General features: G+C 31.5%; 35 protein-coding genes and 1 non-coding gene across 61 annotated transcripts; 18 read left to right on the top strand and 18 right to left on the bottom strand.

The window, feature by feature from the left end:
* Positions 1 to 3,731: 3,731 nt before the first annotated feature.
* LOC116773888 (uncharacterized) lies at positions 3,732 to 6,587 on the bottom strand. The gene is made up of 4 exons (XM_032666449.2): positions 6,178 to 6,587; positions 4,939 to 5,324; positions 4,449 to 4,539; positions 3,732 to 4,378 (listed from the first exon to the last, which is right to left on the bottom strand). Exons 1-4 carry the CDS (start codon positions 6,415 to 6,417, stop codon positions 4,043 to 4,045), a joined length of 1,053 nt encoding a protein of 350 aa, XP_032522340.2. The 5' UTR covers positions 6,418 to 6,587; the 3' UTR covers positions 3,732 to 4,042.
* A 923-nt stretch (positions 6,588 to 7,510) lies between these two features.
* On the top strand, positions 7,511 to 9,386 carry LOC116774022 (abasic site processing protein HMCES). Its single transcript, XM_032666628.2, has 5 exons — positions 7,511 to 7,734; positions 7,807 to 8,047; positions 8,125 to 8,325; positions 8,757 to 8,963; positions 9,042 to 9,386. The coding sequence occupies exons 1-5, from the start codon at positions 7,715 to 7,717 to the stop codon at positions 9,297 to 9,299; spliced, it is 927 nt and encodes a 308-aa protein (XP_032522519.2). The 5' UTR covers positions 7,511 to 7,714; the 3' UTR covers positions 9,300 to 9,386.
* LOC116774021 (uncharacterized) lies at positions 8,539 to 11,937 on the bottom strand. Of its 4 annotated transcripts, none has more exons than XM_032666626.2 (5): positions 11,700 to 11,937; positions 11,429 to 11,614; positions 10,674 to 11,360; positions 10,053 to 10,284; positions 8,539 to 9,980 (listed from the first exon to the last, which is right to left on the bottom strand). In XM_032666626.2, the coding sequence occupies exons 1-5, from the start codon at positions 11,808 to 11,810 to the stop codon at positions 9,880 to 9,882; spliced, it is 1,317 nt and encodes a 438-aa protein (XP_032522517.2). In that variant the 5' UTR covers positions 11,811 to 11,937; the 3' UTR covers positions 8,539 to 9,879. The 4 variants fall into 4 exon arrangements, with proteins under 4 accessions (XP_032522517.2, XP_061379880.1, XP_061379881.1 ...); XM_061523896.1 differs by having other exon boundaries at positions 10,674 to 11,354; XM_061523897.1 differs by having other exon boundaries at positions 10,674 to 11,371; positions 11,691 to 11,838.
* A 351-nt stretch (positions 11,938 to 12,288) lies between these two features.
* Positions 12,289 to 13,597, top strand: LOC116774100 (S-adenosylmethionine sensor upstream of mTORC1). The gene has a single exon (XM_032666744.2). It carries the CDS (start codon positions 12,540 to 12,542, stop codon positions 13,491 to 13,493), a length of 954 nt encoding a protein of 317 aa, XP_032522635.2. The 5' UTR covers positions 12,289 to 12,539; the 3' UTR covers positions 13,494 to 13,597.
* A 417-nt stretch (positions 13,598 to 14,014) lies between these two features.
* On the bottom strand, positions 14,015 to 15,254 carry LOC116774040 (uncharacterized). The gene has a single exon (XM_032666657.2). The coding sequence runs from the start codon at positions 15,139 to 15,141 to the stop codon at positions 14,314 to 14,316; it is 828 nt and encodes a 275-aa protein (XP_032522548.2). The 5' UTR covers positions 15,142 to 15,254; the 3' UTR covers positions 14,015 to 14,313.
* Positions 15,255 to 19,430: 4,176 nt separating this feature from the next.
* Positions 19,431 to 28,035, bottom strand: LOC116774151 (E3 ubiquitin-protein ligase Kcmf1). Of its 2 annotated transcripts, none has more exons than XM_061523839.1 (8): positions 27,814 to 28,035; positions 27,473 to 27,640; positions 26,990 to 27,126; positions 25,670 to 25,789; positions 23,729 to 23,823; positions 22,339 to 22,519; positions 21,919 to 22,060; positions 19,431 to 20,349 (listed from the first exon to the last, which is right to left on the bottom strand). In XM_061523839.1, the coding sequence occupies exons 1-8, from the start codon at positions 27,827 to 27,829 to the stop codon at positions 20,111 to 20,113; spliced, it is 1,098 nt and encodes a 365-aa protein (XP_061379823.1). In that variant the 5' UTR covers positions 27,830 to 28,035; the 3' UTR covers positions 19,431 to 20,110. The 2 variants fall into 2 exon arrangements, with proteins under 2 accessions (XP_061379823.1, XP_032522700.2); XM_032666809.2 differs by having other exon boundaries at positions 22,339 to 22,510.
* Positions 28,036 to 28,875: 840 nt separating this feature from the next.
* LOC116773850 (histone acetyltransferase type B catalytic subunit) lies at positions 28,876 to 33,086 on the top strand. 2 transcript variants are annotated; one of them, XM_032666379.2, is made up of 9 exons: positions 28,876 to 29,004; positions 29,187 to 29,249; positions 29,353 to 29,522; positions 29,636 to 29,807; positions 30,132 to 30,291; positions 30,544 to 30,709; positions 31,141 to 31,289; positions 31,468 to 31,636; positions 31,910 to 33,086. In XM_032666379.2, exons 2-9 carry the CDS (start codon positions 29,189 to 29,191, stop codon positions 32,075 to 32,077), a joined length of 1,215 nt encoding a protein of 404 aa, XP_032522270.1. In that variant the 5' UTR covers positions 28,876 to 29,004; positions 29,187 to 29,188; the 3' UTR covers positions 32,078 to 33,086. The 2 variants fall into 2 exon arrangements, with proteins under 2 accessions (XP_032522270.1, XP_032522269.1); XM_032666378.2 differs by having other exon boundaries at positions 28,878 to 29,004; positions 29,167 to 29,249.
* Positions 33,087 to 34,071: 985 nt separating this feature from the next.
* On the bottom strand, positions 34,072 to 41,465 carry LOC116773849 (protein male-specific lethal-3). Of its 2 annotated transcripts, none has more exons than XM_032666376.2 (13): positions 41,091 to 41,465; positions 40,778 to 40,956; positions 40,490 to 40,626; positions 40,069 to 40,177; positions 38,972 to 39,160; positions 37,903 to 38,028; positions 37,522 to 37,646; positions 36,556 to 36,826; positions 36,010 to 36,111; positions 35,499 to 35,604; positions 35,290 to 35,377; positions 35,139 to 35,223; positions 34,072 to 34,586 (listed from the first exon to the last, which is right to left on the bottom strand). In XM_032666376.2, the coding sequence occupies exons 1-13, from the start codon at positions 41,190 to 41,192 to the stop codon at positions 34,514 to 34,516; spliced, it is 1,692 nt and encodes a 563-aa protein (XP_032522267.2). In that variant the 5' UTR covers positions 41,193 to 41,465; the 3' UTR covers positions 34,072 to 34,513. The 2 variants fall into 2 exon arrangements, with proteins under 2 accessions (XP_032522267.2, XP_032522268.2); XM_032666377.2 differs by having other exon boundaries at positions 40,069 to 40,174.
* LOC116774208 (U6atac minor spliceosomal RNA) lies at positions 39,753 to 39,842 on the top strand. Its single transcript, XR_004353754.2, has one exon. It is a non-coding gene; the product is annotated as a U6atac minor spliceosomal RNA (small nuclear RNA).
* A 2,511-nt stretch (positions 41,466 to 43,976) lies between the features above and the next one.
* Positions 43,977 to 44,767, bottom strand: LOC133319426 (larval cuticle protein A2B-like). Its single transcript, XM_061523797.1, has 2 exons — positions 44,734 to 44,767; positions 43,977 to 44,619 (listed from the first exon to the last, which is right to left on the bottom strand). Exons 1-2 carry the CDS (start codon positions 44,743 to 44,745, stop codon positions 44,095 to 44,097), a joined length of 537 nt encoding a protein of 178 aa, XP_061379781.1. The 5' UTR covers positions 44,746 to 44,767; the 3' UTR covers positions 43,977 to 44,094.
* An 8,515-nt stretch (positions 44,768 to 53,282) lies between these two features.
* LOC116774012 (cuticle protein 18.6-like) lies at positions 53,283 to 54,728 on the top strand. Its single transcript, XM_032666618.2, has 2 exons — positions 53,283 to 53,442; positions 53,670 to 54,728. Exons 1-2 carry the CDS (start codon positions 53,434 to 53,436, stop codon positions 54,642 to 54,644), a joined length of 984 nt encoding a protein of 327 aa, XP_032522509.2. The 5' UTR covers positions 53,283 to 53,433; the 3' UTR covers positions 54,645 to 54,728.
* A 2,847-nt stretch (positions 54,729 to 57,575) lies between these two features.
* On the top strand, positions 57,576 to 58,944 carry LOC116774014 (larval cuticle protein A3A-like). Its single transcript, XM_032666620.2, has 2 exons — positions 57,576 to 57,686; positions 58,443 to 58,944. The coding sequence occupies exons 1-2, from the start codon at positions 57,675 to 57,677 to the stop codon at positions 58,842 to 58,844; spliced, it is 414 nt and encodes a 137-aa protein (XP_032522511.2). The 5' UTR covers positions 57,576 to 57,674; the 3' UTR covers positions 58,845 to 58,944.
* A 3,647-nt stretch (positions 58,945 to 62,591) lies between these two features.
* Positions 62,592 to 64,587, bottom strand: LOC116774011 (outer dynein arm-docking complex subunit 4). Its single transcript, XM_032666617.2, has one exon. The coding sequence runs from the start codon at positions 64,468 to 64,470 to the stop codon at positions 62,689 to 62,691; it is 1,782 nt and encodes a 593-aa protein (XP_032522508.2). The 5' UTR covers positions 64,471 to 64,587; the 3' UTR covers positions 62,592 to 62,688.
* Positions 64,588 to 65,953: 1,366 nt separating this feature from the next.
* LOC116774013 (larval cuticle protein A3A-like) lies at positions 65,954 to 67,185 on the bottom strand. The gene is made up of 2 exons (XM_032666619.2): positions 67,082 to 67,185; positions 65,954 to 66,635 (listed from the first exon to the last, which is right to left on the bottom strand). The coding sequence occupies exons 1-2, from the start codon at positions 67,091 to 67,093 to the stop codon at positions 66,018 to 66,020; spliced, it is 630 nt and encodes a 209-aa protein (XP_032522510.2). The 5' UTR covers positions 67,094 to 67,185; the 3' UTR covers positions 65,954 to 66,017.
* A 3,475-nt stretch (positions 67,186 to 70,660) lies between these two features.
* On the bottom strand, positions 70,661 to 71,433 carry LOC133319424 (larval cuticle protein A3A-like). The gene is made up of 2 exons (XM_061523795.1): positions 71,390 to 71,433; positions 70,661 to 71,273 (listed from the first exon to the last, which is right to left on the bottom strand). The coding sequence occupies exons 1-2, from the start codon at positions 71,399 to 71,401 to the stop codon at positions 70,710 to 70,712; spliced, it is 576 nt and encodes a 191-aa protein (XP_061379779.1). The 5' UTR covers positions 71,402 to 71,433; the 3' UTR covers positions 70,661 to 70,709.
* Positions 71,434 to 73,229: 1,796 nt separating this feature from the next.
* Positions 73,230 to 73,962, bottom strand: LOC133319425 (larval cuticle protein A3A-like). Its single transcript, XM_061523796.1, has 2 exons — positions 73,919 to 73,962; positions 73,230 to 73,808 (listed from the first exon to the last, which is right to left on the bottom strand). The coding sequence occupies exons 1-2, from the start codon at positions 73,928 to 73,930 to the stop codon at positions 73,260 to 73,262; spliced, it is 561 nt and encodes a 186-aa protein (XP_061379780.1). The 5' UTR covers positions 73,931 to 73,962; the 3' UTR covers positions 73,230 to 73,259.
* A 2,195-nt stretch (positions 73,963 to 76,157) lies between these two features.
* On the bottom strand, positions 76,158 to 84,953 carry LOC116774152 (uncharacterized). The gene is made up of 6 exons (XM_032666810.2): positions 84,911 to 84,953; positions 84,042 to 84,243; positions 83,353 to 83,540; positions 79,777 to 80,016; positions 76,922 to 77,074; positions 76,158 to 76,819 (listed from the first exon to the last, which is right to left on the bottom strand). The coding sequence occupies exons 1-6, from the start codon at positions 84,914 to 84,916 to the stop codon at positions 76,250 to 76,252; spliced, it is 1,359 nt and encodes a 452-aa protein (XP_032522701.2). The 5' UTR covers positions 84,917 to 84,953; the 3' UTR covers positions 76,158 to 76,249.
* On the top strand, positions 77,367 to 78,802 carry LOC116773780 (cytochrome c oxidase subunit 5B, mitochondrial-like). 2 transcript variants are annotated; one of them, XM_032666243.2, is made up of 3 exons: positions 77,367 to 77,421; positions 77,633 to 77,796; positions 78,596 to 78,802. In XM_032666243.2, exons 1-3 carry the CDS (start codon positions 77,390 to 77,392, stop codon positions 78,769 to 78,771), a joined length of 372 nt encoding a protein of 123 aa, XP_032522134.1. In that variant the 5' UTR covers positions 77,367 to 77,389; the 3' UTR covers positions 78,772 to 78,802. The 2 variants fall into 2 exon arrangements, with proteins under 2 accessions (XP_032522134.1, XP_061379782.1); XM_061523798.1 differs by lacking the exon at positions 77,367 to 77,421 and adding an exon at positions 77,466 to 77,527.
* Positions 79,407 to 80,225, bottom strand: LOC116773778 (larval cuticle protein A2B-like). The gene is made up of 2 exons (XM_032666239.2): positions 80,086 to 80,225; positions 79,407 to 80,016 (listed from the first exon to the last, which is right to left on the bottom strand). Exons 1-2 carry the CDS (start codon positions 80,092 to 80,094, stop codon positions 79,555 to 79,557), a joined length of 471 nt encoding a protein of 156 aa, XP_032522130.2. The 5' UTR covers positions 80,095 to 80,225; the 3' UTR covers positions 79,407 to 79,554.
* A 1,869-nt stretch (positions 84,954 to 86,822) lies between the features above and the next one.
* Positions 86,823 to 89,823, top strand: LOC116773779 (cysteine-rich hydrophobic domain-containing protein 2). Its single transcript, XM_032666240.2, has 3 exons — positions 86,823 to 87,075; positions 88,126 to 88,336; positions 88,648 to 89,823. Exons 1-3 carry the CDS (start codon positions 86,957 to 86,959, stop codon positions 88,813 to 88,815), a joined length of 498 nt encoding a protein of 165 aa, XP_032522131.1. The 5' UTR covers positions 86,823 to 86,956; the 3' UTR covers positions 88,816 to 89,823.
* Positions 89,824 to 91,458: 1,635 nt separating this feature from the next.
* On the bottom strand, positions 91,459 to 101,852 carry LOC116773775 (uncharacterized). Of its 2 annotated transcripts, none has more exons than XM_032666236.2 (4): positions 101,538 to 101,852; positions 100,226 to 101,100; positions 98,419 to 98,634; positions 91,459 to 92,794 (listed from the first exon to the last, which is right to left on the bottom strand). In XM_032666236.2, exons 1-4 carry the CDS (start codon positions 101,554 to 101,556, stop codon positions 92,486 to 92,488), a joined length of 1,419 nt encoding a protein of 472 aa, XP_032522127.2. In that variant the 5' UTR covers positions 101,557 to 101,852; the 3' UTR covers positions 91,459 to 92,485. The 2 variants fall into 2 exon arrangements, with proteins under 2 accessions (XP_032522127.2, XP_032522128.2); XM_032666237.2 differs by lacking the exon at positions 101,538 to 101,852 and adding an exon at positions 101,172 to 101,343.
* Positions 101,853 to 102,249: 397 nt separating this feature from the next.
* Positions 102,250 to 105,301, top strand: LOC116773777 (uncharacterized). Its single transcript, XM_032666238.2, has 8 exons — positions 102,250 to 102,619; positions 102,713 to 102,788; positions 102,854 to 103,086; positions 103,181 to 103,413; positions 103,547 to 103,670; positions 103,964 to 104,105; positions 104,811 to 104,945; positions 105,112 to 105,301. The coding sequence occupies exons 1-8, from the start codon at positions 102,435 to 102,437 to the stop codon at positions 105,277 to 105,279; spliced, it is 1,296 nt and encodes a 431-aa protein (XP_032522129.2). The 5' UTR covers positions 102,250 to 102,434; the 3' UTR covers positions 105,280 to 105,301.
* A 543-nt stretch (positions 105,302 to 105,844) lies between these two features.
* Positions 105,845 to 108,549, top strand: LOC116773823 (uncharacterized). The gene is made up of 4 exons (XM_032666326.2): positions 105,845 to 106,221; positions 106,329 to 106,477; positions 107,241 to 107,352; positions 108,359 to 108,549. Exons 1-4 carry the CDS (start codon positions 105,953 to 105,955, stop codon positions 108,492 to 108,494), a joined length of 666 nt encoding a protein of 221 aa, XP_032522217.1. The 5' UTR covers positions 105,845 to 105,952; the 3' UTR covers positions 108,495 to 108,549.
* On the bottom strand, positions 107,368 to 115,400 carry LOC116773822 (E3 ubiquitin-protein ligase Arkadia). Of its 2 annotated transcripts, none has more exons than XM_032666324.2 (12): positions 115,003 to 115,400; positions 113,419 to 114,911; positions 112,975 to 113,136; positions 112,228 to 112,382; positions 111,322 to 111,494; positions 110,815 to 110,900; positions 110,455 to 110,559; positions 110,217 to 110,254; positions 110,063 to 110,150; positions 109,464 to 109,663; positions 108,937 to 109,069; positions 107,368 to 108,458 (listed from the first exon to the last, which is right to left on the bottom strand). In XM_032666324.2, the coding sequence occupies exons 1-11, from the start codon at positions 115,130 to 115,132 to the stop codon at positions 108,946 to 108,948; spliced, it is 2,754 nt and encodes a 917-aa protein (XP_032522215.2). In that variant the 5' UTR covers positions 115,133 to 115,400; the 3' UTR covers positions 107,368 to 108,458; positions 108,937 to 108,945. The 2 variants fall into 2 exon arrangements, with proteins under 2 accessions (XP_032522215.2, XP_032522216.2); XM_032666325.2 differs by having other exon boundaries at positions 110,220 to 110,254.
* Positions 115,401 to 116,270: 870 nt separating this feature from the next.
* LOC116774081 (putative riboflavin kinase) lies at positions 116,271 to 119,565 on the top strand. Its single transcript, XM_032666723.2, has 4 exons — positions 116,271 to 116,539; positions 118,019 to 118,170; positions 118,382 to 118,592; positions 119,211 to 119,565. Exons 1-3 carry the CDS (start codon positions 116,452 to 116,454, stop codon positions 118,586 to 118,588), a joined length of 447 nt encoding a protein of 148 aa, XP_032522614.1. The 5' UTR covers positions 116,271 to 116,451; the 3' UTR covers positions 118,589 to 118,592; positions 119,211 to 119,565.
* A 2,908-nt stretch (positions 119,566 to 122,473) lies between these two features.
* Positions 122,474 to 124,123, bottom strand: LOC116774153 (small ribosomal subunit protein eS27). Its single transcript, XM_032666811.2, has 3 exons — positions 123,998 to 124,123; positions 123,437 to 123,656; positions 122,474 to 122,629 (listed from the first exon to the last, which is right to left on the bottom strand). Exons 1-3 carry the CDS (start codon positions 124,106 to 124,108, stop codon positions 122,601 to 122,603), a joined length of 360 nt encoding a protein of 119 aa, XP_032522702.2. The 5' UTR covers positions 124,109 to 124,123; the 3' UTR covers positions 122,474 to 122,600.
* Positions 124,124 to 124,500: 377 nt separating this feature from the next.
* On the top strand, positions 124,501 to 125,712 carry LOC116773858 (DNA-directed RNA polymerases I, II, and III subunit RPABC2). The gene is made up of 2 exons (XM_032666391.2): positions 124,501 to 124,844; positions 125,309 to 125,712. Exons 1-2 carry the CDS (start codon positions 124,634 to 124,636, stop codon positions 125,494 to 125,496), a joined length of 399 nt encoding a protein of 132 aa, XP_032522282.1. The 5' UTR covers positions 124,501 to 124,633; the 3' UTR covers positions 125,497 to 125,712.
* A 5,509-nt stretch (positions 125,713 to 131,221) lies between these two features.
* Positions 131,222 to 139,735, top strand: LOC116773843 (sarcalumenin). Of its 4 annotated transcripts, none has more exons than XM_032666367.2 (11): positions 131,222 to 131,361; positions 131,578 to 131,728; positions 133,810 to 133,896; positions 135,495 to 135,833; positions 135,958 to 136,613; positions 136,792 to 137,113; positions 137,181 to 137,353; positions 137,424 to 137,615; positions 138,089 to 138,352; positions 138,588 to 138,751; positions 139,017 to 139,735. In XM_032666367.2, exons 2-11 carry the CDS (start codon positions 131,647 to 131,649, stop codon positions 139,225 to 139,227), a joined length of 2,490 nt encoding a protein of 829 aa, XP_032522258.2. In that variant the 5' UTR covers positions 131,222 to 131,361; positions 131,578 to 131,646; the 3' UTR covers positions 139,228 to 139,735. The 4 variants fall into 4 exon arrangements, with proteins under 4 accessions (XP_032522258.2, XP_032522257.2, XP_032522260.2 ...); XM_032666366.2 differs by having other exon boundaries at positions 131,258 to 131,361; positions 131,552 to 131,728; XM_032666369.2 differs by having other exon boundaries at positions 131,298 to 131,361; positions 131,558 to 131,728.
* A 2,341-nt stretch (positions 139,736 to 142,076) lies between these two features.
* On the top strand, positions 142,077 to 142,774 carry LOC116774054 (protein Abitram). The gene has a single exon (XM_032666680.2). It carries the CDS (start codon positions 142,215 to 142,217, stop codon positions 142,749 to 142,751), a length of 537 nt encoding a protein of 178 aa, XP_032522571.1. The 5' UTR covers positions 142,077 to 142,214; the 3' UTR covers positions 142,752 to 142,774.
* A 341-nt stretch (positions 142,775 to 143,115) lies between these two features.
* On the top strand, positions 143,116 to 144,593 carry LOC116774107 (aminomethyltransferase, mitochondrial). Its single transcript, XM_032666759.2, has one exon. It carries the CDS (start codon positions 143,155 to 143,157, stop codon positions 144,385 to 144,387), a length of 1,233 nt encoding a protein of 410 aa, XP_032522650.2. The 5' UTR covers positions 143,116 to 143,154; the 3' UTR covers positions 144,388 to 144,593.
* Positions 144,396 to 156,605, bottom strand: LOC116774023 (uncharacterized). The gene is made up of 19 exons (XM_061523785.1): positions 155,792 to 156,605; positions 155,619 to 155,727; positions 155,310 to 155,525; positions 155,163 to 155,239; positions 154,554 to 154,698; positions 153,835 to 153,992; positions 153,037 to 153,086; positions 152,438 to 152,504; positions 151,878 to 152,096; positions 151,384 to 151,522; positions 150,941 to 151,046; positions 150,501 to 150,723; positions 150,055 to 150,234; positions 149,421 to 149,685; positions 148,809 to 148,919; positions 147,871 to 148,058; positions 146,617 to 147,192; positions 145,844 to 146,023; positions 144,396 to 145,731 (listed from the first exon to the last, which is right to left on the bottom strand). The coding sequence occupies exons 1-19, from the start codon at positions 155,909 to 155,911 to the stop codon at positions 145,645 to 145,647; spliced, it is 3,216 nt and encodes a 1,071-aa protein (XP_061379769.1). The 5' UTR covers positions 155,912 to 156,605; the 3' UTR covers positions 144,396 to 145,644.
* A 137-nt stretch (positions 156,606 to 156,742) lies between these two features.
* Positions 156,743 to 159,790, bottom strand: LOC116774025 (pseudouridine-5'-phosphatase-like). Of its 2 annotated transcripts, XM_032666631.2 has the most exons (4): positions 159,554 to 159,784; positions 159,245 to 159,463; positions 158,851 to 159,083; positions 156,743 to 157,536 (listed from the first exon to the last, which is right to left on the bottom strand). In XM_032666631.2, the coding sequence occupies exons 1-4, from the start codon at positions 159,606 to 159,608 to the stop codon at positions 157,360 to 157,362; spliced, it is 684 nt and encodes a 227-aa protein (XP_032522522.2). In that variant the 5' UTR covers positions 159,609 to 159,784; the 3' UTR covers positions 156,743 to 157,359. The 2 variants fall into 2 exon arrangements, with proteins under 2 accessions (XP_032522522.2, XP_032522523.2); XM_032666632.2 differs by lacking the exon at positions 159,245 to 159,463 and having other exon boundaries at positions 159,554 to 159,790.
* A 7,481-nt stretch (positions 159,791 to 167,271) lies between these two features.
* Positions 167,272 to 190,353, top strand: LOC116774064 (ecdysone 20-monooxygenase). 2 transcript variants are annotated; one of them, XM_032666694.2, is made up of 9 exons: positions 167,274 to 167,501; positions 178,355 to 178,568; positions 179,201 to 179,399; positions 181,275 to 181,465; positions 186,025 to 186,220; positions 186,584 to 186,746; positions 187,113 to 187,346; positions 187,907 to 188,104; positions 188,711 to 190,353. In XM_032666694.2, the coding sequence occupies exons 1-9, from the start codon at positions 167,451 to 167,453 to the stop codon at positions 188,813 to 188,815; spliced, it is 1,551 nt and encodes a 516-aa protein (XP_032522585.2). In that variant the 5' UTR covers positions 167,274 to 167,450; the 3' UTR covers positions 188,816 to 190,353. The 2 variants fall into 2 exon arrangements, with proteins under 2 accessions (XP_061379878.1, XP_032522585.2); XM_061523894.1 differs by lacking the exon at positions 188,711 to 190,353 and having other exon boundaries at positions 167,272 to 167,501; positions 187,113 to 187,351; positions 187,907 to 188,044.
* A 604-nt stretch (positions 190,354 to 190,957) lies between these two features.
* LOC116774033 (putative hydroxypyruvate isomerase) lies at positions 190,958 to 192,340 on the top strand. The gene is made up of 4 exons (XM_032666639.2): positions 190,958 to 191,299; positions 191,402 to 191,686; positions 191,781 to 191,911; positions 192,097 to 192,340. Exons 1-4 carry the CDS (start codon positions 191,110 to 191,112, stop codon positions 192,271 to 192,273), a joined length of 783 nt encoding a protein of 260 aa, XP_032522530.2. The 5' UTR covers positions 190,958 to 191,109; the 3' UTR covers positions 192,274 to 192,340.
* Positions 192,333 to 194,388, bottom strand: LOC116774032 (aurora kinase B-like). The gene is made up of 6 exons (XM_032666638.2): positions 194,203 to 194,388; positions 193,941 to 194,132; positions 193,712 to 193,868; positions 193,501 to 193,637; positions 192,768 to 192,999; positions 192,333 to 192,488 (listed from the first exon to the last, which is right to left on the bottom strand). Exons 1-6 carry the CDS (start codon positions 194,277 to 194,279, stop codon positions 192,396 to 192,398), a joined length of 888 nt encoding a protein of 295 aa, XP_032522529.1. The 5' UTR covers positions 194,280 to 194,388; the 3' UTR covers positions 192,333 to 192,395.
* Positions 194,389 to 198,429: 4,041 nt separating this feature from the next.
* Positions 198,430 to 238,750, top strand: LOC116774077 (pleckstrin homology domain-containing family A member 7). Of its 12 annotated transcripts, XR_004353744.2 has the most exons (23): positions 205,836 to 205,960; positions 221,364 to 222,628; positions 222,963 to 223,170; positions 223,252 to 223,288; positions 223,646 to 223,737; positions 223,823 to 224,549; positions 224,793 to 225,476; positions 225,550 to 225,745; positions 230,076 to 230,311; positions 230,488 to 230,610; positions 230,689 to 230,847; positions 230,976 to 231,220; positions 231,339 to 231,496; positions 231,654 to 231,757; positions 232,074 to 232,200; positions 232,541 to 232,660; positions 232,914 to 233,135; positions 233,482 to 234,194; positions 234,975 to 235,139; positions 235,296 to 235,391; positions 236,096 to 236,192; positions 237,302 to 237,406; positions 237,486 to 238,750. XR_004353744.2 is itself a non-coding variant. In XM_032666716.2 (22 exons), the coding sequence occupies exons 1-22, from the start codon at positions 205,851 to 205,853 to the stop codon at positions 237,593 to 237,595; spliced, it is 5,985 nt and encodes a 1,994-aa protein (XP_032522607.2). In that variant the 5' UTR covers positions 205,836 to 205,850; the 3' UTR covers positions 237,596 to 238,750. The 12 variants fall into 12 exon arrangements, 11 of the variants coding, with proteins under 11 accessions (XP_032522605.2, XP_061379965.1, XP_032522603.2 ...); XM_032666716.2 differs by lacking the exon at positions 237,302 to 237,406 and having other exon boundaries at positions 231,654 to 231,748; XM_032666715.2 differs by lacking the exon at positions 237,302 to 237,406.
* The last annotated feature ends 3,997 nt before the right edge of the window (positions 238,751 to 242,747 follow it).

Below are 242,747 nucleotides of genomic sequence, written 5' to 3'. Positions count from 1 at the left end.
TCCTTCCCCCGGACCGCGGCGAAGTGCTAACGTGATCTTAAACTAAGACGAAGTGCTAAATCTTTTAAATCTCTTTATTTATGATTTTTTTTTTGTAAAAGTGAAACTGCTAAAAATTAGGAGAACATAAGTAGTGAAGACGTGTTGTGCTCCTGGTACTGTCTTTACGCCGACGCTATTTGCATCTCTTTCTCCATAACGCTGCTAGGCCGACGTCACTGTCTCCGTCACTTAAGCCACTCCTACTAAGCAACTTACTGTTGCTGTTATCCTAGTACTTTGTTATGGATTCATCAATTGAATTGAATGACTGATGCGTGTTCAGAACCACCTTATGATTTCTAATGAAAAATTTACGAAAGCTCTATACATCTCAATTGTATGAATAAAAAAAATAAAAAAAGAAAATGATGACCACATTTTCGGTTTACAAGACAAGAAGCTTCAGGAGGTTGCTTCTAACTTACAAATGATTCAGCAATCAAATGTGGCTATAGAATGCTCTGTTACTTTCCTAGCGGCTAAATTTGAAGATTTAAAAAAGAGAATCACCCAAATTGAAAATCAAGCCAAGGAGAATAAAAAATACATATCGATTTTAGAGGAGAAAATGTAAGACTCAAATTGCGGCTCGAAAAAGTAACGTTAATTAAAAATCTTAAACCAAGTAAGGAAGATCTCATGGAGATGGTCGTGTGCCTGGCTCGGAGTTTGTTTTGCAAATTAACTAAATCAGACATCAAGTTATACAGGGTGCGAGGAAAGAAACCTGGAGAGAAAAATAGTTCTATTGTGGTTGAAATGTTTCTGTCCTCTGAAAATCCGATTTTTTGAAGTGTGTTTAATAAAAAAAAATAAGTCGAAGCTACGCAGCAAGCATGTAGGCATCAAAGTTCAACTGGAGAGAACTGTCTTTTTGTCAGAACACTTGACAGTTAAGGGGTCTAGACTTCATTTTCTAGCTCGAGACCTAGCTAACATTAAATTATACAAGTTTTGTTGGACATCTATTAATGGAAAGGTTTTCATAGGGAAAGATGAACACTCGTCGAAAATCTCAACAAAAAGCGAGGGGCAGATATGTAACCTTAAATTATTCAAAAATGACTATTTCCTGGTAGGTTTTTTAAAACACAATACTTAGATACACCTATTTACTGTTTCGTACTGCATTTATTGCTCATATTACTTTAATAACATTGTTTTTATTAGCTATTTTCATTTACATCCACACACACTCCACAATTCTCACAACGATTGGTATTACAATTTTAACTTTTTATGATACCGTACTATTAACTAGAAATTTAAATTTAATGAATACTTAATCAATAACCAGCACAAAATTTTATATAAAAGTAATGCTTAGAGAAAATAATTGGTTCAAAAAAAAATTACATAATGATTACTACATCAGTATATAAAGTATATATAGTAATGTAAGTAAAATCTGTGTGAACTCTCAACTAGATTCTGTTACCATAGCGAGTTCTATTGAATGCCCTACATCTGATCTAGACAAATACACACTGTCAGTAGAGACGATCTCACTGTCGTAACACAGAACATAAGAAGCATTTACCATAATTTTGATGATTTTTTAATAACATTGACCACCTTAAAATATAACTTAGACAGTCCCTGTTGAAACGGTCTCATAAATTCTCATAACTGATAGATTCTTATAGAAATCTGTATCAGAAAATTTTTTCAATCTTATAAATATTTTTTTAACTGATAAATTCTGATACCCAGTTAGCTGTTTTGTATCAGAATTTATAAGACTTTTTCCACAGGGGTCATTCTTACGGAGTGCAGGCTTAGACCCGACAAACGTATTCCGCAGCTCATTAATTACGAATGCTTTTCCACTACAACGCATTAAAATCAAAATGATGGAGTTGTAGTTTATGTTAAAAGTAATCGTAAAGCAAAGGTTAAGGTGATTAATTTAACACATGCATTATGTTTAAGTATTAATATATTGAATCATCATAGTTTGTACTTATCACTCGCTATCTAATATCAACGCAGAGCAGTTCACAAATCCGTCAGACGATTACTTGAATACATCGAGTCCTCTATAAAGTATCGTTTTAGCTGGGAATATCAATATTATAAAAAAAGGAACTATAATATGAAAATAAAAATTTATTTATTTTTTATTAATATGTTATCCTCTCACGGGATTCTCCCGGGACACATTCTATCAACCAGGGACACAGTTTGCTTGGATCATTTTATGTTAAAAATAAATAATAATAAAGTTTCTGCATCAATAGCTATTTTACATACTTCTATAACAGATCCTCTGACTACATTATTAGTTTAAAAAAAAGTTATTAAGAATGATAATTTTGATAATGCCTAGGTTATGGATGAGTTTGACTATGAATTGACACTTAATTTGGTTCGCGAACACAATTTGAAAGGTTTAGTAAAGCTCGAAAAACAAAACATCTTACTTAATCAGCTAGTCGAATTTTTATCAGAGTCCTTAAAGAATGCTATAATCATAAATAAGATTCCTTGTAGTCAGCGGATTAGAGAGCCCTGGATAACTCCAGGTATTCTACGCTCTATAAGAAACCTTAACAAGCTGTAAAAAAACATCTCGCACTGATCCTTACAACGTTTATCGTAAGAGTAACATTTATTCGCTAGACAAACTTCTGCAATAATCTAATAAAGAAATTGAAAAGAAAATATGAAAGGAAATTACTGGCTTCCTTTAGACTGTTGTCGAAAAACATAAAAGATATCACTTACACTATTAAAAACAATACTCATAATTTTTTACACATAAAACCGACATCAGTAAAATCCGTTAATTATAATTTAAACCAATAATAATGAATAAAAAATGTAATGCATTTCTAGACGATGTACCTACCCTGTCCAATACTTTTGTTCTTTTAGACACGGACATCGAGAAGGTTAACAGTATGATAATAAAAAAGTATAATAATTTAAATAGAAACTGTGACTGTCCCACACTTAATAAAGTATCTAATACTAATGTAGGCTATAATATTTAAGAATGTTCATATGTGAGAAGCTCATGTGTTTCAAAAGTATCTATCCATTAGGGAAGAGCATGGTGTCCTAACACAAGCAGTTGCTGCTTAAAAGGATGCGCTGGTCACTCACTATGTAAACAAAATTATATTGAAACAATAACTATTATTATTATGATAATAAGTGAGATTTAGTTATTCAACAAGCAAAAGTGATTTAAGAATCTAATGGTGGAGATAGTACCGCAAACGAAACTAAATCGTTTATAAGCGAGTCAAAAGTACAATAAACACTAATAAAGGGTAAATATTCGAGTGTGGTAGCCGGTAAGTAGCTTGGCAAGAGACGATAGATACGCAGAATATCATTTTTATGTGTCATAGATATGATGCGGGATGAGGGGAACATGACGGCACAATCTCGTTCCCGACGGCACAATCGAATGTTCGCTATCCAGTACACTTGTGAGCACTTACATTGAACCCACTTTTGTTACTCTTCAGTTTTTGTTCGTGATAAACATCAAAGTGACCACTTTTTGTCGCACTCAGTTTACATGAACAAACTTGTTCCCGTTTACCCAAAACCTTGCCAAGTTACTATATGTACCGGCAACTATAATTAAGGCAAAATTTATTCACTAAACAGGTATATCAAGGTATTTAAAGTTAGACATAATATGCCTATAAGCCAAGTAATTATTAGAAGCAAAATAAGTATAAAAATTTTAATTACTAATGTTCTCAATTATTAAACATTTCTTGATGGGAGATCCGTGATGAGAAGTAAAACATATTTTTCGTCTGTAAACCAAGTAAGCATTAACGTGATACAAGTGATAGGTTTGTTATAACTATACAATTCTAGTAGTTTGCCACTTTCAATAGATATATGTACTAAATATAATCATTTATTTTGTTCGTTTATTGAGAAACTTGCTCAAGCATATTAAAAATTACAAACAATTATTAGCGCCTCAACATTAACATATGACAAACACCTTCCACCCTTTGATGAAAAAAAATTAAAAAACGATCGGCTCATAATTGTAGTGCGAAATGCCAACATTATCAACAAATAAATTAGTGTGACTCGGTAATATATTTGATTCTTTTACAAAAGGTGAAAATTGTTTTGTCCAGCCATCTCTCTCTGGGGGTTTTTCTGATATATCAATGTTGAGGGTCTTGAGGGCTTCTATGGCATTTTTATGGCCTTGAATAGCAGCAAGGCGGAGCAGTCGGGTGGCTATCGCTTGGTCACAGACCAAACCACCTCTCCCTTGTCCATAGTAAATTCCAAGGTTGTAGAGGGCATCCGGGTGATGTAATGTTGCCGCCAACCTATACATCTCCATGGCCTAATAAAAATTATTATACATTAGTACAGAGATTTTTTAATCACAAAACAACATTACCAATACTACTTACTGTTCTCTCATCGACATCAACTCCGACACCAATTTCGTAACAGAGACCCAAATTGTACAAAGCTGGGGCGTGGTTGCGATTTGCTGCAGACCTAACAAAAATGTGGTACAGATAAAAAAATTACAATGATTATAAATAATTTAATAACATCAAATACAAAAATTCCATTTTAAATGTGATCAAAAGTTAATTTTTCACATATTCAATTGTATTAACGAAAACTATTCTGTTTTCTAAACGAAGATATACTGTGTGTAAGGAATTTTATGCACATGTTCTAGCTGTAATACATCAGGCGAAGCAAGCTTAAAAAATTTTGTAAAATCTAACTATAGTTACACAAAAAAAAAACTAATTTTATATGCAAATTGATTGAATTTTTGATCAAAATATTGGTCTTAACTTTTAAGTACAGAGAATATTTCAAATTTCTAGTGTTATAACAGTATAATCTTTATCCTTTACGTCTAACAAGAGGAAAATTACATACCTCAGTAAGTTAAGACCATCTTGATGTTGTCCATTTTCAATGGCTGCCAGACCGAGTCTGTTCTCTATTGAATTTAGAACTTCACCCAAATCATCGTCAGCAGTTCCACTATCGGTGCTACAACTGTTCAACCTTTGTTTATCACCCCCGGCATGATCATTTGTTACCAAATGTACAATCGGTGATTTTTCAAGAGAATTATCAAGGGAACCGTTTATTTCTAGCGGTTTTATATATTTCTTGTTGCTATTTATCAAACATCCAAAGTGATCCAAAAAACAACTCTTGCTTTGAACTGGCTGTGGCTGAGCTCTGTCCTCATTTTTGTTTTTAAACTTCAGGTGGAGCAATTGACTAGTGTACCATCCAAATACTAGTGCACTACTCTAAAAGAAATCAGTGGAACATAAAATTAATAACTTTCTGTATACTTCACTCTGTAGTGAGAAATATCTAAAAAAAAAATATTTAAAAAATTATGCATCCATACCAAGTTTACTAAATAGTAAAAGTAATAATTTATATCAATACTGGTAGCAATAGAATTAAAAAAATTACCTATTAGTTAATAAAAACAAAGACTACAAAGAATATTTAGATAAAAATATACATCTGAAATTAAAGACAGTGTACACTGTACGAAAAACAATCTGATAGTAAAGATTACTACACAAATATTTTGAAACTATATTATACGTAATATAGAAACTATCATATAGATATATTTAGTAAAACAGACAAAATAAGATAAGATAAGATTAGATAAGATAAGCCCATCAAACATATAAATAAACCTTTCAAATAGGGTAAATATTAAATATTACACCAACAAATTAAACACAACAATGGTATTAATACTAAGTTATAATAAAAATAAGTTAAAGTAGAAATATATATTAAAAATGGAGAAAGGCTTATTAAAAAAATATATTTTTGAAGGTCATAATACATATGTGAATGGTGTTTTGCAACCTGGCTATACAAAGTACATGTGAATGCTATATGTATGGACTAAAATTATAATAATGTATTAATAACATATATAACTAAAGGAGTGCTAACACTTTATTTGGTATATTATATCAAAGATTATTTTGACTAATAAGTTACAAAGACAAAAGGAGAAAACATGTTAGCAACTTACATAAACACACAAAAAACATGTTTTTCCCAGACAAAAGTCAGTTGATAATATAAGGAGACATTTTAACAGTATTTACAACTAAAAATAGATCTTACCCATGTAATGGCACCTATCCAAGTGCGGTTTAATTCATCAAAGTTCCATCTCTTGCTCTTGGTATCATAATCAGACTGGTAATTACAACATTTTCTTAAGATAAACCAACGGCAAGGTGTGTTGCTGGTAGTATTCTTTCTATCAACTGTCACATTGTTACTAGAAGAAATAACAGCTGAACTTCTTATATTAGCACGCTCACAAGTGTCTCTGATCCGACGAGATACATATTTCCACATGTTTAAATCTCTTGATTAGTTAAACTGTAAAATTTTCAATAGAGCCCATTTTGAATAGGAATACAATTATTCTTAACGCATAACACTTTTTTTAAAAGCAAACTTAAGAACTAAAGCAAAAGCTATAAGAAAGTAGCCAACACCATAAACCACAGTCAAAATGTCAATATTCAAAATACAAATAGACATTATATTACAGTGATTGACGGTGAGAATACAGACAATAAATTTAAAAGATTAAATTAGCTGGAAAATTATTCATAATTTTTTTTATTACAACAACCAGTTATAAGAGTTAACTGAAATCATCAAAGAACTGTTATTAGTCCTTTGTAAACGAACAAAAGGATATTATTGATATTATATACATGATAATTATTAAAAAAATCCGTGTTTTATTTGTAATCACTATAGGTTAAATAAACAGACATAAAACAAGATATTCAAGATTAAATTTTAATAAATGGTAGATTATACGAACTACTCCATTTTCAGTAATGTTATTATATCAAAAATAAATTTCTCACTTATGAGAAACTACAGCAGTACAGTGTAACAGGTTTTGAGAACATTTTTTAAATATAAAGTAGAATATATAAATAACTTTAACTCTCAACGTACAATAATTTGGAGCTATATAATCAAATAACAAGTCACGCAGGTATATTTGTTATATTTTATTTGTTCTTTTCATCTGCCATATTTGATACTACCCATAAATTCAAATCGTATCTCCTAGATTGACTTCTCTAACCATGTTGGATATCGTAGGCTTTAAAATACGCCCAGATAATTTTCTTAATAAACGGGTTAGATCAATGGTTCCCAAATTTATTTTGTCTGCTGTCCACTTTTACATTTGTCCACTTTTACATTTTTACATCTACTAAAAAACCACTATAACTTCTAATTAAATTAATTTAATTATTATTATGACCTACTTTTTTCCAGGTGTCTTACTAGGTAGTCTAGAGGAGGTCCTCTAGACTTGCATCACCCATTTTAGAAAAGGCTGAGTTGAATGATGAATATTTCATTTTGTTTTAAATTGTTTTGTTTTTTTTTAATTATATAGGATAGGTGTGACATTTTATCATATCAAATGTCATTTGTTTGACATTCTGATTTTCGACAAACGTACAAACGTTAGCGGGAAAATTTTAACTTCTAGGATTTAAAAAAATTAAAAATATGTGAAATAAAAATTAGCAATTTAGAGGCAAAAAGATTGAAAACTGGTCGTTAAATAATTACCGGAAATCTTTATCTTCACTTTTATAGAAATTAAAAAAATATAATGTGCGGTCGAACTAGTTTGTATGTATCATGTTTAAAAACTAAAGAATAGAGTTATTTAGAAAATATTATGAAATAATTGCACAATTGTAGATCGCTCAATAAGGAACAAGTACGATGTGCTTGTGCCTACAAATCAAGAAAGGAAAATGTTTATGTGAAACCAGAATGGAAACCAGAACATAATAATGGAAAAGATTTTATTCCCTCATATAATATTGCTCCAACAGACATAACTCCTGTGTTAATTGCTGGTAATGATTTTAAGACTTCCAGCTCTTTAGTAAGGATACTTAAACCCATGTTGTGGGGTATAATACCACCATGGCACCAGGTTAAAAAACTTTGAATTTAAACAAAATACCTTTTTAATATATAAAAAAAATTATTAATTAATGCGATTACAATTAGGGTGATTACAAAAGCCACAATGTTAGCACAAACAATTGTCGGATAGAAAATATCAAAACTTCAAAACTGTACAGCCCGATACTGCAGAATGGAGGCCGCTGCATAATCATTGCTGAAGGGTTTTACGAATGGCAGACAACTGTGAAAAGTAAAACTAAGCAACCATATTACATATATATGCCACAAGGTGATAAAAATGAGGTAGGAAAAAAATACCTACATATTTGAATAGTCCAATATGAAGTAAATAGAATAATATCATAAATTTATTTAGTTTTGATAGGGGTTGTTGTAAATAATCATTTCTCTATTATGTATTAGATATTTTAAAGCTAATCTAAATTCATGTGTAAATTTCTAGATATTTCCCAAAGGCCATAAATACTATATGATTTTATCAGTGAAAGTAGGAAATTAATTTTGCAACCATTTATTCCGTTAAATAATCTAAAGCCCGCTGAGAAAGTGTAATATGTGCATTTCAGGTTTAATTCCAATAAACCCCTGTTTCTGCTTCATTTGTGCTCAGACGCTGCATATATAGTCTATATTCTTACTTAATAAGTTCAAAAATTTCATAACTACAATCAAATAAATGTATTTGTAAATTAATTGATGATTTTTGGTTGCAGACAAAAGACACGTCAGAAGATAAATTTAGTGAAATAAACGGATGGGATGGTGTAAAGCTTATACACATGGCCGGCATTTATAATATATGGAAAAGTGAAGACATAATTATATATTCATATTCCATAATAACTATGGAATCGAATGACACTATGAACTGGCTACACCACAGAATGCCCGCCATACTGGAAAACGATGAACAAATTAATGTATGATAGAAGCTCCTTAAACTTAAAACTTTATAATAATAAATATAAATCATTCTAAAATATATAATCTCCTTTCAGGCCTGGCTTGATGTTGAAAATGTAGGCGCGGACATGGCACTAGCATATTTGAAACCAGTAAAAATATTGACATATCATCTAGTATCAACAATTGTTAATAACTCAAGAAATAAGTCAGCAGATTGCAATAAAAAAATATCTGCTGGTAAAGGAACACAGAAAACCTTAACCTCTTTTTTCAGTAAGTCAGAAAAACGGAAGTCTGATCAAGATCCGGAAGAAAATAGCAATAAAAAAATTAAACATGAAAAATATTGATAGTCGAACTAACTTTAATGTAATAGGAACTTAGAAGTAAGATTAACATTTGTACTGTGTTACACAATAAATATCATTAAGGATTCAGGATAATCTAAATATGATTTATTTCCCACTAACTTACTTATTACAATGTGCATAAAGTTTATAATATCGACTACTTAATATTAACAATTTCGACTTTGTGTTTATCACAACATAAATAAAGTAGTTTTATATTGAAAATACTGTTTGACAAACAAATGACATATACAAAATATGTCTCAATCCGCATAAATATAGCAAAATATTAGTTTATTTATCCATTGTCTATTTAAAGCAGTTATGCCACACTAGAATTCTAACTTACAAAGACAATCATAATATCCTCTCAACAATATAACATCTAATATTGGTGCTTATTGCTTTGTCTATTTTTGTACTGATATATTATTAAAGCTTTTCAGTGCTATTTAACTACTACAAAACTTTAATGGTTTTTTTTTCATACATATGCGGTGAAAATTTAAATTATATTTTGTGTTATTGATGAAGCAACAAATATTTTTCTTAATCTTCCTATAAGATTGCTTGCAAATGCTCACACATTTTCTATTTTGAATTGTTTGAAGTCTGCTTCGCATCTTATCATTCTATGGTTGTTTAGGAAATCTTTGATAAAATTTTCAACTTCATAATCGTCTGAAAAATAATGCATATATGTGTATGAAAATATAATAATGTCCACAATCGAGTCGCAATTAATATCCTTACATGGAAATTTACTGCATTGGTAAATTAACTTAATTAAATGTTTTGCTAGGGCCTTGAACAGAGCTTTCCCTCTAATTCGTCCGTTCACATAATATGGTGTAAGTATTTTTACAACCCAAGGTGTGATTCTTTCTTTGCAGCTCATAATCAGCTCTGGTGATTCATCTAACGGAGAGACCATATCCTCATCGTCACTGACATCACCAAATAGTTCTTCGAATTTTTGTTTAATCTGAAATCATTATATAAGGAAGACTTAAATATAAAATCATAGATTTAATATTATACCCATGTTGGCTTAAAACAGTGGTTCCCAACCTTTTCTTGACCAGGGACCACTTTGTATTCTTTGTTGTTCACACGGGACCACAATGTAAAGGAAGAATAAAGTGAATGACTACAAAAATAAATAAAATTTTGTATCAACAAAAATATGTTATTGAAACATTAATAAAATTTAAAAGAGGTTTGAATTCGTTTGTAGACCTGTTTTTGAGTCCTGACCACCGGTTGGGTACCACTGGTTTAAAATATATATCTGTATGTAGCATGCAAGTATTGCTTCGAAGCTGGTTAATAAATAAAGGCATTCTAAAATTAATATCATTTAAATATATTTACCCTAGCAAGTCTTTTCCTATCGCTATCTCTGATCTGATCCAGCAGTTCATATAATTTAATTTTCATAAAATATTCTTCACAAAGCCATTTGCTGACTCGATTATTTTTTGTTCTGGTATATTGTGAGCCAGGCTCAATGTTTACTGGCATTCCACTAAGCAAGGATCTATCATTCGGACAACTCGCTTGGTTTTCTTGTAAGGCATCAATTGGCATCGAGGTATTTACTTGCAAATCGTTTAAAGCTGTCATTTCTTCAGTGTTATTTATACTACTGCTGTCACAAAGGGCACTATCAAATATGTCGTCATCATTTGGATTGCCCTCAAATAATTTTTCCATTTGTAACATTAAATCGTCTGATTCTTTAGGCTCCGTTTTTAGATTTTCACTTAAGATTGATGTATTGCAGTTTTGGTTTGGGAGTTGTGCTTCTGTATGTGAACCAGTTTTCAATGCTATTTGTGGATTTTCAATACCAATACTTTCCGGATAATATGAGCTTTTGGGAGATTGTGATGATTTTTTTATCTTCTTCTTAAGGCTGCAGACACACTTGCAATTGCAAGTGTCATCAACCTTAGAATGTGTTTGAGTTTTTTTCTCATTTTGTGGTTGAAAATGAAGGCACTCATATAGCTTCTTATAAAGTAAGCCATTTTTCGTTGTCTTTTTCAGTTCCTGAACCTGAAACATATCTTGATATAATGCATTTAAAAATAAGTAAAATAATAAATAATTGAGCCATATTTTACCACATTCATGATGTTTTTTCTGTACAAGTTTACAACCATTGCAGTTTGGGCGGCGGACATTTCTATTATTTTGGCGCATCGCCATATAGCACTAGGAAGATAAATATTCTTATTGAGTAGTTTTTGATTTGTTTCATAATTAACAGAAAGTAATTTTATGAGGTATTCCATATAATGTTTCCGAACCTATTTAAGAAGAATATAATTAATAATTATACATAAATATACAAATATTCACAGCGTGATAAACTTTACACAGAACATTTTATACTTTGGATATAAGAAGATGAGGATTTAATTCAATGGAAGGCAAAGGCATAAATGTATGATCGTGTTCAAGTATCCATTGTTCCACAATACTATCCGATTCCCATTCTTCCATAATTTTAGTTTTTTCAAGTTGTTCCCGCTCACAAAATATCAAAAGTAACTGAAGTACGTAAGACAAATAAACAAAACATTAAACGAATTGACCGCTAAGACCGGCCGGACTTGAATTGTCAACTTTATTTTTAAAATAATATTGTCAACAATAAAGCTTAGGTTTTCTCTCTTCTGCCAATTATATTTGTTGCTTTAAGAACATTCACTAAAATTTTATTAGTGGGAAATATTATTATTATTTATATATTTGTTTTCTACTATTTATATTATTTTAAAAAATAATGAGATAGTGGTATTGAGTTCATTACAATACATGTGTTTAAATCGAAATGATAGCTTTTTAAAATATATATATATTAGAATTTTCGATCTGTTCTAAATGAAAATAAAAAATGATATTAATTATGAAATCATTAAGATTTCTTAATATAAGGTGTTACAGGTATCCGATTATGCGTCAGAAGTTTTGACTTCAAAACATGAACCTATCTCATATCTGTCTCTGCATGTCTGGAATATTAAATATTTGATTGTTTTACTTTGTATTATGAACAAGTATTAGGTACCTATACAACTGAGGCTTCCCTATTTTATTAAATTTTTAATACACTACAATGTAATGCACTAACTAGGAACAATATTTGGAAGTTTCAGTTATTAAGTAAATATAATAAATTTAAGTACATATAATTATGTAAATAATTACAAGTAAAAGTTATTAAAAAAAATGGCAAGTGACGAACATATAGAATTAGCGCAATACCTTAAAAATGTTCACATGTCGCTAAGAAAATTATCTTTAAACATTGGGGCGGAGAAGGCATGGATTGAACATTGTAATAAAAAGGAAGTTCTGAATAAATATGCGCAATGTATGCAAAAATTGGCTACAGTACATTGGGATCCAAACTCTAATAACGAAAACAGTGAAGCTTTTTCTCGCATTAAGTGGACATCTGACTTTTGTGAGGAGTATTTTACAAATATCTGTTCTGTTCATAGTAGACGGGATATGGAAATAGCAATGAAGATTAATGTAACTTTAAATAAAGAACAACCCTTTCATAAACCATACAAACTCCTTGATGTAGGGAGTTGTTATAATCCATTTCAGATATACGACTTTCTAGATGTGTTAGCCATAGATCTATGTCCCGTTAATGAGTCAGTCAAACAGTGCGATTTTCTAAATATATGTTTTGGAAATGAAACAATAATAAAGAATAATGGAGTGAAACATCTAGTAGAGAATAGTTTCGATGTTGTAACTTTTTGTTTCCTTCTCGAATATATCCCATCTTCGGAACAAAGAATTAAAGCTTGCTTAAATGCTTATAAATTATTGAAGTTTGGGGGATTGTTAATTATAAATACTCCAGATTCAAAACATGTTGGTGCGAATAGCAAGATTATGAAATGTTGGCGATATACTTTGGCTTGTTTAGGTTTCTCAAGAGTAAAATATGAGAAATTTAGACATATACATTGTATGGCATTTCGGAAGTCATTAAATAAAGAGATCGCCGTCAGATGGGCTACAATTCATAGAGAACCGTACATGGATTTCAAAATTCAAATACCACAAGATTATTTAAAAATAAAAAATGACAATAATAGTGAGAAAATTACAGTCGACCTTGAAGATTTTGGAGAGCTGCCTTTTAATGACTTTGAATTTTGAAATAGTTTATTTTCTTAATTGATACTGAAGAAAATGTTTTATAATATATATAGAGAGAATTATCAAAATACATATATCTTATAAATAAACATTCTGTCTTACAATTCATTCTTTTTATACCTATCATCTATTGTTGGGGGTACAAACAATTTTGTTTGGAAAGTTACTAATTTAATCAAATATAATTATTTATAAAAACTGTATTATTTTTGAAGCTCGAGATATAATTTTATGGAAATCATTTAGAGAGGAATATAATAAATATTTGTCGGAATAGAAGCACTTTGTCGTTTTTGAAAAGAGTGACGTCAGCGTAACTGACGTCACTGATGACGGTAACCTCGTAGGCGATTTGACAAACACCTTACTTCGAAAGATCCTATCTCTCCAACGGCACAAGCGAGACACTCTGTAATCTGTACTCTCGCCTCTATTTATACCAACGCAGGTGTTTATACGGATGACACCTGATAATTTCAACTACCCTCAATTATTCATTATTCAAATAAAAGGAATTGCGCCGATATATTTTATGTTAATTAATTTATTTATTCAAATTGAAGTCCTTTGATTCTTTTCAGTAAAAACAACCATTTATTTTATACATCGCAATCTGTTCTTTTTTCATTTCAAACCAAATACTTATTAATAAAATGAACTTACACAACATAAGTCACAATATCTAGATGTATATTTAAAGTTTATTAATCCCTATAAAATATGTTTCAGTACAATTACAATTAGTCATCAAAGTATTAGAAGAATCACATTAATTACAAAAAAATAAGTGCCAAATGCAGAATAATAATATTATCTTATGTTAAACTACAGCGCTAAACTTGGCTTTGCGTTTCTCTAATTTTTCTTTATTTTCAATGTCGGTCATGATGGCGGAGACAGACTGGCCAAACCTTTCAGCTCTTTGTTTCAGTTTATCGAGGTTGTCAGACAGAGATGGGTTATCCACAGTAGTTATAACTTTGCTTTCAGTATTTACACTGTTTGAGTTTTGGTTAAATCTCTGTTTTCTGGCCTCCTTCCTCTGTTCGTCTGTCATTTTTACTGGTAAACCAAAACGTTTTGCACGCATTTCCATTCTGGTCTTTGGGTCTATATCAGCAGTTATTCTTATCTTGTTAGTTTCTGTTTTATTTGCATTTACTGTGTCTGTTATGGGTTCATTAGATTTTTCTGTTACTTTCTTTTCTTCGTCAACAGATTTTCTTGTATTCAAAATGGATGCGTTTCTATTGAGTACAATTTTCTTTGAACCTGCATCTTTATTTTCAACTGTCTTTGTTGTGTCAGATGTTATTCTTCGTTTGAGAGTTCTAGGCGGTTTCGCTTCTACAGCTTCCTTTAAAGGCGACTTCTCTTCCAAGGCTAGTTCCTCAGTCAATGTATCAACCGCTGCATCATCCAGGATATCGTTTTGACTTTTGTCATCCTCATCATCTAGAACTCCGTCCGAATCTATTTCGTCTGAATCCAAATTAATATCTCCGTGATCGTCTTGGGCCATGGAGCCTTGCAATCTTGCCACAAGTTCTGCTTTATCGCCGGCATAAGAGAGTCCACGTGATTTCAGTTCTTTTCGTAGATCAACCACTTTCATTTTGCTAACATCGTTTAATGTGGAGTCGGCCATAGTTAACACCTATGAAATGTACACTAAATATATTAAATGAAACGTTTTAATGATTTAGTAAATAACTAGGTACTTGATGTTTCTGTGTAATGTACACTTATTATGCTTGAAAATTGACAGCTATTCAGTTTTGACATTCATATTTATTATTTACACAAGGGTATGTATTATTCAGCCAAATTTTATTTGAAATACTCTGTTCATATTTATAAAATAATTACTTTTTAGATTTACTTTAATTAATAAGAGCAAATCATTTACGTAGGAAAAATTCCTATGCCTATTTTATAATTATTGTAACGCAAAATAAAAAGTACCTAGTATTGTGAAAAAATTAAGTCTGATATTATACATATCAGGAAATGATGTCTTTGAGTAAAGAACTAATAATCAATAAGTTATACATAATTAATGAAGAGATTTAATTTGTAGTTGTATGGGAAAAATATGAAGTTAATCGTTTTGCAGCGCAGAAGTATCTACAACTTAAAAACTGTACTGAATGTTTAATAATAATATTACTACCTACGAAATAAAGTAAGTTAGCGATGTTGAATAAACCAAAGTACAATCATATTTAAAATTTTGGAAGATAATTTGAAAGACAAATCGTGATGATAGTAAGGGTATGTTTATAGAATGTAAAATTGTAGTGAGACTTCCATTAAAATCAGTTTTCTTCGAAGGTTATTGATTTTTATTATTTATTCTTTGTTTTTTTTGAACCAGTGACGCTTAGGGAACGTGATATTCAAGCAATAAATTTAAGGTACAATATAGCTGTATAACTAAAGTTTATTGGTTTACCTACTATTTCTAGAAATATAAGAAAGTAACAGAAAATAGGGTCAGCTGAAACACATAAAAATAAACAATAAAATATACTCTCAAATAAATCTTTTTCTGTATATCATCAATAATAATTATATTAATAGTTATGGCAACATTAATAAGTCTTCAAGATTTCCCTCCTTCAAACCCGTTTGACTTGCCAAAAATCACGAAAAACGAAAATAATTTTAAAGTAATTTGAAAGAAAAAGTTTTTGGAAAACATTGAAAATAAACTAAATGAAAGATATTTACAAAAAAAAATAATAATTGTGCGTGGAGTCTCTCCGCGCGGAAGTAGTGAAAGTTCGTAATGTTGGAATGAAAACAGGAATAGGAAGAAATTTATTTTCAAGGAATTTTTAGTGTTTCTTTTAAGACAAACTTTATGAAAATTACTTAAAAGTCACAATAGATTGCCCGCATGCGTTCGAGCACCACGCATTCTCTCTCGCTGTCTCTTTTTATCCCCCTTCCCTCACGAGCGTTAAGCGTTTAAATAAAGAATTATAATAAAAATTGAAATTCTAAAGAGAGTATAACAGAATCTTTTTTACGATAAACTGTTGAAAGGTAAAGATATCATTTCTTAAATCAAATGAACATGGAGAAAATATTAAAAGAAAACATTTAGCTTAGACATAAGGTAAACAGTGTGATAAAATTCGTAATTCGGTATCCATAGTCAAGACTACCTTGCTTAATTCGTGAAGTCACTTATATAGGGAAGTACATACCTACATAGTAACCTCATATTCCCTGCATATATGTTTATTTGCTGGATTATGGGAACTGGTCAAACAGCTATCTTGGTTTCCAAATGTATTCTGTAGAGACGACTGTAATGTAATGTATAATGTAACTACTTCGGTTAAAAAGATGGCAATAATGTTTCGGTCTTACCTTAAGTAGGATTTTCATCGAATATACAAAGAATTCAGATTCGATGGTATTATTCTGCTTAAGTCTATATTTTACAAATTCAAGAGCATAATTGATCTCAGTTTATAATTTCGGTTCTATGAAAGCTGGCTTAAATATGGAAAGTTGTCTCACGGGCGAACAACCTTTCGTCAAAAGTGGAATGTTCAGCCTCCTTGAAAGGTACAAACCGATAGAGCGGCTGGAACTTGTGAGAATAATGAAAAGGAAAGAGCAAGACGAGATTTTCATTGTTCTTGCCACGGTCTAATATGTTTATATGTGTGTAATTACATGTGAGCAGGGGTCATAATTATGAGTACTACTCTGTATGACTGAGCGACTTTAGAAAGCTTTTAAAAGTGTTCTAGAACACGTAGGGATGATCTTCATATTGCGTCCAACATTATTTACTTGCTGTTACAATAGAACCTAATGGCCCATTACTAACATAAAGGATTTGATATCTTTATCGAGTAAATATAGAAATTGTTGGAAAACATATCCAATTGCATTTATTGTACAGGTTATTTTTGTTTAACAACCTATTTCATTTGAGGTCAAACAACTTGATGGGAACCACGTCTTAGTTACAACTGTTGTGCTTCTGCATGGTGGTTATGCCGATTTCATTGGTGTTGTATATCTTGGACCTCAAAGTTATAATGGTTCATTATTATGGAAGAGGTCTACCTTTGTTTTATTAAGGCTAGTGACCTTTAACAATCCCGTAGCTGTGACAGCTCAAGGTTTCTTCTCATACCCATCCGAAACTATTCCTCGAAAGCAATTCTATTGTCTTTCATTTTTCATTTCTTCAAAAGAGGTGTCTTTTAATAGTCGGAAATATACGCCAACATATCAAATTAAGCATATAGAATGTATCTTAACAGTGAATACTTTTTTCAATTATTGGCTTGTTCTTTTCGTAATTAATCTGTAGCTTTAACGTCGTCTTTATTGCTGATTGCCAAATTGTTTTTCCATCTGGAAATCTTCCTCAGCTATACTATGAACATTTACAAATATGAACAAAAAAATATTTCCTTTTTGAAGCGGATCCCCAAAAACTATTTGAAACTATCCAACTACACTTTTAGTAAGATATACTTTATTGTTATAAAATCGATAAAAAACCCATTAAAAATAGTCACGTACAATCATCAAGAATCAAGTCATAATAATCGTAAACACATAACACTTAAAACATCGTCTTAAAATACTGCGAGAAGGAAAAAAATACTTTTGCGTAAGAAAAATAAAAACAAAACAGAATTCTGTACAAACATAAGTGTCCTCGAAAATGGCGCGAAAATGAATACTCACTTTTTGCTTGGATCTGTCATATGTGTCGTTTTACTAGCAACTTTCCCTTCCCGCGGAATCGTTTAAGATATTTTTAACATCAAAATAGATTGCTTGAATAGTTATTGGAAGTTATCGAAAGATATAACAACAATAAATCTGCGAAATATTCTACTCGAAAGCAGCTGCAACAAAAAATTTTTGCTCTCACATATTCTCCAATTTTGGGTAAAAGTTATCAAAAAGAAAAGTTCAAGTTATTTGCAAAAAGAGAAAGATACAGTAAAGGACGATAAAAGTTATTTTAAGTTATACTTAGGTACTTAAAAGGAGGCACTAAAGTTGTACACGCTTAATGATTATTATATGATTACACGTGGGAGAACACAAAAAAATCATTCAACTGTCATTAAAACACTCAATGGTTGGAGTAAAATACAACAGACAATATTAAGCATAAAAGTAATGATAAATTAAGTAGTCTTAATATAATAGAGAGAGAGAGAGAAAGAGTAAAAATATTATAAGTTACTGTTATAAGAAGAGACTTGACGAATTTTTTTTTTTATTATATAGCAGAGTTAACGGTCAATTAGTAGCAAAAATCTGCGCTAACTTGATATAGGCCTATTAATAAGCCACGGTTTATATTAAGTATATAAAAGATTTTTTTTGTTATAATTTATTTGATATTACTTAGCATACGTAGGACAGAGGTTTTGAAAAGAAAACAAAATCGAAACAATTGACAAATTCCTAATTTAATTAATAACAAGACGATGTAATCAGTGAGATAATAAAAAGAACGTGTATTGCGTTATAATACTATGATTTTATTCTTAATAATTATCTAGAAATTACGATACATGAATTTTACAATTAGCAGCGTGTCTTTGCGAAGCTTCAACACATTTACAGCAAAAGCGGCGGTATATATTAAGGTTATTAACATTATATGTCCATATCTAGCTAACGAGTGATCGGAGCGCCAGTGTTACCAGTATACGATCAAATACGCCTAACAGCTTACCATTAATCGACTGAGTATTATACAAACAAAAAAAAATAGCTACAGTGGAGCATATCACAAAGAAAACATTACAGTATTAATATATCAATATTTTATTTGTATGAATTTCATATTATTTCGTGTGCTGTTTTAAACGTCTTTACAAATTATCAGTCCTCGTCTTACAGGTAAGGGTTGCCAACAGCGAAATAAAATACAGCCGGTAATATTATAGAGTTTAATTAGGGTTACATACAAACATTTTGTAATGTTGGGAGTATAATGAACGAACTAATAAGCACTTTGAATAGCCAGTGACGTGTGAGAAGTCTTTCATAGTATTCACTCGTGGATTTCGAGAGGAGTCACTAACGAGGCGTATAGCGTCGGATGTTCGGATATAAAAATACTTGTATCAATCATTTCCATCAACAAATATTCCACAAATATATAATCTCAATAAGATCTCTTCCTCACAATACTGTTCTTTTATTTGGTGTAACTTTTTTTTTTTAACTTCTAATCACAACGAGGACTCCTCTCATATTTCAATAATTTACAGCCACCTGTGTCCATTATCCTATATAGTTTAAATCGTTAAAACATTCCATGACTATCGACTATTAAGTATTCTCTAAAGAAAAATCACACTGATAATTTGAAAGCCAACAAAACAAACATAAGCGTCCACTATGAAGTGTTAGCGATGAAACGGCTCATCGATCGCGGCGACATCTAGCGGCCGGTTGCTGGACGCGCGACTCGGTCATCGGTTCACAACAACGTTTTAACCGTAATCACAGACGGATTACTTTAAATAAATAATAATACATAGGCGACCGTGACGCCCGACTGACGAACGTCCTCGGACGTATAGTCTGTGCCGGGGCGCGGGGGAGGGGGGTCAGACGGGGCGGGGGCGGGCGGGGAGCGCCGGGGGCGGCGGCGGGCCCGTCTTAGTGCGGGGCTGGGGCTTGGCGCGGGGGGCCTGAGGCGCCGGGGCCGCGGGGGCCGCAGGGGGAGCCGGCGGGGGCGCGCGTGCCGCGGGGGGAGGCGCCGCTCGACCCAGCGACGCCAGCATCAGGCCGCGGAGCAACGCAGCGCGGGACTCCGCCTCGGCCACGTCCGTCCCGTTCGATACACCTGGGTGACCAATTATATTAAAACGACGGGACAGAGGTGGTCGTGTTTCACTTACCTTGCTGGACGTTTCACATCTGGATAAATTTGTATGAGCATCAGTATTAGCTCGGTATCGTTGTGAACTGGCATGGTACCATTAAGATAATAATATCGTAGCCTTATCGTTGTATGCCGGCTTGTATGATAAAACATGATCATTATTGTGAACAATATATATTACTAACTTATTTAAAGTGAAAATTAAGATCATCTTATAACATAGATTATTTCGTTTATCTATCGCGTGTCGCATAAGGGGCCGTTCAAGTATTACGTAAGCACATTTATTACAATTTTTTACCCCCCCATCCCCCTTGTCAGCAAAAGTAAGCAAAGCTCTTACCCCCTCCTCCCATGCTTACGTAAACATTTTCAATTATTGTATTTTTTTTAAATATTATTATAATTATAATTTTAAAAATAAGAAAATAGATTGAGAATAAAGATTAGATTTTATTGATACCGTATTCAATATAGAGTAAGGTCCAAAAATATTATAATCTTACAAACACAACAAACTTATTTAATTTTTGGCATGAAATTCAAATTAACAATCTTCAGTCCATGATACCATCCGGGTATGATTCTAAGTTTTCGATGACATTGGATTGCTTGGATTTCTGCTCAGTATTGTGAGTCTGCTCCCTTTCATTTAATTTTGGAATGTCTACGTCGTTATCATCGAGCCATTCAACATCATGGTGCTCTAAATTTTGAATAATGCACATCAGTTCATTAGCACGACGAGCAGCGACTCTTACAGGTCTTACTTTCCTATCAGTGTGCGTGTTTACTTTGTTATGGATCTCCTCGATGTGATGATTTAGTGACTTGACGGAAGCATGATATAGAACTTGAACGAAGTCAATAGTCTAGTCGCTATAATATCCAAACGAAACAATACACTGGCAGAGGAATAGGACAAATGAATAGCGCACGGTAATTCCCCTTCTCGGTTCCTAAACGTCTGCATTTGTTGCGGGAATGCCCGAAAATGCGTTTTATTTTCAAGCTAAGACAATGTGAGGGTTCCCATTCGGTAAAAAAGTAAATAACTACCGATGACGTAATCATCATCTAAACTCACCTACCCCCATGTCATCCCAAATAAGCAAAGCAAAGAACCCCCCACCCCCCCCATAGTGCTTACGTAATACTTGAACGGCCCCTTACAACCGAACCTGAGCGGTCAACCGTAAGGCACGGATTGCATCCGATAAACTTGAACAACATCCACCATTTCTTCCTGTGGCGTTAGATTCCTATTCTGGCAAGTGTATTTGTGAGTAATGTTCATTGATTTCAGTATATGTCTCTCTCGTAAGTATCTCAGTTGTAACATGTGCCTGTCATCTGAGTGATGGTATATGTATTGTATTCAGTATCTAAGTCCAAAACAGACGGATGGGAATAAACTTTAATATGGCTTTTTGTATGGTAGTATATACAATGTCTAATATTAGGTAGGTATCATTTCGTTTTAAATATAGTCTCATATTAATATCGACTTATTAGCTTATATGGAAATACCTAAGAATCCAGCCAGTAGGAACTGCGAGTCGCTATCTGTTTGTGGCGGAGGTTGCGGCGCGGGTTGTGGCGCGGGAGGGGGCGCGCTCGCTGACGACGCGGCCGGCCTCCGCGGCAGGCGCTCCAGCTGTTGTCTAGCGGCCTGATGGTAAACATGGTCAATACAGCATTCAACACTGAATATTGCTTAAATTGTCCCAGCGTTAATACGAATATCAGCAGCAAATTAAGAAACTGCGCGGAATATAGCACATTATTAAGGCCTTTGACCTGCACCTGGTTGGGAAGCTCAAATATATTTATGCGTGCGAATTTAAATAGGTAATTCTAATTAAACCACTCACCAATCCATTATAGGACCCTAGTCCAGTACATAAAATAACACCCACAAGTATAATATACATAATAAACAGCACCAACCGTAGCCTGCTGTCTCTCCAGCTGCAGCTGCATCTGCAACTGCTGCAGCTGCGAGGGCGTCCCGGGCTGTGCGCCGCGCCTCACGCCCGACAGCTGCGACAGCAGCTCGGCGATGGGATCCACGACCGCGTCCCGCGACGACGGCGACAACGACGATATACCGCCGCTCGTGCTGAACGACATGTTGGCGGACGGGCTTTGAGTTACCACACTTACACCGCGGGCGACTTGTGTTCAGACAACGACGGAAGGTTTGCTACCAGATACAGTACGAGCTTCGACAAGGAGAAAAATAAGATGCGACTTCTGAATAGGGAACGTTTGATTTACGCGTGCGACGAACAATGCTTGAAGCGATTTTTCAATTCCTTCGCGATGGCCTTTAAATCTTTCGGCATGTGATTTTAATTAAATCTATGTACGAAATATTTAAAACGGCTACCATATAGGGTCTTTTTTTTGGAGGCTAATTTCACATTTATTTAAGTCGCGTATGCAGGCTTGGCGTCATTAAAATTTCTCGAAAAATAATGTGTCTGAAGCAATATTATCATGGTGTTTAAAAACGAGCTTCGACGACCTTTTTATAAAACGCTAACCTAACCTTTCGCGATTGCAAAGACCAAATAAAAAATTTTAACCCATAAAAATTAACTACAGGACCGTCTAAAGCGTGAGAACATTTAAAATTCCGTATATTTCTGAACACAGGTCGTATATTTCAGTTGATTTGCGTTTCATTTATAAGACTTATGTTATCTGTATATACTATACAGATATTACGTATATACAGACCACATAAAATATTAACGTAAAGCCTTAAAGCTAGTGTTTTAGACTAAATGATTATAATTATGTATTTATAACAATTTAATTTTAATATAAATTAAAATTTAATTCATTTGTTCATGCAAAATATATATTAATATATGAAGTACTAAAAAATATAATATATATATATATATATTTAAACACATTAAGAATAGTTCCTATGTAATAAATTTTCTAATTTATACCTTCCATTTAATCTTCTTCAAAGAGAAGGTCATTCAGTCCATCTCAATGTAAAAATTTAAATTTTGTTAATAGATAAAATACAAGCTTTTATATTGAGACTAGCCTTATATATGGTTAAAGATCAACTTTTGTCTCTGGTCTAATCATTATTAATGGTATTTTTTAAATCAACCATCAGATGCATACATCATTTATCACTAGGCCCACCGCGACCGGCCATCCTGTACTGATCAGAGATAGTTTTCACGTTTTCCTTAATAAATCCTCATATATTCAAATATATCAGCAAAAATCTTAGTAAAAACTCCTTGATTAGTTGATACAAGCTGGTGTTGGTGATATATTATATATATATGTCGGTGCGTGTTAGTACCTGAACTGCATGTTGGTACGCCTGGCCCTGCTGACTCCTCGTCCCGAGGGTGGCATCCTGCGGACACCACCATGTCTAATGCCGCTCGGTTCGTCGTGCAGTGGAATTAAGGGATATTATATTTTTAATAAAAACATATAAATATGACTTAATTATAGATTTTTTATATAATTGTGACTTGTGAAGACATTGATAACTTATTTACTACAAACGTATTATGTTACTATTATGAGAAAAAAATATTATATGTATATATACGTTATTAGGTTTTTTAATTTGATATTAAAATCTTGCTTAATTGAATTAATATTGAAAATCTATATATAACAACTGATTTTAATTTTAATCCTTTGTATTTTCATAATTAAAAATATTTCATTTTATATAACTACATATACAAAAAATCACTTTGTACAAATAAGATTAGTTTTCCAAAGATTTTAAGTAAATTTATTTTAAAAATTTCAATAAATAATATTTTTATATACACATACGTTTATTTCAAGATGAACGTAGTCTGAGACGACGTTCATCGCGTTGTAGGGAGAGGAGCTTCAACAGTGCCTGGGACTTGCGACCCAGGTGTAGGTTTAAGGGGCCCCTATCTAACGCGCGTTAAAACGCTCACCTCCACCGTCCAAGCTCCAAATTCGAAATTTCAATTCCAAATTCGAAAAGAACCTACTAGGGCTGCCTTCGAAGTACGTTCCAAGAATGAATTGATATCAGTTCTGGACAGGCCCAGGTGTTTAGTAGGTTGTGGTGAGATTTAGCCGTTATACCTCTCGCTCCCACTTCTATCCCGTATAAAATCCACGACGAACCTATTTCGAGTGAGTTTGTGAGCTCGTAATATTTGTTGACCTTGATGGTATGGTCTTTGGGGATGTTGGTTTCCCAAGGATCCGGAAGCTCTATCATCACAACGCGCTCTAAAATTCGCGAATACATAAATATGTCTGGTCTGGAGGCCGACGCACAAATATCCTCGGGGATTTTGTATTGTTTCTCATACGTATATATAGTACTTTAAATTATGAATTTTGTTCTAAAGCGCTATGAAGTATATATTATTTCAATATTATGCCTCATACTTATTAGTCAGTGTCAAAAAATATTACTCAGTGAATAGATATATCGGCGCAACTCTTATTATTTGAATAACTAATAATTGAGGGTAGTTGAATATATTAGGTGTCACTCGCACAACCACGTGCGTAGCCACCTGTGCAAGTGTAGTCACAACAATGAGTGTCAGTCGGTATTAATAGAGGCGCGAGTACAAACTACGGGTATACTCCCCGATAGGCAATAGGCGTCCCAAAGACGTTCTCCTAGACCCTGACAATAAAATAACAACCGACAAGACAGACACGATGACCCCCATGACTCAAAACCACACCTACACACACCGCCGTCGCCGGCGAAGACGAGGTCCCGCTTCATACAGGTCACTCCGGCGTTCTGCCGTCATGCAATCAAATCATCCGATATCATCCTCCAGTCCAACGACGTCCTAGGCCGAGGTCCGTCCTCTTAGAAGGGACGGGCGGATCCGTCGTCGCGCCCGACATAAAATGGGTTGGCCCCATCGGGCCACCCACCCCTCCCGGTGAGGCTATAACAGCCATTCGGGCTAACAGTGACAGACAAAGCGAAACTAAAAAAAAAAGACTACGGAGAGTCTCGCTTTAGTCGTTGCAGGGATCGGACCTCTTCGAATTAAGGGATTCAGCAACTCGGCAATGAAGTTACCTTCAACACCCTTAGAGCCCAACGGCAGTCAAGAATAAAGTCATTGGTGTTGTCAGTTCCGCTGACGTCACCCGTTTTAAAAACCACGGTTTGAACCCTACTCCGACAGATATAATACAAAATATTATTTTCTAATACATAATAATTATTGTAGTATATAAAATTTAAAGCTATTGAAAAGGATATCAGAAATGATATTAGATCTCTCGGTCCAGTCCTGTGTTCCAGTGTGAGATGTCCAGCGAAATCGTCCGTCACAAAATTTGGTTCACCGCCCGGCATTGACGCACACACTGGACATACGACCTGGAAAATTATTTAGATATTTATTACAAACACATATATAACATTATATATAAATACTTTTTTGTTGTTTTATGTGAAATTTCACATCTTTAATAGTATTGTCTATATATTTTAATAAATAATAAACAAAAAAAAAAATTAAAATTCGTAATTTGTTGCAAGATTCTAAACATTCTATATTGTTCAAGTGGAACTCTAATAACATTATTTTACAAGTCTTATTACAATTTGACCTTTCATACAACACGTGATCACAATATACAAGTATTATCGAAGTGTAACTTCTAACGCGACTTCCAACTAGGTTGCGTTAAACGTTTAACGCTTCAGGGGGGGGGGGGGATAAAAAGAGACAGAGCGACAGAGAATGCGTGGCGTTCGAACGCATGCGGGCAATCAATTGACATAATTTCTAAGTAATGTTATTAAATTTTGTCTTAAAAAACCATTTCTACCCTTTCCTGCTTACATTCCAACATGACCAAGTTTCACTTCTTTCATGCGGATGGACTCCATGCAGAATATGTTTATAATTTTTTTACAAAATCAGTAACTATATATTTGTATGTAAAATCGCTTGTTTATATTTAGATTAACAAAAATACTGATAAAGAAAAAAAATATAGTACAGCGATTGTTCTAATTAGGAACATAACAGATTCTAAATGTACTTTTATTACATACATTAACCATAGATCCTTAAAATAGGTAAAACTTATTACTATATTAGATACATACATATTTAAGAAGCATAGAATCAGTTAAAAATCTTACTGATATCGTAATATATGCTGATATTGAAATATCAAAGTTTATGAGGATGTGATGTTTGTTGCTTGTGCATGCAAAACTTTACTGAATGGATTTTCATTTAACTTTACAGTTATATAGGTAAGATATTAGAAAAGGACATAGATTATAATTTATACAGGAATACAGTACACTAAATGCAGGGGAGCATAAGTTGTATTGTATAAAGTCAGGTGCCATATTTTATATATGGTTTTAGTGGGTTACTACACTATGCTGTTATTAATTCTGATCTGGGCAATTTTAATTATTTAAGCAGACAAAGTCACAGGCAACAATCAGTATAGCTTATATATTGGAAATATAAATCCTTGCATTAGTATATAAAATTTGTATGTCAATTTAAATTATTTGTATTAGCCTGTCTTAACTATACAATGTAAAACTCACAGCTAATGTGGTGTCAGCATGTTCAGCGGTGACGTGTTCCATAAGAGCAGTGTCGGTAAAACCCATCCTATTGCAGAAGGGGCATGTGTAAGCCTGTGGCTGTTCTAGCGCCAGGGTCTCCCCACCATAATAGAGATCTAAAAATATTTTACCACATATCTATAGAATTTCAGCTTATATTAATAATCATACCGATTCTTTGATCAGATCTTATGGGTATCATTTTTATATAACATAATCAGAATATATTCACCCTGTCTATGGTAATAATTTAAACATTTCTATTAAAAAATACAAAGGCTGAAAAAATACAGAATTATAATATTTTAAAAATCAATGCAACCAATTCAATTATATTTTTTTATGTTACTAGTCACATTACATTCTAATTCAGTAAAAAAATTATATTTAAAGTAGTGACGAAAGTCTAACGACAGAATGTAGGCCAGTTGTCTGTTGATACTGAATTTAGTGTTATCTTACCAAAATCACTCCTTGAGAGAATACATTGCATGGGATGCTCTGTTGTATGTTGATTTGATGTCGCTCTGGATTCATAACAAGCGGCACACAAGTCGTAGTCGATGCAAATTAAACATTTATATCGTCGTCCTCTAAAGTTATTTTTCAAACAAGAATCACAGCTGACTCCTGAAATTGTCAATACGTAATTATTAATGGAGGTAACATCTCTTCGCTCCAAATACAATGACTACAACATCGCAAAATATAAATGCATTAATGGTTGACCATATTTATTTATATATTTTAAAGAAATCTATTGTGACAAAAGCATCTCACAAATTTTGATTATCATTACCCACCTTCATGGCGATTCATTTTCGCCACAAAATGTCGCCGAGAAATTCAATTCTTGGCACCAGGATTACTGCTACTGTTTGAGGTATATATATTACTATTCTAAAATAAGTAGCACAACATATAATACACTAAAATACAAGATTTTTAACAAAAATTTCCAAGCAAACCTAACCCAACCAGGCCATAATGACGTCACATAATGGCCGTGTGTTGTCTGTTTAGAAAATAATTACAAATCACGATTTTGAATACAGCTTAAAAAGACGGACTTTTATTTTTCTCCATTGCAAAACATGAAGCCATAAAAGTTTCGAAAGGTTGTAACATATCATGTCAATAAAAAAAATTAAGTAAATGAGTTAAATTTAAACTTAAGGGGAAAATCTTTTTTGTATACTCACATTTTTTTAAATACTAGAGTAGAGTAATTTTAATAGTGTAAATTCTGAAAAAGTAAATATTTAAATATGAATAAAAAGGTCGATGTGTCGGAGAAATGGACTCGGTAACCGTATGATATTATACTTTTATTGGGTAATGGTGAGATTTCAGTTAAACAATGGTCCCCAAGTACCTGGATTTAAAGCATAAGATAAGCTACGTCAAATAAAAAATATAAAATATTTGTGTCTTTTTAATGTAACATAAATGCTGTAATATACATAGTATGATATCAAATTAAGGATAATGAGATCTAATACTTTAGTTCTATTTCAAATTAAGGAAATTGATTACTCTGATATTATAAACTGAAGCTATACCGTTTTTAACTAAAATAAACGGGGTTTAAAATGAAAATGCACGAATTATTTTAAAAGTTTTACAAGTTGACTCCTTAACAATCCAAACTATTATATATACAATCCAAACTTTAAGGTTTTCTATTTGGGCAGAGATACAGTTTGTTCTACAAGTTATCATAAAATTTATTTATCAAAATTAATAAACGTTATATAGTTTGTGTAATATATTATTAAAATTTTATATGTTTAAAAATTGGTTACTTGAAAGTAAACGGTAAATAAGAATGTCAAGAAAAAGTCAGATATGACACTGATTAGTACCTTGTCAGTTCTTACTTCTTACTCGATATCGAAGTATTTAAAACGAGTAATAACTCTTTTAAACAGTCGAGTACTTGATTAACGGTTTTGATTAGACTTCTTATTTCGATTGCTGTGTGTTTGGTTTCCGTCAGTACTTCTTTTTTCATATTACCATTCATTTGAGCTAAAAATTAATAACAATACAAATTAAAGCACTCGAATTAACAATCCTTGACGGTATTTTGCGCGGGAATTAGTATTGTGATAGGATATTTGATGAGATAGTTCAAGAGTATTTTTGTATTTTAGTAATATTCTACTTAATTCAGAAATGGCCGAGACACTAGAACATTTGGTTGTAGACGGCAACGAGGTGCTAGAAATAAAATTAGGTATGTTCTAATAATGTTTCTTTAAGGATTAAACATGTTTTATAATAACATACACAAAGAACCAGATCAATATCTTAGTATTATTTTGCATTTACTATTACAGTTAGGTCTGCAGATGATATAGAAGACGAGCAGACAACATTCGGTCCTGAGATGTGCCATCAAGTTTTTGGCGAAAACGAAAATATTTTTGGTTACACAGATTTACAAATTAAACTCTATTACAGCGCTGCCAGTCTTCAGACATATCTCGGCATCTCATATTCTGATAAGGTAAATAAACAACAACTATATGCCACACAAACACGATGTTTAATGCATACAACTATCACGATCACTCCTTTATCGTATAGTCATATAACAGAGATTAAACATTTTACTTACAGATAGATCCAAAAAAAACAGGAGGTTTGAAGGCTGATGATATTGAGGAAGCATTGAAAAAAGTATTGGCACCCGGTTATGTGACAAATTTAGATGTATTTGTTTCAATGTTAGAAAAAGATAAAAACTTCACACCACATGGCAAGCTTATCCATACATTTTCAACAATACCTTGTTAGTATTTCATCATAAAACCTGAATTAATTAAGTCTTAATTAATTTGGATCATTGTTATGACATAGTGTCCTGTTTAGTTTTTAAATGTCTCAATAATGTAACATTTGGACCTCTTAATATCGATAGCCTATGGCAGTATGCAACACAAGAACACCACTCAATTAAAGAAAAAAATTACTTGTCACTTAAGGTTTCTTAAATGTTTTATTTTTTTGTATTTTCTGTCCCAATAAGTAATTAAATTGTAATACAGTTTCAGAATAAACGGGTTAAATATGAATTGATAATCATAGATTCAAATAGTTTCAAATACATTTTCAGGTGACGGCTGTGAATCTAGAACGTTTGAAGTTTACTATTCAGAGGTCACAACCCCCGGCTTCCTGTCGTTCCACGAACGAATACAAACATTCTTATTGTGGTATGTTGATGGCGCGTCCTTCATTAATGTGGATGATGACCAATGGACGTTCTTTACTGTGTAAGTCTCTATACATCAAATTTGCTATGCTCCGTCTAAATTAACAGTACTCCAATTATGATGACATGTAATGATGTGTTACAAAAATTAATGAAATTAAGAAAGATTATTATTATTATTATCTTTTCAGTTGATTATTTGTAAAACTATTATACATTTAATAGTCACTTGTATAATAAAACATATTTTTAAGATATATCTTTATGACACCACTTATGTGTCTCATTTAGATATATTAAATATTTCTTTCAGTTTTGAGAAGTGTCGTAATAGTGTGGGTGAATATCGTTACTCAGTGGCCGCCTATACGACAGTATTCAGATACTATGCCTACCCTAACAACGTTAGACCAAGGGTGTCCCAAGTGCTGACATTGCCACCGTTCCGCAAGATGGGGATATGCGCTAATTTGCTACAGGTTTAAAAATACCATATTTATATTTATATAAATATATATATTATATAATACCCACCCTTTATTTTTTTATTTTATATACAAAAACAAGGTAATTCTTATTTGATTTTTCTTATTATAAAATGAGATTTTTGAATGAGTATGTGGGTAGTTTAAAATAAAAAACGCGTATTACATCCGAAAATATTAGTTTTATTTAAATAATACTCGCGAAAGACTTACATATTATGTCTATGGTTTTATAAATTTATTCAAATCTCAAGTATCGCTGTTTATATAAAGATTTCCATTCTGTTTTTTTTTTAATTATCTCATTCTATAATAATTATATATATATATATATACTTTACTCTGAAAATCATACTTTACTCTATTTTAATGTTATTTCCCGTTCAGTAATTTTATTTGTTAATATATTGTTATATAAATTTCAGGCCATCTACTCGCATTTCATAGCACAGCCGGAGGTAGTCGACATAACAGTTGAAGATCCATCGGAAAGTTTCCAAAGAATACGAGATTTTGTTGATGTTAAGAATTGTGAATCGTTACCCGCATTCCAACCTTTGAAACTTTTACAAGGGTAAATGTTAGACATTTTATATATAAAAGTATTATGAAATAATCTGAAAATATTTTTTATGAAAACCAAAAAGACGATTGAATACATAATAACATATAAGAATATTTGATGTGCCATCATGTACAAGTAATCAGAGAAAATATAATTTTATTTTTGTTTATATTCAGTTTTCTTACAGTTTCTCTCCAGAAATGATAAATCAGGCTCGTAGCAAGTTTAAAATTAACAAGAAACAGGCTCGTAGAGTGTATGAGATACTCCGTTTGAAGAACACTAACACATCAGACAAGACAGCTTATCTAACTTACAGACTGGATGTTAAGAATAGGTTGAACGCACCTTTTCAGGTATGGCTAAAACAAATAGATATAAAATCCTTTTTTATACATTTTTAGTAAAATGTATCATATAAATTAATAATTGTTTACAATTTTTTATTTTTTTTTTATCATTTGAGATTCCTACTAAGACAAAAAATATAAAATTAATATGTATATTACATACAGAAGATCCATGTAATTAATAACTGTCACTCTGTTAAATTGTTACCACAGATAATTAATTTTTTATTATATCTTCTGTGAACATTTGTACATAAAAAAGAAAATTTAAATTTTCAGAAAAAAAAGCTTGAATTGAAAAAGCTCCAGAAGTTTTTAAAACCGGAGGAGTTTATAGCTTCGGCGAATGCCAGCGGGGCCGCGGAAACTCATGCGCGTTTAGCGGCACACTACCGAGCGCTAGAAGACGAATACCGCGCCGTACTGCATAGATTAGAATTACAGTGATTTTTTAAATTTATATATTAAATTCGTAATAAATATGGCGGCCTGTCACCGTAACATTAATGTCATCTCCGGATTAAAAGATTGGTATTAAAATAACTTAGATACATGTGGTATACACTGTTATTACGAGTTTACTCAGGCAGACTGCACACGGGGCGATGACGAACGGTTAAATAAACGCTTCGTGTGTAGTTTGGCATCGAAATTTTTGGTAAGGATAAATAATAGTTAGTTGATATACGAATCTTCCGTCAATGATTTTTATAGATAAAGTGTGTTTGTTGATCAATCTGTTTTAGTCTGGCTCTTTAAAAATATATATTAAGGTTTTTTTACATACAGTTTGCGTTATTATTAGAATTTTACCATATCTCTGTGAGTATCAATAATGTTTTATTGATAATATCTCTCATATTAAATATAATTTAAAGTGGATAGTTAATTGAATATGAAGGTTGTCAGATTAACTTGAAAACTGTCCTTTGTTTATTTTTTTGTAATGTTTAAATAGAAACCGTAAAGCAAGAGAGATATCTGTGAATTGTCTTTTTTTATTTTGTTTAACACATTGTTTAAGCGGTTACGTATTTATGATGAAAATTTGCAATAAATTAATTTTGTCTCAAAATTATATAACTGTAAATTTCACACTGCCAATTTTTAATGGGAAGGATACTAGTAATTTGTGTTCAATAACAGTGAATGTATCTCAACTTTAATGTTAATTTATTATAGAATTTTTTTTTTCAGTTTCATTTTTATTTATGTGATTATTAAATGTAAATATTTGAGATGCAATTGGTTTAACCATGAGTCGCGACTGAATTTATTGGTTTCTAAGTATATATTTATGATTTTAATTTCAGGTTTTGAACCATATATGTTAAGTGATTTATCATTTGTGAAACAGTGCCTTAAATTCCTCTCGCCCGGATACTAACATTTCTTTTACATGTTCTTGTGATTATCAAATTTGGATGTTTGTCAAAATTAAAATAAGTATTTTTTATGTTTTTGTTTTATTCCTTAGATATTTTTATATGTACAAATGAGAAGGAGGAGAGAAATTATGTAATACTTTTTATATCTTTTTACTTTATGTATATTTATTTACATGATGATGATGATGAAATGAGAAGGAGGAGAGAAATTATGTAATACTTTTTATATCTTTTTACTTTATGTATATTTATTTACATGATGATGATGATGATGATGATGATGAAATGAGAAGGAGGAGAGAAATTATGTAATACTTTTTATATCTTTTTACTTTATGTATATTTATTTACATGATGATGATGATGATGATGAAATGAGAAGGGGGAGAGAAATTATGTAATACTTTTTATATCTTTTTACTTTATGTATATTTATTTACATGATGATGATGATGATGAAATGAGAAGGGGGAGAGAAATTATGTAATACTTTTTATATCTTTTTACTTTATGTATATTTATTTACATGATGATGATGATGATGATGAAATGAGAAGGGGGAGAGAAATTATGTAATACTTTTTATATCTTTTTACTTTATGTATATTTATTTACATGATGATGATGATGATGATGAAATGAGAAGGGGGAGAGAAATTATGTAATACTTTTTTAAGAGATCTTCCGAGTTTAAGTCAAGACCTGTCTTTCAAATACAACTAAAACTACTATTTTCATTTGTTTCTGCAAATTAAATTAACGCGAACTGGCCCAAACTGTTAGGGAACTACAGTGACAATGTTTTGAAAGATTATGTTATGTTATGTATATTCTTGACCAAAAATAAGTAAAATTACAAAACATTACCATACAGAATAAATTTTTTTCACCGGGATAGTTATCGATATTGATTTATCTCGGCTAAATCTATAGCAGAACTTACATTTCACTGTGGTGTAATTAACAAATACATTTTATTAGTACTCTTAATATATCAATAGTGGTCTAATAACAGACCATGGAAGTTTTGGTCACAAAGAAAAATATATAAAATAATATATGTCATAATATTTTTATTTTTCAATTTTATTATAAAAATAAGCGAGCTTGATGAGATCGATAAACAACGAAAGAACTAACAAAATTAATAACCAGAAAAACCTAACGGCCTTCCGACATTATAATTCTGTCATCTAACATTACCATATATTATCTCAATAAGGCTCGACCCCGCAAATGATACTTGCCAAACATCAACAAATGAACAACATGTCTCATACCTAACACAGCGTCTCCATAGAGCCGGCGTCGTTCAGTTAATGGTAAAATATATAGTTTCAAGAACATACAACAGAATCGGTTTAATATAAATTTATCATATATTTGTACCAAGTCGCTCTTAATCGTGATCGGAAGCAGATTCATAGAAAATCTTTAAACAATCTTCATAATCTCTTAGGTTTTAACAATCTTCAATAATTTTGTTGATATAGTTTTAATGTGATCGCGAAACTCCGTCGCCCACATAGAACATGTCTCCGAACCACTCACTATGTTCCTCTAGGTACCTAAAAATATATTTACACACATATAACTTATGTACTGTTTTTATTTATTACAACGGTCGCTCAGCTGGCGTTACAGAAAAGTTTGACGTTGAATTTAATGTTTCCATACGATATATCGTCAAACAAATTAGAAGAAAATAATTTTTGTAACTGGTAATGTCAATCAAATCGGTTTACTTCGTAATTTTCTGTTTAACATTTTATAGTCGTATATAAAAAAGATACTACCATCTTTCACAGCGGCTAGATATTTGAGATATATATATATTAAGTTATAAAAAAAATAGTTACTATGTCACACAAAAGACATTTATTTTTTCAAATTGCGACTATTGTTAGTATAGATGTGTATGTTTGTGGAAAAATTAATGCTATGGCGTAAAATACCGTATTATTGGCTCAAGGCAGTTTTTTTTTTTGGTCAAATCCATTAGAGTTATTTACGTGAAAAGTTTTAATTTGCCATGAAATAATAAATAAGACAGGAATAGGGATGAATCTGCGTCTAACGATGTGATTTATTCGCACAGCTTGTCACATATAAATACTCACTGTATAAACATATCTACATGCTTTAAAACGAGTTTTAATTTAAAGTCTGGCATCTGCGTCGCGTTGAGGAAGTCCGGCAGTTTTACTAGAAACAAAAAAAAAGTTTTTATATGTTCATATAATGTCTTTATTTTATAATCTATATAAATACCAAAAAGTCTCGCCAGGTGTATAGCTCCGTAAACTCTACAGGGTAAATGTTCTGTGTCCTCACGAGGTATTATCTGCCATTTCGCGACCTACAAATATAATAATTTATTAATTGCATCTCACTTATATGTGTGTATACTGTGAGTGTGTGTGTGTATCGTTATTTTTTGCCACGTTCTACACACAAGTGTGTATGTGTGTATATCTAACCTTATCTAAGAGCTGTGAGAGCGGTGTCCTGTGATGTGTGGCCGCGGAGGGCGGAGCACTCCTCGCCCGCCAACTCTCACACATAGACGAGCCACTGCTACCAACACTGTAACACAAACATTGATTGATTGATTGAGTTTTTTAAATATGTACTCGCTACATATTAAAAAAAATTAATATCACCGGTGCAATAATGTTGTATGGATAAAATATCATATCACGAGTGACGTTGCTGACTCCTGATACCACACAAGCATTGAAATGACATTGCTATCCTAACATCGGGGTGATCATAGTTTTAGGTATAGATTAATATGTTTTAATATGTAATTCTTATTATAATATACATGTAAGTAAAGTCCGTAGCTTTCCTGGATCCTCTGGTTGTCACCATATATGATTGCTATCAACTTTTTGTACCCTAATTTTTTATTGAGTTATATTTTCCAAAATAAAAATATTTTATAGTTTCATATTAAATCTTTATACATACCTAAATGTTAATTCTTACCTCGAAGATAGTGTTTCAAATGTCCTCTGTTCCCCCGTGGAGGTGGACGGAGCGGGTTCCTCGTTTTCCGACTGTGACACAACAGATTTGTGGGAACGGAGCCTATACAAGAAAAATACATTATTATTAGATTTTCAGAGTTTGTCTATAGTTTTTTATAGCACTGTTAGTTACAATTCTAGATTATGCTAGATGTTCCACGTGTTTAATTTACTGATAGACAAATTATTTATAATAAATATTAAGGAAAAATACTAAGAGGACTCTTGGAAATAACTTTAAGATATCACAACCACACTTCATTGGTTATGCCAAAATACCCTCCTCTTCTTTGATTGGAGGCTAGGTTATTGCCAGTTATGATTAGAAAGTTGACATTTTCATTCACAATATCAGTAAGTATATTTAAATCAAAGAAATAAGATATGTGGAAACAACTACAGAATAAGACATTTAAACAGACCACAGGTCCCTTCATGTACTGCTAGTGTCAGTAATGTTTATTGATGTATGTATGTATACATCACTTATAATAGAATTATTCACCGTCTCGCTAAGCTGCCTCGGCGAGGGGCGGCACAGTGGTCGTTTAGTTCGCGCTGTGTGTGTTGTTCACGGTCATGTTGTGGTTGGCTGTGCTGGTCATTCTGGCTGTGCTGGTCATTCTGGTCATGTTGGTCATGTTGGTCATGTTGGTCATCGTTCTCTATAGACCCGTCCTCAGTCCGCGGCTCGCTCTTCGCCCTCTTCTCGTATTCCTTCTCGTCGTCCACGTCCACGTCTTCGTCCTCCTCGTCGTTATCGTGTGACGCGTTCGCTGTTTACAATAGGTTGGTAATATTTTATTGGATAAAAGTTTTTCGTTGTGACCTTGTCCGTGTTGACGTTGAAATTTGATATGGAAAGACACTAAAAATTTATGTTTAAAAAAAATAATTTGATAGACGACTGTCAGCGCCATCTATCGCGTCGTGTGACTTCATACAAAACGTAGCTGTCATGCTATAATCATGTTGGAAGTAAGCGGGATTTTGTCGTAAAATATATATTTGTCTCACTTTGATGTTTATGGTATATATATATATATTTTAATTCGTTAAGTAGTTTTTATGGGATTTCGCAAGTAGTATCCATAAACACTCATTCACTTTTTCATTTATAACATTTGGTAAGTACATATAGTTGGAAAATTTCCAAAGAAAAAGAAACAAAATAGAAGCAGTGCGCGAAAGAGACGCCGGCTCGCTTTCCGGTCGTCGAGGTGACATCGCTCAAGGATTTTAAGTGTTGATATTGTGTTAGCGACTAGTTCTAAGACTATTCTAAGGATATTGCTCTGTAAGTAGTTTATTTTGCTGTACTGGTGTTTGCACTTCATTATTTTGTTCCTCAATTTACCTTTTACATTTGTTCATTTTAATTGAAGATTCATTGTCAAATGTAACATATTGTGATTTTCTTTTTAAGAATTCGAACGTAATTCCTATATACATATATATATGTAATTCTAACCGTCTCCGTTTTCCTTGTGAGCGGGGTCAGGCGGCAGGTGCGAGTATTCCGCCAGTTTGTTATCGATCTCGTCTTCATCCTGCGACCGACTGTCTTCGTCTTCTGGCTCCGATTTGATGTTTGGCCTGTGATGTAATAATAGGTTTTTAAAAAGAGATCTTGTCCAAAAAGTTCTGTTTTATTTGAATTAAATCAATTAAATTGATAAATTCAATTATATGTCACAAATACGGATAAATCTCATTCGTAATATTTTTATTTAAAAAAAATTCTTTATTTTTCCAGTTTTATTAAAATAATATTATGTTTATATGAATGAAAATATATTAAGCCTTACCGAGCCAAGATAAAAAATTAATGTCTTTAAGACATAATACTCACTCGTCGATATATTGTCCGCAGAGTTGGTAGTACTGATCCAGCTCTTGCTTGTATAAGAGATGGGTACGTAATATGAAATCGAAGTACACTCGAAGACCGTCAGCGACCTCGCGGAGAAGGTTCAATCTGAAACGTGGTTGGTAACACGGGTTAATAGCATCCAACGAAACAAGATAAATTTTGTAAATAGAGTTGCTTGACCTGGAAGTGCTACAGTTTGAGATTTTTTTTTGTAATTGTGAATGTTTTTATCATTTACACGGAAATGCTATCTTCATATAGCAAACGTGATAATGTAGACATATTAGTGTAAAAAAAATTTTTTTTAATATTATTTATTGTCTTCTTAGAATTTTTAAATGTGATTTTTCAAAGTACAATAATATATTGAGATTTTAAATATGTATTGACAATAAGCGAGAAATTTAAGTTTAAATAATTAAAATCATACAATATTATTGTCAACAGTAAGAAAAAAAATAATCAATGATTATATAAATAATTTTCATATCATTACATAGGTACAAGAAACACTAGTTAAAGAAATTTAGTCACATTAAGAATTATGAGTAATAATAAAAAAATAATAATATGTTGGAAAAAACAATAATAAATAGATCTATTTTTAAACTTTTTGAATAAAAAAAAAAAAACAAAAAAACAAAATGCATACAGACTTTCACATATAATATAGTTTCATATTCAGCACGAGCTTATGTCGGGTCACTGAGATTGCAAGTGAAATCGAGACGCGAATTCACAATGCGTTGCTATATCACAGCTGAATAAGGCTATATATATATATATATAATACAAAGTGTAATGTATAAGTCGTTTATATATAAATAAAAACTCTTTTCAGCTACAAATTTAGCTAAAAATATATATATATATTTTATTTATAATAGCTGTTTGTTTAAAACTTTGTTCTTTACGACGATGTATCCGCTTAAATTACAAATCATATTTTTTGTATGACGTAGGTATATAATATAAAAATAGTTTAAGACAATACATCAGTATTGAGATTGAATCATGTGGGGAATAATAATTAATATCTGATCAATACCTGCACGAAACATCCAACATGTCAGGTTTGTGTGGTGGATCGTGTCTCGCTCTAGGAGGGTTCCAAGCACCGGCTCGAGCAAACCATTTAACGTAGGACTCCAGTATCTGAGCAGCGCACGGAGTAGCTGGAAGACGAGACAGACAGCCTCGTTTCACAACCAGGTGGTAGTCGAAGGTGAGACGGTCCCTGGAAATGTATATCTTAAGTTAGATGAAGATATTTGTTATAAAAACCACTCTTTAAAGGCTTCGAAATTTGAATTATATAACTTATAAAAAATATTTTTATTATATACAACTAAGAAGTCATTCTAAATTCAAATAACATACATACTTAGAAGTCATTCGAAATTCAAATATATTATAGGAACGCCATTGTTTTTAATTTATGTATCTTTATTTTCAGTTTTCTGTTATTTATTAATACAAGTTTACTTATTCACTTTCAATGATTTCTATACTAGACTAGATTTCATTGATACAAAAAAGTACACTACAGTTGGAGCAAGGTTGTATAATTTCACCAATAGATGGCGCTGATTCTAAATACGAATTTAAATTATTCACAACTGTACTTACAACAAAAATATTAATAAAAATAAAGCAAAATGATAATTTTATAATACTATGAATTAAAAAAATATCGAATTAGTTATATATAGAACATTTTCTATAACAATTCTAAATCAAATAACAATATAATATAGCTATCCTAAATCACGCTATCAATGTTTTTTAGTGTTATGACTATATAAGATGTTTTGCTGCGAACCTTCATTGTGTCTATTGAAAGGAGAGACGGTTAGCACTCCCCTTGACAAGGATGGAACACACAAAAATGGTGAAGGCACACTTTACCACAATTTTTTTTTTATATATGTGTCGTTAAGATAAATATTTTTTTTTATAAAAAAATACTATTATATGATATACAAGGTTTTTATTAAGACTTACGAATTATTCTACTGTTATATTAGTCACTCTGTAGATTTCATTCTGTATTTCCTTGCTATTGAATATTAATATTGCCATAATCAGATATCAAATATTATTAGATTAACAAATATATTCAAGACTTATATATTTCTAACTAACCTTAGTGCTGATGGCAATGCTATGTTGGCCCGTCCTGTGTGAGAGTTTGGCGGAGAGCTTGGCTGTGTACTAGAACCAGACGATGAATCAGTGTCAACTGTATCAGCTTCTGAAACAAAAGGTTATTCCGACCCGCACATAAATATGGCTGAATTCACATAAATAACCATAGTATGCTTTATTAGTACTTATGTTATTTGCATGAAAAATATATATAGCTATATACAATATACATATTATATTAATAAGTACTTGTAGTTTATCGTCATGCATAATCTATCTATTTACTAGAATTTTAGCTTGTTTCTATATTGAATTAGTTTACCTTAAATTCTTTTATTCTAATAACAATGTTGTAGTTATAGTTTTTTGATTGTATATAATGTGACATGTATCTTAGATATAATTTAATCATTATAACCTGAGTAACCATTTCCTTCGGGCTGTGTACTACTAGAGGATCCGTCATCACTGAAGCCGTGACGTGGTCTTTTGGCGGGACCGGCTGAACTAGTGCTATTACCCTTCTTTCGTTCCCGTCGATACAAATATGCCCCACTGGAAATATTTATTTTATTGATAAATAGTTTACTACTTTAAATTTTTTGTAAGCTTTATATATATTTATTACTGTCACTAGTAATTAAATTACATAATTTTTAGATTTATAGTTTTTTAGTGTTAATATATAACATATAATAGTGTTTACAGTTGTAATTGTGATTTCTCTGCTAAATCCCTCTGTAATTGTCTATTTTCTTCTGTATCTTTGAGAACAAAATCTTCACTGACACATCTGTCCCAAGATGAATTCCAACCCTGGAAGTGTATCAAATACTCTACGGTGCGACGACCACGTCTGTCTTTACTTTCTATCACCTCCAAAACCTGAAAGAATAGTTTCATTTCAGTAACTTACAATAACATGTCACTTAGCAAATTCTTTTAAGGTGCATATTTATAAAATGATTGCAAATTGGAAGTGTATAAAAAAAATACATCATTATATTCTGAACACAAACCTTTGAATCGTATAGCACTTTTGCTTTTGTGGGGTCTGGTTCATAACACAAGACGCGTTCCCCTTCGCTGAATTTGTATCTAACACTTCTAGTAGAGACCATTACTATGGTTTATATGTTGTAATATGGTTATCGCTGTTCACATCAAGTATCACGACACCGGCAACATGACTTTGGATACAGAGTTATCTCAAAGAGAACTTAGCAATACACAATAAGACACACCCCATTTATAAATGGTTGATATTAAAATAAGAACACCAGATGCTTTAAAATCTCTTAATCTTTCTTGTGATGTATAATGAGTGTAAGTGTGATGTTTAAATTATAAATTAATGTCGCATTAAAAACTCGTCGAATGTATACAAACGTCGCGTAAACAAATCGGTTGAGAAAACAGATAACATAGCAATATAATTACGTTCAAAAATTCTATGTCAATTTAGAAACTCTCAGTATAAGTGAAGTTTTTAATTGTTTTTAATAATTAGACTGTTAATAGTTATTTCAATTCTTATTTTCGTATGAAAAAAATCAGTACGAGATTTTACGTTGAAATATATAAGTTCACTTAGAATCGTTAATTGTGGTTCGACACGGTACCTTATAATAACTTTGCAATAATTTCTTAGCAGGCGATTATCAGTTATTACTAATCACTTAATAGCACTTAGAGTCAATTTTTTTTGTGTTATGTCCAGTATTTTAAAATAATTTTTAGTCTAGTAAACTTCATTAAAGGTATTTTAGTTTATTTAAGATATTGTCAACATGTATAAATTCGGGTGAATTTTCACTTATGTGATCGTGATTTTGGTTGTTGTTCAATCAAGCAAAAACCTATTAAGTCGATTTTCATGGTAGTTTGTAGTTAGACAGCTATAGTACTCTTGTAACATGACAAGGGAGCCTTTTAGTTTTTAATAACATATACACACCTCGTAATAAAAAATATATATAAAATAAAATATTTGTTATTAATAAATAGGAAAGCTTTATTATATTAATTATATAAATATATTGGATATATTAAAGTATTGGTTAATTTGTATTATAAACTACGTCAACGCATATATTAAGAAACTAATACTGATTTATCTGTAGATGAACTATATTATTCTACACCAAAATGGTCACTTTTTTACTTTATGGATTCGTTTAATATAAAAAAGTTTAAACAGCTCCTACTACAGTTTCGAGATGCAGTTTAAAACTTTATAATATATGTAGGCTAACTGCCTGATTCGCAGGTAAATTTTGAGTATAGTTATGTATGAATATTTGTTTTTAAATTTGTAGGTTTCTTCTGCTTAGCTTGTTAAAAATTAATATCACTTATCTTGCTGTAATGCAGCTTTTAATTTTAAAACAAAATTATTCAGCTTTCGGTAAATATATATATATGTAAAGGTATATAAATATTATATACGTTTGATTACATACTCGTGTTTCTATTTAAAAAAAAAGGTAACGTAAAAATACTGGCAGGCGAAATGGAACGAATGACATCTGATATAAAAAAAGTAATGTAAATATTTTCATATTATTTATATATATAAGAAAAGAAAGTTGTGTTTTTTTTAAAAAACGAATGTTTAACAAGGGTTTTTGTGTATAAGTTCAGAAAAGTCAAAGGTCCGTATTAGTTACGTTACGCAAGTCTTGTTTGTCCCAGTCCGAAGCCGTGAGAACCAGACAAATATCAAGGTTGTGGGATCAAGATTCAAGAAGCCGCACATATCATTGTATGAACTTTGTTGCTGTAAAGACTTCACTTTAATATAAAACCTTATTTATAATCTTTATATATATTATTTCTTCTTCTTTTCGTTAGTGGCGTTTCCTTTTAGATTTCGCCAATATCATGTGCCGATATTATAATATATATTATTTTAATTTAACGGTCATCATTTTGTCAAATGAAAGATGTAGGTATGTTTAATCCAGTATCATGAAGTCTAATAAGAGAAAGAAATACAAAGAAGGTAATATAATAATAAAGAAATAAAAAAAAAATATCATGGCATAATTCTTTTTTTTGTATATTGAAAAGAAAAACGAACTGCACTCACTTTCATATTAATATAGTTTCAGAAATCGTCACATCTTTATGGTTAATAAAAAAAATTAAGAAAAAAAATAATTAAAATGCTCTAACTATATTTGCTTGATTAAAATTTACGCTGATAATAATTTAGTGTCATTATAATGGTATTGTATTTTTTATAAATATTTTAATAAAGAGATGGCTGCGAAAATTAGTCGACAAGATCAGGACTCAATATTAACTAATTATTTACTTTAGGAATATCAATTCAGTGAAGCTAATATTTTCGGATTACTACTCGTTGTTTTACTATTATTAAAACTAAATATTCCAGACATTTCGGTTACTTTGCACCAACCGTGATCACATCTCGTCTGCCAACGACAAAATGACGAAAGTAAAAATAAAATAAGTCATAAACCGAAAATAATGGGTGCATTTAAATGAATACTCGCGGAAGTATTAGGTCTCATTATATCTCTTCTCAATTATAAACGTCTATACAAAGCTGACGGTTTATTGCAATACTACTTCGAAGAGATTTCTGTTTCTCATTTAATAATCGGCGTTAATACTGTAGGAAGATTACTACTAATTTGTTTTTTACTGTGCCAAGATTGATAATTGAAAACATCGTATCACTCCGTATGTATTGTGACAATGAAAGCTTGGATTAATTTATATATTTTTAATCTATATTTGAATTTGTTAGTCTATATTTTCTTGTTGAATTTTTATTAATTATTAAACTCGACATTGCTTCAATATAAAAAAAGACATTTGTATAATGTGAAAGAGTCATCATTACTTAAGACAAGAAGACAAAATTAAATAACGTGTTATGATATAAAAAATAATAATTTATTTAGCTTATCCTATTGAGTTGCTTAACGTTTCGATCTAAATACATTCAGCCCGACTTAGACATAGACTGGAAATAAACTTCATGTTTTTGGTTTAATGGTGGTAAATGGGAGATGCATACGCATGGGCTGGTGCTGCAGCATACGCGATGGGAGCAGAGTGTACAAGAGGAGCGGCGTGTACGACAGGTGCCACCTTAGCTACTACAGGAGCTGCTACTCTCACGCCGATGGCTTCCTTCCGCACTACAGCGTTGAAACCGTTGTGAGGATCAGCAGTGTAGTCAACAGTGCGCTTTGTACCATCAGGGTCAACGACGGAGTAGGAGCCTTGGACGACGTCACCGTCACGACTCTCGTGTTGGCTCTTAGAGTCACCGGTCAGGCTGTCCTGGACGTCATAAGCGAATCTGTATTGAGGGTGAGGGTCGTATTCATCGACGGCTACTTTAGCCACGGGAGCCACTGCAGCGTACTTGGCCACGGGGGCAGCGTATGCTACCGGGGCAGCGTGATAAACCGGTGAAGCAGCGTGGAATGCTGGGGCAGCAGCATAAGCTACTGGTGCTGGTACAAAAGCAGCGCTTGCAGCGGCCACGAAACAGGCGAGTACCACGAACTGAAAACGAATATTTAATTAATATATATACAATATTACATAATATTTAAATATGTATTTATATACTCGTGTATTCAATATTAAATGCGTATGCGACATATTTCTTATGAATACCTTAAAAGCCATTGTAATGGTTGTTGTATGTAGAATGATGTTTATTCGGGACTGAATAGAGCTTTTATATTAATGTTGGAGGCTTACCCTTTCACTTCATTCAGTTGCGACGTCAGGCGGCCGTGAGCCTTCAACCTGGGCCGATCGTCTGGTTACGATAAAAAAAGGAACCCAAATATCTATAACGGTTGAAATTGGATGATTTTAGATTATTAATATATCGAAAAAGTTTTAAATTGTATGAAACCTCCTTTAAAATTGACTGAACCTTATAAAGATCCGCTTAGAATAATCAATTGAGAATTTGTGAAATTGATTACTGATGATATTTATTTTACATATCTGTCTGAAAAATCACCAGTAATCGTTTAAAACGTCTGTTTATTATGTGTTTTTTTTTATTACATATTTAATAAAATTAATCAATTAACACCGTTCAAAGTAAATATGCTAGTTTTATTAAGAAAGGAGATTTTATAGTAATATTACCGAATTGAGCGTTAAAACGTTATTTTCTAAGAACTACCTGCCAAAAAAAAAAAATTAACCCTAAGAATTTTATAACTTTCGTGAAGTTTGAAAGAGACAAAAAAAAAAAGGACTTCGAAGAACTTGGTGGTGGGATTTTCGTTCCCAGTATTTATAAGGATTATTCATGACATGTCAGATAAGTGCATAAAATAATATATCGGTAATAGAGAACCTCGTTTTTGCAAAGTCGGTTATTAGAAACAATGATCATAAGTTCTCGTCATAACACTAACATTGATCTATATATTAAAGGTGACCTAACATGATATACTTTTAGAACCGGTACCCAATAACAAGAATAATGAATGCTCACATTGAATTATGTAACCGGACAGCACTAGCCTTACACTTTCTATACATCCTTTATATACTATATCAGAATATAATAACAATTAATACTCATTTTAATAATTAATTAATAACAGTTGTCTTTTCTATGTTATTTTTATAACTTCACCTGGCTACGACATTATATATATAAATATATAATTTTATAATTGAGAAATAATGAAGGGCAAAAAAGTTTTATTCGTTTCATCACGTATTTTTGACGTTACAATTAAATAGAACTTTGTCTTGCATTTTGTATGTTGTACCAAAATATCTTATATATACTTTAGTAATACGTGAAAATTACGACACTATAGACATATACGATCTATCTTATCTAATTGTAATTTATGTGTACTCTTAGGCGAGTTTTTGTAGTTTATATATAATCTTTCACTTGACGTAGCAAGTAGCTATATAACAAGCTATTAAAAAAAGCAATAGCTCGAAGATTTTATATATCACAATTGTAAACCAGCACGGCAATCCCAATAGAGTTTACACTGTAGCATAATTACAGATTATGTTGTATATGAGTTTGTAGAAAGATAAGAGGAAGAACGAGAACGGAACGAAAGAACGGAAATTATTAATAAATATTAAGAATAGATCATGTTTAACAGTTTTCTAATTGAATAAATTATGATTTCAAATATTTTCGCATCCAAGCTCCTTGCGAGGATAGTATTCCAGGTGATAGATTGAACAAAATGGACTCTATTTACTCTTTGTCTGGTAATATATTGATTATTATTTTTATGTCAAAGTATCCGAACTTACTTAGTTAACTCACTTTGGTTTACATTAAAAAGTGACAGAGCTATTAGGATAATATTTATTTTGAAACAAATGTCACATGATGATTATGCAGATAAAGCAAAACGTGAACAAGACTTGGGCTGTTAACACACATACGTCCAGCGGACTTATAACTTGCCCTTTACTAAGCACGAAACAAATGTTTGCGACAATCCTAATATCCCTTTGCTTCATATATTATTCTAAATTATGCGAGAAATCATGATAATTATTATATTAAATTCATTTAACAACTCATTCATCGGTATGGCACAATGTCTATTTTGTTTTTTTTTTTTTATTTCAGTATAGGGGTTCAAATGTTACAAGTGGCCAGTGTTAATAAAAATTGAACATATTTAACGTTTAAAAAATGTTGAATATTAAATACAAAGAGTTTATATACCTTTATTATATAAGAAGACGTAAAAATTAAGTCTTTCAGACTGAATGTTTAACATTATGTATGAGAAAGATCATAGTGTCCTTACTCCTTATAAAACAGGAAAGGGTATGTATGCGGAGGTGAACTATATAATAAAGTTGATCCGGTCCTATTCTGTGCATTAAATCAGAATGTAACATAAAAAAACTAAGGTCTACAAAAGTTTTTCAAGTTTATTATGCAATTTTAATAAAAATGTTTTTTTATTCGATAACATCGGTGTTAAAGATGCTTAATACGATGGCATTAATAAATGGCGTCCAGATTAATGTTCATTAATTTTCTAAAGTTCAGAATTTCATAATAACGGAGTGATGAGGTGTACTTAATTTACTCTTTTATGTAACTCCTGCATCTTTACAATTCAGCGCAAGGTCCGTTATAAGTGTGTCACTAACAAACCTCACAAGTTCGATAAATAAAAAAAAAGTTAACAGATAAAAAATAGGCATAATAAAAGTAGAAAATAAACAATTTAATATTATCTTTGTTTTTGATTTATGGTGAATAAAATTTTTTATTTAGGATATTATAATTGCGATGAGAACATATTTTTATATTGGTTGTATTGCTGTGTTTTAAAACTAAAAACTTTTTATGACATTAATAAATCAGTCGCGTCATTAACTCAATGCAATGATTGAATGATTTAGTACGAGCCACAGTGTACTGTTTGAAACAATAAGGAGCACAACCTTGGCACTTGGCATTACATGTAGGCTGTGTACATGTAGAGCAGCTATAAGAGAAAACAAGTTATAAAAAAATATATCCAAATTTATGATACATAAATTTATGAATTGCGTCATGTTTATATTTAAAGTAAAAAATCATTTTTGAAGATATAGACTAACTTCTAAAACACAATATATTTCATTTTGCTAGTTTGTATGTATGAGTGATAGCTCTATATTAGTCATTAATCTGTAAAATTCTCTCTTAGATCGCCCACATTGGCCCAATACGCGTGAGTGTCATTAATTTAGGTGATTTAATCTAGACATGCAAAACAACTGTAATTATGTTTAAATATTGAGTCACATATATTTTATTTTTTTAATTATTATTCGGCTAATAAATAATAACATATATAAACAAATAAAAGACACAGTATTTGATATCGTTTTAGTAAATAATTGTATAAAAGGTTTTAGAAACTTTATGGTTGAACGGAATCCAGGTAATTTTGTACCCATTAACGTAATGATCTTCGCGAAACCCATGGCCAAAGAGCTACATAATAGATATAACCTTACACATGCTTTTAGAATAATAACCATACTCCTTGGTGTTATTTTTTTAATCAATAATTATTAAACATTGTTAACATAAAGCTTTTTGTAATTTAGATTTAAGATTTGAATGGTGAGGATTAAAAAAAAGAACCTTATATGTACATATGTGGTGAAAATTAGATATAATTTTCATGTGCTTGTTTTCTGGAATGGTAAATTAATATAAAAATCATTGTTTTCTTTTTAATGCATCTTTTCTTTGACGTTTTTTATTATCTCATCTCACCTGAATGGAATTATTACTTTTTATCATGATGTTCATCATTAAAGTCAATTTTTTTTTATTTTTATTCTAACGAGGAATATTCTAGTATTCCAATGATAATGTTATGTTATGATATGTCCTTTCGATACTATATACTACATGTTTACTTATTTCACTCCTAAAAAAATATTAATAATGAGCTTACTTAACTCAAATTAAATTTATGAAACGGTTCCAAAAACTTATCGCCGTGAATATTACATGGCATTGTTTTATTCTCTTTTATTAAAATTTAAATAGGTATGTTTACAGCGTTATTATATTAAAGCGTATAAAAAGGTAAGCATTATTATTTAAATATCGCCTTTTTGAGTCCACGGCAAATTTACATTGTAAAATGGCACTGTTTCTTGCAAAACGTAAACTGAAAAGAGTGCAGGGCCAGAAATATGCTAATCGCAAAGATTATACAGATAACTCAATAATGTTTTTGATGAATACGTTTTAAATATTATACCTATATTATCTGTGCAAGGTTTTAAAAAAATATATATCTAACAAAGAGGATTTAATTCTGTTTGGCGATACTTTTTATATTTAATTAAAAATACCTCGTCTCTAACGGATGTTTTTAAAAAAATAATATTTTTTTATTCCTTGATTTTTGGTGCCGCAATGATACCGTAGATAAATATTTATAAGATTTGTTATTTTATGAGATTTATCCTATAAATAAGTAATAAAACATATCACATAAACAGTTGCTGGCAGATTTCTATTATCGTTTTTTATTCAAAACTGTATTAGTTCTTACATAATTGAAAGGAAATTCTATTTAGCTTGAAATCAGATATTAATGAGAAGGTGAATCTAGATTTTTTTGTTTGATTATTAGTTTCATATAGAATAAGATATTGAAATAAGTCATTGGGTGTCCAGTATCCAAAGATTATGTACGTAACAGTATCGTTTCCAGCATTTATAATAAATATGTAACTAGCGTTGCATGCGAGTGGAATGCATAACAGAAAGGTCGCCAGAAAATAAACTACGACGTATCGTGTTTACGCTTGAAGGTGGCAGATTGCATCATTAATATCGATTTAAAAAACAAGCCTGAAAAGATAAAAATACAAAGGGTTTGTCTGTTCTCATTTCTAACCCTAAGTTGATACTATCGTTTAAGATGATTTATTAAAAGAAAAATTTAAAGATCTCATTATGTATCTTGGTGACACAACGTGTGTTCAGATTTGGTAAAGGCTTAGGTAGAAACTATCAGAATAAGTTGGAAATGTACATGAAGTGGCATTCGTCATTAAAAATACCGATGTTTGAAGGGTTTTCATTCATAGACGAATTTCTAATACGAAAATATCACTATGGAAAATATCGATATGTATAATAATAATATTAAATACATATTTACCGTTGAGATAGTTGTTTTTATTGGAACTAATGACTCAAAATTACTTTCACGGACGCCACTTACCTTTCATGAAATGAAATAGATGTTGAACTCGATTTTCAAATTAATATAATAAATAAAGAAATTAATTAATATATTATTATTCTATATTATAATTTTTGTTAAAATTTACCATTATAAATTTTAACGAAATGGTAGCAGATTTTTTTTTTTAGTAGAGGAAGAACAAATATTATGAACGTTTAAAAATTAGAATTTTCTTTTTTAAATATCATCCTAGTATATAATATCATGTGTATCGATTTTAAAAAGCCAATGTTTTCATTTCATTATTCAGATATACATCCTACAACGTTAGTATTTCACAGTTAGGATAATATTATTAATAAATACACCAGTTTGTATCGTAAAATTTACGTGTCCTAACGAAAATGTTACTCAATATTAAAAAAAAATCCAATTTTAATTTAAAAAAACATCGCCCTTTACCGTGTTAGCCAGCAGCCAGCAGTTAGAAAATCCTTGGACATTTTTTTATTTAGGTTGAATAATTTTAAGAAAAAAGTAAAAATTATTAATAAGATATTCTCACATGTTTTTCGTACTGATAATATTTGTTACATGATCTTCAATTGTCCGCTAATGTGAAGGCAAGACAGTGATTTCTAACTATAATGTCATCTAGTGATATTAAATGTTTAAAGGCTATTTGAGAAAGTGTCACAGGATATTATATATAAATTAGGCAGTCAGATTTATGTCACTGTCTGTTTACATCACGGAAGTGATACGTAACATCCGTTGTCAGTTGTTAGTAACATATATTCTAAATGAAGTAATGAATAGCAAATTTAAAAAAAGGTTATTACTTGTACAGGCCTAACTAATTTTGTCTACAACATAAAAGTTATATTTAACTGTTTGTAATAAAAGCATATAGTATATTGAAGTATGAGATTTATAATTTTCGACGTTTTTTTAATTTATTCTTTAGTTGTTACTTAAAAGTAAATAAAAAATTAACACAACTACTTATGCGTCCTTCAAAACTAAATTATATTTATAACTAAATAATATAACCCTAATTTTCACTTCATTACTTTTTTTCACTAAAAGTATAATATTCTAAATAGTTACTGAATTAAAAATATTATAGGCCAGTATTGTTTAAGAAAATATATAAAAACTTTTTACACAAATAAAAAAAGAGATGTGTGCAAGTAATATTAAAAGCTTGAGGATATTTTATATTATTCCAGTAGCAACACGAAATGTATCATGGGACGCATTGAAGTGCTGTTATCGGAATCTTGCGCAAACACTGGCAGCCTTGCGAAGGACGCAGCGTATGCGCAACTCGGAAAAATTACCGAGCATTTTCATACGTTCCAGGGCCAGGGTTGACAACATACATACATACAATTTTATAAACCGTTGATCATTAATATGCTCATTGAATAATGCAATAAATGTTTAGAACTGTAAAAATATAATATGAACACGAACTGTCACACTAATAACAAATCTTTATGTTCTGCACTTCCGTGTAATGAACATCCTTATTTATTATTATAGCCATAGGAAAACGGAGGCTGCTTAATTGGTACAATCTGTTCACGAAATTTGCTTCTAAAAAGTTTACTTATGAAAAGAGCTATCTAATTGTTGAGTTCTTAGATTTTCGCGAGTTACTTTGCCGAAACATCGGGAGAATGTAGCTTTAAAAATAATAAAATAACACGTAGTAATCCGCAAATATTAGTTTCATTTAAATCATAAGTGGAATACAAATTCAGTTCCAATAAGAAAGAGCAATATGTACCTTTAAGCTTACAATTTAATTGTAATTATGATTTTTTTTAATTGCGTTTAAAAATAATTAAAACTATAGATATAAATATTATTCAACAGAAAAAACTTTATTAAATAGCAAAAACCTTTATACTTTGCAAAAGAAGAAAGGCTGCATTTGAATGTCACTTCACTTAGATATAAATGTAAATAAAAAAAATGGTTTAATGTTTAATGGTATACTTTGACATATCCGGTTGAAATTTATAGCTAAGAGGAGATTTGTTTTACGTTGACATTTTTATAGATGTTTAAGTATGGAACATTTATTTTGTTACTTTAGTTATAACCGTAATTAAATATGTTATATAGTTGTTGGCAATATATGTGTTAAGATCTTTTATACTCTGTATCCCTTAACTTAAGTGTGCAACCTACTTTAAAACTCATGTTTGAAGATTTTTGAACGTAAAATTTTAATTATGTTATATGTACCTACTCTGCGATACAAACTTGTTGCTATGATCGAAATTAGAAAAGTGATAAGAATCTGTAATAATTTATAGACAATTACAATAGAAAAGTATATTTTCATTTAAAGTATGACTATATAAGATTTATTTGTTTACACATACTATTAATTGAAACTCTATTGGTAAATAGGTTCGTTCAAAAATATTGACAGTTATGGAGCTCAAAAAAGGTTATTAAAAAAAATTGTAAAATAGTGATGTCCACTCAAAACTTTTTACGTATAACATTGAGTGAATAAATAATAGTTTTTTTTACTTTTAAATCGGTTTTACTCTTTACAAAAATTTTATTCGTAAGACAAGTGAAAGTAAAAGCAACACAACAGACATTCAAACATTACGGATACTTCTATTCATATGAGAATACAAAATTTTCAGCTGCTTATGAAACCGTTAGGAGAGGACTAATGAATCATACATTGTTTAGTTTTTGGTAATGCTAAATGTCTGTAATAAAAATATAATAACTCATTTAAATAATAAAAAATAATGTCTTACCTTTGAACTACACATGTATGTAGTCGAATATAATTCAGCGAAAGATTTTAGTAAATATGATTTTAGCAATATTTATGTTTTTTTTTACTTTACTAAATAGTTTATAAGATCCACATAGACGGCTATGTTACTTGTTTAAAAAGTGCATACGCAGAGAAACGCAAATTGTAATATTTCGTAACTAATTCGAGGCACGAACTGAGCGAGTTTCAAATGGCAGCAATATAAAGTGTAACAACTTTAAATGTGGATGACTGTTTAAAATATAAAAAGAATATATAAATGAATTTAACCTTATTATAATGACTAAACTTTCGATGATATATGAACTCTTTCAAATACCATACAAGCGGTATCCGGAATAACTAGTTGAAGATTTCTTTGCCATATAATTTTCATTCTCTATTATTTTACATTATTATGTTACTATCAAATATTTATTCTGTTACATTTTTGTAAGAAAATAACTAAATACAATATGACAAAAAAATTTACGGCAATTTATATTTTAATTCATTGACAATATAACAAATAGGCGTGAACTTCAAATAATACAACTGAAAACAAGTTTATAGAATTGGATGAAAAATTGGCGTGACCGCGATGTTTCACAGGCCGGTTGGGTTGCACAAGTAGCGTCTTTGTTTACGTGGCATTGTCCAGCGTACCCATCAACCAGGCCCGTACGTGCGTACTTGAAGATATTTAAATTTGGAGATGCCACCAGGATGAGGCAACATATGAACGGTTTAGTATAAATGCTGTTAGTGTCCAACAAGGGATATACAGTCCACAGCTTCTAGCACCCTTGTGTACACCACAGCAAAACAAGAAACAAAAACACAATGTTCAAGGTATAATATCTCAAAGGATTTATGTGGAGTGTTATTGTGACAGTGAATTGATAAAAGTGAAACAAATATTAAAGGACGTGTTCGACTAACATATAAATAATATACATATAAAGTTTTTATGACAAATAGTTTGAGTTTGCTCTCAGTGTTTATAATATCGATGTCAGTTATATAATTGCTCTGAATCGGTGTAATTAATGAAATATATACGGTTTTCAATGTTTCAGCTTGCAGTCTTCTCATGCTTGGTAGCATTGAGCTACGGCAGTGTTGCACCAGCAGCCATTGCAGCGGCACCTGTATACGCACCTGCAGCAAGACTGGAAGAGTTCGATCCTCGACCACAATACAAATTCGGATACGAAGTAGCTGACAGTCTCACCGGTGACTACAAAACCCAAAACGAACAGCGTGATGGAGATGTTGTGCTAGGTCAGTACTCTCTCGTGGAGCCTGATGGTACCCGTCGCATTGTTGACTACGCCGCCGACCCTGTAAACGGATTCAACGCAGTAGTACGCAAAGAACCTCTTGTTGCCGCCGCGCCGGCAGTGGTCGCTGAAGCCGAAGTAGTACCCGCTCGTCTCGCCGCTGCCCCTGCTGTGGCTGTCGCTGAACCGGTAGTTGCTAAAGCAGTCGCCCCAGTCGTTGCCCAGCCTGCCCCAGCCGTCTTTGCAGCTCGTTATGCTGTGGCTCCCGCTGCCAGATACGCCGTAGCACCTGCTCCCGTCTTCGCTAAATACGCTGCAGCTCCTGTAGCAGCTGCACAATACGTTGCTGCCCCTGCTGCTAGATACGTTGCCGCCCCTGCAGCTCAATATGTTGCTGCCCCTGCTGCCCAATATGTTGCCGCCCCTGCTGCCCAATATGTTGCCCCCGCTGCCCAATACGTTTCTGCCCCAGTCTCCCAATACGTTGCTGCCCCGGCGGCTCGTTATGTCGCCGCTCCAGCTGCTCAATACTTGGCTAGTCCAGGAGTCTACAGTGCTCGATATGCCGCTGCTCCCTTTGTTTCCGCAAGATACGCTGCTCCCGTAGTATCTTATGCCGCACCTCCAGCTAACCTTGCTGTGCCAGCTACATATGCCGCACCTGTAGCTGCCGTCCCAGCTGCCCCCGCCCGTCTTGCTGCAGCCCCAGCTGCTGCTGCTGCACCAGCGAAAATTGTCCAAGGCGAAGCCGCTGGTTACCGTTATCCTTAAACAGTTTATAAAAATAATTGGCTGAATTTAACAAAGACTTGTTTTGTACATAGATTAATAAACATTATATTTGTCTAATTAAAATTTTATTTTCTCATTCCCTATAAATTATATTTTAGAAATATTTTGTGATGGAAGTTTATTCCGTTTTGTTAGGAATAAAATTTTCAATATTATATAAATTATATATATAATATTTTTTAATTTAATGCAAATAATAATTACTAGATATGGCTAAGTTAAAATCTTTTTATGTTTTCTTTTTCATCTTTACGTTTAATCTTTATATATTTTATATTATATCTATTTTATAGAAAAAAGAATTAAAATTAATTTCAAACGGAAATATCAAATATTAGAGAATAATTTGGACAGTTATTGTTTTTTTTTTTAATTTAAACTTTTTTTTTGAAAAATCTTATTTGTGTCTGTAATTCCATTAAAGCTGTGTGATTGGTCAAAATGTTTGGTATTCTTTGTTTAAAAATATTAATCATATGTATATTACATAGCAGTTGCAAAGTTATTTGTTATTAAACCATCTGGTAATAATCTTATTTTAGCCAAAGAGGTTAAATATATATATTTCTTGGATAAAATAAGTTCATATTACGTTATTTAAAAAATATCCGATTGTATTCTTAGTTTTTAATAGACCACTCGAAAAGTATTAAGTATCTTAGTAATGTGACTCCTCTGTAATCTACATTCCAATATGTTATATACCGTCAAAAGTTCACGTCCAAGAAAATAAGTTAGTTATTTTTTATATCTTCGTTAATTTTTCATTTAAGTCTAAAATTTGTCATACAAAGACAAAGGTTCTGAAATATATAACATATTTGGAATGTCACGATTTTCAGCTTAATTCAAAGGTGAGAATTGGAGACTATTTTGAATTTGCGTTCCATTTTATATAGTTAAATTTGTTTGAGTAACATAATGAAAAAAGTTAGTTTGGTTTTTCTGTTTATAATATATCAATTGATTCATGAAGTAAGAGATTTTCTATGGAAATAATTTTGATAGATACAACTAGTGAATTATCTCAATATATGTATGTTTGAATAAATTAGGCGAAAATTACGTTTTAATATTATTGATCAGATAAGACATGCAAAAATACACGTATCAGACTAGGAAAGACTCGATTGACGTTTCAAAGAAATCTTAAAGTCCTATTGTCACTAAGTCAGAATCGAATTAAGACTTGAGTAAGCTAATGAAACCTCATAAGGATGACAGCTCGTAACTCAAAGAGGGTTTATTGTGTGGGCAAAGAAGCGAACAACAGTTAGTATTAAATCAATAAAAAAACCTATGAGTCTACGAAATATTTGATCAAAATTGAATAAAAAAGCGCTTTTTTGTATCAAATTCCCAAAGTGTTCAATGATGGAGGATTTTACCTTTAATCATTAGTACATAAAAGGGATGCTATACTGTGTGAAATTGGAAAAAGTAATTTTTAATTTAAGTAAATATTTATACAGCTTCAACAAGAAGCTAGTCTTAAGTTTTGAAGTAGCGAATGTGTAGCGAAGTCTAGCTGCAATCCCAATGGCACAGGTTCTGTGTAAATAAAACTTGAAATATGTTAGAGAATCACAAGATCAAAAAAAATCTTAGAGATTGTGTCAGTACCGTAATGCGGGCCACGGTCATCCAGAGGAAGGCAAAGTATCGGAACTTAATTTACTTTAAAGAAAACATACTTTAAACTTATAAACAAAATAATAATACATGTAAGTATAGCAATGTTTTAGAATTTCATATATGGGATCGGGAATCTTCTTGGACATTCTGGCAAGATGATAGAGGAAACATTTTGATACTCACGGTACATAATAATTAATTTGTTTTACTAAACCGCTGATGGGCGATGTTCCGCATCTTATTGAACTGGCATCATACATCCATATGTAATATATAAAAAAAAAACAGTAAATTTAACAAATGTGTAAATAATCTATGCATTTTTGAATTGCTACCTTTCAAAAGATATGGGACATGTTTAAGCTGACATAATAATTTATGTGTGTATTCATGGTAGGTACAAATATTACTTCTATATTTTACCTAAAAGCTGTTCGTGATTCCATGGAATTCACCTGATTTATTCCAAGGTAAATGCTGATTATGGAGACATCTACATAATCAACCAGATATATAATACATTTAAAGCAGTCACCACTTTCATTTCTATACTTTTAAACAGAATTAACTTCCCATTATAAACTATGTAATAAATAATATATATTATTTTTTTTAATTATTCATAATCATGAATAGAAACACATGATAATATATTTTTTATTATTGACATCATTTATTTAAAAATTAATTAATAGTTATAGAGTACTTTTTCTAAGCTGTATAAAATATGCCTTTGTCTTAATTCATTTCATTGCTTTCTGCGTAAGTCAAAATTGATCACTTAATATTTATTATCTACAGTCAGTGTTAGTTTAATCCCTTAAATATATTTATTTAAGATCTTTGTCTCTAAGAATAACTAGATCTAGTTATTCTCAGACACAAACATCTTAACGGCATTCCAATTCGAATCACGTCTTTTTTAACTTATTGTTTAAAGTAGTCTATTGCCACAAAAAGGAGTACTAGAATTCAAAATGTTTTTGAAAATTATTTGATTACCTTTAAAAAATACAGGGCTCAACTTTCTCAATTGAAAACTTATCTTTTTGGTGGAATTCTAAAATTTTTTTGTATTATAAGATTAATTAATTTATTTATTACATTGTAATTAATTTAATACCTTGTTCAAAATGGCTACGCATCAAAATTTTTGTCTATGACCCATATAAAGAGTTACACTATTTTATTCACGTTACGAATTGTCGATATTAAGAAAGCATATTATAAATTGTATTGCGAGTAACTTTCTTCAATGAGCCACCTGTATTTTTATCACGTTCCTTGTTACGTAGCTGTGTATATATAACGCTGCCTGACCCAGGGAAGGCACAGTTCATCATCAGACACTGCACAACCCCTAAACAAACAACAATGAACAGCAAGGTGAGAAAAATTTGTTTATTGTAAATCTATTTTTAATAATACCTAATGACTTTTAATAAATTGGTTCAAGCATTACGCAAGGTTCTTCCAGATTTCTATATACTCAAATTTTTTGTTTTATCAATAATTAAACTGAGATATACTCTGACCTGGCCTAGACCGAAGGCAGACATGTTATTATCATGGAATATCATCAGTTATATCGCTGCTATAATTTCAAAGCGGTCCGAACAACACGCAATACGTTAGATAGCATCTAATGCGAGCGACACGCCGAGACTCCTGATTGACCAATTCTCGGAATCAGAACATTTGAATCTTTTTATTATTTGAGTAATAGTTTATTTGAATGATTGATTTCCATCAAAAATTTAACATCGTGTTTATTCCAAGATAAAAATTTACAAACTCATTTGAGACGAACATAAAAATTACGACTTAAACTTTCGACCAAAAATTGATATGGAATAGGATAGAAGAAATCCTTGTAATAACTGGGTCACTTCCTCATAACATATCTCTTAATATTCCTCACGAATAAAATTGCAAAATTGACCCTTTCTTTTGATCGGGAATGTCGCAAGCGTGTACACAGTGTATGGAGCACGCTAAACGATCCGCGCATTTTAATGTGATCGATGAGTTACATAATTTATACGTTAAATGTTGCGATGTTATTGAAACAATTATTGTCTTTAATAGTAATTAGTTGATCTAGAATACTAATAAGTTTTATATAATCCATTTTTGTTACAGATTGTAGTATTCATCTGCGTTTTCGGAGTGGCCGCTGCGAGCGTTGTCGCTCCAGTACCCGTTGCCCGAGTGGAATCCTTCCCTCAATACTCCTACGGTTACAATGTTCAAGATTCTCTAACTGGCGATTACAAGGGACATCAGGAGCAGAGAAATGGAGACGTCGTCACTGGCTCATACTCAGTCGTTGACCCTGATGGTACCAGAAGAATCGTCGACTACGCTGCCGATCCTATCAATGGTTTCAACGCTGTTGTACGTCGTGAACCGCTAGTAGTAGCTGCAGCAGCTAAAGTTATTGCTCCAGCTGCCGTAGTACCAGCACCTGTGGTCGCCAGAGCACCTGTTTTCGCCCCAGCCCCCGCACCCCTCCTCGCCCCCAGACTACCCTACTACTTCTAGATGAAATATTACAATTTTGTTGTGTTGCTGTATATAACTATTAAACGTTAAGGCCCATTTTTTGATAATTGTTATTTATGTATTAAATGAATTCAAATTATGTTACATTTTATTTACCAAAAATTTTGAAATATAACAATTTCTAAAAGAATGATTTTTAAACATATATAGATGAAAAAAAATCATTTACAAATATAAATACTCTTTTGACATGTTTCTAGCTAACACATCTGTTTGTAAATTAAACAATTTTATTTAAATTACTTAACATATATATATATATATATATATATATATATATATATATATATATATATATGTCATGATTTTTGTACAATAAGAGAAGGAGAACAAATTGAAAACTTTCTGCGCATTAAAAAAAAAAATTGTTTTCGTTATAACTCTAAAGAACCTTTTGAACTGTGACTTAAGATATAAAATTTAATGTCAGTAGTTTCTTATTATGAGATTATACTTAGTCGGTTTATACGACAAGTAAACAAAAGGAAACCAAAATATATCCTCGAATTGATTTCAGTAGGGCTACTGTGAATATATTTGTCCAAACAATACATTCATTCTATGTGAACAAAGTTATTAATGTAAACAAAATATTGTTGAACTTGATTATAATAGTGACAACAGAAGTTATGAAAAATGAGGGCGTTGACCGCACGTCGATTACCCTCGCAACCTTGCCACAGTGTGGTCAATTAAAAGCGAAAGTCCAAAGCTCCATACTCCAAGTTCAATTACCGGAACAATCCTTATTTCACTTTCCAGTCGAAAGATAAGCCATCTTTTAGAAGGCTTTTCTTTTCCATGTTTATGATTTTTAATTTTTTTAATGCTATATGCTTATATATAAATAATCGATATTTTAAATAAAATATCTGTGCTTGTAATAATTTTGGTAACTGCGAACTAGTAATTTTATATCGATTATGTTTTATATTTATAATAATTAAAATGTATAATTATTTAATTATAAACCATACATTCTTGCATGAAGACCTTTCTGGAAGCAAACAGTAACAATAGATTCTTAAAATATTAACGAAATAAAAATATTTAATAAAATTGTTGGTAACACGTAACAATATTCTATTTTAATGAATAAAAATATTATATATTCTTGTTGTACATTTAGTACAAGTAAAAAATTAAACAAAATTAAAACACATATTATAAAACAAAGTCCATCACCGCGTCTGTCGCGATAGCGTGATTCTTGAGGAAAGTTTTAGTATGTAATTTATTAAGTTTTTGTATTTACTTGTGTGTACATTAACGATAATTGTTGAAGATGTTGGGATAACATGAGCCATCTGAGCGCTTGTTACGGAAACGCTGCCTAAAGTCTTTGAGATGTAACAAGATAATATATGATGGAATTGTGTATCTTATATAGGTCTACAGAAAAGTCCGCAGTGGCATATGTCTATACCTCAAGGATAATATACTATATCCATTTTACAACTTTTAAAAATTGCCATTCCAAAAGCGTTTATTGGAAAGCTATTTACATAAATGCGGTATTAAGTCTTATCAAAATAAATTACTTCGTTTTCAAGCCTACATCAGTATCTGTAAATTACTTTTTAAATCATTTAAATCGGGCGTACCATTTGAAAGTTATCATAATACCTATAAGTTGAATAATTCTCCAAATTTAAAAGGCTATTTTATATTTTTTGTAAAGAGCCCGTGCGAAGCCGGGGCTGATACCCAGTATATTAATATATGAATATAAAGTCTAAAGAATGCTGGTAATAGGAACATGAATCCGTTTATGCCTTTTGGCACAACTATCAACATCGTCTGACTTGAAGCGTTTGTTTGTGATTAAAAATTCTATTCATCTATTTGACCACAATGACTGTTTTAACATATGATATTAATTAAACATCAACAATCTTATTGATATTCCTGTAAATAATGTATGTATAGTTTAAAAAAAGCTGTAAATAATGTATCTTTTGTTGGTTATCCATAAATAAATAAATAAATAAATAAATACCCTTTGATTCCTTAATAATAAAACATTTTACAAATATCGATTTATTTTTCATGGAAGTAGCGTATTGTTATAAAATTGAATACCAAATATTTTTTTATGGCAAATGGCAAATGAATCGCAATGGCAAACGAGCAGACGGCCTACTTGATGGGCGGTAGTGACCATCACCCATGGACGTCCGCAACATGGATGTTGTGGATGCGTTGCCAACCTTGATTGTTGAGGAAAAGGAAGGGGTAGAAATAAGGAAATGGCAGGAAAGGGCGGGAATAGGGAAAGGGCAACCGGCTCTTTCCCTCATCGGACGAAATGCAGCCACTAAAGGCTACTTCAGGCCGATCAATATACTAATAAATATACAAAAAAAAATTACATACAAACGAATTGAATATTAGGAGTCGGTGTATACAGATGCGGCTCACAACCAGCCTAAAGTCCTAAGGAACTAAAATACTTAGATATATATTGTAATAAAAAATTCATTTCTTAAACTTACAATATACAGATACGTAAGAGTAGATACGTAAGATTGCTTCCATATGAGTATAGCAATGGGATCTAATTTCTTGTGTGGTATCTGGAAACATCTGGCTCTCATTCTAGGTATACACATTCCGCGGAGTCAGCAGCTTCAATTGTTATATGATATTTTGTCCATACTACGGTGTTGCTCTGGCGATGCTTGTTCAATATCAAATTTATGTTTTGCGTACATTGCATTGGTATTGATTGGTATTGAATATCTTTTCCATTTAATTCTATTTAATTAATGAGTGTAAACTTTATCTATTTCATCTTGGGATTTTTTTTGGAACGAGTGTATCACTGTCAAAAAGATTCTTTAATGATAAAGAAAATCGTTTGCGACAAGATAAATTTCAGGGTACCATAGTAAAATAATATTTACCATCAGTAACTATTCACGGATCATAGTATGTATGCATTTTTATGCATTTTACAAGAACAAATATAGAATAAACGATGATTATTTCTGTTATACTTCTTGACCTACAATTTCTTTGTATAAAAATGTCGCTCGTTGCGACGTGAACAAAGTACAAAGAAAGATATGTACTTTCACATTCACTTATACATTTTCGGTCGAAGTCTTAGAATTAGTAATCTGAAAAGTAAATACTAAAGAAAAAAAAAATATTTTGAACAGAATTGAAACAGGAACTGACAGTCTTGATTAGATAAAATAATTACTCACGTGTAGGCATTACTTTATTTTATTTATTTACTTTATTTATAACATAGGTGCATATGTTATATATATGTAAGCAAAAAACCTCTTTTATGTGGAAGGGATTCTTTAGCTACATTAGTGACTTGCACAATAATTATTTTTAGTCTACCAAAATGATCACATTTCAAACGGTTATTTATCTGTGCGGGTTTTTGCACCAACATATTTGCAATGTACGATATATTTATTATTTAATTTTAGAATTAAATTCTTCTATGTTAACTCCGTCGAAGGTTGCCTTGGACACTTAAAAAAATCTTCGCCAAAGAATGATTGATATCAATTGAAATTGAATTTTTAAAGGAAAATAACCCCCTATACTGTTAATAGGTCCTATTTTCGCTTTCTTTATTTATTTTCCTTCTCTTTTAAAGTTTTTCAAATTACTTTCCGATAAGAAATTCTTTATTACGTAATATTTGATGGTTAATTTAATTATTGTTTAATATATTACCGAAAGATATTGAAAGACGTAATATTTCGGTTACAAAACAGGTAAAAATATATTAATAAGTAAATCTAGTGATATCAAACGTACAGATACATTGTTAGTTAAGAAGAGACATATTGAAAATCTAAATATCAAATAGTTGGAATCCAAGTGTTTTAGATTTTGGTGGTTTGGGAAGAGACCGCTCTGGACCGGGGATAACAGATAATCCTCTTTGGCGGTAGCGTTTACGTTCGGCACGATCTTCACCAGCTTCTGGTTTACGAGGCAGAACTGAAAATCTTCTTCCAGGAGGTACTGTGGACATTCTCTTGAATAATACTTGAGTTTCAACACTTTGTTGTTCCTCCATAACTCCTATAATTTGCCTCTCACGTTGTATTATGGCTTTTCTTTCGTCAGCGGTCACAGTCTCAGAGGCCATTTCAGCACATTTAGCTAAAAATGCCTGAACGCGTTCAGGGTCTTGTAATTTCTTTGAAAACTCATAAGCCTCTTCAACTTGTATGCGGACTTCATTAGAATTTCCTTGCTGCATGTCACCACTCATCAAAACAAAGCATCCATTAAGCCACCAAGTAACATTACTTATCTCTTGAGCCTCGCGTTGACAACGTTTTGCATAGAACTTAGCCAGTGCATAATTCTTTTGGGTACATAACAATCGTGATAATTCATACATTAACCAGCATTTCATTGTTGAATTTTCACACATTTCAAGAGAGGCTATAACCTTTGCAGTAGCTTGTTTTATATCTATAAACTTGTACGGATAGTTAGCCATTACAGAATCAAAAGAAGTTGGACGTCCAACTGGCAAACCCATCAGGAAAGCTATTCGTCTTCTATTACCACGTTCACTAAGCGTATATGATAAACGATGTTGACACAAATATCCTTCTCCCACCGCTCGATACAACCTATCAGTATAAATCTCTTTATCTGGTAAAGTGCGTGGAGTTTTAGCGTCCAAAAACAGCTGCATTCGTTCGGCTTGTGCAATCAAATCCATTATACGCTCCTCACGCATACTTTTTTCAAGTTGTTTGAGAAGTCTCTCAGCTGTACGAGCTCCTATCTCCCGTTCTTTTATTAATACTTCTTCTTTATACTTGTTTTGATATTTGGATTCTGCTTTCTCAGCCAATTTAATGGTATAATAAGGACGTTGGGAACGCAACATATCTTGCCTTTCACTTAATGATCTTAAAGCTTCCCTAACTATTTCCTTTAATTCTATACTTCCCCCTGAATTAGCAGATTTCAGTCTTTGATCTTCCATTAGATGTTGTAAGAAAAATTTATCGTATGCCATAGGCCCTAAATACTTCATAGCTAAAACACGAGCTAATGTTAAATGTTTCCGTGCTTCCATTTGAGTGAGCTTTCGTTTCTTTTCTGGTCGCGGTATTCTAGATACGTGTAAAGGTTTTTGAGGTCCATCTTCATCAACCCGCGCCGCTTCTGTTTGCTTTATTAATGGCAAAAATTCAATCATTACATTGCCAGCGTTAACACCTATGCAGTCTTGGATAGTTTCCACACCTTGATTTATACCTTCTATAAAGTATGGTGGTTGCCGCCTATGTCTAGCACCTCGATAATTCATAACTACCGATCTCTCGAAATCAGACATTGTATACATAGCTCGTGCCTGCATATTTCGAGCGTTCATGTTGCCTGGAGCAAGTTTAAGAGCAAGTTCTGCGTCGGAATAAGCTTGGACTGGTTGAACCGCATCCGCGCATACCTGACTCCTGCCCGTGAGCATGCGAACATCATCTGGAGCATTTCTAAAGGCTTCATCGTAAGAGGCTTTCGCTTTCTCAAACTGTTCTAAGCGTCTCAGATATGCCCCTCTTTCTCGATAAACTGTTAATGCCCCATAAAGTTGTTTTTCTTCCATTATTTTTGTTATTTACTACTTTTTAATGTAAATTTCTTAAAAACAATACTTTTACGAGTTTCAATAATATCATTTGTTGGTGATGTTTACAGAATTATTTTCTATGTTTTGACACAGAAAGAGAGATGACTTTGAAAAGGCTGTTTTGATATCTAACCTCATTAGGTTGAAATATTTTTTAAAAGAGAAACTATCGACTTTGAACCGAATCTAAAAAGTGAATTACTAACCACGAAGTAATAAATGTTTGTATTTAATTAATCAGAAATTATTAAATAATTTTTAAAACGTTGCCAAGTAATACAAGAACTAGGTTTAAGTATTAACAAGTATCAATAATATATATGTAGGTACCAATAATTCTAACAAGTGAAAATATTATGAGTCGGTATTATCGTGTCCAGGTCAGTTCTTAAATCTTGTTTTAGTTATTAATGTTATTTTGAATTATAAAGAAAATTTTGGATTTCTTTTAATTTAGTATACATCTTATGTTCAAATTAAGTAACTAAATATGTATGTACATAGAAATTTAACGAAGGCGTGTAAATAAACATAATGTATTAATTTTTAATATTTAAAGGTTATTGAACTTAACTTTGAATATTTAATTTCGTATTTTTTTGTTTTATTTCAACATATAATATATCGAGTAACATTTTTTATTTTACTTGTTATTATATATCTAAGTTATGTATATATAATGTGTTATTTATTTCCTTTGGGTATTTTGTTGCTGTTTACTTGTGAACCGACTTTTCAATTATACATTACTAATTTTAATAAATTCTAAGTAACTATCATTCTTAAACCCATCACTTTGTCGTAAGTAAATTTATCTTTAACGATTTAATTTCCTGTTTGAAGTCGGTTATACCTCTGTTAAAAATATTTAGTCTAACCAGGATGTCTCTCGAATGAGGCGATGATCGTTACTTCAAACGGTATAAACTCGAAATCAAACAAATCAATTCGAATAACATTTGGTATCAAGATTGTGTGAACTATAGGAAGTTAAATAGAACGGTTTTTAATAAAAAATCACAGATACATGTATCACGAGGGTAAACCGAGGAACGATTCCTGACTGCATTACGATTTTTCATCATTTGATTGACTTGATCTGTGAAGATTCCTGATTTACTTATCATTAGCCTTCTATTGAGTTAGTAACGAGTCAACCACGAACATACAAAATGATATACACAGTTGAAATGAGCAACCTCCCCTTTTAAAAGTTGGTTGGTTGATTAACTTTGTTAGAGGAATTAAAATTTCCTTCTGTAGTCAAAAGTAAATTTTGGACATTTTTTTTGTGTCTGAAATAGTAAATATTTGTTTGTCACATATACATATTCTTTAAAGATATTATTAATTTTAAGAATATCTATATAATCGATTTTAAAAATTATAATTATGAAATATTTTCAAATTAATGAAACTTGGATGTTAATGTAACTTTGACATAAATAAAAAGCTGTAAGACGATTATTCGTAACAAAATTTATTGGCCAAAAGGAATCAGTCGGTATTATCCATAGGGAAGATTAAACAGCAACTACCTGAGCAGGAGCATAAGGGTATGCTGCTAATCTCGCGAAAGGACTGACTACAGAGGTGGAGTATGCAGAGAGCCTAGCGAAAGGGGCGACAGCAGCAGGAGCCGCGTACGCTGCCACTTTAGCAACCGGAGCAGCATACGATGCATATGCCAGGGGAGCAGTGTATGCTGCGGTGTATTTAGCTACCGGTGCGGCCACAATAGGAGCGGCAGCAGGTACGACGGGGGCAGCTACAGGAGCAGCAGCGAGTCTAGCAGGTACCACAGCTGGCTCAGCAACAACGGCAGGTGCAGCAGCGACTAATGGCTCCTTTCGTACCACCGCGTTGAATCCATTGACGGAGTCAGCGGTATAGTCAACGACGCGGCGGGTGCCGTCTGGCTCGACAAGAGAATATTGTCCTTGTACCAGGTCACCATCACGCTGTTCTTGTTGGCTCTTGTAATCCCCAGTGAGTGAGTCAGCAACGTTGTATCCGAAACGGTATTGAGGAATATCCAACTGTTCCAGTTTTGCCGCGACCACTGGCGCTCCAATTACTGGAGCAGCGACTGGTGCAATACCAGCTTGGGCCAGAGCCACAAGGCAGGAGAAGATTACGATCTGAAATTATGCAATCATAAAAATTAAAGAACATTATGGAAATATTGGTCTCATTCTAGTTTGGCACATTTGTATTGTACTTGAAATAGTGACACGGATTTACGAGGGCAAGACTTAGACATTGCGTAAAGCAAGCGCGGAGAAATTACTAACAAGTTGGGAATTCAGTTAGTCAAGGACGTGGACGTGTACCTTCTGAATCTTAATTAGCTTAGAGTTAGTCACTTCAAACTCTATGGTGTGCATATATACCTTTACACAAAAAAAAATATGAACCATAAAAAAAGTAATATTAAATTTAAGCTGTGACTATTTTTATATATTTATAACAATGTGACTATTTTTATAAATTATATGTTACGATGATATGGTTTCATAAACCGAGATTTTATTTTTATTAGAAAAAAACACATTTTGTGATTATCACGACAAAAATATCGAATTACCTTAAAGGCCATTGTTGTTTGTATGGGTTGGTGATGCAGTCAAGTGTGACTATGCTCCTGAAGAGTTTGTCGAGGTATTTATAGCAGTGCGGGTTATGACACCAGGCCAAGTTCTCACTTAGTATTATGTTGGCGAACTATGGATGTGCGCGCAATTGGAAATGAGCTACATTTGTCAATGGCGGAAAATTCAGCGCTCTTGACTTTAGGCCAAATGTTATGAAATTTAACAGAAATGCATAGGACCGGACTTAACCCAGTTTAAAGTTGTTTTAATTTTGAAACGTTGCTATCTTAGTTTTATGTCCGATGGTTAAGGTTTACATGTGTAGATAAGATGTAATTAGTGTAGTTACTATTAATAATAAAAAGATTAAAATGATCTTACACCGTGAATAACATAATAGCACTGATTCCTGAGCCTGAAATATTCAATAAAAAAATCTAGAAACACAAAACACAAGCGTTCTGTGAAAGAGAGATCCACTAGAAAACATGTGTAATTTTGTATTAGGGGAGATTACAAGATTTGTTATACAAGGAATTCTTTTCAAGCAATTTTGATTAAACCTTTCTTTTTTGTATTTATTTTAAACATAAGAAATAGCTCCGATCCGAAGGATTTTATTCAAACTATTATTTTTATTAAAATGGATATCAATAGGTGTTAAATAATCCAAAAATATTATATGTTTAAAAGACAAGGTTGTTATACAAACTTATCTTCCCTGGCTTATTGTGAAGACGACTTTCTTCTGAATGGCTATTACTCTATTTGGTTCTGACAACAAAAAATCGAATGTAATGATTTAGTAGTAATAGATATTGATTATTTAAATAGTATGCTAAAAAAAGTAAAAAAGAAATTTTAAATATATTTCAAACTCTAAAAATTATTTATCCTTAAACAGAAATTGTATACACTGTAATAATATAATTATGTTATATATACATATATATTTTTTAATTCAGGGTATATGTACTTTCTAACAGTTAGAAATACTATGTATCAAAAATTAACATTATTAGGTATAGATTTATAAACAGATATTTTTCAAGTCTTTACAATATTGTTTTTTTTAAACAAGAATTCAGTTAAACTAAGTTTCAGTAGATGTCAAAACATACATTATGGAAAATCAATTAAATATTCGTATACTACATTGATAATTGATTGCGGAGTAGGCCACGAACGACATCAGATCTTATTAAATTATGAAAGTTATTCTTAATTTTTCTTAAGTTTTTCAAAATCGCCAAATTCTTATAATTACTCGGTAATATTATTGCAGTGATTATAACTAAGTAAATACACTTAAAAGTTTTTATGTGAACATATTTTACTCTATTCAACTTCAATTTGAAGATTTGAAATGATGCAATTTGTCCTGTGACACTCAGAAGATTCACACACACGCGATAGGGCACTAACGTCAATGCCAAGGGCAGTCCCAATCAACGGAATTTCTTGACAGTGCAGGTTAAAAGTAACAGAATAAGGTTGGACTGTTGGTGTTTGCATCTTGGCGTTTTTTTATCATTTAGACACTTAAATTCACGTTATTTGTTGTTATTAATTCCACTGGCTTATACTGTATTAAACAACAAAATTGAATGGAATGCCATAACTGCTGATATGATTATTTTCAGTATAAGACTTAAGTTCATCACTTTTGCATAGTTAATACTTGAAAAAGTGATGCTTCCAGACTTCATTCATAGAGCCGCTTCAGAGAGGTTTTAACATTAGACGCAATTACCAGTACACTATACAAACTCAGCAAATGTTGTGGGATTTTGACAATATTTTTATGATTATATTTATGAGATGGGTGTATACAATCGGCAAGAGCATGGAGTCATCGCTGATCGTACAAATCTCTCTCGCAATTGATTATTTTAAAGCCCAACTTAAATATAATTTGCCTTAAAAACTTTTTTTTTGTTGTGTGTTGAATTCTTCAATTTAATAAAACGTAATGCATACTTAATAACTTTGATTTTCCTTGTACTTGATGTTGACAATTTCTATAATTTTTTGGTTAGGGTTTTTTTTTTATAATATCTAAAACCTCTAATTATAATTTTTTATTTATTTATTGTACATTAATAAAAATTACCAAAATTAAGGATGTGTAGTAGAGTCGGAAGCCAAGCCTAATACAGCATGTCTATGTACACTCATGTCATGTTTGTATACAGTTATATCATTTCTGGACTGCTCCTTGTACCTACGTCTATCAAATTTTACGTCATCATCATTAGCATCTTATTGGTGTCCACTGGTGAGCAAAGGCCTCTTCTTACACGGAGAAGGTCAGAGCATTAATCACCACGCTTTTTCAAGGCAGCTTGGCGATTTCAAACTTATAATTTGAAATTATAAGTCATGATGTTTTCCTTCTATTCCTGTTAGAAAGTACATATAACTCAGAAAAATCATATTGGTACTTGCCAGGTTTCGGATCCGCACCCGCATGTACGAGATGCAGGCCTTTAACCTCTAGGCCACCGCGAGTAACCAATTTTTACATGAGTAGGAAAAATATGTAAGCAAAATACCGATATGGTGTATATGAATAAAACTAACAACGTACTTCCTTCGACGTTGAAAGATCCCAAAGGATAACACGTATATACATTAAATCTAAATCTCTATACGTTAGTTCAAATAAAATGTGGATCAAATAAATTCTGTGGTGAAGTAAAGCTATTTTTTGTGATGCCCTGTATAAGTGGATGACCGAGTGAGCTATTTATCTCCAAATCGTGTCCAGCACTGGTCATTCTCGCCAGACTTAATGAAATTTAATTCCGAAATTGAGAGAAAAACTTTATTTGGCCTAAATAGAAGCTGATTAGCAAAATGCTATAACATCTATGATAATCAAGGAAGTAAGTTTGCCAGATGTAATTAATAATTCCTAAAAAAATATAATTGTCATTATATAATTCATTTAAACAATTTAGGTATAATTGTAAATTGTAAAAGATACAAGAAAAAAAACCCTACCAAAAGAAATGTAAAGATATAATATTTAAGGTAATATAAAATTGTCTATTTCCCTATATTATAGATGACAGTAACTTATAGCTACAATAAATGAATATGAATTTTGATAATCTAACTGTGACAAAAGATGATACGATAGTTCAATCAGTAAAATAGAGACAGTGAAAAAATTTAAAAAGATCTATTCGAATAGACTTATATAATATACAACTTTAATGTTATAAATTTAGTCTGTAAGGGAACAAGAATATTAAGTAGCAAGTAATTGGAACGATGCAATTGATAAAGAAAAAAAGTTTTACAAATTATTTTAAGAAAACAGTGAAAGTTTTATAACAAAGTCGCTATTTTATCTAATGAAATCAATCTTGTGTCCATAATTAAAAATTCGTAAAATATATATATATGACTTTATAATTAAGATTAATGATTTTTTTTATTCACAAAGTATTTTGTTTAGCGTAGGCATTAAGAATGTCGTACAAACTAATTAAACAACACGTTTGTTTTGATTCCTAAAAAGACAATGGGATTCAAGGTGTTTTTCACAAATAAAACTTTGGAAATCAATTTATATTAATTTAATAACAATTTATATAACGACTTTTATACCAATCAGTGGTGATATAAAGGTGCGGAGTAAGCTAATGGAGTTGCGTGTACTACAGGGGCAGAATGATACAATGGTGCTGCAGCATACGCGACAGGAGCGGCGTGTACAAGAGGAGCGGCGTGTACAACAGGTGCCACCTTAGCTACTACAGGTGCTACTTTCACGCCGATGGCTTCCTTCCGCACTACAGCGTTGAAACCGTTGTGAGGATCAGCAGTGTAGTCAACAGTGCGCTTTGTACCATCAGGGTCGACGACGGAGTAGGAGCCTTGGACGACGTCACCGTCACGACTCTCGTGTTGACTCTTAGAGTCACCGGTCAGGCTGTCCTGGACGTCATAAGCGTAGCTGTATTGAGGATTAACATCGTATTCTTCAACAGCCAACTTGGCCACTGGCGCTACGGCTGCAACCTTCGCAATTGGAGCAGCGTATGCCAACTTAGCCACAGGAGCCGCGGCATAAGCCACTGGCGCAGCGTGGTAAGCTGGGGCAGCGTAAGATAAGGGAGCAACTGGAACTACGCCAGCGCTGGCGGCGGCCATCAAACAAGCAAGGATGACGAACTAGACGAAAACAATGATCAACATAATTATTAATAACATTCATTTATACTTTTATTGAAATACAATAATACAATTTCTTTATTATAAATATAAAATCTGTAAATGTAGCCACAAACCTTGAATGCCATTTTAACAAGTGCTGTGTTAGAGAGAAGGATTGAATCTGATGTTTCATGTGTCAGTACGGAGTATTTATACAAGCCTGAAGCGTCAGGGGCGTGTCCTACTGAGTACGATGACATATTATGTTACCGTCAATGTTTCAATCGTATCGCCTGTTATGGTACAAGGACTACCTCCTGGAAAGGTCATTGTCTGAAGAAATTAAAATGGTAACATTTTTGTTCATCTTAATTAAGCTTAATGCATTTGTAAATTAACACGTTAGACAGATCGGCACAATAATTTTTGTATCCCGATCAATAAAAATTACGCAATGAAAGTTTTTCTTTCTTTTTGTTTTTTTTATGAGGAAAAAATTTAATCTGATTTATGTCCAATTTGCTTTGAATGCGATGTTACAATTTCAAAACAGTTTCCAGAACTTTTAAAAGCTTTCACTTTATATTTTTCTCACGTAGGCAACAATGTTACATTACCGTCTTATATACCATTTAGATTTTTACTTCAAACCTAATTGGAAGGTTTTTTGTGTACATAACCAAAAATATTCAACGAATCGTTTGTTTATATTCTTATGTACGTAAATACTAGATAAAATTTTATATTGCCGTACAAAATAAAATACTTTAGAGAAAAAGTATTATATTAGATTTTTATTGTTCCAACATTATTGGCCGTTTTTTTAAGTTTGGTTTGAATTAAAAAATAATACATTGTTATTGCTAGTTATAATACGAGTATATAACATTCTAACTTGTAGTACATTATGATGTTTTCCTCATTAAAGTTATTATTAGTTTTGTTTTACTTTTACCATTTGAACATATTTTTGTAGTCTACATAAAAACTGAAAAGCCATTATAAATAATCCAGCAATTTTAATACCAATTTGTTCAAAATGATATTTTAGTTCATCGGCTAAAAACCGGCTACCCAAATAATCGACACTTCTAAAAACAGTCTGCCAGCATCGGAAACGTTCCTTAACTATACAAATAAATGGCAAAATGAATCATCGAACTTTCGTCTATTCACAAACTTTTTGGTAAAAACAGAATCTTATTTTTCTTCTTTAGTCATTGTTTAAACCTTTACGTATTTATAAATAACTTCGTATTAAAAATGAATGTAATATGTTCACCAATGTTCAATTAAACATCTTTAACATAAAAAGAGACCAGCAATTGTATTTCGTAATAACCCACTAAGTAACCAAGAGCATAAAAAATAGTCTTTTTAATTTATTTTCCTTTTATGACCGATAATGAATCTTTATGAATGGGAAAGTTTTAAAATGTTTCTTAAATGAGTGAAATTTATCAACCGATTGTCTAACTGGTGATGATTAAATATCATTCCATATAGGTATTAATATTTACAATTACTTCTTATTTAATCACATTGTTTGAATAGGTTGTATATTTCTTTTTGTTTTGACATTTTAGTTCGCGATTCATAAGTCGTAACTATTTATCGATGAAAGAGACGAAACTTGTCAGGATTCCATGGATTCACCGAGCCGGTACCGGGCCCATCGCATATATATTGTTAGAAAAACCGTAAATTATTTAAATTTAGGATTAATTACACATTTATTCTTTTGAAAGCTCAGACTCATTCAAATCGCAAAGACCTAATTAACAGATGAACTTTGTCTTAGTTTCATTCCGTCTGAAACATTTCTTTTAGATAGGTTTCTCTTACTTTCCTCCCGTAGAAGATTTAAATTTCTTATTTAGTATTTATTAATTGAGTAACTTATATACTATTTCTTTATAAGAACAAAGCAGTCTTGAATTAAAAGATAATACTTTAATAAATAATAACGTTTATTTACAATTGCCATTCGAATAATCAGATAAATCAGTGGTGGTATAAAGGAGCGGAGTAGGCAACGGGAGCTGCGTGTACTACAGGGGCGGAATGATACACTGGTGCTGCAGCATACGCGACAGGAGCGGCGTGTACAAGAGGAGCAGCGTGTACGACAGGTGCCACTTTAGCTACTACAGGAGCTGCTACTTTTACGCCGATGGCTTCCTTCCGGACTACAGCATTGAAACCATTGTGAGGATCAGCAGTGTAGTCAACAGTGCGCTTTGTGCCATCAGGGTCGACGACGGAGTAGGAGCCTTTGACGACGTCACCATCACGACTCTCGTGTTGGCTCTTAGAGTCACCGGTCAGGCTGTCCTGGACGTCATAAGCGTAGCTGTATTGAGGATTAACATCGTATTCTTCAACAGCCAACTTGGTCACTGGCGCTACGGCTGCAACCTTCGCAATTGGAGCAGCGTATGCCAACTTAGCCACAGGAGCCGCGGCATAAGCCACTGGCGCAGCGAAAGATAAGGGAGCAACTGGAACTACGCCAGCGCTGGCGGCGGCCATCAAACAAGCAAGGATGACGAACTAAACGAAAACAATGATCAACATAATTATTAAGAACATTCATTTATACTTTTATTGAAATACAATATTTCTTTACTATAAATATAAAATCTGTAAATGTAGTCACAAACCTTGAATGCCATTTTAACAAGTGCTGTGTTAAAGAGAAGGATTGAATCTGATGTTTCATGTGTCAGTACGGAGTATTTATACAAGCCTGAAGCGTCAGGGGCGTGTCCTACTGAGTACGATGACATATTATGTTACGATCAATGTTTCAATCGTATCGCCTGTGATGGTACAAGGACTACCGCCTGGAAAGGTCATTCATTTCTTGCGACCGTAAAAATTATATATAGATTATACGTAACTTTTAAATTTTTGTTATATTTTTATTAGTTGTTGTATTTTATTCCGCTAAATTTTTTCCAAATCCATCTGTAGAACAAGGTTTTATATAAATTTCTTATATAGATTATGTTTAATACTCAATATTACGTACAACTGTAGTAAATGTGTTAAATAATTATTTTTTGACAAGATATGGATACAAGATGTTACGTATAATGGTTGATATTTCTTTTAACATTGCAAAGGTTATCCATAAAATCCTTATCTTGCTTGGAATATGATCTTGTTTGGAATAAAATACTCTAAGGAGAGAGAAAAATAATTCAAGATTTAAATCTTAAAATGTATTGTTATGTTGAGGTTTAGTGTTTACTAACATTTAGGTTATATAAAAAAATATATATTAAAAAAAAATATTTACCTTTGACAAATATAATAAATTATCAAAAATAAAAAAATAAATAAATTTGTTATTTTAAGACCTTAAAATTTTCTCTCACTGATCCCGAATTCTTTGGCAAATTTTTACCATCTCAGACTTTACTTTTATTATAGCCTCAAGGTTTTATGCAAGTTCTGGGATGGCATTTTTACTTTTAATTTAAGTTTTAAAGCAATGTCTTGGATAATATACTAACAATAACTATGTTACAAAAGGATCTCTTTTCATGAGAGTCAGCTTGGTTTCTACTTTTGTAGATTTTAAGTCAAATCGAATACTAAATCATTTTAAGGAACCAAATAAGACGTACCATCAATTTATTCGCATCATGTTCACTTATTTTTTTTATTAACTATAATTTTTTTTTATTCTTCTTGTCTAGGAGATCGTAAAAACAAATAAAAAAGCTAGCTTTCCAACACTTTTAATATTATATATATATTGGCAAAAAAATGAAAATGTATCATTATTGCCGTATTTCGGTCATATATATTTTTATTCCCTTACAAAATATAGGATGATGAGAGATTTAAAGTTTATAAATTATGTGTGTGAGTGTGTGTGTGTGTGCGTGTGTGTGCGTGCGTGTGTGTGCGTGCGTGTGTGTATTAATTGTAAAGTGTTATCGCAATAAAAGAAATTAAAAAGTGTATTAATATACTAAACATCAATAAACGATATTGCCCAGTACGTTTAGCACAGGCTTATATTAGTACAGTACATCTGAAGCATTAACAATTTCTTATTCTTGTAAGCATATAGACAAACCATCTTGTTGAAACCTTGAAACGAAATAAGAATTAAACTATTTATATACTTAAACAAATAATATAATAGAAGTACATACAAACCTTCTTAAGAAGGTTTTAATCATGAAATAAATCTGTAGTTTTACACGTTGTATAACGATGAATCAAATGTTTTATTGTTTGAACAAATTAAATTTGTGTTTAATATTTTTAAGCTATAGAAAATACAATATAAAGACTGTTAATATATATTTATCAAATCATTTTGTTATACGGTTGAGGGAGAAAGTAAGTATCGTTCTTTTTGTAATCGATACATTCACGTTAAAATAATATCCGCAAATCTGTTTCATAGTGTTGTGGCTTAAAATATAGATAATTTTTTTCTTAGACGCTTGGTTCAGACGCTTTTAGCGATTATGGTACATAATTTGGAATATGTGTCTTCAGTATTAATAATTTTTAATAAAGATATAATTTTAAAACAATCTATGTAAATTAATTTAGTTCACTTGCTATATACCTTTCTTTCATTAACTCAATGGCTGAAATACTTTTTTCTTGGTTATAAATTACTCATTACTGCTTGAAAAAACCTTTTGATTGATGAATAATTTAATGAATGATAAATTTATTGCAAACACTTTTTATTGTTGTACAATGTCTCTTTATAATGAGATAGTAGTAGATGAGTGATTTTATTTTTATTATCTTTTATCTATGTTTGGACCATTTTTGTGGTCGTTTTTTTATCCAATGCGTTTATAGATGAGCTTATTCGCTTTTTGTTGATAGGATGCTAGAATTATAGAAAAATAAAAATATTTTAATCATTTTTTATAATTTATTCCATAGGAGAATTTTAAGCCTTTAATAAATAACTTGACAATAACATATTTGACTAGTTCCGTGGATATGGATTAATGGTGGTAGACAGGTGCGGAGTGGACTAGGGCTGGCACAAGAGGGGAGTGGTGCACTACTGGGGCAGCGGAATAGGCTAATGGGGCATGGTGTACTACGGGGGCAGCAGCGTACGCTACTGGGGCAGCGATCTTAGCAACGGGAGCCACAGCCTTAACACCGAGAGCCTCTTTGTGTACAACAGCATTGAAACCATTGTGGTCATCAGCAGTGTATTCCACAGTGCGCTTAGTACCATCAGGGTCGACGACGGAGTAGGATCCATGTACGACGTCACCGTCACGGGATTCCTGTTGGCTCTTGGAGTCACCGGTAAGACCGTCTTGAACGTCGTAGGCGAAACTGTAACGTGGGTGGGAGTCGTATTCTTCGACGGCGACTTTAGCGACCGGAGCTACCACTTTAGCTACGGGAGCAGCATATGCGACGGGGGCAGCGTGAACGATCGGAGCAGCGTGCGCGACTGGTGCAGCTGCATATGCGACCGGCGCCGGGTATGCAGAGTATGCGACGGGGGCGACCACCCCAGCTTGGACGGCAGCAACAGCGCAAACTAAAACGACCAACTGAAACAAAATAAGAACGATTAAATAAATAAATATTAATAAGAGTAAAGTGAATTAATAATTTAATTAACAATGTATGATAATATATTTTCTATTTAATACCTTGAAAGCCATTTTTTTGGAGATGATATTGACTTTACTATGAGGATACCTCAATTTGAATGTACAGCAATAAGATCGGACTGACTTTTTATACCCAAGTCGTTTGCCGCAGGCGTTGCATTGTACCATTCCGCCGGCATTCGAGATATAAAGCTGCGTATTGAAAAGGTATGACAGCGCGGTTTTAGTCCACCAAATTTAACACCAACTTAACTTTCCAGTATTGTCATGGAATCAGAGTGAGTATGTCTGATTAATCAAGTATAAAGATCACTTGCATGTCATTGGTAACCAGCTTTCTTATGAAATGTCCTCACTGTATTATTAAAATATTAATCTAATTCTATATTTAAATACAAACAATTCTTTAGTACAGTATTCATTTATATAAAACCTATAATGATTTGCTTATAAAAACTCCTTAATGTGTATAATACTTGTGTCAAAATAAAATGACATATTACTTATATGTGTTTCGATCCTGAATGTTGTGAAAATAAGTAAGCCATTAAAGAAGACATTTTAAACCACATAGAGCACTTTTAGTACTGCCAATTTAAACGATAATTCCAATATTTGAGAGGAAATAATTAAAAATTAAATTCCGTAAATAATTTCTATACAATATTTTGAGTATATTTTTCTTTAATCTTCCTCTTTTTATTAACAAGTCTATATATAAGTCCTATTATTTAATGTTTAACCTTCTAGGATGTGGGTAATTAAATCGTTGCGCCCATTCTCTCGTGCGGGGAGCAGAATATGCAGTCGCTTCCACGACACCCTTGACCAGCTCACGGGCATCGAAAAACGAGAACTGCTTGCTCATATGGCTGGAGAGTGTGATCCGTTTCGCATTATGGCCATCAAAAAAGGTTATACTGTTATTTAAAAATAGAACAATTAAACAGCTGTGTATTTATATTAAATTTAATCATTTTTAAGATCATAGGCCTTTTAAAAACACGACTTGTCCGATAGAAAAATATAATTAGTGTGATCACAATAGGTTAAAAATATTATTCAAAGATACAAGTAAATAAAAATAACTCTTTTCGAACCTGTAATACACAGGCCCATAGAGATTTATTATAATACCTAAGTGAAACAAATGGAAACTTTTTAAATTCAGAATATAGCACAAAATTGTTGATAAAACTTAAAATACAATTTATAATTTTTCAAGTAACATTCTCAACTGCTAAGATACCAGTTTAATATTATTTTTAAAATACCTTCGTCTTGAAAATTTTGTATCGTTTTTGTTTAAATTAAAAAAAAAAACGATTATTGCCAATGTATAAGGCAAACAAAAAACTTGTCATAATAAAAATATATATTTTTTTATACTAACCTCGAATAAATTATATAAATCTGTTTTATTAATAAATTTAAAGTATATGAAATAATATCAAAAGCAAAATTAAATCATAAATTATTGTCTTTGGATCAAATAGAATAGTTTTACATTTTAATAAACACTGGCAACTGGACTGTCGGATTAAATTTAACATCGTATTTCATATAATACAATCTGTGAATAACATTTAGATTATCTATGGAAATATTATCCTTCTTGTTAATTCATACTAGAAACGAAATTTTATGTTTGTTACGTAACTATGTCGTATGTTTTAAGGGCTGAAAAAATCTGTAGCTATAAGTATCTTGTAGGTCCAGGTACTTGGGAGAGGCCGAATCTCATCCCGAGTGCGTTCAGGAAGCGTCTGGTTGGCTGTGTTTGTTATCCTGATACCAACCACATAGAATACATGTGGATACATCTCGGCGAACCGAAGCGCTGCGGATGCGGTTACTGGTTCGAACTGTGTCCTATCGCACCCCTTTAATGTATATTGATTTTCAATTATAATATATTTGGTAAAATATTCTTTTTCTTCCATCAACCTGTGTATATACGTTGATGTTGTTCTTAATTGATTTTAATATAAATCGATTTTACCAGCAACATCCCGATGTTTGATGAAATAATAAAATGTTGAAAAAAATATACTTGTCGCTTGCCACGTGGTTGCTATAGTAATCGTATTTACTTAAAACTGTATTTTAAATTTAATGAATGTATCACAATGTATTTTATTCGATAAAGATATTGTGTCTAAAAAATTAAATCTATCAAGTGGTTGGAACCTGATGCACTCACAAGCGCAGCCGTCTGTCATTTTATTTATACACTTTTACACATTATAGAAATAAAAGTTTTAGCATTTACGAGTCCTAAATAGAGTTATTTTAGATTTATTTGTAGGTTAATTCTAAAGAAAAGTGAATTTGTCTCACACAGTACCACAGCCCCACCCGTTACCGACCCACATCCGAAAACCTTGAGTCAGATCATGACTTAAAAGAAAAAGCCTGCGCAAGTCCTTACAATTTCTTACACTGAATATTCTAGAAACACAATGTTAATCCATTTTTATTTTGTTCACCTCGAAACTTCGAAACACAAATAAAGAGATCAGAATTATTTAAATGTATCATATAACATTTTTTATTTACTAAAGCTTTTATGTATTATCATATTTTATAACAGATAGTATCACAATTAGAAGTAATTTTAAACATTATTTATCACTGTAACACACAAACTTCACGTGATCACAATATAGCGATCAGTGCATATAATTAGGTATGAAAAATTCGCCGTTATTGAAGTTGTTTTTTTCAGTCGGTGTGTCGTTTCCAGGCGTGAAGTAATCAGTATATTTAATAAAATTGCTAGTCGAGAGCATCGGAGCTTTAGCCTTCTCTGGCGCTGGATATAAGTAACCTCGGATAGGAGCGTTGTAATTACGTTTAGATAAATGATTATTGCTTGGCTCATTTCTTATGACGGCTTTAAAACCGAGTTTTCCGCCAGCTGTGTAGTCAACAGTACGCTTGGTGCCATCAGGATCTATCACCGAGTAAGAGCCTTTCACGATATCACCTTGTCGGATCTCTTGGGCACTTTTAGTATCCCCAGTAGTAGGATCTATGATGTTATACCAATAGTTGTACTCGGTACTCGTTGGTGGAGAATCGGTCACTATTATAGCGACGATAACATGAATAACACACGCAAAAACAACTATCTGCAACAATAAAAAAGTTTTTATAATACATGTAAACAAATTTATATAATTTAATAATAAAATAATTACACGAAACATGTCGATAATGTTCTCGAAATGGTTTCCAGAGTAATAGCGCACATAATAAAGTCAGACGTATTTATAAGTTGTGCGTTCACTGCGTGTTCCGTGTTGCCGATCTCGTGAATTGTCACAGAGTAGTTAAATGTGATTGTAATGCTAGTTTCATTAATTAATAAAACTTAGGTACCTATATATTCTGTAACATACAGAAGTACATATAATTCATAGAATTAAGATATTCAATTCAATAAGTAAATTCGCTTTATAAATATACTTTTAAATTAGACTACTTTTTTGTATGGTATAAATTATAACTACATACACAGTGTAAGGACGTGATTGTTGATTTTATAGAACACTGAGAGACATGCAAATATAATACATATCTTTAATATATTCTTATTCGTTATAATGTCATTGAAATAAATAATAAATTTAAATAATCTGTGATTGTAAAACGATCTCAAATGTTTACTTGTGGTGAGAGTCGCGTAAATTTCAACATACGATCAGACACACTAATAAAGTACTATTAATTACACATTTGTAATGTTTTGTCCGAGAATTGATACTTGTTTAAGTTAATACAGTTATTAAGTATTATCAATTTAACTTTACAAACACTTAAACCATATGTATCTTTATTTTACTGTTTTATAATTACATTTTCTAAAGTATCTTTAAAACAAACATGTAAAATAATCATTAACCTTCCTTAATTATATACGTACTATTTAACTTATTTATTTTATATTATTATTACTAATACTTTATAATATATTTTTTTATTTCACTCTTAAGTCGTTAGACTTAATATTTATAATATTGTACGTCACACAAGATCCGCACTCATGTCAGTCATTGATGACTCATCCATTCATCCTCAGTCAATGAAGTGTTTTGAAACTATTACAATTGATTCGACTTACGAAATTAAAGTTACAAGAACATTGACCTTTAGAACAATCATTTTGCTGTTGAAGCAAGTCTAAAAATCTTTTTTTATCCCACCGACCTTCTAATTTAGGCTTCGTATAAAACTTTGCAGGAGTTCTTTTAAGCGAAGGAACTTAAATACGCTGCATATATTATACGGATCAAATATATATTGATGGTGTTGACATTTATACCTCGTATGGAGAGTGCATGGTGCTTACTAATTAATTGCATGTTCCTCAAGCATCATATCCGATCGATTCACATACATGCACAAATTTAATCTGGTTATAGCGTTCTCGACGCGGATGCAATGTTACAATACCAACGAGATTTGGTACTTTCACTTTCAAAGTGTACACTAAACAGCAAGGATAACTTTAATTCCCAGAACCTTAAGCCACTCGCATATTAAAATATCTTTTTTTTTAAAGACATCACGATTGTTTTACAATGCACCTATGTTCGCCCATTATTTACTTTGGTCACGGCCACGTTTGAGAAAATTGAGCAATTTAATATTTAGATTCAAAGCCGTGAATTACGAGTGATAATTCTAAACCTTTAAACATAATGGATATAACAATGATTTAATTACAAAGTTTTATCTTCAAGTTATATTAGAATTATGTTATATATCTTATCTTATCTTAAAATATATTAAACTTGGAAAAGGCTTCTCATTCTTGTCTTTATTTTAAATGGAGTCGTTTTGTTTTGTTGCTATCTTTAATACACTGGACATTGCTTATTTATATTTATTATCTTTATTTAGTATTTTTCTAGATCTAATCTGTTATAAAAGTGAAGGATTTGTTTTTTGTTAGTATATTTATTTCTTCTAACGAAATAAGTTTCAATCGGCATAACGTACAATAAAATCGCTTTAAAATGTAATATAAAAATATAACTTAACTTTGCCTCAAATTAATTATAAAACGAATAAAATTAATTTACCTTACAATAATAATAAAAACCGGTGTAACATTAAAAAGATAAACAATTTGAGCGTTCTTACTTTAAAAAATCAATGCCAGATGCGTTATAAAAGCATATATGTACGAACACATTTTAAAAAGTTCTAATTAATTTTAAGATGATTAATTTACGATAGAGTATATAACAGTCAAAAATTTATTTAGTTAAAATTATACCTATCATACTGTCTGTCTGTGATTACAGTTACTTTAAAGTTTACGAAACTTCGGATAAAAAATTTAACATAATAAAATCACTTAGTGATTCGAACACCATTTTTTTTTAAAGTGTATTCAGAAATCTTAGACAGCTTGAATTATATGTTGAATATAGTCTGTATAGGTTAAATAACATGTTATTTTTTAATTGGAAACAAACTTCATTATTCTTTTTAACTTTTTTATTTTTCCAGCCATTTAAGTTTTTGAGTAACAGACATTCAACCATACGAATTAATTATAAGCAAGACATCCAAATACTTAGATCTCCTTATTTGTCTTTTTTCAGTTTACAATTTTAGGATATTTTAAATTTACAATATAAGAGATTATTTTATGTGAAGTACATAATAATTTATGTAAATAATATATTCGTAAACAATATATATATAATAAATTTAACCTAAGGCATTGATCCATTTATTTTTTTTACACAAATGACATTAAACAAGACTCTTTAATTATAATATTTTTATATTATTATCATGTTAAGTAGTGCTGAATCTGAAGATATAATATGTATTTTAATGACACATATACAGAAACACCGTTGTATTAAATATAACTACGAAAGGGTAAAAGGTAGGTAGATTCAAAATTTCTGATCTGAAACCTAGTTTTAACCGGTTTTATTTATATTTTAAATTATATATAGTCAAATTTTTTACTTCAATAAGATTAAATTAATTTACACATTTGTTCTTACAGTCGATTTCATTGATATTAGCACAAGTTTGCACCGTTACACGACATACGAAACCTTTCGTTTTCTAATTTAGTAACCTGCTTTTATACGATAATGTGCGAATATTCATAGATGATAAAACTGGAAACGCTGCGTATTTAGTGTACAGATGCGAACTTAGGGTAAACATAGTAGTCTGCGGTTAACGTCACGAACGAATATAATAAATTTTTGTACGTAAACAGGATTTAGGTCAGTTTTTTTAAATAATAAACCAATATAGATTCCTCTTATTTATTACCCTATAATATAACAAATTAAAAGTAAGCAACATTATCATTTAGAGAACACAGAATTCTGATAAATCAAATTTTATGCTCCCATTGGAAAACGGATCAAATAAATATACATTTCATACAGAGCTTGATTTTAACGATTTAGGATTGTAACACATTAGTGAATAGCAGCAATGGGTGCTGCTTTGACGACAGCTCCTAGAGGTTGTCTGCTAACCACAGCGTTGAAGCCATTTTGGGGATCCGCAGTGTATTCCACAATACGACGGGTTCCGTCGGGGTCTACCAGGGAGTAGGAGCCTTGGACGACGTCACCAGAACGGGTTTCCTGCTGACTCTTGGAATCACCTTTGTGAGGATAATTAAAATAAGAAATTATATAACCAACTTACATCTGATTCTCACACGAACTAGTACGTTATATTCGTGATCTCATTACCATATATGGAATAGCGAAGCCTATTTCTTATGTCACTATGACTTCCAAATTGAATTTAAATCACTTAAGTTAAATCATCTAATAAAAAGCATGCATGCATAATTTTTTATAGAACTGATGAAAAAGTACACGTAAAATATCGTTCCAACCTAAAGATTTCTTTTCAACAGCTCCTTTCATATATCCTTAGGAAAAAACATTTTAATTGATTGATTTTAATTGATTGATTGATTGGTTGATTGAAAAGTCATTTTCTTAACCAATTTCCCTAACAGATAAATATTATATCTGATACCTTAACATCGTGTATCTTTTATAATTATTTTAATAACAATACCTGTGCGATTTAATTTCTGTAGCTGTAATACATATTAGAAAATCAGAACAATAAATAGCTTTTTTTACTTTACCAGTTAGAGCGTCTTGAATGTCGTAAGCATAGGAGTATTGAGGGTTTGGATCGTAGTCCTCGACGGGTGCTGCAACTTTGGCAACAGCATACGGCGCGTACGGCCGAGCAACAATAGCGGGTCGGGCGTAAGCGTACGGTGCAGGTGACAATAAACCAGCAGAAACGCTGGATATTAGTACAGCTGCACACAAAATGAGGACCTGGAGGCAATGAGAGTTTATGAAAAGACTGCTAATACAAATTTTTAAGGCAGTAGAGTTGAGCTGTGGTCAAGAAGCTGCAGTTCGAACATAGGCTGGCTCGACTGGGGAAGTACCACCTTCTTAGAGAAGGTAGGCGTGAAGTCTTCGTGTAAGGCCTTCACTGGCTGAGTGGCTGCGTTTCGTCCGATGAGCGAGACAGCCGGTTTCCCTTTGCCTTTTCCCACTTTTTCTTCCCCATTTCCCTTTCTTACTCTTTCCTCTTCGCATCATCCGCAGCATCTCTTATGTTGCAGATGTCCATGGGCGACGGTGACTACTGCCCATTAAGTATACCGTCTGCCGGTTTGCCGCCTTTCTTATAAATTTTATCTCCGAAGTTTTGATATACCACGAAGATTAAGTATACTCAATATTTTTAAGACGACTCCGTGCACTAACAAGAGAATCAAACATAATCAAAATCCTAATAGACGGATGATATATAAGGTCTGCTAACATTAAAAACATTATTTTTGTTAATACAAAGAAATTGCTTTTTCTTCGCAAAACCCAATTCCAAAAAAAAAATGGCAACATCGAAAAATACAGACATAACAAATAATTTTTATATCTTTACAAAAAATCTTATATCAAAATATAATATAAATAACTATATTTAATTTACCTTCATAGCGGCTAGATGTGTTGGATGCAGACAAACGTGAGCCTGTGACTGCAAAGGGTTGGTCTTACAGTTTATATAGCACTAGCAGCTAGAAAAAGCTCTACCATGACCCTACTACGGCCCTTCGTTGAATTATTAATACCTAACAATGTCCTAAGACTAGATATCATATTAATATGTTAAAATTTAAATATCTGGGTCACGCACGGGCGGACTTAATGCAAAATACTTACCTACATAATGCTTAAGACTTTAAAATGCTTTAATACTACATTCCTTTATCAAATTAATGTGTTACGTAATTTTTATATTTAAAAAAAAAGGTTTTATTATTCGATAAGGCAAGGCAACCAAGTTATTACAAATATATATGATTCTTATAAATAAAAAAAAAAACAAGAGAAAAATTGTACACAATTGTAATTATAAATATTAAGATCAAAATTACATCATACTTAAAACAACTAAAATGTAAGGACATTGTAAAAAGATTTGGAAGTAGGTGAGCCTGACAATATGTGATCGCAATAATATAAAGTAAATAGGTGTATTATTGCATCAGATTCTTGTAAGAAAACGGATTTGTTTCGACTTTGTTTTTTAATAATCATCGATATTTAAGTTGAAAATGTACTACATATTTAGCTATTTTTGCTTTTTTTTTTGTTTCCAAAAAAATAATCTCATCTTAATATAAAATCTTTTGTAAGTGCTTGTATATATAATTATAAAATTTTCTGTTTGTACTTTATCTATTTACATTGAGAAAATTGTAGACATATTTAAAAAAATCATAAATTATCTTCATCAATATTGTATAGAATTATTTAAATATTTAACATCTCTTATTTGTTATAAAAACCTTTTAGTTTTTGTTGTAATTAAAGTTTAAAAAAGTTATAACAAAAACTATGTTTGAAACTTTCGATATTTTTCATTTTAAATTCAACACGCCTTTTAGTGGTTATTCAATATTAAGAAGTATAATGGGTTAACCCATTAATAATAGACATGGGAAATATAATAGGATAACATATAGGAAAATAATGTTGTTTAATTTATTACGTTGCTTTAAGATAAATAATAATTAATTCCATACTTATATAATAGAATATCTTAAGTTGCGTTGTCATTCATTAATATAAGTTCTCCCCATATAATAACTCACTTTTAGTAATATAAGTTACAACGAAAAGTTATTTATACATATAATAAATATAAGTTATCATCTCTACTTTTCTCACTTAAATAAAAACATTAAGAGACAACGATTTAGGTCACAGCTGTGACTTATTTATCAAGTACGTGTTGCATATAAGATAATTTACAATGCCCTACCCATAAACGGTCACCTTAACTAATAATACTAACATTTGTAAGTAACCACATGCTTACAACAATACCGTAAGTCGAATTATAGGAAAGGCTGCAAATGTAAAAAAAAAATACTTGTATATTGTAGTATAGACATATTTCAGTAACCTTTAAAATTACTCAAATTTACCTAAATCAAAGACTAATAACATTACAAGTCCATCGGTCTATTCTTAGTAAGACCATACAAATCTATATTTTGTCTTTATTTCATATATCTAGAAACATGAACATTATGATTCTTTTTACAAAAATTCAACTGAAATATGTGACAGAGACCCTAACATTGATTAAAACATAACATTGAATTTAAAATAAATAAAATCTCTAACATTTATAATAAGCGCCCCCTAGCGCTGAATAGAAAAAATACGTTATTCTAAAATTTTTGAAAATTATAAATTGGTTGCTTATTTTATTTCAACTTATTATAACATTTTCAATATATACCGTAAACATCCTAAATTATTTGTTAAATTAAAGAAAAGTGTATTTGTAATTGGAATTTGCTTAAAAAACGCTGGCAACACAGGTATTTTGTATTTATGATTGTGAAAACGTCACTAATTATTTTTTTGTAATGATTGTAAGTGTAAAAATTTAGCAAACACTGTATATTGTTATGTGTTTCAAACAGAGTATAGGGGGTTGTTAAGTTTTTGATAAATAAAAATGGCTGATTTCGATGCAATATATCCTGAAGAACCGGAGCCAGAGGAGAATATAGAGGAAACGCATGTGACATTAGTACCTGACCCGATCATCATCAGGGGTGCTGGAAACATGACAGTGTAGGTTTTAATTTATCAGCTGTTTAATTTCCACTTGAATATTAACAGAGTGCTTTGCACCTCGCTCGTCTGAATAACGCCCAGGTGCAGATCTATTTTTGGTTCTTTGTTTTCATTAACATTGAACATTCTTGGCATACAATATCCAAAACTGAAATGTTTAATTTATATTTCGTTTATACGACACCTTTAAAGTGTTTAATGAAATTGTATGTCTATTTTAATCACACAAAGATTTATTGCTGGTAATACATTATTTGTTTATGGACTTTGCATATGTGAAAGTAAGTACATTATAAGCCATATGTAAACATATATCACGGATTTCATGTTAATCAAATTATCTTAATGACTCTCGACCTTTGCCTTATACATTATACATAATAATTAGTTAATTAAATTAGCCTTTATAAAAATAACAAAGTTCATATTATTAATATGTTATATAGTAAATTTAATTTTATATTAAAAATCAATTATGAATTAAATGTGTTACATTTGATAATGTAAAATTGTCAATGGTTATTTCAATACAAAAATTAGTCGACAGATAATAATAGCCAATAAAAATATATTTAATTGTAATCTACACTTTTTTGTGCTATACTAATTTTTGTTAGAACATACTCGGCTTCAGTGATATAATATGCCACATATGACGCTTTGAAATAATTTAAATAATGACTAACACGGTTTGATAAATAAATAATATGTAAAGTCAGGAAACAACTTGCTTTTTCCTTATATGAACCGGTTAAATTATAAATTAAAACCTATTATAAGTTAATGAAAATTAGAAATAAAATTTTATTATTGTCTCAGCTAGTCCTTAAATAATAGTGTAACAGTTGTGCCAACACCATATTTAGTTGAACGGTATTATAAAAACAGTATTAACATAAATACCATGAGGCTCTCGATAAGAACTAATTAGAATTGCTGATTTGACTTTCACTTTAGATAAAAGAATTGTTTCTATTAATCAGCTCATATTATTTTTAATATTTAAAAGGAGTTAATTTCTTAACATAATGTTATCTCCTGTTACAGTTTTGGTCTAAGCAACCGGTTCAATGGTGAATTTCCATCTGGCCTGCAGTCAAGAGTCGCTCCGGAGGAATATCAAGCCACTATAGCTCGTATTAATAGTGTGCTTAAGAAAACTCTGCCGGTTAATGTTAAATGGCTATTCTGTGGCTGTGTTTGTTGTTGCTGTACTCTCGGATGTTCGTTGTGGCCGGTTATATGTTTAAGTAAAAGAGTAAGTTTCTTGGGTTTGTAATTTTTATACTATATACATGTATACATACATACTGTGTACATACTCTATTTGTAAATATTATATACACTTTATGGCTTATTAAGTACAATACCATATAAATCATCCTTTTTCATTTTTGTTTATAGAAAATATTCACATTATAAATAAGATTATCAGTTTTGTTACCAGAAATTGTAGTTGTGTTTAAGAGAATATATTGTGTTTGATACAAACATTATATATAAATTGCTAATGTTCTTTTGATGTAAGTATATCAGTTAATTTTTTTTTTTATTACATTCTATTCACAGACACAGCACTCTTTAAATAAACTTCTAGAATGGGAGAATAGCAGGCTTTACAATAAGCTAGGTCTACGCTGGCGTCTCACTAAGCAACACTGCGATTCGTCATCCATGATGGAATATGTACTTCTCATAGAATATGTACCCAAAATACCAATATACAGGCCGGATTAAACAATCTCATTAATGTAAATATGAACTAACAATGTATGTGTAAATTACACGGTTCGTCACCGCAGTGTAACCAAAAAAAATATCTGCCCATCAAAATGGTGTTTAAAATATTGTTAATATACATCACGATCAGATTATAAGCTTTTTTATGTATTATAGATGTTGCATAGGAGCTTGCAGCGGTCGCTTTTAAGGCAATGTTATCTTAATGTGTAAAATAAGGTTAAGGTTCTGCTGACAGATCTACCTACTGTTTTTGCTCCAAACACTTGTTGGCAGATGAGGCTAAGTATATAATAAATTTTGTTGTATATTAATTTTGGCAATATTAAAAATATTTTTTTCGCACAATAAAATACATAGTCAACATTGCTCCAGATAATACATTATCTAGATGTGTATGTTCGTTATTGTATCTGTCATGTTTTTTTTTTAACGAATTTAATAACGTAAGTTTAAAACGTTGTGAATAATGATTTTTTTTAAAACAAAATCACGTATATTATGAATTCAGAAATATTAAATAAAACTAATATTTTTTTAAATAATATTTTCGTCAACAAACACAAAAACGAATAGTTCTGTATTTATGTACCTGAATGAAAAGTAGTGGACGGAATGTCTATAATGTAACAATTGAAGTTGGCTGTCTAGAAAAAGCTGTTTCTTAAAATTATGTTAGAAAATATTTCGGGACTGTGTTATTAGGCAGTAATTGTTTAATGTAGTATATTCGTTAGAAGTATTCGCCCTCTTTTCCCTTTTCAACAAGTTGTAAAGGTTTTATGTCAGCTATTGTCGCCATTACTGTAACAGAATTTCGTATTTGTATTTGACATTTAAGCAGTTCAAGACGTTTTCTTGCCACCGCCATCTTTATTTTTAACAACGGTTGAAAAGCGAACAGGGTATGTTGACATTAATTTGTAATTTAAGCTAATGTAAATAATTTAAGTACGAATAATATAGATTATTTTTGTTCAAATAATAAATGTCACTATGTGATGATATGAATCTTTTATTGCTAGTTCATTTTACTATAGGAATTATTTACATCAAATTGATTATGGAAGTGACTTTGGTGTCTGCAATTTCCTTGTCTTTAATGCTTTCGCTGTTTTATTTAAAAACAAAACAAGGTCAAACAAACTTATTTTCGTTAGATGAGGAAATTAACGAGAATTTGTTTTGAAACAAATTGACCTAGATTCCTCCATTTAATGTTATGTTGGCGAAGTTGTTTGTTGTATCTACAGAGATGGTAGAATTCAACGTTACTATAAAAACTCTTTTATGCGGAACTACAAAGATATTAGACACAACAATCCTCCTTTGAATGGAATTTGAAGAAAAATTCCGTAAGCATTACTCACCTGCATTACGTAACCTTTTGTGATAACTTCATTCGTTAGCATTTACTTTGGAAAACAATTGGAAAGGGTTTGGACCAAGACATCAAAAATTAGTATGATGTCCAGAGTCACTATGATGAACCCTACGGATCTTAAATGTAATGACATACATTTTCTTATGACAGACAACATGGTTTTATATATAGCCGAAATTATTTAATCATTACTCTCCGGACGTGTAAAGATCGCTGTTGATTATTGTAAACATATTAACAAAAGCATACACAGAAAAAAACGCGCGTCAAAGTAAATCTTTACGCAAATGAAAAATCTAGAATGTTCTTAAAAATTTTTGCAAGATTAGACCCACATATATATAGTTCATATAAAAATCAATTATAGCATTTAGTCTTAATATCTATTATATTGAGGATTCTTTGATTATAATCAGCTTACACTTATTATTTTGATAATAGTCTCCAGTCCCCACACAATTTTTATCTAAATTTGAAAGCTTTGTGCAAAATGTTATCAGTTATTTATTTTCAATGGTACATACACAGGGTGTGTTGGATAAATTTCTATGTATATTGTATAGCCGTTAATATCAGGGCACCGAAAACATTAATAACTGATTATTTTGCTTGATTTAACTTAACAATTCTCATCATATATCGATTATTAGTTATATAATTTTAATAATAAAGCAATCTTAAGCAAAAATTTGAATCATTGGAAGTATAGAGTGAAAAATTGATCGGCTCGAACAAGATTCTATCCTGTGAGCTCTGGTGTGAAGCGTTCCAGCCTTAGTACCGATTGAGCTAACATGGTGTATACATGATGTTTAGATAAAAAATAAAACCTGATAATTTCAAAACAACGATCCACGCGATACAAAACTAAGTATTTCCTGTGAATCATAATTTATTGCGTTAAATAGTGATTGAATCGTATAAATGGAATCCACATCCGTGTGTCACATTTTGATACAGGAACTGCTTGCGGATATTTAACGTTTGGTCACATCACTATTACAGCTCAAGCGTACTAAGTTTCTCATTTGTGTGTCAATAAGTTTTAAACAAATTACTTCTACACATACATACGCTCTTTTATTTATGTAACTTAGTTCATTAAACGACTTTGTTTACTGTCAAAAAAGTACTAAATCTCAAGTAAACAATTATAGCATCCTAAATAATATTCCTCTTAGTTTATTATATGAAAGTGTTAGTCATTTTTAAATTCATTTTACAGGAAAAATAAAGACAAAATAAAAGCCTATAAATTACATTAATGTATTTATTATAAATATTTTCACTATACACAAATAATGTTCAAAATACTTAGGCACTTAAGGTTATGGTCCCACCGAAATAAAACTACTTACAATTAAACGAAACGAACAAATTACAAAAAAAAAATATACATTACAATTTTTATTTTCATTTATTATATTATAGACAAAAAAAATAATTAAATTACTATGATAAGTGCCTTTGGCATTAAATCTATGAAGCGTTATGAAAAATATGTAAAAAAAAATATTACAATAAACGACATTTCACATAAATATAATATAAAAATGAGCGCATATCGGACCTTATTGCCTTATAAGAGATTAAATATAAAGATATAAAGCAAAAAAAAAAAAAAATTAACTACGTTCCTTGCACAACATTAGTAGCGATAAAAATTATTTACAGTCACACGATATTAAAACTAAACGTCGACATTTCAAATATATAAAAAAACAAAGTTATAGTAAGCCACACTTTGGCGTACAAAGTATATGGATACTAAAAATATCATCAGATCAACCGAGCATATATAAAAAACAAGATATATAAAGACGTATACACATTGACAGACGGAACGCCATTAGGAAGGGACTACATCAGTGGAGTAAAAAAGTAATTTCGTTATGGAATCACAATATTCTCATGTAATTTCATTCGACTGCACCGATGTGCACGCAACCTAAATCATTAATGTCAGACGATAATTACCTTATTACTTTATTATGGCAAAATGAGATAGTGCATTGCACGTATGGCTTCGTTGCCTTAAACCTTGACAAGATCATTTTAAGCTCAATCAATAAACGACTTTAATCGCATACAACTAAAGTCTATTTCCAATTCACACGTGGATGGTAAAAATTTAAACATCAGTCTTCATACAAATTTCATACAATATCACATACGATTACAATTAAACGGACATTTAAATAAATGATTTAGCTGTGGTCATTGACAATAATTATTAAAAAAAAAAAAAATCACAAATTCACAGATTAAAATAAAAAGACATCGCTAACTCATTTGGACGTAATTGGCGGGAAACTGTCCTTTGACGCCATTGCACTCACCGTAATGCCATTCATCGTTTATTTTTGACAAAACTGTTACTTTATCGCCCACACTGAAACTAAGGTCGCCGGTCTGCATCGGTTCAAAGTCGTATAACGCTATCGCCGTGCCGATGTTGTTAGACTGTTCGTTTGGTAGCGGCACCTTCACCTCCACGTAATTGGATGGAAAAAGACCTTCGCTTCCATCTTGCAACCTACCATACATCCACTCGTCGTTCTCTCGCCTTATCAGAGTAATCCGGGTGTCAGCCTGGAAATAAACACACAAACAATCATTAGAAACCACCAAGTAACCTTATCCAGACATTGATTGGCATTGAAGAACTACCGCAGTGAGTTTATAACAGTATGAGAGGAAAATATGGAAAAAGAATCAGTCGCGAAAAACTACAGTTTTACTTAAATTGTAATATAAATTAAACAAATGATAGTATTTATTTAGAGGAATACATATATTTTTTTAATCCCATTTCTATATATTAGTATGTAGCAAAAAAAAAATACAAAATGTATAAAATCACATTAAGTAAATCAAATCGCTAAATACGATTCATATATTACATTAATAATACAATGCCTCTCATATATGTAAATTGTAAAACCTAAAAATGTTCTTAGAACAAAGAGGACGAATCGTTATTCATGGCACGCCATTGAATTGTACATAAAAAAAAATACATACGATAAACGCAACTCGTAATTCATTATTGTGCAATTAAAAAAGCATCTAAGATTATAACAGCCAACGAACCTAATCTGGGTTAGCATAAACAATTCTTGTTGTAATTCGATATAATAGTGTCAATTAAAATGTTGCAAAATTCCATTATACTCGGATGCGTCAAAATTTTACTATGTAATAAAAAGTATTTATTAAAAAAAAATTATAAGTCTGGCTGATTAAATTGAACCTTCGCCTTAAATTGGATTGTGAAATTTTTCCCGCCTTAAATACACATAATAAGCCATTATAATTTTGCAATTTAATTTTTAAAGTAAATATTCACATGTAGGAAGGAGAATAATAGTTATGAGGTCTTTAATGCAGTTAGCTGTAAGCGTTTGTATTTTTATATAATAAGGTTTCGAACCCGGGAGGCAATAAATTAGATATTTCAATACTATATACTAATAGTATATACTAATAATGCTATCATTGCCGAATATGAAGCCACATAAGATTGGAGACACGATACAACTGAACTAAAATTCAATATCTATACCGTCCATTTATAGGCAATGTAATATAATAACAAACATATATTTAATGTACGATAAAATTTAATTATCATACATAATTCCTTGTAATTGACTGATAATATGAATAAAAATTACAATCAGAGTGATAAAGTGTATTTTTATTGATGTTTTTGTAAACAAACGAATTGCGTTGCGTTTCATTTTGAGATCTGTGGTATCGAAATTGAAAATGGAATACTTTGACCCATATCGCTTTATCTGTGTTTCTTTATTTAGCTTCACTGAAAGTTTGAAAAAAGGGAATAAATTCCTAGTTAAAGTAATTCTTTTTTGTCAAAAATTTTTTTTTTCACTCCTCTTACTACAAGTTACTAGTTTTTATTGAAGTGAATCTTCTTATATGACTTCCTACAAGGTTGCGTTAATTTTTAACGCTCCTTGGGGAGGGGCATAAAAAGAAACAGAGCGAGAGGGAATGCGTGGCTCTCGGACGCGTGACTTGTAAGTAATATAAATAAAGTTTTTCCTAAAGAAACACAAAAAAATCCTTAAAAGTCAATTTCTACCCCTTGCTGTTTCCATTCCAACAACGAAGTTTCAGTACTTCGGCGCGGAGGGACTCCACGCATATTTTTTTTTTTATTACAGTTCATCCTAACATAGGTAATTTAATTTTTAAATGAAACTAGTACTTTTCGGATGAACTACGCATGATTATAAATTACGCGTAGTTCATCCGAAAAATACTAGTTTCATTTAAATGAATACTCGCGAAAATTTCATTTTTGTTCTATACGACCCCGATTCTTATGAAATGTTAAAACGACATTGCCTATGACACGGAAAGAGGCTCAATAAGAGAAGATTTAAACACCTACAATTTACTCGTTTACATTCATATACCTAAAATACAATCGTATCGTATCGTATAATTAATACAAAACAAAGATTATTGGTACCAAATATTGGGAACAGTTGTGAAAAACTAACTCAACATATATTAACATAACAAAGTAGCCGGATTCTTTTGTTAGAAAAACAAGCCAAAGAAAACCATATCTTAGAATGATGTTATTAGATGTGTGACAAACTGTTGTTTAGGAATTGTATTTTTTCTTAGTGACGGGAATATTCGAGAAAAGTATTTTTAAAGGTACTGTAGCACACAGTAACAAAAAATAAAATTACTCTTAAATCAAATTAAAATATGAAAAAATATAAAATAAATTATCGACATAAAAAATAATAAAATAATTCAATATTATTATTAAATTAGGCATACACAATATTTTAATCTCTATAAATTTTTTTTCATGCAATACTGAGAACTCCATTATTTTTCAAATCGGTTAACGGCAATCGTAAGTGGAAATCGGAACGACGAGTTCCTGTGATATATATTTTATCAATGGGCAGAACGTCAACACTGCCTACGCCACTAAGATAAATGACAGAACTAAATTATAATAACTGCATTTTCATAACACAAAACACTAAGACCCACGCTGGATACATTAAGGAAATAATGCTTACAACGGAAAAGGAAATACACGACAACAGGCATATAAGAGTTATATCTGTGCTTGTTTAAAAATATAATGTTCGAGTTTATTAAATAAATGTCTCGTATAAATAGACGTCATTGTCATTGGTCCATACTTAACAAATAATATTAATTAAATACGTCACTACACATGTGTTTTAAATACCCTGACGCATGTACTGACAACGATAAATATTATCTTTATATATAAAATTACAATACGCAATCGAATTATATCAAATTATTTTAAACTCCAAAGAGTATTTAAGTGGAAGCAACTTGGCATTACATATCATACCTTTGCCTAATTGAATATGTCATTTAAAAAAAATACACATACATATACGTATCACGGCTGAATAGAATGCAACAGAATTACATAATCATTGACTCGTGTCCATGAAACTCATAGACAGTGACAGTTTAATGAAACAAAATAAAAGCTTTTATTTCTTATGAATACATTGCATAAATATTTTCTATTCACCCATAAAGTAATATTTAAACTAGTTTTTTATATTTTTAAGGTTTATGTAAGTTCAATGTGAATGAAGTCATAGTATAAAATTAAAAAAAGTTTGTGTTGATTATGTCAGAATCATACACCCTACATGTTTTAGACAAATCCCTTAATTTAGCTACAAAACCCAAGAAGAAACTACTTGCAACTTCTTGAATATATGCAACCATTTAAAAAATCCGTTTATTTTTATATTGTTTTTCTGCAATTTGCCAATAACACAAACGTATTGCGTAGTCGATAGATTGTTGACATTGATAAATATGTATGTATAATATAACGAGAACATTTTAACATATGCGATATGTTAGCCTTCGTGTTTTTCAAAATATTCTGTTCGCGAAAATTTGCCTCTACAAAATGTGAGTGCCTTGATTTTAGCGGACTTCGAATATGGAAAATCATGCTCAAACTAAGTGTGTATTTTACAGAGTTATATATATATATATATATATATATATTCTTTATAAATACATATACGTATGTACATGTTCGTATCGGCGTGTAGAAATTAAAAATTGACAAGTATATGTAAATCTATAGCACGAGTCAGTATCGTCACACAACGTACTAAACGTTTTGCGTTTCTCATTCCGCGACCTACTAAATATTATAAATCAAAGATGTATGAATGAAAACAGGTTAACACTCCGCATGTAGTCTGGTGATGCAAACTTGCGCTCAACATCAGGAAAACTAGCACTAGACGTGTCGCAAGAACGATAATATAGAAATATTACAATTTAAACAAAGTTATTGTATGCAATTTTAATACTATTTTATAACTAGAATCATTTAAAGAAAATAAGTTACCATTGTTAGTCTTTAATATGATTCTCTCCTATATGTTTTGTGGTAAACAATAAAAATTATACGTAATTCACATTAGTACAGAACTGTAGATTCCGATGTTATTGAACATTAATCGAACTTAATGAAAATTTAAAAAAAAATGTATAACGCATTTCGACCTTGGATCATCGTAATGTCAAATGGGTAGTATTCAAGTGCGGATCGCCCGTGAACCTGTACTTGCTAAGTAAATATAAAACACGTGTGTAGTTACATCTAAAAATACACACACAAAAAAATATCGTTTGGCTACAAGCCACGTTTGAGTTGGATATGAACAATTCACACGCCCACATTCTGAACATTCATTTATGTGTGTATATTTAACTATATGCAGGTTATATCTCGATACGGAGACTAAAGCAATTGAAGGCAGACAAAGGGTCAAGGGTCAAACGCATATGATAAAGGAATCTTAATTAAATCACGCGGCATCACTGAAATTGCGATAGCATCTGGTAGAAAAGTTATTGCAGATAATTAAAGGCGGAGGTATTTGGTTCATATGAACCGGAAAAATTTATATACGAACTATTTTTAAATCGAACACGTATTTCTTAAACCTGAATGCAGTCATAATGTTTGAAAGCTGTCAAACAAAAAAAATAAAAATGTATATTTGTATTATTCGTCTAGACTGAATATCTAATTTTTGTAACCAAACTTTTCATTCAAAAAATTTGTTCCTTATAATGCTTAGGTGCTATATCGAACAAAGTTAATGACTTCAAATGCACGTAAATTTTAAAATGTCCGACCGAGCATGTAATTTCAAAACTGGGCTGTGACGGTTTAAAATCTAAAGAATAATAAAACCGATAACGAAATATAGACTATATATATGATAGGTGTTAAATTATTATCTACTTAAAAATTATACTAATGTCAAATGTATGGTATTTATGAAGATTTATTTTTATGAAGCACGTTTACATTATGGAGCAGGTGGGAACACCTGCATAAAGCATAATAATATAAATATTCCGCTTGACATGTTTACACAATCTGTTATTCACAAGATTTTTTTTTTTTAATGAATTGACGGTTGACAGTTGATTTGAATTTAATACAAAAAGGTTTTATTTGTTTTTTTTTTTATATACCAATTCATTTTTTTTTTACTAAATAAACACAGTCATTCGTTTAATATGCTTTCAATTTCTTCTATGAATATAAAGTTTCGAGTTTAATACTCCGTGTATTAGGAATATTTATTTAATTTTAGCTCGTTTTTAATATCCGTAACATTTTTGATAACAATTAATTCTACAGAATAAAAAGTATATTAGTGTAAGAATAAAGTAAATAAACAAATTCTATCAAAGATAAAAGTCCCGTTACATTTAATACCTACAATGAGAATAAATCCGTTTATGTACAAATAGCTTTAAAAATGTTGGTGTTCACATCCGCGACGAGCACTCATACTAAACAAACTATGGACTCAACGAATAGTTTTGTATTCGTTTAAAAATATATCATATAATAAATAATAGTAAATACGGTTCACGCTTAAAATAATATTTACAAATAAACAAAAATCCTTAAATACTCTTTACAGAAAATTGGCAGAATAAAAAATTACGGAAAGGAAAGTCCGAGATATTTTGTTTACGTAAACGTAAACAATAATATGTAATATATAAGTAATATAGATAACATATTAACAATAAATTAAATGATCACAACTAATTGCTATATATTATGAGGTTATTACTCCGAGAAGCAATCTGAACAGTAGTAAATAAAAATAGCTTACGGTAAATGACAAATCGTCTCTATGGCCTGTGTGATAGTCGAACAGGGCTATCGCGTATGGTTCGTCGTCATCATCAAGTAAGTCTTCGGGCCACACAACTGGCAGGTCCTCATCGGTGATGACAGGCGGCGGGGGCGGGGGGATCGTTGGCATCGGTGGTGATGAATCCCGTTCAGGTGATGAATCCCAGGTGAAGGTGAAGTCTGGCTTCGTTTCCTATGAATTGGATTTAAAAATTATGATGACTCTCATTAGTTCTTTAAATTTAAAGATGTTATAAAATTTAGGTTTATCAAATAAAATAAATGAAGCAGCGGTTTTGGAAAAAATATATATAGAAAAAAACAAAATAGGTTTAAGTACATTATGTAAATTATATTTTGTTTCTAGATTATTTAACGCGTATTAATACTTATTTTTGGTTACGTTCATTAATAGATGTAATGCAATTATAAGCCTCTAAAAAATATTAAAACTTTTAAAAAATTATAGACGAAAATAAGAATTTATTTTGCAGGTAATTTTTAAATAGATATAGTATGAGTAAATTGACCGTGAAGCAAAATACTCTTACGTGTAAGTAGATTGACATATATCCGACCGAGCCGCTTAGATCATACTTAGCACAAGTTTCACCGTCAAATAAACAGTTTTTCATTTTAACAACTATGTATGATTGAAATAAAATTGTCTATGTTTACTTGACAATTCAAATCAGAGGTAAGAGACGTCACAACTCAAATATTTAAAATATTATTATTAATATCTTAGTCAACGCGCCACAGTATAATATTAAAAATGTCCTGAGCCTCACAAAGTTGTGCGCGCTATAGTCCACAGATAATAAATATTCATAAGCCATTAGTTATTATCGAATAATTCCGACACAGCCCAAGCACGTAAGAACAAACACTTTGAGCACGTCATTTATATTGAAAGGGAAATCAAATTACGTTTTACAAACAAAAGTCATTGTTACAATCTTATATAACTTGACCATACCATGGAAACGAGTTTTAAAAAAGAACTTAGAATACAATAAGGTTACATTAATTTGAATGAATTCTAAAAGGGATTTCAATTTTACTTCACATAGCTAAAAAAATAAACAATAATCTAATGTCGTAAAACTTAAATGTGTATAAAAAAAAAAAAAATAGTAATAAAATGTGGTGGCCAGAATTATTATATGATAATTTAAAAAGATTACAGAATCCGCAATATATTAGCTGTTATTATTACCACAAATTAGTTTCTATTTAGATTTTAATGTTTGAATATATATTTATATAATATGCCAAAAGATATATTTAACACTGCACTGGCGGTACAAGAGGAAAATATTAAAATAAAATAGACAATACTATCAAATTAATTAATAATTAATCAAATATTTGTTTTTATCACAGAACTTTTATACCTCTATATTTAATTATGACTCATTGGTAAAAAAAATTTATGTTGGTTGTATTTATGCTACATTTGAATATGCCAGTCACATTGTTGATACCAAAAAGTTTCTATATATATATATTTTTAATTTACGATTATAATTATGTCAAATCTAGTTCGATAAATGATTAACACAAGTAAAAATTGTAAATCAAATTTGGGAGTGTTGTCATAACCATATCTAGTGGCATCACAAGTTTTAATTAACGCCAATTCCAGCAATTAGCAACATTGGTATGACCTTTTTAAATGTGATGTCAATAAATTGTGTTAAAATTTACATTCCTTGTTAATTTTTTATAAAAAAAATTATGTTCCGTCAGTTATTTAAATTGTGACAAAAATTTCTACTTACCACATTATGTATGAAGCCATTACTAATTTTGGTAATTGGTGTTGTGGTATTAACATTCATTGAGGTCATATGGAAATCGCTTCCAAATGTGCTCTTTAACAACGCCGAATTATCTGGAGGTTTGGGTCTTGCTGGCTTAGCACGAATTATAGTTGGTCCTTTTAAAGAAGGCACGGTATATTGACTACTCGTTATACTAGATGTCTCATAGGACTCCGAACTTAAGACTGTCTTCTTTGTCACAGTTTTACAGGGTAATGGAGAAAATGGATCAACATTTGCAAAATCATCAATGGTGTCATCTTTGTGCAGTGGTTTTCTTGAATTAAGGAATAGATCAAAATCATCTTCAAAACCGCTTTCAGCTTGGGATGCATTACCACCAAATGCATTTTGATGATTTGTTGATGTTGTTGCATCTGAACCGAAACTATCAACACTAACACCGTCGCTGCTGGATCTTGTTGTGAATGTTGGTGAACTGGGAGGCGAGGACAAGTCTATCAATGTACCCATTTGATTATTTGCACGATCACATTTAGGAAACATTTTGTATGTGTCTACATCACTATTCACATCCAATATAGGTTGGCTGGCATTCTGTTGGGTCACTTTGTTCTTGTTGTGTCGGCCCAAAATTGAAGACAGCACTGTAGGTCTACGTATGAAATGAGAGGGTTTTGTTGGAACATCCAGATGCTTAGACACTTTAGGCGGCGGCGGCCTTGGTGGCGGTTTCTTTTTTTGGGCGTATGAGGGTGTCGGTTCAAAGACATCAGCACCAAAAGGATCGTCATTCCAGTTAGTGACAGGAGAATATCTACTGACACCCATGTTGGGTACGGCGGGAGCTGGCCGCGTAGGTCCCTTCATATCTGCGAGAGAAAAAATTATTAGAACTTACTTCAGACCACAACCAACGAAATAATTATATTAAACCATCTACCTATTAGGATTTATTATTATAAATAAAATATTAACTGAGTGTTCAAACAGGAAGATCGCAACGATAAAATTATTCCAATTGGAAATGTCAACGAGTGATCTCTACGAAAGCTTACAGCTGATATGACAGTTAACAATAGCGGATATGTTTTTCAACACGATAAATTTTGATAAGAGGTCCACCCACCCTGGTAGAACGCGCTACGCTTAAAACAGTATCGCATTAGTGCCAGGTACCGAGTGTACGGCCTTGATATAAATCGTCACAACAACATATATTCCAATAATAATTTGTTATGCGTATTATTATTTATCAGTGATTATAAAGACTACACTAAAATATAGAAAAGTAAGAACAAATACTCACTTTGTTTAAACAAATCCATCGCGATAGCACAAATAAAGTGAATGTCACAGCATACAAAACTTTAACGACAACTCTTTGAATACTAAAATATTTGATTTCATGTATGTTATAAATTTTTCAACTTTATTGTATTTACAAATGCAATAAATGTGTTTGCTCTTATGATTATCTGGTTACGTAGAACAAGGGTAACGATTAGCCACTAACACGCAGAAGAAGAACAATCATGACGCAAAGTGTTAGTACATAATATCATTTGCAATTTTACAGAAAATTCCAAGAATGCGACAGGTTGTCCACAGTTTGTCAATTGAATAATGAATTGTCATTTAAAATACGTCGGTAACAGTTAAGTTTCAAAAATTATTTTTTACATCAAATAAGTTTTTAATATTTCTTATGAATTATAAAACTTTGAATTATATTCTTTAAACAATGTATGAAGCACAGATTTTAATAAAATTCCCTGCCTTACATAACAGCATAAACTGTTAGAATAAATACTGGACCTTCTTTATTATGGTATAAGATAATCATTTTCTAAATTAACAAATATATTCAAAGAATACGTTTTTTACATAAGTAATATTAGATATTTCTTTTGCATTCATTTGAATTAGTAAAGCTGTTATACTTTTCCGGTTCACAGTTGCTAATTATATCTGTAATCTGTCCACCGTGAAGTGTCAACTGTCTCCTGTCATATTTATATAAAATAAAATCATGTGTCCACGGTCCACAAAATAGTATCATTTTCATGTTTATTATTTATTTACTTCTAACATCTGTATAAACAGAGTACCATGTATAATACGAAATATAAAACAAATCAAAAGATTTCTATTTTAATCTCATATTTAGGTGAAAAGTTTAATTTAAAAATATTTCTAGATAAAAATGACTACAAATTCACTTATCCAATTGCCGTTGGAGGTTTTAGCGAACATAGTGATACATTTAGAATTAAATGATATTCGTAACCTAATGCTAACATGTAAGACTTTTCACGGCTTAATAGTTAATGAAAATATATTCATGAGACTAATATTTCGCAACAAATTGGTTTTACAGAATAGGGGCAGGTACGATGAATATATTTGAGTAACGACTACACGACTATGATTATTTGCCTTGATTTATTATTCTATTTCTTAGTGTAATCCTAATTGTTTCAGGCAACACAATTCGTATTCTTGGTATAATAGATGTAGAATAAGTCACAATTGGCAAAAAGGAATATATAGAAATAAGGTAATTAAAAAAAAATTGGGAATATTCTTTAAAAAAAAAAAAACAATTTTTTTATTTATTTATAGGTACTTGTCCAACACAATACAAATTATATGCCATGGTTGCAATTTTTACATTCTGATACATTATACCTCTCGGTGGGTTCGGAATTAAAATGCTATAGTCTCACCAGGAAAGGCTTAATTCCTTGTAATTTTTTGTGGTCAATAACTGTTCCGACAGTTAGAAGGAATGATATACGAACAAATGACATATCAAGATTTGTTGTTAGAGATGGTGTCATAGTGTGTGGCAATAGGTTGGTTTCTATTTAATTTCAGTGAAGATTTATAACGCCTTTTATATTATTAATCATTATTACATATTAAACATAAATGTGTATAATCTTTCAGAGATGGAAATGTTTCGGTGTACGAATGGAACAATGATAGACAAAGACCGAACTTAATAAGCCACATAAAAAATTGTCATGAAAATGGTAGCATTGAAGTTTCAGCTGTTGAAAGAATATGCAACACCGTGGTGACAATTTCACAAAATAGCCCTCATATATGTTATTGGAACTATGACGACTACAGAAGTCATACAACTAATAAAACACATACAACTTTGTCTTCTCCAGACAGTATGTTTAACAAAAAATTCTATATGAACTTTTCTCACTACATAAAACCTCTAATTGAAATCTTTTTTTATATTTTGTATTATAAACAGACAATAATTTTGTAATATTATGTAATAGCAATGAAATGTCTTAGGTATGAAAACGATTGAAATATCACACGCAAAAGGGTGCAGGTGTGTGGCTCTGAATAATTCGCAAGATAAATTAGCTATAGGATTGAACGGAAACAGCAAACCCATTATAGTTGATGTCAATATGTAAGTGAACTTGTATGAAAACAGAGAAGAGAATATGAGAATATGAAAATATGAAAAAAGAGAGAATACATGAGAATATTACTTAGTTTTTTTTTTTTATTTCGACTGGATAGTGCTTGACTGACATTCCACCCGTTTGAAGGTGGAAATAAAGACACAGGTGGTGAATGCTCTATCTCAGTATGAGCCTATTTGCCCTTTTTATTGAAGACACCTTAATTATTATTTTGTTGTTCTAAGAACAATGTATTATCTGTGGCAATGTCCAATATAAAAAATATAAACATTTTCAGGAGTACACCTTTAATTTATTCAGAAGAAACTGTGTGCTCGCAACATTTAACCAGAGACATACAATGGCATGATGATAACAGTGTTATTTCCGTATCACATTCTGGGAAACTTCAAATGATAGATGTTAGAAGTAATGATTTGGTATGTTAATATTCTATATTTAATTATATGTACAAATAAAAGAAAAACAGTTTGGCTGTATCTAATGGACTAAAGCCTTTATAAACTTACTAGCTTTGATTATGATAACACAAGACTCTTAAGAAATAAATGATAACTTTTTCTTATTTTACCTGTTAGAATAAGTATATGTAAGATTATCAGGTAGACATTTAAATGAAATTAATTTATTAGAAATTTCATCGACCCGTGATCACGGTGGCTAAAAAGTAATCGACATGTCTTGAAAATTTAGAAATAAAATAATAAACAACGAGTAGTTACCAAAAGAATATAATTTCATTTAGAATAATTAATAAGTGGTGCGAATTAAGTAAGTACATTGTAATAATGAGGCTTCTATTCCTCACATTTGAATATTATTGGTTTAGTAATTATCGTGACATATCACAATGTTTGTGACTCCATTATCAAAATATATTTTTTTGCAACGACGAAAGTCTATTTCTTTTCTTATAAAAAATTACATAACTGTAAATATAGTTTATGGAGATAGTATAACAACTCAAAATATATAAAACCTTTTTTATTTTTTTTAATACTAATATATTTCGGATGTACTACGTGGACTCCGGGTAGTATATATATCCGAAATATATTAGTTTCATTTAAATGAATAAAACTCGCGAAAGTCTTAGATCTTATTATGTAAAACCTTTCTTGCAGGCTTATGACGCTACAGATCCTTTCCTATCATCGTTATTTTGTGTGAAAACTGATGGTAACCATGCCGTGGTTGTTGGCTCAGCGGAATATTCTAGATGTGTGCTATTCGATTTACGTTCCACACATCATGTTCAGGTACTATATGATTAGAAAAATTAATTGCACTTCCTGCCTTCCATATATGAATTAATTACTTCAAAAAATTATTCAATTATGTTAAATTAAATGTCTATTTCAAGTATCTAGAAAGTAATTAAAAATAAAGTACATAGATTACAAATTAAGTGATTCATCGTTTCAGATGTTTTTCACACAGAAAAAGGCGTCTTGTGTATATAGCTTGGACTTTGATTCTACGAGGTTGATAGCAGCTGCCGACCGCGGTGTTGCTGCATTGAACTTCAACGTTAATCACCTTACCACTCAGGTGCGGGACTACTCTCAGACCTTCGAAGTTATTCGTGGATGAAATAAATGTCATATTAAATTTTTTTGTTATTTCATTACTATTATGTGCATAACAATAAATAGTACTAATATTAGCGTTTAGTAATGTTGCCGGTAGTACACTGAATGTACTTCTGAAATGCACTTAAAGGCGTTGAAGTGCAATATATAGTGCGAATATTGTTTAAAAGTGAAATATGAAGATATGCACGTTTTACAAGACCTTAAATTCTCCAAATGTTGAAAGATTCAGTCCGTTTTTTATGTATAGTCAAAACTTTAGTGATACTCTGAAAACTCCACGAGATCAAGAATTTGTTTTTTGTCTAATTATGAATAAAATAAAATAATTTACACGATAAGGTTACATTACTTAAAGTAAGATATATAATATTTATTAAAATAAATTTCAATATTCACTATACGCAGTGAAAGTTTTAAAATTTTTCATATTCTATAGGAATATATTTATCAATTTAGAAAATGTTAAAGGCCACACCAAAATGAAACTGCCAGTGCCATTGTAACGATAAGGTTCAAAAGGACTCGTATCCAGAACCGTAAAAACATTTACAAAAAAAAAACTGCCAGTGCCAATGTCATAATACTATTCTTGCTCTTTCAAATTATTTGGTTACAAAAATTACAATGGATTAAAAAATACCCAAACTATTATAAAATCTCGTTATTACAACATGTTTAGAAATAGGCTACTCTATACTATTAGAAATGTTTATAGAACTAGAACAAAAAACGCTATTTCAAAACATCGAACCATTGCGCCGGTGTCTTTGGGGTTATTAAGTGCAGTTTTTTGCAATGAAAAACATGAAATGAATTTAGCTTACGATAGTGACAGCCTAGAACACGACTTCCTTATACGGCAGGCCACTACGGTGAATGTAAATGCAGCAACACAATTACTAACAGTAACTTTAGTAGCAATTCAAGATACGAGTGAAAGGTAAATAAGTATACTAATTTGAGGTAATTAAGCCATAAGAAACATTTAGTTTGTAGAATGCCTTTATTTTTTTCACTTTAGAGAATTATTTCTCAACCAAATTTTAGGTTAAGAGATGCTTTATCAAAAGAAATATGCCTCGTGAAACAAGCCCTCGAATGGGGTGATGAGGGCACCCCACCACATCACTGGGATCAATTAGTAGCAGTTCGTGGAGTCCTGTGTGACCTGAAACATAATTTGAGAACTCTTTTTAGTAAGTTAAACTGTCTTTCAATTGATTAAATTATAATTTTAAATTTAAATAAGATTATTTGTTAGTGTTGATAGTGCCATCATATATTGTGTTTTAAGGGGAACATTAGTATATATACTTTAGTATTGAAACATTAAAAAATATTATGAAATATAAAGTCAAAGATAATAGTTGCATCTATTACTTATAATGAAGATTTAAATACAGTAAAAATTTGATTATCTGGCCCTCAGTTATAAGGAATTGTGATTATGACGACTACCAATTGTAGCATAATTATATTAGACACCTACAAATTAAATTCAGGTTTTTTTTAAATTGAATCAACAGTCATTCTGTGGTTTCAGTAGCAATGAAGATAAATGGCTTATGTGAAATGATGATTACTTATTATTATAGTTATTATTTTATTCCATGTTTAAAGCTATAGTACTTTGATACATATGTAAATAATTTTTCTATATGAATACATATTACCTGATTTTCTTCATACATTTCATTATCTGGATTTTTAACTATCATAACAACAATTAATCTGATTTATTGAGTTTCCACTGTAACCATTTCCTATAGATTTGTCTATTTTATTATTATTTTTATATTCTCATTTGAAGTAAAAAAAAAATCATACAGTTAGATTTTTCGCCCTGATATATCAAATACCTTCTTTAGAGAAATATATTAAGAACACTAGATATTAATAAAATGATTTTATAATTTCACTGTTTTACTTTTTCTTCAATATGTTTATATATATTTTAAGGTTACATGGATTATGCAGAGAAATTAGCTACGACGGCGGCAGAGATATCTTATTTGTCCGGAAACATAACAGCCTCTGATGCTATCTGTGAGAGAATAGATCACGCGTGCAGGTAAATAAAATAACATTACATATAAAAAGACTTTAATAAATGAGGTTATGCACTTTTAAATAATATATGATATTCATTTTAACATAATTATTACAATAAATGCCTATTTTATATTAAAAGAAAAAATGCAAAAAAAAATCTTTGCATACAAATATATATTTAATTATTTTGCTGCTGTGATGATATTTACATAAGAATATTATATATATATATATATAAGAATTTTTCACATAAATAAATGATATTTTTGGCAGTGTAAAGTTAAATCACTGCGGCAATTTTTCATTATAAAGGTATCGGTGACAAATAATCTATATAATCTGTATCGAGTCACATATTCAATAATGCAAGAGTAATTTCTTATATTAATTTATATTACTTTGAAATGTTAATATGTTTAATAGTTAAAGTCCATGTCTCCGTCTAAATTAAATTTTAAATAAAGATGTATTATGTTACAAAATTAATCAAATACCTATTCCGAAAGCTTTAAATGTTACATAAAAATTGTTTAGGATCTTGCAATGTCATTTTGACATTTCTTAACGGAAGTTATTATTATTATTTTTTTATAAGCTCATAATACATATTATATCTTAATCAGTAAACATATTTCTCAAATAATTGAGCAAGTTCAAAGTGAAAAAATATTTAGATTCACAACAGTATATCGTGTCTAGATTTACACACAATCAATCATTAGTTTTCAATAACAGCTTTCACAAATTTAATATACCTTTTCATAGATAACATAACCTCAATGTTATTTTCATCTAATTTATAAATGCCTGTAAAATTTAACCCGACATCAAATATCACAACGATAGGGCTTAATGATCAACATATTGATGACATAGATTGTTTATTGAACAAACTATACAAAAAAAAAAAATTTCTCACTCCCAAAAAAATCACTAAGGAAAATTAAAATAACACAGATAAATATGTAACAAAGTAAATTTAAATTAAATTTATTCTAACAGTAATGTATATGAGCGTGTTCCAGGACATGTAATACTCAAAAACAGTTAACACATGAGCTACAGCAAGAGAGCTTGGAGTTACAACAGCAGGCTATAATAAGTGCACCTCACCTCGAGGACAAACTGAAAGACGTCACAAACGACAAGAAATTAAAGTGAGACATAAATTAGTTTAGATAAATTGTAAATAACATTAAATATATTATTAAAAATGTTCTATTTTCATTCTGGCATCACCTGTATGTACGTTGCAACACATTACAGAGTTTCAACTTAATGTAGGACATTATTTTATGTTCGCATTTCATTTCTTTGTCAACTTTTTTTCAATATCACAATAGGTTTTAATAATTCTCACAAACAACAGCACTTGTTGAAAATGTTTATACTCCAATTCTATATCAATGTATGGAACATTTGTTTTATATCCCGTCTTATTCTGTAGTATGGGTAACATTGTAGTGAAGTTTCATCCAAATCTGTACAGTAATTTTCGTGTCACAGTATAACAATATCCATACACTTATGAATCCTAATGTACTTCTATGTCTATAATATTTTTATACTGTAGCGTAACTTTTCAATGCAATAGTCTATATACCAAGTGCTGTTAGAACGTGGCGTCCTTGTTGAGATGCGTTTCAATATCAACTCGGCATATGGGACAATGTTTGTTGGTGCTGAGCCACTGATCCACACACTCCATATGAAACAGGTGCATGCAGGGCAGTCGTCTGGAAAATTATAATTGATTTAATAATATATGGATAGTGATATCTGCTGAATAGAGACAAAATGATACTTACATATATGCAAAAACGTGATTATGATTACTTATATATATCTTATATTAGAAGACCTTTAAATTTACTTTTAATTTTACCTTAAGTTATGATAACTCTTAGTTAAATATAACATAATGATATCCGTTCATTGCGCCTTGAATTTTGTGTCTAATAATTTAAATTCTAAAGACTTTTAACATGTCTACTTCTACTATAATCTGTATAGAAATTAATGAAACGTCTAATTTAATCATAAATTACACTCTCCTCTATTATAGATCTGATTTCTCTTATTGGACAGACACTTCACATATATAACAGTATATATATATATATAAATTACCTGCAATCCGAGTCTATCTCGAACACGCATAGACATATAGTGCATTTGTCGTCTCTGTGGTTGGATGGCATAGTGTATGCATGCCTGTATGTGTTCCTCTCTATGACAGCTCGTGAAGCACCGCGGGCCGCTCGTCGCGCTTCCGCTGCCTCCGCCACACGCACTAAGGCCGCCATCTGAGTAGCGCCTAAACCACCACCCTGTATATAACATATTTTTATTTAATCATGTATATAAAAAAAGTATGAAATTACTTTTTATTCTGCAATAGATAACAAAATAGACTAATAGAATTTTAAAATATACAAAAATATTTTAGCACAATAATTTTTCATATATCTTACCCAGTACCCAGTTTTAAATTGCACAAATAGTTTGTTGTTTCTAATAAATGACTTATCTAACCTCCCTCAATTCATTTTATGAATAAATAAATGACTTTAATTTATATTAGGCATTGTTTATTTTTTATCTGTGGGTTTATATACACTTCTTCTTTACAAAAAAAAAAAAATACTGTCAAAGACAAAAAAAAAGTATGTCAAATAATTAAATAGCAATTACATACTCTAATATTATCAAATTAAGGTACAAATTACCATAACCGAGGGTTGTATTGATATGTGTAGATGCGGGGGATGCATTTGAAGGTAGTGATGCATATGATGATGTACATGCTGACCCTCCCTGGCAACAAACAAATATTATTCATACAAAGTTTAACTTATACATTTACTTTTATGTTTAACTTACAACATTATTGAAGGAGGTTGATCCATATCGTCGGGGAACTGAAAAATTAATATAACATATTAATATATATATAGTATTGAAAAAATGACGAAAAAAATTATCAAATCATTGATATTTGTAATACAAACAAAAAGTTCTGACATACCATGTATTAATTAACTATATGATCTGTGCATAAACAATTTATTTTAATTATCTGTGTATAGTATAGTAATGTTTTTAATAATTTCTTATTCACCGCCAGCATTGTGTTGGGTCGAGGTGATATATATGATGGTGGATACTGAGAGAAGCCCGAGGCCAGACCGCTCATGTCACCCATCATACTGCGACGTTGGACCTCCTGGAATATTCAATAAATATTGCTATTTACTATGAATTTAAATAATAACACGAACAATCTGTTTGGATATACAAATAAAGTAAAATTTAATTTTGATATATGATATCACCTGCCTGTATATAATATACCTGTGAAATGTGATTATATAATATATAGATTTTTGTCAGTTTATTTGTTCTGGCTAACCTCTGAACCATTTGAAACGATTTTGATGAAACCTTCTCCGTTATATAGCTAGCATCATGATATAGTTACCAGCATATGTTGTTGACGATGCCACAACCTCTCGTGGACCAAATACGGCGGCGCTATAGGATTTGTGTCCCGACGCCGTTCGCCGACTGCAATATGAAAACATTTTTAAAATATATAACTATTATGTATTAATTATACTTGCTCGGTATTGTTAAAATAATAATATGACGTCAAGTGTAATGTAGGTAGATTAGTTTATTTGTATTGCTCTGACTATGACGAATTTAATATAGTTTCATAGAATACTAGAATAACATATGAACATTTGGAGAAAGTTCCGTGTAACCGGACATCTGTCCCAACATCTGTAACGTAGCCAACGGCATATATATTTTATTAACATTATAGAGTTTTGCTTAAAACATTGCATTATACCTACTAAAATAGATTTATGTCGAATATTATGCGGATAGGACACTCTATTAGAACAAGACATGCATAAATTCTTAAATCTCAATATGATCTACTATAGCGGAATATAAAAAAATAATATTAATAACTTCTTACGGTGTGCTAGCGGCGGCGGATTGTGCGTTGTATGCGGCGCGTGGGCGTGAGGCGCGAGCGGCACGTGAGCGCCGTGAGCGTGCCCGTGAGTGTGTCCGTGGGCGGCGTGGGCGTGCCCGTGACCGCCGTGAGACGCGCAACAACAACCGCGACACGCCATCAAACAACGCACCCTTTCACAACAAACATTACATATGACGTCTAGATTACAAACGACGCAGCACGTTATAACGAGCGTTGAGAATTTGTTGCGATTTATGCGATTCGTTGAGCTGATGTAATATTAAATAATGTTTCTCGAGAACACTATATTTACATATGATAAATTATCTTCGCTTACCGACATTTGTTTATATATTTTTTTCATATTTGAATGTTACATTCAAATATATATATATATATATATATATATATATATATATATATATATATATATATATATATATATATATATGACATTTCTCAGATCCTTTAAATAATTAAAAATTAATTGAAATTATTTCACAGTCCATACCTATATATTTAATTCGTCTTTCCAATGTTAGAATATCGGTTGAATTTAATTAGTTATGCCAATAAAAATTTTCCAAACATAAAAAAAAAATATACGGAAAAAATACAATATAAATGTTTACAAATTTGTTAAAGTAACTGTGGTATTAATTGGAAATTATTTTTTATTACTGAACTGTTTCCTGCTTTATATCTGTGTGCTTACTCTATGTTCATTATCACTATATCGTCGAAGCGTCTGTAGTCCTATTCAGTAACATACGTTAATATTATAACATTCGGACGTTTGAATGAAAACTGTTAACTCTCCGTATGTAGTATGATAATGCCAACTCCGACTACTGGTTTAATGTTTTTTAGTACATTTCCGTATATAATAATGTTTGTCAATACCTGGTTCTGTGTAAGACGTGCGCGTGCGTCGGTACTGGCGGCGTGTGGTATAAGGGCGGGTCTCGATGCGGTACAGACTCGAACAGCGGCCGCGAACGATTCTCCACTTCCGGTGTTTGACCGCGAGGTGAACTGGTCAAGTCGATCACTTCGCGCTGGAAACATGAACGGAATCATTAGGTCTCGTCAACTCCCAGCATACATCAAACCTGATAGAATATTCTGGAGTCCTCTATATGCTGTGTCGTAGTTAAGTGCGAGAAGAAGTCATATAGTAACTTTCCTATGTTATGGTCTTTATAAATTATAGGATATCTGAAATTAATCTGGAAATACTTTTATCAAAAAATTCAACAAAAGATTTAAAGCATAAATATTATAACGTCCATAAATTACAATTTATTAATGATATAAATAAAAATGCATGTAGTGAACACATTGTAGAGATCGTGATAAAACATTTTTGCGGTTGCTGGCTAAGATTTTTCTAGAAAAAAAAAAAATTATTTACTTGCAACATTAAAACATCTGGCAATTTATAAAATACAAATAAATCAAGTGTATAACTGACTTTATTTTTGTTTATCTGTTATAAAGCATTATACTTGTCTCGATTCTTATTCTATATTTGGACACATAAAAAAATTGTTTTATTTTTTGATATCTCGCGACAAAGGTCCGTCTCATACAGACCACATTTTTTTTATAAATTATTTTTTTTATAAAAAAATAAATCTATTTACTTACCGTGTTTTGTTCTTCTCTTAACAACTGCACGTCATCATCAGAACTAGAATCGGAGACCCAATCGAGTTGTAGATCCGGAGCAGATAGAACATTTCTGTTACCGCTGGCACCTGCACCTGCACCAGCACCTGCATCTGCTGCATCTGCACCTCTTTGAGCTTCCTGTTTACGAATACAAGATTGAAATAGGTTTATCTACTTTAGCTCATTATAATAGAAAAATCTAGAATTTTATTTGGTTAGGTAGGGAGAGAAGCTTGGACGGTGGAGGTGAGCGTTTAACGCACGTCAGATACAGATAGGGGCACCTTAAACCTACGCCTGGGTCACAAGTTCCAGGCACTGTTAAAGCTCGAGATGGACCCTGCACCATCCATGAAATGGGAATCAATGGAATGCTGAGAGGTTAGGTCTCATATATAATTACCAATAAATAAATGTTACCTGATAAGAACTAGCGCTCTGACTAGCCGACGTACTATTTTCTTGTGCATTTCGTCCCGAGCTCGTCCCCGGTTGAGGCGAGGATTCCTTTATCCTTCTATCGCCGCCGGCTTCTACATCACAGCACCTTGTCTCCTGCTTCACTTGCACCGAACTGCTACCCTGCTTACTCCTTTGCGGACTCGACACACTTGGCTCGGATTTCACTACAACCGGTGCAGTTTCAACCTTAATAACTCCTACATTAGGTTCATTATCTACATCCTGCGATTCCACTTTGATAACCGGGTGGGTGCTAGGTTCTTCTTTGATATTAGCTACGACGGGATTCGTTGATGCCGATGAGTTGTGAGCGCAAGGGAATGTTGGGCGATGGTGGTGAGATCCGTTGCGGTAGTTGAAGTAGTTGGGACTGGACCTTTGAGCGTTCTGGTTGTGATGCGAGCATGAATGCAAGTGATTGCTCCTGCAGGCACATCCATGTGGCTCCTGTTTCACTTGTACTGGATGACGATGCTTGGCACATTTGTATCTAACCGCCCCCGGGGAATGATTTTGGTGGGCTGGCCGGTTTGTGCGCATTGGCTCGGTTTGACTTTGATTTGTTTGATTCAATGACTCCGTCTCCTCCTGTGGTTCCCGTTTCACATCCACCCTGGCAACGTTTTCATTGATTGATGCTCTCGAACTGCCAGCAGCATTTATATTGGACATTTGTCTGCCTGAACTGTCAATCAAATTTACATTTTGGGATGCTGAATTGTCTTCTTCCTCTGAACTAACTTCTATCAAATTTAAGTTCACTTCATTTTCTTTTGAGAGCTTTCTTCTTGGAGATATGTTTAATTTACGACTCGGTCTTTCTAGGCCATTCCCTCTTGATTCATTGTGACTTCTGTTTCCAGCAAAGGGATTGAAACCTTCATTGACATTGGGTTGTATATGCTCATATCCTACATGAGGCATGTTACTATCTTGGATGACAGGAGGGCGATTAGCAGAAAGTGTATAATTTATTGGCTGATTGACAAAACCCCTATCTTCACCCAGAACAATCATATTGTTTGTAGAGTAAGGTGCAACTAAATATTCCCTAGCAGGTCTAACACTAGCGTAATGGGGGTAGTTAGAATAGAAGTAGCCACCTTGAAGATTGATAGGCTTGGGTTGATATCTCATATTAACATCCTGATATCTCGAGCCATTGATATTGGTGCTATCGGGATTGTTAATTCCAATACCATATTCTACTGAACTAGAGCTGTCGGGTAGTGGCTGATATTCTTCTGGTACCGGAGTGTGTGCTGGTATGGGCTGGGACAAGGAAGCCACATTTACTTCATAAGGCTGATTCGGGGATGTTGAATTAACGTAATTCGATGATATAGCGTTTTTAGGTGTTGAAGCTCTCCTTGCAGATGCATTTTCAGCAGATGGTAATACTTCGACTTCGTCATCGCTTTCAGCGAATAATGGATCACATTCCATTTCCTCTGCAATAAATATTATTTACAATAACATAAATATATATCATATATATTCAAAGCGATTTATTAAATAAACAGCCAGATTTAGATATTTTACCACTTCTTGACGGATTTTCAGACGTCGTTGATGTGTAAACTGTATCTAAAATAGCAGCTATTGATGACGGACCCGGGATGTCCCAAGCAGAAGACTGCTCTCCCTCATACCCTTTTTCAGTCATTTTCATAATGCTATTTTGTTATCATATTGTTAATATTTTCGTTTCATATGTTTTACACTTGTCAACAACACGGGAGAATCGTCACACAAAGGCTTTCAGCTTATATCACCATATTCAAACCTGAAGAGTTCTGTCATTAAAATGTTTTTAATATTTGTTTTATGTTACACAAATTATGGAAAATCCTACACATACTATCTACAATAAAAGTGCGACATTACAAACAAAAATTTTAGATTTTTCCCCATTACACAGATAATGGAGAATCAGAATGTCTATACCAGTATAAAAAATGGTTAAGTGAAGTGCACATATAATGTTATGGATTGACAGTTAAATTGTTGCTTACGATTACAAGATTATAAAAAAAAAAGCAATGTTCAAAAACAATTTAATATAGAAAATTTCTCAGCTGCTTTTGTTTTGTCAGACAACACAGCTGTTATGGCTTAAACGATAAATACGAGTATAAATTAAATAAACCGTAAAGTCACATTCATTAATAAAATTTTCTGTATATTACTTTTATTTTGAACGGCTATTTAACTTTTGTTGAATATATATTTTTTAATTTCTTTATCATAAAAACCATATAATTTTAAAGTAAAGATAAACTAAATCGAGTATTAATTATGAAACTATGTATTTGATACGTATGTCTACTAAATATTTTTAACACTTTTTTTAATTCAACGCTTAATTTTTAAATTATGTTTCTTCAGGCAACTCCATGGTTTTAGAAAATAGCATTAAACCTATTGTTTATTGTGGACTTTTACAGTTATACCATAACAGTAGTCGGTAGTTTAATATTTGTATAATTCAGTTTATAAGATATACTTATCTTATAGGGTTTCAAATAATAATATAATGACTATATTGTTTACCAAGCTCACAAAAAATCCTATATTTTTCTAAGTAATTATATGTTACTCTTATAGCGGTTACTATCCAAGTAGTAAACGATTAAATTTATATTTTCCTGATTTACAGTTAAAGCATCGTTATATTTCAATTTTTTATGTTTAATCAGCTTATTTAAGAGAGAATATAATTTAATTGGGGACAACGTCAACGTCAAAAATATACGTCAATCTTGTTTATCTACAAAGTCAGTCAATTAATCAAGACTACTATAGTAAGTGATTGTCTGATGAAATATTTCGGAGTTCGATTAGCAATCGTGACAATAAATTAGAATTTAGCAATGAATATTAGCAGTTAACATAGTGCGTTTGCTTCATAATCATTAATTGAGTGATCAATATTTTTATTAAATATAATAAAAAAAGGATTTTATTTAAATATTCTTTTATAAAACTACAATGTCTTTATCACAGTTGCCTTTATTTTTAAAAGGTCAAGTAGTAAACGGGTTCGGAAGAGGTTCAAAGGACTTAGGTTGTCCGACCGGTATGTATTATAATTAATTATTAAATTATCGTAAAAATTTCCAAAACAAAAACTGAAAAAAAAATCACAAAGAAACAATTATAAAAACAGGGAAGCCCCTAATCAACATAACAGTATAGTAAAATATTAAAGAATGAATAGTTGTTTCACTAATATGATGAAGTATGATTTTAAAAATATTAAACATTTAAAATTATAACAAAAACTAGCTTTAAAAACTTGTTTTATTTATGGCAAACAATACAATGTACATTTTCATGCAAAACTCCTTGAATAATTTAGCCAATATGTGGCATAGGTATAAAGATAACCAATTGTCTATTTAGTTTAAACTACCATATTGTCTCTTATCAGTTTGCCTATATAAATATTAATGAATAATGTTCTGTTTAAGTTCTAGTTGGTAATTGAAGACATTTGAACTATCTATAACTACACTATACTTATACTAATATTACATAATCCTGTCTTGTATAGAAACAAAAATATGTTATTCGTATTTGAATCCCACAACTTAAAATCTGCCTTAATATCTGTGAAAGTACAAAAATCTGTGTTCCTTACTGTATTTTTTTTTTACTATATGTTTTAAACACATTTTTAATTGATAGTTGTACTTCTTTTCAAAACAAATGTATTTCCAATATCATATAAGAGTTGTGTATTGTATTAAAATTATTACAAATGCTTGTATTTCTTATCATTTAAGTCAAGTTCCATTGACTGAACAAATAAAAATATACGTATTTAGGACAAGGTACTCTGTACTATTTACAAAGTTGACCTGGTATAATATATATGATTCGTTTTATAATTCTGTAGTATCTATAATAATGTCCACAATTTTATTGGTACCTTTTCAACACTGGACAGGGTGTATGTAAAAAAATTGTATGAATTCTAAATTTTTAAATTACTATTGAAATGTCATTAATTAAATTTATGAACATATAAAAGTATATATTTTGTGTGACAGATAAGATAAATTTTCATGCTATAACACAGGGTGATATAAAAAAATTATATTTATTCCCAATGTCAAGTGCAATATAATCCATATAAATATTCCACAGAGTTATCTTTTCCAGATCATTATAGATAAGTTATTTAATTATTTCGGATTTGTACACAGATTATAAAAATATACGAGTCATGATCATAAATGCATCACAAGTACCACAACATTGTTACAATATAATGCATTGAATTGACGACATTTATCAATTGATAAGTTATGATTAATTGTAGACAATTTATAGTTTTTATTGACTGTAAATAAAGAATAGATAGAATACTTAGAAATAGGTTTTACGAAACGTTTTTTATTTGTCTTTAGCAATAGCTTCTTCAATTAATATTTAACTAAATTATTTTTATTTATGTATCTAGTACATAGAACAACAAACATAACATCTCTCATTCTCTCGGTATTTCCCTGCTTAATCTATAATTTGTAACTTTTGAAACTGTTATTTTCAGCAAATTTTCCAAGGGAAGTGGCACAGTCTCTGCCAAAAGATTTAAAAACTGGTGTGTATTATGGTTGGGCTAAAGTTGACTCGGGTCCCGTTTACAAGATGGTTGTCAACATTGGATGGTGCCCGTTTTATCAGAATAAGGAGTTGTCCGTGGTATGACTATTATATATTTAGATATATTAATATATTTTATAGACCTGGTTATATTTACTCATACATACATTATATTATATCTATATGTATATACATTAAGCATATTAAATGAATAATATTTTATTTGTATCAGAATAAAGTTAACTTTTATTAAAATAGGTAATAATTTTCACTTACTGAGTATATAATATTTTATTTTATTTATTTACAGGAAACTCATGTTATTCATAACTTCGACGACGACTTTTATGGTTCGATCTTGAAGATCTGTGTGCTGGGATACTTGAGACCTGAAAAGAACTTTCCGTCGCTGAACAATCTGATAAGTGCTATAAAACAGGATATTGAAGACGCTAAGCAAAATTTGGACATCAAAGAAAATATAATATTTAAAGAACATGACTTTTTTAAAAATTAATTAGGTTTGCTTTGACTCATATTTTTTATTAAGCAATACTTTAGTAAAATTCTTGTATGGCCGTATGGAAGTACACTTTCATTATTAGTATTTTCAACAAAATCTATCAAGGTATACGTTTTTGTTGATTAATCGCTACTAAATATAATGTTGTCATTAAATTTACGATCTTTAACTAATTCTCGAGTGCATCTGTCAGTGTCAGTTACAAAGTTTGGTGTTCACCAAAACCTACAATCCACTTTTACGATTTCATCATCAAATCTTGGATAATTTATTTCCATTTTGTTTAATTGCAAAAAAAAAAAACTGACAAAGGTATATACTTTACAGACAGTATATATTTGGAACCAATAACATATTATATTTTAATTAATAATCCAATCTCTATCTTCATACTGCCAAGTTTAATTTATTCGTAAAAACAAATTTTGCTCAAACAGTTTTATAATATCGGTTTTATCTTTTGTCATCGGGAATAACACGATTATATGAAAGTGGAAACTAATAGTGTTTGGGTATTATTTTGTCTAAATTCTTTTACAAAGTTTAGTCGGAGTAAAAATGAATCGCGAACGTCGTATGTATTGTGAATTTATATAAAGCTTCTTTCTCTCTGCAGGTATTTCGTTGACAATGTGAAACCAAAGTAAGCAAAGAGGAAATAAATAGAAAAATTTTGATTTTTTTTAAATAAAGAATAATAATAGATAATACGCAAAATTACCTTTTAAAACATTTATCAAATTATATTTGATATAAGCTTAATATGAAAATTATTTACTTTGTTTGAAATGTTTTTATTTATGATTATAACTTATGAATTATGTAAATATAGATATTTCTTGTTAAATGTCTCACTATAATGTATTGTTATTTACCGTTAACCCGCAATTATACCTACAGGGAATTCCATATTGTGATATTTTCATATACACGCTGTTATATAGTGAATAAATATACACAGAACTGTTTTATTTGTCAAATTATTTCTTACCGTAGACGTTCCTAATTTGAATTTTTTTAAACGATTCATTAGCAAGAAAGTTACTATATACCTAACTAGTCACAAACAAAATTCAAGATAAGTTTTTTATGTTCTTATCATTTATTTAATGATTAACGAAATTTCAGTTTCGTTATAAACGAATTGTACTAATAATGTTTCAGGGTGTAAGTGATATTGTAGCCTTACGTATTTTTTTTTAAATTGTTCATAATAAATATAAGAAATGAAATAAGTTTACATTCCACTTTGATGTAGTTCCTTAAATACCAATAATATCGATATGATGACTGATAATTGTTAAACTTAATGAATATGAATTTGTAAATGTTGTGATAAATTGTTTAGATCACTATATTATTTTTTTAAAGAACTGTAGCTAACCAAATAGTCCATTATGGGCACTTTTTTTAATTGAAGACAAAAGACCGGAATATTTCTTTTTTACACTTAAGCAAAATTGGGATTGTTATTTTTTTATCCTACATTTTTTATGATTGGTTGGTTGGCTGTTTTAAATATGGTCCTCATCCGTGCAAAGACTTGCACAGTATATTCTGTAAGTGTCGTGCAGAATGGAGGAGACACACTTTTTATCATTACAATGGAATTTTAAAATGTGTTTTTGCACTATGGAATAAGTTCTCAAAAATGTTTTTTTGTTTTTGCTTTTTATAATTAGCGTTTTGGTTTTGGTAAAACAGATAATTATAAAATAGCTTAAACATAAATTGTAGATTACGAAATTGTTAGCCAAAAGTATTCCTTATACATAATTAAAGTATGACTTTATCAAAATGTCTTTCTGATCATTTTAATTATAGAGAAGATAAACTATCAATAATTTTAAGAACAACTGTATATTACCTTCCTATTCATAAAAGAAAATTATTTAAAATTCTATTTTTTTTCTCATAAAAACAAAGAATATTATTATTATTATTGAAACATCATATTTTATAATCTACATTCGTTTGCAATGCAACAGCACAGTTCATTATTTTTTCCACTTTCATCATAAACTTAATTGTGTATACCTGGTCTTATTTATAAAGCCCGGGAATATTAGTTTCGTTGCAACTTTAGTATAAGTAAATGAAAGTGGTGATGTAAAACCTGTTTATCTGTCAACGAGAGAAAGAAAATATGTTTTCCAACGTCCTCCTCTCTGCTCTACAATAATATTAAATATACGATACGTAACTCTCTTCTCTAGTTCTATTCTCGTCACCAGGTCAAATTTTGCGCAACGCTTTCGCCGTGTATACACTACTTTACTCCGTAAGTCAAACGTGAGTAAAGAAATTTTACGTCAAAATATCTCAATCCCTATCTTGTCTCAACTCTCAAGGCTCAATCGTTCAGAATTACTGACATAATCTGCTGCGTAGCGCCGTCTACTAACGTTTTGACCAATTAAATGTATATAATGGCTACCATTTGACATTTCAGTTTTCAGTTTTCACAATTGAGCTGCGGACGTTCTTCATGGTGGTGTTGTCCTCCTTTTCTCTTCTAAATACTTCTTAATACTGCCACTAAATTTCTAGCTACGTCTTATCTTTATGCTAACGATCTTGAAGTGTACATTAATGCTCCAGTTAACAACATATTTTTACTAAAAATCAGTAGTTAGAGCAAATCGTTTGGGATCATCCTAAACCCCATTAAGTCACAAGTATTTATACTGCGTGACGCTAAACGTAACACTAGAAGAGACTTCAGTTACGCGCAGGTGGACAACGTGCACTTGAAATTTATTTTGTTGGTAAAAATTTAAACACTAGACTTATAAAGAGATATTGGTTTTTTGATAGCCCTTTTTCGTGGGCACTAGAGCTTGTACAGAGGAGCCGATAATTTTCGCTAGCATTAGTTGTCTGCGGCGATGGAAACAACTAGTGACCTTAAGGCCAAGATTCTCCTCGTCAACCTCTTTTTTTTGTCATTAATAGGCTATGCTGGCTTTCCTATCAGGATATTTCTAATGATTTACTAAGCAAACTGAATAACTATCAGAATATTTGTATCAGATTTATCTCAGGATTAAATGAATTTGGCCATGTGTATGATTTTCAGGGTAAACTTGGGGGCCTGTCATCAGATTGCCATTTCCTATTTGCAAACCATTAGTAATTCTTTAACTAATGAATCCACTTTTGTCACTAATATTGTGTATATTCTATTCTACATTCATTGACATATAAATTATGTATATACAAACATTTGTAAGTATATATGTATGCTTATGTAATTAAATTTTATGTATAGATTGTTGTTAGTTTATTATTTAAATATAATTTTCTAAACATCTTTTGTCCCTCTTCATATTTCTGTTATCTTCTCACTTAGAGTTGTCTGTGAGAAATGAGAACCCCTTAGCATACTTTGTACTTAGTGTGCCATTAATTAAATAAACAAACTACTTGTGATATATTTTATTTCAAGGAATAGTAAAATTTAGAGAATGGTTACTGTTGAGCGAGTATTGCTCTACTGTGCAAATTTTTCAATGCTGTCTTAAAATGGTGTATTAAATAGCTACATATATAAATTTTTAGGTATTCACTAAAAATTGTTACACTTTTGAAGTTGTATCAAGCATGACCCCTATATCAAAACAGACTTAAGAACAATAATCTATTTAGTTTATATATTTTAAGCACCGATATTCTATTTCAAATACTCAAAGTAATCACTGTACATTTGAAAAGTTCAGATAATTATTGAACATTAAGTCAGCAGTTCATATAGCTTACTCAACAATTATTGCACCATCGGTGAATATGACTCACCTTTAAGATTAAATAAATAAAGTCCAATTTTCACATAAAAAAGTTCAAGATATAAATGATAGATTAAAAATAAAAGAAAGTGTCTACCTTTTGAAAAAGCCTTTATTTGTAATGCTTTAACAAATCCAATGAATAAGAAAAATATCACTCATTCGTACGATTGGAAAATAAAATGCAAATCTTAAAAGTAGGGCTCTCTCTCCAGGTAAAATTAATGTTGTTTTCTCCTAAACGAACATCCTGAAACAAACATACATACAATAAATGTATTGTTATAACAAGTATTAATTATTAAATAATATTAACTAATTAATTTAGTCTGTGACTTATATATACAGGGTGTTAAAAAGTAATTTTCTGTATATATGAAAATCCATATATGATAATAACAACATTATAAACAAAGATCAACAAAACAAAACAATCAATATATGATAATTGTGATAGGAAATGACAGAAAATAATCATTATATATAAAAAGAAAAGATATATATTTCATTGCACTGTCAGAGTTGACATAGAAAAATTATTATCAAAAGGTAATATTAGTCCACCTAAAACAAATAATTCTCAGACTCGGCAGAATATTAAATGTAATTAACACTAAATGATTTCCTATATAGAGCTATAGAGCTAAGGATTTGTTGCACAATATTATGCACTCGCATTAGTCATATGGTACATATTGAAGTACCGATATGTTGCAAAAGTAGATGTAAGTATTTCAGATTTTTTACAATTCACAGATTTTCATAGGACAAAGTAATAAATGAGCTTGTCTTAAATAAATAACATATGCATTATATATAGATAAGAAAAAAATAAATGAACAAAACTTCAAATTATATTTTGTGTATTTTATTGTGTAGTTGTTTTATTATTATACTTTCATTTTACAAGAAAATAGGGAACAAGAAATATATGGAAATAATTATTTAATAAAGGTATATATTTTCTTATAAGTCATACAATTTCCGCACATACATGTAGATAATTGAAATGAAAATTTTATGTGAGATCTTAGTTTATGAAGAAAAAAATAATTACCTTCAGTTAATCTAGCGCGGCCACCAGTGGGTTGGCAGAGAATTGTCGAACACCCAGCACATACCACTACTCTCTGCGCGTGACTGAATACCGTTGTGATTTTGTAGCAACCAGGGCATTTCACGTCCATGAAATAGGAGTTAGGATGGGGCACTAGCCTTTTGAGCTTGTGCTTCCTCCTCTCCGACGCGGGCGAAGGGTGCAGCAAATCAATTGCGAGCTGAAATACACCACGTTTAGGTTAGTTTCATGCCTGCACGATATAACACAAAAGAAGTTCAGCCAACTGCACTTTAAAATTTCGAACTATTCGACAATTATATATTGAATTAAACAGCACTAGATATTTTATTGAGTCTTATTCATAAGGAATAATACATTTTCGTGTCAGTTATCAGACGTCAAAGGTGCCATGTGTTTATCTTGTTTAGCACACAGTTCGCGTTATTGGCCATTACGAACACAGTTGATAGTAAGAAGTATAACGATATATAATCACAAAAATCACACATTTTAGTCACAGAAATACTTCGAAACGACAAAATTTATTAAAATACACACCGGCATGGTTACAGCTTCGATGCAGAACCGGAAAAGGAAAAACGATATATGTACCAGAGACAAGAAATGGAGACCATAAATAATAAATGTAACTGCGTTCAAAATATTCATACTTTTTCAATTAATTTTGAATAAAACAGGGTACATTTCATTTACAAGTATGAAAGTATTTTATAGTTTTAGACACATTATATAACACAATTTTTTTCTAGATCAATCAGTAATTTTTAGTTCTTGCATGTAAATTTAAAATAATGAAAGGTTAATTGATCAATATCCATATCGTCAGTAATAAAAAAAAACAAAAAGTATTAAATCATACTTATTGTGACCCTACATTTCTTTAACGACAATAAGTATTACATTTTCTGTAATAAGTAGAAGTATAACGATATAATTTTACATATTAACATAAAAATATTTTATTGTCATCAAAGATAATACAGGATATATATTTAATATGCGTTATAATCTATGTGATGTTTACTGCTGTCAAACTTTAAACTCACATTACGATTATTAATTATTATACACCTGAACCGTGTTTCAACTTTCAAACTTCGAAGCAAGTTTAACTGTGTTGTAGTTTTATACATTTTCAACGAGATTTAAATTCGGTAAACCCCTTTTTAATTAATGGCGGACGAGGAATTCGATGGAGAGGATGGGGGAGGAGATTATGACGACATTGTTGAAGAAGACAATAACATAGAAGAGGTTGAGGAACAAGAGGAAGATGGTTATAATGTTCAGTGTTTAGCTCCAGGGCAAGCCGGTGGTGGAGTAGAGAAATCTAAACGGATCACGACTAGATATATGACAAAATATGAAAGGGCAAGAGTATTAGGTTTGTTGGCAAATTTTCTAACCTCAACTGCATTGAGCTCAGTAAATTTACATTACATTGATATTTTTAGAAATCATTTTAATCGGTTTTTTGACTTGATATTTATGAAAACCATGACCAAATTAACCCTATATTTATAGCTATTTGTTTAGTATGTAAATTGTTATTAATGACTTGCTCTACCTTTACAATAACATATCTATCTACCAACTTTACCCTTTGAATTTTTTATTTTCTAAAAACAATATTATATATATTGCGTGAATTGTTTGCCTTCGTCTGTTTCCCTCTTTAAGTTGTAGATACAACTATATAGAGATCTTAAATTATCTAAACTTTTGAATTTAAATTGAGCTATTGTTTCAACCATAGTCTATTTACATTAAAATTTTTGTCTTTTTTTCATATGTTTTCCATCTAGTATAACTATGGTTGTCACTTAAGCATGTTCAAATTAATTCCAGGTACGAGAGCATTGCAAATAGCTATGTGCGCCCCCGTCATGGTGGAACTGGAAGGTGAAACCGACCCATTACAAATTGCAATGAAGGAATTGAAGCAGAGAAAGATTCCCATAATCATCCGAAGATATCTCCCTGACCACTCTTACGAAGATTGGAGTATAGATGAACTTATTATAATAGATCATTAGACATAAAATTAAATTTTAATATAGTTTTAAGTATAAAATAATGATATGTTTTTTCCATTTATTTTTAAAACATTGTTCTTTGTACAAATTTATCAAAGTCCTAATTAAACATTCTCACACAGTATAGTTGAAGTAACTAATAATTGAAATATGAAAAAACCCCACAAATGATTTTACCGTCTCATTTGAGCAAAATAAAATGGATTATGTGGAGTATTTAATGTCTTTTTTTTATGTCCAAGGGGGCAAAGAGCAGACGGCCTACCTAATGGAGGTAGTACCGTCAGCCATGGACATCCGCAAAAAAATTTGCGGATGCGTTGCCACCCTTAATTGGGGAAGAGGGAGAGGAAAGGGTAGGAAAAGGGAAAGGGTAATCTTTTATTCAAGCACATTAGAATGCTAAATAATTTATTTTTTTATATTATATTTCTTATATCAGAAAACAGTTTCTTATACTAGTCCTATAATTGTATGTAAATTTGCAAGATAATATCTATGGTATACATATATATTAATACTATTATCTGGACTCTGTTTTTTTGTCATAGTTTTTGGCTTTATTGAGAGTAAAATTAATCTTGTAGTCCGCTTTACTATAACCCAAATTACAAATAATAAGGTTCTGAGTAACTTACTTTCACAGAACTTATATTTCACAGCCACAAAGATTTCTAGAGAAAACTAGGTTATGTTAACCAGGTTATAAACCAGATGAAAATGAAAAATGAAAATGAAAAACCTATTCATCATACTGGTACGATGAATAGGTTTTTCATTTCTTTTTACCGTATTTTTCAAATTTCCCAATGTCATTGGTATTAATTTGCTATATTTTAGGCGAATATTATTAAATTAATTACCTAGTACTTCTTTTGTGTTTAACACAAAAAATTTCTTTTGTGTATAAAAGGAATTGAATGAAGTTAAATATTCTCTATTGTAAAACCAGTTTAAGGTTTAGATTACATACACAAGTTCCTTTCGGTACTTCTTTTCCAACTTAGTGACATTCATTATCTCGGAAGATCGTTTAATAACTATCTTCCGCAAGGAGAGTGCCATAATTGTAAGTATCGGGTGTGCGCTCGCAGATTTTATACTTAAAAAAACAATATAGAACAAAGATTTAAAGACATGAAGTTATTTATTTATCATCATACACATCACTCAACTCAAATGGCGTCCTTCCAGTCGCAAACATTATTGCGATTTTTCTGGACGGCTAACTGCAATCTCGCGTCGGCTATTTTCTTGCAGGGCCTTTATTGTTTTCTGGTGAATTGTTGTAGACACGAGATTTTAGGTATCCCCACGGGAAAAATTGGAAGGGGTTTGACCAGGTTGTCCAATCTCCATCTTTGTCGGGTCTGAGATGAAATATCTCCAAATCGTCCTCGACACCCAGTGGAAATTCAAGGAGCATTTGCGGCGCTTAGCCCCAATATTGGTGGCTACAGCCAGAGCTCTCGGGCAGATCCTCCCAAACATCGGGGGACAAATGATGCGTGTGACTTTACATCGGTGCTATTAAATCCATGACTTTGTACGCCCAAATGGGTAGTTACTTTGAGCCGTCGCGTCGCGGCTTTGCTGCGAGTACCACAGCGAAACATGGCGCTCAGGGTATCCCGGGTGAACCGTATAATGTTATATGACGGGGCATGCATTCTGGCAGGGACACTGCCGTGGGATCTTGAAGCTGATGCCCTCGTAGTGGTATGGAAGCGACGCTAGCTTTCCTGGCAGGAGAACGACGGCGGTCCTCACCAAAGTGCAGCAAAGGTATGGGGAGAAGAGGCGCATGCCGAAGTGTTAGAGGAGTGGGCAGTGCGCCTACGTGACCCGGGATATGACCGGGATTTGGTGTGGTCTGTCCTTCCCCAACTTAAGCAGTGGGGTGATAGGAGGTTCGTTTCCATGACGTACCACTTGGCGCAACTGCTTGCCGGGTATGGATGTTTCGGTCGGTATCTGTGTCGGGTGGTGCGCAGGGAACCTTTACGCTGGAACTACGCTTTACCTTTGCGCAGGGAACCTTTACCTTTACCTTTAGGCACACGGAGGAGATGGCACAGCACACCCGTGCCATATGTCCCGCCTGAGACAATCAACGCTGCGATTTGGTGGCTGCCATAGGGCCGGACCTCTCGTAGCCGGTCGTGGTAAGCGCCACGTAAAGAGTTTAAAGTGTAAAGGTGTAAACAGGAGGCAGAAAGGGAGCGGGAGCGAAACACCACATCTCTCCCTATGCCTTACGGGAGAGGTGGCCGACGGCGTCCAACCTACGTGGCGTCCTTGGTCACCAGGTAGCAAAATCGTCACGCGTTGGACGGAGCCTATGGGTGGCGGATGGGGAATTCTGTCGCTCATATGAGAGGGTTCGGGTTGGTGCGCATCTCCCATGTTCCGGGGCAACATCGACGGAGTGGAGGGTGGAAGTGTAAGTCCCCATCAAGAACGGGTCAGGACCGCAGACAGCCGTTGCGTTGCGGTGCGCAATAGCGAGCCCGTGACGCTTCAGCGGTGCGGAGTGGAACACCCAGTTAGGTTTAGTGGGTCGGGGCGTCCCCGTAAGGGGCGTCTTTCCTCCGCCTTCTAGGTTGGACCACCATCCCTACATAACCCGGCCCTGTCCCCACTAGGTCGGGTATGTGTAGAACTCATTTCCCCGGCAGAAAAAAAAGGTGATTTAAGAGCTCATTCTCTGTCGCCAAAGCGACATATTAATTTTCCAGAAAAAAGTGGTGTGAGTTTACTCACTTAGTTTTTGGAGGTGTGTGCCGTAGCTAGATCCTGATGACAGTGGGCTTTGTTATTGTAACTAGCTTGATTGTACACTTCCGGCATAAAGTTTGTCCAGTACTGCGCAGTATCCTTATACGTTAATGGTTTTCTCCTCCTCTTTCGTAACTATATGAGCCAATTATGCCATGCTAACAACGCACCCAACTTTGGTCTTGGGGCCGTGAAGATGCTTTCCATGGATTTTTTGGATTGCTCTCACTCCAATAACGCATATCTGTTTATTGACGTACCCCCTGATATGAAAATACACCTCGTCACTGAAAAACATGTTACAGAGCTTTGTGGGTGTAGAAAATCAATCTACAGCGACTCTTGCATAATAATTTTGTCATTTATCAAGTCATCTTTCTTCAATTGTTGGATGATTTGAAGCTTGTGTGGATGAAACTTATTTTTTTTATATAATTTTGTGAACTGATGTCTTATTCTGACCCATTGAAACTGCATTATTTCGAACAGACTTTTTTTTTTGTAAATTTCGACTGGATAGTGCTTGATTGTCATTTCCACCCGTTGGAAGCAAGAGGTGGTGAAAGCACTATCGTAGTATCAGTCTATTCACTTTTACCTGTAGACCACCAAATTATTACCTAAGGAAACACACCGCAGGCAAACTGTTCCAAGCCTTTGCTGTGCGTATGAGGAAGGAAGAAGCGTATCGTTTCGTCCGGATGCGAGGAAGATCTACACCAAAAGGACGGAGCCACTTTATTAAGATTATTAATCTCAGTATTTATCTAAGCCCGACTTTGATTTATCTTCATGAACATTCCATATGTGAAGTGTCAAAAATGGCGGGGAAGGGTTATTACATTGTCTTGTAGTATATGTGGTTGCGATAAAAGAATTTAAGGGCCTAAGAACGAAGACTCGGTAACAGTTCCATATTATTATAAATGAAATCAATTTTGAATGCTTTAAATTATGTATAGATATTTTTAATGACATTCAGGAATTATAAGTTATAATTTGGAGCCTACATCCAACTTGTTTGTATTTTCAAGCGTGCAGAGAACTGCACGATATAATTCTTTCATATCATTTTCATCAGCGAGCAAGCCTCAATACTTTGTTGTACATATTCCCCGCGCTCGGTACAAAGCAATACGCTTCGTCCTTTCTCTCGCGTACAGTAAAGGCCTGACTTTGTTTCCTTCAATTTCCAATTTGGGTGACTTCAAATCAAGTGTAATTAGTTCTTGTACTGGAATAGGGCGTTTGCTATCTAGTATCTACGGCTTCATCTCATGATATCATCTGGTTTAGGCAAGTGCTATTAAAGCACTATCCAACCAGTGCTTGAAAAAATAATATCTAATGTAATATTTTTATTATTTAAAAAAATAATATGAGAATGATTCTAACAAAATTAAAAAGTTAGGTTTATTGATTACGTCATCTCACTAATTGAAACTTCACATAAAAAAAGTTGTGTTTTTTAAGTATTTGTACGAAATGGTGTGAAAAAATCTTTAACATCAAAAACTACTTAGTTGTTAATAATACTTAATAATTTATATTATACTATAGTATTCACTATTATCTATTGAGCAACTAAACCCTGTATCAGCTAGGCGCTACGAGTAAACATGTCGTTATGACGTCACACGCCCTTTATTAGTTCGGTTACGTTGGGCGACTTCGGTTTTTGATTAAAATTAACTTTCAATTTAATATAATTTTGTAATTATAGCGGACTGTACTGTGATTTGTGATGTTTTGTTTGATCTTATATATCTATTCATTTATAAAAGAAAAACAAATATAATATCCATATGTTTAGAAAGTTTTTACTCCTTTTCTGTTTCTACTAATTGTAATTTCAAGCGCCGTATGACATGAATTTTATTCACATAATTTGTAGAAGACGCAACAATTGAATATTACTTGAAATAATAAAATTAAGGTATTAAATTGTTTGCTTATCAAATGATTTTTTATATGACACCGTATTATTTAATTAATATTAATAGTCTACTTTTTAGCATATGTATCCTTACCCTTAATAATATCCATAACGAATTTTACTAACAGCACACGTAAGTTTACGTGTGTGTAACTATATAGAGAAGTATCTACATGTAGTAAAAAAGTAGAGAATACCTCTAAATATTGTTTAAAAATATATACAAACTTAGTTCTTACCACAAATTAAGTGTTGCCAATAAAATTTGTCATACGAATCAATATTAAATTAATCATAATAATTCTAGTCGATTATTTAATAGTTGAATGCCATTCCCAGCATCGCTAGATGCATATATGCATAAACAAATGATTATGTATTTGGCAATCAATATCGGATATAGTCTGTAAATAGTTATTGGTAAGACAAGTCGTATTGACATAGGACTTATAATTGCATTCGGTTGCTAGTGTAAAGGATGCAATTTTGAGAATGCCAAGTTGAAATGTGTAAGCGAGTGGTCGACGCCTTGTGCCAACTGATATTGTACTCTGATGGCTAGAATTAATCTCTACTAATCTTACGTTACAATTATTTAATGTTTGTTTAAATTAATTTTTCATTCGAATTTGATTGCAATATTTTATTGAAATAAACGGCGGGATTGAAATCTTTATCCGTTTAGAGAAACATTAATGTGGTAAGATATCGTTTGAAGATCTACCTTTAATGTTTTTTTAATATGATAAAATTGAGTTATAAACGATAATAATATATAAAGCTAATTTATCAATGTTTCATTTATTGTATAATATTAAATAAATATCCGATTAAAAATTAAAAAAAAACTGATTTCCAGTTTCATAGCAGGAAAAAAGTTGGGAAAAAATCGAGGACATAATTTTGTATTTTCAGCCTTTTATGGTGGTTCAAATTAACGCGATATTATTAATGTGATGTGAATTAGGTTTATATTTGTAATAATTGTTGCTTTTACAACTGGTTCCGGTCGTGAAGACGACGATGCGTACGCGTCTTGCGCTTGGCAAAAGGCCGCGCGCTGAATCTGAAAGCTCTACGCGGGGAGCCGCGCTCGTCAGTACCCCTCCGACCAGCGATGCTGTGCTGTCTCCGGAAATAGTTCCACTAGAGTTTGTCTTGCGTTCCGATTTAAATTGCGATTAACTCTGACTTACAAACAGTTCATTTAAGTCACACATTTTTTTTTTCTTATCGTAATTACGTTTGTACATAGTTACGTTAATCGCAGTTTCGAGCGGGAAGCGAAATGCATATGCATGCATTCCGCGTCCGGCCTCGGCAGTGAAATTTTTACGTCAGGTATAGTTTGTGATTCGCGTCCATAGATCTACCGATCGGGTGCGCGAGTGTGAGTGCAAATGATATAGAGCCCGGTGTAGCTGGAACAGAACAAAATGTGGACCAAGAGATTAAAGTTATGGAGGTTTATGTTGTGCATGTTGTTTGCCGTGTCTCTGTTCGCGGTAGCTGCGAGAGGTGAGTAGCGCGGCCGGGTCGGATGAGTGGGAGCCAGCCTGCGTCACCGCATCGCGGCTATTTTAGGTGGAACTTGCGCTGAAATTATGTAAAAAGCGCGTTTGTATGCTATTCTTGGCTATAACCTTATGAGTGTAACGGATCATCAAGGTTATTATGATTTAATTATCAGTCATCACTGTGAAGTTGTGCACATTAATCAGAACTCAGGGGGAGCGCTCGGTCGCGAGACGTTCCAATCGGCATAGCTACGCAAATAGAAATACAGGGATTTGTCGTTATGCGTCGCCATCTTGTGAAAAACGATAGGATCATGACGACATTATAAAAGCGAGGCACAAAAATAGGTCACTTCATAACTTTTACATAACTGCTAGTATACATGAGACCAAAGACAATGTTTTATTTTTTGGCATAAAATATCAGCTATTGACATAAATCAGAAATGTTTCAATGAGAAACAATTTTACATGACGTACCTGTCTAGTAAAATTTTTGATTTTACCGTCACGTAATATTGTTTCTAATGATGTAAATAATAAATAAAGCTATCGACGACTATGTCGTTATTTTATATTTAGACTGTCAATGACAATCATACGGAGAACTATTAAATAGCGGAATGCAACAAGGCCAATCATTTAGGTCGTACGGATCGCGAGAAGAAAGCATTAAGTAAATCGTAAATCTAAAATAGCCTGGCCTAGCTTTTGTTTGTAGTTTGTAGCAATGTAACAGAGAATATAACTAACAATGAAATATATATGTAATTGCCAATAGTAATAAATATGTAGGTACATAATCGTAACATATATCTTTAAAGTAAATAAATCACTTCTGCCTTCTCTATAGCGCTGAAAGTTTATCTTAACTTTAGACACTGTTTATTATAGTATAAAAATAAATAGAGTCCTTGCAAAAGCCTTATTATTATATTTTATTTAATTTTTTGCTGTGAATTTGACTTACGGTATCATTAACCAAAAGAATTACGATCCTATTGATGTAGTAATTAAGTATAAGTTTTAAAATAATTTATAAGTAAAGAAATAAAAATTAATGGTCACCGTTTTTAAAAATAGCCTGAAAATAATCTTATCTTAATTTAGATCCGGTATACTGAACCGCTCTTGATCAGTTTGTTTGAGCTGACAGCCGTTCATAATAAAAAAAAGCTTTCGTAAAATAGTTATTTTAAAAGTTTTCTGAATGAACCGAACTTTTTTAAAACCTGTTTGCCATGGCTGGTATCCAAAACCAATATTCCTAAAAAAAAATTCAGAATCTCCACATGACTGTGTTCCTTTTTTTTGTCTTTCGGGTGATATCATTACTTATTAATATATTCAATCAATGGGTATAACCATTGAGTATTTTTATTTTCTAGTTTTGTACCAGATGTTTAAAAATGATGAACTCCTTACTTTACTTACAAAAGCTCAAGAATATTTTACTGCTGGACAGTAAAGGATTCTATGGAAACAAAACTTGTTACATATTCAAAAAAATTCGTAATAATTTTGTACCTACACATGGATAAAAAAATATATAATTTAGTTAGTTCATTGACGTGTGTAGGGACGTAATGTCTGCCTTGTAGAGTATGTGCACTGTATTTGTGCCAATTTAAAACATATTTTTTTTAATAAATATCTTACATTTACAAAAACCTTTAGGGTTACACGAGTATACTTTTGTGGAAAATATATGAGAATCATATTTCATAGTTTGTAAAACGGACTAATTAATAATGAAAACAAGAACATTAGATTTATTTAAAAAAAATACTTTATTCCTTTGTAATATTGTAATTATAATTGGTAGAGAATATATTAGTTATAGTTTGTAACAGTTCCTTTATGTATTATGTATATTTCTTGATATGTCAGATATGCAGATTAAATTTATAATTTGCTGAATTTATAAAAAAAAAAATATTTTTAATAAATTTATACGGCGTTTTCGGAACGGTCTATAAATAGTTCATTAATAAACAAGTAATGGCAATTATTATCTAACTGTTTTAAATATATGTATAATTTTTTTTAAATCTGTTTTTGATCTATATAATTTTGTTTCAGCCGACGACGACATTCCTTCAGAATCACAATGCCGTCCATACATTGAAAAAGCACTTAAAGAACTCGAATCGGGGGATACAGAACCAGGTGAGGAAAATATATATATATATATATATATATATATATATTATAATTGAAACAACTATTAAATGAACGATAAATATAAAGGTTTATATGTTTTAATTTTTCTGCAACCGAATAAAGATTTTTTTTTATTCATGTCAATAGTGCTTGACTGACATTCCACCCGTTTGAATTCGGAAATAAAGGCGTGGGTGGTGCACGCACTATGTCAGTATTAGCCTATTCACCCTTTTTTTGAACAAGCAAATTATAAATCGAAGGATGCATTGACGCAGGGAAAAAAAAACCATTATTAAATTTGTTGGTACTTTTGGAATAAGTGAAGTCTTTATTTTATAAATGAAACAAGTTGTAAAGAGATATTTAAAAACTGAAAGCATTTTGAAAAAAAATATATAGAGCGGAAGTGTTACTAAAACGGTTAGGATGGATATTATTCATAACTTATTTTTAACCTACACATCAACTTAAATTAAATCTCCAAGAACACAAAAGACATAGAAACGTCAAAGAAATAAAACGCTTTTCGATTTATTTATGTAAATATGAATTGCAATGGAATCTGTGATGATCTCACTGTTTTAAAACATATTTAATTAAGAAAACTTATCCTAGTTTTCTATTCTGGGGAGACCTTGAATCCCTCGACTTAGCTCATAACTGTCGGTATAACTAAGACCTGTCATTATTTTATTTGAATATTTCGGGTTTCGTGTAATTTAAGATTTCATAATTTTCTGTCCTATCACCATATCCGTTCCCAATGGAACAATATCGTTTTTGCCTTACAGTATTAGATTATTATTACAGTATTAGATTAGATAAAGTTCGAAAGTAGAGACATTTTTGTTAATTTAAAACTGAATAGGCAGTTCCGATTAAAAGTAGTAAAATTTTTATGTTTATTTAATATGTACACACATGGAATTAAGAAGCGAATAAGTGTTATACAAAGTCGTTTAACCTTCGGGTAGAATAGTCTTTGAATGCAAAAGATTTTAGAGTTAAGTTAAAAGTTTCTTGGTAGTATAGCGGATTATTCTTCTAATACATAGTAACGTTATTTAATTTCGCACAGCGTTTTGTAACAAGGGTTAAAAAAAAGTTTGTTCTAGATATATTAATATATAGAGGGGTTTTTTTGTATATGAGTGATATAGAACAGTAATTCATGACAGCATAAAATAACCGCTAAAATATCATATGTGATAAATATGGTATATAATATGGTGATCAAAATAAGTATCTGTTGTATGTTATTGCGCAATCGTTTTTGTATGCCAATTGCCAACCATAGCTTGGAGTGGTTGTTTAGATAAAAAAGTGTTATAAATAAAGTTCATGTTAATTAATTAATAATTAATAACTTTAAGGATTTTTCCCTTTCAAATTATTTTATTTCCAACAAACATTTTAGCTAAAAAGTGTCTGGAAACTATTTCAAAGTAAGAAATACTCAAATTCTTGACATAATTGTAACATAATGCAATAGTAATTTAATCCTAAAAAAGGGCAGATATTAGTTAATAAGGTTAAATGGATTAAAAATATAATGAAATATCCTTTTAATTGTGTTATATATAAATAATAAATCTTTTCAGATTCTAAAGAAAAACTCGAATCTAGTGAAGTAAGTATAGACGACGAAACAAAAGAAACATCAGCAGAAATAGGCGAGGCAGCGGAAGATTCAGACGACAGTAAAGAAAATGCTGAGAGTGAAGAAGCAGGAGATGTTCCTTCAGTAGAAGTAGCAGATGAACCTTATGTTTCTCAATCTTCTTACGACGACTCTGATAGTCCTGTAAGTGAAGATTCTGTTGAGAATGAAGCTGAAAACGAAAGTGCTGAAAACGTCGAGCAACAAGCAGATGAGAGTAAAGAGGATGGCGGAGACAGCAAAGAAGAAGCATCTGCTGATGACAAAGAAATCGAAAAAGGTAAATATTATATTACACTTTAAGATTTTTTTTATATTTATTTCTGCTTCTAAAATAACGTTGGTATTAATTGTAATTGTCTTACGTGTAATAACGAATGTTTATTATTATTTACTTCTATTAGAAAGTGGCGAAGTAATCGATGACGAAGAAAGTAAAGAAGATTCTAAAGACAGTAAAGAAGACTCTGAAGACACCAAAGAAGAAAAGGAAGAGAGCGAGGAAAGAGATGACAAAGAAGAATCAGATGAAGTTGGTGTTGAAAGCGCTGATGATAACCAAGACTCGGCTGAGCAGGCAGAAGACCAGAGTACAGAACAAGCTGAGTCAGATGAAAAGGTAGAGGAATCTTCTGATGCTTCTGAAGAACGTGATGCTGAAGGGGAAAGTGATGAAGACAAAAAAACAGATGAAGACGACGATGGATCTCAAGAAAAGAAAGAGTCTGAAGAAATAGAGGGAGGAAAGATAGATGACTCCCAAGAAGAATCTAAAGAAGATACTGAAGAGGACGGTAAATCCGATGAAGAAAAAGAGAAAGCAGTGGAAGAAGATGAATCGGCAGAAGCAGAAAAATCTGCAGAAGAAGTTCAATCTGCGGAAGAAGAAGACTCTGTAGAAAAAACTGAATCTTCCGAAGACGTTGCTGAGGAAGAGAAGCTATCTGTAGAAGATCTTGCTGGCGAATCCGACGCCGAAAAAGATAGTGGTGAACAATCCGAGGTTACTGGAGATGGAGAAAGCGAAGAAGAAGGTGTACCGGAAGAGGACTTGCTCTTAGTAAGTGGAAAATGGTACAAAATATTACATTGAAATTATAAAGTAACGATTATTGTAATAATTTTTGTCTTCGTTTGACATTTACAGAGTAGGCACAAAATTTTATGAATAAATCGTTGTATATTTTATTTAAAAAAAGCTAATTTTTTGTGGTTTAGTAACATATATATTTCTTTAGGAAGGGGAAATTCCAGAGAACTTGCGCTCCCGTGACCATATCATTCAAATCCTAAGATTGGACGAGGAAGCCAGCGAGTCGGAGATGATTATTGAGAAATCGGCCGACATTGTTCTCAGAGATCTGAAACGGCTTTACGAGAACTCGATCAAGCCACTTGAAGCGTTGTACAAATACAGAGATTTGAGTAACAGACATTTCGGTGATCCAGAGATATTCTCAAAGCCATTGGTCCTGTTCATGGGACCGTGGAGCGGCGGAAAGTCCTCCATATTGAATTATCTGACAGGAATAGAGTTCACCGAATGGTCTCTACGTACAGGTAAAACATTACCAGTCAGTTAATATCACTCCTTGTGTTGGTCTCTATTCTCGATATTTCACTATAGGCGCCGAGCCATCACCAGCGTACTTCAATATCTTAATGCACGGACAAAATCCAGAAGTGCTGGATGGAACTCAACTAGCAGCGGACTGGACGTTCTCCGGCCTGCAGAAGTTTGGACAGGGCTTGGAGGAGCGTCTCAGAGGTCTTAGGTATCCCAGTAAACTACTGGAAAAGGTGACGGTCAAATCAAAAGAAATAATACGTATTTGGTTTTAAGTATGTTATATTTAGTGTTGTCCTTTAGGTAAACGTTGTGGAAATACCTGGTATCCTAGAAGTAAGGAAGCAGGTGTCGCGAGTGTTTCCCTTCAACGACGCCTGTCAATGGTTCATTGACCGCGCCGACATCATATTTCTCGTCTACGATCCTTCTAAGCTGGACGTCGGACCGGAAACAGAAGCTATCCTGGACCAGCTCAAAGGCAGAGAATCACAGGTTTGTAAAACATTATCACATGTTTTCGCAGAAAAAATGAAAGTCATGAGCAGTATTTGTGTGATAAAAATTTTACTTGCATAAAATAAAGAATTCTTTTATATAAAAATGAACTGGTCTGTTAGTGGAATAAAATAAAGTTATATAAATTAAAACGCCAGAAATAACAACTAACAATAAGCATGGCTTATCTCGGAATTTTATATGTTATTTTATTTACCTGACTCCGAAGATGTTCTTTAGTGTATATGCTGACGGTACTTCTGCGAACTTTGCGTGCTGCTACGTTTGTGTCTAACTAACGACTGATTGCCCAATCATAGCTGATAGCTAATTAGCTACATGTTTGTGTGTCTTGCGTACATTTTGTGTGTGTGTGTGTGTGTGTGTGTGTGTGTGTAAATGCACTGGTGGGGCGCATCGTTTTAATTTAGACAATCTATAGGTGTACATGCATTTTATTTTTCGAACAGACGCGTATCGTCCTAAACAAAGCGGACACCGTGAAGCCGGAGGAGCTGATGCGTGTACAGAGCGCGTTGATCTGGAACATCTCGCCGTTGATGAGCTCGGCGCAGCCTCCCGTCATGTACACGGTGTCGCTGTGGTCCATGCCGCTGGAGGCCGGAGCGCCCGCGAGGCTGCTGCTGGCGCAGGAGAGGGAGCTGCTCAGGGACCTGAGACAGGCCATAGACAAGCGGATAGAAAACAAGATAGCGAGCGCCAGGAGATTCGCCGTGAGGAACTTTTCTTATACTACATCGTTTATTACGTTTTATATGAAAAATGTTAATCACTATCAATTTACTATTACTTAAGAAATCTTAATTGTCAAAAGTAGCTTATTTTATATATGTAAGGATTTTTTTTTAATAATCACGTATTTGTGATACGTAGTTCAATAATCAGTTGAATATAGGTTAATCGTAAAAGAATATTAAATATTTCATACATCTGGTTACTTTTCGCCAGGTGCGCGTGAGGAACCACGCTAAGATGGTCGACTGCTATTTGACCACGTACTACAACCACAAGACCATATTTGGAAATAAGAAGGTCATCGCCGACGCGATCATCGACAGCCCACAGAACTACCACATCTACGAGGGACTCAGTACACTTACCAATATATCAAGGTAGCTTTCCTTATCTTTAGGTATCTCTCCATAACATTCCTTTGGCAACCTCCTTTATAGCCAATTCAAATAAATATGTCTATGAGACATTGTGTATTGACAATAAATATGTAACATTAAGCCTTATTTAGAAAGTTACACTGTTTAGGTATATTGGATAACATAAGACTATCATTTAATAAAAAAGACTTAATAATTATTTACATTATAAGCTCCCGGAGTATTTTTTCTTTATATTTAATTGTATATGTATTGTGATATCCAGGTACGACCTCCCCGACCCGGAAACCTACCGGGACTTCTTCCGTCTGAATCCCTTGTACGAGTTCCAGCAGCTGTCGTCCACGTGCACGTATTTCCGCGGCTGTCCCATCAATCGTCTGGACGTAGCGATCGCCTACGACCTGCCCGAGCTGGTCGGCAAATACAAGAAGATGGTAGAAACTGCCACCCCCCAGGGAATGCCCAAAAGTTGAATCGCTCCCCCCCAAATTAACATAACACCCGCTTCTTATTCTAGCGTATTTGTTTAGACGATTATTTTGGGCACATTATGCATTTGTTTATCTAATTGGGCGTCTTAACATATTAATGATAAAAAAAAATACGCATTTTCTATTCATTCGTATTGGTATTTATTTGCTTATCGCTTGTTCCTTTCCTGTCATGAATGTGTCGGATGTTATGTTTAAGACAAATCCTTTCGTGTTTTTAGAGTAATTAGAAAATGCAAGACTACCTTATTAACAATTTTTTTTTTTTTTACGAATACCAAAATCATATTAATCTAGTCATTACGTTAAAGTTTGTTAGAGAAATATGTTGTTGTATTATTTATTACGTTTTATTTATTTATTTATTTGTTGAGGTTCCTGGAGCACTAGGACTAAGTAATAAAATTGCTGTCTCAAACTTAATTGAAAACTTGTAATTTGTTTAGAATGAGACACCATGTGAATACTTTAAATATAAAAATAAAATATATTTATTGTTGTTTTATTTTATTACTTCGCATAGAAAACCTTTTTTCCTTATATCGTTGTATGAATAATTTTTTTTTTTTACTAAACTTTAATGTGCATAATCTCCTGTTACAAGTGTTAATAATGGGTAAGTATAAGTAATTAATGAGAAAATTATCTGAGACAAGAGATAATTTACCCTTTTACAATATATGAAAATTATGTTATTTGTGTTAAGACCCGCTTTTATTAATATTCCTAAATATAAATAAGAAAAAAATTACTCCTCTATATTGAATTAAATAGTAAATTTAATTCCTTTTTATATGGCACAGATCTAGTAGGTTTTTATCTTGTATGTATAGAGAAAACATGTCACTAACTTTAAGGACTAAACATATGTAACTAGAGATGTAAGGAAAATGAAAGAAGAAACTTTTAAATATTGCTTTAAAGATATATCCTAAAGATATATTAAATACTTTATATTATGTGTATACTTTTATTACTGGTATATAAAATTAATTAACAGCCAACAGGTGAATATTTTATCGTGAACCATTACTCCGAATGTACTGAAGTGTTTTCTAAAATGATGGACATTACTTCTGGTTCCTTAGGCCTCGTTCCTTTCCAATTAAATGCACGTCCAATAGGCAAGTAAAAATAAACGAAGTGATGCTCCGATATAAAGAGAGAACGATAAAACATTTAAAATGAAATACGAGGGAAACGTACGTTCCGAAATCCGAATAAAGTTAGCTGAAATACGTTTGGACCTTTACTACACTGGAGGTGCGAAAAATAAAGGGCTATCGATAGATTATGGACAAAAAATTATAAAAGCATTAAGAACTTATGATATTAAAAGTCTTGACTACTGTATATCTATTACCACAAACTCAACAAAACCCAGGTGGGTTTTTATTTGTTTAATGAATAAACTTGAATTTAGGCATTTCACTACTGTGTTCTTTACAGCGAATTTACGGAATAAGTTACTTTTACAAGAGCTGTTTGAGCCAAAAATGGAGTTCGTATAACTGCAAAAAAAATTTTGTTTAATAAATTACAGAAAAAAGGAAGGTGTGGGAGTTCAACAACTTGAACGCAAAAGGAGGCAGATTTCCATGAAGAAAAATGGCAAATGGAACGAAGAGGGGCAGAAAATAAAATAACAAAATATTGGTAAATTCGTTATTATTGTAGCTTGTACACGATCTTATTTTAATGTTATCTATGTTCTAACCGCTAACGCATTAAATGTATGTTTTCACTCACCAAAACCCTTTCAACAGTATTTCTTGTTTGTATGGGTGACTCTTTTTATAAATTTTCTGTAGGGAATGATGGAATTAAAATATATTGTTTTAACATATATCCACTATTACTAAGATGCAAGCTATATTGAAATCAAGTATTTTCAAATCTTTATTTCAAAAAAGAATTACTACAGCTTTATTGATATTGAACCGACCTTGACAATTTGCTACGACATCCAAGAATCTTAAATGACTGTCACAAACGACCATACACTGATCGAGACATATGATTTTCCGTTTTTATAATTTTTAGATAAAGTGACATGAATTAAACTTTTATCTAGTTTTTGGTACCTCTCCAAATTATTTTAAATGATAAGATATGCTCGACTTTGAATATTTTATGTTTTGTAAACAACAGATAGGCATGTTCATGATTCTAAAGTCTGATATTTAATTTACCTCGCAAGTAGACCAGTAGTGGGTACCATTTTAGTTATGGGCTTATTAATCATATGAAAAGTGCTACTCGAAAATTTCGAAATTGATGCGTGAAATTACGGGTGAAACTGATCATTGGTTTAGTCAATTCTATACTACTATCGTGAAAGAGGTCATCAGATTAATGAGTTTTTCAGACTTTATAATAAAGAATATAAAAATAGGAAGTATGCAAACTACACTACGTTTTACTTGGAGATGATGAACGAACCACGTAGCCCTTTGGTTATGAAAAGACTAAATTTTGACATAATGAAATTGACACATGACATATTCATGAAATCTTATTTCTTTTGACATTTCACCGTGTTGATACGGTTATAGATTAAAGCTTTATATAATATATGGTAAAAATTTAATTTAAAAAAACTCCGAGAGACGCATACGTAATGCACACAGATTTATCACCTCATTTACACACTCAAGAATGCAATGTTTTAATTAAATTATTACAAGACTGTCATGTTGAGGTGAGTAACTTCTTTAACCTTAAGTTCGAGTATTTTATGTGTAACCATAATTATAAAGCATAATTTTGTTTAGCATCCGTTCCGAAAATTCATGGGCTATTGTAATGACTATGATCGGGATATGAGAAGGTGCTTGAAAGCCGAACGTATACGACGCCAACAAGCAAATAATGATGAAGCAGTGAGGAAACATGCTGAAAGAAAAGCCAGAATATTAGCACAATCACAGAATACTGAAAACTTATAGACTACATATTATATTATAATAATGGAGTACAACATACTTAAATCGATAGACCTCAATGAAAAATCTATTTACAAATCCTTTACAGAGAGATACTTCAGTAAAAGATATATACTTGATGTGAATGGTATTAAGAACAATGATATTATGTTGTTGTTCCATTCAAACAGAATAACATTACTATGCCTAGCCCCAAGTCATTTCTTTTTTAAACGAGATGATGACTACAAATTGAACTTTACTATCGGTAAAGTAGATAGATTATCTAACACTGTCAAAGGCAAAGGCAAGAAAGGAGGTCAAATGTTGACCCCACATACAGCCATCTGTAAAGTTGAATGGAGTGATAATACAAGTTTTGAAATACCTGCCGGAATGAAGGGTTTCCTTGTTGAAATCAATGAGCAACTGGTGAAGAATCCCAAACTATTAAAAGAATGCCCTAATTCTGATGGATTTATAGCAATTATGCTATCGAGTATCTCAATTTCTGACTCATTGAAAAAGGAACTCCTCAACCACGAAGAGTATTTAAAAATTATAAACAGTAGTTGTGAATAGGAAATAAATAATTTAGTTTTGTATTTTGAGTTTCATTATATCCTTGATTTCAACTTTACACTTAGATATTATTCTAAACATAATTGTTTAAGAAGTAAAATTACGAATTTTTATTGCAAAATTTTTGTGATAAAGTTACAAATTGGAACCACACTTCATTTACATAAAACTGATTAGAAGTTAGATATAAAGTTTTAAGTGATACAATAAAAAAATATTTTTTTTAAAAGATTTGGTAATTGTTTATAGTATTCGTCGGTGAAATTGGTGAATTGAGAAATACTTAAAGATGTTGTCTACATAGTTGATAAATGCTGTAACGACTCTCTGACCTTTGAACTATCATTGTGATAATTATTATTTGTAATAAACCTCATTTAGTTCTTGTTTCCATTCTACAAAAATGTGTTCAAGGAGCGTTACATTTATCTCGAAGAAGTATTTATTAGTGAATCGATTGGGATTTTCTAATATACACGCTCGGTGTTTTAGTGACGGACATAGTAAACCTAAGCAAACTCCCTTGTATAATTTGCACCAAAAGTATGGCGGCAAAGTGGTTGATTTTGCAGGGTTTCTCTTACCAGTGCAATATTCAGACTTGAGTGTCTCCGCATCACATTTGTTTACAAGAAAAAGCGCTTCGATATTTGATGTTTCCCATATGTTACAAACTAATGTGTACGGTAAGGATTGCGTATCTTGGTTTGAATCGATATGCCCAGTCGACTTAAAGGGAATGGCACATGGTACCAGCTCATTGACTGTATTCTTAAATAAAGACGGTGGAATTATAGATGACCTTATAGTTACCAAAGTCAAAGAAGACCAACTCTACATAGTTTCAAATGCCGGTCGTTTAGAAGTCGACACACAACACATGCTCGAAACTTCGGAATTGTATCGTAAAAAAGGCAAAGATGTAAAAGTTAGTATGTGGGATGTGACACAAAGAGCCTTAATAGCTGTGCAAGGGCCGAAGGCAGCGGCTGCTGTGCAAGCTATTACAAATTTACAATTAGAGGAACTAACATTTATGACATCCCGAATTGGTTTAGTTGCGGGGGTTGAATGTAGAGTAACCCGCTGTGGTTACACGGGTGAAGATGGTGTAGAGATTTCCATTCCAGAAGATAAAGCCGTTCAAGTAACTGACGCTTTATTACAGTGTAAAGATGTGAAACTCGCTGGTCTGGGAGCTAGAGATTCCCTCCGTTTAGAGGCTGGATTATGTTTGTATGGAAACGATATCGATGAAACTGTTACTCCTGTTGAAGCTGCCTTGACTTGGTTAATATCTAAGAACCGTCGGCAAAGCGCTGATTTCCCCGGAGCCGAGATTATTTTACGTCAAATCAAAGATGGCGTAAGCAAAAGAAGGGTTGGTATAAGAATGGTGGAGGGAGCACCGGCACGTAAGGACGCGCTTTTGAAAGATGCTAACGGAAATGTCATTGGTAAAGTGACAAGCGGCTGTCCAAGTCCCTCGCTTGGCGGGAACGTAGCAATGGGATACGTAAAGGAAGAATTTAAAAAAGTCGGAAACGAATTACTTGTAAACATCCGAGGAAAAGATGTGGCTTGCAATGTCGCGAAAATGCCTTTCGTCCCCTCAAAATATTACATAAAGAAATAAGACGCATATAATTCAATTAGTTTTATTTACATACATTTAAAAAATACATATTAATAATTAAGTAACGATTCAATTAATAAAAATGCAAATAGTTCAAAACAGATAAACAACACAATATAGTTATCATAGTAACAACGTTTGAGCAATACTCAATAAATTCGATACAATAAAAAAAAAAACAAACTATTTCTGGAATCTTCTAGGAATGTGATGGCAATGTTTGAACTTTTAATACTGTCTATATTTACATGTCTATCACATTATAAAAATATTATTAGAGAATAAAAATATACAAATACTATAAATTATTAAGTAGTAATTAAAACAATTTAAATATAATTTGTACATAAAAATCATGGTGTCCCTATCATACTTAAAACTTATAAGGCACCCTTTGTAGTCAACAATGGCTTGGTTTTTCAATCATTCTTATTGTAACTATTAGTTTCATAAAATATATAACATTTTATTATAGTTTTAATTAGTTTTTGAAATTTTAAGAGTAAAGTAGAAACATTGGGACGGACAGAGATCGGTGGAATTATTGTCTTTTATAAAATTTATCTTATATTTGCTTTTTTATCAGAATGTCATTATTTAAAAATACTGTTTCAAAGGAAATTTATAAATTTTTATGACGATTTCAAATTAAAATGTTAATTAGAAAGGACAAATGATAAATTTGTGCAATTTGACACCGTATGCACTATGTCTTGATTAACATCAGTGTATGAGAGTAGGAAAATGTATTCTCAAAAGTACTATATAATAACATGATGAGATTATTTTATCACTTTAACTTTATTGATGTATGTATATATCAGAGATTGCTTTAAAAGGATCAAGGATATTCCAAGCATGTTTTTTAAAGTTGGAGAAATAATTTTAGAGTAAAAACTTAAACAAGGGAAAAGAAATTCACTTAGAACAGAAGGATGGATTTGTTGTTCTCGGTACAGAAATTTTTATCACCAAGTAACAAGATATTAATAATTTTAATTAATTAAAACTATTTTATCTCATTCTTGCTATCCTCCTAACAGTTACCTTGGCATAGCTTTATAGAAATATGGTATAAATTCTGTATACAAACGACATAATACCTTTAAAATAAATCATTCTATCAATGTATGTAAAAATAATTGTTATTTAAAATTGTCAGTGTTAAAGTTAGCACTGGAAACTCGTACTAAGCACACATTTTAATGTTGCTTCTTGTGTGACTGAAAAATAAGCATTATACTAAAATATTTTGTGTCAATGAGGACTGTCCGGAGATTCCTTGAAGTTGCTACGGGCAAGACGAGCGAAGTCATCAGATAACTCTTTCATCTTCTCAGTGTACTAAAGATAATAACATTATTTTAATAATTTAATGTCTATACACAGATTAAGAAACCAAATCAAGTAAAACATTTTTTTAATATATATATATGTATATATTTTTTAGACTTACATCTACCGGTGCTTTAGTCTGTGACATCTGTCCCTTGTCTTTGATTTTCCTTTCTTCTTGAACTCTACAGTTCACGTAATAGTTAATTTGATTTTGTAATTTAACGAATATTTTTCTGTACTCGTCTTGTATCCTGTTCATTTCGTTGTTTATGTGAGTATCCTTTTTTGTAATGTAATCCTGTACAAAGGTTTCTTATAAGATAATAACAAATTTTTCCCTGGTCAAACATATTAAATCCGCAAGTAATTTCATTCATATATATAATACTAGATTTTGCCTGCGACTACGTCCGTGTGGATTTTAAAAACTTGGGCTCATAGAGAAAGGTATAGTGTGTTAATACAATATATGTTAACCAGTCGTCAGCGCCATCTATTGTCTGTCACATGATTTTATGCACTACAAAGATTATAACACATTCCCGTGGGAAAAGCATTGAAGGAAAGGATGAAATAGAGCCTATGTATTATTCTGATATGTAAGCTACATTACCGTAAAGTTACATTAAAATTAATTCAGTACTTTTCACGTGAAAGAGTTACAAACTATCGCGTTTATAATATTTGTAAGATAAAAATAAGTAATTTTATATCATGAATATTTTTTTTATGTCAGTACTGGTATTAATAAGCCACTTAAACTACGTTGATACTACTTATTATCATGCGTCATGATTTATCAATGAAAAACCGGAAGTACTGCGTAATTTGTTTGATCGCGCAAACTTGTGGTAACGACACAGATATGAATTTTGTTATGGGTTACTCTACCTTATAAGTCAATACCGTTCTCTTGGCGTTTTTATATTTCTCCTGTAGTATTTGGTAGTCGGATTGTATTTTAGCGTACTTCTCCTCAACTTGTGTCAGATTAGACTGTAGTTCGACTACCATATTCTTAAGCGACTGGCACTCCTTGGTGCTCGATGAGTTCTTCTGTTTCCAGTCTTCTTTCTCCTTTTTCAGAACATCTTCTACGGATCCCAATCTCATTAATCTCTTTAAATATTTCTCAGCCGTGTGCCTCCATTCTGCGACTTCATCTTTAGCGTTGTTCAATTGTTTCTGCAGCTGATTATGATCCTTAATGATTTCTGATATTTCGTTCTCCTTAGCTTCTAATATCTGCGTGACCTTTGACCTCTCTGATAATATGAACTCCTTCATCGTGTCCACCTCCTTAGCCTTCCTCTCCAGTAGTTCCTTTAACTTGGTCACGGTGTTGAGATTCTCTGTTTCCATTTCCTTGAGACGCCTGGCGCAATTCATTTCAATAGTTTTTATTTCCAACGTGAATTTCTCGGCTATTTGATCTCTAATAGCTTTCTCTTTCATCATTAGCGCCATCTGTAATAACCATAGAGTTTATTTAAAGCTTTGTTGAATTCAAATCTATGGTGGACTTATATATAGTGTTTTTTATCTTAGTTTTTATTTGTATTCCTAAGTAACAAAACGAAGTGAACTTTATTTTTGAGGGCAAAGAATTTTGAATAGTTTGCTATTCTATTTCTAGGTTTAACGTATAATATATATTAAGATAAACATATTAAATTATAATATTTCAATAACAACTCAACGGTGTACAAATACTTATACAAGACACACACAAAGTATTATCCTTTTCTCTCCACAGATAAGTTTAGCAACTAAAGTATTATAAAGAATATTTTATATATACAATAATTGTCTGAAAATTTCATGTATAGAGATTTATGGGAAAATATCTGTCTTTTATTCCTGCATATGTTTGTTCTAATTGTAATGACTGATGAGATCTGAGACTGTCGCGAGTGTTCATTTAAATGGAAGTAATACTTTCGGATTACTACGCGTTAGTTTTTCCATTCACATCTCGTCTGCCCGTGATCACGGTCGCTGCAAAGTAACCGAATCGTCGGCTGTGTAGTTTTTAAAAATAATAAAATAACGTGTAGTAGTCCAAAAATATTAGTTTCATGTAATGACTAATTTTAATTATGATATATATTTATTATTGTTATTAATTAAATATAATAACGTAACCTTATCATCGAGCTCTTCATTATCATGTACCGCACTACCAACTTCTTCCCTGTCCCTGTCCTCCTCCGTGTTGGTGGCCACCGACCTAAGGTCACAAAGCTTCTTGTATCTCTCCATGATGTAGCTTTGGAAGAATTCCGCTTTATCTTTCAACTCCTTCATCAACGTCTCATTACTTTGTTGGGACACTGAAAATTTTTATATTGTTATTAACAACTTTTATATTTTAATTTTAATTATAGATATCGCCAATGTCATCTGTCAATATTATACTGAACTATGTAGAGGGATTTGCAATAATTGCTTGCGGGTTAGCCCATATTACACCCCAGTATTGATATCGTGTCTTGTGTCATCCTTACTATGACACTTCGTGCCAATTCTCGAGGACCCCTCAATCACATCCTGACTTGGTGACAATGGAATTACCTCAGGATAAAGACCTTTCGATTAAAAGGATAAGCTTACAAATAGGTCTTTTTTGAAATTGTTCAAAAAGTAGCCTAAGTTACTCCTTATGATATTACCTACACGAAAGTGTATTACCCGGCCAAATCGGCCTAGCCGTTACAGAGATCAGCCGGAACAAACAGACAGACAAAAATACAAAAAATGTATTTTTAATGCAGTATGTATTTTAAATTTAATTTATTTGTATAGATTATATACGTTTTCGTATATCTGTGCCATATATTAAATGTCGGGACACAATAATGCTTAGTTAAACATTTTTTTTATAAGTCCTAAGATATCTTAAATATGAAATAAATGCTAGCTTTACTTTATAACGAAATCATTTATCATTATAAATTTTTTAAATATATTAACGCATATTATTGAATTAAAATAAAATTACTGTGATTAAAATACATCACAGATAATATAATTTGTTTTATATGTCATTATTTTCTTTATTAATATATAAGTATAACAAATACCTAATTTTATGTTACACTTGTTGAGTTGTTCTTCTAGATTTCTTATATGTGTCAATTGCTTTTCGCATTGCATGCACGGTTGGATCTCTTTGCGCATAGACGTTTTCTCATCTGTGGAAGAAATTTAATATATATATATATATATATATATATATATATATATATATATATATATAATAAGAATATATTATGACTTTGTTGTTATTTTCTATAACGATATAACAAAACGCAAATTATAAACAGCTAGATTTAATTTGATGCTTTTCTAACTCTGTGTTATATAGTTGGGTAAATTTTTAAATGAATTTTAGAATTGGGTTCAGAAATGAATAAATATTGTGGGTAAAGATAATTGTAGGGTAACCAAAAGACAGCGCCATCTACAGACCAAAATACAAGTTTAATGCCGTGATCCCGAGGGGACTACACGGAAAATTCTGCCACATATATGACTCAAATAGTTGCGGGTCTAAGCTGCATTACTGTAATTTGATAGTTTGAAATGAATACACAACACTTGTTGCGTGTTAGCGAAACAAACAACACCCATAGTAACTTTTGCATTAGTGTTGTTACTTCACAACATATAATAGTGTACTTAAATAATATAACCTTCCAAGAATTTATTCAATTTGTCAGTGAATTCCTTCTGTTTGTCCGTGAACATCTTCTGCAGCTCGGATATTCTCTTGTTGGCTCTGTCCAACTCTTCCTTGGTACTGTTGAGGTCGGAGGTCAGTTTCTCGACCTGTCTCTTCTCTCTCTCTATTCTTCCGACGTAATCTCTTTCTTCGGACTTATAGTGTTCTAATTCGCGTTGTGTTTTTGTTTGTACTTCTTTCAATTCCCTCGAGGCTGCATCTCTTTCGCTGCACACCTTGATGATATAAAAAAAATATTACTTTTATGAATATTTTCTTGTTTCTCTATTAAATAGACAACTATAACACAAATAATATTGATAGCTAACAAAAATGTAGAATAAATTATAGACCACAAACAATTCCGTATGTGTTAATAGAATTATTAAGTATGAAACAGTTAACAAAGATTATTACTATTATTACATGACATATACATAACTTTTATTAATATCTACAAATAAATTTATACATGAGAAAGATTTTTCGCAATATTTACTTAATTTGTTTAGTGATGCTATTTGTTAATAATTTTTTTTTGCTAACTTATGCTACATTATGATTGTACGTTGTTTACAATATTTATCTCGTTTCGTTGTACTGACCTGTATGTATAGCGTCTTCAACTCCCCGTTTTCTCTGAGCGTGTCTTTGAGCGTGTTGTTATTTTTTTCGAGTTCTCTCAATAGATCAACGTTAGCTTCTTGTACGAGCGACGCGCGACTGCCCTTTTCATTCTTAAGTTTCTCATAGTCCATCTCCAATTCAGTGTTCTTTAGTTCAAGCTGATGAATTTATATTACTTGGTTAGGAATTAGTTTTTGTGAAGAATAATTAATTTGGTTAGAAATTAAGTTATTGTAAAATTATTATTATTATAAATATGTTACATGGAATACAATAATACTCGAGGAAATTGAGATATCTTTCGATTTTTAAACACATTATTATATGTTGTCAATAGTTTGCAAACAAAAAATTTTTTTTTTTCTTGGCTCATATTTACTATTGTGTCATTCCCTATTGATAAATATAAAACCTCTTTACTAACTTTTTTAATCTCATCCCTCAAGTTGTCAGCGTCGACCCTCAGCTGTTCGTTTTGTTCCTTATACTTCAACAATATATCTGAATCTGAGTTGGCTTCAAACAGGTCGATCTTATTCTGTAGTACAGCGAGTCGGGATGTCAGTTGTAATTCTAAGCCCATTTTTTCCTCTAACTTAGATCTCAGCTCGGATTCTTGTTTTCTTTGCTGTTCGAGTTTCATGTCCCTGTAATTGTTTTTTTTTAAGAATATTATATACATATTGTGTATGCTTATCCAATATTTTTGTATCTGTAGTTAGTTATACTGAATAAACTTATATTCAATTCAAAATAATTGTAGGCTTTTTAGTTCATTAAATATCATTGTTACGAGAAGTATATTGCAAGCCCCTCAGCAGTTTTGGCTTGATATAATCATTCATACGTATAAAGTGAGTTCACCTCTTCGTTATTTCTTCTTGCAATGTATTAAGTTTTTGCAGCTGTTGTTTGTTGCGGCTCAATACTTCTTTAAGTGTTGCCAGCTTGCCCGGGGACGGAGGATCGCCTGATTTTTTTTTTATTTGAAATAAATTATAAATAAAAATTTCCATAATAATGATACAGGAATAATTCCTGAAGGTTTGCTTTCATGATTTGTTAGGAAAGTCATCACAACTGTACCATATATATATATATTTTTCTATTGACATCGTTTTATAAATCATTTACTAATAAGACCATAAGTGGTATTAATATTGTTTTAAATTAGTAATTCTCTGTATTGTTAAATAATTATACAGTCAAGTATAAAGTTGTACATCACTTAAATATATTCTATCATTCAGTGTTGCTACTTATAATAATACTATTAATTGTATGTAATTAATTTAAATGTATAATACCTATGTTGTAACTGTTATCTGGGAGCGCGTCTTTTAATATTTGGCTCAACGATGCCCTCCAGTTTTCATATTCGCGTTGACAGGACATCACTTTGTTCCTACATTGAGATAGTTCGTGTGCTGTTAATTCTAATTTTGACTGTAATATAAATAAATTATTAAAATAACATCAAAAAAATACATGAATTAAATTTTTGCTATGCATTTGTTGGACCAATTTCGTAACACACAAAAGACAATCACTAAAATTTTTAACAAATATAACAGTATGAGATCTGAGTCTGTCGCGAGTGTTCATTTTACTACGCGTTAGTTTTTCCTTTCTAATCTAATCCGCCCGTGATCACGGTCGCTGCAAAGTAACCGAAACGTCGGGATTTTTAAAAAATAATAAATTAACTCGTAGTTATACGAATTACATTAGATTCATATATCCCAATACTGACATTAAAGTTTAGAATGGGTCGAATTTACTATGATTTTGTAATCCTTACCCCCAGCTCCTTAACTTGCATCCTCGCGGTGTTCCTCTCTGTGGTAAGTTGTAGAATCTTTTCTTTAAGCCGCGTAGAGTCTCCGTTGAGTAGTTTTTTCTGCGCCTCCTGTAACTCCGCGGCGAGTCTGTTGATGGTTGCTCCTTTGTCTATGAGTATATCTTCCTTCTCTCTATCCCTTTCCATACAGCGCTTCTCTAGAAGCTTTACTTCGTTCTCCTGCAAAGAGAATACTGATTAATATTTTTGAATATGGAATATGTATTATAAGTATGTGACATTACAGATACATGATTTAATGTAATCTATATAATTTTCTAATTATTACGATTTATGTTCATTATAATGAATGAACTGCTTTGAGTGTATTTTTGTAATCTATATCCACTTATCTGGCAGGTTTTTTGCAGATTTATTAAAGATATATAACAAAAATTTAAGGTCTCGCTTTTGTTAAATTTAAGACTAAGTTCGTATAAAATGCTCTACTGTTATTTCAGACGGTGTTAAATTAGAGTACTCTGGAGATAATAATTATTTACAAATAAATATATCTGTACCTTCTCTTCGAGTCTATTTTTTGCTTTCATAAGGTCATTTTGAAGTCTCTCTACTTCTTCTCTATGTCTGGAAATTGATTAACATTCAAAGATTGAGAAAACATTGTAAAAATATAGTGGGGAAAATTATACATTGAGACGTCGTTGTGAGTAGTTAATGCAAAGGGAAATAACTTATTTTTGTTTGTCCAAAAAACATTACTATTATCTTTTAAATGAAACTAATATTTTTCGGACATACTACGCGTGCATTATTTTAGGTTAAAACTACATACTCCCGACGTTTCGGTTACTTTTCAGCAACCGTGGTCACGGGCAGACGAGAAAAATATAGCACGCGTAGTATATCCGAAAAATATTAGTTTCATTTAAATGAATAAAACTCGCGAAAGTCTTAGATCTCATTACTATTATCTTCTTTGAATATAAGAATGTTGGAGTATAAAATTAAGATGGGAACAATATTTGCAACAAGTCTACGGACACGCAAACAAATGTCCATACAACCAAACAAAAATTAAAAGTGAAAGTATGAAATGGTCCTATAAAATTGACTGTACTTTGAACCACATAAAAGAGTTTAAATTAATATTCCATACCTATCTTGTTGTTCTCTGAATAAAGCATCCGTGTCATGAGAGTGCGCCACCTACAACACATGGTTGGCATATGAAAATTAATGTTACAGGGCGATGATGTACCGTGGCATTGATGTGCCTTATAAAAAATTTGCTTAGAGTTTTGGGCCAGTATATTTTTTCTATAGCCTATAAAATGAAGGTAAAATAATAAGTTAAAGTTTATACACGTGCGTGCTAGTCATAAATCTAAAACAAAGCTTGCTTAATTCCTATTTTTTTTTTTCAAATATGTATAGGAACTTCGTTTCTTTTCCTTGGATCTGACATGCTGCCTGCCTGAGTTAGCTTTTGATACACTATAGATGATATTTCATGTATTTTCGCTTACAATGGTTTAGAGTCCTATTGCTAGATATGCATTATGATACGCCGGGACATACACTCCTGGTTTTGTGTAAACTACCCTACCCTTCGAAACGCAAAAAAAAGGTTTAATTATATACCCTTATAAAATTAAAATTTAACTTCAGTATTGTAATCTAGTTTGTGAGCATCTTTTTTTTTAAGTTAAATTAATTTCGACACAATATGCTCTCCGCACAACTTTTTTTATGTTCCTGTTTCTTGTGGCTTAAATAATAATAGGTCCACATAAAACTTAATTTGCTATAGCATTAATGTAAATAAATTAACACAAATAAAAAAAAATAAAATTGTCTATGATAATGACATCACAATTACTACACAATTTATATAAGAGAGTATTATTATAGTATATATTACAGAAATAGCATTAATAATTTATATATATATAACCTTCATAGTGTGTAATCTAGTTTGTGACTCCTGAAGTGCCATATTTGCGGCCCTTAGCTCCAATTTTAATTGTTCTTTTCCCTTTTCACTTTCGGTCACCTTCTCGGCTAACGCTGCCATTTGTTGTTCCAACTCTATAGACTTATGCTTACTTGATGCTGTCGGTAATAAAAGATCATTGTAAGACAATTTGAAGGAAACAATGATAAAGTATTTTTGTTTGTCTTTAAAGCATCATAGTTATGTTTTAAAAACTTAAAAGTTGTAGACAAGAAATGAGATTTAAATAGTATAGATATGTCAATTTATATATATATATATATAATGTCAATTTATATATATATATATATATATATATATATATATATAAATTGACATATCTATACATGGATATGACAAAAAAAAAATTTATTATCTGTAATACCTTTTTAATTATCATTTCAAAAAGTTAGGACAGATCTAGTCTTATTATGAAATAAAAGTTAATGAAAGAAATATCTAATAACAACCAAATTTAATTTAATTCAAATTAACCAAATATCTTAAATATCTTTAATTTTAAAACGCTTTTTCTAAGTAACATGACTTGAATTTAAAGATATTGACTGAGACGCATGTTAATAAGTTTAATAACAACAAAATTTTTTATATAAAAATAAAAGCATATACATAAGACCATACAATATAATCATATATTACCTGATAGTGACAATACTTACTAAATAATTGGCGGGCCTCTTGTAGTGATAACTCTGCCTTTTCCTTGTCCTGAATAGCTGCCAGTAGCCTGGCTCGTAGGCTTTCAATCTCACTGTCCAATTTCTCTATTTGACCCGCATAGTGTTGGCTTTCTTCAATTCGTCTCTAAAATGATATTTATATACTGTATTAGAATAATCAGTTATATATTATCATGATTAATATTTATAAAATGTAGTAAAATATATAATAAATTATTCTTCAAATAAGTTCCTACATGTGGTTAGTTTTTATTTTTAAATCCTACAATTAATACAGCTTTATAAAATTAAAAAGAAAAAAAATATGTTACTGGCTTCACATAAGCTTCATAAAAAATGATGACAGTTAAGAATAATGACCGAAATAAAAAGTTTTAACATATAATACGTAATTGTGCAGTGTTAAATTACAGCCAAAGAAAGTTTTATTTCTAGTATATTAAAAATGACTTATACAAAAATAAATTTCATGGAAAAATTTTTACTTCTCTTATTTTTCCCCTGCGTTTCCAATAATGCAGGGTTTAAAATTTTTGTAACATATATTCTTACTAAAATTATTTAGAACTTTTTTGTACATAAACTCACCTCATACATAATTTTAAGCTGTTCGTAATCCATGTACTCCTGTCTAGCATCCAGATTTGTAATACCATTGTGATGTGCTTGAATCAAATTTATATTGAAAATAAATGTTATTTTATCAAGAATTGCTTATATGTACATTCAACATACCTCTGTAATCTTGATGGTAGTAATGGTTTTGACCATCTCCAGCACCATAAGGGCTGAAAGGAATGCCCATTCCATCTTCGTGACTTCTAATATATTGTAAATGGGATTTTGGTGTTTCGCAGTAAGGTTTCGACATATCTATATTATGTTGAATATCTTTTAAATGATTAAGTGATTCCACATATGTAGGTGGGACATTTCTAATTGGGTGTTGCACTGTGGACAGTAAATTTTTGATTAGATTTTATTTATGTTATTTGAACCGATATATACATGAAGATGAAGAACATTTAATATTTTAACACCAACCCCCATTAGCGCGAGTTGCATCCAACGTGTAGTTGCCGCTACTGTTAACAGAACTGTTCTCGTCATCATCTTGGAGATCATCAAATGCATTTTGTAAATTGTGCTTTAACTACAACAACAAACTTTGTCAGAAAACAAGTCATAAAACGAAAAAATGCAACATTATTATATACCTCTTCGTTTAAACGTTTTTTGTCCTCTAACTCCTCCTGTTCCTCAAGTCTATCTTGTACACTATTGTTAATGTGAATGCTTGCAGCACCTTGAAAGAGGCTCATTCCAGGCCCTTCCATGTTTTTTAAAATAACTGAGCACAACTTTATAAACTATTATATTTGTTTAATAAACTTAAGTTATCAATAAAAAAATAATCTTTTAACAATTTTAAAGTGAATCCTTATATATAGTTTATTCAGTAATATTATATTATTCACAACACATATTTAAATGTTTGTTTGTATTCTAAAGTTTTACTTCAACAATGTGACGTTTCAACTTTTAAATGAATCTGGCATAGACAAGGCTAGCGGAGTTGAGGCCAATTGTTTGTTGCCAGTAATTTTAAAAACATGTATGAGTGCCAGATCATTTATATTTTTAACTTTGATGTAATATGTAATAAGTGCGAAGTAATTACTCTCCTCTAGCAATATGATCTAAAAAAGTCTTAGAGATTAATTTTCTTAATTTTCATTGCTAATTAATGACACGCATGCTTAATTCCTTACACAGTTAAGATTTAAATATTTTCTTACATTTCTGGTAAAAAGTTCCTTTACTTTAGAGGTAAAAACATTTTAGGTGAATTGACGAATTTTCCCTTATTTCGTTAAAATGTAGAAAAATACAAATATTATTTAAAAGTTAACAAAAGAATACAATTATAATTTTAAAATCAGTATATTCAAGATCTTTATGACAAAAATAAAATGTTATTGTTTAAACGTGACTTCTACTTTTTAAATTAGTCGTGTCAACTTTATTGTGGTATAAATTGAATTTTATTCTATATAAATAACTACAAATTTTAAACGTTGTTTAAGTATATTTGCATATATTTATTTATGTCTCCAAGGGGCCATATAAGTAGATTATCTACTTAAAGGTAAAATGAAAACAGAAAATATACTAAGCATTGTGCCTTTTTAATGTATCATATTTCTTCTATTCTGTCAAGTCCCTATTTTGTAGCGGTCCGGGCAAATTTCTAAAGTATAGTAATGGGCTATCGATTTAAGTACAAAAAATTACATCTTAATACTTATTCTACGATGTGCGATTACAAAACAGTGATAATAAAAAAACACTGAACAACACTTCAAAACATTTCTAAGTTACTATAATGATAGATGTTAACAAAAATAATAATAAAGAACATTCACATAAATATTTAAAAATAGCTGCATTATTTAAAAAAGTTTTTAAGTAAACTGTATTCAAATATATATTCATATATTCTGTTGTAGGTCTTAATAGCTAAATAGCTATTGAAGCTTACATTTAACCGTAACCAATTATATAACATTTTGCCGTATACAAAATAATGTATTGAGATTGTGAGATAAAATTTTTCGATTAATTTTGTAAAAAGATCGATTGTCAAATGACAACGGAAATGTCAAAATATAAAAGCTATACCTAATTCGTTCACAGTTTGAGGATATAAACTAGTTTTTTTTTTATTCAATTTCTTATTTAGTTCAATACTTTCAGATTTCGGATTTCGGAAATTATTTGCGTTTTAATCGTAAGCCGGTAAACCGAAAAGCTCTGGTTTAAAATCTTCCAAAGAATCTAAAAGTAACGTAGCAATACTAAGTTCTTGTTTGTCGATTCTGGGATCAGGTACGGCTACTACTTGCATGTTAGCTGCGAGCGCTGCTTTGACTCCGTTCACGGCGTCTTCAAAAACTAGGCACTGGGAGCAATAAAATTTATTTGATATTAACATTGAGTCTTTTATCTTTAAACGAATGATATATTTTTAATAAACATTTTCGATCAAAATACTGTCTACTAAACTTATAATATAGGAGATAGATGTTATTTATTAAAATTTTTATGCTCAAAAATGTCGATTTATACAAAGGAAATTACATTTAAAATTAATGTTGCAAATAAAAAAGATATTTTTCGTACTTACTACTACACGTTTATAATAATTTTTAACAACATACTCTCGATGTTTCGGTTACTTTGCAGCAACCGCGATCAGTAGTAAATGCGTAAAATATTACTTTTATTTTAACGAATACTCGAGAAAATCATAGATTTCATTAATGTGCAAAATTGAAGACATAAATGAAAATAATAACTATTGTTTTATGCGAAAAATATTGTTTGTCCATCAATATTGTGTATGAGCTCATAGGCTTTTAACTTCTAACTAGCATCTTAGTAATTGTAATGTTTTTTTAGTCTAAGTACATTAAGGAACTGTTTTAAATACATCATTCTATTATTAGTTAGATTGGAGCTTTGGTCTATACAGAGCACACAACAGATGTTCTAATAGCAAATAATTTTGCTGAATTTTTGGGAGTATTTTTCATGGCAATACATTAAATTATTGTCAATATTCACTCATATAAATTTTTCAAACAAATTATATAGTTAGTTACTAAAAATAATTAGTTGTTTTAAACAAATTGCTTGGTAAAATGACAGTCAGTGTGTATAATGCTTAAAAAAAAAATATGAATAAAGCAAGTGAAAATGTATTTAATGAAGACATTAAGCTGTAAACGATAAAAATTACTATAACATTCTTTAAAATGAGAGAAGAAAGGTCAAAACTGGTGTTCATTGATAACAGCCACTGGGTTAGATAAGCTTAGCCTAATGATTTTATAAGTATAGAGTATGACAGTTTAGAATTCTTCTTATACCAAGCAAATGCAGTCATTACAGTGGTTTTAAAACTATTAACTCCATAGATCTCATTTAAGTTAGCATATACAACCATAGGTTTTCTATTACATTAGAAAAGTCTACAAGGGTTTAGAAAAGAAAATGAGCTCATAAGTGGATTTAGGCATATTTTTTAAATACTCTAGAATTATTTTATGTTTTCACATATCAACATTCTTTATTTTGACTATGAAACCCACTATCTTATTTTTAAAAATAGAATTTATTATATTCAAAACACTAAGATTCAGCCAATATAATAACACCATAAGAATTATGTAATTGAAAAGAATTTATTTGCATTTTTTTTATGTGTACTTACCTTTTCAGGCTTTGGTTTATCACTAAATCTAGAGGAACAGACTAAAAATATGGCAGGGTCAGGTTTTCCCTTAGTTACTTCTGGGTCTGAAGAACCCATTGTAAGGTGGTGGAATTTGTTCAAAAAATTTGTATGGTCTTTCATTTTCTTATTCACACTATCTTCGCTTGAACTTGTTGCCAGTGCTATGGGTATGCCTTTTTGATGTAGGTGTGAAACTAATTTGTCTGCTCCTGAAAATAAAGCCATATTAACCTGCACTCCCAAATGATTATTTAAACTTAGAATAAAGCATAGAAGAAAAGAAATTGACAGACTGACTGAAAATAAAGAAAAGTTGTGTCATTGGAATTTAAAAATTGAGTACAGTTTTTAGACTTTTTATTTTATTTACCTGGCATTAATTGGACATTTGAGAAAAGTTGCTCATTTATTTCCTGGCATTCATTCATAAATTCATCTCTTGTTACGGGTAGGTCTAATACTTTAATAATTTTGTCAGCACATTCATGGCTTTGAGTACCTAATATAGTGGAATTTAATTCCCAAGTGAAGACCTTTCCATATTTTCCACACACGATTTCAAAGCTTTTAGTGTAAATTTTTTCAGAATCTAAAACATGTCTGACCTTTAGTACTGGTTAAATATTTGGTAATTTCGTTTATATTACGACAAATGTTATTAAATTTAACTACAACATACCTATGAGAAGTCCATCTAAATCAAAAAGGACGTGGGAAACTGGTTTGAATGCCATTTCATAATTATTTCAGGATCCACGTTTATTTTCTTTAAGGTAATATTGAAAACTAAAGCAAATTAAAATACCTTCAAACTACATACTGTGTTTTAATTGTTTAATTCTTATCTACTGGCTGTTAAGAAATAATAATTATGACATAATTTCCACCTCCACTGACTTATGCCATCATGTATATACATATTATTTTGACACGACATTGACAATTCAAAATTAAGAATGCTGTAAAAAATCACTGGGAAAACGCGATACCTATATAACCAAACACAAAAGTCGCTATACTGACATAATATGAAATAGTAAGTAGGATTGTTAAAATTAAATCTTTACATATCTCTAAACTCCAATCTTTAACACGGGCAGCATTAAAGAGAAAATTCGTATGGATCCGTATTCCGCACATTGAAGGTAATTTGTGGAGGGTTCTCTTTTTGGAAACAAAATATGTGGATTAAACCTAAATTAATAGTAGGTTTACAAATTCTGTAAAATTTTAGTAAAAATAGTTAATCTTCAAATAAAAATATAACTATTATTTGTGGAAGTTTGCAAAATCCTCCATTTGTAATTTCTAATTTTAAATTTACAAATTTTCAATATTGTTTAGTTAGGTATTCTTTATTAATTATACAATTGTTTATTTTTTATTACCAAGTTGAATATTTATTTTTGAATTATTTTACTATGATTTATATAAGATACATGTGTATCGAAATTAAGAAAGGTAGAATAGCTTCCAGCGAGACTTGAAATATTTTAAACTGAATATTAGTATTGAACCTTGAACGTTGAAAACGACTTCAAGGAAGTTATGAAGACTTTTCTTGTTTAAATATATTAGTTGTAGAGTCTTTGCAATATATTTTCTTATGAAAAAAGTTTTTCAGTAACCGTTCTTGATATAAATGTAGACTTTTTAAGTAAATTGTTTAAACTAAATCAGTTCTATTGACTTCTATGACAAATATTTTAAAAATGTTTGTAGTGAGAAAAATATAACTTAGGTTACGTCAATGATTTATCAGTAGCAGGCTTACTCCAAAATTGCATATTCGCCCTACATATGGAGCAGTAACAGTTATTATTCGTTAATATTCGCACATTATAGGATCAACGCATATTATTGAATGAGAAACGGAAACGCCTCGTGTGTATTGTGGCGATTAAAACATATGTTAAGCATACAGGTATTACTCGTTTTCTTGGCTTGTGAGTATAAATTTTATTAACAAATTTAACATGTTCATTTTGATGTATCGACAAAAACATAATTTATCTCATGAACTGAAAAATATATATTAATTAGTACCAGACACATAACCTCGTTCACAGCCATTCGGTTTTAGATCATTAAAATTTACCTGCGATTTAATTGATGAAAATCCTCTTTGGCGGTAGTCTTAATATTTAAATGTCATACCTATTATATATTTTATATAATAGATATGTTAAATTTGTTTAATGTTTTTGTTTATTTTTCAAGGCGACATTACATTAATATTAGCATATGGACCCACATAAATCTTATTAATTACAGAACCGTCAGGGCTTCCAATTTACTACGCTCGTTTAAAGTATGCGAATCAATTTACTTGAGGATATTAGAAACAGATAAAGAAAAAAATAATAATAATGCCGTTCTGTACAAGGAGGTCACGATAAAAACTTTTTAAAGAACCCTCTGAAGCTTGAAGGTTTTCCCGTCACTTAACAACATGATTCAAATTTGAATTCAAAATTTTACAAAACCTTCTCAAAAAGATATAGACATTTAATAAACTAGCTAAAATTTTTAAGGAAATTGCCTTGTTAGTTGTTAATATGTAATCTTGAGTGAGATTATTCTGCAAGGTTAGTAAGTTACTAACTTTTAACGTTATTAATGTATATGAGTTACGTTACATTTAGGTATTCTTTGAGATATTTATTAGATTTTTTTTATTTGAGTAACTTAAATCTACATTCACTGACAGACAAAGCTAAACGTATGGATTAGGGAGTAGGTGAGGGTATGTTGGGCGTTTCATTAAATGTGTTTTTTTTTTTTAAGAATTTCGCTAAATTCTGACTTCGCAGCGGCATGGAATTAATGAATGTTTAAATTTAGATGATGAAAAAAAGATTACATTAAGAAATGGTACTTAAAACCGTAGTTTCTCGTCCAATACATTATTCATCCGCTGTTCCTTGATTCCGATTCAGAATTATTTAATTTCTCAGGTTTCGTATGCACTTAATAATAAGCACTTTGTCTTGCCATAAATTCTTTCACAATTAAAAGTAAATAAAATATGTATTATATACTTTCTTGCTTTAAATATATTTTCTAATTAGATAACAGAGTATAACATAGCATTATGCGACTTAAGTCACGGTTTTATTGGGTTGTCAGCTATGAAGGAGTGATTGGACCAAATTTTTGTGGAAAAGGTGTCAGAATATCGGCTTAAGTTTATCAAGATATCAGCCTTGGACGGGGAGTTACGCTAAGAATGGTCCTTTCAGGAAGAATTGGCGCCGGGTCACAAAGCTCGATCCACACAATCTTGGTTATTCCTTACTTCATCAGAGCTGATGACTGCATCTTGTCCTGATATTAATCCACTGGATTATGGTTGATGGTTCAGAGAAGGCTTACTTCAATCGCTAGGATAGTTTGAAGTCCTATAGTCCCTTTTCCTATAGAGAGAGATATTTACAATTGGCATCAATGTTTAATGGACTGTATGTCTAAAGGCCAATGGAGACCACTTCGAATAAGCTTTATGCATATTTTATACCAAACTGACTTACAGTAAAAGTAATAATAATGTTACGTTTCATGGAAACTAGTAGTTATTCTCTGTAACAATATTTCACCAAGACTAAGTACTCTTTTTGAGGACCAAGTGGACGATTGGGGACTATTAGTATTAGGATTTTATAAAGTGCTGAATTGAAGTTTACCAAGGGATGGGATCAAGCTGTTTTGTTTTGAAACAACGGTCTCATTGCTGCGCTCGTCATTCTTTTTCTTTATTGATCTCAAAGAAAATTTTTGTTAAATTAAAGCAAATCAATATATTATTTATTCGTCACGTTATTTAAGCATTTTGGAATGATTTTAAACTATACGTTTTTACACTATAAATTCTCATAAAGCTGCTATCACCTTCATAAGTTCTATTGGATGATTTTGTGAGACGTTTAGGTGTAGCTAAAGTTTTTTGTTTAAACTACGGCTCAAGCAAACTAAATTTGTAACAATTGCTCTAAAAACAATATTATTATATATATGAAAACCAACAATAAGTCAAATTATCACTGTTGTCTGTCTTTTAGTTTTGATCTATACATTTATTACTTAAGCTTACAATTTTTGAAAAATCAAATTTACGATATATATTTTTTTCTATTTTATCGTGTACATAAAGAGCTGCAATGGAGGCCTTTCTTGTCACCACATAAGGTTTGTTAAAGGAGCTTTTATAGCTTTATATTTATTACTTATAATGTAACTTTGTTTTACAAGTATTTCCAAAAAAAATTGAGGATGTATTATATGTCAAAACCAGGAAGTTGAAGCTTATCTAATGCTGAAATATTAAAATATCCATATCTTCGTTTTATAAATTGAATACCTATTAAATAATTTTTAGTAGACTATTGCAAAGTACAATACAAAAGACTAAGTTATAAAGGAAAAAAAACTAACTGGATTTAGGAAAGGAGAAGTTTTGTATTCAAGTTTCTTAATTATTATACTGTTCATAATACGAATGCAGGAGTTCGCGTATGTTGTACTTAAAAAAAACATGCAAGTGCAATTAAATTTTTTACTACCTTTCTTTAAAATTAACTCTCATTATTATTTAAACTTTCTTATTCGCTAAATTAAAATATACAGCGTCTTGTTTACATCTACAAACTTGGTTATATCGACCGTTTGAACAATTTGAAGTGGCATTTGATAAAAGTTCTTCATTCTGTTTGACAAATCATTAATGTTAAGATAAATAAAATGGACCATGGATGTTTGTCAAACACTCATCTTACGATGATATCCAAGTATTTTTACATTATTGTTATCATATCAGAGCTCATGTTCTCTGGACTTTTTGATTGAGATATATCAAAGTGAACTTTGAACATGAATTTGCTCATTAAAAATTTTGATATTTATAATAAATATTATATTCTAATCAGAAAATCCACCTATCATGGAATCAAATAGGTTCCTTGGTCTAAATTAATAAAATAATCGTATGCAAGAAGACATATCTATAGAAAAATTCTGTTGACAGGTTTTAAATATTTTCCTCAAATCTATTTCACGTCGGGTAGAAAGGACTGGTTTTTACCTCCGATTTTTTGAGCCAGACTTGAGTTAAACGCCATTTTGATGAAAATTTTCGATTAAAGTACCAATATTTTAATATATTTATTTTTTACTAATTTTTGCCCGTAACTTCATCCACGTGGAATAATGACTTTCCGCAGAATTTGGGTTTTTCACTTTGTTATCGCCTTTTCCATGGTCTATTGATTACATGACCGTGTAGCCAAACATTTCAAAAATCATAATGTTCCCGCCTCGCAGCTAAATGTGCCTCATGTTCTTCATCAGTTTCTTGAGATCTAACTTGTCTCTTCCGTTTAGAGTATTGAGAAAGACCTGATTTCTTTCGTCTAGGCACAATTATTCTTGTCACAATATTACTTGGACTAAGAACTGCAAAAGTATGATAATTTGTTGGCTGCTCCTCTGCGTTACCGGGTAGGCTACTTCCAAATTGCTATACGTAGACCACAAAACAACATCCGAAAGATGTGTTCCTATAAATTATAATAAAATGGGAGTTTTAGCCAGTATTGAACTGTTACCGCCTTCACCGCGTGGAGGTACTCCCAGCTTATGTTATTATTATTATGGTTCTTTAAACAGGTAACCGTCAAAAAACGAGGGCAAAAAAGCTTAATATTCACGTAAACAGCTTTAATTTTCATCGATTTAGCTTCAAAACTGACGGAGTTTTATAGTAACTTACCCCCCTTTTTCACCCCCATTAAGGCAGAATTTCCAAAAATCCTTATTGCGTCATTCTTAATTTCTAACCAAATAGCCAAATATTAATTTTAATCGAATTAGCTTCAAAACTGACGGAGTTTCATACAAATTTACCACCCCCCTTTTTGCCCCCTTAATAAGCGAATTTCCAAAAAAAGATAGCCTATATGTTAACGAGGACTAACAGCTATATATCAAAAAAAGTTTAATCAAAATCCGTCAAGTATGTAGTTTGTGTATGAAAAGCGGACAACAAACAGACAAAAAAATTTAAAATATATTTTTGGCTTTTATTGGTTATATGAAGATCCCCCATCTTAGTTTTTCTTTAATATCAATAATGATGATGAGTTTGCTATAATTATATTATATGTATAGATGTTAACATTATTTCCTACAGAAGTGGCGAGAAGATACTTACACAATATAGAAACAGCAGTATTCCTTAATTTATCAGTAACACTAAATAAGATATCGAAATTTGTCTTATTTACATAATAACCAAATACAAAATAATTCAATTCAACAAGGTACCTTCAAAGCTCTTATTCGTAAATAAAGCGATATTTTTTATTTTTCATTAACTGAGTGATGCAAACAAAAACCATAGATGGGAAGAATATGAATTTTCATTTCCAAAAAATAAATGCATGAGTAAATAGCTATATAAATTTGAAATTTTAATTTCGAATCAAAGAGAAGTTATTTGAGATCAAATCGCCCAGTATGATAAAAGGCCAATTTCAAATCTAAGGACCTAATATTTCGCTATTAACTTTCACATCTATTACCCATACTTACAACAAGTTTTCATCGTAAAACTACATACGGAGAGTGTCCAGTTTTTCGTTTATAACAAGGGTTATAAGGGGTTATGAAGGCATCGATTATAACGCATGCAACGATTTTTGAATCAAACTTGAAATTTTCCATGAACTTGTGATAAAAGATAGTTATATTTTTTCAGTCTATTCACATAAATCATTACACAATATAAGTAAACACATTGACAAATTAAAACTTTATATAACTATTACACTCACTGTGTATTTAAGATACCATTAAATATTTACGCCTGATTATCTGTAATGTATGGAACAATTATGTAACCAAATTAATGGTCCCTACGATACGACATGTCAGAATTCTGTTTACGTGCTTTACAAAACATTAAATTAAATGAAATTTTGTCTAAATTGTAAGCGTGATTAAAGTTAAAGAATTGTTAGTTTACAATTCAAGATAATTATTGTTAATAATTGTTTCAATTTATTAGCGCTGTTAAAGTATTAAACTGTCGTATAAAGACACGAAAACCTTTCGCACCACCTCAGACATGTTGAGGTCAATACACAGAAAACGTGATACATAGAATATGCCTGTGAATAAAGGAAATTTTCTAAGGTTTTATTAAAGCTACATAGCTGGTAACAAGTTTGAGAAAAATAAACGATGAAAGCAATTTTAAACCATTGTTATCGAATTCGTATTTAAAACGATATTTTATTCGTCGTTGGTCAAATAAAGTAAAATGGAAAAAAAGTTAAAATCTTCAGTTGAAACTGATAATAGAAGAAATCTGCATTAAGTTGAAAATGTTGCTACAAAATAATTGAAAAATTAAATTTAGAAGTAAATCTTTTTGTGCTTCTGAATCCTGTTTTTGTTTCTTAATATATTACGCACATAATTAATGATTACATCTTAATTATCCTTATTATATTAAATAGAAATTGTTGTCAAATTGCTCCCATAGAAAAAGTTAATAATGTGAGGAAGTCTGATGAATTAATATCTAATAAAGTGACTACTTTGTACGTGTTATGTCATACTTGACGAAGTCTGATATGAAGAATTAATATCTAATAAAGTGACTACTTTGTACGTGTTGTCTCATACTTATTTCGAATCTTTCGATTATTCTTTACATGTAATTTAATTTCATATAAATTATATTGTTGGAATGACTAAAAGTATTTAAAATTGTATATATGTATGTTATAATATATAAAAGGTTAGGAATGTTTACCCAATCTAAGGATGTAAACCTTATTTTAACTCCGTTAAATCTAACTATAAAAAAATATTTACAAGACTTACGAACAATATGTTTACAACGTCGTATTTTTCGTTATCGTTAATTTATTTTCTATATATATTATTCATTAATCATTTATTAATGATCATAAAAAGAAATAAAACTATTAGATGTAGGGAAACTTGTAAAGCACATTATGTCACAATATACGATTTTATCAAAGGCGTTAATAGTGTTTTTTTATTACCGCTTTTGAACGAGATATAAATATTTTTTCTTGACACTTGATAACATTTGCTGAGTTTAATGACTTACACCGTTTATATTAATGAAGTAATATTTGTTATTTGATACAAATAATTAATTTTAACGTCATTAGTTCGATCAATTAATCTAGGACCTGTATAATATTGATCGCAGCCTCGTTCTGATTTTGACGTTTGTAATGTGTATAAAGAAAGTCAGGTTCGCATCTCCTGGAGGTCCACAGTTATTAGACCACGGATGTAGAGCGTGAAATTCGTTCAGCAAGCGTTCAGCAAGGTAAGTAAGTAGTACTTATATAGGGGCGATGCGGCCGGCGGACTACTCAGTCGCGACTTGCTATCGAACCTTGGTCGCTGCCCGCGACGGCACAAACTATATCGCCGCTAGTTATTTCTATGTACTGTGATGTTAGTAAACAATTGGTGTATATATAAAAAGCCCCAAGTGAATTGCCTGTCAGTCTTGTTGTGAATTTAAATGGACAATCATGTCTCTTCCTGGAGTTTTTCTATTTTCTCATTACGTGGAAAGCTTTTGGGTAAGTTATGGTTACCTGTATAGTTTTAGTGATAATAATTGTAAGATGCAATCAATGTGTTATTGTAGAATTGTTTCATTGATGGTGTTTTATTGAGTTGTATTAAATTGAATTTTAAATTAACAGTTGAAAACTTGTTAAGAGATCGGAATTGCGCAAGAAATATACGATTAAAAATCGCAGCACATTACTGGATACATGTACACACATAATTCATAAAACATTAAGCTTTTTCCACAAGTTTATGTTATAAATTATTAACTCATTTTTCTTGTATCTCATCCGTTGATTAGACTTTACGGCATCGCGTGTTTTTGGATCTAACTTACGACGTCCATGGTAGAATGCCGGCTGTAGTTTTTGCATTGGATGATAACAAAACATCTTGACTTAATAACATCGTAAAATGATTAAACATATTTTTTTTATTGTTTAAAAGGGAAAGTCAAATGCAACTTGTATGTTCCACCGACATAAATTTTATGCACTAAATAATTGGAATTAAGAAAACCAGACTACTCATCCGTGTAGCAGGTTACGGTCGATAGATTTTCTTTAAAGTTCATAGCTTCCTGACTGGTCATTATAATTTTTGTTTTGCGATCTTACAAATATTAAACAATTTATATTTCCATGACGTAGAGATATTTTTTTTTAATCTGTGGTATTCAATATACAGCCAATGTTTTATAATAATATATTTTTGGGGTTTTTATTACACATTCACTTCTGTAGTGTTTAAGATTTAAAATATTCGTTTCTAAATCTCGTATATTATAGTTGTATTACTGAGTATTCACTGATACATATTCTTTAGCAATTTATGATATAATGTTTATGATGTAGTTGTGAGTAACCAGAGGAGGGACTAGTTAACCGAGACGTTTAATATTCAGTAATTATTCACTCGTGACAATTTATTCAAACGGTTGCTTCACTCTTCTTATTCAAGGTTAATTTTGTGCTCTATATAGTTTAATTTATATATATTTTTTTCTATACTTTTTTTTTTTAAATATCGGTCACTCTAAAAGGTAAACATCGTGTGTTTACAGACGGAAATTTGATACATTGTTGCACAGATTGTTAGTAGTAACTGCAGTATTTGTAAAAGTTATGTCTTACTTGTGAATGGAGTGCAGATAATATACGATTATATTATATAAGGACTTTTTTGTAATTCTATTAATTAATGTTACTATATATAGATAACATGATATGAGAGATCGTTAATGAAATTTAACATTTTGCCTATCTAATATTAGCGTAATATGAATCGGTTATTTCATTAGTATCAAGTTACAAGACAAATTACGCGTATAATGGAATAATTTTGCATTTCGTGCAATTTTTTTTTTTTATTAGGTTGGAAAATAAATAGGCAAAAGATTTTAACGTTCTCCGAACACGAACCTATCGTAAGTGATTATTTGTTATAAGCTCGGTAATTGAAAACGTGGAAGAAAGTCAGAAAATTGCAGGCTCTGTATTAAAAACTAGCTATCTGACCTGGCTTCGTCTCGCGTAATGTGTTTCTATAGGCGAGTTTGTTTCGCAATTTTTCAGTACAACATATGCGTGGATTATAAGAAATCGTTACTAAGATAAGGCTTTTCTATATTATTTAGTCACAAATAATCTTAATCTTCTTCGTTTTCATGATTTATTACATCGCATTACGAATATTTTCGTTAGGAAAATGAATTAAACTATGTCTGGTTATATAAAGCCATTGAATAAGCTAGTTAAAAATTAATTCAGTTCATATAAATCAAATCAAGTGCTTAAGAATATTTTTATTACATTATACGAATATAAATATTATTGTTTTCAATAAGAGTCAGTGATATATGCGATATATTTTTTTTATATATAATAACGAAAAGAAATTATATTAATTTGTTTTTATACCTTATTTAAAGTGTAAAGTTTAAATCAAAAACTATCTTTACTTATATCCTTGTTATATATTTTTGTTGTTATTTCATCGATATGTAAATTTATTTATTACTTTCAAAATGTTTTGTGGTAATTTATTTTATGTTAGGCTTCAAAACGGCTGAATCCATTTTTATGTGGGAAGTATTGTGTTTAATTTTATTATTATATAAGGATTCCATAGATTATTATACATAATTGAATTTTTAGTTCCAAAATATCTGTTGAATTCAAGTACTTATGCTTATAACGACTGGTATAAATTTGCATTGAAGTGTATGCAGAACAATATTATTCAATACCTGTAAAAAAAATTCTCTTTCATATGGGAAGTAAGCCTAGTTTAGTTTTAAGTAAGTAAGTTTTATTAAGTTCCATGTTAGAAGTATAAAATATGATTAAATTTAAAGCGTTATATAGAGCCACAATATAGTTTCTTTTTGGGTTATGCTTAAATATTAAAAAGTCGGTATTAAAGAATCATTGTTACACTACACGTACGTCGTACAGTTCACAAAATGTCCCAAAGTCACATTGGCCCCCCAGGCTTAGGAACCAAGTGTCTACAGCCAACATAACCTTCTACGAATTCGTTAACAGTTTAATCGTGCACAAAATGCATCTAAATTATCAAAGGCAAAAAAAAAGCTCGGTTTATCGAGAACACTACGGACATCTTGTTTTTTTATTAATATCTGTGTTAGAACTTAACTGGATGACATTTTTGACTAGATGTTTCAAGTGACTTTGTTATCGTCTGTTTTTTTTTATTAAAATAAATATTTTGTCTACACAAGTAAGTCATAACACAATACTTAAAATAATTTTAAATATTTTAGTTTTGTGACTTACCTATGTTTTTTTTTTGTTATTTCCTTAATTCTAATAATTCACGCAATCTTTTGCTGTAATCCTATCAATAAGACAACTAGTTTTAAGTTGTAGTATAGCCTTTTTAAAGCAAAATGTTTACTTTATGCTCCATCATTAATTTTTGTCTATAATTTGATGCATAATTGAAGGTGATGGAAAATTGTTGCTGCATTTGATCAAAATTGTCACAGAAATTCACAGTCAGTTTTTTAATTCAGTCTAACAATTGTTATAATATTTAACGTATGCGAGCTTTATCTGACTTTTTGTTGTATGTACTTACACATCCCGCCATTGACGTATTTATAATTAAAATAAAAAATGAATATGTCAGCCAGGTGATTAAGATTTTTAGTAAAAAAAAAAAAAAATCCGTCGAATCATTCTAAATATATTTAAAAACAGAATCAGATAACGTCATTAAAATTTGGTAAATAACAGATTTTAAATTTCACGAATAATAATTTCGTAAAAGGCTTATAAATTAAAGTAAATAGTCTTCTGCTTTACATTTTTGTTATTATTAAATATTTATTTATACCTATTTTGTTATCTGTAACAAGAGGGGACTTTTGAAATTATTATCCCCGTCATTTGACCTTCATTTGTACATTGAATACATACATGTTGCAAGATATGAATGATTATTGAATTTTTATGAAGGAGGGTTGGATGGAGGGGTCGCACCCTACTGGCGGCGAACTGATATAGATCTGCATAGATTTTGGTTGTGAAAATACATAAGGCCCAATTGTCATATAATTGAGAGCCGTCTTTGCTTTTACTTTTTTCTGCCACCAATCATTACATGTTATTGGGTTGTTAGTGATCTTTTCTTGTCTCTTTATTGATTGAATTGTCTTAAAAAATTGGTTCTCAAACATCTTTATATTCACCTTACATCCAAAACCAATTTTCAAAGAATTTCTTTTCTTTCCTAAAAGAGTACATCCGAAAATTTTATTTTAATACAAACAAAAGTGAATAAAATTGAAGGACATGGTTAAAGTCGCGGGCAGCAACCAGTTTACAAAATAGTTAAAGATATGTGTCTATCTTATTTACAGTTAGTTTTAGAACCACAGTTATTTGCAGATGCGATACCCAGACTGAACGGGATTTATATACAGGAATGAAATGGGGACGCTATTTTATTGCTATACATCTCTGTCTATGAAAATTCTTCATCATTCTCTATGAAAACTCGATATTCCCCTGATATTGCTAAGTGGTTTTGTTAAAAGTCGTATATGTATTGCTTTTTAAGTCACCAAATATCGCAATACACTATTCGAGATAAATAAATCAGTCGTCATGATACTACTGTCAATTAAAATATATCAACAACCGAAATTGCAGTAAAATTACCATAAAAATAACATATTTTTAAACAAACTAGATTTACCGGGTTGAAAACACATTTTAGGACTTCTGATGTTAAGTATTTTATGGATTTTAATATTAATATATGCATCTAATTATGTTGTACAATTAGAGCTTTTAGAGAGAAGTATCGAGAAAAGTAATTTATTAATAACAAAGGGGATATTGTGAAAGATGGGATAACAAAGGAACTGGAAGGTCCTTTAGGAGGGTCCTCCATTCTACTTGTTCCATTACAAGAGTTGTGTCATATGCATCAAGCTTTTCATCTCTAAAAGGGAATGATTTATGCCGAGAGCGGGTTAACTATGGGAATTTTTGGAATTTAACACAGTCGGGCTAAAAACAAAATGTATTATTCTAATATATTCCAACCGCTTACACAAGTTACGAAGTTAAACCAAGAAAATTTAAATTAAATGTTTTAAATATTTGGCAATACAAAGAACGCACTTAAGGGCGTGTTCATAAAAACAAAAGAGAGTTTTAAGTTAATTGATAACATTATAAAATTTTGTTTTAAATGTTAAGTAATAACAAATATGAAATATAAATGCTTCTATTTAACTTTTCCAGATGACAAAGTGAGTAATAAAGTTTTAGGTTTACTTAACTTGGTTATTCCCGATCCTGGAACAGTTATTTAGGGTCAGTTATTTCGGGTGCGTTTAATTTGTATATTACTATATTGAATACAACCACGATATTGTATTTATAGGACGTTAATCGTTGGCCCGGTAACTGGTTAAATGGCGAAAACTACCCGATTAATATGATAATGGGATGACAAACCGGTTGGGGATCGTAAACCTTCGTGATATGAAATTTCGTGGCGGCTACGCACCTCACTAGCCTTGAACTCCATCAAGGACACGTTAACATTCGCTGTCCACAGCGCGTAATGCCAACCGAAAATATTTACTACATCTGCTATCTATTTTAATTAAGACGCGTAAATTATGTATCAAAACAACGTATCACCAAGGTTTTATCGGGTACATTATTCTAAAGTGGACTCTGTTAAAGAACGAATATGTATATAGATAATAGGAATGTATGATATTTGTTTAGCGAAATAAATTAGAGCGTCATTTTATTTGAATGCCGCGTCCCCGTCTCGTCTGAAGGTTATGCGAAGGGAAGCAGACGTATGTGTAGTGTTATAGTGACACATATCCGATGTGGCGAGACGATCGAACCGGGCGGCCTTCGGGAAGCAAAACGAAAACAGAGTCCACACTCGCCGGTCCGCGCAAGATGTATATAAACAGCATGGCACTTTGATCGAGATGCGTACAGATTGTCTCGGGAGTAATTAACGGATACGAGCAACGAATTAAACAGTCTCGTTATGTCCGTTAAAATATTTTCGGAGATGCCTCAGTTTAAAACACTTATGTCTTCCATCATTATCAATGCCGACACTGAAATCTGTCATTTTCGTTCCTACTAAATTGAGCTTTTTGTTGACCCTTTCAACGTTAATTATGACTGATGGATGTTTAATATATTATTGTCGTTAACTACACGTTTCAGTTATGAGAAAAAAGCTGTAGTGTTGCGAATTAATTTAAAATATAATGTTAATGGCGTCGATGGAATTATTCGGGAAATGATCTGAGAATATACGACTGTCAGTGTTGCAACAAAGTTGTATGGAGTATCGAGAGTGCATGTTCACAATCAATCAAATGAACTGTGTAACCTGGCCTCGATAAATACGGAAGAGCTGTAGAATCGTCTTGCTAGCTATACGCAACGTAAACTCTTAAAGTTGTTAATATTTTTTTTATATATAATTCGCTACAACATGACTTTTAACACTGTCATCAAATCAGCTCTTGTTTTGAATTTGAAATGGCAGGAATTACAGTATATTTTTTAATAAATTTTGTTATATTATCAGATAATTCTGATTATCTTTTACTATTGAGATTATTGTTGAATTTTCCAAGTTATTTAAAAATAAATAGTTATTTTTGGAATTACCTTATCATTCCATCAAAGTACGTGCATTTTTAAGGTCTAAGGTAAGTCTGGAAAGCATATTTTTCAGTGCTTTAAGTTATTTATTCGTATTTGCAAGATATAAATATGATTAATTTATTTTTCTAATTCCATTGTATTGGTTTGTTACTGTTAAAAGTGCCTATAGTCTTTGATTGTCTGAAGTCTCTGATTTTGAAAGTGTGTGTGGTTCTTTAAAAAATAACATTAAGATTATAAATGTTTTGTTTCTGTTTTTCATCTCGCACTTCAACCAAATATATATATATAATAAAAAAAAATATTAATTTATCTAAATAAAAAATAATATATATACCTATAAATTAATATAAATTTTAGAAGATTAGGATAAATTTATTGTTAATTTTTTTGACATAAACAGACTCATTAAAGTGATAAGTACACAATCAAATTGTGAGAAAAACTCTTGCATGTTTCAATAAATCAATAAAATTGTATGTATAAAAGTGCATTCCAGTAATAACAAATATTTTTATAATGGTATATAATTAACTAATTTATTATATGGTTTCCACGAAGACCTCGTTGCCAAAAGGTTCAATCATGTGTGTTTATTTTTATGCCTTACTTTTAGGCTGTCGCTCTGGAATGTTGGACTTAGTCGTAGGTAACCAGTTTCGGGCTGAGTTTTATTATAATTCGTTATCTACACAGAATGCAAACAAGAAGCGCCCAATTTTACGAGGTTTTTGACCTAGGCATCTTCGCTCCAACTCCGACTGTTTAGATAAAAATATCAGTTAGGTACATTTGTAAGAAACAGCTATTCGGCGATAACCCGTTCGATCTATATTATTTTTAAGGAAAACATTTGTGGAATCATCTAGAACGATTGCCATATATGTACTTTGAACATTTATTTACCCTTATTTAGTTTAAAGTCGTCCGTTACCGCTATAAACGTTCTGTAACAGTTGTTTTCAAGTGACTGTCAACACCACACCCTTGTGTTAACATGACAGTTAGTTTGAATAACTGCAGTATTTGTACGAAATATGTAAATATCATATTTTTATCTTTATTTGAATAATTACATGTTTGCGGTCGGTGACATCTTAGTTGGATATTTTTGAAATGTAATGATTTCGGTATAATGTAATACTCGGTCGTGTCTAGGGCCTGTGTTTGATTAGTTTCAATAAAATGTCATTGTCGTAATCATTGACACCATAAGTTCAATCGATCTTCAATGGACCCTTGCTCGTAAACTAGGCACTTGATTTGCTAGAATAAGTTTTAAAATAATGCTGTTTCCTTTGCTTACTACTTATTTTCTTTGATTGTTTTTTGTTTTTTAACGCGTTATGGCATTGCAATTTTGCCTGTCAAGTAATATCTTTTCGAATTTTAATTATATGTTTATACTTAACGTTTCTTAAACTACTACGTAATAAATTTTAATTAAAAAATTAATTTCTGGTAGCTTTATACTTTAATGCTGATGAAATAACTTTAATTTAGTTGAAATTAAATTGTTCGTTTAGATATGATTGAATCGTTTGACATGACATCTATTAAAACACACATCGATCTATATACTTTTCTTATTATTTTAATTACTTATTGCGGTATAAGTAATACAACGTATTTGTATTCCTTAAAAAGATATGATGTACGTGACTGCGCCAGCGCACTTAAATATTTCGGCGCGTTTATTTAAATACGCATTGTTGGCGTGTTTCCTGTTTAAAGCCATTGAAGGGTTTACATTGACCTTGGAAGGGCAGTATTCTCGTTTCGAGATTATTATCTGACCTTCACAGCCCTATAAGTTGGGGGATAGGGAATAAATTTTAAGGGAACATGTCGATCGTAAAAGATAACACATTTATAAAAAAAAATATTTCGCAAATTTTTATATAAATATTGAAATGTTTTATCAATAACGGATCATTTGATAGGTAGAATAAACTGTTTGTTTGTTAAAATGAGTACATACTTGAAATAAATTATGTTAAGTGTATGGAGTGCTTAGGATATGTATTAAATATTTAATACTTATAGTACGGCCGCGGACTTCAGGTTGCTATTGCTGTTATTCGGCTATCACTTTACTGTCAATTTATTGTATTAAATTATATATTATCTGTTTCTCATTTCAATTATTAAAAATTCAAATACGTCCTTTGCGTGATTGTTTTTCATTTAATTTTTTTTTGTATATAATCGTAAGATAGATTTACGTTAAATATTTTTGTAATAATAACAACTTTCTTTAATATATGCGTATTAGGTAAAACAGATTTAATAGAGCTCGACTGTTATATGGGCAAAGAATTAGTTATGGCTTTGAAATATTCACATAATAAATACAGATAACAAAGTAAATTGTCCAATTAAATCCAATTATTCTTGTAGGAATTATCGAAGAATTAGTTTTTTTTTTACTGAATATAATTTTTTTATTAATCATTCATAAATATTTTCAATAGGAAAAGATTTTTCTTGTTTGTTATTTAAGAAAGCAATCAGAACCAAGATAAGCTCGCTCTATCTGAGACGCAGACTTCGCCTACGTCGTCTGTCTATTGTAACTATTGATCGCCTTGTAAGTAACACAAGTAAGGACGGTACACAAAATCTTTTAAATTATTATTATATATTGATGTTATTTAATTTTCAAAACATAAAAATAGATAAAACTTTTCCTGGCTTATATATAGTTAAATAAAACAAAAATTAATCGACTGACCTGTGAGTTTAAGCGCCTATCGTGTGCTTATCAAACGTGGAGTTAATGGAGACGAATAATTTATGCCGTTATAGTAATTAAGTTCAAGTATTAATGATGCTATCCCGAGGTTTTGTGAGGACGGTATCATTTGGTTTTCTTATCTTATCAAATTGATTACTCGCCTTGTACTCTCTTTGTTATTGTCCTTCAACTTTTATTTCTATACAAGGTTGGTGAAATCGTAAAATGAAAATGGCCGTTTTATAACGCGACTGGTTATACAGGATGTCATTGCGATTAAAAATGTTTAAATATTCATACACGCTTCATCTCCTATCATTATAGCAACATAATTTACATAATAAAGTGTGAGTTTGTTAGAAAAAGCAGTTTACCTCTTGAAAAAAGTTGTTAGATTATTTATTAAAGATTGTCTTTCATGTTTTCTTAGTTCAAATCATATAACCAACTAATTTGTTTTATTATTGTACAGAATATTTTTGTAAATTTTTTCTTAGATATATTTCATTATACAAGTACAGGCAGCTCATTATGATTTTTAAATATGATTTCTTTTATGGATTTAGTTTTTAGCTAGTAAATATGTAATTATTATCTTTTACCACAAAAAAAAAACAAAATTAAAAGAAGAAAAAATGCCTTTCAAATAAATAAAGACGTTTTCAAATCACTTTGATAGATTTTTTTCATATATAATCTGTGCATGCTTCAAAATTGAGCTATGGTCTAGACATTTTTAATCTAAGCCCGCATCGAATTCGTAGACAGCGAATTTAATTTCTGTTCACGAACAGATACCAAAGGCTATACAATTTAACAGTGATTGAAAAAATCAATGATTATTGTGTGATTTGATCGATAAAGTTTACAACAGCTACACACTATATTTTAATGTGAATTAATTAACTTCAATAAATGCTTTATGAATATAATGAAGTAATTTTTAAATATGGAATTGGGTTGTTTTGTCTACTTATACACCATTACAATATAACTTTTTATAATCAGAAATAACCCTTTTATAGATTACAACTTTATTATCAATGCATTTGAGCATCTATAATACTTTGTGTAATATAGTTTTATATGTAATAAAGGAAAAAGGTTCTGTGAATGAATAACTGGCCTTTTCAATCAATACAAAGTTTGACAGAAAAAAAAAACAAGGCCACGTTTCGGATGTAAAATAAGGAAAACAATAATCGAATTTAATTTGCTTTGATATCTTTTTGATTTTTGATCAAGACTAAACATTTACTCGTGACAAAGAGAATACATTGTATAATTAGTGACTTAATTTTATCGATATGAAAATGTTGTCGGTGGATTCTGTGTTATCTATATATTTTTTATCTGTAGTCAAAGTGCAAATGAAAGTTTATTATGAAAACGGTATACTGATACCGTTAACTGAGATGAGAGGCTTGATAAATGATTATAATATGCGGTAAACCAGTCCGAGTCATCATCATTAGGTACCGCTAAACGGCATGTCTTGAATGTGGGAAAAAAAATATTAAGAAACAAATAATCTTTACGTTACGTAAGCAGTTACGCAAATCAATGTCAAGATCGCTGCATCAACAATCTACCACCAAGATCGGGGCCAACGACCTCGATAGCAAACATTGTTGAACATAGAGTAAAAAATAAAGCGCTCATTCATAAACACTGACTCCACTTGTCGCTCAAATCCAATACAAGTGCCGTGGAAACGGAGCATTAATTGTGATCATTGTTTATTTCAAAGATTTGACATACAGATATTATGATTATTAAAAACTATTATAAGTATTGTTGATTTGTTTTTTGTTGTTGAGATTTAAGTGCCGATCGATCAAGAGTAATTTTGATTTATTCATTATAAATTTTAAATATGAATTAAAATAAATTAAAAGAAAACAATGTTTTTGATAAAAAAAAAAATTGTTATCAGAGCGCACCGCCGCCTCTCGTGGACTGGTCAGGGGTGCCGACGTTGATTTTGGCATTGGTGGCGCTAGTTATGGCGGTGACAGCTCTACTTACGAAGACTGTAGACGGTAAAAGGCCCACTCGCTTACCGGGACCACCTGCTTTACCTTTCCTGGGATCGAGATGGTTATTCTGGAGCCGTTATAAGATGAACAAGCTGCATGAAGCGTACGAAGGTGAGAAAATTTGAACGCATTTTTTCTTTTTATGGTTGTGGTATTTGTTTCAAGAATTAAAACTGTCAGCTCAATATAAAGAGAGCTTAAATACCAAGTATATAATATATTTATTACTTGTTTATGACATACAATAATGCTTACGTATATAAGCATTTTATGCTTTTTCGAATTACGATTTATTTGCGTGGTAATAAATTTCAGCGTAATATAAGTTAAAAGTCACGATGTATTCTCTATATGTATAAATTTCCTTTGAAAAAAATATATGTATGATATTATGTAGTCAGTAAATCTTAAGTTTTTTGAATGTCTATAATAACAGTTTATATTTTTTATAGTCTTGTTCATACAATTATTAAAAAGTTAAATGTCACTTCTTATAACAGAATATATATTATAATTTGATGTCTTGAAATTTATGACTATATTAAATATTGAGAATTTTTTATTTATTTTAAAACAAAGTTAATCGATATCGAGGTTAAAAAAGATCCTAGTATTCGTTCAGAAACTAAATATTTGAATGCTAATAAAAATTTTAATATATATATATTTACTAATGACGTCAATATACGTTATTATTGGGGCTGTCAAAGCCCTAGCCATCACAATGAGATATTTGCACGCAGACATGTTCAGGCGATACGGGCCGGTGTTTGCTGAGACAACGCCGGGAGGCGCTCTACTAGTGTCCATCGCTGACAGGACAGCACTCGAAGCTGTGCTGAAGACACCAGCTCGAAGACCATATAGACCTCCAACAGAGATCGTTCAAGTGTACAGACGAAGCCGACCTGATAGATACGCGTCTACAGGGATAGTTAATGAGTGAGATTATATTTTGAGATTCTAGCTCGTACAAGTTGAAATTTTGCCTATCATTTTCTTTTAACACATCCTGGCTGCTACTATATATTGTTTATTATATTTTTCCACCAAATAGCACATTTTGTTTAATTCTATTCTTACTTGTTAACATCAATTTTGTGAGATTGTATAAGCTGTGTTAGGCGCGACACTATTTGCTGGACGTTTCACAATATTTTTCATTTACCCTGACTGAATTATCAGCAGACATTAATCTACAATTATTTAACTTTCTTCATTGTAACTATCTTCTTGTGTGTTATTATATTTTTTTCGTTTCCTTTTACTTTTTTAATTAAATATAGCATAAATAATATTTTCAAATTAAAATGTTTGATGCGTGAGTTTCTGGTTTATCTAACAGATTGATAACGAACAACTATTAAGACTGCTGAATCATTTTTGTATTTATCTTCCCCTACCAAGGTCACACAAGAAGTAACATGTCTAATGATTAGTCGATCATGAATAGTTATAAACTACCAAATAACCAAAAAAAAAAATACATATCATAGCGACTTAATTGAGACCAATAAAGATAATATACTAGTTTTAAATTAAAAAAAAAAAATCTTAGTAACTTGTAACATCACGTGGGACTATTTTAGAGTATTTTTCCATTAAATCGGAAAATTATAACGAATTGTCTTATAACATAATATAATATAAATTACTAAGTTGTTATCTAAATATAATTATTTTATATGAAAATAAATTATGCATGCATATAATTAATATCTCTATGACGGTAAAATGTTTTTAGTTGTTTTTATTTGATTCAAACCATCCGGAAGAGATGTTTCTGGATATTTAATATGTCAGCTCGTGGAAATGTATCTTCACAGCATAGCTTTCAGTGTGTCATAACAAACACGTTCTTTATGTTGATAAAAACTCTATGAGTCCTATAAGAGACGTCCAGAGTTCCGTGACAGGTGAAAGCTTGTCTCTGTCCTTTATCTAAAAACTGGTAATATATAAGAAATAAAAAAAGGCAAAGCGGTTCAACGAACTCATAGTTTATTATATAGAATTATTTTAAATCACCATAATTTTGAAAGCAATTTTGCTGCAATAGAAACGTTATTTATAATCAATATTTTATTCATATGTAATAATCTATACAACATCATAATTTGAATTTATTATCCTAATTTGGGATATAAAATATAATGTATTCGTGATTTTATCGAGCAAGTTCAGAACGATTTTCTGTTTGTGATTGGGTACAAACATGGGTTCATAAACCTTCTCTAAAAACTATTCCAATCAAATTAACTTAAATCTTGACAGCATTAATCGCAGTCTAGTTGGAAGGGGGAGGATAACGTCGAGCTCGTTTTGGTAAAGGTTTAACTGTCTAGTCACGTAACTTCAAGTCGCACAATTGTATCCAAAACTAGTTTTTATTTACTAAGTACTTCCTGTTCTGTCTCTTTGTTTGTGATATGCAAAAATTGGCTATTGTCTGCTAAAGATTCGTGGCAGCGATGTTACGTTCGGAAAAAAAAAATCTCACCATGATTGATTTTATTTTATTTCAAAACGTCAATGGTCTAGCCGATTGTGATGTTTATAAAATATATATGAACAACACAATGCTATAATTATATTTTTATAAATTTTTCGAAAGGGATTTATTTGTTTTTAACTCTGAAACCTTACAAAGATTATGAACGACCGTATTTTTTTTCTTCTCAAGTTTTTCATACCTTTCACAACCGGGTATTTCAATGCTATTCGGAAAAGGTGATGGAGACCTTGGTTTTTCAGGAACTTCATTCCAACCAGATCAAGTTCCAGATGGACGTGCTTTTAATGTCAGTATTATTGCAGGCAGGGTGAAAAATGGCACCACCTCCGTCGCCACCTAACGTCAGAGCTGACAAGCCCCCAAACTATCCAGGGATTCGTCCCTGAACTGAACAATATCTGCGATGACTTCATAAACCTGCTGAGGAACTCTCGCCGGCCGGATGGTTCCGTATTGGGATTCGACCAACTCACCAATCGAGTGGGTTTGGAATGTATGTATGATAAACTAACGACATTATAATTTCCATCAATTAAATGAAGACATTTCGTAATCCAATCAGGCATCCACTGAAATATAATATTTTTTTTTGTGTTTAACCCTAAACAAAGCGAGTACACCGTAGGATTTCATCGAAAATATCTTTAAAGTTTTCTTATCGCCGGAACTATAAATGCGTAACCTGACAGATCGTAATATAATGAATATGTAGTTTAAAATCGGTTTCATTATTCCAATTAATATTCCTAAAGTGAAAAACGTCTAACAGATTAGCATAATATGACAAACGAATTTTTAATCTACATAAGCATAATGTAGATACGTAATAAATATGCTCTTTGGATGGCAAGGAAACGGCGATATTACGACATCGGTCCGCTTAAAGTGAATTATATAGTCTGTACACATTTTATTTCATCAGCACGTGTTCGTAAAAATTATAAAACCTAAAAAAGTTTTTCATTCGTACGCCTACTGTGTGCCCGGATGTGCCCCATGGGTCTTTATCGATATTGCGGTCAAGTAAACAGAAAAAAAAAAAAACATAAATCCTAATGGCTATGATAAGTGCGTTGACTTTAAACGATATCTTAAAAGTAATGTCTATTGCCGTATATAAAATTATCAATGGCGAAGTGATAAATATATATTTTTTTATACAAATTTTATTATAATAATAGGATAAGGATATCTAACATATTCGTATGTACACATTTATTTGAGGCTAAGATTTTCGGATACTACGCGTTTTTTGTGAGAGCGTCTCTCATTTCGTCTGCCCGTGATCACGGTCGCTGAAAACTAATCGAAACGTCTGGAACATGTAGAAATAAAATAATACAAAACGCATTGTATACGGAACACTTGGTTTCGTTTATTTATTGTTGTAGGAAAGGAACATTAGTTAGTGTATATAGCCGAAAATAATTTCTATCTTTTTTTGGCATGCTTGAGGCCTGTGTTGTCGTTGCCAAGCTATTTGTCAACTCAATTTAGTTATTTAAATTTTAAATTACGGCAATGAATATTGCGTTACAAATAATATTCTATATATAAATATATATACATAATTTCGTATGCCCATTTATAATTCGAGATATTTAAGAAGTTTATTCCCTGTGGTTTTAAATTGTATTTAATCATAGTTTTTATATTTAGTTTTGCGTTTAATTTTTTAAAACTACATTATCGATCTATATATATTGAAAGACTCGATTAAAGAAATCTTTAGTCCGAGAAGAATATTTTTATAGCCCTAGAATATGTGTAAAAACTAAAAAGGCAATTGTGTAGATTGTATGTATTAAATCAAATGTGAATATCATTCTCAAACACGATCAGCTTACCAAAGATTTTTTTTTTCGAAATTAGAATCACAGATAATAAATACACAAAAAAGTTGTTATTAAAAGATTGCTATATTAAGTGAACTATCAAGGCCGAGGTCGACTTTTTAGGATTACAACTAAACTTTTTGTTTCCTACAAAGTACATCAAATAATCATAAAAAATAAACGTGCTGAGAACGATCACTTAAATTTGATGCGAGTAGTGATTTTATCATTACATGCCTATATATTTCAATTAATGAAATATTAATTTATATTTGAATGGGCTTACATAAAAAAACATAAAGTGTTACATATAAAAACTCTTTTCGGTTCTTTGTCTATGGTCTTCAAAGATTCTGTAATTGAATATTCTTATATATATATATATATATATATATGTATGCATAAATTTAACGTTAACTTTTACCTCAAAAATATTTCAATCATATAATGAGGTGTGTCGACTAAAATCAATATTTGTAAGCTAAAAAAAATACGCCACAATGATGCAATATGACAAATCGAAAGATAAATATTTAGGATTATAGTATACAAAAGCTTCAGTCCTAATTTAAGACCAACATCTATTGCTTAAACCGTAAAAACTCATTCGTACGGGCACTCCAAAGGATATAATAAATAAAAATTTAATACGACAATAAATCCATAAAAGTATCAAACGATACTTATAAAGTTTTTGCGATTCGTTTTCGGAGTAGGATGTATTGCGTCATCACAGTTCAGAAACTGACATCATTAATGATGTATCTTGAATGAAATATGGTCTAATTTAGATAAATCAATCTGGGACATGATAGTAATGATAGTGCATTGCACATTAGAAATACATTATGAGGCATGGCATAACTAATAAAGTGGGCCGTGTTATCGTTGGACGCGGATGCCTTGACAGTATTGACGCGTTTCGGATTGCGGGCCTTGGGATCTATGTACTGGTGATATGCAGGTCGTTTGCGCTCTTTTTATAGCTATTTTGTATCAAATATGCACGACTAGATAACATTTATAGTTGCTTTTGATATACGACTGGTATGGATACAAAATTATTGTTTTATTTTCAATGCTGCACGTTATCACATAAGTGTAATATTTAATAATATTGTAGTATGATTCGTAAATGTATTTATATATACTAACTTAATGAAAAATTTTATAGATAACAGTGTTACCAGATGTGTCTTCGTTTTATATGATTTATTTATAACTGTTTTCTTTTAAATTTTTGAATATGGCAATATGCATATGCTTTTGCTTGAAGATACTATTGGAAAGAATATATCGAATTGAATTTTTCATTATAAAATAATTAAAAGTCGAAATAAAGATCAATGAACAGTTTGGAACTGATCCGTATTAATAATTAGGTTTGCTTCATATAAGATTTTAAATCAATGTTTTAAATATAAATTCTTGATCATTCTATCACAAAACTCAATCGCTTTCTTATTTAACTATATTTTTTACCTCGTGGCTTTCTTAGTTTGATTTTTTTTGTGAAATACTTTTAAATTCCATTTTTAATTTCAAATTAGTAAATTTTTTCTCATCATCAAACATATGCAAGTGTAACCACGAGCGTAACCGTGATGAGATTTTTCTATGAAACTATTGGATATTAATTATGACATTTTACAATAACGGGTGTTACAGCAAAAAGGTTTTCCTTGTATTAAAAGACTTTGTATTATTTTTTTTTTTAGAAATTATGATACACATAAAGATTTTCTTAAAATAAAATATATCGTTGACTCGGAAACTTGGTTGTAATTATAATAAATTTAAACATGATCAAGAGTCAAAAAAATTCAACAAGGCAATAAAAATTATAACAAAAAGATGTTCAAGATATTAATAATAAGCAATTATATGGTGGAAATACATAGATTAAATAGAGATTAAACAATCAAATAATTTCATTGGAATTTCTAGAGACTTCCAATTAAAATTCTTGCCATTTTTATGCTTGACTAACATAAAAGCACTGAGATACTTTATACAAATAACCCTTTAATTATAGATATATTCAAATCGTGTGTTGTAATTAGTGTGTCAAGGAAAATTTGTTTTAGGCTAAATTATGAATAATAATGTTATCAATGTGTGCATACATACATATATTTTTAACAAATATGTGTAATGTGGCCCAATATTTAACTAATTTTGTTGTAAAGACCCTAATAAAGTTGTATAAAAAAATTCAGTACTTACTTCGCGAGAAGCTGAACTTGAATAAGTATTAAATAAAAATATGTTTCTCTAATTAAGTAATTGTCCGTCTTTTATTTTTTCATACCGATATCATGAACGCCAGCAAAACAAACATTATCTCTTTATCTCAAACTAACCAACGATTCGTCGAGCAAATGCAGTCGCGTCACAAACCTAGTATTGGAATAAATACATGACATAAAATAAAAACTTCCGAATGAACACTTCATAGCAACCTGCTACATCAACATCGTGTTGCCATTAAAATAAATACGATGACTTATCAATGTTATTTATTGCCAACGTTTTAATTTTAATGCATTTCTATCAATGAGAATTCTTTCGAGCGTGCAGTTCGTCCATTCCTATCCGATTATTTCCAATTACATTATCCTTCCCCTATATTATTAAAAGGCACTAGAAACTAGCGGATATGGAGGCCTTCAAACCGGTTATAGATTCTAATATTTTATCTAGTATAACCATTTAATAGCGCACCCTTGACGGGCTCGAGGTCAGATAGTAACGTCTATTGGAATCGGGTTAGAATTTTAAGTAGATATTGTTACCAACCAGGAAAATATATTATATTATGGGTGGTATTAATATATGTATGCTTAGCACAAGTTTTTCATCGTCACACTACATACGAAGCGTTTTACGTTTCTCATTCAATAAACTACGTTAATATCAATTATAATTTGCGACAGTATGAAAAACTACTAACCTTCCGCAGATAGTGCTATGAAGCAAATTCGACGTAAACGTTCTGTTGAATTGATAATGTTATGTTACCTTTACAAATATTAATAAGGACAAATTCAGATCGTTATAGTCTTTTCTTCAACAAAATATTTTACAGAATGCCTAAATATGATAAGGAAGTAAAGTAGGAAATGAAAGGACAAATGAAAATGTTTGTAATTAACGCAATGATAATATAACGCTAGGCTTATATATAAGTTGATATATGTTTTTTCAATATTTACAGCTGTGTGTGGTCTAATGTTGGGGACGAGGTTGGGTTTCCTCGAGCGTTGGATGTCAGGGAGAGCTGCTGCGCTGGCTGCAGCGGTGAAGGCGCATTTCAGAGCTCAGAGGGATTCCTACTACGGAGCCCCCTTGTGGAAGTTTGCCCCGACGTCCGTGTATAAAACTTTTGTCAGGAGCGAAGAAACGATACATATGTGAGTGTATGCCTTTATTATGTGCTGAAAATGATTTATAACACAGTTTGATGAAATTATTCTTCTCCTTTACTCTCTAATGTTGTGTGAGTACAAGCGTTCCAGTTTTACCTTCACTTGAAGCTTAAGAACAGTCACCATAACACACGCAATCTGATGTTCCAATAACAAGAACTAGATAACAAAACTATGAACAATTTTACAACGGCTATTGTAATTTTTCTGACAGCGGAAACAAACGGTGTTAGTTCTGAAGCGGTGGAAGATAATATATTTATTTTTAACAGATCTTTTATCCAACTTTATTCGCTTCTTATGAATAGAATACTCAGATGTGTGATATAATAAGGTGTAACACGTCAGGATAGTATCTGAACTGATGGAGGAGGCTCGCTGTCGGTCACGAGGCGCGGCTCAAGACGATCCGCTGCAGGAGATCTTCCTTAAGATCCTCGCCAACCCCGAGCTGGACATGAGGGACAAGAAAGCCGCTATCATCGACTTCATAACCGCTGGTATTGATACGGTATGATGATTAACTGCTTTTGATACTACTTTTTGATGATAAACCGCTTTTTTCGTTAAACCACTCCACCTGGCTAACCGTTTCGTGTCTGACTGTACTTTCTTCGATCCCCTTGTCTATAATGTTATACTAATATATTTTCCGTGTCGATTGTAGGAATAGCTTGTTTCTCATGAAGCCCTTATATGATTGAATTAAATTTTAATTTAGAAACACGTTATATTTTTTTGCAAAAAAATTTAAAAGTCACTTCTGTACAAATATTTTTGTACACCACAAGCATTTAATGTCCAATTTATGAGTAATTTTAATAAATTATCACAAAGAAAAAGTCGAAAGTATATGAATGTAAAAAGTTTGTTGTAGCTCGCGAACAGCTTGGTGTTCCTTCTTTACTTGCTGAGCGGTCGCGTGGACTGGCAGCAGAGGATCCGGTCGGAGCTGCCGTCTTGTGGGGAGCTTCGTATTGAGGAGCTGTCGTCGGCGCCGTCGGTGAGGGCGGCGATCAACGAAGCCTTCAGACTGCTCCCCACGGCGCCCTTCCTGGCTAGACTTCTGGACGCGCCGATGACGATAGGAGAATATAGGCTCCCAGCCGGGGTAAGGTTGTTACGGTTTTATATGATATTTAATAATATTATTAATATTGTTCGGCGGAAGTAACTATGTGTATGTTCGTGTTCTGCTCTAAGTTTCGCACCGAGTGTCTTACGTTTTTCTAAGTGTAATTTGAAGTTAGTGAAAATACATATATATATAGCCGTGACACTACGGCGTGTTCTTCATTGTTTTTTTTATAAAAATTCATATTATTTAATAAAAAAAAAATCTTAATAAAATTTAATTTGTATAAGAAACTAATTCTTGAATCATATCAATAATGCGAGTTTCATTACATATTATTCATTATTGGTGTTTCAATAATTTAAAAGATTCTCTATAGCAAAAGGCAGGGACACAAATCATAATATTAATATATTTCCCAATAACACTTGTTTCCATTATTTTTTCCTCACTATTGCTTACGGCCTAAATAGATTTTAAATGACAAATTTAAGAAAAGATGAGATTGAATTTCATAGCCAAAGGTTACCTTTTATATGGCAACACCGATTGTAGGTGATGGCAATACAAAGTTCACTAGTTGATTATGTCCTCAGACGTTCGTGTTAGCTCACACGGGCGCGGCTTGCAGGCGTGAGGAGAACTTCCACCGCGCGGGCGAGTACCTCCCGGAGCGTTGGGTGGAGCCCCGCGAGCCCCACGCGCCCGGGCTACTGGCACCGTTCGGACGGGGACGGAGAATGTGCCCCGGGAAGCGATTCGTTGAGATGCAGCTGCACTTGATACTGGCCAAGGTGGGTTTGGTTTGGTATAGAACATGTCATGGAAATTTTAGATGAGGTAGAGCCTCGCTGTGGTAAAGTAAATATAGCTCGAACATGGGCTAGCTTGACTTAGGAAGTACCACCCCCTCACAGAAGAACGGCGTGAAGTAGCATTTAATGGCTAGGTTTCGTCAGATGAGTGAGGGAGCCGGTTGCCCCTGCAGTGTTGCCATCCTTTCCTGCCATTTCCTTATCCCCACCCCTCCTTCTTCTTTAACAACCAAGGTTAGCAACGCATACTCAACAAAGATGTATCGCGGTCGCCATGGATGACTACTGCCCATCGAGTAGGCCGTCTGCTGGTTTCCCATCTTTGTTATAAAAAAAAGAAAGAATAGACAAGTGGCCGAGGTGATGACTGCCAGAGAACTCATCAAAAAATTTAGAGAACCGCATCTTTGGCTCGAAAGCTGTACCTAAATATAGAAACGAGCTGATTTTTTTGTTATTTGGAAGTTTAATACCAGCTGCGTCATCAAAGGCAGTTCAACTTGCTTATAATAACTCTGTGTGTAGGAACACTGCACTGCTCTCGTATTGTAATCAGTGACGTAATGCCGCTTTACCCGGTTCTAGATCATCCAGCACTGGCGCGTGGAGTTCGACGGTGAGTTGGACATACAGTTTGATTTTCTTCTGTCACCAAAGTCCCCCGTGTCTCTGCGGCTAGTCGAGTGGTGAGCGAGCGAGGCGGTTGTCTCTTACTCGCTCCACATTATATTTTGCTCCAAACTTATGCTCATTGTACTGATTATTTTGTAGTAATGCTAATAATTGATAAGATTATTGTAACGCGTTAAGCAATCCTTGGCTCTATCATTATTGGTGAAGCGAGCTTTTTAAGCTGTTCAATGATTTGTACTTTTTAATACGATGGTAATCATTGAGTGTTTTAGCAACAAAGTGACAAGTATTTTGTGATGATAGAAGCCCCTAAGTGTTTTTGAGTTAAAAATGTTTCTGCGGTATAAAATAACTCAAACTATTGGTAGATTTCTTTACCGCACAGCTACACAGAAAGCTTTATTGATATTGTAAAATGATGTTTGCGTTAGGTATAAGATTTGTTAAAAGTAAAAAAGCCAGCACTGATTTCTCTCTTTTTCTATTAAATCATTTGAATTTTAAATAAATAATTGTTACAATTATATAATATTAATTTGTATATATCGTAAGACATCTGTTTTGATCAACACTCAATGAAACATGGTGATAGGTAAATATTGACCAGGTTTTATAGCCTTGTATCAAGAGTATATAAAGGGTTGCCATGACTGAAATTCAATAGTAGGAAAAAGTATGACAGGGTATTGGCACAGTCCGCTCAACGTACACTTGTACTCGATTTCGAATTAAATGTTTGAACAATATTAAATAGTTAAGTATTTTGTTATAACATAACTCTAGGCTTAGTTTGTAACTTTACAACGTAGTAAAATATGGCTGTGTTAATATCAAAAAGCATATTTATATAATTATTATCAACCATAAATACCTCTTTAAAAGACTGCATACTGCAAGCCACATAATGTCAGCTGATAATTTTACACCAGGCAGTGTGAAAATAGTTTTAGTCTTAGATTACGTTTTTTTTTGCGGGTCGTTGATAGAAAATTTTGATACATTTGTTATAATTGCACTATTTTAGATTTATTTTCAACCAACAGCGAACAAGGCATATAGTTGTATATTGTCTTGGTGGATCCCAAATTACGATAAAAAATATCGACGACCCCATTTTCATTCCACCTTTAATATTAATCACATGTATTATGTATACAGGGCTCCGTATTTTATGTTAAAGGTTTGACCAAACATAATTTCGAAGTGGCCATTTCCTATTATTAATTTATTGTTCACGTATTACACAATCATAATTAAGTTTTCATTTGTTACATTTTGTATAACATATACAATAAAGTATATTATCTAATTGTAACATAGGATTAAAAATATATAAGGTGTTTTCAGAGTTTTTGTTTTTGATTTTTGTTTTTTTTTTTTTGTATCTATGCCCATATTACATATTTTAACACAAGTTAAACATTGAAGGATTATAGATCATTTGTGTACTTTACTCCAGTGTGTAAGTGTAAAGGTCCATCAAACTATGGGACTTTTATATTGCATATTGCAGAGTAATAAATTAAGTGACTGTAATACACTTTATACCTATAATCAGCTAAAATGTATTTTAAAATGCCGAAATGTTTATATTAAAGGAAAATTAAAAGATTAAGCCGTGTTTTATTTAATTTAACAATATGACTGCTGCTTTCTGTGTCCTTGGTACAATTTAATATCTTTTAATTATTTTAACGTTATGCTATCTATAGCATCTAGTCTCTAGACCAGAGTATACTCTATAAAAGATATAAAAGATAAGAATAGTGAACGCTGTATGTACAGCGTTCATTATTATTTTAAAATCAAAAAATAATTTCTTTCAAAGACATATGTCCCTATCTATAGTGGTTTTATTATCTTATCAACGATGGTGGTCAAATTATTCTATATTTTTTAAAGGAAAGTTATTTTTTTTAATATAGTTTATTACTCAATAGTTTTTCATTTTTTTTTTATAAAGTTTTGTGTTAATCAAACTCAATCCACTATTAATATTTCAATAAATGTTTTCTATTACCAAAACAACATGCACACTTTTTTCAATGTGTATTTTCCAAAGTCAATAATAAAGAGTATATTCAAAAACAATTTTTAGTAATATTTCATAGTTTAAAACCTAATATATTTTTTGGTAGCCCCATTCAGTGAAAAGGAACGTTTTCAAAACCACAATATCTAGTTTTTGTTAGTTGTTACTGTCTGTGCTGTCATTTCTCTGATAAGAAGTTGATAATGTTATCGGAGTCTTATATAAACATTGAAAAACAACATTCGTTGGTTACACATAAAGTGTATTTCGCATTTGCATAGCAAATATTTATAATTATTTATAGGAATAAGTTAAAAAAATGAAGTTTTGTGCAAATCTTTCATTTATGTTTACGGAGACGTCTAGTATTTTAGAGAGATACGCTTTAGCTAAAGAAGCCGGTTTCAAAGCTGTGGAAACCGGGTTTCCTTTTGGTAATACATTAGAACAAGTAAAACAAGCGAAAGAACAAGCTGGTATCGAACAAGTTTTAATCAACTTAAAAACGGGTATCCATGACTTTGTTGCTTCTGATTTTATATATATATATATATATATGTATTTTGTAAAATTACCATATAAATATAATAATGACAATTCATAACTTATAGGAGATGTAACGAAGGGCCAATTAGGAGTCACTGCAGTACCCGGAAAAGAAAATGAGTTTAAAGAGAACTTGAACACTACGATTGAGTATGCTAAAGCCGTTGGTGCCAAGAAGGTGCATATCATGGCTGGCAAATTAGAAAATGTGTGCTCAAAGAATTGGGAGACTTATGAAGACAACCTCAAATATGCTGCAAATATCTTAAAGACAGAGGGATTGATGGGTGTCATCGAACCAATAAATAGTCATTCAGTTCCTAATTATTTCTTAAATGATTTTAACAAAGGTAAGCTGCTCTTTTATAAAATTTCAATAATAAAAGTTTCTAACTTAGATTAACTTTATTCTAAGAAAATATAATGTGTAATTATTATTTGTAGCGGTGGATATTATCAAAAGCATAGACAGTGAACATTTGAAGCTCCAGCTAGACATTTTTCATTTACAACATATTTGTGGAGATCTTTCATATAACATCAAAAATCTTATGCCTTATGTCGGACATGTTCAGGTAATGTTAAGCTAAGATTTCAAAAAAAAAAACATAGTCGTAATGAATTTAAAAATATATACATATATACTGTTTTCTATTACATATGAAAATTTTTTGCAATAACAACAAAGTATTTACATATTTTAATTAAAATTCTTTTCATCCAAGATGTAAAAATCACAATATTGTTAAACAAATTCCAGATCGCTCAAGTACCAAGTCGAAATGAGCCTAATTCTGACGGGGAAGTTAACTACAAGTATATATTGAATCATTTAGAAAAAAGTGGCTACTCGGATTGGATTGGCCTAGAGTATAAACCTGCTGGGGACACTAAAGCTGGACTTAAATGGATCAAGGAGTTTGGATATACTTTGTAATCCGTCATAAATCATAATCTGAGCAAATTAAATTGTGGAAAGGAATAAATGACTGTGCCTTATATAAGATTATTATTATTTTAATAATATTACAAATTAATTATACACAATATACAAGTGAACTATAAATTATTGCTATTCTGGAATTGTCGCACCCAGTAATGCTTCTTGACTCCATCAAGTGACAGTCTCTCTTTGCTTGTGTGTTTCAGAAGCTGTAATGTATAAAATCACAAATAAGAATATTTTAAGACTTCATAATTTATGTGGAGGCTGAGGTATTCATAATCTTAAATAAAATATTTGAAATATAGGTCAGCTCTATCAAATCAATTTTCGTTCATACACTTTGTATCTCACATTAATGTAAACTGTCTCCAAAGAGTCTTCAATAATCATCACAAAATACGAAATAAACAATTCACTATGGAGTATACAAACTGATGCGGTCAATTGTAAGCAGAAAACATCATCTAATTCATAACTAAAATTACCTTCGAAATAAGATCTTTGGCTCCTTCAGGTACATATTCTGGATATGTCATATCTAAAGCTAGGATTCTGGCGTATGTCCTGTCCTGCCCCTCGCTCTCAAATGGTGGTTTTCCTACCAAGAACTCATAAAGCAATACCCCGATACACCAATGGTCCACTGACACATCATATACTTCTCGTCTTATCATCTCCGGAGGGAGATAGTCAAGTGTTCCACACATCGTCTTTCGTCTGTGAAAAGATGTTGGCAATTAAACATACTACATAAATAATAAAAACATTTAAGTTCCTCAAACAATATTATTTAGGGATACTACAACAAAATAGAGCTTACAATAAGAACTACTTTATATGTGACATCACAGGCTTCTGGTTTTTCATATAAGCTATAAAGAATAAGGGTGACCTTTACAAATATGGCTAATTATAGGTGCCGTAATCATATATTTTCATATATGCCAACTTAAGAAACTATTCACAGATAAACATTTTCTAGGAGTTTTTACGTAACAAATTGTTACATGTGTATGTTATTTATAAGAAGCAAATTCGCATTTACAGTTTTTTTTTTATATTTTGTTCTAACAAAATAAAATATAGAGTGTGTAAAAATTACTAAAATCATATGTAAAGATTAGTTAGTGAATTATTAATAAATAAATCTAGGAATATACGATTTGGCTTTATAACACAGTACGATAGTAAGGGTGGTGATGCAAGTCTCGGATTTACCTTTCGGAAGGTGCATGAACTGACCAACCAAAATCAGCTAGTTTCAGGTCACCATTAAAAGCAACTAAAATATTTTCTGGCTTAATATCTCGATGTATTACATGATGACGATGGCAGTATTCAACTGCATCTGCAACCTAATTAATAGACTTTGTAATACAAGAAACTTGCATGTGTCAAGATAACTAAATTTGATTGAGGTCTACCTGACCTGATAAATATATCTGGCAGCTTTGCTTTCTGGAAAACGACCATGTGGTGAATTTGTCAAGTGTTTGTATAATTCTCCACCAGCAGCGAATTCAACTACAAGGTAGATTCGTCGTTCGTCATGGAACCATGTCAGCAAGCGTAGGATATTCGGATGTCTATAACACAAGGATTTTTTAAATATTTTCTGTATCAATATACAATTATATATTTTAATCCACAGAACTTACTTTAAATGTGATTGAATCTCTATTTCCCGCATAACTTGTCGTTCACATCTAGATTTCATAATTTGAGACTTAAATAGTGCTTTAATAGCAACTAAATAACCCGTTTTTTTTTCTCGGGCTACGTGAACATGTCCAAATTTGCCTTGTCCTAGAGCTGAACCGAGTTCAAAATCTCTAGGCGACCACCGATATCTAAAATAAGCAAAGTAACCATTAATGTCTGTATAAACTCATGGAAAAATATTTTTAAAATTATTCATACGAGTTTCCGTAAGCTTCATGATTTGTGATATTTCGTTCAAGTTCCGTCACTTCATGTATATAGTTTTTCACTTCCATTTTAATTGTAAAGTCAATTAAAAATATATAATTATTTTCTATCCACAACAATTTAAAACTTTTCAAGATAGTTCGTTATAGTTTGACAAGACATTTGAATTTACAAAACATGCCAGTGACACAGATAAAAAATGCGATCACTGGCTGTATTTTTGACCGTATAGGTTATAAATATGTTTAAATTTTTGTGAGTAGTTTTCATATTTAACAAAATGTATATTATGACATTGTACTTCATGAAAATATTTTTAACCGGAATGTACGACTTACGTAAAACCGTGTCTAAAAATTATTTACATTTTAGACTCAATGTGATAGATAAATAAGAGGTAAACAGGATGCATCTATATACAAAGTTATTTATGAAATTAAGATTACTTTTTTATGAAAATAAATTATAAACTTTACTCTTTAAATAAAGCAAATCAAAAAACCAGAGTTTGAATAAAAATAGCAAAAGAGTCACAAAAAGTATGCCTTTTTGTGACCTTCTCCCATATTTAGACATTGAGTTCGATACTCACTTCTTCTCCAAACTCTCCACACTAGCTTTAAAATATCATCACCCCAGCTACAGGGCACCCTATACTTCGTTTACCGATCTGCGGTCTCACCTCTAGCGACAACGGCCGTCAGTTCTTCGGCAGATGTGGACTGCTTACTGCCACTTCAGTTTCTTTGTCTATTGAGCTAAGTCAGGTCCTTAATTAGTAAATGTGTTCCAGTTTTGATTTCTAAGAGAAACTCTGAATACAGCCCTCTCCGTAGCTCACTGACTGACTTGAAAGAGGTTAACAAGCTTCACAGTCAGTTTCTGTGGTTACTTTCCTATTCTTACGTTCTGCTGATAAGATGAAGTGATTGCCAAATTCCTTTTTTAAATTTTGTGGAATTGGCAACTGGAAATTACCAAACGCGGCCTAGCCCAACAGTATTAATATCTTTATTTTCTTGTCAATGGTGTGCGAGTCTAGTTGTAGCACCTGTCCTATGTAGAAATACTCAGACACAACATTAAGGGAAACTCCATTCACGGCTATCGGTTCCTTTTCACTGTATTCTTTGATCGTGACTTTGATTTTATCGTAATTCATTCCAGGACCTATTGCAAAAAAATGTAACGTTTTTTAGCCATTATCACTATGTGGTTTAAAAATCGTAAGTACGATAAGTTTGTATTGATACCACAATTTCTTTGCTCCCGTGCCGTAGACATACTAAAGCGAATAACTGAACAATTTCTGAGAAGTCGCAATCCACAGCTTAGTAGTATAGGCTCAGCCTGCTGGTTCTGGAGTTGGACAGTCATCTTTTCGTCTTTGTAAAGTCATTTCAGGTATATATAATAAAGGTGGCTTTTACAAATACGGCTAATATTAGGTACCGCAATAATATATTTTCTTATATGCTAACTTAATGTAATCACAGTAATAAATATTCCAGGAGTATTTAACACAACAAATTGATACATGGGTATTTTATTTATATTACAAAAATTAATTCGCATTTATAGTATTTCTTTTTCTCATATTAAGTTACCAACAAAATAGAGTATCGAGTCATGAATACTTATTACGAAACTAACATATTATTGTCGTTTATAAAGCCAAAGGCTTTTTCTTCTTAATAGGCAATCAAAACTTTCGCATCATTCAAGATCAGCTAACCGTGAGAAGGAATAAAGTATATTAAATAATTTACGTCACATTATATGTATGTATGTATTATTACTAAACTTAAAAACTATAAATGTTTATAACAGGAAGTATTTGATAGTTATAGAGATTATTTTTTCATATTTATATATCTGTGATTGTAATGGAAACAACGATTAAAATCCAGCCTATTATAGATTTTTTCATTCACAAGCTTTTATTAACAAAATTGATTGAATAAGAGGCGGATGATTCAAAATAGTAGTCTTGTAAGTATACGAATAAGTAGACGAGAGATGGTAAGTCTTACTTCGTATGTCCGGCTGACGGATCAATTAAAACCTAGTAGCTTAGATTGCTAGCACTTAACATTATTACCTCGCTGCTTAATGTGTCGTCCACCGGTATTTAGCAGCAAGTGACAACGGAAGGCATTCGATCACAAATAGATTATCTCTGTTTGTAATTTTCTTAAGCACACGACATCACTCATCATAAAGTACACATCATTTAGTGTTATAAAATATAAGGTCTTAAATAATATTAAGCGTATATAATAATATGCTAGTCCCAGGTAATGACTCATCTTGTTCGTACAGATGTTACTGCTTCATTAAGTAAGTTAATACTTTTCAAGTAAAAACCAATCAGCATCGACTCATCTAACTCTCAAAATTTCTTTAATAACCAACTCGTAGTAATGTTAATGTGTAATTAAAAATTTGATAGCCAATCCTTCTATATGACCTTAATATAGATAGTGAAAGTTATTAAAGTTGTATCAATATAAATCTGCTACGTTTATTACTTTATTACTGAGACCGGGGTAGTCCCCTCGCATTGGGGCTGGGTAGGAGATACCCTCGAGTGTTTTCACAACAACCACTGCATTGGGAGCGATAAGTATGCTTTCACTCCCACTCATACTTCGCAATTTAAACTTCACTTGACGTCGCGAATGGCCGTTTAATTATGTCTATCATCGTATTATTTAAACAATTAATTTTAATATAAGAAACTAGAAAAATTAATATAAGAATACATATCAGTCGGATACATAATTTAACCTAGAATTTAACGGACAGTCACATAGTTTTAATATTTTTAATTTGTTTGTATTATATTAACTCTATTTTGTTTTCTATACAATTGTTGCTTAATGACCATCCACAGCAATAAAAATACAATAAAGAGTCTACATTTAATATTTAATAATCTAGCACGACTAAAACAAACTATTAAAATGCCATTAGCGTCTAGTATGTAATGTTGTTTCATGTATATATATACTAGCTGTTCCCTACGGCTCCGTCCGCGTGAACATCAGAATTGTTGTCTGCCACTACGGCCAGTAAATCAGAACTGTACTTCATGGTTCCACCCGTGTGGTTTAGACATCGGGATCGGGATAAAAGTAAAAAAAAATAACAGTACTACCACTGAACCCGAATTGCACTCCATGCTTCCACTCTTGTAGTTTTGGGATCGGGATCGAGATCGGGATATGTCTTCCTCCAAGGTTCCGTATATTTTATATCGCTATATCAATATTCACTAAATTGGTTCAGCGGTTTAGGCGTTAGAACCTCACAGATAAAGAAGTCACTTTCGGATTTTTATAATATTAATAGGATTTTTATAAACGATTCGGATTTTTATAAACGAAATGTCTGATTCTAAATAAATGCCCTTGATAAGATAATGCTTAATTTGGACGAGGATTAATATTACGATACAAATTTAACCTAGTTTCTTCATTCAGACGATTTAATAACTTTTTTTTAGCACAAAACCGGATTGTGAAACTATGATACTCAGATACATACTCTCGCGGACATTATTCTAGATCTTAATGGGACCTCCAACCCTGTAGTGCATTATTTTGTTATATTATCCATAGTTTTTTCGGCGCACGTATATAAAAGTTTTCGATTTTACACGTTGGGTTACAAGTTAACAATTTTTCTCAGGGATTTCTAATTTTTTTAAATAAAATATAGCCTATAGCCTTCCTCGATAAATGAACTATCTGACACAAAAATAATTTTCTAATTTGAACTAGTAGTTCCTGAGATTAGCGCGTTTAAACAAATAAATAAACAAACAAACAAACCTACAGTTTTACTTTGAATAATTGTTTATGTAACATGAAATAAACAAATTCCATTTAACTGTCAGAAATATCAGAATCACGTTTTTAATAATTGTATAAATTTTTATTGTATTTTAATGAAAATAAAACTTACTGTATTGATAACAAACAAAATATTTAAAAAGCATATAAACAGTGTTCTGGCTGGTAACACGACTATTACGGCACCGCTTCTTATGTTTCCGAATCACCCCTAGTGGCGGGAAAACGAGGAAAACGCGCGCACCCCGGCGTCATTCTGTCACAGACCGCGCGGCCGCGCGCCGCTCAATCAATATAAGGTTTATTACAAAAATTCCAACATTAATTCTACTAAAATTCTTCGATTTATATATATAAAACTCTATGTTAATTGTGAAATTTTAAATAGAGCTTTGTTTTATTTAATGTCAGTATATGAGTGAGCTGTAAATTGTATTAGCGTGAATAAGTGCGTCGCAGAACCGTTTAGAAGGGAGGTAAGTAATTCATAGGTAATTATTGGCACGTTATGATGACCTACTTTATACTGCGACTTTACTAGTTTAAATCAGTATTTGTTAGACTTGACATAAATAAGTACATGTATGAGGCTGATGAAAAATATATTTATATATTTGATAATTTTTATATGAAGTTGAATTTCTAATACTTTTGAACATGATGATTTTATGTAAAATATATTTTGCTTTCTCGATGATTTGAGTGATATCTTTTTCATTTATCAATTACAGTAATTTTTAATTTTATCTAACTTGTAAATGAGTTGTTAAATTTAAAGAATACTAGTGTCATATAGTAGTAAAAGTATGTATTAATAATTTTGAGAATGTGTTACGTGTAGATGTGGTCATTGACCTTGATCTCCCCTAAATGCCTACCAAATTCATCCCCCTTTAGCGATCGCCGCCGGGCGGAGATGAGTCTCAGAAGATGTTGATACATTAAATTACATTCATTCCCTTCCCGAATTCGATTTTGTCTTTTATTAAATTAAAATTTTATAATTATTGTAATGTTACATTGTGAGATGATTGTCTCGAGATATATCTAAACATATCCATTTGTATCATATATAGTTTTTCATCAGATGAAAATTACAATATATTCGGTAGAATCATAGTTCGTAAATTCGTAAATAAAATAACATACAGGAATATTTTAAACTCAAATTATAATTACAGTTGCAGTTGAAGGTCTAGTGAGATGTTAATTTACCCATATGCAGTCTTTAATCATGGCGTTCTGTTTGCCTTAGCAATATCACCGCCAGAGGAATGATGATATAGGAGAAAAGCGAGTTTATGACCATATTTTGTATTCAGTATTAAATACATTACGGTTACTTCACTTTGACTACAGAAGTTTAATTCTAGATAACCCTAAAAGAATACGTAATGATCTCTAATAAAAAAATAATACAGTTTAAACAGTTACATAAGGTTATAGACATGGAAAAGGATTAAAAACTAATATTAAAGTCCTTTTTATATTAATAAGCACTTACTATATCATTACTTCAAAATAAAATAATCAACATATATGTATAAGTAAATTTAGTGAGTAAGAAATAATGATTTATTGTTACCCTACAGTTATCTGATGGTAGGGAAACTTTCACTGGCACGCCCTGATCTTCAGATAACTCTTACCTTACAAGTACAAGTAATTACCAACCCAACTGTCCCACTAAGTTAAATGTGTTTTTAATGTCATCTATACGGTGTTATTAGTGTTAGACTGTGATTTCTACTGATGTTATTTTGCGAAAACTCATTATATCTATTCAACTAATGACGTCACAAATGCACCGACATATATAATTCAGATGCTGGACGATTTAATGGTACAGAATATAAAATTAAATACTTTTGAATTCATATAAATATTATTGAACAAAATGTACGCTTATGTTTATATGAAAAACGCTTATGTTTATATGTAAAAAGCATTTCACGTGAGAGCATAAACATATTTTTCATTTGTATTTTTCCTCTCGTTTTAAAATCACATTGTCGATATATAACGCTACATGGTTTGAATAGGAGCGCCTGGCAAATAGGTCATGGCAATTGTAACGTCTTCGGTAGAGTTTTGATCGTTGTATATAACATTAAGATTTGATTTAAGAAATTACATTTCCAAGAACCAGTCAAGCGTAACTTCAAAGGACATTGGAAATAACTGTACGGAAAATTTTCTCAGTCGTAACTTTTATATTGAAAAATAAAGACGGAAAAACATTATAAGTTTGGAAAGGTTAAAAAGAGAGTGTGCTTTAAAAACTATTAAGGGAATGTATCAAAGGAATTTCTACGTAGTTGTGTCTCAAAAAGTTAGCTGTTTAGTTTCTGTAAAGTTGGAATGCTTTATATAAGTCCAGTTGTATGCAAGTACGACTTTAATCCATTGAAACGTTCCTATGGTACAGATAGGAAGATATCCTTATATTTTTGGTATTTTAATCCAACAGTATACTTCAAAATTATTAATGAAGAGTATGCTTATTCTAAGTTAGCTTTGACATAAACAATACATGAACAGTTTATCATTTATAAACCTTTTACATCGTAGTATTAACGTAAGTTATCGAATGGAAAACGAGAAACGTTTCGTTTGTAGTGTAATTATGGAAACTTAGACTAAGCATACGGATGTCTACAGGACTATGGTATTCTTTATAGAATTTTACCAGCTATATCTGCCGAGAGCTGTGAAAAAACAATTTGACACAAATTTAAAGTACTTCGAGTATGCTTGAGGCTTTAAGTGGACAATAATAATATTTTTTTTTACGAAAACAAGATTTTCGTATATTCGACCTTCATTTTTCAAAAAAAAAATAATAATTTTCTTGTCTTGTGTCTTGTGTCTTCAATTATATAATAATTTTGTGAAAATTAAATAATGTTTATTTTTAAAATTAAAATTAAGTTGGTCTGTTCAGAAAAAACCTCATTATCACTTATAAAAAAAGTTATTGATTCTATTTGCTATTAAAATTATACAATTTGAAACTATTTTCATTGAAATGCATTACAGAACATATAAGAACGTAAACTTTCAAAAAAATTATTAAATTTAATATAATTTCTGGTACATCTACGATAACAATTTTTCTGAAAAATTGCAGCAGATAATGCCCTCATTACCGTTTTCCACGTCGGTGGAGATTATTTTATAACAGTGCTTTGTTAGTGTAAGTGGTTGGCATTAATTGATTGGCTCTAAAATCGATTCCATAAATCAAATCAATATTTTAAGCCTCGACTGTTACAATCGGTGGGATTATTCTTTCTCGATTCGCTTTTCTCATGAAAATTATAATAATGCTATTATATTAATTTAAAAAACTACATTATAGGCATAAAAAGGCCAAATAAGATTTATTTGCTATTTACTTTTGAAATCAAGTAAGTTATTTTCATGAAAAGGCAAATAAATTGTACGTAATATTTTTGAAATTCGCATGTGTCTTGAAGGACGTGTGTCTTTAATTAAAACAAGAATAGTAATAAAGTTACAATTCTCTAAGTACATGACTGATTTTTTTAATGTCGTATACATAATTGAGCAACAGGTATTTAAAAAATCTCTCTGACGTAAATTTAATTGCATCATACATTATACTGCATTTTATAGTATTTTATTCTATAACCTTGTTTAATTCCATATCCACACCAATTATACCTTCGAACTGTCTTTTAAAAGATATAGATATTTTGTTTTATTTATTTCAAATATTACACGGCGTATAGGATGATGTAACTTCTCAAACGCTTTCACGGCTTGAAGGAAATTTAGCGAGAGTTATGTTTAACGTATTACCTATTTGAGGTAATAAAGGCCCTTATTTTTTATATTATTCTTTAAAATTGTGATCTATAGATATACATAGCACCAAATAATTAAAATAAAGACTTTTTCTGTTTAATTCACGTAGGGTGTTTCTTGGCTCGATCTTATCAAGAGAAGTTAGAAATCTTTGCTTAGAAGCAACACAATATCTAAATGTCCATGGAATATAAACTATCTCTATGAAAATATAAATATGATAAATGCCCTTTATTCGTAGTTCAATCATATAAAGATACATAAACGACGATAATTTTATATCCGTTTTCATTATTAATATAGAACTATGTATAGAACTATAAGAGGTATGACAGCCAAAACTCTACAACCTTGGGCTTGCCAAGAACTAACATCAGTTCATTCTTGGAACGTACTTGAAGGCAGCCGTAGTAGGTTCATTTCAAATTTGGTTAGGTAGCGAGAGGAGCTTAGACAGTGGAGGTGAGCGTTTAACGTTTAGATAGGGGCCCCTTAAAGCTACAGCTGGGTCGCAAGTCCAAGGCACTGTTGAAGCTCTTCTCCCTGCAACGCGATGGTCCCGGTACCCGCACGGTGAAACCATGAAATGCTGAGAGGTTTCGTTTCTGTACTAAAACAAAGACGAAAATATAAAGTGTGTTTGTTACTTAACAAGGCTTATAATAAAAATTACATATTGTTTAATAAAAATCTCCTGAACATCTAAACGACAAACGAGGAATTGAAAAGTAACTACTTTCATTTACCTAATTGGTAATGTATAATGTCTATATAATAATCACATTTCTGGACATCGTCTCATCTTATTGTTAAGTTATTTTAATATTTAAATAGCTATACAAAATCTGTCGAAAAAAATGTATTGAAATAAGCATTATATTTAAGTTTTCTTCATTATCTCGTTCAACCTTTACTATGTTTATGTTTTTATAGAAGTCGTGATACTTTCATGGGTTAACAATTGTATTTGATTTCAATTCTTTATATTTCACTTCATTTAGAGATATTAGATAATCATCATCACTAGTAATAGTTCTAGATCTTTTTTCCTTCCTTTCGTATATTTAAAATTAGTGCCACAGTTTACTTTTTTATTGTTTTTTCAAAAGGGTTTATTCCATTTCACGTTGCTAACGTTTCTCCAAGAGATTTTTCTGAATTGTAATTTATCTAGGCTTTAGCATAAAGCTATGTTTTGGCTTCCAAAACTAAATTTAGATCTACTTCTACAGTTCGTAAGTTGGACTATTCGTTTCAACTCAGTCCTTGGACTATGGACCATTCATATCTATTAATGCGTGAATGCTTCTGGTATGCTCGAAGCCCTTTTCCGAAAACTATTAAAAGATTAAGATTCCGCAGCACAGTTTACTGACCAAAAACTGAATTAGTATTTTTAAGGGAAATGAAAATCTATATATATATATTACTATCCTTGTTAATAATACCTCTGTCTTATTTCACAAACGAATAACTATTTCCATACATTCAGCTCTTTATACCATAAAATAAATAGGTGGTAATTTTTTTCATATATGTATGTATGTGACGGTATTTTATTTTTTAGATTAATTCACACTCTGAATACTCTTTATACGAGTCTTTGCGTGTTTTATGACTTTTAGCGCGAAACATTTAAAGTGTTGAATTACATTTTATCTCGTTACCGTATTTGTACATTATAATTAATAGCTGTATGATCGGTGTGTAAGTACGGATACTTCGATTAAACATATGCAGTACAGATTGTATTAATGTTGTACTTTATACATATAGAACACATATTTTTGTACGTCGTGTTGCACTGGATAGTCGTTTCATCGTGGCCAATACTAAACTAAAGAGAAAAAGTAGGTACTTATAAAAAAAATTCTATTGGAATTCTGTGTCCATTGCTTTTTTATGTTAAAAATATTTTGTCTTAAAAAATAATTTGTTAAGTTATCCAATCAATAAAATTTATAAGACTTCTACGTTTTTTTAATTCATTACATATGTTAGAGATATCTGATATGACCGTTTTCATACTGGTAACTTCCTTTGGTTAGAAATATTAAATATTCAGTTGCTTTGCTATATATTATTATTAAAAATAGTATTATTAGAAATATTAATAAATTTAGGGCACTTTTACGACGTTATTATAATACTAGTTATTATCTTTAACTTGCCTTTAAAATAAATATATAATATGAAATAAATTTTACGACGGTATGAACATATATAAACAATCTTAATACATACATATATGCAAAAAAATAGTCTCTCTGTACATAGGGACCGACCATTTAAAAATCATATAAAAAAAAAAACGTTTAAATGTTTAAGCAAACTTATGCAGGTTTAGCCCAATAATAAGTCAACCATAAATGTGAAGACGAGGTATCTATTTTCCATTGGTTGGTGTGCTACCAGAAGACGAACATGAAAACCAAAAAAAGGGTATAAAATTAGCAATACTTCAAAATAAATATGTATAAATTTAAAAATCATATAAGAAAAAACGTTTAAAGGTTTAAGCAAACTTATGCAGGTTTAGCCCAATAATAAGTCAACCATAAATGTGAAGACGAGGTATCTATTTTTCCAAGATTTGTTTGTGTGCTTCCGGAAGACGAACGTGAAAACAAAAAAAAGGGTGTAAAATTTGCAATACTTCAAAATAAATATGTATAAATTTTTAAAAACGTATATATTTTATGTGAATTTACTAGTCGAGTTAAGATCTATGAAATTATGAAGCAAAAGAAAAAGGTCTTTCTCAAGAAGCAAGGGTGGATGGCTATAAATATAGCACTTTATGGTAATGAGAAAGGACATTTCAATAAAATGAATATTTGTTCCTGATTGACTCATAGACACTACTGTAATATTTTAAAAAATCCTTAAGATATAAGAAGCCTTTATCGAGTTGTATTGCATTTCAAAAAAATAGTATGCATAGCAAAAATAGTTCAGTACTTTTGCTGTATAAACAACAAATAGCAGGAAAATACCTCATGTAAAATATTAGTAAAATAGTTGATTTTTTTTCATTCAGAGCCACATAGTTTAATGACAATACTTCAGATTCAAGCGGGATTTTGCTAACAAGTTTGAAAGCCCAGAGTAAAATATTGCAGGAATGTCGTAATATCGTATTTTACTAGCGCGCTCGGGTCTGCAGAATTTTAAAGAGTTTCCGTGATAAATTTTCCAACATTCATGTACAATGTTACGAAAAATTTCACGAAAAAGGTCTAGGTCAGTTATATGTAACGCCTTATGTATAAAAGAAAAGCCATGGAGTATAATAATTACCTTATATATATTACTAATAACAACGAATCTTACAATAGCACTAGTGTATTTTTTTGTATCTTAATTGCACTGCTAATTAAGTGAACCAGAAATAACAAAATTCATAAGGCAATCTTAAAAGATATTAGTTATTAAATTTTATGTTAGCGATGCCAATGGGCGCGATTTAGGACACCTGTTACAATCACCAGTCGAAACTGGGACGTTTTTTATATCATCGGGAGTCGTAATGTTCGTCATTAAGTTAGGAGCTTTATTTACGTTAAGTAAGAATTCAATGATGGCCGAATGATTTTTTTTTTTAAATAAATGAGGTTTTTTTCTTTTAAATAAATTATATAAACATTACTAATATTATTACAGAATGATTAAATATAACTATGACCTCGTTGTATTTTTATTGTCGTAGGTTGATTTATAATAATAATGATTTTGTGTTAACATTCTCTTGAAGTTGTAGAACCGATTGATTTGCCCTTGATCATTATTTTCTATAATCAATAATTTTTTTTAATGAATTTTAACATTTCAATCAGCGTCGTAATAAACAAACGGCATGCTCTACTTTTAAGCTTATACAATTGGTGTTAGCTAATAGGTTTTCCTCTTGCAGTTCAAACAACGCAGCCTCCGTCAATGAAGTGATTCAGTATGAACCTCGCTGTGAGATTTGACGAAGAAAACATGCCGGCGCCAGCGTCATGTATGAGCGCTGAGCACGGCTGTGTTATGTTCGATTGTCTGGTGCATTTGTGGGAATGGTGAGTGCGATATATTTATTATATTTATATTTTGTAAATAACCATACATTTGCTATTCATCTTATTATTAAAATCTGTGTTAATCTATTCAGTTATAAAGTAATGTATTCATCAGCGCAGAATGCCTAACGAGATTCTAAAGATTAAGTTTCAGCAGTTTCGAAAATAGTCAGCGATATATTTTAGCGTAGTAAGTGAATTAAAATTCTAGACCGGTTCTATTCAAAGAGTTACGTTTACTCCCCGTATCGATTTTAGAGAATTGCTCGGATAATATCAACCTTACGCCTCATTCATAGGCGCCAAAATTGTGTGAAATATCCACCAGCTGTAGTCCATTGTTCATGGTGTCACTGTGGATGAAAACTCTCGCTTGCCACAAAGCTGCATTCAACCGCCCAGCTTGATATCCCAGCTAACATTTAATTTGACACCTGCTTACTGAATACTTTTCAAAGAACATTTTAATCAAAACTTTGACATTCTTTTTTTTTTTCCAATTCATCTTAAAATAGTTTTTACACTACTTTAATTCTATTTTGAATTCCGAGGTTCTAGGGAATTTAAATATTCTTTATAGCTAAAGAAGCACACTGATTAAATTAGATTAAGTGCTTCTCGGAGACGGTAAAGGGGAAGCGAGCTAAAAGCTCATTCGCTTCAATTCAATTTGCTGCCTTAATAAAACGTGAATTATTCTGTATTTTAGTAGGCATTAAAGTAATGCCTATACTTTCTACAATATGTGTCACTTCCAGCCAAAATTAGCTTTTTCCTATAAAAAGACGACAGCAGACTTTTTTACTATAATCAAATAGTCTCGTCAGATTAAATATTTCAACTAGAACAAGTTTATCGTGACCAAATCCGAGATTTGTTTAGAACAAAGACAAAGTTATATTGCGTACCATAAAACTACAAACCGTTAGTAGTACGTAATCTTCTCACAAAATAGGACTAGGGCTATCTGAATGAATAACGGGAATGTCTTATCACCAACAAGTGATGTAATAAATTTTTTGAATAAGGTGGATATTCTACCTGAGTTTTTAGGAGACAAAACTGTCTAGACTTATTGTGTCTATCAGAACGTTTTAGTGGTTGCTATGTGGTGTAACAGAGAAAATGCTAATGAATGTGAGAGTTTTAGAAATAGCAGTTTCAATCTGTATTCCATTAAAATTATTTAGAAGTAGATTGATCTAATTGGAAATTTCAAGTTAAAAAGACAGGTAGTAATAATTGTAAAACGAATATTTATTACCCTTTCGTTAGAACTTGAATGTTGCTAGTTCGTGGTGAAATTGCAATCAGTACGCCTACACCCCCCTTCAGTAACTTTTCACTGCATACAGTCTTTATTAGTTAAAAATCTTTATATATAATATTAACGTAGATTATTGAATTAGAAAGTGAAAACGCTTCGTTTGTAGTGTCACGATGCAAACTTGTACTAAGCGTACTTATAGGGGACGTGTATATTTAGTCTTTAGATGAAAATTTTGGCAACGAGAGCTGTCGTTGAATAACTGTAGTGACAAAAATAAAGACATCTATTTTTATAACTCTCTGAGTGATTTCTAAGATGAAAGGAAATCTAATTTAAACAATACATATATACTTTTATAAATCTATTTATTTCACTAAGGCGATGAGAAAATTTGGGTTGAAATATATTTGAAAAATTTACTTATACTTTCAATTCAAATAAATATCACATAATTATGTTCACCTTAGTTTTATGAAGGGTAGTAGTTTTTTACTTAACCTCTTTGAAAGTAGGACAGTTGAAAGGAATGTTTTGTTTTCCCAGTTAAAGAATTATTTTAAAGAAACGTACGCTCGGCGTGAGACGTGTATGGAATATTGATAGTTTTATTCTATTAGTCGTATTTATTTTCGTTGCAGCTTTGAAGTTGTTCAAATTCTGATACAAGACGTCTTTTCAAAACATATTTTATTCACTTAAACTCTGTATATGTGTTATGTATGTATAAATGTATTTATATGGAACTCTTATCTGACTTGTTTAATGTGTGTACTGAGTAATAAAATGGTTCCAATATTTAGAATAGCGTTAAATCGTTGGTATTTAGGAGAAATCTCGTCTTGGAACTCGTTAGTTTTAGGGTTGCCAAATCTGTTAGTAATTTATACGTTAAAGTATTATTATATTTAAACAAAGTATAAGTCTCTTTTAAACTCGTAGGTATTGGTAGAACTATTTATTGGACTGACATTTGAAATCACTGTATTAATTAGTAACGGGTATAGATTAAACTTTATAAAGCGCCAGAGAGAACACGTGGGTAATACGTTGTTCAAATCGTTACAAGGATAATTAAATTCTTTCGTACTATTACAGTTTCTCTAGATACTGTCATAACCGAGCTTTATAAAAAGTAACTTTAGTACGCGTAAAAACTTATAGTTCTTTGTTTTGTTAAGACTAATGATCACACAAAGAAAATTCTATATCTGCTCGTATAAGTGAAATCGATAGGGCCTAATGTATTCTATGAATCATATGACGAATTCGAAAGCACTCAAGTAGGCTGGTGTGTCCGTGATACGTGTTTTAGTACAGCGATGTGTCCAACTAGGGTCATTACTATTCATAGTGGAAAGAGGTTAGCGGTCGATTTGATTTCCACCGTCTTAAACCATTCGAAGCACGCGGTGACATCTGGCGTACGATTCGTTCCCTTCACTTGTTATAGTTCTGTCATTGAAGTATAGTTTTTTTTTATATATATATTCTATAATCAATATAATAATATGTTATAACACCAAACATTTCGTACCTGTTATTGTGTAGTCTTGTATATCTTGTTTATGGCGACATTGTAATATTGAGAGGCAATATTTTCTTCGGAATTATATAGAAAACGTGAAAGCTTGACAAATGACTTAATAGTTTTATTTATTTCCATAACAAAAAGTTATGAACAGAAATATTATAAAAGTTAAAAACAGCTTGATATATTAATTGTCGGTTATGTTAGAAATTGCTCAGTGGAGTTTAACTTTAATTACTATTTATTATTACAAAGAAAGCGAGTGCCTAGAATAATTTATAAGTATGTATTGCAAATAAAATAACTTTAAATATCCACTTCAAAATGAGAAACTATTTAACTGCACTACAAACTGTTTGTCATTAATTAATTAAACCTGATTTCCTACGACATAACAATTTAATAAAACTTGTGCCCATTAATAAATAATTACGGATAAAAATCTTAAAAATTATATCACAATCAAATAACCTTAAAATGAAAACACATAAAAAAGAACTGCCTACCTTCATCTTTCAAATAGATTGGCGCTAAGGATTTAAAAAAAGTATTTTGTAATTCATTATTAATATTTTATCTATAATTTCAAAACGGAGAGCTTCGATAAACTTCGATTAACGGTACCGAAGTGGGACTTGAAATCATATCGGCTGGCGGAAGTGTGATGAAATTGAGTACAAGATTTTTCACTTGTTTTTGAGAAACAAAGCCGTTATTGTCGTCGATGAAGCGTGGCACTATCCAACTAATTGGTAAAAGTTTAGTTTGCGGTGCCAATAAGAAAGCCAAACACAACCAGCGTCTGAATCACTGGTGCCAATGACTGATAACATAGTTATACAACCGACTCTATTTGGCAGGTATCTTATAATTAAAATGTTAACAACTTTGTACAATATTTTAATATACTAATGATGATTGATTTAATGTTCAAAGTAGCGGAATTTATAAATGAGACATTCCACTGACAACACAAAACTTTTTCAGTCAAATGAAGTACAGTGAGCTTTAATGAATTATTCAAATAAAAATTATAGTTTTTATCAAACTGACGTATTAAACTACACCGGAATCCATTGTCCGTTGAAGCCTTCGTCAGGAACCACCCGTCTTTTTCACTCCGATGGAATTCAAATTGCCTTATCGGCACGCGGTCGAGTACAGGTAAAACCGGTATTATATAGTTAAAATGTAGACACGGTTAGGTTCATAATGTTTTTATAGGTATAAAAGACAATTTCCATTAGTTGTATTATACATGTAGCTCGTGTAGCGGTGTTGACGTAATTTTCTATCTCTTTCTTTCTTGACTGCATTTTGTATGTCTATCGCAGTATCCTCCCACCCGCCGCTAGATCGTCATGGTAGTCGGTAAGTACGTTACTACAACAGTAGACGGTGGACGGTCGCTGGCATGTACCATTCGCGACGTGGAAACTTTTACGTTATCACACACGACAGAATTATAAAAGTAACATTATAAACAAAACCTTCGGAAGAAGTCGGTAGCAACGTACACACACAAGACTGTTACAGAAAGTAAGAAGTGATCATTAGTTTAATTAAAATTTAACAAAAGTTTAAAGTTCTGTGTGAAGTGAATTGTGGTTTGATAGAAGTACGTTATAGCAGGATAACTTAAACAAAGCGGTACTTGACACAGGATTTGATGCTTTCAGCAAAAAAAGGTATGAGAAACCGGATATCGTACTAGTACTAGTTAGTCACCCGACTAGTTAGTCGTATATATAATATAATATAGTTATGTGTAAGAAAAAAATACTTGACAAAGGTAGGACAGTTGCGTGAGGCTTAATTTCGAAAAGCTTAAGTAAATTTCTTTAGTCACGCTCAACTTTAAATATTTACTATGTGAGACGGCCGTCTGTAGACGCGGTAACGTTAATTTTAGGGCCAGGTGTCGGGATCCATCTTCAACAGGTGAAGTTGATTTGAATTTTTAGTTTGCCTCCAATTAGCGTATTCTATGTTAATGAACAGATATCTCTTAGATATTCATAAGTTTTTTCAGATAGTGATTTAATTGAATTAACATATATATACTATGATTCTTTGCTTATGACACTTAATTAATCTTTATCGAAATGTGACATAACATTTTGGTAATTTTTTCAGTCATTATGTTAATGTATTTTTAATTCGTAATGACTCATCTTTATGTCACAAGTTACTAGAACGAGAAGAATAGTTTTAAAATCTCCGTGAGGCTGATGTGTCATCGACACTAAATATTTTTAAAATAAGTTTGTGGCACACAGTTTCGTTTTGACAAAAACTACGTGTTCTTAGTAACTTTAAATGGAATTAAAGTTATTGCAAAAATGTCTGTTGAATAACGACATGTTAATAATATACGTATAGCTGTATTCAAAAGCTTTGTATATTAAAAAAGAATTAGATATATGTTAATGATTAATATTTGAATCTTTTGAAACATTACAAGTCTTGTAAGTCATTGTAAGTCTTTGATATGGGCATGCAGGTAGTCGAACCGTTCCGCAAAATTTTTTGTTTGAATATCCTTTTGCGGGTCAAACATGAAGAACTCAGTATTTTATTACCGATTATATTCTTTTTAAAGCGAATCCCCTGTTTTGTGACGTCATAATCCTTCGTTATATATTATTTTATGTCTAAATAGTATATAGATAGCTTAAAATTTTTGCACTCTGTAAATCAATGAACGACTCTGAATGCATAAACACGTAAGCGGTCGGACGGGTAAGCGCGTATAATTAAATAAGCATACTCGCACGGTGTGATTTAATAACATTATTTACAACCATTTTATGCAGCTCTGAAAATCAGACTGAGTTTTAATGGCGTGGTTTTGGTTATAATTATCTAGTGGTAAGTTAGGTAATATATAGTCAGGGGTATTTTCTGATCAGCTGTTATATGTTCGTTGGTATTTCTCCCCTCCTAAATATCTCAGGGTTAGTGCCCTATGCACACGCTGAGCGGATGATCGAGCAAAAAAAAGGTACATGGAAAAGGAAACCTCTTACGAATTCTTTCGTCATAAAATCACGCAATCGCCGTACAAAATATTGATATTATGATTAAAAAAAAACATCTATCTGACGGCAGAAAAGTAAAATCAATTAAAATATAATGTAATAATAATTACAAAACTAAAGCGTTCATATGAAAATCGATTGTGTAATTAAAAAAAATGTTTGGATAGACACACACTGGCTATAAAGCAAGTCGTTTGACATTTAATACCTGTAAATACTGAGCGTGAAAGGAGCTTGGAATGCGGAGGACGTCCCTGGTCTCATAGCTCTGATACAACATAAACCATTGACTGTTAACACACAAGGTTGGAATATTTACTGTACTATTCATTAAAGTTCAATATACGATCTATGAGTCATTATTAATTTTAATATAAATTAATATTCCGCCAGTCAGAATGTAGTATATTTATGTAGGTTTAAAACAAACAAAAAAAAAAAGTTTTGGAAAGTTTAATGTTATTTTATAAAATATATAAAATAAAAACTTTAGAAAGTCTAAGCGAGCATTGTAATGGTAATAAAAAACAAATATACGTAGTGAGACACTATTACAGAGTGAAATCACATGAATCGTCATTTACGAGGATAATTTACCTATATAGTGAAAAATTTTGTCGTTCGTCTCACTCGAATACTCGTAGGGCTCCGTCAGTACTCGTGTTTATGTGAAACGGACGAAATTATTTTATTTATTTAATAAAGATTAATTTAATCCGAAGCCCAGTGCAATAATGCCATGCAGTTAGTCGGACGGTCGATACACTGCGGTATGCTTGCGTAACTTCCACCTGTGCACACAGGTCTTGAAAAGTTGTCTCGAACAGTTATTCTACATCTTTACAACCGCCCACTGACGCTCCCTGACACGTGCAACGTGGAGTGATAATGAAATCGTAAAGATACTTGTAAACATCTTGACAAGTCCCTAACACATAACATTAACGGCCAGTTACAGGGACTACTTCCATGACTTTTTGTTTAAAAAAAGATTTTTTTTTTGTTCTTAATGTAAAGTGCAGTCAGGTAAAAATTAAATTTGCTCCTTATTTAGTCGCAATCTGTATAATGCTCGTATCGTGCACAAAGGATTGCCGGTTGTAACACTAATAAAGCGTTCTCCGGAGTGCAGCGCTATAGTAATAGCTCGCAATGAATTAAAGTCCTAATAGTCTTATATAATGTCGTTTAAAAAGTGTAAGCTTTTAAAGTAATTAAATTAGGTCTTAAAAAACTACTGAACAGTAAATTGAAGAGTTTAAACTTGTCACATACACGTGAAATAAAAAACATATTTAGTACCAAGAATTTGAATTTAACACACATGTTGCGTAGACGGAAATTGTGTTAGCACGATAACAACACAGCAAAACCCACAGTATTTATGTAGTCGAATCATGAAATTGAATCTTTAATGTCAAATGTCATTTTTCTTGTCCAACAACCTCGTAGTATGGTATGTCGGTCAAACATCCAGGACTTCGTAATCGTCCAATTAACTGGCGTATTACTGGAACTATTTGCCGAAATTGGCGCTATTTATCTTGAGATAGCCCACATAGGGTGATATGAAATCGTCGATTACTAGGTCATTGAATACTTCGTTTACGTAAACCGAGACATATTTTTTTTATTGTTCCGTTTGAAAATATACAACACTAAGATTACGTGAATGAAAAATTTGCTATTTTAACTGGATTCCTGAGTCACAAGTCAGTGGACTTTTTTGAAGTGATTAATTTATAATTTAGTTAGTTTTCGGTTTTTTTGTAATATCGGTTACAATGTTATCTTTATTTATACTTTTATTAATTTGCAAAAAATTTATAAGTGATAATATATATTAAATTCTACAATTTTTTTTATGTTTAATGTGACTTCCTTCAGAAATTCACGCTTGTGTAGAAGTATTAAACAATGTTGTTTAGTTATTAGTAAATAATTACTAAAATATTTAGTGTCTTCTTCTTATTTATGTTTCATAAACAATAGTATTTTAAATACTTTTGAAAGGCCATTGTACTTTCACTTTCTTAGGTCACGTTGTCAACTTTGATAAAATCTTATGAGATATATCTGAGGTGAGAAGACACGCTCGTGGGAGACGAAAGTCATTTTAGAGACGAACTCTTTGCCAAATGTTGACTCAATTTACGATTCATAATAAGGTAAAAATTCAAAACATCTTCTTAAATCTTTCAATAGCCTTATAATCCTTAGCCTTCAAACAGGAAGAGAAACTTGTGAATTATATATATGAAGTACATAAAATTGGTATGTCGGTCTAAATATATACGTATGTATTTGTAATCATGTAGAGTAGACTAGTTACTGACACTGACATGTAGGGGAAATTGAAAACAGTGAAACCGCGTAAATTCCAAGGATAGGGTTTCAATGAGATATATCGTACATGTTCCAATCAATCTTTTGCTAGCGAATAACTTGGAATAGTAAAAGAAAAGTTTAATAGATTGCACGTTAACTATACATACATATAAATAATACGTACATTATTTACTTGGGATTTACTTGGTTGGTAAAACACTTAATCTCAAATTACCACAAGTTTATATTTAAGCAAGTATATGTTATGTTTATTATTCATCCACACATAATTGTACAGAAACACGTGTTAATTACTCTGTAAATTTTAATTACCCTGTTGCGTGCTCTCGTAACGTGAAAAATGTTCATACCGTGGTTAGAGCCTTGTCGCATGCAAATAAAAATGGAACATTTTAATATTTACTCTAAAACACGCTAATTAAAATGTTTGTGCAAAAAAAATTCCATATTCAAAAAATCATTTAATGACATATATGTTAATGAAGTCCGTGTCGATGCAATATATGGAATAATTCGTACGTGATGAATAAAGAATTCATGCGTAAATGTGTTAATAGTCATTTGTATTTAATTTGCCAAGGTAATACATACACTACTCCAGATGAAGTGGTTATTCAGTTATAAATAGTGGCACTTGTGAAAACTATCGACTAATCGCTATTACGGTGAAAAATTATGTCGTCGTCACCCTAATAAGTGAAGCCGGGTGAAGTCAGGCTTATAATTTGTGGAAAGATTATGAGATTATTCCTTACATTAAATCATTTAAGTACAATTTATTAAAGTTAATTGTTTTAGTAATGAAATTTTGTACTTTTCCTACTAATATAATTTCCTAAATTATAAGTTTTTTATACTATATATATATATATATTTCCACAGCCGTAATAGGTAGAGTATTACGTTATTGGAAAAAACCATATGCGATTATTTAAATAATAGTTGTTACATCAAATAGAGTCCTCACAAGGAACGTGTACAATCTTCGTGATGTTATGTGTTGAAATAAATCATGTTTCTATAACACGCAGCTCCACAGCCATTCATAGATAATAATATTGTATTGATTGTGCTTCAGAAAAAAACATTGTTCCTCTGATGAAGATTTAAGGGTTTAGTATAAACGAGATGAACATAAAAACATAGTTATTCTGGTCGTGATTGCTTACCATATGTACTATACTGTATTGTTTTATCATTCTTTATACATTTATCTCAGCCTAATATGAAAGTCCATGCGGACCAAGTCGCAGACGAAAACGAGTGTAGTTAAAGAGTTATTCTTTTGACTTATTATGACATTTATAACAAGTTTAAGAAGTTGAGTGTAGTTTGGATGTAAATTATATTTAATATAGAAGTTCTCTGTTTATATTTACGAGCAGTTCACGGCCCGCTGCTGCTGCAAATATATCATACTATATCAACACTTCTTGGTTTGTAGATGAAATCACGTCTAGGTTTTTTGTTTTCTTACTCCTGAACAACTGATGATCAAGTAAGTACGTGCTATACATTCATTTCGTCAAAAAAATATTCTTATGTTTAAAATATTAATTCATTTTGTGATAACATATAATTAATTGTCAAACGTTTTATTTATTAGCTATAAATAAATATGACTTAACATAAGATCGTTTCGGGTATTTAGAACTCCGACTACACCTACACAATCATAATTTCGAATAATTTGATTTGTATTTTTTTTTGTATAATTTTTACACCAAGGTCCCTTGTTACAGACACATAAAATATGTAAATATTTTTCATATTCACATCCTGATGCATCGTAATGAGTAATGATACAAGATTTTGCATTTCCTTTCACATAATATATCAATAGTTAACGTTGCTATGGTTACAAATGGTCAGATGCACAAATAGTTTATGAAAGATAATTTGAATTATGACATACTAATGTATATAACGACGAACGAATAATATTATAGTATTTTTGCGAGAGAATTTTTAGTAACAGACGTATATTTTCATTTATTTTTGTAACTTTTTCCAAGTATGTAAATAGAGATTTCGAGCTTCATCTCCGGTAGGGAGATTTATGTCCGTAGTTGATTTATTTGTACTAAAGTTATGATACCTTTTTAATAATGTTTATCTATATTATGGTTGACAGTTAGTTTGCTAGATATGTACTTTTTTTTAAATAGGTCAAATACAATAAAAAATATATGTGGTATATATTGTATTAATTCAAGGACATCAAGGGAATAAACGTTAAATTTTATATTCTCTGTATAATCTCTACAAATGATAAATCTGTGGTTACTAAGTCGCATTCCCAGTAATCAGTAACTGTAGACAATTGTACTACAAAGGGATATCGTGTCACCTCGGAGAACTCATCGTGCTCTGCTGAATAGACAAACATGACTAAATGTATTCAGATATATAATTACTTCTAAAAATAATTCTACTCATATAAATTACAAGTTGCTAGCCGTGACTTCGTCTCCGATTTCCAATAATTTCATCCTTTCGTATGACCTTGTTTTATTTTTTACATGTCAAATTTTTCTTCAGAACTTTAAGCAACAAAAGGTCCTCCAATGAAGGCACCCTGTTTAAAAATTAAACTGTTAACTGAATATGCGTATACTTGTTAAATAAGAAAATATTGTTAAACTTAAGTGTTCTGAATTTAAATTTAATTTAGAGGATTTTTTTTTTAATTCTTTATTTAAATTACACGTAATGAGCCCATGTACCATTTAAGTAATATTCCTACTACCAATATGATACCAAAATAAGTTTTAAATAATATTTTTTATCTATGGCCTCAATACTTACTGCAATCATAGCATGTTTTTTTTCTTTAATGTGTTCTACATTTATTAAGATATAATATTGCTCAATGTGATAAAATTATTTTATCAGTGAATTCTTACAACTTTCAATTTGTACTTCGGTGTTGTGTCTATATGAAATATTTCTTTTACTTGCAACCGAGACCCATAATATGAGTGTGACCTTGTGTTTGAAACATACTACCTATTTTGAAACATACTACATTGAAACGTACTACCTACAATGACATCGTAAACAGTCAGTACAAATACACGTGTCTACCTTCATCTTATTTTCTAATAATAAAATACAACCATGAATACAAAAAGGTATAATTTGAATAATCACATACATTTATGTTTCACATTTTAAATATATTTTTTTTATTATTGATACAACTTTTTTAAACACTCAGTAAGGTATGTAAGCGCCGCTTTAAAATATCACTTCGCAAAAGTTATTCCTAAAGAATTAACATAATTAATGACCAAGCTGGTGTCACAAAGTGGTGTATCTAAAAAATCGGAATGCACAGAATGTACGGACTTAAACTTTGCGTTTTCAAAAACCAGACATATCCGCTTTAAGAAGATACTCAGTTCAAACCAGAAACTGTGGAAGGGAGCGAGTATCAAGGACGACTGCGCGCGCGCCGGTTGTTCACCTTAACGAGTTAGCGCGGGAACACGGGATCCGCTGTCTGAAGGCTCAGTTCTGACTGCTGACTCACTATATCTATTACAATACCAACAATTCAGGTTCATTCAATGCTTTATCATGGCTTCTAACAACACATTTGATATACGCTAGCTAACACTGTTCTCAATACTGAAATATCTTGATAGGTACTTAGGGCAATTTGATTTAGAGTGGACTTTTTATGGTTCGAAATGTTGACGTGATAGTATTATTTTAGCTTTTCTCATATTTCTGTATATTTTGTATTTCATACAATACCTGCTACTAGACTATTCAGAACTTCAAACAATTTTAAACCTTACTTGCTGTTGATTGAGACGATAATTTATTTTAAATATGCATCCGGTGATCTAAATACTATGATCCTTATGCTCTTAGTTCTAGTTTTTTTTTCATCTGATAGCTAACAAGTTTATTATGGCTCGCCCTAGTTGATCGAAGCCGTATAAACGCAATTTAACTTGCCGATAAGGTGACACGCGAAGGTTAATTTCAGTGCCTATATAACATCGTATTTATTCAGATATGTATACGTATTTGTTTAAGATTACTTCAATTACAAATGTTTATAATAATATTGACATTAGTTACTCTGAAAAGTAGGTATAGACTATATTAGGATACAAGACGTTTTATTTAACATTATAATTAAATCCCTCTCACAAAAACAAAACATTAAAATAAATTGTAATAAGCCATATAACAAAAATCGGCGAGTATAATATACTTAGTACTCAAGTAAGACTACTTTGAGCGACTGTTTTAATTTTAAAATATTTGAAAATAATACTATACATGTAATCTTTGGAATAATTTTAATGATATCAATACAAAATGTATAATGAGATCTAAGATTTTCGCGAGTTTTATTCATTTAAATGAAACTAATATATTTCGGATATACTACTTCGGATATACTACTTTTCAGCAAGCGTAACCGTAACCGAAACGTCGGGATTATGTAGTTTTTTAAAATAATAAAATCCGCGTAGTATATCCGAAATATATTAGTTTCATTTAAATGTACAAAACGTATGTTTTCCTTATGTGTGTAACCGAAAATCTTTTAGTTTTTATTCAACCGTAACATATATAATATAAACTGTCTCAATTACAGCCAGTATAGAAATAACGGGGATTTAAACAGTTTACAGTGCAGTGGGCTCGCAGTACAAAAACAAACATCCTTTGATGTCGATAGAGTACGATTGTAATTCAGAGTTCATTCAAGCGAAATCGCAATATCTGTTATTTTATACTATATATATGTTAAAATATTTAAGAAGTAGGATATGCTATTGAAATGCCTCAAATAGGTATTGCATGTTATCATTACAAACAATCCGTATTTATATATAACAAATGGAGCTTCAAAACAAAATGTACATTTCCTTAGGGTTCCGTAACCAAAGAATAATACGGGATCTATTAATAAGATTTTGCTGTTTGTCCGTCTATCCCTCTTTTAACCTGTCTTCACGCCGTATCTCACGTAAAATTTTCACAAATTATATATTTGTGTTGTTTCGAAAACCGGATAAAATAAATATTTATAGGGACATCAATACATCAAACATGATTTTCATTGCCCTTTTTATAACATGATGGTACGGAACCCTTCGTGCTCTAGCTCACTAGCACTGCAAAGGCTATTTAATTATTGCCTGCAATCTGATGTTGTTTGATAACAACTACATATTCATATAGATTGTCATTTGATTGTCCGACATTATGTATCAATGTGACATATCTTGTTTGGCATGTCTTGACTGACGTAATAGTTGTAGAATATTTATAACATGCGTTGTATTGGGAAACCATTGATTGACTAAGATAAACCAAATAAAAATTGGGTAAATGTGTAGATATATATAATTAGCCTTAAAACATTGCATCGTAAGTAATATTAGGCGCCTAACTCTTTTCTTCCCATTTCAGTAAGTATGTTATTCTAAGTTTCTTCTTTAGGGAATTGATGCAAGTTCATATATTATGTGAGTATAATAAACTTTTCTTGACACACATACAAAAATGGGTCAGTGGCGAGAATGACATTGGAATAAGTTTGATCTGGCGCGTGTCTCTTACGAAGTCAGGATTGCGGCCTGGCAGCCAGCCAATTGGATTCTGGTATTATGTAGGTTTTGCTAGACTGAACAGTTTGCATATTATCAGTTATTATGTGGAGTTGGAAGTATAATGTTTATATTGGGTAATTATCGAGTGTAGTAACAGTTGTGGTTTTACGTGAGGTAAGTTACGTGGGAACTATGTTCGCTTTTTCCTACTAGAACAACAAATTGAACTAATTTACTTGATTTATCAACGTGTATAAATACTATAATGGTTTATTATTGGTGTGAATGAGCGAAAATTATTTGCTATTATCCATATAATATTATATAGAGTAATCATTTAATTATATTTCATTCTAAAAATTCAATAGTAATATTATAATTTAGCATCGTAAACTTGTGATTCATCAATATGAACAAAGATAAAAATTTTATCTACAACATCACTCAATCCTAAATAAACTAAGCTTACATTATCTTAAGAATATTTATAAATAGTACTTCCTGCAACTCATCAACGATTGACGAGTCATTAAGGATGCCGGATGCAGTCCAACACGTTTCCGGACCGTAACTCATTATCAGCAATATAGGAAAAGCGACCAATAATTAGTTTTGAATGGGCAAAAATTTTCTTCCACCTTTCATAAAACACTTTCTCTCAGAAAATCGCCTGCGCTCATAATACCGTTGGTAGTAAAACCAATCCACAAAAGATAAAATATAATCAAAAGATAAGAATAATTTAAAAAATGAAAATAAAATATTGAGAGAACTCAATTCGGAACGTTGATTACGGAATTGGTTTTGCTCTAGTTTTATAAATGGAGTAAATAACAATCAAATAATTAGCTTTAGGTTCAGGTTTTAAGTCGCAAAAACTGTTCGTGGTTTTTATTGTACTGTATAAAAAACTAAATTTTGAATAAAAAATTGTCATAATAATATTTTCGGCCCGGTAATTGTCTTGTGAGAAGAAAAAATTACTCAAGCGTTCATTATCCTATAAAATTTACAAAATTTTTTTATATAAAATTAATAGTATTTCTAAATTACACATGGGCAGAAATTGGTGGATGAATTATTTTCAACTATTTGTTTCTCTTCCATTTTTTTGTCTGATAATTAATTAATACCAATGAGTATTTCGTATTTTACACATAACTTTACCTATTTTTTAGGCATCATCTATGTTACATGATGTAAGAATCGGGACGCTTTCTCAAAATTTCTTTTCTCGTAAGCGCTATAGAATAAAACGGCAACTTATACTATTGCTGTGTTTCTATCCTATCTTAGAAATTAATGCTGTTTCGTACGGGGAACATACTTATATGGTGTTATTGAAAGTTCTACTTTGATTCCAAATCGGTTGTACGTGATGTTGCTAATACTATCATAAAAAATATATATATATACACCATATACAAATGTATTTTTAATCTTGATTCTGAATAGTTTATTTAAAGTTTCGATTAAGCATTTCAGATTCAATCGATGTATTCCAACATAAGGCAAATAAGGCACGTGGACTGTTGGAAATGGGGTCTATGTTTATTTTTTATATATGAATTTCACTGTTGATTCAAATTGTTCTGCTAAATTTCGTGTCAACAACATCTTGTGATTGTTTCAGGATCGATCCACCGGTGACACAGACGGACTATCAGATGGAGAATAAAAAAAATGTAACAGCAACCCAACAGCCGGTGACACAGCAACATCTCATGGCTCATCATGTCCATCCTGACCAAATATATTCACCCCAACAGACGCAGTTACCCACACTTGTTAATAATCAAGCCGCGCAAATCCAACAGAATGGCGTCATGCATCAACTATTACAAAGCCAATATCACTCGAATATGAATGCACGATCGCCACTCCTTGAAAACAAGCACGAGATGTATGGAACTGGACATAATCACGACTATGTTAGACATTACGGGGCGAATGACAATTACAATTATCCACAATCACCGCCCAGAATTGAAAAAACCGAGATTCACACAGACCACAACGTAAATCACGAACTGCTTCAGAATATGCCTAAAGGTTACAACGCTGAAGTTTATCAAGATTATATGAAACGAAACCCACCGAAAGACACTAACCAAATATATCAAAACCATCAACCTATGTACAGACCTAACATGAACCAGTACGGTTCTAAGCCGTATCTTCCTTATTCAAACAGAATAGGGCCCCAAAGTAACACGGAATTATTGAGGAGGCAGTATAATGAAATTCAACAGATGAAAATGCAACAACAGATGCATTATCAGAATCAAGCTCAGATGCATCAACAGCAAAAATTCGCTGAACGACAACTTTTACTGCAGCAAATCCATGGAGTACAACCGCCGCCGAACTTGCAGAACAGCATTTATTCAGACAGTTCGTACAGAGACTTAGATCGATATAGCAGTAAGAATGACTTCAAGGAGTACAGCAGTAATGATATACAACGAGATATGGAGAGGTACGCCAAGAACTATGATTACAACGACATGGACATACAAAACAGACAGTACCAGGAGAGTCAATGGCAGACAAACCATAACGACTACAGGGAATCCGAAAGGCAAAGACAATATTCGGAACACGAGAAATCAAAAAGCCAATCCCCGCCGTCTGACTATAGCAACCAAAAGACCAATTCAGGAGTCGTATCTCCTATGAAATCTAGTGAATCTAGTACTCCCAGTATAAAATCTCCTTCATCAGATAGTAGGAGAAGTAGTAGCGGCACTCAAGCACTACGTTCACCGACTGCCCAAAGAATACCATCAGCGCCAGTGAGCATGTCCGGAATGCTGTATAAACAGGGCTCTGATGGCCTTAAAGTTTGGAGGAAACGGTGGTTCGTGCTATCTGAGTACTGTTTATTTTACTACAAAAGTGAGTATTAGTAATTTGTCGGAAGTTATGTATTTTGTGTCAAGAGATATATGTATGTTAGGCAACTCGTAGCATCTATACGAATGTTTTCCGTGACTTCAATAAAGATACATTTGTCCGCGTAACTCAGGAACTACAAAAGATCTCGTCATAAGTTATAGTCCATATGCCATTTTGATCTTTAAGCCACATCACTAGAAAGTTTCATATAAGTCTCTTACTTAATTTTTTCTTAAAACAACAACAAACAAACATCCATATAACTTCACAATTACTCTCATTTGTTATATTAGTATAATTTAATGGACATACATAAAATTCCTATTGATTGTAGGTCAAGACGAGGAGAAGTTACTGGGTTCTGTGTTATTACCGTCATACAAAGTATCAGCTTGCAGCGCAGAGGATAAAGTGATGCGGAAGTTTGCTTTCAAACTGGAGCATGCGAATATGCGTACATACGTGTTAGCGGCTTTGGACCAGGAAGCCATGATGAAATGGGTGAAGGCGCTTACAATGGCCGCGTTAATGCAAAATACCAAGTAAATAACATTTACTCTAAAAAATATATATGTATTTTTTTCATTGAATGTATATATATTTACAATTTACTTCTATTTCAGTGAACAGAAACAAAATGACCGATCAGCGAAATCAGAGGTGAGTATTATTAGCAAGCAACGATTAGTTCACCGGAGCGTTACCAAGGACAGATATTATAGTACTGTTATAACTGAGAATTATTGGTGGTTCTAAATAGAATACTTAACGCGAAACTAACGGTGTTTTACGATCAATATATATTTTATCGCACCAACAAATTTGTTATATCTGGCCTATAAAGACAATTCCGACACTTTTGATTATTCACTATCTGAGAACCAGGTTTCATATATTAAGTCAAATAATTTAACGGAACGTAATTTAAATAACATTCTCATTGTTATTATTTGATTTCAATAATGGCTTATTTTCTTTTTAAGATATTTGGTTACGTCATATTATTATTAATTCCAGGAAAGTAATGAGGAAGCCGGCCCAACTTATGCCAACGCCCCACCAAAACCGAGACGATCCAACGATGGATATAATTCACCTAGTCCGGATATGTGAGTTCCTCTCATATACATTCAATAATTTATATATAACTAATCCTCATATTACATAATTAATCACTCCCAAAATAAATTACAGGTACGATCCAAATTACGATCTCCTTAGAAAACCAGCATCACAATATAGTCAAGGCACTAGTAACACTAGAACGAACTACATACAGGAAACATACCGAAGTCCACAGAATCCATTACAATCTCCATATCAAACAAAACGCTCATACGACATGCAGCAACTGTCACTACCATTAACAAATACAACAGACAATTCAGACAATCAGAATACATCCGTGTATAAATCTAACCCTCAATCTCCTTATGACAATAGGTTAAGAAACCAACATACTAAAGAGGACGAAGAAAAAATTGAAAGTCTATACGATAAGAAGCCTAATTACAATCCATTCTTACAAGATTATTCTGGACAAGAGAGGAAATCCCAAGAGAACGAAGATGTTAGTCGTGTGACGGCAGATATGAGCAAAACATCTATATACAGTGAACATTATTCTGATAACAGAAGCATTAAGTCACACGACCCGAATGTATACAATAGAGAAATGTACGGAGATATTAATATGAAAAGTAATAAAACTAACGCTAACATGAACGAACGCACTCCTGAAACATACGGACGACCGAACGCATCGGCGTACAGTGAGAAAATAGGAGATTACGAAGATATTTACAGCGCGTACAATAATGATAGTGGAAAAATATACCCGAAATCTCCGAACCCATCGCAGTCTAGGGATACCGTCAGTCTGTCCAGCCACAAGTCACCCCAAGAACAAAATACGAATTATGTACGTTTTATTGTAACAATGTACTGTTTATTTACCCTGTCCAATATAGAGAAACATTTTTAAATAACAGAATTATATCCAAAATTAATATTTGATTTCATATAATTCGGTTTTTTGTTGTTGAAAATTGTAACTTTGTTTTATCTAAAACAATTTTCATTTGAGTTTTATCTTGGAAAAAATTATAAGTTAAACTAGCATAATAGTTTATAGAAGGAAGGATTAATGATCTATATTTTATAGGTACAGGAGAAAACTTTCTCTGGACCATCCGTTCTGAGGAGGAAGAAGATGCAGGCAAGTGGCATTCAACCGACGATGCCGCGACCGCACAGCGCTGACTTTTTAGAATACGAGTCCAAAAACGAAGCCCTTAACAATTCGGTCCCAGTACGGAAAACTAACGACCAAACCAAACAACCACAACGTCCCAAATCCAGTTTAGACATCAATTCATATTACGACCCCAGTTCAGACAAATACTATTCAGAGGAGAGCTATGCAGAAAAAATGCGGCAATCCGCACAATATTTACAACAACAGAACATGGGCCCCAAAAATATACGTATTCCTTTAGAGAAATACGCGAGTGGACTGGCCGAAAAACAGCTGCATTCACCGTACAACCAAAATAACAACAATAACTATGAGACAGAGTTCAACGTCAATAGAACAGTACGAGATCATACGAACTATGCGTCCACGATACAAGACCGCGAAGGAATGAATTCCAACTGGACCTTAAAAGAAAAAGACCTTGAAAACCAAAAGGAATACCTCAATAGAAGTGGTAGTGTCATGAGCGATGGTTCAAATGTTAGTGCTATAATAAAAGATTCTAGATTCGATCCCAGCTCCGAAGGTTTCATGAGATCAGCAAGTGCCAGATTGCCGTCGGAAAGAGACAGAGATAAAAAAGTGCAACAGGTATATCACATGCGATGCAATTTTTTAAGCAATAAGCATAAATACGCATTTAACCTAAATTATTAAATTTCAGCGCGAGGAATCTATGAAAAGGCTTTTAGAATGGAAGCAGAGGATGTTACAATCGCCTTTAACTAGGAAAAGTACACCGGCGACTATTTCTTTGGCAAGATCCTTGAATCAGAGCCGACAATCGTTGAGATCTGATCAATATAAGCCCAAAACATATAAGAACGCCTCTTACAACAGTTACTCTTCAGATGACGAAGGTAGGTCATATCAGCAGTTCCCTCGTAGAATATAAGCATGTTTACATAAACGAAAAATTAAAAAACCCCCGAAAAAGCATGTAGCTATCATTGCATGGACCACGAATTCATTATAATGAAACAATAATATTTTTTAAATCGTTTTCACTCGTATAATGTAAGAATCTAGTAATTTTTTTTGCTAATATTAAAACTTGAGTAGCTTAAAACAAATCGCTGTTTAAAAACACTGTTATATTATGTATATAACTATTTATATTATGTTCTATAAATATTACTATGATATATAAAAAACACAATTTTTATATTTATACATGTATGTATGATAAAAAAAATAAAATAGAAAGCTATTAAATACACTTATAATATTTTGTCTCATTTACATAAATCTTGCAGTGGTGTTTAGTGATGACTTCGCTTTATGGAAAGGTACCTTCCTGCCTGCTGGGTCATAGTGTTACTAACACAATACAAATTAGATTAGACCGGTGATGGGTTATGGATTTTAATATTGTATTTAGTAGCACTGCCTGTTAACACTTTCTCGTTATTAAAATGAATTATTTCATTTTTAAAACCAAAAAATGAAATATAGTTTACTAACAAAAATAATAAACAACGAGAAATAATGGTATTAATATTAATTGTAAAAAGATAATAAATTTTGGTTTCGCTTTTGCACCTCAGAAGAATCACCGGGCACTGAACTGCAAAAAATGGGAAATATGCAGGCAGGAAGGTCCGATTTAATAAATATCACATGTCCTACCTTAATGCAGACAAGTCCTCCGCACGCTGTACATTCGAATTTATTAAGTGATAAAGCCGACATGACCAATAACATTGTCGAAAACGTTACCAAAGATATAGAAAATACATATGAAAATATTTTATGCAGCGGCGAAACGACCAAGACGATGGTCAGTGATGATATTGAAATAGAAAATGAAGTTGTCATAAATATCGACGATTATAATTTAGGAAATTCGCTTGATGTAGATGAAGATGGTTATGAGACAAATGACAGCGAAGCAGAATCAGAAACACAACTAGAATATACCGATAATGATTTAGATGAAGTCTTATTAGAATCTGATAATGAAGTCGAAGATACAAAAGATAATGTGGCTGAAGTGAAAACAGTTTCCACGGTGGAAGACACTTTTGATGAGGTTAAACCTGAACAACTTCCTGTTCGACCATTGGGAGAAGATCATTACTTGCCTATGAGTCCACGCAAAATGTCAGCTATAGAACCAGCTCACAAGACAATCTTAGATAATTTAAGTGATTATGAGCACGCCTCTAAACAAAATTATGAAGATAATCACTATGTTGAAATGAATTTAGGCACTGATGATGACAGTATGCAAACTTACGAATTGGTTTGTGTCAATAATGGAAGGGTTGAGCCAGTTTACATGGAACTAAATAATATTGTACCAGAAAAGTGTAATACAGAAGATACAAGTAAATCAAATAGTTTGTCAGATACAACATCACATTTTGCAGATACAAAAGAGCAAACACTTAAAAGAATATCTAAAGGAGATAAGAATGCTAAAGAAAAATTGGACTTTTCTGATGTTGAAGAAGATCCGAACAGTTCCAAACTTTCACTTGATTCGCCATTTAGTAGATTTAGTATTTCTGATACGTTTAGACCGGCGTCTTATTATTTGAGTGGAAGTAGAACCATTTTGGACAGACAAGATAGTTCAGACAGCGACATTCCATCATCAACACCAATATTTAATTCGCCGTCCGAGGATAATTTGCTTGATGAGGAACTATCGCGTTATATTTTAGACAAATTAGACAAATCTGATATTTCACAAGACAATTCAATAATTAAAATGTTGACAAGTGAGAATCAAAAAATGAATAAAATGAAAAGGAAAACCACGTCTCTTATGATTTATGGAAGTCGGACGTCAATTCATGATACTCTAACAAGAGGAGAAAAAGTTCGCAACAGTAGAGCGAGTTTGACAAATGATTTAAATAAAACTATCGGATCAGAATGCAGTTTGATGAGTAATTCGAATATTGAACAAAATGATCCAAATATCACAGAGACAGAATCTCTTAAAAGTTACAATGCAGATAAAGGATCTTCTAGATTATCTATCGAATCAGATGTGAGTAGCAAATTTGATATGGCAACATCAAATATGTCCTCCGAAATTCAAAGTCTTATAGATTCGGATTCATTGGTTGACTTTCGTCATCCATATGGCTTTCGCAATTTAGAAGATATAAAAAGGAGGCCTCTATCCGATGACTCCTTGTTTGAGTTAACAGAAACAGAAAATTATGTTTCCAGCGAATCAATGCCTGCAGTTAATCTAGATACGTATTTACAAAGATTGCAGGAAGGAACAAGTGACTCAAGCATAAATAATGATAGCGATTGCCCTAATAATACTAGGAATAAAGAATTTTTACAAGAAAACAATTTACTATTGGACCGTATTCACACAGTAGTTTCACACACTAGATCCTCAAGTACACCTGTTAAAAGTGCTGCAAAAAATTCTGATAAAAATAGTTTGGGAGCTCGTCATAAATATACCACGGATCATAGATATGATTTTGCAGATTCACAAAGTTCTTGTAGTTCTTCAGGAATACCGAAATCTCCTACTTCTTTTTATAGAAAGAACTGTCATGAAAATACCTTAATGAGAAAAAATCTGAACAGCGATATTCTTGTGGATAAAATAAAAGAATTCGACAAAGATAAGCTGGCTCAAAGAACTGACAACGGAACTTCTTCTTCATCTGTTACAACTGGCTTTCATAGTAGAGAGAGTTCCACAGAACATAGTGCGCCATACTATTATTCAGATCTCTCTTCTCAAGAACATATAAACGTTTTGCCAACCTCACATTACTTAAAAAAGACCAATATTCATCGTAAACTAAATAATCAAAGACGAAGAGGTCCGATGCACAAAAATAATGAAATCAGCCACATTCGAAATCCAATACGTAATAATCAAGTTTCAGATCAACAATTCGACTTAGTTGCGTCAGCAAGGAGCGTGTCAGTGGAATTTTTAAGTGTAGTGGAGAAGAATCCAGATATAGATCTCAAAAATATATACGTATCAACGGGTGGTAAAACTTCTAAAATACCTGAATCAATGAGCTTGCTGTCTAGTCTTGGATGTAAAAATAGTACAAAGAAAAAGAATTTGAATTTAGATTTATTGGAAGATGCAAACATTTCAAACCATAGTAATGTAAACACTTCTATGCCAGTTTCTTCCGAGAGCATGTCATCCCACTGTAGTGGGAATTCGTCAAACACTGTTTATTATGACGCTGAAACAGAAGCGAATGCATATGAAAACGTGTTGTATCACGGAGAGAGACATTGGGATGAAGATATTATATGGAGAGATAATTTGAGACGTGTATCGCATAGACACGCAAGATCTATGGATGATTTAGATACAATGCCTACAGATAACGTACAGAATGGAGCATACGTTAACACATCCTCTATGAATAGTATTAAACGTATTAAGAAATGTATTCCCGAAAAGAGTAAAAAGGTTGCTACTTACGTCAATTGTGATATTCAAAGCCTAGTCCAAAGGCGGAATATAGAAGCTGCTATTTCTAAATGTGACGAAAATGACGAGAACGATGTGTATGTAAGTCTTGCAAACGATTCCGAACTACCTGAATCTATAGAAGGTGTCTATGAGCAGCTAGCGATCGATACTAGTGACCAGTCGCGTAATAATAATGAAAAAAATAGAAAGAAATTTGAAATTGATAGGGAAAATCTTAGGCAGTGGGACTTAATGTCTAGTGGTCTCATGAAAGATAAAAAAGGACGCGTGCGGAGTACCGTCGCAAGTAGGGACGATAGTGATGAACACCGTATAACGGAAATTGGTACTGAAAGTACAAGCAATGAAGGTATCCTATAGCATTCTATGATCGCGTAAAGACTATGTAAGTCCCATTTTATATATATATTACCAAAGAGCAAAGTCTGATTCAATTATTTACGTCAATTTGGAAGTTTTATGTGAATGATTCATAATATTAGTGCGTATTATATATAATTATATGTCGATGGGTAAACAAGATAAGGTGTATATAAACACATTTAGCATGTGATTTTTAACATGGTTTGTCTATCATAATGTACTGTACATAATTTAACAAATATACTAATTATGGAGTTACACACTTTATCATGTTTTACCATTCCCATAACACTACATACATTTTTTTTTAATAAAGTTAAATGAATATTATTGAGCATTTCCAAACAATGTAAGAAAAATTGCCCTTATTTTATTTTTAGCTTCAATGACAATGTCAGGAACAAATATTGAAACAGGCCCTAATAATAATAACAACAATCAACATAATCAGACAACCTTGTCAAATAAACCATTCCTCGGAAGCAACACATCCATTGGCAGGACTAATAGGGATGGGAATATTCCCGTTCGAGCTGTCAGTCCAAGAGTACGATGGGTCGAAGACAAACATAATGAAGAGTACGGCTCGCAACAATTGACTACATCGCAACATAATGTAAGATATTAGGGCTTTTACGTTTAACGTTAGGACTGTTCGCTATGCTCGTTACACGAATATTTTTCTTCGGTTCTTATTTTATTTATACACAAGTTTGTACACGTGAAAGTACATTGAATTTTATCTAAAAAAATCCTAGTCACCTATTTTTAACGCATAATTTTTTTTTTTAGTTAAATAATTTGAATCCATCCGAAGAAGGATGGTCGACTGTTAGGTCACCTTCAAGAGTTATCCAACAGCCAATAAGGGCTGTCAGTCCGAGAGTAAGAAGGAACACTGAGAATGATGAATTGGTACAACCCTATTTAGTTATTGCAATTATTATGTTTTATTTAGTTATTTTATGTTCGCTTTATTTTGTGTTGCGTCAGCGTAAGGATAATCAGGAGTTGGGCGAAGTTCCAACAGCTGGGGAGCTTTTGGGACGAAGTCACGAGGAATTAGTCCTGCTCTTGATACAACTGAGACGTCGACATGCTGCCACACATCGATCTATTGAGCAATGTTGTGCCCAAATTAGTAGCATCGAGGTGCTTAATACGCTTTTTGTGTTTTTTTTGCCTATAAAAAATATTTTCTTTGCAATATTTTTTTTTCCTTTAACTACCCTTTCTTTTTATAAAAAAGTTTTGAGTTTTAGTTAAAATAACAATTTCAGGATTGTATGAGCTCGTTGAAAGCTATGGAGCGTGAAGAGAGTTTGCAACGTCTGGAACATTTGAAGATGCAATTAATGGACCTGGAAAGTCAGTACGAGAAAAGCAAACCACTGGTACAGCTGGTTGATAATATGGTGAAATTAGGCTCATTGTATAATAGACCAGGTTCCACTATTGAGAGATTGGAAAGGAATCAGAGACTTCGACAAAAAGTTCTAGCTGAGCATGCTTTAGAACAACAGAGGTGAGATTAAATATTTTTTTTATACCCGATAGTCCAATGCAGGATAAAAAAGTTTATTGCAAACAAATATCAATAAAAAAAATGTTATGAAATCATTATTACTTTATTGCATTATCAGGTGGTTGGAAAGTGCTGCCGCCGGTAAAGCATTAGAGACAGAGGCGGCTCGTGTGAGGGTGTCCGAGCTGTGGGCGTTGGAACAGGAACTGGCTGATGAGGCAGCCATCTTACAGGGTTTGAAGACTGATAAAGATGCCATCGATTCATTACTAACTGGTAATTGTTTTTGAAAACAATAATTAATTTTAATGCTTAATCATTATGGACTAGAAAATAGTTTCTTATAAATAAGTAAAAAAGAGAGCAGAACAAAAAAAAAAGATATTTAAACTATACCTGTAAAACGGTTGCAGTAGTTATATTATTCTTACAGGTGTTCGTAGTAAACTAACATCTGCTAGCGCGAGCCAGCCCGGCCTGGAGGTGGAGCTGGCGAGGGTGCACGCCATGTTGGCGCACAATTCAAAGGTTTATAAGGTTTTAATATACATGCACTTTTATTTCTATCATTATTTATTTCCTTGCAGCACTGCTTTATTAGCGGAGCGTTCTAGTCTTAGGAACCTTTAAATATATTACTTGTCAAACTTTACATTGAGCATGTGAGAAGTCATGCGTTATAAAAAAAAATTATTAATTATGTTTAACCTTTCAATAAATCTTGTGTATCATATCATCCACAAAAAAAACCCTCATGAGTCCCGTGAATAAGAAATCACCCGTGATTGATAAAATTTACAAAAACAGAACGATCGTTATGAGAAACCTCAACTAATTATTCAATTTCATTCAGAAATTGGAGCAGACGGTAGCAGATAACGCTCGTCTGGAACGAGAGCTGCATCACCTGCGAAGAGCGCTGAGAGCACAACGAGCCAATACACAGACACACGCACACCCCACCGCTATGTTAGAGGATGGTTAGTATTATTAGATACACATAGCATGTAATATGCTCATTTTCCTTTCAGACTGATCTATATATAAATTTTGTTTTCATATCAATTGGAAAGACTTAAAAGTTTGTTATAGCATATCTTCTTCTGATCGACCTGCTTTTGTAATGGCCACCGGTTTATCTTAAATATATTATTTATTCATAATAAAATTAATTACCATGTATGTGTGTGTTGCAAAAAACGTAACGCTAGGTTAAGCAATATTAAAATCAATTAAAAATATGATATAATTATGTAACGATTTATAGTATTAATAATTTAATTATTTTATTTATAATATTGTAATGTTGTTAATTTCCAGAGGTATCCCGAGTTCAACATCTTGTATCGGCCCTCCAACGTCAGAGACAGGAATTGTCTCGTGCCGTAAGACATTTGACGCAACAGTCACACGTCCTACAAACAACACATGACTCCACTGGTATGTTATTGTAACCATTTAAACATGAAAATCTTGTATAAAATCAATTGGAGTATTTTATATAGCGGTCCATCGAAACAAGATAATTTTAGTTTATAATAATTTTCTTATAAAAATACGATAGCTACAATAATCGTTTCCTTTTATGATTGTTAGATTAGTTCACCGATCATTTTTCACTTCACTATTTTCTGTTCGAGATGTAATGCCTCATAAATCATAATTGTTATTTTTTTTCTGTGATTCTTTGCAGGAAAACGTAGACCGATGTCTTCGTGGCAGGAGACAAACCTAGATACAGGTCACACGATTGATCATGGGCATTCTGATTACGACTATGAACCATCGGCGCCATTACAGCCCCCGGGACATTACGGACAGAGTATGGAAACACCACTATATGTTGACACTCGATCACCTGGGATGGATGTTGCTTCACCTATAAACAGCGAGGACATGCACCATACTGCTTTTGGTAATTAGCACTTTCAAGTTCACATTTATAATGGCAGCTTTATTGTTACTTACGTCACCTTTGACCATTCTTGGTTATGTATCTAAGTAGCGAGAAATATTTGTGTGGTTATTATATAGTTTGTTCGGTCAAAGCAAAGTTGTTAAGAAAAATTCCTTATCACATTTGTAAAGAAAACGTTTAGAGAATGGCCCATTTGTTCATATTTTATGTCTCCTTTTAGTTAATAGCCAACTCTATTACAAATCTTACCATTTTTTTTCTTGTAGTATCTGATAGCAGTGTTTAATTGTCTTTACCAACAGAGTTTGTAAGTGCAAACCTAAATTTATCACACTTTCTTCAGGTAATTTAACCAACGTAGAGAAACAAGAAATCAAAACAGTACGTATTGTCAAAAGAGAGAGCGAAAGACGTCAGAGAGACAGAGAACGTTCGTTACAGCCGATGTCCGATTGGTCTGCGAACAACATCACAGCCAACATAGATCAATTTCTGGAGGAAGAATTAGTGCAGCCGATAAATAACTACCGAGCATCATCCTTACCAAGAACAGACTATAGCAAATACGAGGAATATTATTCAAAACCTCAAAACCAAGATCAGTCACCCTACATCCGGATTAACGACAAAAATATGGACCAAAGTCCTAAATATCCGTCGAGTCCATCTTTATCTAACTACGATTACTCTCGAGATATATCCTCATTAAGCAGCAGCTATCATAGGAGTTACGACAAATCAGGGTACGATCGTACGAATTCACTATCCACTCAGTACTTGAATACGCCCACAGACAGCGCTAGGACGTTGACAAACGATCCTATATCAAAAACTAGTAGTATGGCGAGTTTGACGAGGTCGAACATAGAATTGTCACCGATATTCAAAAGCGAGGCAGCCAAGCAAATCATAACTGAAATGTCAAGCGATGCTCCAAAGAACGGCACGCTTCATAGACGACAAGTGCCAAAAGAGAAAAGACGACATTACACCGCTCCTCATCACCTCAGCGCGAAAACGCTGAATGAAATGCCTAAAGATGTATACAATCAAGATGTAAGTACTTTACAAATAATTTTTCTCTATATTATTCTACCATTCAGTTCTATCTTCGTGTATATAACTGACTATAATCTGTATCAATGTTGTATTTTTAAATTTCGAACATTTTGTCCTTAGTGTATAGAACTGACTATAATCATTATCAATTTTGTATTTTTAAATTTCGAACATTGTGTCATTACAGTATAGAACTGATTATAATCATTATCAATGTTGTGTTTTTAAATTTCGAACATTGTGTCCTTAGTGTATAGAACTGACTATAATCATTATCAATTTTGTGTTTTTAAATTTCGAACATTTTCTTAATTTTTTTACCATCACATTTTCAAGTACGTTAAGAAAGATCTATTTCAAACATCTCATGATGGAGAGTGCTTACATTTGTTTATATTTATTTATCAACCAAAGAAAAAAAAAGGTACTGGTATGGTAGGTATTTATAAGTAGCATCACCAAATACTTAATAAATATTACAGTACCACCACTATACTTTTATTTTCATATTAGATTTAATAGTTGTATATCATTTGTTAAAATACTATAAAACATATTTGACCATCTATAAATCAGTATATCATCTATGTAGAATAAATACTGTTCATACATAAACTTATAGTACTGAATGATTCTGATAGGCATCGCATGGAATACAACGATAGCAATAGATAGCAATAAATAATTTCCCGTCATATAATATAATAACAAAAATCAGCTATGTACGTCATGGGTAATTTTTTGTAACTTATATGTGAGAATGGTATCTGTTGATAGGCTTTAGGCAGGTCATTAGATGACGCGGATATGGAGCGCGCTCTTCGCACGGGCGCCCCGGATGTTGTACGCTCTGCTTTGCCTCGCCGCGTACCAGATTCGATAGACCAACTACTCGCAGCGCCACAGAAGATTATCATACCGGAGCGTTATATACCAGAGAAGGTAGGTTTGAATGTATTGAGCTGATATTACACGAAATTGATGTGAATTCAAACTCGCCAAAAACAAAAATATGTGATCTTACAGTTCGAGATTATATAAAACTAGTAACGAATAATATTTGGTAAGTGTTAAAATGAGAATAAATAACTTTCACAGCCACCAGAACTATCGCCTGAGGAACAGCAAAAACGCCAGGAAAAGGTGGAATCGATCAAGAAAATGCTAACAGGTTCTTCAGCGGATCCGAGTAAGGTATGCAGAGTTGGAAATATCCCTGTTTTAATATGAAAAAGGAAAATAATCACAACCCCTCTTAATTCATTCACCTTTAACTGTATTTTTAAAACTTTAAAAACTATAACTTCTTCTATATCAGATAGAACCTACAACATAACCTTTACCTTGAACATAAATCAAGTTTCCGTGTCATATCGCTTCTTCATTATCAGAACATTGTATCATAAAATTTCTTATACTGGTCGAACAGTGATGATTCTGATAATCAAAACAACATGAAGACTATTATTATTATCAAATTATTGTGTTTACTGTCACTGATCTACCAGTCTGCATCGCATATAGCTCGGCTTTCATTGTCGCTCTGAATGTACTATTTTCTTTTGCATGATCATCTATATTTTCATATCAGTATCATTTCTAAACCAGATTTAGATCTGTGTATAGTACATATATAAATAATATCGAATTACAATAGACATGTAGTGTCCGCTGATTAATGTAAAATATTTAATGTTACGTCAATATGTTTGTCATGGACCAAGTGTATATGAATATATAAAACAGACAAGAACATTTATTGCTCAATAACACCTTCAAAAGTTTAATCCATCTTAGACAACAAGAAGGTTTAAAATGATATAAAATATCGTATACCTTCGTCCATGAAACTAAAAAAAAAAAATTTCGCAAACACGATCGCTTGAATGGCTGTATAGAGCCCGGATGGTGAAGACAAGCGTCAGCGGGAACACCTGCTGCAGATGAACCAGCTGCTGGCGCGACAGGTTACAGAGATGAGCAAGATCATAGCTGGTGAGAACATAGGTGGCAGCACATGACAGCCTACCATTGCATCCACTATTACACCCTTAACACTTCACAGATAACTTAAACATACTGACAGTGATTAATCTGTGACATTTACTATAATTCAATGAGAAATTTCAAATAAAATTATGAGTCTCATATTCACATGAACTGCTCATATTATGTCAAAGTTCTTATAATGGTTTCATCAGTCGTAAATCCTGCAGGGGTAAATGTTCAGTACAGTTACTGCCTTCGATTCTTTACTTTGCAACTGCAATGGATTTTGTTAGACTCTATAAAAAATATATAGTAATTAATATATTGGTTCTTTTTCAACATTCTTCTTACAGAAGTTCGATATCATTTATTCCATTATAAAATATGAATGCATTTTGTGACCATTGTTAAGATGTTTTGGGTGGAAATAGTGAATGCGGGTTTTAGTGTTCCATTTCTATACACTGTTTGTTTCGTTTGTTTTTTTGTACGTGTATGACTATTCATTGTTTTTTACGCACATTCAGTACTTTATAGACAGAATGGTTTAGTGGAATGTCCAATGTTTTTTGTTTAAGACAAAATAATACATCGATGTTAGCCAACAGATGTTTACCCCATAAATTTTAAGATTATATAGTTATTACGAAAAAAAAATCTATCACAATAATTTCCATCTATGCGGGAAATTCCATGAACTAAATACCAAAGATACGTAAATATTTTGGTCGGATAGTACACAAAAATATTCAAGTCGATAAACTTTATCTATGGTTATGATTGACAGCGCTGATGGCGGAATAATCACAAATGCAAATGACATCCACTTGTCATTGTGTCTTTTTTTTTTCTTTTAATCAACGTCGTAGATTAGATCACGATATACTATGCCAAAAGATAATTTCACTGTAGCATTTTCGCATAATTTAATTTGATTTTTACATCGCTAGCATTTAATGGGATTATTAAAGCATTATCTTACAGAATGGATGAAAACTATCAATTCTATTATGGCATGTATTAAATGAACGTAATAAATGCTTTGATGATCTCCATATTGTTTTTGTGTCTCGTAACTAACTCGTGTGTGTGCATGTATCGCTCGATTGTCACAGGAACCAACGATGGGAAGCCGGACACGAAATAATATTCATTACTCATATATAGATACATCTGTACAAGGAGATTTAGCAGCATGATAACATTATTTGCATTTTGTTGTGAGTAGTTTTTTTTTTATTAGCTTTCAATTTCGTCACCATCATGCCATACAATAAATAAATAGTGCCGTTTCGTCAGTTAAAGCATTAGAAGAGCTGCCGACACAGAACAACGACGAGGACTACGAAGATCGCTCGCCGGACGTCGAACTACCGATATATCAGCAGAGATATAACTTCTTCACATAATAAAATATACCATTGCGCACCATTTAAACAGCAGTTCACTGATAGTTATTTGATTTTATTCGATCATATTAAGATATAACGCGACATGGTCCCTTAAAATACCTATACGATCAAATTTAATATCATGCTGACATATAATATACCTAAGACTTGTGAAAAAATCTATTATTCGCATAACATTCTTTCTAGAATTTCCAACTTTAAGTACATTATACATAGATATGTGTAAATTTTCGTAATATTTGCCATTATTATTTGCCTAATCGTAGGTACACAATATAATACAATATCGGCTTTACATATCTTAGTACTTCGTATATTACGTAGGTAATCATCGAGCTGTGAATGCTCAATTTAGTGACATTCCTTCAATATATATACATATAATATTTATTTACCGTGTTTATGGGCCAGTTTATATAGTTCCCAAATAACATAGTCTTCTATAAAGGGCCTTTAGTAGGTTAAGGTATATGCAGAAATAAGTGCAAACTATGCCATGTTCATGTATAGTATAATAGACAGCACTATTACGAAATAATGCGTTTTAGTATTATGTTAGTAAACGTTACATATTTAATATTATTTGCATGTAGATATTTTATATTAATTAATAAATATAACTAAACAAAACGCTTCGTTATTTAATAGGGGCGTGATTAATGATATTGTTTTACCTGATATTATTTTATAAATTCATCACACATATATGATCTTATTGAATTTATTGTTAGATGTAGCGTTGGGATTTGACTGTACTAGCATCTGAAGCCTATCTTATGTAGCCTATATAAGCTTTAAACAAGAAGTTAACCTTTAAACTACCATGTTATATCAATTTTACTTTAATATTGAAATAATCTACCGGACGGTATAAAAGTCAATCATTCATATATCTTTTGCTTTATAATTTATATATTCGTTCGTTCGTTCGTTCATTCGTTCGTTCGTTCGTTCGTTCGTTCGTGAAACTGACGTTTTCAAATGTATCCTATAAATGAATTTAAATATTATATACGTATACAAGTATCAACTCCTAGTGTTATAGACTGAAATAGTTCTGCCTTATGTAACGTCATTTAAAACTTTCCTAATGTTTCATTTTATAATGTCAATTATGTACCTATCTATCTAAATAAAGACAATTATTGTTTACATTGTTTTATTTTATTATGAAAAACCCTTATTTTAGAATTATTTTCATCCTGCTTTGAATGAGTTTAGTAAGCTTAGCACAAGTTTGTCACGCTATACGGACCGTTAGTAGTTTTTCGTCCATATCTTCGCAAATTATTGCATTGACGTAGGTTATTGAGTGAAAAGAAAACGCTTCGTATTTGGCTCGATTGAAATAAGTGTTAAGCGTATTCTAACTCTTTCTAAATTAGCAAACATACTTTTTCTACTTTACAGTGACGTAGAATGCGTAAATTATTTCCTTTATTCAATGGCCTAAATATTAATATTAACAAAACAATAATAAGAAATATTATATATCACTGTTGTAATCTATTGATCGTGAACACCAACAGTGAACACCTTGACTTTTTGTCAACGAAGCACTTAGTGCATACCATAGAATGGTGCAAGTACGACGTGGCATTTTAAAAGAAAATCCATCAAATTGATGTAGCATATCCTCTTTATTAACATAACAATAAGAACCAATTTGCCATAACACGTAATAGCAGCTAAATCGATAATTTGGTGTAACATTTAAAATCGCTAACAATCTCATTGAGCCACGAAGGACTTGGATTTAAGGATTGCCTTCAGAGTTCATATTTGTTTGTAAAATATTACACTCAATACAGTTGTCTACACGACTGATATTTTTAAAAAAAGAATGAAGATCCATCAATCTATAGTTGCCATAATTAAAAATGTATCACATAGAACTACTAAATTGATTTTAAAAAGAAAAATTACTAGTTTAATTCAAAAATAGAAACTAACAATTATTTTTATTATAACAAATAGTGAAGTAACATAACTTTTCTAAGTTCATCATCACTATATACGAAGCTTCTCCAGTTTTTCATTTGACAACATACCTTGGCACTGTAATATGCGAACGTTATGATTGAAACTGGTATCGCTACGCTTGTAAGTAGTGTGACGATGCCAACTTGGAATAAGCATTCTGATTTGATCTTAAATTTGAACTTGACAATGAATGGTAGAATATCATTTTTATTATTATAATTTTTATATAAATTGAATGTTGATTTGAATTTTTTATAAATATTATTTAGTATACCTTATCGATATATTAATTTTATGATCTTAATAGGCTTCTATAACAAAAAAAACTTTAAAAAGAATAATCATTTTAATCATCATAATATTAAGTAACATTTTTAAGCTTATAAATTTTCAATGCATGTTCGGATTTAAAATGTTATTAATATATTAATATATTTACTTACAATTAGTACTTATCGATTGTAGCTAAATAAAATATAAAGCCAAAGGAGAAGTTCCCAATAACAAATACACGAACGCTCAGCCCAAACCGCTAATGGCAGAAACGTGACATTTGAACAGTTGTTTTAATTGAAAATACCAACGCACAATAAGAGGGCATTTTAAATATTTTACACAACTGGGACGAAACAGGGGTTGGAGGTTGTACTATCTTTTTTAAAGTAGGTATGATTTTGATTGCGCTTTAGATTAACTTTCTAGAAACTATAAATTGAACCTTTGTCACTCTTTTTGGAAGTCACTCCCAAGAATGCAATATAGGAGTTGAAATTTTTTATGTAACATGTTTAGGAATTGTCCGATTTCAGCATTCAAGATTTTACACTCAGTCCAAGATATTTGATGATGTGAAAGCTATTTTCAGTTCTATTGGATCTTATTAAATCTGCTTCTAAAATTCTAACAATACTTTTAAATTCTTAGAAATTTTTAATAGAAGCAAGAGTCACATTAAGTGCAACAAAAATGTTGTGGCATTCGATACTTCTACTAAGAAATTTTGTCAGTGGTACAATTTAATTTTGGAACTCCCTAAAACACGGGTTTTCTTCCCGGGACGAGGACACCTATAACATAAAAATAATATTTTGAGCCTTTAAACCAGTCCAATGACAGCGGTTCTGGCGTTTACCTTAATGCAAGGCACTGCTATCACCCGCTGTACCCAAGATGCTGTCTACGCGGGCGAAGTCAGGGGTCGATGCTGTTATATTTTATAATGAATTTATCGATACCTAATGTTACAGAAGATATAATTGTTTTGTTGTATGAGCAGCAGAAGTTTTATTGCTTAAAATATTATGTGAAAAACATATTTTCCATATAAAATATTTATAGTGTTCATAGAAATTTTGTTATAAAGTGTTCAATTAAACCTTTCAGGCAATTCAGTTACTAATGAAAACATGTCTGTGTTTGGAGCACTATAGCGTTATTAGGGTATTATTTGTGATTGGTAAATATGCATAATCTATCAACATAAATGGAAGTAGTTCGAGAGGTAGCGACGACTAAGATGAATCAATCAAATTTCTTAAATAAAATACTGAAAAATAATTATTAAAAACGAACATATCGAAAACAGGTAAGTGATACAGGGATTACATCAGCTGATAGCGTAACTGTTGGGAATAGCTTAGACAAATTTATATGCGATCACTTGCAAAAAGATATATTTTATGTAAAAATAATATTATTCTGGACTTTTATGTAATAAAAAGCATACGTTGGCAAAATATTGAAAGTAGGGTAGGAACTGGAAAATAATATGTTGCTAATTATGTCCGATACTCACAAAGATAATTGATTTACACTGTAAATTCATTATAACATTCTTTGTTATGACTGAAATAAAAATATTTATTTCATTAATTAATTTTTTTGCTTCAAATCTCATAAATTTGTCAACTTTTAGTAGCGCAAGAGCTATTTTCTATGAAGAAGAAATTTTCCATACTTAAATATCAGTAAATATTTACAAATAATTGTAGTAATAGTAAGTAGTAGTCAGCTTCCAAAAGGTTATAAAAATTTAAGTTCTGAAATTTAAAAGGCAAGTACATAGATATATTTTGACATATCTATGACGAATGCACAACATCCCAGAATATGCAAAGCGTTTGGGAATATTTAAACAAAATTACTTCATCAATATATTACAGACAAAAATTAACAAAACAAGCCATGTTTTCCGAATGGTGTTGTCTATTAAAGGTAAGAAAAAAAAAAATCAATATTTCTGACGTTTATTAATTTTCCTAATTCCCTTCATGTAACAAAAAAACTAACGAATAACAATGCTCCCTTATTTGAGTTTCGTTTGACAACGATGGGTTTGCCTGCTGTATTTATTATAATTCTCATAAACGCTTTATATTTATATATTTATAATAAATCAATAGTCCTTCATCGTTTATTTATAATTTGAACCGTTCATGCGTCTTGTCGTATCAATGCCCCGACCTTGTTACCATGCATTCCGCTTATTTGATTCCTTCCGTGGTCCCTGTATAACGCTCTAACGAAGTCAGCTCTACGTGATTTACCCGAGGGAAAAGTTAAATTAAAAAAAAAAATACTCCATAAAATCTAAAATATAAAATTTTAAGGCTGATTTTAAGATAGATTTGTATATTGTATTTTTTATAAAGTACCAAATATTTATTTACGTTTATTGACAACGTTGGGATATTTTTTCATTACTATACTACGATGAGATAATATACTATACTATAACGAGATACGACGATACTATAACGAGAACGAAAAAAATTGTAAATATTATTATCTATGTGAAATTTTTAACACATACATTTGTTTTAATAAGAAATTAAATTAATTTATTTATTTGTGAACAAAAATTTTTTAATAATTTACCATACCATAATTAACAGAAATTTAAAGCACAAAGGATAACTTATCTCTTAAAAGAGATCTCTACAAGAAACTCTTTAGATAAAGGAAACAAGAGCAGAAATTGTGGTGTTGGTACGGACAAAGAGGAGGAAAAAAATTTATATTAGGCATACAAAGAAATATATAAAAATTGTTCTTAAAAATATGACATTCGTAGATACATTTTAAATCCATTTTATATAGGTATAGGAAATTTTGCAATTATCAATTATGTTTTTATGTTCAAAATAGGGTGTTATAATATTAATAG

This window comes from Danaus plexippus, chromosome 20 (assembly GCF_018135715.1).
Source record: "Danaus plexippus chromosome 20, MEX_DaPlex, whole genome shotgun sequence".
In the NCBI taxonomy this organism is placed as follows: domain Eukaryota; kingdom Metazoa; phylum Arthropoda; class Insecta; order Lepidoptera; family Nymphalidae; genus Danaus; species Danaus plexippus.
Note: the sequence above shows the minus strand (reverse complement) of the source record. Positions and strands in the feature narration are given on the sequence as shown.

Bases quoted from the DNA above. Each gene is read 5' to 3' on its own strand.
- LOC116773888 (XM_032666449.2), bottom strand. From the start codon at position 6,417: ATGTGGAAATATGTATCTCGTCGGATCAGAGACACTTGTGAGCGTGCT. The intron at 5,325-6,177 runs GTAAGATCTATT...GATTTCTTTTAG, and splicing joins GGATAGGTGCCATTACATGG to AGTAGTGCACTAGTATTTGG. The intron at 4,379-4,448 runs GTAAGTAGTATT...AATTTTTATTAG, and splicing joins TTGATGTCGATGAGAGAACA to GCCATGGAGATGTATAGGTT.
- LOC116774022 (XM_032666628.2), top strand. From the start codon at position 7,715: ATGTGCGGTCGAACTAGTTT. The intron at 8,326-8,756 runs GTAGGAAAAAAA...TTTTGGTTGCAG, and splicing joins CACAAGGTGATAAAAATGAG to ACAAAAGACACGTCAGAAGA. The intron at 8,964-9,041 runs GTATGATAGAAG...ATCTCCTTTCAG, and splicing joins AAAACGATGAACAAATTAAT to GCCTGGCTTGATGTTGAAAA.
- LOC116774021 (XM_032666626.2), bottom strand. From the start codon at position 11,810: ATGGAAGAATGGGAATCGGATAGTATTGTGGAACAATGGATACTTGAA. The intron at 11,615-11,699 runs GTATAAAATGTT...CTTCTTAAATAG, and splicing joins CTCATCTTCTTATATCCAAA to GTTCGGAAACATTATATGGA. The intron at 9,981-10,052 runs GTAAGGATATTA...ATTATTTTTCAG, and splicing joins CCAATGCAGTAAATTTCCAT to ACGATTATGAAGTTGAAAAT.
- LOC116774100 (XM_032666744.2), top strand. From the start codon at position 12,540: ATGGCAAGTGACGAACATATAGAATTAGCGCAATACCTTAAAAATGTT.
- LOC116774040 (XM_032666657.2), bottom strand. From the start codon at position 15,141: ATGGCCGACTCCACATTAAACGATGTTAGCAAAATGAAAGTGGTTGAT.
- LOC116774151 (XM_061523839.1), bottom strand. The intron at 27,127-27,472 runs GTAAGATAACAC...AAATATTTTTAG, and splicing joins TCTCTCAAGGAGTGATTTTG to ATCTCTATTATGGTGGGGAG. The intron at 23,824-25,669 runs ATATCCTTTTCA...ATTCCACTGCAC, and splicing joins GAGATCTAATATCATTTCTG to GACGAACCGAGCGGCATTAG.
- LOC116773850 (XM_032666379.2), top strand. From the start codon at position 29,189: ATGGCCGAGACACTAGAACATTTGGTTGTAGACGGCAACGAGGTGCTA. The intron at 29,808-30,131 runs GTTAGTATTTCA...ATACATTTTCAG, and splicing joins TACATTTTCAACAATACCTT to GTGACGGCTGTGAATCTAGA. The intron at 31,290-31,467 runs GTAAATGTTAGA...GTTTTCTTACAG, and splicing joins CCTTTGAAACTTTTACAAGG to TTTCTCTCCAGAAATGATAA.
- LOC116773849 (XM_032666376.2), bottom strand. From the start codon at position 41,192: ATGGTCTCTACTAGAAGTGTTAGATACAAATTCAGCGAAGGGGAACGC. The intron at 40,957-41,090 runs GTTTGTGTTCAG...CTATTCTTTCAG, and splicing joins AAGTGCTATACGATTCAAAG to GTTTTGGAGGTGATAGAAAG. The intron at 39,161-40,068 runs GTTAGTTAGAAA...ATACATTTCCAG, and splicing joins GCATTGCCATCAGCACTAAG to GGACCGTCTCACCTTCGACT.
- LOC116774011 (XM_032666617.2), bottom strand. From the start codon at position 64,470: ATGGAAGAAAAACAACTTTATGGGGCATTAACAGTTTATCGAGAAAGA.
- LOC116773780 (XM_032666243.2), top strand. From the start codon at position 77,390: ATGTGTTTCGATCCTGAATGTTGTGAAAATAA. The intron at 77,422-77,632 runs GTAAGCCATTAA...TTAACCTTCTAG, and splicing joins CCTGAATGTTGTGAAAATAA to GATGTGGGTAATTAAATCGT. The intron at 77,797-78,595 runs GTTATACTGTTA...AGTATCTTGTAG, and splicing joins CATTATGGCCATCAAAAAAG to GTCCAGGTACTTGGGAGAGG.
- LOC116774152 (XM_032666810.2), bottom strand. The intron at 83,541-84,041 runs GTAAAGTAAAAA...ATCCTCACAAAG, and splicing joins CATTCAAGACGCTCTAACTG to GTGATTCCAAGAGTCAGCAG. The intron at 76,820-76,921 runs GTATTAAATAGA...ATTTTGTTTCAG, and splicing joins CCAAAAAAATGGCTTTCAAG to TTGGTCGTTTTAGTTTGCGC.
- LOC116773779 (XM_032666240.2), top strand. From the start codon at position 86,957: ATGGCTGATTTCGATGCAATATATCCTGAAGAACCGGAGCCAGAGGAG. The intron at 87,076-88,125 runs GTAGGTTTTAAT...CTCCTGTTACAG, and splicing joins GGTGCTGGAAACATGACAGT to TTTTGGTCTAAGCAACCGGT. The intron at 88,337-88,647 runs GTAAGTTTCTTG...TTCTATTCACAG, and splicing joins TTATATGTTTAAGTAAAAGA to ACACAGCACTCTTTAAATAA.
- LOC116773775 (XM_032666236.2), bottom strand. The intron at 98,635-100,225 runs GTAAGTAGAAAT...TCCAATTCATAG, and splicing joins ATGGCTTCATACATAATGTG to GAAACGAAGCCAGACTTCAC. The intron at 92,795-98,418 runs GTAAGCTATTTT...GTTTATTTCCAG, and splicing joins GAGACGATTTGTCATTTACC to GCTGACACCCGGATTACTCT.
- LOC116773777 (XM_032666238.2), top strand. From the start codon at position 102,435: ATGACTACAAATTCACTTATCCAATTGCCGTTGGAGGTTTTAGCGAAC. The intron at 102,620-102,712 runs GTACGATGAATA...TAATTGTTTCAG, and splicing joins GTTTTACAGAATAGGGGCAG to GCAACACAATTCGTATTCTT. The intron at 104,106-104,810 runs GTATGTTAATAT...CCTTTCTTGCAG, and splicing joins ATGTTAGAAGTAATGATTTG to GCTTATGACGCTACAGATCC.
- LOC116773823 (XM_032666326.2), top strand. From the start codon at position 105,953: ATGTTTAGAAATAGGCTACTCTATACTATTAGAAATGTTTATAGAACT. The intron at 106,478-107,240 runs GTAAGTTAAACT...ATATATTTTAAG, and splicing joins TAATTTGAGAACTCTTTTTA to GTTACATGGATTATGCAGAG. The intron at 107,353-108,358 runs GTAAATAAAATA...AGCGTGTTCCAG, and splicing joins AGAATAGATCACGCGTGCAG to GACATGTAATACTCAAAAAC.
- LOC116773822 (XM_032666324.2), bottom strand. From the start codon at position 115,132: ATGAAAATGACTGAAAAAGGGTATGAGGGAGAGCAGTCTTCTGCTTGG. The intron at 110,560-110,814 runs GTAACTATATCA...TGAATATTCCAG, and splicing joins ATCGTCAACAACATATGCTG to GAGGTCCAACGTCGCAGTAT. The intron at 109,664-110,062 runs GTAATTTGTACC...TGTTATATACAG, and splicing joins CAATACAACCCTCGGTTATG to GGTGGTGGTTTAGGCGCTAC.
- LOC116774081 (XM_032666723.2), top strand. From the start codon at position 116,452: ATGTCTTTATCACAGTTGCCTTTATTTTTAAAAGGTCAAGTAGTAAAC. The intron at 116,540-118,018 runs GTATGTATTATA...TGTTATTTTCAG, and splicing joins GGACTTAGGTTGTCCGACCG to CAAATTTTCCAAGGGAAGTG. The intron at 118,171-118,381 runs GTATGACTATTA...ATTTATTTACAG, and splicing joins AGAATAAGGAGTTGTCCGTG to GAAACTCATGTTATTCATAA.
- LOC116774153 (XM_032666811.2), bottom strand. From the start codon at position 124,108: ATGAATATTTTGAACGCAGTTACATTTATTATTTATGGTCTCCATTTC. The intron at 123,657-123,997 runs GTGTGTATTTTA...GGTGTATTTCAG, and splicing joins TCGAAGCTGTAACCATGCCG to CTCGCAATTGATTTGCTGCA. The intron at 122,630-123,436 runs GTAATTATTTTT...TGTTTGTTTCAG, and splicing joins CCGCGCTAGATTAACTGAAG to GATGTTCGTTTAGGAGAAAA.
- LOC116773858 (XM_032666391.2), top strand. From the start codon at position 124,634: ATGGCGGACGAGGAATTCGATGGAGAGGATGGGGGAGGAGATTATGAC. The intron at 124,845-125,308 runs GTTTGTTGGCAA...AATTAATTCCAG, and splicing joins TGAAAGGGCAAGAGTATTAG to GTACGAGAGCATTGCAAATA.
- LOC116773843 (XM_032666367.2), top strand. From the start codon at position 131,647: ATGTGGACCAAGAGATTAAAGTTATGGAGGTTTATGTTGTGCATGTTG. The intron at 137,114-137,180 runs GTAAAACATTAC...ATTTCACTATAG, and splicing joins CGAATGGTCTCTACGTACAG to GCGCCGAGCCATCACCAGCG. The intron at 137,616-138,088 runs GTTTGTAAAACA...TTTTTCGAACAG, and splicing joins TCAAAGGCAGAGAATCACAG to ACGCGTATCGTCCTAAACAA.
- LOC116774054 (XM_032666680.2), top strand. From the start codon at position 142,215: ATGGAGTACAACATACTTAAATCGATAGACCTCAATGAAAAATCTATT.
- LOC116774107 (XM_032666759.2), top strand. From the start codon at position 143,155: ATGTGTTCAAGGAGCGTTACATTTATCTCGAAGAAGTATTTATTAGTG.
- LOC116774023 (XM_061523785.1), bottom strand. From the start codon at position 155,911: ATGGAAGGGCCTGGAATGAGCCTCTTTCAAGGTGCTGCAAGCATTCAC. The intron at 154,699-155,162 runs GTGAGTTTATGT...ATATCATTTTAG, and splicing joins AGCTTAAAATTATGTATGAG to AGACGAATTGAAGAAAGCCA. The intron at 147,193-147,870 runs GTTACGTTATTA...TGGTTATTACAG, and splicing joins ATGAAGAGCTCGATGATAAG to ATGGCGCTAATGATGAAAGA.
- LOC116774025 (XM_032666631.2), bottom strand. From the start codon at position 159,608: ATGGCATTCAAACCAGTTTCCCACGTCCTTTTTGATTTAGATGGACTT. The intron at 159,084-159,244 runs GTAAATAAAATA...CTTTATTTTCAG, and splicing joins AAATGTCCAATTAATGCCAG to GAGCAGACAAATTAGTTTCA. The intron at 157,537-158,850 runs GTAAGTACACAT...TATTGCTCCCAG, and splicing joins ATAAACCAAAGCCTGAAAAG to TGCCTAGTTTTTGAAGACGC.
- LOC116774064 (XM_032666694.2), top strand. From the start codon at position 167,451: ATGTCTCTTCCTGGAGTTTTTCTATTTTCTCATTACGTGGAAAGCTTT. The intron at 167,502-178,354 runs GTAAGTTATGGT...AATTGTTATCAG, and splicing joins ATTACGTGGAAAGCTTTTGG to AGCGCACCGCCGCCTCTCGT. The intron at 187,347-187,906 runs GTAAGGTTGTTA...TTATGTCCTCAG, and splicing joins AATATAGGCTCCCAGCCGGG to ACGTTCGTGTTAGCTCACAC.
- LOC116774033 (XM_032666639.2), top strand. From the start codon at position 191,110: ATGAAGTTTTGTGCAAATCTTTCATTTATGTTTACGGAGACGTCTAGT. The intron at 191,300-191,401 runs GTATCCATGACT...CATAACTTATAG, and splicing joins TTTAATCAACTTAAAAACGG to GAGATGTAACGAAGGGCCAA. The intron at 191,912-192,096 runs GTAATGTTAAGC...AACAAATTCCAG, and splicing joins CTTATGTCGGACATGTTCAG to ATCGCTCAAGTACCAAGTCG.
- LOC116774032 (XM_032666638.2), bottom strand. From the start codon at position 194,279: ATGGAAGTGAAAAACTATATACATGAAGTGACGGAACTTGAACGAAAT. The intron at 193,869-193,940 runs GTAAGTTCTGTG...CTTGTGTTATAG, and splicing joins GAGATTCAATCACATTTAAA to ACATCCGAATATCCTACGCT. The intron at 193,000-193,500 runs GTAAATCCGAGA...ATCTTTTCACAG, and splicing joins GTTCATGCACCTTCCGAAAG to ACGAAAGACGATGTGTGGAA.
- LOC116774077 (XM_032666712.2), top strand. From the start codon at position 205,851: ATGAACCTCGCTGTGAGATTTGACGAAGAAAACATGCCGGCGCCAGCG. The intron at 222,629-222,962 runs GTGAGTATTAGT...TATTGATTGTAG, and splicing joins CTGTTTATTTTACTACAAAA to GTCAAGACGAGGAGAAGTTA. The intron at 223,171-223,251 runs GTAAATAACATT...CTTCTATTTCAG, and splicing joins GCGTTAATGCAAAATACCAA to TGAACAGAAACAAAATGACC.